At 38.1% G+C, this 275,500-nt stretch overlaps 9 protein-coding genes, 1 long non-coding RNA gene and 1 pseudogene across 17 annotated transcripts; 3 read left to right on the forward strand and 8 right to left on the reverse strand.

Annotated features, from left to right (window-relative positions):
- Positions 1-4,375: 4,375 nt before the first annotated feature.
- LOC131347031 (interferon-induced GTP-binding protein Mx2-like) lies at positions 4,376-29,048 on the reverse strand. Its single transcript, XM_058380869.1, has 14 exons — positions 28,982-29,048; positions 28,838-28,893; positions 28,559-28,755; positions 28,195-28,335; positions 27,736-27,890; positions 27,509-27,647; positions 17,005-17,203; positions 16,842-16,920; positions 15,174-15,296; positions 14,959-15,091; positions 11,130-11,288; positions 10,737-10,813; positions 5,659-5,877; positions 4,376-5,228 (listed from the first exon to the last, which is right to left on the reverse strand). The coding sequence occupies exons 2-14, from the start codon at positions 28,891-28,893 to the stop codon at positions 5,004-5,006; spliced, it is 1,902 nt and encodes a 633-aa protein (XP_058236852.1). The 5' UTR covers positions 28,982-29,048; the 3' UTR covers positions 4,376-5,003.
- An 8,625-nt stretch (positions 29,049-37,673) lies between these two features.
- Positions 37,674-49,854, reverse strand: LOC131346420 (interferon-induced GTP-binding protein Mx2-like; annotated as a pseudogene).
- Positions 49,855-55,634: 5,780 nt separating this feature from the next.
- On the reverse strand, positions 55,635-61,418 carry LOC131347032 (interferon-induced GTP-binding protein Mx2-like). The gene is made up of 14 exons (XM_058380870.1): positions 61,352-61,418; positions 61,187-61,242; positions 60,905-61,101; positions 60,536-60,673; positions 60,055-60,209; positions 59,827-59,965; positions 59,405-59,603; positions 59,245-59,323; positions 58,617-58,739; positions 58,392-58,524; positions 57,796-57,954; positions 56,988-57,064; positions 56,651-56,869; positions 55,635-56,209 (listed from the first exon to the last, which is right to left on the reverse strand). Exons 2-14 carry the CDS (start codon positions 61,240-61,242, stop codon positions 55,985-55,987), a joined length of 1,899 nt encoding a protein of 632 aa, XP_058236853.1. The 5' UTR covers positions 61,352-61,418; the 3' UTR covers positions 55,635-55,984.
- A 2,427-nt stretch (positions 61,419-63,845) lies between these two features.
- On the reverse strand, positions 63,846-68,724 carry LOC131346499 (interferon-induced GTP-binding protein Mx2-like). The gene is made up of 13 exons (XM_058379954.1): positions 68,666-68,724; positions 68,384-68,580; positions 68,074-68,211; positions 67,612-67,766; positions 67,385-67,523; positions 67,075-67,273; positions 66,902-66,980; positions 66,272-66,394; positions 65,571-65,703; positions 65,208-65,366; positions 64,638-64,714; positions 64,308-64,526; positions 63,846-64,070 (listed from the first exon to the last, which is right to left on the reverse strand). The coding sequence occupies exons 1-13, from the start codon at positions 68,716-68,718 to the stop codon at positions 63,846-63,848; spliced, it is 1,896 nt and encodes a 631-aa protein (XP_058235937.1). The 5' UTR covers positions 68,719-68,724.
- An 8,559-nt stretch (positions 68,725-77,283) lies between these two features.
- Positions 77,284-83,739, reverse strand: mxh (myxovirus (influenza virus) resistance H). Its single transcript, XM_058379953.1, has 14 exons — positions 83,607-83,739; positions 83,182-83,243; positions 82,870-83,084; positions 81,872-82,009; positions 81,639-81,793; positions 81,420-81,558; positions 81,133-81,331; positions 80,952-81,030; positions 80,749-80,871; positions 80,532-80,664; positions 79,543-79,698; positions 78,550-78,626; positions 78,148-78,405; positions 77,284-77,908 (listed from the first exon to the last, which is right to left on the reverse strand). The coding sequence occupies exons 2-14, from the start codon at positions 83,229-83,231 to the stop codon at positions 77,684-77,686; spliced, it is 1,947 nt and encodes a 648-aa protein (XP_058235936.1). The 5' UTR covers positions 83,232-83,243; positions 83,607-83,739; the 3' UTR covers positions 77,284-77,683.
- Positions 83,740-90,571: 6,832 nt separating this feature from the next.
- On the forward strand, positions 90,572-98,235 carry LOC131346765 (adrenodoxin-like). Its single transcript, XM_058380374.1, has 4 exons — positions 90,572-91,141; positions 93,811-93,935; positions 94,107-94,236; positions 98,116-98,235. Exons 1-4 carry the CDS (start codon positions 90,957-90,959, stop codon positions 98,219-98,221), a joined length of 546 nt encoding a protein of 181 aa, XP_058236357.1. The 5' UTR covers positions 90,572-90,956; the 3' UTR covers positions 98,222-98,235.
- Positions 98,236-100,746: 2,511 nt separating this feature from the next.
- arhgap20 (Rho GTPase activating protein 20) lies at positions 100,747-127,073 on the reverse strand. Of its 2 annotated transcripts, XM_058380373.1 has the most exons (16): positions 126,931-127,073; positions 126,645-126,791; positions 122,346-122,431; positions 118,385-118,555; positions 116,372-116,521; positions 114,213-114,254; positions 113,941-114,025; positions 113,781-113,855; positions 113,083-113,149; positions 111,865-112,053; positions 111,549-111,730; positions 110,270-110,434; positions 108,562-108,677; positions 108,286-108,475; positions 106,774-106,879; positions 100,747-106,693 (listed from the first exon to the last, which is right to left on the reverse strand). In XM_058380373.1, exons 2-16 carry the CDS (start codon positions 126,744-126,746, stop codon positions 105,027-105,029), a joined length of 3,393 nt encoding a protein of 1,130 aa, XP_058236356.1. In that variant the 5' UTR covers positions 126,747-126,791; positions 126,931-127,073; the 3' UTR covers positions 100,747-105,026. The 2 variants fall into 2 exon arrangements, with proteins under 2 accessions (XP_058236356.1, XP_058236355.1); XM_058380372.1 differs by having other exon boundaries at positions 126,645-127,015.
- On the forward strand, positions 109,770-111,731 carry LOC131346766 (uncharacterized). Its single transcript, XR_009203663.1, has 2 exons — positions 109,770-109,856; positions 110,038-111,731. It is a non-coding gene; the product is annotated as an uncharacterized LOC131346766 (long non-coding RNA).
- An 8,455-nt stretch (positions 127,074-135,528) lies between the features above and the next one.
- pspc1 (paraspeckle component 1) lies at positions 135,529-168,608 on the reverse strand. 3 transcript variants are annotated; one of them, XM_058380194.1, is made up of 9 exons: positions 168,097-168,608; positions 164,747-165,048; positions 164,559-164,654; positions 164,240-164,436; positions 164,045-164,129; positions 163,749-163,854; positions 154,246-154,303; positions 153,344-153,489; positions 150,697-151,971 (listed from the first exon to the last, which is right to left on the reverse strand). In XM_058380194.1, exons 1-9 carry the CDS (start codon positions 168,466-168,468, stop codon positions 151,762-151,764), a joined length of 1,572 nt encoding a protein of 523 aa, XP_058236177.1. In that variant the 5' UTR covers positions 168,469-168,608; the 3' UTR covers positions 150,697-151,761. The 3 variants fall into 3 exon arrangements, with proteins under 3 accessions (XP_058236178.1, XP_058236177.1, XP_058236176.1); XM_058380193.1 differs by having other exon boundaries at positions 154,204-154,303; XM_058380195.1 differs by lacking the exons at positions 150,697-151,971; positions 153,344-153,489; positions 154,246-154,303 and adding an exon at positions 135,529-135,986.
- A 29,843-nt stretch (positions 168,609-198,451) lies between these two features.
- LOC131347096 (fibroblast growth factor 14-like) lies at positions 198,452-256,107 on the reverse strand. 4 transcript variants are annotated; one of them, XM_058380967.1, is made up of 6 exons: positions 255,063-255,196; positions 225,056-225,153; positions 216,145-216,255; positions 214,982-215,085; positions 201,411-201,609; positions 198,452-201,162 (listed from the first exon to the last, which is right to left on the reverse strand). In XM_058380967.1, exons 3-6 carry the CDS (start codon positions 216,194-216,196, stop codon positions 201,026-201,028), a joined length of 492 nt encoding a protein of 163 aa, XP_058236950.1. In that variant the 5' UTR covers positions 216,197-216,255; positions 225,056-225,153; positions 255,063-255,196; the 3' UTR covers positions 198,452-201,025. The 4 variants fall into 4 exon arrangements, with proteins under 4 accessions (XP_058236950.1, XP_058236949.1, XP_058236947.1 ...); XM_058380966.1 differs by lacking the exon at positions 255,063-255,196 and adding an exon at positions 226,953-227,063; XM_058380964.1 differs by lacking the exon at positions 225,056-225,153 and having other exon boundaries at positions 255,063-256,107.
- Positions 256,108-266,574: 10,467 nt separating this feature from the next.
- zgc:136472 (uncharacterized protein LOC678514 homolog) lies at positions 266,575-274,716 on the forward strand. 2 transcript variants are annotated; one of them, XM_058380047.1, is made up of 11 exons: positions 266,575-266,789; positions 268,253-268,459; positions 270,159-270,292; positions 270,377-270,514; positions 270,676-270,783; positions 270,906-271,031; positions 273,174-273,371; positions 273,480-273,600; positions 273,717-273,898; positions 274,281-274,370; positions 274,478-274,713. In XM_058380047.1, the coding sequence occupies exons 1-11, from the start codon at positions 266,612-266,614 to the stop codon at positions 274,538-274,540; spliced, it is 1,545 nt and encodes a 514-aa protein (XP_058236030.1). In that variant the 5' UTR covers positions 266,575-266,611; the 3' UTR covers positions 274,541-274,713. The 2 variants fall into 2 exon arrangements, with proteins under 2 accessions (XP_058236030.1, XP_058236031.1); XM_058380048.1 differs by lacking the exons at positions 273,480-273,600; positions 273,717-273,898 and having other exon boundaries at positions 274,478-274,716.
- The last annotated feature ends 784 nt before the right edge of the window (positions 274,717-275,500 follow it).

Raw genomic sequence — 275,500 nt, forward strand, 5'->3', positions numbered from 1 at the left:
TAGGCCCAAATTTCCCGGTCAAAGTTTAAATACAAATCATTCAATGAGGAAACATTACGCAATTGGTCACGTTGAGACAGAACAACAAACTAACAATTGTGGGTATTTGAATCCTGGATAAGTCAACATATTTAGGTAAATACTACTATAAGTTTTGATAAAACAATCAATGTAAAAGAAAAAGATGTCAGCACATTCATCAATTTCACGTGAAGTACTTTATTTCTGTGATTTCTGTAAAGTACTTTATTTTGCTGAAACGATTTCGATTTGATTTCCAGTAACGTGGCAAACCAGTAAATTGTTTGGACATAATGAACAAGACTCAGAGGAAAGGAAATGTTTGTCAAATGCTTTAATATAAACTTTTTTGATATTTACACACCCTTCCCCTCCCTCGCATTGTTTCTTTGCATCATGTAAGTCTATGTACCGACTTCAGGTGAACAGTCTTGTCGGAACTTTAAGCTAACATTCAAGAAGTTGGCCACAAACATATTCTACTGAAGTACAGTCGATAACTTAAAATTTAAGAAGTGTATCAAAGTTAGTGCGGAAGTTTATGTTGTGTTTCTGCATTAAAATGTGTGTCCCATCACCTGCAAGGCCTAGGAAATTAGTTTTGCTGCAAAGTAATGCATTCAGGTCTTTTAAGAGAGCAGCCCTAATGGTAATATTTTTGACTGAAAAAAACTGTAATTTTGCATTAATGCAGAAAAAAGTTGTATTATAGGAATGTGTATTTATCTTAAAATGTCAGGATACAGTTTTTCACTCTAACAGACATATTTTGCTTTATCCCTACTTACAAGGAACATACAGATGTGAAATTTCCTGAAATGATAAGTGATTAAATAATGTAAATTGCCCTTTAGCTTCAGTAATCAGAAACTGTGATCCAACCGTGTGATTCCAGTGTATTATGTTTACATGTCAACTGCTTCTAATTAAGGTTCCCTTCAAAACTTCACATATGGAAGCCTCTACCCTCCGAACGAATCCAAAGAAATCAGCAAAGGTATTTGCATGTGTGCATAGAGGTTTTTATATATATATATATATATATATATATATATATATATATATATATATATATATATAAAACATTACATCTAAAACATTACTTTAAAGCAAGCTGGCATTGCTGAATTGAAAGGATTTGCAAAACTACATTTTCTTAAGTAATCTGAAACTATTACTACAAGTATTACTCTTAGAAGTTCACCCTACTAAATGAGTAGTCAACTAGTAAATCAGATACATTCTTTTCAGCACTTTGTTACATCACAATCATACAGAAATATTTTGTACTAAGTATCATAGTTATACCTTTGCTTTAACTTAGGACAGCTTTTGCATGTATGGGTGAAGTATTCTTATAATGAATGGAGTCATAAAATTCTTACTTTGTACTGATACATTTTCTTGAATTCTTGACCTTTAAACTGCTTTTTGTGCTAAGACTCTGACAAAACAGGCAGCTACACACATAGTTGATGCTCTGAAGGAGGACCTGAGAAAACAAAAATGACCTGATCCTAACACAGCCCCACCACTTTATGACTCTGACTCAGACTCTGACAGAACAGCCATTGATGCAGAATCCTCTCCCATGCAGGAACCACTAAGAAATGTAAGTATTGCAATAACTAAATAATATAAAAGTAATACTTTTATATTAAAGCAAATGCTGAAACTTGTTATTCTGTGTGGACCAGGAGACAGCCATGGACAGAGCCACTTGGGGACTTTCACACCATCACAGATATGCCATTACATCTGTCAGCCCGTGACAGCAAAGAACTAGTGTTTATAATGACCTTAGAAACTACAATGACCTAATAGTTCCTCATGGGTCATTGATTGCTGTTGTAGAAAGGACATTAATCAGCTACAGTTACATTATTTTCTGTTTAGTGTCACCCAAATAAGGATGGGTTCCCTTCTGAGCCTGGTTCCTCTCAAGGTTTCTTCCTTTCCATCCCAGGGAATTTTTCCTTGCCACCGTTGCCACAGGCTTGCTCATTAGGGATAAAATAGTCTAATTATAGAATTTAATAATTTATTCTTATTTCTAGTTAATTAGTTATTTTTTATTTTTTATTAATATTTTTCGTTCTCCCCTCCCCTTTCTCAGTTTTCTTCTTTTGTAAAGCTGCTTTGAGACAATGTTTATTGTAAAAGGTGCTATACAAAATAAATTGAATTGAATTGAATTGAATTATTTTACAGCTTGAGTCAGAAAGCGAGGGTGACAGGTCATCACAGTGCCCAAAACAGAAACCAAGGCTTGATGAAGACATTGCCAGTGCATTGAAAGGTATGTAAGATGAAGTGTAGTTTGTTTTATAGTTGATGAAGCAGATGAGATCAAAACCAATGTAATGTTCACCATCTTTGAATTACTAGATTTGCCAAATGTAGTGAAAACACTGAAGGATATAGTGAAGGCCATGAAGGTGGCTCCAGCCTCATCAAGTGAAGTGCATTATACAGAAGTGATATCACCACAAGCAGAAATGGTATGGATACACATGCACAGATATTCTTCGAATGTTAACATTAAAAGTTCACACATTCAGTATGCTTAAATATAAGCAAACTATTAGAGTCGAGTATTAGAATAGAGTTAGTACAAGGGTCCATTAAGTATCCTAAGTTTTAACTGTTCCACAGTTGCATGTTCATTAATTGTTTATAAGTCATTGAACAAGCAAAACATTGTTTAAACACTACACCAAAAAAGATGTAAATTCACTTGAAAAAAAATCTTGGCAAAGTATTTTAATTTTAGTATCCTGAAAAGGCATAATTACTTAATTATATAATTAAGCCTCTGTTCATGTCATTGACGCACACATGCACTTCTGACACAATTTTTTGTTATCTAAATAGATCTCCCTGGGTGGAGAAATAACAATTCCTAAAAGGACATTTGATCGGTTGTCCAGGACAAAAATGTCAGTGTTTACCCAGGAGCTGGCAGTCATTATTTTTGGACGTGAGGTTCTGGCCACATCAAGTCTTACGGGCAAGAAAACCAACTAAACACCACTGGACTCCATCAAAGTTAATGTCGTATGTTGGTATGTTTGTTGTTTTCTTGATTTAAACAGGTTACAGCTTCACTTAAAATGGTGACCTAAAAAATTGTGCTTCATGTCCTTGCACATAAATTAATTCATTTTATTCAAATACAACATGTTAACTCCTTCACTGCCAGTGTTTTTTTTTTTTTTTAAGAAAAAAAAAAAAAACACTTAACCCCCACCAGAATTTGGTGATTTTCACCTAACTTTCTTGGACCCCAGAATATTTTGTTGTATGAATATCTGCACAAACAATATATCAAAATAAAGTCCAGAGATTTTTATATGGTTGTATATATGCACTGATAAGAACAATCATTATCTCTATTCAGTCCTTAATTTCACATTTATTTTTAGCTTTCAGGGAAATGCCTTTCCAACACATTTTATGTGCAGAACTAGTATGCACTTTTTAAATTTGATTTTGTTCCTGTTTTTATCCAGCATTTTGTGAAGCTATATCAACAATCTGCATAAAAATTGTGTGGATGGTAACTCGTCTACTGCTGTTGAACTAAACACAGAACATTACAGGTTTATTTTAGACAATTTAAGTGCTATGAATAAAACAAAAGGAAGAAATATTGCATATATTGCTTCCATATCTCTTTAATTTACAAATGTATGCCTTAGATGAACCAGTGGAGCTTATTAAATCAGATAACAGTGATTATCATAAAATAAAATATATTTTTTGTGTTCACAGATGCTGTGATTGCTCGTTTTCAAGGGACAACTCCATCCCAAGTCAGGGCTCTGCTTAGGCAGAAGTGTAACAATGAGAGCTATGCTAAAAAACATCAGGAAAGTGGTGTGGTTAAAGGTGATGATGAAAATTAATTGACCTTTGTATAACAGACTGAAGAGACCTACCAAAGGGGTAGTTCATTTAAAGTTCATGCAGTTCTTTATGTTATTTGTAATGTTAGTAGTTCTGTCTGATGTTAAAATGTACAATTCATGCTGCAAGTTTACTTTTTTTCAGTTTTTTATTTCTAACAGATTTGTGTAAGTTTGATATACTTTTATACTACTAATTTTACAATATTTAATTCTAAGCTTTTGTTTATCTGTTTGTTTCTTTGTTTTACTACGTTATTTATTTATTATTATTTATTTATTTTTTGAGATATAAAAGTTCATAGTACTTAATGTTACTTTTGCAATAAAATTGTTGGATTCATACTTTTAACTACCAAAATTTGTTTTATTGTCAGTGTAAGCATTGTGGTTTTTGTTTGCAGTGCATTGAATTGAAATAACCATATTTCACATACAATAGAAGTTAAAATAAAGATGTAGTGGGTCTAAAAAATCACTCAAACTTAAGTTGAACTAATTGCATTTAATATAAATTTAACCTGTGATGTTTTTGAAATCAGCTACAAATATTATGCATTTAGGTGGTCTAACATATTACATTCAATTCACACCCAAGTGTATTGTTACCTAACATTAAAGTATATTTTAGTTATTGTTAATTGCTTGTCAGTACATTAAACAGTGCACTTTAAATATATTTTAAAGACATAAGAAGCAATTATGAAATAAATATGTACTAATGTCCCAATTAAGTGGTTTAAAAAAAACACTCAAAAGTTCAACTAATTGCATTTAATATAGATTTGAACTGTGATTCATTTGAATTGAATTACAAATAAAATGCACTTAAGAGGTGAAAACATTACATTTAATTCACAGTTATGTGTGTTCTTTTAAAAGTATATTATTTGCACAATAAGTACACTTTAGAAAAGTATACAAAAGTGCACTTACTTTTCATAAGGGAAACCTATAGAGTTTTTTAGTACTTTATCACATCACATTTAGGCATTGGTAATTAGCTGATAGGTTGAATCAGGCGGTAAACTTCTAAAAAGATGTAAAACCCTGATCTGCAGTGACCTTGTAGCTTCAGAGAAAGTTGCTGAGTTTCTCTTGAGCAAGAGTAAGACGGTCCACACTGGTCTGCATGTCAATGCGGCGTCTGCTGATATCCGAGTCTTCACGCAAAGCCTCGGCCACGTTGGCACCGTCCATTAAACCCAACATCTCACTGCACAGCAGCTGAGCAGATTCCTTCAGCATGAAGTATCTGATCAGCATGGGCACCTGATCAGCCAAGCGCTGCGCCACGATCTGTCAAGAAAGGGATAAATCTGTAATTTAAACAATTTCCAGGTTTTAATGTAAATGTTTAATGCATGTGTATTTTTCTGTATATTTTACATTTAGTAGCTCCAGTACAGTAGATCAATTTCACCCCCAAATTATGTACAGCATTAAATTAAATAATTATTCAAACCTTTTATTAATACAATAAGTATTTGTAAAAAGTTTTCTTAAAATAATTGAAAATACTGGAATGTATTAGACAACATATTTGATTTGCATATAACACATTCTCTACAGTTTAAATAATAATAATAATAATAATAATAATAATAATTATTATTATTATTATTATTATTATTATTATTATTATTATTATTATTATTATTATTATTATTATTTTGAATGAAGCCAAACTAAAATGTACTTAATTAACCAATTGATTACTAAAATCTACCTCGTAATAAGCCAGCAGCATTTCAGGGTATTTGTTTCTGCTGTCAAACCAAGCAAATTTGTCTTCTAAAGCCTTCTGTCCATCAGGAGCGTGAATATCATTCAAGGTTTTGAAGTAGATGTCATCTTGAGTGTAGACCAGTTGCTCCATCTCAAACTGCTCCCGGATCCTCTCCTCCACCTTGGCTTCCTGCTTTGACTGAATGTTGTCTATCTTGTTCTGGGATGTTGAATTGATTATAATTGATTAATTATACAATGACTGGATTTAACTATTTCCAAAACATTTCCTACTTTTAGGACACAAATGCTTTAAAACTTAAAAAATAACTTAAAATTATTTACCATTGGGGACTTCCGGTTATGGCGTGCTGGTAGGAGGTTGTGCGTATTAGGCTCGCATTTAAATTTCGGAAAGAATCCTTTTAAATTCGACTGTAATCGTTATATTTTTGCTTTAAGACGCTGGGAAAGTTTGACGAGAGGCTATGCCACCCAAAACCCCGAAACCTGGACAGCAATTACTGAAAGTAACGACACATTCTAATTCGGCTAATAATGGGGCTAACACCATCGCCATTGCTAAAACTGTTAAAGCTACAGATGAACAACATGAGCTCGCCATGAATGCGAAACAGCAAAACAGCAAAATATTTATGGCGATTCAGTCATTTAAAGAGTATTTTGTTAAAAATTCAACTGACATGTTAGAAGCAATTACTAGCATCAAGGGAGACTTACTGTCACACTCCAAGAGAATTGTGGAGGCCGAGGAGAGAATCTCGAAAACAGAAGAGGATGCCGTAGCACTTCAGGAAAAAGTTAAACAACTAGAGCGAATGGTAAAGTCCCTGAGCAATAAAGTTCAAGATCAGGAGGACAGAGAAAGGTGCTCCAAGGCAGAGAGCTACATTCAAAGGATCCAAGTCACTCCACAATCTCCTTCTGAAATCAAGAGCTGAAGTTTAAACCTTTACGTTTACCTTTTTCTTTTCTTTTCTTTTTCACAGTGTGGATGAAACGTTTTTCATAACCAAAGTCAGGTGTTCTGGCGGGTTTACATGTACATTTCATTTGGGGAAATGTGCAATGGTTGTGTGGGGTGGGGTCTACTCTCGGCATTTTTCTTTCTGTGATTTGTATGTTTTTGTGAACTACTGTGAATTGCATCTAGAAGAGCAAAGGGTGAAAATACACCTAATAACATTAACAGAAATGTTTTTTACTGCTTTATGTCTTATAGGTCTGATGTAAAATCTCTAGTTGGAATGTAAGGGGTCCGAATAAATTGGTAAAACTGAAACAAGTACTAGGCAGGATTAAACAGATGAAGTCCAAAATAGTTTTCCTAGGAAAACTATAGTTTTACAGGAAACACACTTGGTAAAAAATGATGTCAACAGAATTAAAACTAGATGGCCAGGACAGGTTTTCTCAGCCAGTTTCACCTCACAGGCTAGAGGAGTGATAATATTAATTCATAATTCAGTCCCCTTTCAGTTAAAGAATGAATATATAGATCCATCTGGAAGGTTTATTATACTTAGTGGCACTATAGTTTCCATCCAGGTTAATTTAGTTTCTGTATATGCTCCTAATGGAGATGATCCCACTTTCTACCAACATCTCTTTCTTACTTTATCAGCCTTCAGTGGACACTACATAATAGGGGGCGATTTTAATTGTGCATTAGATCCAATAAATGATCGCTCGACTGGTACTGATAATACTCACCATCATACAAGAAAGACTATTAACAAATATACGATAGATCTAAATCTAACTGAGATTTGGAGACATTTGAACCCCAACAAAAGAGAGTACTCCTGTTTAACACATACAAAACATACTCCAGGATAGATTTCTTTTTAATCTCAACCAGCTTATTATCCAAAATAATAGAATGTTGGTATGATAGTATATTGATATCCAATCATGCTCCAATATCACTAACTATCCAAATATTTAAGATGCCTTTATCTCCACCCCTTTTTCGATTTCAATCGAAATGGCTTCAACATCCTGAATTTGTGAAATTCCTAGAGGGGAAAATATGTGAATACTTTTCTATAAATACAAATCAGATAAGTTCTTCAGTGAAATGGGAAGCATTTAAAGCTTATATAAGGGGTGAGATCATAAGTTATACTAGGCATAAATCTAAATTACATTATAGACAATTAGATTCTCTTGAAAAAGAAATTAAGAAGTTAGAACGAGAGTTATACCACAATAATAATACTGTAAAACAACAAAAACTGCTTTTATTAAAAACTAAATATAACAAACTAACTACTAATAAAATTAGAGCTATTAACTCTGTTATACTGGATACTGGAGAGAGCCTTGTAGACCCAGTTGACATAAATAATGCTTTTACAAATTACTATGAAGATCTTTACAAATCTGGATATCCTGATAATGAAGAAAAACAAAATACTTTTTTAAATCAACTTGAATTTCCATTATTAGCTGAGGACATTAAAATTCATCTTGACAGGAACCTGAGTATTGAAGAACTTAAAGAAGCACTTAATCATATGGATAGTGGCAAAGCTCCTGGGCCAGATGGCTTACCAGTAGAAATTTATAACACATTTTCGGATAAATTATTGCCCCATATTCTTGAAATGTTTAATGAGTCCTATGAAGAAAGAATCCTTCCACAGTCCTTGAGATCAGCAATAATTACCCTTTTGATAAAACCAGGTAAATCTCCAATGGAAATGGCCTCCTATCGCCCCATATCCCTAATGTCATGTGACACTAAAATACTATGTAAGGCTTTGGCAAGGAGGATTGAATTACACATTCCAAGACTAATTGCAAATGATCAGAATGGATTTGTGCTTGGTAGAAAATCATACCATAATACTTGTAGATTATTAAACATATTGTATTCAAAACAAAATGCCAGGGACCATGCAATCCTGTTATTAGATGCTGAAAAGGCTTTTGATAGAATAGAATCGAGGTACCTTTTTGAAACTCTTAAAAGATTTGGTCTTGGAGAGAGATATCTCAAATGGATCCAGTTATTATATATGGATCCAATAGCTAAAATTTCAACTAACAATCAAATTTCAAAATCTATCAGTCTTTGTAGATCTACACGGCAGGAATGTCCATTGTCCCCTTTATTATTTCTTTTCGCTATTGAACCCCTAGCTATGGCTATTTGTCAGTCCTCTGAGATTTCAGGTATCAGGATAGGGGACATTGAACATTGTCTATCTCTTTTTGCAGATGATATTGTCTTGTTTTTAACAAATATAGGAAATTCTGTGCCAGCTCTTACTCAGCTTCTCAACATTTTCAGAGAATTTTCTGGATATAAAATAAACAACAGAAAAAGTGCCCTGTTATTATTGAATGATCAGGAGAGAAAATACCCCCCAAGAAACATGCAGTTCCCCTACACCCCTGAGGGTTTCACTTACCTGGGAATTAAAATAGCTCCCAACATAGATAAGATCATATCCATCAATTATGACCCTATGGTACAAAAAATATCTGAGAGATTAGAGACATGGAACTCATTACCCATTTCAATGATTGGACGTGTTAACATCATTAAAATGTCAATCCTGCCAAAGTTTTTGTATCTTTTCCAGTCTATCCCGCTTCCACTTCCAGATACTTTTTTTTCTACACTGAACAAAAACTTTACCAGATTCATTTGGAACAATAAACGGCCAAGACTTCGTCTTTCTCTTCTATACCTTCCCTACGACCCTGGCGGGCTTAGACTGCCCAACATGAAACTCTACTACTGGGCAGCTCAGCTATGTACAGCTATATATCACTTTTCAAATACAGATATCCCATCATGCATAAATACTGAAAATAATTAATTAAAACTGCCATTACAGCTATACCTTTATTCAGCACAAATTCAAACACTTTCTAACAACACCCAAAATCCCTTTCTTAGGAATACCATTTTAGTTTGGTATCAAGCTCATACCTTTTTAAATGAGTCTCTTAAACTTTCATGTTTCTCACCAATTTGGGGTAACAATGAATTTAAACCAGGAAGAGCCGATATGGGATTCAGGTTTTGGTCAAATAAAGGATTAAATAAAATAAAAGATTTATATAGCGAGGGAATTCTAATGTCTTTTGAACAACTAGCTGACAAATATAACCTCCCTAGAAAACACTTTTATAAATATCTTCAAATTAGGAGTTTTATAAATAAACACATTAAGTCATCTTCTGAACCCCCATTATCCTCTACTGAAAACTTCACCTTGAACCATTTACATACTAAAGGTCATTTATCAAAGTTTTATAATATACTTCTTACAGGTTCAAAGGAAAACTCCCTTTCATATCTATCTGCATGGAAACATGATCTTCAAACTGATATTTTAGTAGAGGCCTGGGAAGAGACCTGCCTCCTAGCCCAAACTCAAACTATTAATACTAGATTTAGGTTGTTACAATATAAATGGTTATTCAGAACATATATAACTCCAGTAAAACTCAATAAGTTTAACCCCAATATTCCTGATAATTGTGTTAAATGTAATAGTAAAATAGGTACACTGTTTCACTGTATGTGGGAATGTGAGAAAATTAAGAAATTTTGGAAGGAAATCTTGTACCTAACTTCTAGTATCATAGAAAGTGATGCTCCTGTAGATGCTAAATTGTGTATTCTGCATATGTTTCCTGAAAATCTTTTGTTGAATGGAAAGAAGAAAAGGCTTATTAATTTCTGTTTGTTGCAAGCCAAGCATGTTATGGCCACAAAATGGAAAGATACTCAAGGTCCTACTTCAGGTCAATGGATCAGGGAAATGTCTCATAACATGGATTTGGAAAAACTTACTTATCTTGCAAAAGGGAAAATTGAGGACTTCTATGAGATCTGGACACCCTTTGTACAATTTATGACGTCTGTATAAAAACTGAATCATTTCTGTCAAGAGTTTTTTTGTTGTTGCCGAGAGTAGGATGTTGTTGGGTATGTGTGTAGGGGTGGGGGGTGGCTCAGGGGACGGGAGTTTTATTGTGTTTTTCATAAATATAATGTAAAAATCAATAAAATATTTTTGGAAAAAAATTATTTACCATTGCAACAGACTGGAGGTAAGGGTAGTTGGGAAAGCAGGTTTTGGACACATCTGAAAACTGTTTCTGAATGGTGTCTGAAACACACAAGTTCATACATTATATACAAGCACAGATTTACTACATACATGAATGCTTTGGTTTCTTGTGGGGTTTAAAATCCCATCATTTTTTCTTGTTCACATCAGCAGAGAAAAAAAGAGAGGCTTGTGGTATAATAGTATCAGAAGCTCTGCTTTGTGTCTTTGTGTTTAACCATATGAATGATATAACTCTAATATGAAACTATGACTGTTCTTGGTAGTGAGCTGTTTTGATGTATTGTTACTGGTCTACTAAACTTATTGAAAGTTGAGGAATGGATGTTGTGAAGGTTAACTGGTGGAAGCCTACCTCTGATGACCTTGAGTGTGTCAATGGATGGTCCTTGTAGCTTGATCACAAGCTTCTGTACCTCCATCTCAAACATCTTGTATTCACAAAAGCCAGGCAACTCTCGTCCTCTGTGCTTCTCGTTATATTCAGCCACCGCTTTCTGGATCGTTTCGTAGACTGTATTGAGTATATAATTTGAACACAAATCATCTTTCCCATCAGTTCCCATAAATAGGCATCATTATAATTAGAGTTGCTACAAGGCTAATTTTATCTGCTCTGCACTAATTACTAGCTGGAATTTGGGGTGTCCAATCTTATCGGAAAGGGCCAGTGTGGGTGCAGGTTTTCATTACAACCAAAAAGAAGCCACACCAGTCTATTCTGGTTATTCATCCCCAGGTCAGGATTTTACTACTGCAACTCTCTGCTGGCAGGCCTACCTCTGAATGCAATTAATCCTCTGCAAATGATCCAAACGTCGGCTCATGCATTTTTTCCCATTGGCGTGCACTGAATGGTTCGCAACATTGCGGCACGCACTTCAGTGTTCGTGACAGCACGGGGCTCAATCACGGACGGAGCACCTATGGGTTCACCACCCTTTGTGCACTCTGGCGCTATATAAACACACTGTCTGTGTGCCTTCCTCGCCAGATGATCTTTCCTGCTTGCTGATGAGTCATCCCACCCTTTGTCTCTGCCGGTCTTTTTCTGTTTTCTCACTTTGCGTTTTGGATTACCCTACTGAGATTTGTAGCCCAGGACTATTCCTTTGCAAGGACCTTTGGCTGCTCGTGTTTCTCCTTTGCTGCACTCCTGTCTCTGTTTATCCTCCCTATATTAAAGACTCTTTACCTAGCTCCTATCACGTCTCGCACATGGGTCCTAAATCCATTCTTCCTGACAGTATCATCTAGCCAGTCATGGACCCATCGGCCATGTCAAACATGCAGAAACTCCTTCTTAACCTGTTGCAGACCTCACAAGCACTCGAGTGACAGCTCTAGGACCTATCCACTGCTACCGATGAGCTGATCCATCTCTCACTCGTCATCATCATAAACCCTGCAGCCCAAGCACCTTCAATGCCTGCGACACCTACGCCTTCGCCAGCCCCACCTTAAGAATCACATCTGCCTCATCCAGAGCATTTCAGTGGGGAACCTGGACTCTGTCAGCTGTTCCTAATGCAGTGTGCAGTGGTGTTTGAGCTACAGCTTTCTTCATATCCCTCTGAGTGCTCCAAGGTAGCCTATGTCAATTCTCTGCTTCCTGGCAAGCCCAGGCTGTGGGAAGCCGCTGAGTGGGAGCCCCAGAGATCTGTGCAAGGTTTTCAACACCACCGTACCCCAGCAAGATGCTGTGCGGATGTTGTTCAACATGAGCCGGGGCAGCCACTCAGTCACAGAGTTCACAGTAGAGTTCTGTACAGCTGCATTCGAGAGTGAGTGGAATGCCACAGCCCTATACGACACATTCTCCATCCTCCCAGCCCATGGAGATTGACCGTTGTTACCTGCCCCCTGCTGAGAAGAAGAGACTCCGACCTAATGGACTTTGTCTATACTGTGGAGAGGCCTCCTGCCTGGTACCATACCCACACGAGGCTGCCTTTACCACTTGATGGCACCCGAAATGGAAGCCATGAACACATACATCTGCGAGTCTCTCACTGCCGGTTATCCTCTGTCCATACTCGTCCCCAGCCGGAGCCGGGTTCTTCATTGTCATGAAGAGGACAGAACTACTACCTTCTCCACATCAGAGAAGGAGATGAGTGGAAGACTGCTTTCAACTCCCCCACAGGACACTATGAATTCCTGGTTATGCCGTTTGGACTCACCAATGAGCCAGCGGTATTCCAGGCACTCGTCAATGTCTTTGTGTATCTGGATGACATACTCATGTTTTCCCACTCCCTGGAGGAACATGTCCATCATGTCTGTTCCGTGCTCCAGCACTTTCTCCAGAACTGTCTGTATGTGAAGGCCGAGAAGTATTAGTTCCATATCTCCAAAACCACCTTCCTGGGGTTCATACTCTCGGCCGGTAGCATACAGATGGACCCTGAGCGGAAAAAGGTGAGGGACTTGCCACGGCCAGAGACCCGTAAGCAGCTCCAACAGTTCCTGGGTTAAGCTAACTTCTACCAGAAGTTCATCTGAAGCTACAGCACTGTCACTGCACCCCTACACCAGCTAACATCCACCTTGCGAACATTCGTCTGGACCCCTGAAGCCGAGCAGGTCTTTACTAAACTCAAGGAACTGTTCACCTCTGCCCCCATCCTGACCCTGCCGGATCCCACTCACCAGATTATTGTGGAGGTGGATGCTTTCAACCTGGGCATGGGAGCCGTCCTGTCTCAGAGAAGCCCCAAGGACAACAAGCTTCACCCCTGCACTCTCTACTCATGATGCCTCAGCCCCTCCGAGCAGAACTATACCATCAGCGAATGTGAACTTAGCCTAATAACCTCAGCACCTCCTTTCGTTGGTCCATTCCCCATTTCCAAGGTGCTCAACCCTGTGACTGTACGGGTGAAGCTACCCAGGGTCTTGTGCATTCATCATACTTTCCACGTCTCCAGACTTAAGCCTGTCCAAGCATTGTTCTTTCGTTGTGGCACGCACTGCTGGGTTTGCAACATTGCGGCGCTCATTTCTGGTGTGACGGTCATCATGGATGGAGCGTTTCTGGGTTCACCACTCTTTAATAAACATGCTGTCAGCCTTTCTCGCCAGATGTTCTCTCTTGCTTTGCTATTGAGTCGTCTTGGCCTTTGTCTCCACCGGTCTTTTTCTGTTGTTGCCTTTCAGCTGGATTTTGGACTGCTTTCTCACTCTGTGTTTTGGATTACTCTATTTGGAGTCTTCCTTTGCAAGAACCTTTGACTGCTCACCTTTGTTTCTCTCCCCTGGTAATTGTTGGCTTGGACTTTACTGTGTTTTATGACATTTTGTTGTATTGCTTCACATTGTTGCTGATTTTGTCCTGGAGTACATTGGGTGAATGTTTTTGGGCTGCACTCCTGTCTCTGTTTATCCTCACTATATTAAAGACTCTTTACCAAGCTCATGTCATGTCTCGCACTTGGGTCCTAAATCCGCGTTTCCTGACACCAAAATGCAGCTGAGTGACTTGTTTTCAACCTACCTGTTTTTACACACCACCCCACTGCTGCACTCCCTCCACTGGCTTCCGGTAGCTGCATGCATCAGATTTAAATCACTGATGCTTGCCTACAAAGCCAAAAATGGACGAGCTTCCTCTTACCTCAGAGCTGTTATCACTCGCACTGCACCATGCTCCCTCCAATCTACTAGCACTGTTCAACTGGTCTCCCTATCTCTTATGGTAAAGTGTAGGTATACATCAAGACTCTTTTCTGTTCTGGCACTGAGGTGATGGAATGAACTTTCCATCTAGATCAGCTGAGTCACTGGCCGTCTTTAAACTATGAGTGATGACCTTCCTCTTCCTGAAAAACTTATTTTCCCTGTTTGTTTAATGCATTTATAAAAAAGAGCTATAATTCTTAAAAACAGTATTTAGGCTACAGTAAGTCTGTGAGCTAGTGAACCAGTCTTGATGTATTCACTGATAGAGACTTTAAAGCACTTTTCTACCTCGCTCTGGATAAGGGCGTCTGCCAAATCCTATAAATGTAAAGGTATTGAAAGTTAAGATCAACTGATTAAACAGGTGGAATCAGGTGTCACTCCTGCTTGATTGGTATGAAACCTGCACCCACACTGGTGTGCTTCTAAAGAAAATATATTTTGACTATTGAAAATTACTAAAATGATTTGGTATGGATTCTGCATATGGACTGTATACTCACATGATCCCTTTGTGCTGTCAAGATGGTCTTTCCACTTATTGAATTCAGACCGAAGCATTACAAACAAGTTATCATCATTGACCATATCCCCAGATGCCAAGCAGTTGATCTTATCATTAAATTTCGTCAAGGTCTGAAAGAAAAGGTGAACATGAATATGATTTTTGCAGGCTAGTAAAGGGCTCTGGATTAAAATAAAACAGAATATTACAAACATCAATAAAAAAGAGCTTCCTCTTCTGTGGGTCCAGTGGTGGGCCGGATTCACACTGACTCAGTTCTTTTCTTAAGCTCCACAGCTTCTTCTTGATCTCTTCTGAGATCAGTGGTAAGGATTTCTGAACATAAAATAACAACAAACAAACAAAGGAAACGACAATAAAAACAGCAAAATTAGATCATAAACCCTACAATTATTGAACAAAAATTTTGTTACACAACCACTGACTGATATGTCCATTGAAGTTTTCTTGCTTCCAAGTCTACATTTTCTACTAAATTCTTTATAAGCTCAGACCACAGAGTCATGCAGTGTCATGTGTTCATGTGTATCTAACTGAATGTTGTTGCTGAAAAGCAAAGTAAAAGAAAAGAGAAAATAAATTTGTCCACAAGCCTGAATAGCACCATCACGTCTACCTGTTGACGTGAGTTTGGTTCCCCGGTTTGCTTCTTCCAACAGAATTTGAATCTGAGGTCAGTCAAATGGATGGAGGTGGTGCATATCAAAAATATAATCTTAATCTCCTAAAACCATTGAGAAGTATGGTTCCTGGTGAAGGTGGTTCCTGAAAGAGATGAACTGGGACCAGGTGTAAGTCCAAAAAGTGCAGCCCAATTGACCTTGGTCGCCTATGAAGACCACCTGTCACCATCAAGAGAGCATAGGTTGCCAGGATGCAATGAGAATTTTTGTGGCATTTAACCTCTACATGGGTCATGAGTCTTGAGTCAAGGTTGTGTCCCATACCAGTTACCTGCACATAAAAGCTGTGGTCGAGAGGAACCCAGGTGTGCAATTAGGCATTTGTAAGTATCTGGCCTTCTGCTTGGACCATGGGCAGATGTGCTCCCAAATTTAAAAGACTGCAGTGGGCCTGCCCAAGACCAAAAAGGGGGTGATCCAGTTCATGGGGTTGTTGGCTATTATAGAAGCCACTGCTGACTGAACTCACTAAGAGGGGATGTCAGATCTGGTCTAGTAGATAGAGATGTTCACTTGAGCTTTCTGCCAGGTAAAAATGGTTTTGTGTGGGGGTTCTGCAGGATAAAGGGCTGGGGGCCATTTTGTCCCAGGTGGTGGAGGGGGAGGAGGGCCCCATATGATCAAGAAAGAGTGTCTTATGATCAAGTGGGTTCTCCTCACCCTCCAATACTACCTGCTGGAGTGCTGTTTTACCCCCTGTTCCAGTCAAGGCCTTCTCCAGTGGCTACACTATGTAAAGGATGCTAACATTCAAATTTGAGGTGGTCTACAGACTGTGGGCACAGATGGTGATGGCAGATCACCTCTTCTGCCTAAAAGGGCAGTCGTGTGGTGGTATGTGGCAGCATGGACGTTGTCCAACACCAGTTGTGGACGGATAGAAGGTTCTCCAAACCAGCAGTGATGATTCTCAGCTATGTGTTTCTGTGTGCATAATTCAGACCCAGTGATAGAGAACAGAGAGAGACAGAGAAAGGGAGAGCTGAGCAGCAAAGAGCCATGTGTATGAAAAGTGAAAGTAAAGAAAAAGGTAAATAAAGAATCCATTTGAGTTGTCCCAAGACTGCCTTCTGTCTCCTTATTCCTCACCCACTATAGTCATACATGTATCATCCTTTTTTTTCTTTTACAAAAATAATAAATAATAGTATAAAGAGTAAATAGAGTGGAAACATACTTTAATGTGATCAACCAGGTCGTGAGTCAGTTTGGTGGCAAGGCACTGAACAGTTGCTTTCTCCTCATTCCAAAGGCAGCTGGCAATAAGACAATTGCATTAAATTACCAGTTATTACTAGTGGGTTATCACATAGATCAGAAATAACAAATGTATTTCATACCTGAAATATTCATGACATCTGAAGAATTCCCTCTCTAATCGAGTGGCCTCAGTCAGAGAGATCTTTTCATTAATTTGCTTTTGGCCACGGCACTTAACAATGATATAGCCTTTACTTAAGGGAATGACCTGATTTCGGACTATATCCAAAATGTTTTTTTCTGTTCCCTTGTCTATGAGGTCTGGCTTTGTAAGAATAGCTGTAAGAATACAAAAAAAGTATAATAATAATAATAAAAATAATAATAATAATAATAATAATAATAATAATAAATATAGTTGCAAACAACGATGATTGGGCCCAAGCAACAACGCCATTGTACAAGACAAAGTGGGCACAGTGGGTACATGCATTTAAAAGGGAAATACCAAAAGGACAAGAGTGACAATTTGGGTGTAATGAAAGTTATCACAGCAATGTCCACTGATGGCAAAAAGACAACTGCCTCTCCATCTAAACTATATAAGGACAAAAGTGACAGTTTGGGTGTAATGAAACAGATCATAGCAATGTCCAGTGATGTCAAAAGGGACAATGACTAAACTATATCACTATAACAGTTTATATATACACAGCATCTCACAAAAGTGAGTACACCCATCACATTTTTGTAAATATTTTATTATATCTGTTCATGTGACAACACTGAAGACATGACACTCTGCTACAATGTAAAGTAGTGAGTGTACAGCCTGTATAACAGTGTAAATTTGCTCTCCCCTCAAAATAACTTAACACACTTAACACACATTGATGTCTAAACCGTTGGCAACAAAAGTGAGTACACCCCAAAGTGGAAATGTCCAATTGGGCCCAATTAGCCATTTACCCTCCCTGGTGTCATGTGACTTGTTAGTGTTATAATGTCTCAGGTGTGAATGGGGAGCAGGTGTGTTAAATTTGGTGTTATTGCTCTCACACTCTCTCATACTGGTCACTGGAAGTTCAACATGGCACCTCATGGCAAAGAACTCTCTGAGGATCTGAAAAAAAAATTGTTGCTCTACATAATGATGGCCTAGGCTATAAGAAGATTGCCAAGACCCTGAAACTGAGCTGCAGCACGGTGGGCAAGACCATACAGCGGTTTTACAGGACAGGTTCCACTCAGAACAGGCCTCGCCATGGTCCACCAAAGAAGTTGAGTGCACATGCTCAGCATCATATCCGGAGGTTGTCTTTGGGAAATAGATGCCAGCATTGCTGCAGAGGTTGAAGGGGTGGGCGGACAGCCTGTCAGTGCTCAGACCATATGCCGCACACTGCATCAAATTGGTCTGCATGGCTGTCGTCCCAGAAGGAAGCCTCTACTAAAGATGATGCACAAGAAAGCCCGCATACAGTTTGCTGAAGACAAGCAGACTAAGGACATGTCCTGTGGTCCAATGAGACCAAGATAAACTTATTTGGTTCAGATGGTGTGAAGCGTGTGTGGTAGCAACCAGATGAGGAGTACAAAGACAAGTGTGTCTTGCCTACAGTCAAGCATGGTGGTGGGAGTGTCATGGTCTGTGCCTGCATGAGTGCTGCCAGCACTGGGGAGCTACAGTTCATTGAGGGAACCATGAATGCCAACATGTACTGTGATGTACTGAAGCAGAGCATGATCCCCTCCCTTCGGAGACTGGGCCACAGGGCAGTATTCCAACATGATAACGACCCCAAACACACCTCCAAGATGACCACTGCCTTGCTAAAGAAGCTGAGGGTAAAGGTGATGGACTAGCCAAGCATGTCTCCAGACCTAAACCCTATTTAGCATCTGTGGGGCATCCTCAAATGGAAGGTGGGGGAGTGCAAGGTCTCTAACATCCACCAGCTCTGTGATGTCATGGAGGAGTGGAAGAGGACTCCAGTGGCAACCTGTGAAGCTCTGGTGAACTCCATGCCCAAGAGGGTTAAGGCAGTGCTGGAAAATAATGGTGGCCACACAAAATATTGAAACCTTGGGTCCAATTTGGACATTTCCACTTTGGGGTGTACTCACTTTTGTTGCCAACAGTTTAGACATCAATGGCTGTGTGTTAAGTTATTTTGAGGGGAGAGCAAATTTACACTGTTATACAGGCTGTACACTCACTACTTTACATTGTAGCAGAGTGTCATTTCTTCAGTCTTGTCACATGAAACGATATAATAAAATATTTACAAAAATGTGAGGGGTGTACTCACATTTGTGAGATACTGTATGTATATAAAGTCGCCCAGATATACACATGTATACACATTTCAGGAAAAGAAAAATTTGTATTAATTTTTTATTACTAAATTTATTGCTATACGTTATAGATTGATTATATATATATATATATACACATTATATATGTGTATATATATATATATATATATATATATATATATATATATATATATATATATATATATATATATATACACACACATTATATATGTGTATATATATATATATATATATATATATGATGATATGATATGATAATATTATTAATATTATACTAATATAATTTACATCACACTATTTTTCTTTTCCTGAAGTGTATATGCATTTTTGGTTGACTCTGTATATATAAATTGTGAAAATGAAGCCATATTTAAAAAAAAATAAAAATAAAGGGGAAAGAGCCTCTAGTGGACATAGTCTAGTACTGCAGGAGTCAGGTCAAAGCCATGTCTAGTCAATAGACTGATAAATGTAAAAATTTGTTGTGAGCCGTTATGAGCTGTGCAGCTATATTTCTGACAAAGTTCCAGGGGGCACTGCGACAGCCCTGTGCCACACCTGGGGACCAGTCCCACTGGCTTTTCTCATAAACATTTGCACTTTCCATGTGAAATATTTTGGAACATTAGGCCTTTCCACTCGTAAGATATGACAAGATTCATTTTCTTCCATTATGTTCCCATGTATATCGTCGCCATAGTAACAATTTAAAGTATCAAAAATTCCTTCACTGTTTCACATCAGCCCTGTCTTGACATTATTCTGACTGATTTTGACCCAAATCAGGTGAAAGTAAGGGACAAAATATTAGAGATTTCAAATAGTCACACACTTCCTGCTGCCATTTGGTGGCGCTATGACCAAGACTCACAGTTGTCATATCCACGTGATCAGCTTTCAATGCTTAACATAATTCTCAGGTTTCTTGCAGATCACTTAATGTACACAGACGTTATTAGCCACTTCCTCTTTCGTTTTATTCGCCATAAGTTTAAGGGTTCCTCGCAGCTGAATTGTTTGAGATATCAAAAATCCCTTCACAATTATGCATTATCAATGTCTTGCGATCATTTTAGTCTGGGTTTGGTGGCAGTTGTATCAATTCCCTAGGAGGAGTATTTCAAATTCCATTGGGTGTGTTTTGCAAACAACTCAAAATAACTGACTTCCTGTGAATTAGACTTAATGACATGCAATGAGAAAGTTGTTCAACTCAGTGAGATCTAAGTGTGTACCAAGTTTTACATGGATATGTGCAAGTGTGTATCAGCTATGCAGCAAGATTTTTCAGGGGGCGCTGCGACGGGTGTGTGCCACGCCCATGGCTGAGCCACAGTGACGTCCTAATTCCAACCTGTCTGCTGATTTTCATGAGTTTTTGTGCATGTTAAGACCCCCAAAAGTGCCCAGATGTTTGAAAAAAAAAATAATAATAATTATTCTTAGAACAACAAGAAGTCCCTTCACACTGCTAGTGCTTGGGCCCTAAATATGGTTGCAAGCAATGATGATCGGGCTCAAGCAACAGCGCCATCACCACCCAGGCGCACGAGACACAGTGGGTACAGTGGGTACCATGCATTTAAAGGGGAAATAACAAAAGGGCAAAAGTGATAATTTGGGTCTAACGAAACTGATAAAAGCAATGTACACTGATGGCAAAAAGAAAACTGCCTCTCCCTCTAAACTGTATAAGGACAAAAGTGACAGTTTGGGTGTAATGAAACATATCATAGCAATGTCCAGTTATGTCCAAAGGGACAATGACTCTCCCTCTAATCTACAGTATCTTACAAAAGTGATTACACCCCTCACATTTCAGGAACCATTTTATTATATGTTCTCAAGGGACAATACTATAGAAATGAAAATTGGATATACTTTAGAGTAGTCAATGTGCAGCTTGTATAGCATTCCAATTTTACTGTCCTTTAACAGTAATTCAACATGAAGACTTTATTGTCTAAATAACTGGCAATGAAAATGAGTACACCCTAAGTGAACATCTCAAAACTGTGTCCAAAGTGTCAATATTTTGTGTGAGCACCATTGTTAGCTAGCACAGCCTCAATCCTCCTGGCCATGGAATTCACCAGAACTGCACATGTTGTTGCTGGGATCCTCTTCTACTCCTCCATAATGATATCACGGTGCTGCTGGATGTTAGACACATGGCACTTCTCCCCCTTCTGTGTGAGGATGCCCCACAGGTGCTCAATAGGGTTCAGGTCTGGAGACAGACTTGGCCACTTCATCACCTTCAGCTTCCTCAGCAAAGCATTTGTCATCTTGGCAGTGTGTTTGGGGTCATTATCATGTTGGAAAATTGCCGTTTGGCCCAGTTTTTGTAGGGAGGGCATCAGGTTCTGCTTAAGAATGCTGGAATCCATGTCTCCCTCAATGAACCCCCCAGTACCAGCAGCATGCATGCAGCTCCAGACCATGATGCTACCATCACCATGCTTAACTGTAGGCAAGAGACAATTTTCTTGGTACTCCTCACCAGGGCATCACCACACATGCTGGACACCATCTGACCCCAACAAGTTTATCTTAGTCTCATCAGACCACGGGACATGGTTACAGTAATTCATGCTCTTGGACAAGTTGTCTTCAGCAAACTGTTTGTGGGCTTTCTTGTGAACCAGCTTCAGAAGAGGCTTCCTTCTGGGATGACAGCCATGCAACCCAACTTGGTGCAGTGTGCGACGTATGGCCTGAGCACTGACAAGCTATCCACCCACTTCTGCAACCTCTAAAGCAATGCTGGCAGCACTCATGCGTCTGTTTTTCAAAGGCAGCTTCTGCCCCTGACACATAGCACAAGGACTCAACTTTTTTGATTGACCCTTGCGAGGTCTGTTCAGAGTGGAACCTGTCTTGGAAAACCCTCTGTATGACCCTGGCCACTGTACTGTAACTCAGTTTCACGGTGTTACCGATCTTATTGCAGCCTAATCCATCCATGTGGACAGTAACAATTCTAATTCTCATATCCTCTGAGAGTTCTTTACCATGAGATGCCATGTTGATCATCCAGTGGTCAGTATGAGTGAATTGTACTCAAAGCACCAAATTTTAAATACTCTATAAGATACACAAATTTGTATGGTCCTTTCAAGCTGACAAACACATGAACATGATAAATAGGGCATGTGACTTTGCACGGTTAAACGATATACAGCTTTTATCACTTAGGGTGTACTCACTTTTGTTGCCAGCTATTTTGACAATAATGGCTGTATGTTGAGTTGTTTTCAGAGGACAGTAAATCTATACTGCTATACAAGCAGCACATTGACTACTCTAAAATATATCCAAGTTTCCTTTTCATAGTATTGTCCCTTGAGAAGACATATTAAAATGTTTGCTGTAATTAGAGGGGTGTACTCACTTTTGTGAGTTAATCTAGCCATGGGGGTCACAGTCCAGTGACTTCCGTGCCGGTCCCAAGCCCAGATAAATAGAGAGGGTTGCGTCAGGAAGGGCATCCGGCGTAAAACATTGCCAAATTTAACCATGCGAATCATCAGTACTTTAAATTTCATACCGGATCGGTCGAGGCCCGGGTTAACAACGACCGCCATCGGCGCCATTGACCTACAGGGTGCTGGTGGAAATTGGGCTACTGTTGTTCGAAGAAGTAGAGGAGGGAGGAGAGTGCATAGACCGAGAGAGAAGAGGAAAGGTAAGAGTGTAGGACTGAGAATAGGAACTCTGAATGTTGGTACTATGACAGGGAAAGGTAGAGAGCTGGCTGATATGATGGAGAGAAGGAAGGTGGATATATTGTGTGTACAGGAGACCAGGTGGAAGGGTAGCAAGGCTCGTAGTATAGGAGCAGGATTCAAACTGTTTTATTATGGTGTGGATAGTAAGAGAAATGGGGTAGGTGTGGTCTTGAAGGAGGAGTTTGTGAGGAATGTTCTTGCGGTGATGAGAGGGTCAGACAGGGTGATGAGTCTGAAGTTGGAGATTGAAGGGGTGATGTTGAATGTTGTTAGTGGTTATGCCCCACAGGTAGGTTGTGAGTTAGAGGGGAAAGAGAGATTCTGGAGTGAATTAGATGAGGTGATAGAGAGTATTCCAACAGGTGAGAGAGTGGTGATAGGAGCAGATTTTAATGGACATGTTGGTGAGGGGAACACAGGTGATGAGGAGGTGATGGGCAAGTTTGGAGTTAAGGAAAGGAACCTTGAAAGACAGATGGTAGTGGACTTTGCTACAAGGATGGACAGGGCTGTGGTTAACACATATATTTCAGAAGAGGGAGGAGCATAGAGTGACTTACAAGAGTGGAGGTAGGAGCACACAAGTAGACTACATCCTATGTAGAAGAGGCAATCTGAAAGAGATTCGTGACTGTAAAGTGGTAGTGGGAGAGAGTGTAGCCAGACAGCATATGATGTGTGGTGTGTAGGATGAATTTGATGGTCTGTAGAGGTGAAAGATAGAGATGGAGAAGAAAACCAAGTGGTGGAAGCTGTAAAAGGAGGAATGTTGTGAGGAATTTAGACAGAAGTTGAGGCAGGCTCTGGGTGGTCAGGTAGTGCTGCCAGATGACTGGGAAACTACAGCAGAAGTGATCAGGGAGGCAGGAAGAAAGGTGCTGGGTGTGTCATCTGGAAGGAGGAAAGAAGATAAGGCGACTTGTTGGGGGAATGAGGAAGTTCAGGATAGTATTCAAAGAAAGAGGTTAGTCAAGAAGAAGTGGGATATGGACAGGACTGAAGAGAATAGACAGGAATACAAGGAGTTACAGCACAGAGTGAAGAGGGAGGTGTCTAAGGCCAAGCAGAAGGTGTATGATGAGTTGTACAGGTTAGCTAGGCAGAGGGATCGAGATGGGAAGGATGTGCGGCAAGTTAGAGTTATTAAGGATAGAGATGGAAAAGTGCTCACAAGTGAGGAGAGTGTACGGAGGAGATGGAAGGAGTACTTTGAAGAGCTGATGAATGAGGAATATGAGAGGGAAAAAAGAGTAGAAGGGGTGAACTCTGTGGAACAGAAAGTAGATAAGATTAGAAAGGATGAAGTCAGGAAGGTTTTGAAGAGGATGAAAAGTGGAAAGGCAGTTGGTCCTGACGACATCCCGGTGGAGGTCTGGAAGTGTCTAGGAGAGGCAGAAGTGGAATTTTTAACTAGTCTGTTTAACAGGGTTTTAGAGAGTGAGAAGATGCCTGAGGAATGAAGTGTATTAGTGCCTATCTTTAAGAATAAGGGTGACGTGCAGAGTTGCAGCAACTATAGGGGGATAAAGTTGATGAGCCATACAATGAAGCTATGGGAAAGAGTAGTGGAAGCTAGGTAAAGGAAGGTAGTGGAAATTTGTGAGCAGCAGTATGGCTTCATGCCCAGAAAGAGCACAACAGATACAATTTTTGCTCTGAGAATGTTGATGGAGAAGTATAGGGATGGTCAGAGAGAGTTGCACTGTGTTTTTGTAGACTTGGAGAAAGCGTATGACAGGGTGCCAAGAGAAGAGCTGTGGTAGAGCTGTATGAGGAAGTCAGGAGTAGCAGAGAAGTATGTCAGAGTGGTGCAGGACATGTATGAGAGGAGCAGGACAGTGGTGAGGTGTGCTGTAGGTCAGACAGAGGAGTTCAAAGTGGAGGTGGGACTGCATCAGGGATCGGCTCTGAGCCCCTTCCTGTTTGCTATGGTGATGGACCAGGTGTCAGAGGAGGTCAGGCAGGAGTCTCCTTGGACAATGATGTTTGCAGATGACATTGTGATCTGTAGTGAGAGCAGAGAGCAGGTGGAAGAAAACCTGAAGAGGTGGAGGTTTGCACTGCAGAGAAGAAGAATGAAAGTCAGTCAGAGTAAGACTGAGTACATGTGTGTGAATGACAGGGAGGGAAGTGGAACAGTAAGATTACAGGGTGAAGAGGTGAAGAAGGTACAGGTGTTTAAGTACTTGGGGTCAACAGTCCAGAGTAATGGAGAGTGTGGGAAAGAGGTAAAGAAGCGAGTGCAGGCAGGTTGGAATGGGTGGAGAAAGGTGTCGGGAGTTCTGTGTGATAGAAAAATTTCAGCAAGAATCAAGGGGAAGGTGTACAGGACAGTGGTGAGACCAGCCATCCTGTATGGTTTAGAGACAGTATCACTGAGACAGAGACAGGAGTCAGAGCTGGATGTAGCAGAGCTAAAGATGTTGAGGTTCTCTTTGGGAGTGACACGGTTGGACAGGATTAGGAACGAGTACATCAGAGGGACATGTTGGACGTTTGGGGGACAAAGTTAGAGTAAGATGGTTTGGACATGTCCAGAGGAGGGAGAGTGGCTATACTGGTAGGTGAATGTTGAACATGGAGCTGCCAGGCAGGAGGAAAAGAGGAAGGCCATGGATGTAATAAATGAGGATATGAAGCTAGTGGGTGTAAGTGTTGAGGATTAAGAAGATAGGGATAGGTGGAGAGAGATGATTCGCTGTGGCGACCCCTGAAGGGAAAAGCTGAAAGAAGAAGGAGAAGAAGAAGAAGAAGAGTTACTGTATATTACTATATCAGTTTATATACATACATATACATACACTATATTGCCAAAAGTATTCGCTCACCTGCCTTGACTGGCATATGAACTTAAGTGACATCCCATTCCTAATCCATAGGGTTCAATATGACGTCGGACCACCCTTTGCAGCTATAACAGCTTCAACTCTTCTGGGAAGGCTGTCCACAAGGTTTAGGAGTGTGTTTATCGGAATTTTTGACCATTCTTCTAGAAGCGCATTTGTGAGGTCACACACTGATGTTGGACGAGAAGGCCTGGCTCTCAGTCTCCGCTCTAATTCATCCCAAAGGTGTTCTATCGGCTTGAGGTCAGGACTCTGTGCAGGCCAGTCAAGTTCATCCACACCAGACTCTTTCATCCATGTCTTTATGGACCTTGCTTTGTGCACTGGTGCACAGTCATGTTGGAAGAGGAAGGGGCCAGCTCCAAACTGTTCCCACAAAGTTGGGAGCATGGAATTGTCCACAATGTCTTGGTATGCTGAAGCAGAGTTCCTTTCACTGGAACTAAGGGGCCAAGCCCAGCTCCTGAAAAACAACCCCACACCATAATCCCCTCTCCACGAAACTTTACACTTGGCACAATGCAGTCAGACAAGTACTGTTCTCCTGGCAACCGCCAAACCCAGACTCGTCCATCAGATTGCCAGATGGAGAAGCGTGATTCGTCACTCCAGAGAACGCGTCTCCACTGCTCTAGAGTCCAGTGGCGGCGTGCTTTACACCACTGCATCCGACGCTTTGCATTGCACTTGGTGAGGTATGGCTTGGATGCAGCTGCTCGGCCATGGAAACCCATTCCATGAAGCTCTCTGCGCACTGTTCTTGAGCTAATCTGAAGGCCACATGAAGTTTGGAGGTCTGTAGCGATTGACTCTGCAGAAAGTTGGCGACCTCTTCGCACTATGCGCCTCAGCATCCGCTGACCCCGCTCCGTCAGTTTACGTGGCCTACCACTTCGTGGCTGAGTTGCTGTCGTTCCCAAACACTTCCACGTTCTTATAATACAGCTGACAGTTGACTGTGGAATATTTAGGAGCGAGGAAATTTCACGACTGGATTTGTTGCACAGGTGGCATCCTATCACAGTTCCACGCTGGAATTCACTGAGCTCCTGAGAGCGACCCATTCTTTCACAAATGTTTGTAAAAACAGTCTGCATGCCTAGGTGCTTGATTTTATACACCTGTGGCCATGGAAGTGGTTGGAACACCTGATTCTGATTATTTGGATGGGTGAGTGAATACTTTTGGCAATATAGTGTATATATATATATATATATATATATATATATATATATAGATAGATAGATAGATAGATAGATAGATAGATAGATAGATAGATAGATAGATAGATAGATAGATAGAGAGAGAGAGAGTCACCCAGAAAAATGTATACACATTTCAGGAAAAGAAAAATTTGTAGAATAATTTAATTACTAATTTTATTGCTATATGTTATATATTGATATAAATGATGATATTATGATAATAATATGTTAATTTTAATAATATTATACTAATATAATATAGATCATACTATTTTTCTTTTCTTGAAGTGTATATAAATTTTTTGGCCGACTCTGTATATATAAATTGTATAATAATAAAAAAAAAATTAAAAAAATTAAAAAAAATCCTTAGAAAAACAAGAGGGCCCTTCACACTGCTTGTGCTTGGGCCCTTATAATCCTTAGAAGAACAAGAGGTCTCTTCACACTGCTAGTGCTTGGGCCCTAATAATAATAATAATATGTTACTGTTTCTTTTAATGAACTTTGTTGATACTTTACCCAGAGTCCTTTTTCCTTCAGGATCCACTTCCTCTGCCATTTTCAGAGCTTCTGTTGTTGCTATGTCAACATTACATGGTACTACGACCAAATTTATAGTTTGATCCTTCACTATGTATTTCCTAATGAGATTCTTAATCTAGACAAAAATAAGACAAGCAATGTTACAATTCAACTAAAGGCCTTAACCTGATAAGCAAAAAGATCAAGTTACAGTTTACACTGACTTGTTGTCCAATGTCTTCAGGTTGACCTTTTACAGGAATTCTGGCAATCCCAGGGAGATCGATCAGTGTGAGGTCACATACATCAGGAGCCATGATCTCCAGAGTGATGAGTTCATCACAAATTCCAACTCCTTCTCCAGCCAGCACATTCTGGGCTGTTACAGAGATGGAGTAAGCATTATAAAAAAAAATTAACATATCTTGTTTTAACATATAAGTGTTACAAGACAAGACTGTTAAATAGTTAAATAGAAAATTATACAGAATTATATACATAGTAAATTTAGAGTAAAAACTTTTTGGATGATTTAATTTTTTTTAATCTAATGACAGAAACCTGAAATTCTAAAGCAGAATCTGAAAGCAAGAACCTGACAGCAAGGTTACCATTTCAGAACCATAAGAAAGGAATTTTATATATTTGTATATTTGTTCTGTTTTTTCACAAATGTTACTAACCTTTCTTAACATAACCCTCAACCAGTGATGGGTCATTAAACTTTTCTGTGAACTGTCCTTTGTAAGATATTACAGCTTGCCATTGAACACCACATTTTATCTTCCTCAGCCTTAGCTCCAGTGGACATCTTGTCACAATACCTTAAGTTGAAAAAGCACATTATACATCAGCTTTTTCCTGCATCTATTAATATCAAACAGAGAAACATCACTTACAGTGTGTGTGTGTGTGTGTAAAAAGAAGTGAAATTTTTGAATTTGAATTGAATTGTTGGAAATAAATAGTCAAATTCCAACATAAAAGTGGTAATATATGCAATGTGTTATATTTATTACTCTGTAAGAGAAATAAGAAATCACTCACCACTCCCTCTGGGCAGTGCCACCCCAGATAGTGCTTCCAACACAGAGCTTTTTCCAGAACTCTGATCTCCAATTACAGCTATAGTTGGCAAAGCCAAATCTTTGTCAATACCAATCAGCCTAAAAGAGTCAATCAGATCGATATAAGGACGAACTTTCTCCTCTAAATGGCTGTGGAAAACCCCTTCCATTGGCTTACTGTGAAGTAAAAGGCATTAAGTTTCACATTTGACAATCACACAAGCTGATGATTGTTTGATCCCATTAAATTTATACTGACCTGTTCTGACCATCATAAGTGAAATTTTCATAATTATCTTGTTTACTCCCCATCATCTAGGAAACAAATTCCAAAAGTTTTTTTTTTACAAGAAGAACTATTTAATTTACTCTCACATCATAGAAATGAAGGCATTTCACTTACCTAGCTGAGTACAGCAACTTGATTTCACAAGGAATGTGAATAAACTGAAAGTGACACTTGTGACTCTATTTATACACACACACACACACACACACACACACAAACACACACACTATAGGCCATACCTCTACCATGGATGTGGATGAAGAACTGTGTGACATAGTGAATGTATGTAAGTCAAAGAACCATACCACAATGTCTTGTTTAATATCACTTTATTTATTGATTTATTTTCATTTTTTCAGTCACATGGAAGGTGCACATTCCAGTGTGACTTATGTTTATTATTTTGGTGTTTTTGGATTGTAAAGAAGAAAGGGTAAATGAAGAGATGATTTGTTTGATAATGATGATTTTCTTTGCCTTACCTTTCCCTCTAGGGCTTCCTAGTAGGAGGGGCCGGCCCACAAACAGGAAGCTATATATGTATATTTCCATCCACAGGAGGGGAGGGGTGACTTAGTGTTGTCATTGGGCTATTTGAATTTGTGGGGAGGGACTACACAGGGTTTTTTTAAAATATAGTGTCGTTATTGGGCTATTTGAATTTAAGGGGAGGGGAGTCTTTTGTGTGAGTTCTCTCCTCATTTTGTTTGTCTGTATTTTGTTTTTCCCTTTGTTATTTGTTGTTTGGAATTTACATTGGAGGACTCCTGTTCCATTGTTTGGTGCATGACCTGAAAAGATAATTAAAATAACCTCTAGAGGCTTCTGTTTTGTGTTTGTTTTGCTGCCTACTTTGCCACAGTCAAGAAGACCTTACAACAAACTGTAAAAAAAATTGTACAAGAAATGAAAAACCTAATGTAAAACAACTAAATGTGTGGGTTTTCCCATGATCCCTGTTTGGACTTTCCATGTTTTTATTAGGCTTCCTTATTTGTCACTTAAATCCCATAGTTTCCAGATTTTGTAACACTACAAAATAGAAAAAAGTAATTTTACAAGGCATAATGTGTGTTTTGATATGATCTGACATTAAATCCAAAAGCCTTCAGAGTCTCTACAGCTGGTAATCTGCAGTTTACTAAGTGTAGTTACTGAATGTTATCAGCTCTCCCCCACCGAGTCCCTCACAGTGTTTCAACCATGCAGGTACTTTATCTCTGACTTCATTTAAGAAAATAGTATGAAAGAACTGTTGGAACGCAGAGATTTCTCTGATCAGACACATCACATGGTGGTCCAGGGCCTTCTCCAATTACCTTTTACTTTTTTATTTACTTGCAAAAGCTAAACAACCTGATAAACAATAAAGACTCTTCCATGAATCTTATCCATGTAAAACTTGGTTCACACTTAGATCTCATTGAGCTGAACAACTTTCACATTGCATGTCATTAAGTCTAATCTACAGGAAGTGAGTTATTTTGAGTTGTTTGCAAAACACACCCAATGGAACTTTTGATATCTCAAATATCTCAAAGCTGTGAGGAGAACTTATGGCGAATAAAACAAAACAGGAAGTGGCTAATAACTTCTGTGTACATTAATTGATCTACATGAAACTTTAGGATTATGTTAAGCATAGAAAGCTGATCACATGGATATGACAACTATGAGTCTCTGTCATAGCGCCACCAACTGGCACCAGGAAGTGTGTCACTTTTTGAAATCTCTAATATTTTGTCCCTTACTTTCACCTGATTTGGTTCAAAATCAGTCAGAATAATGTCAAGACATGGCTGATTTGTCGCTGTGAAGGAATTTTTGATACCTTGAATCGTGTTACTATTGCGACAATTTACATAAGAACATAATAGAAGAAAATGAATGTTCTCATATCTTATGAGTGGAAAGGCCTAATGTTCCAAAATATTTCACATAGAGAGTGTAAATGTTTATGAGAAAGGCCAGTGTGGCTGGTCCCCGGGTGTGGCACAGGGCTGTCACAGCGCCCCCTTTGTCAGAAATATAGCTGCACAGCTCATATTCACTTGTACGTATATGCATGAGAGCCAGTATACATTTAGATCTCATTCAGCTAAATGATGTTAATCCACCTGTCATGGGATCTGCTTAACAGGAAGTCAGTTATTTTGGGATGTTTGAAAAATGTACCCATTAGAATTTGATATACCCCTCCTAGGGGATTTATATGATTTTGATCAAACATGGTCCAATATGATCTGAAGACATTGAGGATCTAAAATTGTGAAGTGATTCTTGATATCTCAAACGGTTCAGCCGTGAGGTGCTCTTAAACTTTCCCTGTATTGATTACAGAAAACTAAATTCCCAAATGGTAAAGTTCGCTTACCCCCTTCCTCTAGTCCCTGCGGCACTCGAGGAACTCCGGGGGGCTCGCATTTTCACCAAGCTTGACTTACGGAGCACATACAACTTAATCCGAATCCGCTGTCATGATGAGTGGAAGACTGCTTTCATCACACCTGCCGGACATTACGAATATAGAGTTATGCCCTATGGTCTCGCTAATGCACCCTCTGTATTATAAAATTTTATGAATGAGATTCTGCGAGAGATGCTTCATCGGTTCGTGATGGTTTATATCGATGACATTTTGATCTATTCCTCCAACCGAACCGAGCATGTCCGTCATGTTCGGCAGGTGCTAGCTCGTCTTCACTGTCACCACCTCTATCTCAAGCTGGAGAAGTGCGAGTTTCACCGGCCCATAATTTTCTGGGGTACATCATCTCTGCCAAAGGGATTCAGATGGACCAAGCTAAGGTCAAGGTGGTAAAGGACTGGCCACTACCGCAAACGATTAAAGAGCTACCGGAGGGCAAGCTCGTTCCACTTCTAATTCCACATCGGCCCTGGTCACATGTGGGAATTGACTTCGTCACTGACTTGCCCCCCTCCGAGGGGTAAACCACCATTCTCGTTGTGGTAGACCGGTTCTCCAAGGCGTGCAAACTACTCCCGCTCCGTGGCCTACCCACCGCCTGGGAAACAGCGGAAGCCCTCTTCCACCAGATCTTCCGGCATTACGGCATCCCGGAAGACATCGTATCCGATAGAGGGCCCCAATTCATATCTAAGGTATGGCGAGCTTTCTTCAGAAAATTAAATGTATCTGTACGTCTCTCTTCTGATTACCATCCACAGACTAATGGCCAGACCGAGCGAAAAGTGCAGGAGATTGGACGTTATCTGCGCGCCTACTGCCGAGACCACCAGGAGGAGTGGAGCCAATACCTGCCCTGGGCCGAGTACGTGCAGAATTCGCTCCGCCAAGAAGCCACAGGGCTCACACCGTTCCAGTGCGTACTCGGTTATCAGCCACCTCTGTTCCCGTGGTCAGGAGAACCGTTGGAAATCCCTGCTGTGGACTACTGGTTCAGAGAGAGTGAGAGGGTCTGGGAATCAGTGCACATGCACCTGCACCGCACCGTAAGCAGGCACAAAAGACAAGCCGATACCCGTAGGCGGGAGGTGCCACTATATCAGGCAGGCGACATGGTTTGGCTCGCTACTCAAGCTACCCAGCAGGAAGTTAAGCCCCCATTACATCAGGCCTTTCCCCATCCGTCGAGCCATGAACAATGTGACTTATGAACTCACCCTGCCGGGATCGCGCCCACCTTCCACGTCTCACTTTTAAAACAGTACACTAACCCCCTTCTCCCTTCTTCCGCAGAGATGCAGCAGCCCGAGGTGGACCCAGACAGCACGGTCTACCAGGTCCGGGAAATCCTCAACTCACGACGGCGGGGCAGCCAAATCCAATATCTAGTCGACTGGGAAGGCTATGGTCCGGAGGAGAGGTCCTGGGTGAACCATCTACGCCGATTGGACCGGCCCGCTCCCAGAGGAGGGGGGGGGCTCGTCAGAGACGGCGGCGAGTATTGTTTGTTGTTAGTGCTAGAGAGGATTCCTGATTTCTTCTGCAGTGTCTATCACTTAAGCTTTTGAGTTCTCGTTTATCTCATTCGTTCTTCGTTCTGCATTATATTAAAGTCTGGCTGGTTGAAACTGATTCTCCTGAGTCTTCCTCTACAAACCATGACAATACATATATATATATAAACTGATAAGTAATATAGTTTAGAGGGAGAGTCATTGTCCCTTTTGACATCACTGGACATTGCTATGATCTGTTTCATTACACACAAACTGTCACTTTTGTCCTTATATAGTTTAGACGGAGAGGCAATTGTCTTTTGCCATCAGTGTACATTGCTGTTATCAGTTTCATTAAACCCCAATTGTCACTCTTGTCCTTTTGGTATTTCCCCTTTAAATGCATGTACCCACTGTGCCCACATTGTCAGGCGTGCCTGGGTGGCGATGGCGCCGTTGCTTGTGGTAGCCCTGGGTGTTATCTCTGCGTAGGTCGTGAGTCCTAATTATTTAAAAATAGCTTATATCTGTTATACTATTCATAATAATTTTATGATTTATGAGATCATCAGTAGTAGGACTGTAATCATGGGGACATACAATTGATGACTGCACAATTAATATAAGTATAGATTATTGAATGTGTTTATTTCATACTGCAGAACAACTAGATGTGCAGAGAGAGAGAGAGAGAGAGAGAGAGAGATTCAGGGAAAGATGAGAGACAGTGAAAGCCTTGATAATCCATTTGATTTTTTCGTCCAAGGATTTTGATTTATAGTCTTGCTCCCACTCACTATGTGTGTGGAGTTTGCATGTTCTCCCCGTGCTTGGTGGGTTTCCTCCGGGTGCTCCGATTTCCTCCCACAGTCCAAAGACATGCTACTAGGCTGATTGGAGTCTCTAAATTGCCCGTAGCGTGTGATTGCATGAGTGAATAAGTGTGTGTGTGCCCTGCAATGGATTGGCACTCCGTCCAGGGTGTATCCTGCCTTGATGCCTGATGACACCTGATATAAGCACAGGCTCCCTGTGACCCAAGGATAGATCGGATAAGCGTTACAGACAATGAAATGAAATGAAAAAAATTACTGTTTACACTTTCTGGTCTGTTCTTGTCATTGAGTGAACACTGAGTTTTTGAGCGTTCATTTAGGACTATTTATTAATTTATAATTTGACTGGTACTCTACCTGTTACATCAACTAATAGGGTTAGCCTGGTGGATTACATAAACAGGGTGGCAGTGATGGCAGCAGCAAAGGTGGCCGGGGATAGAATCAAATTCATGGCCTGAATTATTGTCCCAGTCCGCCAATGAACAGAAGCTAAACACAGAATCAGTGAAACAAATACACAAACTTGAATAAGGTGACTAATAAACCAACACAAAACAGGTGAGCATAATCAAGGGGGACAATGGAACCAACAAAAAAAGATGTTCAGACCCTGCGTGAGTCCTCTGGTGGTCTGGAGAGGATTTATCCAAGGTGACATAGTTGACATAGTTGTCCCCTAAAGATGGAGTGGGAACAGAGTGAGGCCAGGGAGGGGTGCGACGAACACAGCAAAGTCTGAGAGTGGAGCGACAAACATGGTGTGGCCAGAGAGGGGAGCGACAACAGAAGGACACAGAATGATATTTTCAGCCGAGCATGGGTGTGGTATGGCATCTTCGGTGGGACAGTGTGGAGGGTGAGCTCATCAGCTGGCTAAGGCAGGGGGTGATATCCTCTTCAGGAAATGAGGAGTAGAGTAACATCCTCCATGTAAAAAGGAAGCAAAGTGACTCCCTCAGTAGAACAGGAAAATGGAGCAGTGTCCTCAAAAGAACAGGGAGGAAGAAATGTCCCCTGGAAAATAAAGAAAGCAGAACAACATCCTCAGTGGAGCAGGGAGGCAGAGCAATGTCCAAGGTGGGGCAGGGAGGGATGGAGACAGCTCCAGTCTGGAAGCCTGACCTTGGCCATGAGTTGATCATGGGGGTCCTTGAGCCTGTCAAATAACCTCTAGTTATTTTAATTGGAGAAATTAAGTGGAAAATAGGAAAAAATAATAAAAAAAGGAACAATAACTTGGTTGCATTATTGTGTGTTTATAATCGGGAATGTGGCTGGGTTCTGAATAAAATATTGACATTCAATCTCAAGTTCAAAAAGAAATTATCATACAGCTGTCGTCAATGCGATTATTCTCATTAACCCCAAATAAAGATCAGCTGTTTCTGTAGGATTTTCTTCTTTTCTTGGTTTCATCTGACTGTTGCAACCATAGTCCACAGAGAGTTTCCACATCTCACTTCTGGTAAGATATTGATAAGGAGAGGGGATTAAAAGAATTTGCAAAACATTCAGATGCAGAATGGAACACTGTGAAGGCAATCATCAACAAAGATGGAGCACCAGAGCGACATCATCAAGAACAGGATGTCTTACCAAAATGGATAAAATAAAAGGATAAAAATTTACCAAAAGACCTGCAGCAACATTAAAGGAGTTGCAGAAATATCTAACATGTACTTATGACTCTTTGCATGTATGCGCTATGGGTTAGGTGGCTAGACATCACATTTCTCACAAAAAACTCGACTAAATCACCTGAAATCATGTGGCCAAATGTGTTATAGTCAGATTAAATCAACTCAGCTGTTACTGATGTAACAACAGATGTTAAAAGAAAAGTATTTATTCTCCTTCATAAATATCCTATTTCTTCCACAACAATAGTCAAAAGTAGTAATGTCATGTGCCAAAATGATGTGTGTTTTGTAGCGTCTCCAGGTCAGCTCACTTGCTCATGGGGTCCATTGCATCCTTCTCAAAAACTCAATTAACTATTACACAGCTCACAACTGAGCTATCACTACTTATAGTCGTTTCATTAATGAACCCCCCAACAAGACTGGAGACAAAGGAGGAATCCTGCCTCCATGAATGTTGGAGTTCTGCAGACCATCAGTACTGATAGCCCAGCCTCACACCCCTGGAACTTCCCATCAACTTGTGACCTTAATATGCAAATCTCCCTGCGCCTAGCAGTTTTACTGCCGTTAAAAGTCAACAAGAATTCCCTAATCTAAACCGAATCAATGCCTTGACCAGGGGATGACCAAAGTTCTGACTGAAGACACACACACACACACACCCAAAGCGTCTGGAAATGCTCATCCTGACCCCCCCCCACACACACACACATACACACACACACCCAAAGCGTCTGGAAATGCTCATCCTGACCCCCCCCCACACACACACATAAGGAGAGTTCCTTTATTCAACTTTCAATAAAACAATAGTAGAACCCTACCTGACCCATGCCTAACACACCTGTATATATGTATTCCACTTTTGCCTTTATATTTTTATTGTTGTATTACCACTCATGACCTGTTGTTCTGTTTCATGAAATAGAACGTTTTATAAGATAAGAATGTATGTTTTATTTGCCTATACCCAGTTCCCTTTCCTCTCATACTGCTTCTTTCATGTCTACTATCAAAATGATCCGCTTTTACTTTTATAAGCAATAGTGTATGCCATATGGTCATTCAAGTACATAATATGAGCCTACATTACTTTAATTGAAACTTTATCCATTCCTGACTTCACGATAAAGTATGCAAATGAGTGACCGAGCAGAGACAAAGAAAGAGGGCCAAGGGATCAATAAAAACCCTAAGCACCCATCTATCGTAGCTTTTTGCTCTGCTCAGCTCGGCTTGGCCCCACGGGGGCCAACCCCCTCTCCGCTCTGCGGTCGGGGGGGGCCCCCATGCGCCTTTTCTTCCCGACACGACCTCTTCTATCGTCCCCGACTCGACTCCGATCTTTCTTCGGGACAAGACTTTCACTTTCTTCTGAGACTTTGCCGGCAGCTTCAATTGAAGAACTTTGTTTGCACCACCGAAACCTTTTTCATTCCAGCAGAATCTCTTGCTTACTCCGAGGACTTTGAATCTCCGAACCTCCTTGATCCCCTACATCAGGACTCTTATCAACAAACCAATGCAAGTAAAAGTTACTAATTATTTTAGATCCGCAATTTTAAGCTGAAGCCCCTTTATTAAGGCGAATCCTAATTACCTTGACGATTCTCACACGTGGTAACCAAAACTTGATCTGAAACTTGCCATATTTGATCTCTTCTCTGTTTCCTTATCTCCTTCAAACTCTCTCTCTCGTTCTGATTTCCTCCGTATTCCCTTCCTTAATCTCCATCTCTCTTTTCCTACTTATCCCCTCTCTATGATCCTTAACCTGTCTTTTATGTTTGTGTCGTAGTTAGTATGTGTTGTGTGTTTCTGTTTTATTAAATGTGTTTTATTCACGAGTGATTGTCTCTGTGCTTTGCTCACAATTTCAGGGTCCCTGAACATTGCTCTTGCTACGTGCTAAATTACAGCTAGTACTTTATAAAGTAGTTATTCTTTCTTGGCCAGGAAGATAACTTTCCCTGGAATTAATACATAATTATACTGTCTGTTCGCTGGACGAACAAATCAAATAATTGTGTTATTGATTCTCTGACAGTTAGTTCTAAGAACCCCAATTTGAATATTTATAATTAATTATAACCAGTTATAATTACTTAAATATTTAAATTTTGAGCTAAATTCACTACAGTTTATATGTATGCGATTTGGAAAACTGTATTAATTAATATGTAGGAATGTATTTGAACAGTCTTCTGAAGAAAGAAGAGTTAGATTTTGTCACAATAGCATTCACACACTACTGTGAGGGTGCAAATTAAACTGAAACTAAAAGTAAATTAGCTAAGGATGAGTCTTTTTCTGATCAAGTCATTTTCTAGTCTTTCTTTGTTTTAAGTTGTAGAAAAATATCAGGAGCACATGACTAAACATTATGAAACACTATGTACACAAATGAAATGTTGTAACTGAGAAACACCATTAGCTAGTTTATATACACAATATTCCAGATATAAATGTGAATAATTTGATGTTCTTTATATTAACATAACATAACCACAAATAAATCTCCTTTGTCATTTACACCAATTAGTATTTACAAACCACCAGAATTTCTACGAGTTTGCCGGACTTTGACTGGAGCATGGTTGCTTTATCAGTAGATAAAGCAGTAATTTTTGGAAAAAAAAACAAACAAACAAATTTTTGGATTGCAAAATTTTGTTAATCCATAAGACCGTTTGAGTCTCTGGCTATTGTACAACGTTACACTTCTTAGTCTTGATTTTATTTTAAAGTGTGCTTTTGATCCTTGTCCATCTGTCCTGCGAATCGCTGCCCAGTGTGTTTTCTGAGCAGATAATATAGAACTATAGAGAATTCATCAGGCTGCTTTCTTCAGCAGACTTATAAATAACTAAAAAGGAACCAGATGCTTCTAATCAAAAGCAATTACTTCCTTTCCATATTATCCCATTATTCTGGTGCAAGTTGCAATTTGTCCAATCTCATTATTTTATTACAGAACGGTATGGGATTTTTAGGGGTAGGGTTTTTTTGTCTTAAAGGTTGTTAATGGCTTACATCTTATGATAAACTTGCTGATGAAGTCTTCTTGATTGTAAATTTGGCAAAGATATGCCTCAATGTGAAAGTATCCACTACAAACTCAACATTTTCTTGTGTAGCATTTCATACTTACTGAAATCTGGTGCTATTGCACATAATTCTAATAAGCCTGACAAACATGATAAAACATGGATTATTATTAATATTACTAATTAATAGTTATTTCTAGTAATCAGCAGAATAGCCATGGTACTTGGATTCCTTAAAGAAGTAAAAAACTATTAAACTAATATTGAGACTTGGTCAGAATCAAGAATGTCAGTTGTATCTGAAATTTCATTAAGAAGTCTTGCAACAGAATACAGCATATCAAAAACAACTACAGGCCAAAATGACCTTCGAAATGAAAGAATGTTCTGTGAAATATAAAAGCTGTTTCTGTAGATCAGTGGTTTTAGTTTTGAAGGGTTTTGTATTTTCCCTTTTTTAACACACCACATTTAGGCATTGGTAATTAGATGATAGCTTAATCAGGTGGTAAACCTCTAAAAAGATGAAAAACCCTGATCAGCAGTGGCCTGTAGCTTCAAACAAAGTTGCTGAGTTTCTCTTGAGCAAGGGTAAGACAGTCCACGCGGTTCTGCATGTCAATGCGACGTCTGCTGATATCTGACTTCACGCAAAGCATCGGCCACGTTGGCACCGTCCATTAAACCCAACATCTCTGAGCAGATTCCTTCAGCATGAAGTATCTGATCAGCCAAGCGCTGCGCCACGATCTGTCAGGAGAGGGAAAAATATCCAACTCAAATAATTTCCAGGTTTTAAGGTAAATGTTTAATGCATGTGTATTTTCCTTTAGATTTTACGTTTAGTAGATCTAATATAGTAGATCAATTTTGACCCAAATTATGTACAGCATTAAATTAAATAATTATTCAAACCTTTTATTAATGCAATAAGTATTTGTAAAAAGTTTTCTTAAAATAAATGAAAATACCAAAATCTATTAGACAACATATTTGATTTGCATATCACACATTCTCTACCATATAATAATAATAATAATTATTATTATTATTATTTTGAATGAAGCCAAACTAAAATATACTTTCTTAACCAATTGACTACTAAAATCTACCTCGTAATAAGCCCGCAGCATTTCAGGGTATTTGTTTCTGCTGTCAAACCCAGCAAAGTTATCTTCTGAAGCCTTCTGTCCATCAGTAGCATTAACATCATTCAAGGTTTTGAAGTAGATGCCATCTTGAGTGTAGACCAGTTGCTCCATCTCAAACTGCTCCATGATCCTCTCCTCCACCTTGGCTTCCTGCTTTGACTGAATGTTGTCTATCTTGTTCAGGGATGTTGATGTAATTATACAATGACTGGATTTAACTATTTCCAAAACATTTACTACTTTTAGGACACAAATGCTTTAAAACTTAAAAATTAACTTAAAATTATTTACCATTGCAACCGACTGGAGGTAAGGGTAGTTGAGAAAGCAGGTTTTGGACACATCTGAAAACTGCTCCTGGTGTCTGAAACACAAAAGTTCATACATTATACAACATATACAGGCACGGAATTACTACATACATGAATGCTTTGGTTTCCTGTGGCATCTTTTTCCTTGTTCACATCAACAGAGAGAAAAATAGGAGGTCTGTGCTATAATACTATCAGAAGCTCTGCTTTGTAATCTTTGTGTTTAACCATCTCAATGACATAACTCTAATATGGAAATATGACTGTTCTTGGTAGTGAGCTGCCAGTTAATTTTCTTGGTTGTGGTATGTTCCATGTACCTTCCAGATGCTGATAAAATACTAGTTGTTTGTTATTGGTCTACTAAACTTACTGAAAGTTGATTTTATCTGCTCTGCACTAATTACTAGCTAAAATTTGGGGTGCCCAATCTTATCAGAAAGGGTCAGTGTCGGTGCAGGTTTTCATTACACCCAAACAGAAGCCACACCAGAGTCTATTCTGGCGATTCATCCCCAGGTCAGGATTTTGCAATTATCCCTGCACAACTCTTGGATCTCCCCTTCAGCCATTGCTCACAACCTTGGGGTAACCACGGACAATCAACTGTCCTTTTCCTCACGTTACTAATGTGACTCACTCTTGTCGCTTTCTTCTCTACAACACCAGATGGATTCAACCATTTTTATCTACACATGCTGCAACTCTCTGCTGGCAGGTTCATCTCTGAACGCAATTAATCCTCTGCGAACGATCCAAATATCAGCTTGCACATCCTTTTATGCCCTTTGAGGGACACACTTCTGGGTTCACGACATTGATGCACATACGTCCGGGTTTGCAACATCGCGGGGCTCATTTCCGGGGCAGCGGTCATCACGGACGGTTTACCACCCTTTGTGCGCCCCGGCGCTATATAAAGACGCTATTGTGTGCCTTCCTTGCTAGATCTCTCCTGCTTTGCTGATGAGTCATCCCACCCTTTGTCTCTGCCAGTCTTTTTCTGTTGTCACTAGATTTTCGACTGTTTTCTCACTCTGTTTTAAATTACCCTATTCAGATTTGAAGTCCAGGACTCTTCTTTTTGCAAGGACCTTTGGCTGGTCATGTTTATTCTCCTTTGTTTGAGCATTTTTCTGGGGAACCTGGACTCTGTTGGCAGTTCCCAATGCAGTGTGTGGTGATGTTTGAGCTAGATCCTTCTTCATATCCCTTTGAGTGCTTCAAGGTAGCCTATGTCATCTCTCTGCTTTCGGGCAAGGCAAGGCCATTGGAGCTGGGTGAACTGATCACCCTAGCCACCCACATCGGCCGTGGAATCCGGGAAAGACTAGCAGAGAGGACCACCCGACGCTCCTGGCACCCCAGTCCGCAACAAGCCACCCACTCTTTGCCGTTACCACTGCCGACAATGGCCTTTGTTCTTCCAGTCTCCTCCCAGCCCATGGAGATTGCCCGTCGTTACCTGCCCCCTGCTGAGAATGTGAGACTGTCTGTACTGTGGGGAGGCCGGACACATCGGACTCCAGGCCTCAAACTCTTTACCAAGCTCCTGTCACATCTCGCACTTGGGTCTTAAATCTGCGGTTCCTGACACCAAAATGCAGCTGTGTGACTTGTTTCCAACCTTGTTTTCAACAGTAGCACAGATCCACTCTGGATCCAAAATGGTGTTATTTGTTTGTTTTAGCCTGAATCTCAAGGTGCATGGACACCAAAGACAGTGGTCTCACAGTCCACATTGTCATGCTGCTATATATATATATACTCAAGTTTGCATATCACATTCCATTTTGATTCACTGCACGTTTTTTCGGTGCTACGTGCCCTGTCTTGTGTTGTTTTTTTTGTACTTCCTGTTTTTGCACTGTTTGCACCTGCTTGCACACGTTTCACTTCATGTCACTAGGACAAACTCCTGTCCTAGCTCTGTGTTGTTGTGTCTGTTTGTAACTATATGTTGTGTGTTGTTTCTGTAGCACCAGGGTCCTGGAGAAACATTGATTCATTTCACTATGTACTGCATCAGCTATATGTGGTTGAAATGACAATAAAAGCTTCTTGACTTGACTGGCTGCATGCATCAGATTCAAATCTGTTTGTTTTATTTATTCAAAAAAAGTGCTATAATTCCTCCAAACAGTATTTAGGCTAAGTCTGTGAGCTAGTGAACCAGCGTTGATGTATTCATTTAGAGAGACTTCAAAGCACTTTTGTACGTCGTTGTGGATAAAGGCGTCTGCCAAATACCATAAATGCAAATGTATTGAAAGTTTAAGATCAACTGATTAAACAGGTGGAATCATGTGTCGTGCACCCACAAACCTACAACACTGGTCCTTTGTGGATAAGATGGGATGCCCCAATTGTTCTCTGCATGGAGTGTGCTTTTGAAGAAAATCTATTTCAACTATTGAAAATTACTAAAATGATTTGGGATGGATTCTGCATATAGACTGTGTACTCACATGATACTTTTGTGTTGTCAAGATGGTCTTTCCACTTTTTGAATTCAGACCGAAGCATTACAAACAAAATTATCATTGTTGACCACTTCCCCAGATGCCAAGCGGTTGATCTTATCATTAAATTTCATCAAGGTCTGAAACAAAAAGTAAACATTAACATGATTTAGGCAGGCTAGTACAGGGCTCTGGATTAATACAAAACAATGTTACAAACATCAATAAAAAAAAGATCTTCCTCTTCTGTGGATCCAGTGGTGGGCCAGATTCACACTGACTCAGCCCTTTTCTAAAGCTCCACAGCTGCTTCTTGATCTCTTCTGAGATCAGTGGTAAGGATTTCTGAACATAAAAAGAAAAAAAAAGAAAGAAAGAAAACAATAAAAACAGCAAAATTAGATCATAAACCCTACAATTAATTAACAAATATTTTGTCACACAACCATTCAACACAAGTCTGCATTGTCCACTAAATTCTTTTTAAGCTCAGACCACAGAGTCATGTAGTGTCATGTGTTCACGTGCATCAAACTGATTGTTGTTGTTGAAAAGCAAAAGAAAAGAAAAACGAAAATAAATTTGTTCACAACCCTGAACAGCACCATCATCTCTTCTACCTGTTGGTGCCTAGTGAATTTGGTTGCCCGATTGCTTCTTCCAACAGCTCCAGATCACTTGTCAGTAGTGGCTGCTGGCAGAAGTGCATGGTGCAGAGAATGTATTTGATATACTGATTCTGTAGCAGTTTGTTGCACAGCTACCCATGGGAATTGGGCACCATTGTGCCCATTACCACTCATTTAGGTCATTGAAACGACTGCACAAATCCACCAATTTGTGTTCGTCCTGGTAAATTATGCAGCACACCATAATTCTAACTCAGTAACTCTATGCAACATCACAGCATGGTGTTTTGCGGAGGTGCTCTTCCATGTTATCTCCCAAGTCAGGGTCCAGAAAGAGATCCTGACTGACCAGAGCTTTATATTTATGCCAAAGACACTTCACAAACTGCATGAATGATTGGGTATTAAATTGATTCACACCAGTGTTTATCATCCACAGATGGACAGTTTAATCAAATGCTTAAAAATATAATTTGTATGTTTGTTCACAATTATGTGTAGATTTGGGATTTGTAGCTTGCCAAATGTTATATGCAGTACAAGAGGTCCCACAAGCCTCCACAGGGTTTCCCCTGCTTTAATTATCATAGAGGCAGAAGCTTTGTGGTGTCCTAAATGTCATTAAGGAAAATTGGCACAAGGGAATTTCTACCAGCAAAAAATCTATTCAGGAAATCAATAAATTTGCTACAGCCACAACAGCAATTCTGCATGTATTATGGGGAACTCTGGGACTGTGGGAGTTTGCACCGGGAGATAAAGTATTTTATCTTTAAGTCAAGCTCTAAATTATTCAAAGTGTGCAACAGAACATGTGGCTAGGACCCTTTGACACTGCAAGTCAGAGAAGTTGAATATGAGGTCAGTCAAATGGATGGAGGTGGTGCATATCTAAAATATAATCTAAATGTTCTAAAACCATTGTGAAGTATGGTTCCTGTGGCTATGGTGGAGGTGGTTCCTGAAAGAGAGGAACTGGGACCAGGTGTAAGTCCTAAAAGTGCAGCCCAATTGACCCTGGTCACCTGTGAAGACCACCTGTCACCATCAAGAGAGCATGGGTCATGAGTCTTGAGTCATGGTTGTGTCCCATACCAGTTATCTGCACACAAAAATTGTGGTCGAGTGGAACCCAGGTGTGCTATTGGGCATGTGTAAGTATCTGGCATCCTGGGAATAGAAACCACTGCTGACTGAACTCACTAAAAAGGAGATGTCAGTTCTGGTCTAGTAGATCGAGCTGTGCAATTGGGCTTTCTTAGATCAAGAAAGAGTATCTTACCATTAAGTGGGTTGTCCTCACCCTTCAATACTATCTGCTGGAGTGCCCTTTTACCCTCTGTTCCAGTCAAGGCCCACTCCAGTGTCTACACCGTGTAAAGGATGCCAACATGTGGACCACTTGTTGGTATCTGGCCATTTAAATTTCAGGTGGTCTACAGACTGTGGGCACAGATGGTGATGAGTCTTGAGTCAGTTTGGTGGCAAGGCACTGAATAGTTGCTTTCTCCTCATACAAAAGGCAGCTGGTAATAAGACATACAGTAAATTACCAGTTACCACTAGTGAGTCATAGATCAGAAATAATTGTGTTCTTCATACTTGAAATATTCATGACGTCTGAAGAATTCCCTCTCTACTCGAGTGGCCTCAGTCAGAGAGATCTTTTCATCAATTTGCTTTTGGCTACGGCACTTAATGACATAGCTTTTACTTAAGGGAATGACCTGATTTCTGACTATATCCAAGATGTTCTTTTCTGTTCCCTTGTCTGTAAGGTCTGGCTTTGTAAGAATAGCCGTAAGAATACAAAAATAAAAATAAAAATAAAATAAAACAAATAAATATGTAGCGCTTTTTTTTTACCCTTTACTAGTAGGATAGCGCCCTGAGCTCATAAACTCTATTTCCCCAGATGGACTCAGGTCTCCCCGCCTTTAATTTTGACTAAAGATAGATTGGAATTTCTAGCAAAATGATCACTCACCTTCTGGTATGTTGTCTATTGCATCTCCTAACTTATAAAACAAATACAACACCTTGGTTCCCAAATTATAGCCGAATTTATTAACAAAAAAGAATAGATAAATAAAATAATTGAAAAGGTACTTTTGTTAAGCCAAATCAAATATCATCAGAATTATATACTGTCGGAATGAGCAATTCACAAGATTTTGGTACTTAATACTTCAAATAAAAATATACTGGTACAGATACTGTGCTCAACCTCTGAATATATACCTTTTAACCCTGTATATCGGCTTTCAATGCTTAACATATACCACTGTTAAGGAAACACAGTAACAAACTGTTTGGGGGAAAATTGTTCATTGGTATAACCTTCTCACTTTAACTTAACTACTTTGTGGGCCCCACACACAAGCCGGCGACCAGAAAAGAACAAAAAAAATAAATAAAAAGAATACAACGAACCCCCCTGTTGCAGGCCTGGTCGATGCTCAGGAACGTCGTGGCTAAAACGTTGAAGCCCTTTCACGCTAGCGAGCAGAAATAAAAAGCTGGAGTACTCACATGCAAGCAGAGTCAGTGTCAGTATCCAAACGCCGCACCTCCACGCTGTAGTGACAATTTAGCAGCAGTGCAGGCTAGCTAACAGCTAACGGCAGAGAGCAACAGGAGTCAGTCCATCCTGTGAGGTGAAATATGCCTTTCTCCTTCGTTGCCAGAGGAGCTGCCAGGCTTTCTCCTGGTCACCTGGAGCGCTATCTGGGAAGAGGAGTCTTTTCTCAGGCTAGCTCGTTAGTTAGCCTGTTAAGCTAATCAAAACAACAACGGTTTCCTCGTGGTCGTTTTCGAAGTTAACGTTTGTCAAGACGGCTTCTTAATGCACTGCAGTCCCGTGTGCCATAGCTTGTACAACAACGGGAGTAACTAGCACAATTATATCCATCAGAACACTACTTCTTCTTATGACTCGCTGCCGTCTCATTTACTCTTCGTTTTCGAGCGCAGCCTGTTGCTTCCACTCGTATTCCTCTCTTCTCCCGCGCAGCTTTTTTTTTTTTTTTTTTTTCCCGAATCACTCACCCCGCCCCACAGCCAATCACACTACAAAACTACTGTCATGACACCTCATCCTCCAATCACAGCCGAACAATCAAACAACATTGATTGTCTTCAGCACAAGCACATGGTACATAGCACATGTCAACCAAAGTACCAGAATACACATCAACATCAATGCAGATTATTTCTATGAACCCAAACACCAAATAAAGAACCTGAACACATTTATAACAGTTTTACTCTACAGAATATATTTTGTATATATTGTATATATTTTTCTAAATCTAACTAATAGGTAAGATTTAGGTGTATAAGGCATCAGCCCAAGGCTACAAAAATAAATAAATAAATATTTACTGTTTTTGTCAATTAACTTTATTGATACTTTACCCAGAGTCCTTTTTCCTTCAGGATCCACTTCCTGGGTCATTTTCAGAGCTTCTGTTGTTGCTATGTCAACAATACATGGTACTACGACCAAATTTATAGTTTGATCCTTCTCTATATATTTCCCAATGAGATTCTTAATCTAGTCAAAAATAAGACAAGCAATGTTACAATTTCAATAAAGGCCTTAATCTGTTTAGCAAAAAGATCAAGTTACAGTTTACACTGACTTGATGTCCAGTGTCTTCAGGTTGACCTTTTACAGGAATTCTGGCAATCCCAGGGAGATCGATCAGTGTGAGGTCACATACATCAGGAGCCATGATCTCCAGAGTGATGAGTTCATCACAAATTCCAACTCCTTCTCCAGCCAGCTCATTCTGGGCTGTTACAGAGATGGAGTAAGCATTATAAAAAAAAAATTAACATATCTTCTTTAAGTGTTACAAGGCAAGACTGTTAAATACTTAAATAGAAGATTATACAAAATTATATACATGGGTGGTTCTCACAAAACCATTGCAACACCATGGCACTAATGATTTTAAATAAATAAAAAGGTGCAATTTAGTAATATAAAAAAGCATCAGAATACAAAGCTCAGAATCAGAAGACAATACTGTTCTTTACCTTGCACAATGTGTAATTTCAACATGAGAATGAAATATTTTTCTATTTTACTGCATTTTCTGCTGAAATTCTCATTACCGCAATGCGTCCGGCTGTGTCTGAATGTGTGTTATGATTTAATTTAAACAAATTAACTTAAAAGTTTAGAAAAAATTTTTTTTACTGAATATTCATGTATAAAAGTAGGAAAATGATGTGTCCATGCCTGATGTTTTCATCCTCTGCAACACTTTTTAAGGACTGTTTAAACACACATACAGAATGTAAATAAAGTTTGATTATGAGTGATGGAGCACATGGGACAGTTACTTCAAGATGGTGACCAGATGAGATCATCTTTTTATATCTTTCCAGTTAAATGTTAAATATTCTATTGTCAGAATGTTAACATGACTTTTTGATCATCATTAACGAAACAGGGAGTTTTCTACATTTCGAAAATTTGTAGATTTACAATTTTTTTATGAAAATGTACTTTAATGAGGTCTTATTATATGCATTGAGAAAAAAATAGTAAAGCCATCATGGCTTGTTTATTGTTAGCAAAACATCCTGAGGCACCTCATCCTCCGCAACACCATCCTCATACACTGAAACCATTTAAAGCCAGTTGTGGTAAAGAGAACTTTAAATATCTCTTATGAATTTAATATTAATTTCAAATTTCCTAAATGTTGATATTTTGCTTTATGATTTGTTTCATTGTAGACAATCAGCAAGTGTGAAAAAAAAGCTTTAGCAAAGGTTAGGGTGACAAAGTTCAGGGAAAAATTCTACAGAAACCCAGAACTGCTGGAGGAGTACAGAAGAGGGAGGTTAGGAGAGAGAGAGAGGTTAGGTTTGGAGATGTTACAGCAGGTGTAATTAGCAATAAACACCCTACAGTGTTAGGAAATGTACATGAAAGTATACACACACAACCCTTTAGCCACTACTATAACAGGACTTTGGTGCTGGACTGAGTGTACTATTCATACTGTGGGAAATTCCCATCACACTAAGGCATGTAGGTCGTGTGATTCTTAAAGTGACAGCAGCCTAATAAATTTGCTGCACAATTTTGCTATAATTTAGTAATTTAATTACATAATAAATAAACAGTTATTTGTTCTTCTGTTAATATTCTTTTTTTTCTTGTTTACTTTACTTTTCAATTTCAAAGGCTAAAATTAAGCTCTACCCCACCCCACAACTTCAGGCCCAGTATAGAACACACACACACACACACAGAGTAAGCATCAAGTCTAAACTATATGATGACATATACATAAAATGTTTTTTCCCCCATGTTATGAGACTAATTTAATGTAATGCTTTCTTTCCGCTTCCAGGAATCAAAAACCAAAACAAACTGGCAAAGTAAAGAAAACTGAAGAGCTGACTAAGAAGCAACATGAAAAGAAAAAAAGACAGTGGTCAGTTATTTTTTAGTGCCATGGTAAAATGCTTCATGATTTTAAGGCACACGTTGAAATGTTGTCTTGTTTATTCCTGCTTTAATGTTTTTCTTAATTTTTTTTTTTATTTTTGGCTTTTGTATTTTTGAAACACTGGACAATAAAACTGTTTTGAACTTGAATGCATGATTGTGTAAATATTATCTGTTTCTTTCTGCATTATCTCAGACTAGTATATAAGTCTCAGTATAAATCTCAGACTTGTATAGTTATTATCATTACCGAAATAATTAACCTCATTACCAAAACCTATATATCATTACCGAAACTCATGTTTATTAGATGTTAATTTAATTAATAGAATGCATGACTGTTAATAATCTATTTTTAAAACTGTGAAAATGTTTGTGCTTTTCTGTCAGTGTTAACAGTGTTGCGGTAATGAGATTTTTTAAGACTTATTTTGGAAATTATGTTCAAAAAGGTGTTAAATGGTAAGTAAAAGTTTTTAAATTAATGTTCACAAACACTCCAGACTTTGTTCTTAATGTCTGAAAAAAAAGTTAATTTAAGCATTTTTAAAATTTTCATGTCTGAAATTTTTAAAACCAAGATTTCATGAGAATCACCCACATAGTAAATTTGGGGTAAAAACCTTTTGGATAATGGAATTTTTTTTTAATCTAATTAAACTAAATCTTCTTTAATCTAATTCTAAAGCAGAACCTGAAAGCAAGAACCTGACAGCAAGGTTACCCTTTTCAGAACCATAAGAAAGGAATTTTATATATTTATCTTTATCTGTTTATTTTTTTATTTTATTTTATTTTTTTACAAATGTTACTAACCTTTCTCAACATAGCCCTCAACCAGTGATGGGTCATTAAACTTTTCTGTGAACTGTCCTTTGTAAGATATTACGGCTCGCCACTGAACACCACATTTTATCTTCCTCAGCTTTAGCTCCAGTGGACATCTTGTCACAATACCTTAAGTTGAAAAAGTACATTATACATCAGCTTTTTCCTGCTTCTATTAATATCAAACAGAGAAACATGACTTACTGTGTGTGTGTGTGTGTGTAAAAAGAAGAAGTGAGATTTTTGAATTTGAATTGAATTGCTAGAAATTTTTATAGTCAAATTCTAACATAAAAGTGGTAATATGTGCAATGTGTTATATTTACTACTCTGTAAGAGAAATAAGAACTCACTCACCACTCCCTCTGGGCAGTGCCACCCCAGATAGTGCTTCTAACACAGAACTTTTTCCAGAACTCTGATCTCCAATTACAGCTATAGTTGGCAAAGCCAAATCTTTGTCAATACCAATCAGCCTCAAAGAGTCAATCAGATCGATATAAGGACGAACTTTCTCCTCTAAATGGCTGTGGAAAACTCCTTCCATTGGCTTACTGTGAAGAAGTAAAATGCATTAAGTTTTAATTATGAAATCCACACAAGCTGATGACTGTTTGATCACATTACATTTTAACTAACCTGTTCTGATAATCATAATCGATATTTTGTTCACTCTCCATCATCTAGGAAACAAATTCCAAAAGTTTTTTTTTACAAGAAGAAATATTTCATTTACTTTCACATCATAGAAATTAAATTTTTTATTTTATTTATTTATTTTTTTTTGGGGGGGGGTCTGTTTTATACACACACACACACACACACACAGAGAAAGAGAGAGAGAGAGAGAGAGAGAGAGAGAGAGAGAGAACCTATATGTCAGAACCTCTACAACGGATGTGGATGAAGAACTGAAGAAAAAAATTGTGCAAGAAATGTAATGTAATGTAATGTAAACCAAATGTAAACAACTAAATGTGTGGGTTTGCCTTGTTTTGACTTTCACTAACACTAAAAAATAGGAAAAAGTATTTTTGCAAGCCATAATGTGTGTTTGGATAAGATCTGTCATTACATCCAACAGCCTTCAGAGCTGGTAATCTGCAGTTTAGTAATTGTAGTTACTTTATCTCTGACTTAATTTAAGCCAAAGACATGTCTCAATCTGCTCATCACATATCTCTCTGTCATGTAATTAGCTTAATTTCCCATTAAGAAATTATTATTTATAATAAAAAAAAAGGTCTTGTTTGGTCTTAACTGTTAAAGAATGTTTCTTTTTTTTTTTCCCAATTATTTACAGGATGGCATTAAGATACTATGTCATTAAGACTCATTCTTCTCCTCCAACTGTTTTAAGCTGCTCAGGGTTGCAGTAGATCTACCACCTGGGAACACTAGAAAAGCAATTGTCACCTGTCGGTCTAGATGCAAACCATATATTGGTAGTGAACTGAACCTGGCACTGAAAAAAATATTATGAAAGAACTGTGAGAACGCAGAGATTCCTCTGATCAGACACATCACAGGGGGTCTTCTCCAGTTACCTATTACTTTTTTATTTACTTGCAAAAACTAAACAACCTGATAAACAATAAAGACTCTTCATGCTTGGATGGGAAGGAGCAAAACTTGGTTTTATTGCAGTCAGACAAGTCTTCAGAAGATATCTTCAGCAAAAAAGGCATGAATCATCAGGCTCGGGGAGTGCAAAAGTTCAGTGAAAATCCCCTCTAACCACTTTCATTTAATTTGCATAGCTTCTTAGAACTGCATACATTCTTAGAATTGCCGTTATTTTTCAGACTAACTGAAACCTCCTCTGGCGTTCACAACCTTTAATGGAAATTTATGCTTCTCTGATCTCCACTGTTAAAAAAAACTACGCGCATAAAAAAAATGCACCTTACTTCCTTAATCGTTGCACATTCAGCTCTGAGCCTGCTTTGCAACAGAAGTCTCACGGACTGTACTTGCATATTCTAAATGGGCTTTAAAAAATGTTTTAATTCTAAAAGTTTTATTTTTATCCACTCTAACTTTCTAGTGTTTAGGTTTAGCTCATGCTTTACTTTGCTTCACCACTATATTGCTTATTTATGCATGGTGTTTATACTTTTAACTTGCATTTGCCTCTGCTGCTGTTGTTACAGTTCTTTGCACCTGCTGCTGTGGTTAGCACTCTTCTTAGTTACACAACTGTTTGTTTAGTCCACATCCTCAATCAGACTGATTTCTGCAGCCTAGCTTTTTGCAAAGATAAATGTGTATTTTAGATGTGGTAGCCCTGGGTGTTCTCTCTGTGCAAAGTACTGAGTCCATATTATTTAATAATAGCTTATATCTGTTATACTATTCATAATAATCTACACTACTCTTCAAGCATGGTTATTTATTTTCATGCTACTTTAATGCTTCTTGTGGTTAATATACTTAATATTGCCTTAATGCCATAACTTGTAATGTGATATATTTATGCTGCTATTATAATGCTTAAGCTTAAGTAAAACTTTTCAACAGAACTGATCATGAATGCCGTGTATAAATGTCTACACCTGGTAGTCTGCAGTTGTATACTAAGTGTAATCACTTTAAAAAGGAACAATTAATTCATAATGGCTATGGTGGTGATCCAACAAACACATAGTGACATCAGCAGAAGCTGGACACAGAATCAGTGAAACAAATACACAGACTTGAATAAGGTGATTAATAAACCAACACAAAACAGGTGAGCATAATCAATGGGGGGGGGGGGTTGCATGGGGGGGGTGGAACCAACAAGAAAAGATGTTCAGACCCTGTGTGTGTCCTCTGGTGGTCTGGGGAGAATTCGCCCAGGGTGGCCTTGACATAGCTATCCCCTAAAGGTGTGAAGTGCCCAAACTTAACAGGGTCCAGAAACCTGGGTGGAGTGGGAACACAGTGAGGCCAGGGAGGGGCGCGATGAACACAGCAAAGTCTGAGAGAATAGTGATGGTATGCGCTATGGGTTAGGTGGCTAGACAGCAGCCATTTTTCACAAAAAACTCAACAAAATGTGTTATAGTCACATGAAATCAAATACAAAAGGTACAACAATTCCATAATTCTAAAATGTATTTTCAGTTAAAAAATGTGTGTGGCATTGTGGTGACTCCATTATGCTTTTGGGCCACTTGAACTGGGGCTTTAATCAAGGTGGAGGGAATCATGAATCACTGCAAATAACAACCGATTATACTGCAAAACCTTCAGGTGTCTGATACTAAGATGAAGATGAAGAAAATGAAAAAAAAGATGAGAAAATTCACCACAGCAATGACCAAAAGCATACATCCAAATGAACAAAATAAAGACTTAACTAAAAGAAGATCAATGTTTTTGAGTAACTCAACCAGAGCCCAGACTGGAATCCAACTAAAAATCTGTGGGGTGACCTGAAGCATTGCTGGTATAATTAAATTAATGGGTGACTACATTTTTGTGAGACTTGGTCAAGTTTTTCCTTTCTCTATTTTCTATGTTGTAATTTCACAATGAGGGTATAAAAGGACATGAATTATCTTGGTCTTATTGTTTTACATCACCAAAAGCCATTTTAAGAGGGGTGTGTAGACTTTTTACAGTGTACAGTATATATACTACTCACAAAAAGTTAAGGATATTTGGCTTTTGGGTGAAATTTATGGAAAATGTAAAAAGTTCACACTACAGTGATATTATATCATGAAAGTAGGGCATTTAAATAGAAGCATGCAATAATGATTTCCTCATCTCAAACAATTTATTGAAACAAAAGCCAACAACAGTGGGGGTATACCACAACAAAAAATGTCAATGTCTCAATAATTTGTCATGTGCCCTTGACCATCAATTACAGCTTGACAACGACGTCTCATGCTGTTCACGAGTCGACTTATTGTCTGCTGAGGCACAGCATTCCACTCTTCTTGAAGGGTGGCCCTCAGGTCATTGAGGTTCTGGGGTGCAGGGTTACGAGCCTCTACACGGTGACTCAGCTGATCCCATAGGTTTTCTGTGGGATTCAGGTCTGGAGAAAGTGCAGGCCACTCCATTTGAGGTACCCCAGCCTCCAGCAGCCGTTCTCTAATGATGCGACTTCGATGAGCTGGAGCATTGTCATCCATGAAGATGAAATTAGGCCTGTGTTGCTCATGCAGGGGCACAATGACTGGATTAATGATGTTAATCAGATAGTATTGGCTTGTCACTATACCATTCACAAGATGTAGGGCAGTTCTGTATTGAGTAGACACACCTGCCCAGACTGTAACACCACCACAACAGTGGCTGATGCATAGCGCTCTCCTTGACATCTCCAACATCGTTGGCGGCCATCATTTCTGCTCAATGTGAATCGACTTTCATCAGAGAACAGCACTGAGGCCCACTGGTCCCTCGTCCACCGTAAATGCTCCCTGGCCCGATGCCTGTGCCTGGTGGTGTGGTCAGGTACCATTGCAGGTCGTCTAGTATGAAGACCATGCTGACGTAAACGATTTCGAATGGTCTGATGTGACACTTGGGTGCCTCTAACCTCCCTTAAATGTGCCTGGAGTTGAGTGGCATTCATCATCCGGTTCCACAGGGCACTGTTCACAATGAAGCAGTCATCAAAGTGGGATGTGGCCGAAGGACATCCACTTGTATGCCTTTCTGTGACTCTTCCAGTCTCTCTGTATCTCTGTAGCAACCTGCTGATGACACTCTGTGACACTCTAAGCTCAGTGGCCACTTCCCTCTGAGAACATCCTGTTTGAAGCCTCACAATGGTGAGGTACTGTTGATCAATTGTTAGGTGTGGTCTTGGTCTCATGATGTCAAACTGTGAACAGCATGATGAAGAGGACTGTTTAAATACCAATTCTAATTGAACCAGAAAATTTATTGGTCGATTCATGGATCAAACACCAGTTGTGAATTTTGCCGTTAAGCACCTTGTTAGAGAACAGCAAGTTATGCAAAAAGTACTGAAACACTGAACAGTTGGACATGTGCATTCAAAAGTGTAGAGAAGGTCAAATTAAGTTCACCTGTAAAGGTTATAGTGCATTTTAGGTGCATCCTGAAATTTCACCCGAAAGCCGAATATCCTTAACTTTTTGTGAGTAGTGTATATTGTTTCATTAATGCTTCTTGGTCTAAGCTGCGGTGACAACGACAGTAATCAAAAGTAGAAATGTCATGTGTCACTATGATGTTATGTGTTTAAATGTATGTAATTTTGAAAACTGTATTAATACATATATATATATATATATATATATATATATATATATATATATATATATATATATATATATATATATATATGTATATATATACATATATATATATATATATATATATATATATATATACATATATATGTATATATATGTTTATTACATCATGCCATCGATTCTCCCTGCAACATCCCATCAGCTTTTTTTTTTCAGCAAAAACAGAAGGATTAACATGGAAGTGATATCTGCCAAACACTGGTAGACAGACTGATGAAAACAGACGCAAGAGTTAGGTTTAGTCACAATAGCATTCACACACTACTCTGAGGGTGCAAGTAAAACTGAAACTGAAACTGAAATTAGCTAAGGATGAGAAAGTCTGATTAATAGATTTTCTAGTCTTTGTTTTAAGTTATATAAAAAATATCAGGAACACATGGTCATATATTTAAAAATGAAATGCTGTAACCGAGAAACAACATTAGCTAGTTCATATTACACAATATTCCGGATATAAATGTGAATAATTTGATTTTCTTTATATTAACATAACATACATAACCACACAAATAAATCTCCTTTGTCATTTTTAACAATTAATATTTACAGAGCACCAGGACTATACCCTGGACATCTACACAAGTTTTCCAGACTTTGTCTGGAGCATGGTTGCTTTATCAGTAGCAAAAGCACATTTTTTGTAAACTTTTTTCTTTTTCTTTTTTGTATGCAACATTTTGTTAATCCATAAGACACTTTGAGTCTCTGGCTATTGTACAACATTTCACTTCTTTGTCTCAAAAAAGTCTTGATTTTATTTTAAAGTGTGTTTTGGATCCTTGTCCATCTGCCCTGTGAACCACTGCCCAGTGGGTTTTGAAGCATTTGGCTGAATCTGGGCAGATAATATAGAACTATACAGACCTCATCATGCTGCTTTTGTCAGCAGTCTTATTTTTGATTTCTGTGTTCAGCAAATTACCACATTGCAGTTGTTGTCTAAGCTTCATCTTATATCATACATAAATACATCATAAATGTAAGAGAAGAAGCTAAAACATCCTAAAAATTTTAAACTTTAAAAACTATTTTGTCAAATTCTTTCTAGTAATCAGCAAAATAGCCATGATACTTAGATTCCTTAAAAAAGTTTAGAAAAAAACAAGTATATGCCTTTTTAATAAGCACAAATAATTTATTATTAGTACAAATGCCAATTTATCAGTACATAATTACAATTTGTTATTAGTATAAATATCTGTTGTAAAAACTAATAAACTAATATATTTAACTGAAAATTCATGAAGAACTCTTGATATATCTAAATACAGAATACAGCATATCTAATTAAACAACTACAGGCCAAAATGACCTTTGAAATGAAGGGATCTTCTGTGAAATATATAAGATGTTTCTGTAGATCAGTGGTTTCACTTCTAAGTCACAAAACTACAGAGTTTAGCATTTCCCTTTTTTAACCCACCACATTCAGGCATTGGTAATTAGCTGATAGGTTTAATCAGATACTTAAAAAAAACTTCTCAAAAGATGTAAAACCCTGATCAGCAGTGGCCCTGTAGCTTCAAATAAAGTTGCTGAGTTTATCTTGAGCAAGAGTAAGACGGTCCACGCGGTTCTGCATGTCAATGCGGTGTCTGCTGATTTCCGACTCTTCACGTAGGGCGTCGGCCACGTTGGCACCGTCCATTAAACCAAACATCTCACTGCACAGCAGCTGAGCAGATTCCTTCAGCATGAAGTATCTGATCAGCATGGGCACCTGATCAGCCAAGCGCTGCACCACGATCTGTCAAGAGAAGGAAAAATCTCTAACTCAAATAATTTCCAGAATTTAAGGTAAATGTCTAATGGATTTGTATTTTTTCCTGTATTTTACATTTTGTAGATGAGTTTTGCCTAAAATTATGTACAGCATCAAATTAGATAAGCAAAAGTCTACATTTGGAGATAGAATGCATTGTAATACAAAATCATATTAATACAATAAGCGTTTGTGAGATCTTTTCTTAAATATCATGAATAATCTTAATGCCAGTATGCTTTAGGCAACATATAACACATACTCTTTAAACATATTTGTAATAGTAAAAATACTACTACTACTACTACTACTACTACTAATAATAATAATAATAATGCTAAATGACAGCAAAACCTAAAGCCAAAATAAATTGTACTTTTGGTTCAGAGTTTGTAGTTCCTTGACCACATAACTACTAAAATCTACCTCGTAATAAGCCCGCAGCATTTCAGGATATTTCTTTCTGTTGTCAAACCCAGCAAAGTTGTTTTCTGAAGCCATCTGCCCCTCAGCAGAGTGAATCTCATTCAAGGTTTTGAAGTAGATGCCATCTTGAGTGTAGACCAGTTGCTCCATCTCAAACTGCTCCCGGATCCTCTCCTCCACCTTGGCTTCCTGCTTTGACTGAATGTTGTCTATCTTGTTCTGGGATGTTGAATTGAAGTATGTGAATACAGAGCTTCACAATGACTGGATCGAACAATTTCAGAAATATGAACACTCTCAGGATATACATGCTTTAAAATTTAAAAATAGTAATTACCATTGCAACACAGTGGAGGTAAGGGTAGTTGAGAAAGCAGGTTTTGGATACATCTGAAAACTGTTTCTGAATGGTGTCTGAAACATTTTAATATAATCAACTTGTTATAATACATACAATCACAGAATGCCTTGTTTTCTTGTTTCCTGTGGCCTACAGTTTTTTTTCTTGTGCATTTCAAGAGAGAATAAAGAAAGGCTTGTATTAAATACATAATGCTTTGGTATAATAGTAATAAAACACTTTAGGTTGTGTTGTTATAGATGACTATTAACTTCAGTGGCGGTAAAAGTACCTCAGGCTGCATCTCATCATCCAAATGTTGCTTATTTTCCTGTAATATCACTTCCCAGTGTTTTATTCCTTATGTACAACATTGTGGTGTTTCTATAAATAGAACTGTTCTTGCCATACAGTTTTAGAGTTGTTCAGAAGTATGTTGTATATAGGATTATTGAATCTTTGTGTACATGCCATAGATGTCCACATATGTCTAGATCAGATATTCCTATTTGTGTGCTATGTGAATTGGAATTTGAGACCATAAGACAAAAATTATATAGATCAGTGTTGTCAAACATAATGGACTGATAAAGGTTGTAATCCAGCAAACCAAATGAATTCCGTTTCCCGGCTGTAATCTGAAATAATCTTGTTGACTCTAACTGAATTAAATGATTCTAAAAACAGGTTTCTGTTACTCCATAATAAACACTTTTAAATTGAGTTGTTTATGTTATTGGTCATATTGTAAACTTATTGAAAGTTGATGAATGGAAGTTGTGAAGGTTAAGTGGTGGAAACCTACCTCTGATGACCCTGAGTGTGTCAATGGCTGGTCCTGTTAGCAGGATCACAAGCTTCTGTACCACCATCTCAAACACCTTGTAGTCACTGAAGCCAGGCAACTCTCGTCCTCTGTGCTTCAGGTCATATTCAGCCACCACTTCCTGGACCGTATTGTGGACTGTATTGGGTATAGAATTTGACCAAAAATCATCTTCCCAATCAGTTTCCATCAACAGGCATCATTTTACTGAATTTCCTCAAGGCTAATTTTAGCTGTCATGGGATAATACTAGCTACATTTTATTAGAAGTACTTGTTTCTCTACAATAGGGGTGTTCACTCTTAACTGGAAAGGGTCCATGTGGGTGCGGGTTTTCATGGCAACCAAAAAGAAGCCTCACCAGAGTCTACTGAAAGTCAACTTATTACAGAGTTGGAATTTGGTGTGACTCCTGCTTGATTAGTATGAAACTGGCACCCACACTGGCCCCTTGTGGATACTATTGTCCTCTGCATGCATACAGTGTTATACAGTTTTAAAAAAAATATATTTTGGCCACTGAAAATTACTAAAATGATTTGGTCTTAGCTTCTGCATATGAACTGTGAACTCACATGATCCCTTTGTGTAGTCAAGATGGTCCTTCCACTTCATGAATTCAGACCGAAGTGTTACAAATAAGTTATCATCGTTGACCACTTCTCCAGATGTCAAGCGGTTGATCTTATCATTAAATTTTGTCAAGGTCTAAAAAAAAGTGAACATGGACATAATTAAGGCAGGCTGGATAAGGGTTAAGACTCTGGATTAAAAATAAATAAATAAATAAAGTTACAAACATCAATAAAAAAGGTCTTCCTCTTCTGTGGATCCAGTGGTGGGCCGGCTTCACACTGACTCATATCTTTTCTAAAGCTCCATAGCTGCTTCTTGATCTCCTCTGAGATCAGTGGTAAGGATTTCTGTTTAAAAAATAGTCAAAAAGCAAAATTAGGTCATAAAAACTGAACTAATATTTTGTTTCACAGCCAAATGTGTCCAGTGCAATCACTAAATAGCATTTATGTTCCCAAGTCTGCATTTTTCACTGAATTCTTTTTAGCTTAGACCTTCAGTGTGTCTTTTGTGTGCCTTCAGTCCCTAATGATGTATGAGAGAGATAGACAGAGAGAGCAGCTGAGAGTCATGTGTGTTGAAGCATAGAAAAGAAAGTCGCTGAAAAGTGAAAGTAAAGAAAAACACAAATAAAGAATTTTTTTTTCCAAGCCTTCCTTCAAGGCCCTGTTTCCTTATTCCACACTAAGGAAAGTGTTGTATCATCTAGCAACCCTCTGTGGTGCTCAAACCTTCTGTGGCAATTTCATGCTTTTTCTCATTTTCTGATCATAATACCAGGCTGTTCTAAATTAGGTTAAAAAATAACAATAAATAATAGTATAAAAAGAGTAAAAAAAAGTGAAAACATACTTTGATGTGATCAACCAGGTCTTGAGTCAGTTTGGTGGCAAGGCACTGAATAGTTGCTTTATCTTCATGCAACAGGCAACTGGCAATAAGACAATTACAGTAAGTTCCCTGCAATCAACAGAGGGTCATATGTCAAAAATAACAAATGTGTTCTTCATACCTGAAAAAATCATGACGTCTGAAGAATTCCCTCTCTACTCGAGTGGCCTCAGTCAGAGAGATCTTATCATCAATTTGCTTTTGGCCACGGCACTTAACGATGATATAGCCTTTACTTAAGGGAATGACCTGATTTCTGACTATATCCATGATGTTCTTTTCTGTTCCCTTGTCTATAAGGTCTGGCTTTGTAAGAATAGCTGTAAGAATAAAAACATTGTAAAAATAATAATAATAATAATCATCATCATCATAATCATAACCATAACCATAACCATAACCATAACCATAACCATAACCACAACCATAACCATAACCATAACCATAACCATAGCCATAATCATAATCATAATCATAATCATAATCATAATCATAATCATAATATTTTACTGTTTTTGTTAATTAACTTTATTGATACTTTACCCAGAGTCCTTTTTCCTTCAGGATCCACTTCCTGGGCCATTTTCAGAGCTTCTGTTGTTGCTATGTCAACGTTACATGGTACTACGACCAAATTTATAGTTTGATCCTTCTCTATATATTTCCCAATGAGATTCTTAATCTAGACCAAAATAAGACAGGCAATATTACAATTCAAATAAAGGCCTTAATCTATTTAGCAAAAAAAGTCAAATTACAGTTTACACTGACTTGATGTCCAATGTCTTCAGGTTGACCTTTTACAGGAACTCTGGCAATCCCAGGCAGATCGATCAGTGTGAGGTCACATACATCAGGAGCCATGATCTCCAAAGTGATGAGTTCATCACAAATTCCAACTCCTTCTCCAGCCAGCTCATTCTGGGCTGTTACAGAGATGGAATAAGAATTATTTAAAAAAAATAAATAAACATATCTCCTTGAAGTGTTACAAGGCATTATCACGGATGTTAGATGCTCCATTACAAGATTTTAAAGAATTACACACAAATGCTAATACATGTTCTAATGATTAATGAGCTTTATAAAAATGTAGGGTAAAAATCATTTGGCTCACAGATTCTTTTTTAAATCTAAAGTTTCTGTTAAAACACATAACCACTTGATAGAAGTTCCCCTTTCAGAACCACAAGAGAGGATTTTTCTGTTTGTCTTTATCTGTTTAGTTATTATTCTCACAAATGTTACCAACCTTTCTCAACATAACCCTCAACCAGTGATGGGTCTTCAAACTCAATGAACTGTTCTTTGTAAGATATCACAGCTTGCCATTGAACACCACATTTTATCTTCCTCAGCTTTAGCTCCAGTGGACATCTTGTCACAATACCTAAAGTTGAAAAAGCACATTATACATCAGCTTTACTTTTCCTACTTTGTCTAATCTCAAACATGGAAATTTTACCCACAGTGTGTGTGTGTAAAAGAAGAAGTGAGATGTTGCAGCGTGAATTTTTTAACTGTCAAATCCTAGAAAATTCTCGCAACTCAGATATAACAATGGTAATATATGCAATGTGTTATATTTATTACTCTGCCGGAGAAATAAGAAATCACTCACCACTCCCTCTGGGCAGTGCCACCCCAGATAGTGCTTCCAACACAGAGCTTTTTCCAGAACTCTGATCTCCAATTACAGCTATAGTTGGCAAAGCCAAATCTTCATCAATACCAATCAGCCTCAAAGAGTCAATCAGATCGATATAAGGACGAACTCTCTCCTCTAAATGGCTGTGGAAAACCCCTTCCATTGGCTTACTGTGAAGAAGTAAAAGGCATCAAGTTTTACATATGACAATCACACAAGCTGATGACTGTTTGATCCCATTAAATTTATACTGACCTGTTCTGACCATCATAAGCAATATATTCATAAGAACCTTGTTCACTCTCCATCATCTAAAAAACAAATTCCATTTCTTTAGCTAATGTAGAATGTTTAACGCTTTTTTCAAGTAAAAATTCATTTAGTGCTCTCACATCATAGAAATGAAGGTATTTCGCTTACCTGACTGATTACAGCAACTTGGGGGTTGTGAATAAACTGAAAGTGCTTTATAGATGCACACACATATACCACATATATGCCACACCTCTAACACAGATGTGGAAGGAGAACTGTAATAAAACTGTCCACATTTGTGCAATAATTTAAGAAACCAAAAGTGAATCATCTGATTGTCTGGGTTTTCACATGTGCTTTTTCTTTGGACTTTCCATGTTTTTATTAGGTTTATCTAAGTATCACGTTAATCTCATAGTTTCCAGTTGTAACACTCAAAATGAGGAAAAGTATTTTTGCTAGGCATTGTGTGCTTGATAAGAACTGACATTACATCTAAGTTTAATCACTAAATGTTATCAGCTCTCCCTCACAGTATTTCCACCATGCAGATACTTTATCTTTGACTTCTTTTAGACCAAGACATGATTCAGATTTGTCAGATTGTTTGTCAAATATCTTTCCAACAAGGTGACTGTGTCCTCATTACATATTGTCATATATTTCATCACCAACCTCCCAGGTTTTCATGGACATTCAACAAATCTGGTCATCATTGACTTCTTCTCCAAGGCCTGTAGCCTGGTGCCTGTGAAAAACCTCACCACAGCCATGGAAAATACCCAAGCCTTCTTCCACCATGTCTTCATACAGTCTTCCTGAAAACATTGTTTAGGACGGGGGAATTCAGTTCACATCCAGGGCGGGGAAATCATTTTGTAACCATCTGGAGGATAACATCAGCCTTACTTTAGGCTACTACCTCCAGTCCAATGGCCAGTGCCTGAACCAAGAACTAATTACAGTCCTACTGTAGTCAAGAAGAATATTGGTGGAGTGAGGTTCTGCCATGGGCCGAGTATGCCCAGAATTCTTTTACCCATTCTTCATCTGGACTCATACCCTTCCAACATGTCTGAGGCTACCAGGCTTCCCTATTCCCCTGGTTTGGAGACCAAGTGGATGTGCCAGTCATGGACAATTGGTTTCAGAGGACATCCTAGACCACTCCCTTATTTCTGACCTCCATTAGGCACACCCAGATCGCCCTGTACCAAGGCCTCAGGGGAAAGTGTTTGCAAGTGTTTTTGGGGGATGATGTGACAACCCTGTGTGCGCTGCACCAGAGGGACCCTTCTTCTGAATACTGAACTGTTTCCTGAGCTATGGTGACTTCCAGGTTAGCAATGATTTAAACTGCATCCACACCAGACTTAGATGCAAAGCATCAACAATAGATGAAAAAGAATCAGCAGTTTTTGCACATAACAGTTTTTGCACATCGAATAGGTCTGTAACCTTAAACACTTGTTTTGCACATTACTTATCTTGTTTTTGATCTCATTCTCCATATTTATTCCAAAATCTCTGTATTTAGTATATTTTAGTCTATCTATCTATCTATCTATCTATCTATCTATCTATCTATCTATCTATCTATCTATCTATCTATCTATCTATCTATCTATCTATCTATCTATCTATCTAATATTGTTTGGAGTGTTTGATTGATTGTGTATGACCTTGTTTTGTTCTCTTCACTGTTTGCTCTACTTTAGATTGTGTTTTGGAAAGTTTGCCACATTGCTTGCTCTATTCGGTTTACAAACTCTGCTGAGTTCCCTCAAAAGCAAACCAGCTGATAGAAAGGCTACAGTAACTCTAGTAACAACTCTGTACACTTTACACATCTGGCATTTGGCAGATGCTCTTATTCAGAGCGAAAAGAGGATATTGTTTCAAAGCAGCTTTACGGAAATATAACTGACATAAACACAATAAAACATAACAACTATTATATAAAAAAAACATATTACATACATTTGACCTGTTAAATTAAAATGCTGCACATTGTGAATATTGAGAGTATTTTAATATTGTCTGTATATTACGCATATATCAGCCGACACTGTAGTTAAGTCACCTCTTTCAACTGTGATCAGTGAAAAATCACTTGTATTCTATGAGAGTTTTTCTGTACTGATTTAATATCTGTTAGAATTCAGAATTAAAAGCATTGCAGTAGTTGTCTAAGCTTAAGTTTATGGTACACATAAATACATTATTAAAAGGTAATTGAAAAAGCAGGTTTTGGAAACATCTGAAAACTGTTTCTGAATCGTGTCTGAAACACACAAATGTCTAAATTATATAAACAAAATTACTACATTTATGAAAGCCTTGTTTTTTGCTTTTAAATAGCCTTTGTATTTTTCCAGGTTATCTCAACAAAAAATAAAGAGAGGCTTGTGGTATGACAGAGGGAAATCCCAAAAACATTTATGTACACTCAACTATTTCTGAAAACTATCTGAACAGTCATAATACTTGAATTCCTTTAAAATCAGTGGTGACAGTCAATGGTGCTACAAACCTGATATTATAAACAGATATTAGCATTTCAGTTTGTATTCATTAATTAGCTAATAGGTTAATCAGCTAAATCAAATGCTCAACTGCTAAAAAGATGTAAAACCCTGATCAGCAGTGGCCTGTAGCTTCAAACAAAGTTGCTGAGTTTATCTTGAGCAAGAGTAAGACGGTCCACGCGGGTCTGCATCTCAATGCGGTGTCTGCTGATATCTGACTCTTCACGCAGGGCGTCGGCCACGTTGGCACCGTCCATTAAACCCAACATCTCGCTGCACAGCAGCTGAGCAGATTCCTTCAGCATGAAGTATCTGATCAGCATGGGCACCTGATCAGCCAAACGCTGCACCACGATCTGTCAGGGGAGGGAAAAAAATCTCAAACTCAAACAATTTCCAGATTTTAAGGTAAATTTCTAATAGATCTATATATTTTTTTAATATATTTGCATTTAGTAGATCTACGTTAGTAGATCAGTAGATCTTTTGTAGATCGTTTACTCACAATGATGCACAGCATTATAACTTATGAATGTATAAGGCAAAATAAAATGTACTTTTAGTTCATTAACCAATCAACTACTAAAATCTACCTTGTAATAAGCCCGCAGCATTTCAGGATATTTGCTTCTGCAGTCAAACCCAGCAAAGTTGTCTTCTGAAACCTTCTGTCCATCAGCAGAGAAAATGTTATTCAAGGTTTTGAAGTAGATGCCATCTTGAGTGTAGACCAGTTGCTCCATCTCAAACTGCTCCCTGATCCTCTCCTCCACCTTGGCTTCCTGCTTTGACTGAATGTTTTTTATCTTGTTCTGGGATGTTGAATTGAAGTATGTTATTATACAATGACTGGATTTAACTATTTCTGAAATATTTCCCACTTTTAGGATACAAATGCTTTAAAACTTAAAAACAGTGTTTACCATTGCAACAGACTGGAGGTAAGGGTATTTGAGAAAGCAGGTTTTGGACACATCTGAAAACTGTTCCTGAATGGTGCCTGAAAGACACAAATTTATTCATTATATACACAAAATTATTACATTTAGTAATGCCTTGTTTTTTGTGGCCTTTAAATTGCCTTTGTATTTTTCTTGTTCACCTCAAGAAACTAAAAAGAGAGTCTTGTGGTGTAATAGCAATAAGTATATACTATATAATGTTATGGTATAATAGTAATAAAACACTTTGAGTTAGGTTATTGAAGACTTTTAACTTCAGTGGACTTTTAACTTTAATTCATTACATAACATACATCATTGTGGTTAATTTTTTATAAATAGGACTGTTTGTTCTGGTGTCATCTTCCCAAAAGCTTTAAAGCTTTTCAGAATTACATTGCAAATATTATTATTGAATCTTTGTGTACAGGCCATAGATGTCTACATATTCCAGTGTATGATGGTACAGATTATGTTAATAGTCTACTAAACTTGAAAGTCAACTGAAAGTTGATGAATGGATGTTGTAAAGGTTAAGTGGTGGAAACCTACCTCTGATGGCCCTAAGTGTTTCAATGGCTGGTTCTTTTAGCTGGATCACAAGCTTCTGTACCACCATCTCAAACACCTTGTAGTCACTGAAGCCAGGCAACTCTCGTCCTCTGTGCTTCAGGTCATATTCAGCCACCACTTCCTGGACCTTTTCATGGACTGTATTGGGTTTAAAATTTGACCAAAAATCATCTTCCCCATCAGTTTCCATCAATAGGATGGGCTAATACTAGCTACATGTTATAAGAAGCACTATGCCATTGTTCTCTGCATGGAAGCAATGTGCTTTAAAAAAAGTATCTTGGTCCTTGAAAATGATTTCAGTGATTTAGCATGGATTCTGCATATGAACTGTGTACTCACATGGTCCCTTTGTGTCGTCAAGAATGTTTTTCCACTTTTTGAATTCAGACCGAAGAATTACAAACAAGTTATCATCATTGACCACATCCCCAGATGTCAAGCGATTAATTTTATCATTAAATTTTGTCAAGGTCTGAAAGAAAAAGCAAACATGGACATGATTGCAGGCTGGCATAGGGCTCTGGATTAAAAAAAAAAAAAAAATAATATATATATATATATATATATATATATATATATATATATACAGTTGTGCTCATAAGTTTACATACCCTGGCAGATTTTATGATTTCTTGGCTATTTGAGAATATAAATGATAACACAAAAACTTTTCTTTCACTCATGGTTAGTGTTTAGCTGAAGCCATTTATTGTCAAACAACTGTGTTTACTCTTTTTAAATCATAATGACAACAGAAACTACCCAAATGACCCCAATCAAAAGTTTACATACCCTGGGGTTTTTTTGGCCTGTTAACATGCACACAAGTTGACACAAATGGGTTTGAATGGCTATTAAAGGTAACCATCCTCACCTGTGATCTGTTTGCTTGTAATTAGTGTGTGTGTATAAAAGGTCAATGAGTTTCTGGACTCCTGACAGACCCTTGCATCTTTCATCCAGTGCTGCACTGACGTTTCTGGATTTCTATACGTTTCTACATATATATATACATATAAAACATATAGAAAGTTACAAACATTAATAAAAAAGATTTTCCTCTGCTGTGGGTCCAGTGGTGGGCCGGGTTCACACTGACTCAGCTCTTTGCTCAAGCTCAACAGCTGCTTCTTTATTTCCTCTGAGATCAGTGGTAATGATTTCTAGAAATAATATAAATAACATACAGACAAAAAAATTAGATCATAAACACTACAGTTAATGAACTAATTTTGTGTCATACAAACTTTCACAAATATGTCTACTGAAATGATTATAGTGCTTGCTTTCTATTGCTCAGACCACAGAGTCATGCAGAGTCACGTCTTCATGTGTGTCAGATGATTGCATTTAATGGCTCACCCCCTGCTATTTGAGCTTTATTTTGGCTTATATTTTTCAGCCAAATTCACTGACAGATACATAACATGTCATGAAAGCTCATGGGTGTAATTAACATAAATGTGTTAAATTAGCTTTTTTTTAATCCTAGCTGTATCCAATCCAAGCTGATATTAAATTTCAGCCCTTCCATATACTTTAATGACTGTTTGATACTGGCGATTACTTTTCTGAGAAAAATACCACAATGCACCACAGTGCACCTACTGTATGTACATTGAAAATGAAAAATAAGAAATAAAAAAAGTGTAAAATGAGTAGAAACATACTTTGATGTGATCAACCAGGTCTTGCGTCAGTTTGGTAGAAAGGCACTGAATAGTTGCTTTCTCCTCACGCAATAGGCAACTGGCAATAAGACAATAAAAAGTAGGTTTCCACTTACCACTAGTGGGTCATATGTTATAAATAACAAATGAGGGTCATATGTTATAAATAATACCTAAAGAAGTCATGACGTCTGAAGAATTCCCTCTCTACTCGAGTGGCCTCAGTCAGAGAGATCTTATCATCAATTTGCTTTTGGCTACGGCACTTAACAATGATATAGCCTTTACTTAAGGGAATGACCTGATTTCGGACTATATCCAAGATGTTCTTTTCTGTTCCCTTGTCTATAAGGTCTGGCTTTGTAAGAATAGCTGTAAGAATAATAATAATAATAATAATAATAATAATAATAATAATAATAATAATAATAATAATAATAATAATGTTATTGTTTTTGTTAATAAAATTTCTTAATACTTCACCCAGAGTCCTTTTTCCTTCAGGATCCACTTCCTGGGTCATTTTCAGAGCTTCTGTTGTTGCTATGTCAACATTACATGGTACTACGACCAAATTTATAGTTTGATCCTTCTCTATATATTTCCCAATGAGATTCTTAATCTAGACCAAAATAAGACAAGCAATATTACAATTCAAATAAAGGCCTTAATCTGTTTAGCAAAAAGATCAAGTTACAGTTTACACTGACTTGATGTCCAATGTCTTCAGGTTGACCTTTTACAGGAACTCTGGCAATCCCAGGGAGATCGATCAGTGTGAGGTCACATACATCAGGAGCCATGATCTCCAGAGTGATGAGTTCATCACAAATTCCAACTCCTTCTCCAGCCAGCTCATTCTGGGCTGTTATAGTGATAGAGGCATTATTATAAAATGCAACATAGCTCCTTTAAGCATCGCAAGACATTATTAGGACTGTTAAATGTTTTGTTACAAGATTATAAAAAATTATACATATAGTCATAATACGATAATGGTGACATTATGGCAAAATCACTTTTTGGCAAATGCACAAGTTTTTGTTAAACCACATAACAAATATACAGAAATGCAGAACATGTAAGCAAGGTTTACCTTTTGGAACTATAGCAAATAAATTTTGTTTGTCATTATCTTTTTATTTTTATTTATTCCCACAAATGTTACAAACCTTTCTCAACATAACCCTCAACCAGTGATGGGTCATTAAACTCAGTGAACTGTCCTTTGTAAGATATTGTTGCTTGCCATTGAACACCACATTTTATCTTCCTCAGCTTTAGTGCCAGTGGACATCTTGTCACAATACCTAAAGTTGAAAAAGCACATTAAACATCAGCTTTTTTCCCTTCTTTGCCTAATGTCAAACAGAGAAAAATCACAGACACTGTGTGTGTAAAACAAAGAAGCGAGATGTTTACATTTGAATTAAATTGATTGAAATGTATAAAATCCTATAAAATCCTAACCAAATCACTCACCACTCCCTCTGGGCAGTGCCACCCCAGATAGTGCTTCCAACACAGAGCTTTTTCCAGAGCTCTGATCTCCAATTACAGCTATAGTTGGCAAAGCCAAATCTTCATCAATACCAATCAGCCTCAAAGAGTCAATCAGATCGATATAAGGACGAACTTTCTCCTCTAAATGACTGTGGAAAACCCCTTCCATTGGCTTACTGTGAAGAAGTAAAAGGCATCAAGTTTTACATATGACAATCACACAAGCTGATGACTGTTTGATCACATTACATTTATACTGACCTGTTCTGATCATCATCAGCAATATCTTGACTATATTTGTCACTCTTCATCATCTTGGAAACAAATGCTTTTTACAAGCAAAAATATTTAATTTTAGTACTCTTAGATCATAGAAACAAAGGTATTTTACTTACTTGACTAGGTACATCAATTTTTTTTGGATTCTGAATAAACTGAAAGGGATTCATGTGACTTTATATAAGCGCATACACACACACACACACACACACACACACCCTATGCCACACCTCTAATGTGGATGGAAAACAGTAATAAAGGCACTCACATTTCTGCAATAAGATAAGAAAACAAAAGTGAAACATTGTTTTCCCATGTGCCATGTTTGGATTTTCCAAATTAGGCCACATTTCAGAAACAGGCCAATTTTGTTGAAGCTTTATCATATAAATATATCAATCATATAAACAATAAAACCCCTAATGGTAACACTTTTATAATAACTTTCAGCATAGGTGAATTGAAAGTATAATAACATTTGTAAGCATTTTATTTTGCATTATCTAATGATTTGTTAATTGTTTTATGATTCTTAACAGTTCATAAGTTAATATGTACCCAAACAGATAGGAAAATATAATGTGCTTGTTAATGTTTAATAATGCAGTTATTGATTAATGATTAAAAGATCATTAGATAATGCAAATTAAAATGCATACAAACATGATTTTACTTTCATTTCATCTATCACTCATGCATCATACATGCACTTAAAACTAAAAATAAAAAATTTGCCCAATAACCTAAAGCAGTGGAAACATTCCATCTGCTGTTCCCCCTCCACCCTGCTGGAGGGAGCCTTCTCCTGAATACTGATCTTGTCCCTATAGCTTACAGTTACCCAAACAGTTGAAGCATGCTAATGGAGTTCATCAATTCTCAGCCCTTACAGACTCTGGGTCAGCCATCTGCCACCAGCTGGTTAAGGACACCGCCCCTCAACATACCATGTACCACGCCACTCAAGGTCACGATGGTGGATAACCAACCCATCAGACCACCCCAGTAACTCTAAAGATCAGACTTTTTCACATAGAGGAATTAGTACTGTATAGCGTCTACTCCCCTGAAAATCCTATCATACTGGGGTTCCCTGGCTCCACTGGTGCCTCCAGCTCTAGAACAGCTTTTCACCAAATGAGACCAGTGGAGCACATATAATCTTATCCAAATCAGGGAAGGGGAAAAAAGGAAAACTGCCTTCCACACCAATAGGGGACAAGACGAGTATCTCATTTTGCCATACGGGTAGACCTATGTGCTTGTGGTGTTCCAAGCATGGGTAAATGAGATCTTCTGGGACCTGCTTAACTGTTGCATCATTGTATACATAGATGACATATTGATTTACTCCATGACCTACAAAACCCACCTCGACCATGTTCGAATGGTATTAACTGGGCTGCTATAGTTTGACAGCACCAAAGTCAAAGCAAAGTGCGAATTTTACAAGGACACTATCACCTTCCTGGGGTCATCAGAGAAAATGGACGTCAGTAAAGTGTGGGCCGTCAGAGAATGGCCCATGCCTTTCATAAACATCAATGAACTGCAATGGTTCCTGGGCTTCACCAATTTCTACTGGTGATTCATTTGCAACTACAGCTCTGTCGCCACCCCACTAACAGCACTACTATGTGGAAAACCAAAAAGATTCCACTGTTCTTAGTATGCCCAAATGGCATTTGAGCGACTAATACAGAGCTTCAACACAGCCTCCATACTGCAACATCCTGACCCCCAGCATCCCCTTTGTGTTGATGCTTCCAATTGTGGTATTGGGGGCATACTCTCCCAACGGCATGGTAATCCAGGCTAGCTCCTCCTTTGTTTTTACTTTTCCAGGAAACTGACCCCAGCCAAAAGCAATTATTACATTGGGAACTGCCCAGGAACTAAGAACAGTAAAGCTGATGCTCTCTCTTGCTGAAATGACCCAGTAGACAAACCCCTGAAGCCAGAACCTATCCTTACACCCTCCATTGTCATCAATTCCATTCAGTGTGGTAAAATCAGTGAAATTCAATCCACCCAAGCTAATGAAACCACACCTCCAGAATGCCTGCTGACTAAGCAATATGTTACCAATGACATCTGGCAATGAGTCATTCAATGGGTGCACACCTCACTGAGCTCAGGACATCCAGGTATCCACTGTACAACCAAGCTGGAACAGAAGGTCTTTTTGTTGCCCTCACTGACCATGCACATCAAGAACTACGTAGAGAAATGCTGTCTGTGCCCTGGCAAGAACACCATGCAAGCTACCTTCTGACCTATTGGAACCGCTCCCCGTACCCCAAGGCCTGTGGTCCCACATCATGGTGGACTTTGTCACTGACCTCCCCAACACTCATGGCTACACTTCCAACATAGTAGAGGTAGACCCTGTAAAGCCTGTAAACTGGTGCCCCTGAAAGGCCTTCCTACCGCCATAGAAACAGCCAAGGTGCTTCTCGACCAAGTATTCTGGAACTATGGCCTACCGGATCAAATTGAGGAAGGACATCAGTCTGACCTGTGTCAGATTGAGGGACCCAGTTTACCTCCAGAGTGTAGTGGGCCTTCTGATCTTTAGGTCCCTTCAAGATCCTACATCAGATCAACCCAGTCACCTATTGTCTTCAACTACCACCCAACTACTGCATCTTGCTATCTTTCCATGTCTCTCTCCTTATACCTGTTCATTCCTCCCTCAACGCCCATAGCATAGACACAAGCCCCCCACCACCACTGGATATTGACAGATCTCTCGCCTACCTAGTTCACCCCATTTTAGACTCACAGAGAATTTATAGCATTTATAAATAATGAAACGTTTCTTAGATGATAATTATTCTTATTCTTTTGCACTTTTTTCACTCTAGCTCTTCCCATTTCTTTTTTTTCTTACCCTCTTCAGTTAAGATAGATGAGAAAGAATCAAATGAGGTCCAGCCTGAGGTACAGGAACATGAATATTGAAGTTTGAGGCTCTGTGATTATTGGACCTGCATCTTTTTAGTTGAAACCTTCATACCATTGTTCAACAATGGTTCCAAAAAATAGTCTATTAATTACAGTGTAACTCTGAAATTAAAGTTGTAATGCAATAATTTAAGTCTTAGGTTTATTAATTAAAGTATTGAAGTAATCCTTTCTGTTCCTTAGTTTGAGTTTCCTGAAAAACATGAAAAGAAATAAAATAATAAAGATGCGTATAGACATTTATGGAAATACATTCGTTTATTAGACAGCACAGTACAGCAGGTCAAATATTGTGTATAGTTGACCATTTTCCTAAATTGCAACTGAAATTTAACTAAATTTAATGGCTCTCATAACTTTACAATCTTTCTTCTAACATTAAAGCTGAATTAATATCTGATGTCATCATTTGTTATTAGAAGTAGCCAGCCTACCATGTACAACAAGTATACCTGTTATGCCTCAAAGTCACTTCATGTGAGTTGTGAGATTTCAGTGGGATTGTTGCTATTGATGAAGGACTACACTACCCACAACTCCACAGCACAGTCCTGAATTCGCTGATCAGAGACCACAGAATCTCAGGAACACTGAAACTTTCAGGTGTTCAACCAGTGCTGATTCATATTACATGATTATTTCTGCCAACAAGCAGACTTTGTTAAATTTTAGTATAATGCCAGGTATATTGCAAAGACCTGCAGAGCCAGCATGAAAATGGAAGATCCAGAAAACAACTTGAACAATTTAAAACCCATATTTTAAATAAGAACTCAAACCAATAGTTTAAACAATTCCATATTTCATAAGATTCATCAGATCAGGTGAATAAACCCCACATAACTATTAGTGTTTTACATGTGTCAGTATGCAAACATTAGCAAACATTAACAAGCACATTATCTCATGTTTCTAGCCATTGAAATATATACTAACTTGTGACATGTTAAGCATCATATATTGTTAATGAGTAATAGTTCTTTAAACCACACAACCAAGTAAGTTCTCGCTATCATACAAGCGATAACATCCTAAATAGTTGTTACCACACCAGTCTCTTTTTTCTCTTGAAGTTAATAAGCTAATCATGTTACAGAGAAACCACAATCCTTTTAAAAATATTAAAGTTTCTATATTAAAGTTTAAATTTTAAAGTTAGTCATTCATACAAGATCCAGTGTAAGCTGAAGTACAGACACAGGTAAAATTACCTGATCTCCCCTTTTTTTGTATTATATAATATCTTGTCTCCTGACGCTCCTGGACTGAAAGAACTTGCTGATTTGGTCACTGAACTCTGCTCACATAAAATGAGAGATGATACAATTACTTACAAAATAAGTGTTTACCCCATAGCAAATACCTAAAGGACTTATCTTAATCAGATTAGCCATAATCAACTCTGACTCCAGTGGAGGCCTTTGACCATAGTTCCTATGTTCTGGCCTAGAAGCAGATAAGCAGCTTTGAATGTGCTCTTTCAGGCATGTCAGTGATACCTGTGAATAAGAAAGAACATTTAATAAAACTTGGCCAACATTTTTGTGTGATAGTGTTTAAACCTTGCACTGGGGTTTAAAAACATATCTCACATGCTTACCCAGATCTTTGGTGAGCCTGTTAGCAAGGTAGCATGTTTGGACCTTATTTTCTTGCAAATGATAGCTGGTTTTAGCCACATGTTATATTATGTGATGTAAGTTTTGTGTGATGGAAATCAGCTGACTGTGAGACCTGAAGAACTGTCTCCAGTCTTGTACGCTCAGTCAAGAAGGTGTTCTCACTGATATCAATCTGACCACTATATCATACCATATCATACATATTCATTTTGATAAGCCAGAAGATCCTCTGGATAAATTTAATTTAATTTAAGTTAATTTAGAGCGTAATAGGACCCACTCATAATAGAGGTCAGACTCTGGTCTGGTCTGGTCTGGTCACACACACACACGCACAGAAACTGAGAACTGTGTTCCCAACAGAGAACAGAACTGTGCTGGACACAGACACACACACACACACACACAACTGAGAACTGCTCTCAACAGAGAACTATACTGTGCTGGACACAGACACACACACACACAACTGAGAACTGCTCTCAACAGAGAACTATACTGTGCTGGACACAGACACACACACACACACACAAATTGTCCTGTTGGCATGCATATGTCACTTTCCATTACACCTGTTTACATGTTACCTTTAATATTTGCACTCACTGTCAACACTATTCTTTTGCACAGAGTCGGTCTACATGTTGTTTGTCTGCACTGTCTTGTCTTGTCATCCTGTGCACTTCTGTTGTATGTCTAGTTTTACTAAAGATTTCACCTTAAGTATAGTTTAGCTTTATCTCTGTGTTTAGCTCTATAGTTGTCTGCGTCACCTGTACTTTGTCTTTGTTATGTGTAGCACCTCTGGTCTAGGAGGAACGTTGTTTCACTTCACTGTGTACTGCATCAGCTATATATGATTGAAGTGGCAATAAGGCTTCTTTGACTTTGACTTTGGATCTTATTCTAACATTTAGCTTAAATATAAAAATATAGTCACATTTCCCCAGTCGGAAGCTATATCAGACCACTATTTTATTTAGTTTAAAATCTGTCTTAGACACGAGATACGCAATTTGTCACGTCACCGTTTGAAACGTTCATTTACATTTGCTACTGCAGAGAGATTTACCAATAGTTTTCCAGAATTATCATCCATGATTGGATCACCATCTGAGAACTTGATCAGGCAAATGATTACTTGGAGTCAGTGTTTTGCTACATCCTACATATTGTAGCTCCACATAAAAGAAAATTATTTAAGAGAAGAAACTAGCACCCTGGTACAATGAAACAATCAGCCAGGAAATTAGAACGTAAATAGCATCAAACTAAATTGGCAATATCTCAATTAACGTGAAAACCACCGTAGAAAAGCATACACTATCTACCGTATATGCAGGAGTAATGACTTCATGAATTATTTCAGTGGAAAAATTGATATCAGGCAGAAAATTCAGACTATTAATTTAAAACCAAACAATCTGATAGATAATCCTTTAGATAATATAACTATTTCTGATCAGCACTTGCTTTACTCACTTTCAAGAGCCTGATTTAATTTCACTAATTTCTTCTTCAAAACTTTCAACCTGCATACTAGATCCCTTACCTCCGGTATAGATAATACCAGTAGCTACCAAACCCCTTCAAATAATTATAAATTCTTCCCTTAGCACTTCCCAAACCCCTGATAAAAAACCTGACCTCGACCGGACTGTCAGCTGTCCAACTATAGGCCAATATCAAGCCCCACTTTATCTCCAAGATCCTAGAAAAAATTGTAGCACAGCAGTTCTGTTCATACCTACATAAAATAACATGAAAATAAAAAAAGAAAAAATATCATGAAATGTATCAGTCAGGATTTAGGCCTCTCAATAGCACAGAGACAGCACTGGTTAAAGTGGTAAATGACCTGTTACTTGCTTCTGATCAGGGTTGTGTCTCCTTACTGGTGTTACTTAATCTTAATGCACCTTTTGACACCATTGACCACACTGTTCTGCTTGATAGGCTAGAAAATAAGTTAAGTTGTCTTTATGTGTCGCATATACATTACTGCACAGTGAAATTCTTTCTTCACATGTCCCATCCTTGTGGGTTAGGTTCAGAGCACAGGGTCAGCCATGATGCAGCGCCTTGCTCAAGGGCCCAAGGGTGGCAGCTTGACGGTGCTGGGGCTTGAAACCCAATCCGGTCAACGACCCAGAGCTGAAACCACTTGAGCTTCTACTGTCCCAACATGTTGTTGATGTTAAGGGAACAGCCCTCTCTTGGCTCAGGTCTTATTTGACTGATCGTTATCAGCTCATCGATCAAAATTGGTAACTTCTCTATGCATACCAAGGTTATGTTTGGTGTTCCACAAGGTTCTGTCTTAGGCCCACTGCTTTTCTCCATATATATGCCACCCCTTGATGCAATTATTTCTAAACATGATATTAGCTTCCACTCTTATGCCGATGACACACAGCTACAGTATATGTTTCAGCTAAGTCAGATGACAGGCACCAGCTTAATATGATTGAAGAATGTGTAAAGGACATTAGACAGTGGATGCTAACTTCCTCCTGCTTAACTTTGACAAGACAGGCTCTTAATAGGAGCCAAAAGTAAGATTTCTGATTACAGTGTAACTCTGGATGGTCTTAATGTTTGAAATATGAAATATGATGTCACTTCATGATGCAAAAAAACTAGTTCATGCTTTTGTTACCTCTAGGTTGGATTATTGTAGTGCCTTACTGTCTGGATGTTCCAGTAGGAGCATAAACAAGCTCCAGTTAGACAGCAGACTAGACTAGAGTCCTAACAAGAACCAGAAGATATGAACACATCACTCCTATCTTATCCACTCTGCATTGTCTCCCAGTCAGTTTCACATTGATTATAAAATACTATTACTGACCTATAAAGCACTAAGTGGTCTTGTGCCACAAGACCATTTAGTACCTGAGCGATTTTGTTATTTATGATCTGCCATGCCTACTTCGATTAAAAGGTGCAGGCTATTTAGTAGTACCACTAGTAGCAAAGGCTACAGCAGTGGGCAAAGCTTTTTCTTACAAAGCCTCACAGTTATGGAACAGCCTTCCAATTAGTGTTTTCGGATTCAGACAGTCTTAATGTTTAAGTCCAGGCTGAAAACACATTTGTTTAGACAAGCTTTCAATGTTTCGGCTTTCTTAGGTAAAGAGCTGGTCTGGAAGGTTCATGGGCATAGAGTGTCTGATATACTGGGATGTTTGGATGCTGTTGCCTTACCACCCCTGAAAGTTGCTCAGGTTTGCTGACTGTGAAGTGGGTGAACGCTTTATGTCCCAGGAAGTCAGTAATGAACTACACTGAGAAACTACACTGACCTATTAGTTCCTCAACCTCTTGGTTGCTGTTGCAGAAAGCAGATTATCAACATTTACATTATTTACCAGTGTCACCCAAATGAGGATGAGGTTCCATTCTGAGCCTGGTTCCTCTAAAGGTTTCTTCCTCATTTCATCTCAGGTCATTTTTCCTTGCCACCATCACCTCAGACCTGCTCATTATGGATAAATAGTGACTTAATTTTTTTCTGTGTTTCTATACATGTGTAAAGTTGCTTTGAGGCAATGTCCATTGTTAAAAGCACTATACAAATAAATTTAATCGATTTTAATTGAAATCATGGCGTCTGTCCAAAAACATAAATATAACTGTAAATGTTGTAAAAAAAAAAAAGACCACCTTCTGACCAAAAAGAACTAAGCATTCAACGGCACTGTGGTATTGATTAATGCTCTGGTAATTAATACTATTTAAATCATTTTTATATGAATGTATAAATAAAATAAACATTTTCTTAGAATTATATTATATAATCACCTATTTGTTGCATTAAATTGTAAGGCATGCTAATAAATCCTAGTCGGTTGAGTCTCGTGTCCACAATGTTTCTTAGTTTCATTTTGACCTGCAGCTCTCCCTACAAAGGTGCTTAATAGATTCTATTACACTGGTACACTGTAAAGAATTAATAAGTAAACCCGATGTTTGTGATTGCTTGAGATTTTTTTTATTTTTTGTCTTGCAACATGAGAGCAATGTTAGAGAAAATTTACTACATATCAGGTACAATAAACAGACTGATAACATACCACTGCCTCTGGGTTAAGTCATGATAGACAGTGCTTCAAAATCATAGCCTTTCCCAGAAACCAAAACCGTTCCATTTTAAAAGTGGAAACAACCTGAAGATCACAGCTCTCAAGATTTACAACTGCGTACATTTTAAATTCTGTTAAAATGCTAATTAGCTGTTTTGAGTGTGTGAGAAAGGGCGACCTGACATATATAGTGTGTAAACTGTTTCTTTTTTTGTTTTTGTTTATGTGGGTTTGTGTCGATTCATGTCTCGTGTCTGCTCCTGTCCTGTCTTTGGTTAAGATGTATATGCTGTACATTTTTCGATAAGAGGAAAAAATGCACCACTTCAGATATTAATGCTGATCCTCTCTTGGGCCATCCGTAGTCGTTCCATACGCTGATGTAACTCTAATCTCTTTCTTCCGGACTCTGAGTCTTCACTGAGCAGTTTGGGCACGTCAACCCCATTACGTAGGTCCATGGATGCTGCCCGCAACATCATGACAGCTTCTTTCAGCATAAACAGTAGGATCAACATGGGAACAAAATCTGCCAAACGCTGGTAGACAATCTGTTAGCAATAAGAAGAAGAGTTAGGTTTAGTGCTAATGGCATTCATTCAGTGCTGTGAGAGTGCAACTGAAGGTAAACTAAATGAAGTTTGAAATCTTTTGTCCTGACACTGACACACAGTTCCATTCCATTTTCATTTTTAGCTTCAAGGTACATAAAAATTAGTAGCAACACAATCATACATCTAAGAATTGAATAGTGTGTCTAAGAAACACCATTAGCATTTTTGTCACCTACCTCATAATAGATTATCCATTTGTCAGGTGTTAGCTTTCTGGTGTCAAAGACAGCACAATTGTTGGGAGAGGTTGCATTCTCCCCAGTATCTAAGCAGACAGACTCATACTCCTGCCTCTGCTCAACAAACCGGAAGTCTACCATCTTCTGGGTGAAAATGGGATCCTGGGTGTACACAAGTTTCTCCATGCTGATGTACTCCATGATCCTTTTCTCTACTTTTGCCTCCTGTTCTGACTGAATTTCATCAATCTGATTCTGAAGACAGGTACATTGTTGAATTTTAAAGTTGGTATATATGTAATACATATTCAAATGTATTTTATAAGCTTCTTTATATATATATATGAACAGATGACAGGTAATGTTATATGGTAGACAAGTGCAGATAATTTTTCTTACTATTATCATATATCTCAGATGAGGGTAATTTGGGAAGCAGAGCTCACACTGAGCTCTGAACTCACTTTGGACAATACCTGTTAAAAAAAAAAAGATTTTAATAACAAAGAAAATCTTGGTAAATTATGATTAAATATACAAAAATTATAAATAAATCAAATGATTACCTTATGTCCACTATTTTTATGATATGGACTCGATTGAGATTATATATGGAATTATACAGCATATTGGTCAAATTATATATAATTTGCAAATAAAACATTTTTTGAAAGTGGTGGAGCCTTTTGCCATCGTAAGACACACTGTAGTCATATAATAGAATGTAGTCCACCCTTGTAATGTGTAATGTGATTGCAACCTATGCCTGTATGGTCCCAAACTTTATAGAGAATACATCTAAACAAACGTCATGAAAACCAAGGAGCTAGTGTTGTCTTGAGCAACCCTCTATAAGTTATTATTAAGTTGTTGGTAGTAATAAAATATGCCACATTATGGCACAACACTGAGACTGAGGTGAAGGTTTAGGTTCCAACAGGACCATAAGCTACACTGGAGAGGCTTGAAACCAAGAACCATAAAGTGTTATAGTGGCCTAGTCAATGCCCAGACCTCTGTCCCATTGAGAATGTGTGGCAAGAGTGTTCACCAGTGCTAAACTAATCTGTCAATGCTTGTGCAATTTTCCCAAGAAGAATAAATAAAAACATGAAAATCCAGATGTGCAAATTCCAGAAGAACTGCATATGTATTTGCAGCCAAAAGTGACTATACAGTGTACTGAACAAATGGAGGTAAATATTTACTTATTTTGTTGAATATCATATTGTTTTAACATATTGTTTCTTCATAATAGTCTTTTATACCTGCCAACAAGTAAACTAATCTGTTTTAATTACAGATGTAACTCTTCAAAAAAGAAAACGTTGGGGTGGGTAAGTGAATGTTTATGCTATGCACTGCGTATATTTATGACAGACTTGACATTACCTCTAACAGTCTTCAGGGTCTCTAAAGCCGGTGGTCTGAGGTTGTTGACATGTTTCTGAATCAGTGCTTCATATACACAGTAGTCACTGAATGTTATCAGCTCTCTCCCACGATGTGCCTCATAGTTTTCGGTCATTTCCCGCACTTCATCCCTAACTTCATTTAGACCAAAGAGAGAATATGACTCAGACACTGTGAAACCTTTTCTAACATTAAACTCCATTTCTTCTTCTTATAGCTTTCTAAAAGATATAAAACGTATATAGATTAATTATAGTATTCAAGCTCAATTGAAATAAGTAAAATGATCTTCCATTTACCAATGATCAGCTCTAGCTAAAAACAACAAGGTGAACACAGAATGTAAATATGAAACATATTTATAGTGTATTCCTAGTTATCTTGCCGACATATCTTATTTACATATTTGAGTAGAATTCCCAATCATGTGAAAGTTGCAAATATTGCAACGGATGTATTAATCTCCTTGCTATTTATTCTAATTGTCATTGTTTCAATGCATAAGCATGTTTCTTAAGATGGAGAGAAACAGATGAGACTCTTCAAGACAGGAACTGATTATAGAAGATTGTACTATTAATCTCTCTCTCTCTCTCTCTCTCTCTCTCTCTCTCTCCCTATTAGCTTAATTATTTGACACAGCACTCATCAACTTCACATCAACACATCAACAATCAGCAACTGAAACCATTAAACCATGAATAAAATCATACTCAGGCACCTAGTCCTCCATTGTGACATACATTCTTCCAGATTACTATAAGCCGAAAAGATACTATAGGGTATTACTGGGCAACCCTTTGTTAAATTTTGTTCTATGCTTTAGTTCTTTCCTTACCACACATCTTCTTATGGTCCTTATTATTGTGAAAGGCACTCACCTTATTCTGTATTACATTTAACCTTATCCTTTGTTACATCTTTATTTTTCTAAGCAAAAGAAAAACAGAAAAAAAATCTTGGTGTACATATTGCTTTGGAGTCTCTCAGATTGCATTCCCATTGCTTGAACACAGGTCGCAGGAGAGAATAGATGTTTCCGACTCCTGATGCCCCGCTGCGACAGAGATCAGTGATTTGATCGCTGAACTCCAGGATTCTCTGCTCAAATAGAACGAGAGATGTTACAGTTCCTCATAAGACAAGTGTTTACCCCATCTTCTGCTAAATACCTGAAGGACGTACCTTACTCAGATAAGCTGCCATCTTCTCTGGCTCTAACGGTGGACCTTGGCCATACTTCCTGAGTTCCACCCTGACAGAAGACAAGCGGATTTGAATCTGCTCTGTGAGGGATGGCAGTGATGCCTGTGAATAGCAAGAACATTTTTCAGCCACTATGTTATCTGACAGTGTAAAAATCTTTTTAACAGTGTTTTAAGACTTGCCCTGATATGTTCAACCAACTCTCTTGTGAGCCTAGTAGCAAGGCAGCGTGTTGTAACTTTCTGCTCTTCCAAAAGATAGCTGGAGGAGATAGAACAATGTTAGCAAGAATGCAGAAAGTTATGTCATGTATGCTATTGTTTTTATGTTGTGTATGTTTTTGTATGAAGGAAAATCATTTACTTAAAGTGACTGTGGCTCCTGAAGAATTCTGTCTCCAGTCTTGTGGCCTCAGTCAAGGAGATGTTTTCATTAATATCACTCTGACCCCTACATCGTACCATTATGTAACCTTTTTTCAGGGGAACAACTTTACCCTGCATAACCTGCAAAATGTCTGCTTCTGCCCCTTTATCCACCAAATCTGGCTTGGTAAGAATGGCTGTGAACATTAAAAGATCGATTCGCAAAGTTCTTTGAATTGAATTGCTTTTGGAAATAAGGCTTTTAATGTTTATCTGAACTTGTACCTAAAGTTCTTGTTCCATTAGGATCCACACCCTGTGCCATCCGCAGTGCCTCAGTTGTCGCTATGTCCACATTGCATGGTACAACAACCAAATTAATGGTTTCTCTCTTCTCAATAAATTTCAATATAAGCCGTCTAATCTGGAAAAAAAGGGAAGCTGAACGAAAAGCAGTTGCAAAATTCTATGTAGGTTTGTTAATCATGCAAATTGTCTATATACCTGATCCCCAATATCTTCAGGTTGGCCTTTCACTGGTACTCTAGTTATACCAGGTAAATCAATCAGGGTGAGGTCACATACGTCAGGAGATGTGATCTCTAAACTGATGAGTTCATTGCAGATCCCGACACCATCTCCAGCAAGAACATTCTGGGCTACACACACACACACACAAACAAATGAAAAAATAATAGCTTAATCACATAAAAAATACATTTCTGAGCTATTCATACCTCTTCTGACGTAACCCTCAACTTGTGAAGGATCCATGAACGTCTCTTGCACATCTCGGTAAGAAATGACAGCCGTCCAAGTCGAGCCAGCATTTAGCTTCCGCAGTTTCAGCTCCAGTGGACAACGGGTGACGATGCCTGATATTGAACCAAATCGTTAATTCTTCATTTATCAGGGGTTAGTGTAATTAGTATCATTTGTTTAATGACTAATTATTTGTATAATTTATACTGAATATGAAGAAAATTAGTTCCTGTTTAGGTACAAGATAAAAACAACGGTTTCCATTGTTTTCCCTCACTCTTAAATTTAATAATACAAAAAATGTATTTCTGTCCAAAAAACTTTTCTGGGTGAAAAACATAAAGAAGTAACTTTACCTCTGACTGTTAGAAAGTAATGACACTGTAGGCACCGAATAAATGGCTGCTCACAGAAAACTTCATCATAACAAAAAGGACATCTTTTACATTAGAATTTTTTTAATCCATTTATATTAAGTGTAAACCATATATACCTTCTTTGTGCAAGCAATAAAGTATTAGAACGAGTGCATTTATTGACTTGCAACCTGAACTACAGCCAGAGCTGCTGTTTTAGTGAAGCGATCAACATTTTCTAATTAATGGTCATAAAAACTTTCCTCATTATTGTGTTATTATACAAAAATAGCAGGGCCTACACTTCTGTTAATACCTTTGATGCATTCAGTGGACATACACTGTCAGCTAAATCTACTGACACTAAATCACTAAATCTGTCAGCTGTACACAATGTAGCTCAGTTTCATTTTGATTTGGAAATGAGAGTCTTAAGATACGGACCCCCATTAAGCTGAAGTAAAAATTCCTAAGAGCTTAAACTAGATTTTCTCATCACACAAACGATTGTCTTGAGTGATTCGTATTGTCTTTGATGCTGTGTCAATATGTTTAGTTTCTCTTCATCAAACTATTGAAAAACCCAGCATGTAGAAATGAACAGACTGATCTCTTACCACTGCCTCTGGGTAAAGCCACACCAGACAGTGCTTCCAAAACAGAGCTCTTCCCAGAACTCTGGTCTCCGACAACTGCAATGGAGGGCAGGGCAAGATCCTTCTCAATGCCGATGCGTCGTAGGTAGTCAATCATTTCGATGTAAGGGCGCACCTGGGATTCCCATTGTTTAAGGAACACTCCAGTCCTCTCTTCATCTGACTGATTTTCCATTCTTTAAATAAATGAATAAATAAATAAATATCAGATTCAGAGACATGTATTCTACAGGTTGTAGAGTGTACAAATGGGACTCATAATTGTGTACTTACCTACTATTTTCTTGAGAGTCAAAATCCAGCATTTCCGGTGAAGAATCCATTGGGAAAATGTTCTAAATAAAAAACAAAAAATAATTACCTGTGGTGCTTCCTATCTTAAAGCCAGGAAGGCAATTTCATTTGTAGTTCGAATTTCTTACAATCCACAATTAAAGGCATGCCCAGTGTTGCACAGTCCATATTGGCAGACAACAAATTATAGGAAAATTGACTTTTTTACTTAATGGGTGAAATCAGAACTCAAAATTGAATAAATTAAATTGAATAAATAGGAAGTGAATAATGAAATTAACAAAAAGAAAAATATGACAAAACTATCCAATTTAAAACAATATTTAAAAAAATAAATAAGTAAAAAATTGGGCCTGTATTTCTAATAAAAATTCTAGTTGCAGTAAAAGTTTTATGACACCTACCTTCGGTGTATGATTTGCCAACAGAACACTACACACTGCTCTAGTTGTTATCGCTAATGATTTATGAACAGACTAATACAATGTGGTGAAGCTTTAAACATTTAAAGTGTCTTCTTTATATAGAATCTAATGCGGTTCATGTAACCCAGGGGATTTCCACTTGTAACAATACAGTAATATGTTCTGTATTCATGTAACACAAGTATAGATAACAGCACACATGTCCTGGATTTGAATAAAATTTAAGGAAGTCTAGGATGATAATTTCATGGTTTAGGAGAAAATGCTTTCATGCAAATATGTTCTAGTTGTTTATAGTATAAGCATAGGCAATTTTTGGGAAATTAAATGGAAGTGTGTGCATCTGTTTTAACGCATCCCCAAAATCTCATTTATGTATATATTTTTGTAACCTTAAACCACAACCATCTAAAAAAACTTGCATTCTTAGCATTATGCAATTATTTGCAGTTTTACATTTTTGCTTTTTTAAAAGGAATATATATTATAATTCAATCAAACACAATTAGTTCATGCAGTCTTGGATTGATAAAATGGTTCTTTTGGATTAGGGTTTGACATTTGGATTTCAGATCAAAAGATGATTAGACTAGATGGGATTCAACTTTATTGTCACTGCGCATACATACAAGGCAACGAAATGCAGTATGACATGATAGATTGGGATTTCAGATAGCCAATACAACATTATGGAATTCCACGAAAAATAAATAATCCACTGGTGTACTAACAACCAGATGCTGAACAGGTCGGCCTAAGGAAAACAATGGCAGTGTCAGTGCCATCAGTAACAACCTCCACAAAGCAGGGATGAAGGCAGGGGCATCATAAGATACATTTACTGGGATACGTGGGGCACAATTCATGTAGATGAATGTCTGAAAGGTCCTTTTTACCAAGCACTGGTAGGAAAGAGTGGTAGAAGAGCCAAGATGAGAGTGAGAGGTAAGATGTCAGGTTACTAGCAATAAAACAAGCTATCATGCTACCTTAAATTCATTCACTCTTTTGTAGGGCTGTGGCTATTTGTAAAATATGCCTAGATTTTTCCCTTAACTTTGACACATATGGGGCCATTCCTTACTTAAAAGAAACAGATATGGGAGTTGGGTAAATGATTTCCTTACCCCATTGTAGGTAAATTTATTTTCAATGCTAATTATTAAAGCTAATTGAAGGAACAATTAGCATGTTATAAATTTGCACTATGCATATTCAAAGCGGCTGCAACAAGCTCTTGTCTTGATAACTGAAAGAAAACTAATCCTGTTTAAACTGTCTAAAGCCTCAGGCAGTCTGATGTGTTGTGACAGGAGTCAGGCAAAACTGTTTCGTGAATGATTTGGCATTTATTATTATATAATTTTGAGTGATGGGGGCCTGTGCCCCAGTAGAAATGTATGCCTAGCTAAACCCCTGGGTGAAGGCATCACAATCCATTCAGTTCTACAAGAGGCAAAACATTCATCAGCAGTAAGAATTGGAAACCTGGGAAATTACAAAGAAATAGAGAAATGATTCACAAAAAGTTTTGGAGTGAAAATTAACCACAGTTAAGTAATTGAAAGTGAAAGTGTGGAGAGAAAAAAGGGATCTGTTTATGATCCAAAGCATGAGTTCATTGGTAAAGTATGCGGGACTTTTATGGCTGCTTCTGGAACTGGCTCACTAATCTTTATTGATGATGTAAACTCATAATGGTAGCAGCAGCAGCTTTAACATAGAAGTCTACAGAAACATTCTGCCAGTTTACAGAGAAATACATCCAATCTGCTTGGGACAAACTTCATCATGCAGCAAGATAATGATCTACAGCACACTGCCAACACAACGGGGGATGTTTTAGACTGATCAAGTCAGTTGAGTATGCATTTAAGCTTCTAAAGAGGAACCTGAACTGACTGAAGGAAGTTACAGTACAAGCCTTGAAAAGGAAGAAAGAAATCATTCTTGTTCACTTCCATGTACTGACTCATATATTTAGTTTATTTAACTCCCACTTGGGTCAAACGTGACTGCTTTGGCAGTGTTTTCTTGCTTTTTAAAGACTGCATTAGAGCGTGGGCACCCTGAAGGAGCATATCATTGGTTGGACATAATGAACAAATAAACTCCTTATGCTGAGTGAACTAGAGTGATAGAACTGGTACTTACAGTTAGTAAATGAAACGAAAATAACTGGACATTGTTCTTTGTGAGCAAAGCAAAAAAAAAAAATCACTGATGTTGGGTAATATATTCAGCTCATTCAGTTCACCACCATTTCAATGAAAAGGGGGTGGAACAGTGTATTTGAAATGTGTGACAGTAAAAACTCTCAGCGTCATAGAACAGCTCTCAGATACTTAATGTGCTCTTGAATATTTATTACTATAAAGCTGTACAGTACACCTGGTGGGTGCTTTATTCAGTTACCTCATTAACCAGATTAACCAAAGCTTTCTGCCAGAAGTAGATCATTCAGGTGGTACCCAACCATCACTGAGGGTTTTGACCCTTAACCACAACACTCTCCAGTTGGTGGATTGGTAGTGGTGGTCAAATCACTGCCCCTCTGCTCCTGGCTTCCAGCTTTCCTCCTCCCTTTACCTCCAAATCCAGCATGAGGCTCTTTCTGCCTCCTCTCCCATCCTGCGAGAGGCTGGTTTCTTGCTCCTTTCTTCCATGCCCAGAACTGATAGCACTGCTTTTGATTTGGCGGGGAAACCTCTACACCCAACCTCCACTAGGAACAGCCATGCCTGCCAAGATCTTACGGTCTTTAACTGACCACTCTCAACGAGGAAGCCAAGATCAGAGCACACATTCAGCCATGACACAGTGCACCTGGAGCAGATAGGGTTAAAGACTTTCTTTTCAGTGGTCCAACAGTGGCAACTTGGAAGTGCTTGGGTTTGAATGTCCAACTTCTGATCAGTAGCCTGTAGCCTTAACCATTGCACAAACACTTCTGTCTGCCTGAAATGTGCCAAACCCTTCAAAGTGAATACAATATTAAATATGTTGGGCCTTTATTACCTGGATGTAATAAAGCCAAGTTTTATGGCACATAAGTCTGGTTTGCTCTAGTTGTTAGTTTTAATGATTTCCGAACAAAGTGAAGCTTTAAACATTTAAATTGTCTTCCTTTCATAGCGTCTAACGTGGTTCAATGAACCCTGGGGATTTCCACTTGTGACAATAATAGCCTTAGAAAAGCATTATCTTTTGTATTCATGCAACACAAATATAGATAGCATCCCATATGCCCTTGATTAGAATGAAATTCAAGGAAGTACCAAATGGTTGAGGAGAAAATTATTGCTCTAGTTTGTTTTAGCTGTTTATCGTAAGCATTTCTGAGAAATTAAAATTGAAATATTGTATGTGTGCTGTTTTAAGCCTGTTTAACATCCCATATAATATGGATTTTTTTAACCTCAATCCCAAATCATTGAAATAATTGCATAAATAACTCAGCACTGTGCAATTATTTTGCATTCTTTGCCATTTAAGGTTCTCCAAAACTGCAGCTCTTGTGGGGTGTTCCAGGTCCGCAGTGGTCAGTATCTATCAAAAGTATCCTTTAAGTCCTGTAAGACCTTTAAGTACATGGAGGCAACCACCTGGCAACTTAAAGGATCTGCTGCTAACATCTTGGTGCCAGGTACCACAGCATACCGTCAGGGATCTACTGGAGTCCATGCCTTGACGGGTCAGGGCTGTTTTGGCAGCAAAAGGTGGGACCAACACAATATTAGGCAGGTGGTCATAATGTTATGCCTGATCAGTGTTTAAAGTGCTCTTTAAACAGCACTTTAAACAATATTATATAATTTTGAGGATAGATAATTTCCTTACCTTCTGTTTTTCTTAATAATTTTCTATATAATGTACACACAAAAGCCCACAAAAGGCAAATAAATAAGTGGTGTAGTGTTGCATCAATGTTCAGTCCGATAATTCCCCCTAGTGGCACAGTCTGGGATGTTTGGTATATTTGAACACTACTATAAGCTGAACTATAAATGTAAGATTAAACGCAAATATTTTGTTTGTAAACACAACTAGAGGTGATGTATTTATAGGAGATGTTTTCTTATTATAAAGTGATGTTTTACCCATTATACAAGTGGTAACTGTGATATTTCATGTGAGGGATAAAACCTAATCTACCAATGTTGTGAAAATCTATTTATCATGTATTCCAGGGTAATGTGGGACCATAGGCATTGTAAAGTAAGGTGAGGCATCAGTTTTCCTGGATTTGTGTGACCTTGGGAACAGCAGAGGGTTTTATGGATGCTTGGCAGGTGCTAGGAATGTGGAGTCGATTAGCACAATTTATTTCTTGGTCCAGATCTCAGGTTAGTGCACATAGAAAAGCATGATTTCAGGATGAATGGGTTCCTGGTTGATTGAGGCATGGACAGGTGCATGTGAGGCAGAGCAGTGAATTTATATTTGTGGTCAGTGAATGCCAAAGGTTCATGGTAGTCAGTACATGAGCTTTTCCACAAAGAAGAACCTGGCTAATGCTGGGGATGTGGAGGGTCTAATCTATCCCTATTCTAAAGCTTTGGATGTGTACTCCTGTATGGCTTGGCTCTTTGTGGCTGAGAGAGGGCATATGCAGTTCCTCTGCTCTATGACTCTGGTCCCTGGCACTGTCACACGGACAATGAGGTGGTGGGCAACTGGCTTAGCTGAACATATTGGTAATCCATAGAAATGTTCACTTTCCCTTAAGTTTCATCTCTAGATGAAGGTTGATGTAAGCAGGCAAGTTTTGTGGAATTGTGATGACCAGCTGATGACCTTTGCCAGTCCAGGAAATGTGAGGGTTGTGTTTTTGTATCCATGGAAAGCCCTGGACTAGAGGGATACTTGGATTTGGGGAAATGGTTTCTTGATGATGGGGAACAAAACTGGAAATGAAGTGGATCATTCATGTGTGTAATAAAACCTCTTCTCATGCATAGGGTGTTCAATAAGCATAGGGTGTTGGAGAGAGAAAAATACAGAGCTTCTTCTGCTATGACTTTGTTGAAGAAATTTCCAGCAGTGCCAGAATCTGCCTTATCAAATGATGTCTCTACTTTTGAGAAAGATTGAAATGATTAAAATCTAGACAGATTCAACAAAGTTGAACTATGTGAAGAGGTTTTGGCTCAGACTGTGATGACAGGCAGCCTTAAGAGCTCGTTCATTCAATTACCCAAAACGAGGATCCTGACCTCCAGGGCGTATTCTGTCAAAGAAATGAATTGAAATACTGCCAGAAGTTGTTCATCAATTGTCATCCTTCTGGTCAAGGATGTGACAGAATATTTCACAGCATATCTGTACAGTTGTATAGCTTCAGTTTACAAATGGATGTATAGCCACAGATGTCTAGACAAGCAATATTTATTGGGTGACCAATATAATACTCTAAATGTCACTTGGCCTAATGTTACATCTGTGTGAATGCTAAACATTAAAATGTTTCAGCAAAGCCAGATAAGAGACACCAGCTTAGATGCTTATCAACTTCCATCTGCTTATTTCTGACAATAGAGAAGTACTTGTACCTGATTGACCTGTCCTGGATGGCCTTTCAGTTACATCATGTGCAACAGTAAACAAACTTTGTGTGATTATTGACTCCAGTCTTTCATTTTCAACTCATGTAGGTAACAGTACTAGGATAGCCTTCTTGTCTGTTGTACTGTCTATGTATTGCTCATTCATATATCTAAAATAATTGAGAAGTCTGGTGAAACCAATTCCTTGCACAGAGGTTTCCTGGTTAACAAAGTGGGAATGTCAAACATTTCATATCAGGATCCTCTTCTGTCAGCAAAGAACATAATGCTAGTGTGACAGGAATATGAGGGTATAATCTGAGGCAACTGAACTGAGCAATACAATTTCCCCACAACTGGCCAGTTGAAGATTGGACAAATATTGCCCGGTCTCATGAATTTTAGCTTTTGCTGAGACATGCATTTGGTAGACTCAGAATTTGGCATCAAAAATATTAATCCACTGACCAAACATGCATTGTGTCAATGGTTCATGCTGCATCTGGTGGTATAATGATGTGGTAAATATTTTCCTAGTACATGCTGGGTCCCTTTATTATAATCCTCTGTGAGGATACTGTCCCATCCCACAAATTTACACACATTATAATGGTTTCTTCCAGCACGATAGTGTGCCCTGTGTCAAACTACAACCCGAACCAAAATGTATAATCATTCCCTTTTGCTTTGTAACCTCTGGACATAGCCTTTCGTACAGAGATGCATCAGAAACAGGGGTCAATTTCTGCCACTGCATGTTTTTCCCAAACACACGCGCGTTGCCAGATTCGTTCCAAATCTCCGTGAAACTACTGACCCTCAAGCATAAATTAGCTGTGAGCACATGTAGTTTGCAAGTTTTTGTAACTTATGCGTTTAGTAGTATATGATCGATTCTAAACATCCAAAAACAACATCTTAGCAGCCATTTAATGTATTTAAATCTCATACGCTTCCTACGTGTGCGGATTCAGCGTTGCCAGATATAAGATTTTGCCTAAAGAACCACGGGTGTTTCTATTTCAATTAAATATGTAGGTGAGTATATGTATCACCTACATTCATTCATTCATTCATTCATTCATTCATTGTCTATACCCGCTTATTCCTAGGATTCCTAGGGTTACGGGGGTCTGCTGGAGCCTATCCCAGCGCACATAGGGCTATCACCTACATATTTAATTCAAATAGAAGTTTAGTTCATTAGGTTAAAAAAACGTATATCTGGCAACACTTCATTCACACAGGGAGGGAGCGTATGTGCGGATATTCATTGGACGCGACTTTTCAATAAACTGCAGTGCCTGACGTTAATATTGTACCACATGACTTGAATGCGGCACAAATCCCGCCTATAAATCTACCGCCAACTCTGATTGGCTGGATCCAAGTGTCAATTAGGCGTAACCAGGAAATACCTTGAAGTTAATTTATTTCATGTCTAAAATGCATGCGGTGTTCTAATAATGAAATAATGATGTTCCTGCTGCCAGAGCAAAATCCGAGCAATCTATAACATTTTTTTTAAACTCTGTTTTATATCTGCAAAGAGTCGACTCTCTAAGTGTTATTATAAGGTGTTATGCAACTAATGCGGTTGGGCAACCCGAGCCGTACTCTGAGCTCTAGCATTAGCTAGCAGTGCTAACACAGCCAGGCGACCGACTCTGGGACAAACTAGCTCTTCCCATTCGGTCAGGTTTTAATTCAAGGTCGACGGTACGATCACGATTTTTTTTTTATTTAATCGCACGCATACCGATTAGTCGTTTAATAAAAAACAATGTCTTTTTCGACGGGAGCGAGGAGATTAGTCGGTTTGAGTCTTTCCCGGAGCTCTTGGATTCCTTCAAGGGGTGCCAATACTTCATCGAAAACTTTGTCATCTCTGAGCAGACTATCAACAAGACAGCAAGACCTCATTCGTAAAAGAGACATAACATCCTGCAGCGTCGTGCAGCCTCTCAGGTAAAAGACATTTTCACGCATAATATATACGCCAAAAAAAAAAAGTTTATTCGGCTGAATTCCAAATGCCCTCTTTTGTCGTCTTGTAGTGCACTAGGTAGGGCGCAGAAGCCGTAAAGCTGTATGCTCCGTAGTTCACTCAGGTAGGGAGTAGTCGTCTATTTAAGATACGGTCTTTAACTTTGACTGCCTGAGCTAGCCAAACAAATTAGCTTTATTATTTATAGCTTTTTGTCCTTCATTAACACCTTTACCCTTCATTAAGACCTTTTAATCGTCATTAACACCTTGAGCTAGTCGTTTGAAAGGTATAGATTTATATCACGAGCTGAGAAATATACTGGGTGCTGAAACGTGACTGGAGAGGTTGGTTGGTTTATCTGTGAATCATAGATAAGGCTACAGGAGATAAGGTGGAACTACGCGCTTCTTTCAGGCGTTTAGATCATTTCCTAAGAACTGAATTCAGCCTGGAATGTCTTAGTCTGAGATTAAATAAATCCCCGTGCTTGAACCTAAATGTACTTACTTTACTGTATGTACTGTGTCCTAGTCCCTTTCAGTGTTGTCTTTTCCAGTTTAATCTACCCTAAAGATAAAGTTCTTATCATTCATCTCTAATGCCACTGTAATTTCCTGTCTGTGGAATAATTTCCTATCCTGTTCTGAGCTGGATATGCAGAAGGTTTTAGTGAGAGTTATTGTTCTGTGCTATAAAACATACACCGACCAGGCATAACATTATGAGCACCCGGGCACCCTGACTGGTCTGCAGCTATGTGTATTCTGACACCTTTCTATCATTTAACTTCTTCAGCCAATTGAGCAATAGTAGCTTGTCTTTTGGATCGGATTACACGGTCGAGCCTTCTCTTCCCACGGGCATCAGTGAGACTTCTCCGCCCATGACCCTGTCCCTGGTTCACCACTTTTCCTTCCTTGGATCACTTTTGATAGATACTGACCACTGCAGACTGTTAACCACCCCACAAGACCTGAAGTTTTGGAGATGCTCTGATCCAGTCGTCTAACCATCACAATTTGGCCCTTCGTCAAACTCGCTCAAATCCTTACGCTTGTCCATTTTTCCTGCTTCTAACACATCAACTTTGAGGACTTGCTGTCTAATATATCCCACCCACTAACAGGTACCATGATGAAGAGATAATGTCAGTACTGAGTATGTTATGCTTGGTCGGTGTATATACACTGTGACTTTGGGTTAAACCATGGAAATGACAGCCCTTTAAAGGTGAAACTCTACCAGAAAGACTTGAAGTGTCTGTTCATGTAAATAATTAATTCAAATAAATAACTTCTGCGCTGATGTTCCCTGGGGACTTTACGTTTCTGGCATTTGGCAGACTCTCTTATCCAGAGCGAGGTACAAAAGTGCCTTTGTTTCTATCAGTGAATACATCAACACTGGTTCACTAGGTCATAGATTAAAGATACCATCAGGCTAAAACTCTGTTGGGAGGAAATACTGTACTTGCATAAAACAAACAGGAAAAATTGCTATCTCCAGTTGTAGCGGTGTTTAATGTAAGAACACTTTTCTTGGAGATATAAGGGTTATGGGTCAGGTTTAACGGTCAGCTCCTGAAAACAACAGAGCACAAGTTTGTTCTCCCACTCTGAATTTTTCTGTGACGTTCAATCTCATTAATAAGGAATCCCATGTAACAGTAGTGGTGACTGTAAACATTAGACCAGAAGTTTCAGAATACAGTTTCAGTGATATATGGAGTTACAGTAGAAATGTCTGAGAGTGTACAGATGAGGAGGTGTGAGAGCTGGACAGATGGATGGACAGACAAAAAGACTAAAGTGCTGCTGCATTGTTCGCTGTATACACTGATGAATTCCTGCAGGTGCCCTGATCAGCAAGCAGTCAAATGGCATTGTGGCAATTGTAGGAAACCATAAACTGAAGTGAAAATAGACTGATGAAAATGGTTTAAACCAAAAAAAAAAAACAATTTTTCATAATCATAATATTTTGCACAGGTGATACTTATTATAAATCTTTGATAAATCATCCAGGGTTGAACTTTCATATATAATATGAATTATTTTCATATTAAATTATTTTCTCATCAAAAATGTTTTTGTTGTTTCATACAACAGCAGTAAAAAGTCTAAAGATTAGTAACAGACAATTATCAATAACCCTTTAATGTGTAAACCAAGAATACTTTTTTTTTTTAAACAATACTTTTATTTATTATAAGCTTTATTTTAGTATAATATTTTCTAGAACATGTTACACATACATGTGTAAATATGTAAATTATGATCCTTGTTATGGATACTGGTCTATTCTACATGAAAGGTCTCATTGATGAGTTGCATGCAGTGAAATGACTGCCTTTGCATGAATCAGTAATGTTTACAATCATGGGTGTTTGTTATCGGGACATTTAGCACTCCGCCTTATGCATTTTATGATATTAATATGAGCGGCAGTTAAAAATACTTTGGTAGCGGTCTTGCATGTGTCTTGGAGGAGGTCTGAATGAAGCTTAAACCTTTCAGAGATCAAGTTTATTATGCTTTCTGAGCCAGAAGAGGGCAGTAGGTTGTCAATATTTGTGCGGAGAACCAATAAAAGGAACTTTGACACCGATAGGTAGTGCAGCATGACATGTTTTTCTTCTTGGCTCTAGGTCGGAAAACAAGGTGGTTGTCAATTTCATCAATCGTGATGGAGAAAAGATTACAGTCAAAGCTTCCCCTGGTGACACGCTGCTAGATGTTGTTGTTGAACAAGACCTGGACTTCGATGGTTATGGTGAGTTTTTAGGTGCTTGTTCATTAAAACCTTCTTTGTGAATAGAACATAGAACAATTTTTAAATAAATATGCTTTGAGCCAATAAAGGGAATAAGCAATAGGAATTCAAAACGAATGTATGTCATTGAATAAAGGAGAGTGTTTAATTCTAATCCATTGTTTCTTACAGGAGCATGTGAGGGAACTCTAGCTTGCTCCACGTGTCATCTCATCTTTGAAGAGGAGACATATAAACAGCTTGGACCAATAAGTGATGAGGAAATGGATATGCTGGATCTTGCCTATGGTCTCACAGATACGTAAGTTTCCTTAGTTGCATACAAGGGTTGCCTAGACACAAACCTCATTTTCCATAGGAACCTTTAACTTTAACCCAGGTTTATAATTGCTGTTTCACGCTGTGTGTGTGTGTGTGTGTGTGTGTGTGTGTGTGTGTGTGTGTGTGTGTGTGAGATGGCTAAAGTGGTGATCTCTCAGTGTAATATGATGTATATCATAAGAACCAAATTCCAAAGCATCCATCAACCCATTTTTACTGTAATGTGTGAAAAAGTTGCTGGTTAATGGAAGCATTGTCTGTTATGTGGGCTTTGCTTGACACAGAAAGAACAGGAGCAGATATTTTTGACTTTTTTGAACAGATACGTAACGGCCGAGGGATTCCAGTGGAAAACTGTGGGCAGTGACAGGCAAGAAAAGAGGTCCTGTTGCTAATTTTAAAGAGATTGCCTATTTGTTTTCGACATTTTATCTAAATTTTTTGATAGCTTAGGAAGAAGTCTTTTGGCAAATTCGTTTGTATTTTGACGAAGAAAATAAAAAGCTTTCTATTTCAAGGGAATGTTCCCCTCCCCATATATTTTTGTGGGTTTTAAGATATAGTATTAGAAAATATGATATGATATGATATGATATGATATGATATGTCAGCAAACAACTTCTGAACCAGAAGTGCAGTAGCAGCTTGGAATTCCCTAAAGAGGAAACTCGCATGCATATGCAAAACAGAGACAGAGGGAAGAAGGACTGGGGCTAGGGATACATCCTGATAGATGAAAGAATATTAATGGTATTGAGTCAGCAGGAGTTGTGTGTGTATAAGGCTGTTGGTATTGCAGACTGTTGGGAAAACTGGCTTTGGAAGTGGAAGTTCATTAGAAGTGAGCACTTCAGGCTTCTTGCTAAACGTTGAGGGGAAGATTAAGGGAAAACGAGAGAATGAAGATCTATACCATTGCCCCATAAGGTGGTTTAGACAACACTGACTAAGAACCATCATTTGTTAAAGATTATTATACAAAAAGCTATTTAGAAATTCAGCATCATGGACAAAGCAGGATCTGTTACAAGCAGGTAGATCTTACAGAGGTGACGGGAGCAGTAGGACAGAATCAACTTGTTGAGCTCCTTAGATTTGCGACCCATTCTCTGGAGACTGTAATTTCAAATCCTGTTGATGCCAACCATGTTAATCACAGCAACACTAAACAATCTCAGACACTTATCTCCACAAATGCAGGAAAAAGTCACAATTTCAAGAGTCAGAATTTAGGTGCATGCTTGAGGTCACTGGTCACAGCGAATAAGGGGAATAATACAGTAATAATCTGTTTAATGTCATAGCTGTGGAATTGGCACTGAAACAAATAGTATTCTGTCTGTGTTTATTCAAGGCACACTGTTACCCCTTTGATTGACGGTCTCCTAGTCTTAGCCTCAGACGTAACGCCCACGAGCCGTCAGCTGAACGTCTGATGTATATGGCACACAAAATTGGAAACACTTTTTAAGAGTTTGGAAGTTGTCATCTGCCTGGAAACAAAGCCACCATGACGCTCTACTTCCCTCATGGAAGAAGGAAGCTTGTCATGTTTATAACTGTGACAATGAGCGCTTATGTGGATCAGCTAGACACTGGATTTTCTAAATGGTGTAGAAAACAGACACCGGTCTGTTTTTGTAGGGACGTCGACTTTACATTTCCATGCATAGTATTGCACAAAACAAGCTGTAATTGGTTGCTTTACATGTCAGTCAGACATCCACTTAGGCGGTTCATGGCCTATAAAAGCTGCTATGGAGTCCAGACCTTCAGTCTGACAGCAGACCAGAGGACAACAAACCTCTGACTATCATAACTACAAGAAAATATAGAAATAAATGTGTTTAGAGACTGGAAAATCGATGACAAATACCAGAATTAAGAAGAAGTTAACAAATAAACATAAATGCAAATTTTATCTATATTATGACAGATTTATTTGTGCTATCTTTTGAATTATTTATAAGTTGCAGTTTTAAAATTTAGTTCTACATTTTTGACTTGTATTACATTTTTTTTGATTGAGTATATCTAGTCCACTATAACGGCTACAGATAGAAGCTCATAAATACACAGCACCTAATGCTGTGGAGATATTCTGATTTAAAAATCAGGTCATAGAAAATCAGGTCAAGAATAAGGAATAGTCCCAAGTCATCCAGTTCTGTAGTAAACCTTAGAGCAAACCCAAGTATCAGGAAAGACCTACCCCCTAAAACCGGAAAAAAACATTTTACAGGACTCACATCCAGGCTTTGAGTATATTCACATGATCTGGTCTGTAGTGTCACAAGAAGGTCACAGAAAAGCAAAAGCATTAGAGGTTAATGCCAGCAGGTTATATTGGGGATTTTGCTCAAGGCTGCATTTGTCGTTGATTTTATTGGTCTGAACAATTTTCCCATAATAATTTGTGACGAGTACAGTTTAGAATATAGCATAAGGGCAATGCTTCTTGAGGTTAAGAACCGATTACACTGATTAAGTCCCACTTGTCCAGTATCACAAGAGGGATAAATGGACGTGCCATAGATATTCGGGATAACTAATCATGATTGTGGGTACAACATTGCTTGTATACAGCAGCTCTATATCAAGTAAGTGGTTTATATAGACACAATTTGGCCAGCATTTGTTGTGTTTATTTTACACTCACTTTATAGCTCATTTGACTAGCTGGCTAGTTAGCTCACATTAATAAAGGTGCTTCCTTTGGTGAAGTTGTTCCTGTTTCCTTTTCATCTTCATCTGACTTTTAAGTATTCCATAAAAATATTCTGTCATATCCGCAGATGTCACAAATTAAAGTGACCGTCATAATGGGTTCAAACTACGTAGTGGAATTTGATGTGGCATACAAAAGAAGGGGGAAAAAGGAACTATATTTAATTCTACTAAATATACATATATGAATGACTCTCATTAGTGGACTGGAACTAACTGTTGTTTAAATAGCTGTATATCTTTTCTGACCTTCAAACCTGACTCAGCTTTACTATGAGCAGAAGAAATGTAAATCTGCCATGACATGGTTTTGTATTATGTATAAATTAATCTTTTCAATTTCTTAAACACCACAATATTGCCACCTGATTTAAGGTGAGTGTGTTACATATTTGAGTCTTTCATTTCAAGACCAGGTTTCTTGAGCAACAATCAACAGTGTAATGACTGGAAATAACCGTGTGGGTTAAAGTCCTATGTATTTAAACCATTCTAGCTTATAGCCCTTATGATTTATAGCCCTCGCTTTAACTGCAGGACATACACCGATCAGGCATAACATTATGAGCAGTGAGAGGCGCATTGAATAGGACTGATTATCATGGTACCTGTTAGTGGGTGGGATATATTAGGCAGCAAGTGAACATTTTGTCCTCAAAGTTGATGTGTTAGAAGCAGGAAAAATGGACAAGTGTAAGGATTTGAGCTTGGAGTTTGACAAGGGCCAAATTGTGATGTCTAGACGACTGGATCAGAGCGTCTCCAAAACTGCAGCTCTTGTGGGGTGTTCCCAGTCTGCAGTGGTCAGTATCTATCAAAAGTGATCCAAGGAAGGAACAGTGGCGAACCGGCGACAGGGTCGTGGGCAGCAAGGCTTATTGATGCATATGGGGAGTGAAGGCTGGCCCGTGTGATCCGATCCAACAGACGAGCTACTGTTGCTCAAATTGCTGAAGAAGTTAATGCTGGTTCTGATGGAAAAGTGTAAGAATACACAGTGCATAAAGGGCTGTTTAGGCAGCAAAAGGGGGACCAACACAATATTAGGCAGGTGGTCATTGTTATGCCTGGTCAGTGCAACTGGAAAGAACAATTACATTTTCTCACTTCTTCTTCTTTCATTCTTCTACAGGTCTCGTCTGGGTTGCCAGATCTGCCTAACAAAAGATCTGGACGGCATGACTGTGCGTGTTCCGGAGAGCTCTGCGGACATCAGGCAGTCTGACGGCTCTGCCTAATTTTTTTTTTTTTTTTTTAAAACCACCTTGGGCCTGTCTGCCTACCATAAACCAAGTAAACTGATCATGAGAAAAGGCAAAACTTTTGTGTGATTGTATCGAGATTGTATTTACAAAGACATTATGATGTTAGGAATCGTGGTTTTGTCCAGTCCCTTTATGTCTACAGCACTGGAATGTAGTTTAACAGCTCACTCACAGAGCTGCATGGAGACTGTGATCAATTTATCAGCATATTTCTGACAAAAACAACAAATCGTAGAAAATGTGTTTAGAAATTCTGTGAAAGTTTCATATGTTGATTAAGTAGTGTTAAAACACAATCCACAACAAAATGCAAAATAACATATTTTTTAAGATTAAAGAATGAGAGATTTTAGTATGGTGCATCGTAAGTGCAAAACACATTAACAGACCAAAAGTTAGACAAAACTAGAGACTGTGGACAGTGGAGAACTGGGGTGTGTTTACAGGAAGGGGAAATCTGAGCCTTTTTATGCTTCTGTTTTGCTTTATTTGAGCATTCATGTGATGTTACTTCATCAACTGTACATTTAGCGCACTTATGAGTATGTGAATGCAGAAAAGGATCCAAAGGCAGCTGAGTTATGCAAAATAAACAATCCTTAACAGTATAACATTAGTAGCTTGATTTCGTTAAGTTAACTAAATTAAACTGTCTTGTCATTGTGATGATAGTTAGTGATGTCCAGTGTTTAATCATCATTGGGGATGTGATGGTCAGTAAGGATCTATCCCTTTTTGTCCTTGTTGTTTTGACATTTTTGGTTTGTTAATGTTATTCGCTTACATGCCACCATGGTTTAGAGAGACTAGAGTTTGTGGCTTTGTCATGGTTATACAGTGGATTTTGTCATATTGATAATTCTGACATTGATTCACCACTTTATAGTGTATTAAACAGTTGGTGCCTGATTACGGCAAACTGTATAATGAACATTTCTGAATAATCATATATGGAACGTCTAAGCTACGTTTTAAATAAATATTAAATGAACTACTTTTGTTGTTTTTTTTTTTACAGGAGTAATATTTACACCACTCTCAAACAATATTTTGGCCTCAAACTAGGCAAAAATGATTACTGCCGTATCTGAACTCTATAGGTTTTGAGGCGCACTACTTCTGTTCTTTGCTCGCGCTAACTTGAACAGTAAAAACTAATTCAGTGTGAGCCTTCTTACCCTGAGAAGCTGACTTTTCGTCTACTTCCGGAACTAGGCGAGAGTTTCAGCAGTGTGGGAGTGGAATGGTCACTGTCTTCATCCTCTCCCAATGTGTATAGGTCACTTGCCACACACTGAGATGCGCATGAAAGAGGAAGTGACTCGGTGTGAGGGGGAAAATGTCAGCTTTGAAGGCAAGCTTAGATTTAGATACGTTAACACGGGCAGGTGCACGCTGCTGGATATCCAGAACAGCTAGGAACTGGAAATATCTGACGGCTTGAAAAAGGGATTTACGGATTGGAAATAATTACGTTTCCTCAGATTCGGATCACTGTTTGACATAATATATCTCGAAAGAACTATTAAAACACATGTCTGACGTTAATAAGCTAAACATCAGCGGTATGAAAGATTACTGTAACTTAATGAAGTTGGTATGTTTTCCCTTTCTGCGTATGCCAGTGGGGTTGTGGTAGCGCAGTGGTTAGATATAGTCAGCAATTTTGGCAGAAGTGAGCTGTTTTGAAATTCTGTTGCCAGATGAGAAGGTCTAAACGTTTGACATGAGAGGCTTTGTGTGTTTCCCCTCCAAAAAGATATTTTATTGACTGTTAAAATGTATTGAGTTAAAAACACTTTAGCATCATGAGTTAGTGAAGTAAAGGTTGTGGGTTTTAAGGATGTGAGAACAACTCTTGAGCAAGACCCTTAAACCTCAACATCTCTTTGACTGGTTTCTATTATGCTTTGCTTATGAGTCATTTTAGATAAAGGGACAACCCCCTAAAGATGCTGTTTTTTTTTTGTTCACAGCACTGGCTTCGTCAAACCAGAAAAGAAAATTGACAGCTCTTACTAAAACTCTTATTCGACGCTTGCTGTTAAACCGAACATCTCGCTCTGCACAGAGACCACGTCAATGGTGTGAAATGTTCAAATGGAAAATGTTTAAGGCTTGTTAAGGACATATATCTACTACATCACTACAAATATTTTGACAAAGCTTCACGGCGAGTGTCTCATCTGGCCGGTTCAAAGGTTCAGCAGCAGGTTAGTTAGGTAAGATGGAATTTGGCAGAGTCTCAAGTATTTGAGAGGCTTGTTGAAGTGCTTCCTTTAAAGGACAGTTATATCCATTTTATATGGGGAAAAGGCTTGATAAAATGTCTAGAAGTACAGTTGGGAATTAGATCTGTATGAATTTGGATAATTGATTTAACACGATACTTTATTATACACTGACCAGGCACAACATTATGACCACCTGCCTAATATTGTTGGTCCCTCTTTTGCTGCCAGTTAGCCTTGCCTTTTAGCTTTTAGCATCTGTTGGATCGGATCACACGGGCCACCCTTCGCCGCCCATGACCCTGTCGTCGGTTCACCACTGTTCCTTCCTTGGACCATTTTTGATAGATAGTGACCACTGCAGACCGGGAACAGCCCACAAGAGCTGCAGTTTTGGAGATGCTCTGATCCAGTCGTCTAGCCATCACAATTTGGCCCTTGTCAAACTCGCTCAAATCCTTATGCTTGCCCATTTTTCCTGCTTCTAACATCAACTTTGAGGACAAAATGTTCACTTGCTGCCTAATATATACCCACCCACTAACAGGTGCCATGATGAGGAGATAATCAGTGTTGTTCACTTCACCTGTCAGTGGTCATAGTGAAAAATAGGTAAAAGTGTTATGCCCGATCGGGTAATTCTTTACCACTAGAAATCCATTTTCATCTGAGAATAGGGTTAAGGGGGACTCATCATATACATTATCAAGGTGATAACTAAGAAGCTAATATTTGGAAATGTACAAACCACAACACAAGCAATTTGCAATAGGAAATAGTTTAAGACAGCAGCAACACAGGCATGTACAAAAATGCATTAAGAGCCTTAACTCACAATTTAACTCATATGAACAAATACATACACAATACAAACATACTCACTGTCCAATTTATTAAGAACATCTGTACACCTGCACATTCATGCAGTTGTCTAATGAATGTGGCAGCAGTGCAGTGCAAAATAAAATAAAAAATCATACATATTCAGGTCAAGAGCAGTTCATACCAAATATCAGCATGAAGAAAAAAATGTGATCTCTGTGACTTTGACCATAGCTTGGATGTCGATGGGCTGGTTTGAGTATTTAAGAAAGTGATGATCTGGGAACGTTGCATGCAATAGTCTTTTGAGTTTACACAGAACGGTGCCAATAAACAAAAAGCATCGAGTGAGCAACAGTTCTGTGGGTGGAAACGCCTTGTTGATGAGAGCCGTCAAGCTTCCTGGTAGGATCAAGTAACTCATATAATCACTTTTTATAACAGTGGTGAGCAGAAAAGCATCTCAGCATGCACAAAACATTGACCTTGAGGTGGATGAGCTACAACAGAAGTAGACCATGTCAGGGTTTCACTCCTGTGAGCCAAGAAACGGAATCTAAGGCTGGGCTTACAGATACTGAACAGTTGAAGAGTAGAAAGTCTTTAACTGTCCAGCTTGAGTCTGTGCTCAGTCTTATTCTTGGTTGAAAAGAGTGGAACCTGATGCATAGCTCTTTCACCTCAAGTTTTGATGTGTTGTGTATTCAGAAATGCTTCGCTGCTCAACCCAGCTTGGTCCTTCTCCACTGATCACTCACATGAACGAGGTGTTTCAGCCTGCAGACTGTCCACACACAGGATCTTTTTTGTGTGTGAAATTTCCTAGAGACTCTCAAACCAACCCATCTGGCACCAACAACCATTCATGGAGTCACAGAGATCCCTGTTTTCCCCCATTCTGATGTTTGATGTGAACAATAAATGAAGTTCTTGACCTCTATCTGCATGAATGTATGCATTGTGCTGCTGCCACACGATTGGCTGATTGGATAGCTGCATAAATGAGCAGGTGTTTTTCTAACACATTGGTGTACATCGAGGTACAGTATTTTAAGTCTGATACCATATTCTTTATAATCACTATCCTAAAAGGCAGCAGTTCTGAAAGTGGGCTCTGTGAATCACAGCCCTGTGGTGTCTTTATATTGTTAAGTGGCGTAAATTATCATTAAAAGCTGTTTAATATTATGACACTTAGTTTGACAGGTTACTTGAATTAAATAGATTTAATCCAAACCTCAAAAATAATGTAAATTTAACCCTCGTGTTTTGTGCCAGGGATAAAATTCTTTATGGCTCCAGCAAACAGCCACTATAATACTGTACATAGTTAAATAATTAGCCTGTTATATGAACAGGTGAATAGGTGTGGATTTTATTTCACAATTTAAGGGACCCCTGACTGCAAACAGAGAACTCCTGCCATAAGGTAATATGAGTATAAAGAACTGGCAACAAAGTCACTGGAAAAAAAACAACAACATCTGAATATATATCTTAATAGAAAAGAAAATATACTTAAGACATTACTCTTTAGATTCTTATAAATATACACTATGTCTACAGCGTAGAAACATGGCTTTTCCAGATGTGCTATTCTCTTACTGCACATAAATTGTCCTTATTTATATTTAAAAGAAAACCTATCCAGTAGCAAATTCATATTAGGAATTTGACACACTGTCTTAATTTTATTAAATAAGCAAGGACTCACTGACACCAAATAAAAAGCAATAGAAGCCTATATGTATGATAATACAATTGATTATTTACACCTACCAAAGCAGAACCTCAGGCGTCAACATTTTTGTGGTCAGGATAAGTTTCTTACACATTAATTACATATCTGCACTGGTTTTGTGCTTTGCATTAGCAAGCATAGTACTTATTTTAACAATCAAAATTTAGACTAATTCTAAACCTTATATATGACATGAATTTCCATATTAAATCAAAATAACCTAATGAATCGCTTTAATAATTCCCTTTATTAAAGAACTTTACATAGTATCAGTTAAGGTCTCTCCACCCTGTAAGCTATCCTATTGTCTATGTTCACACAATCTTGATATTTATTTTACTTACCACAACTTTTAAATTAAAAGTTATTTCATTGGTAAGATGGTACATACACCTAGTGTCATTGCACTTCACTGCATTTCTTGGATTGATAATATAATAGTTATAATATAATAGTGAAAATAGTTTTACAGAAAATTACAATAGCTTCTAACTAAGCCATCATAAAGCTTAAAAGCAAATAAATTTTACGGATTCAATTTATGGCATGATAGAAAAAATACAATACAACATATACAACAGGCCACATTCACTATCAGATATTGCAAATCCTTACGAATACAATCATACCAGAATTATTGGCACCCTTTAAATATGGGTGTTAAAAAAGGTCATTGAAAACCGTTGAGATTTTTTTTCTTCTCGTACGGTTCAACCTCCTTTTGCCAACATAACAGCACTAAGTCATCTAATATGAACTGTGGAGAATACACAGAATGGAATATGAAAGCAGTCCTCAATACTGAATCTCTCCAGGTGCTTATATCGAATCTCCCCCCAGAGGTTTTCACTTGGGTTTAGGTCAGGGGATTGGTATAGCCAAGTTAAATGCTTGACAATTTGGAAATTTCACCAGTTTTGTGTGGCTTTAGATGTATGTTTCAGATATTTGTCCTCCATTGGAGATCCAAACAAGACCCCAGTTGTAGCTTCCTGGGAAAGGCAGTCCGATTTTCAGTTACACCCGAGTACATGGAGTTCAGGATGCTGTATCCTAAAAAGATTCTCATGGCCTTTGGATGAAAAACAGCGATACAATATCACAAATCATCCATCATACCTAACAGTGGGGAAACTTCTTTTTTCCCCACCTTGAATATTAGATGCTAATATATTTTGCCAATATAATAATATATTTTGTCTCATCACATCTTAGAACACAAGTTCCAGTCAAAGTTCCAGTACCATCCAGAAAACTCCAGGCACTTGCATTTGTGGTTAGATGAAAGAAAGTTTCTCTTCTGGCACGCCTTCCAAAGAGTTTGTTGGCATGGAAGTGGTTTCTAATTGTAGATTTGGAAACGTGGTGACTCCAAAATGCAGCTGACTTCTGCAAATCTCCAACTGGGATCCATTTTTGCCTCTCTAATCTTTTCACTATGCTTAGGGGCAAAGCACAATTGTGATCCTTTACAGAGAGGTTCATTACAATAAAGTTGTTTTCACCTTCTGAATTATTGCTCAAAAATTTGGATTTCAGGCATGTAGCTATATAGCCATTGCTTGATTTATGAAACCCAACACACTTCTATTTTAATTTATGGATTCTCAGAGCTACCCAATGACAAAGGGAATTTGGCCACTTCATGTTTATGCATTTGGTAAGGGACTAACACTTTCTTGAACTACAATACAATTAAAGGCTTTATTTCCAGATGGATTCCAGAAGCTAATTAACCACAAAGACCATTTTTCATAACCTTTTATACCCATCTTTATCCAAGGCACCATTAATTCTGGAGCTGACTGTATTTAGGGATGTGTCCTCCTGATCTAGTCCTAAAGTACTCTGCCTACTTTATTTTTCTTATTATTTAGTCTAACACACTAAATGGACCAATATACTGAAGCAGATAGTTAGACCAGGGATAACGATACTTGGACTGAACTTGTGAAATATTGCTACTGCATAAGAATCCATGAAGTTAGACGTAAGACTCTTCTGAGAAAAGCATTTTTTCAAAGTCTTCAAGCTGTGTGTCACTGCACCTCCTCATCCACTCCCGCTTGCCATGGACAACAGCCAATGCCACTTCCTGGCTCTTCTTTAGATTACTCTGAGTATCTTCACCTCCTTGCCAAAAGAAGTAGTTCCTCACAGCCTTTGTGGCAGCAGGTGACAAGCCAAAATGGGGTTTACTATGCTTATCTTTCTCCAGGTCAGATGCTTTAGAATACGTGTCTTGTTTTCCTATAGCCTGCCTGTGGATATGCTCCAGACTCTTTACTGTCTCCCGATCCAGCCCTAGACAATTCTCTCCGGGTTCAGATGATCGACGCTGAAAAGAAGGACATTCAGGGGACTTTTCCTCGACAGGAACAAGCGAATAAGATTTCTTTCTGTACAAGGCCAAGCGGCGAACACTTTGGCCATAGAACACAGACTGTGGCAAACTGCTGGTATTACCTCCTGGTGTGTTTTGCTGAGAGTACTTCTGTACCGGAGTTTGTTTACTCTGTGAACATGCCTGGTTGTGAATCTCTCTCAGATCTTTCACTGTTAGTGTTTTGTCCAAGGCAAGGGAATAAACTGATCTGGAATGCTGTGTTTCGTGCAAAGGTTCTTCAGAACAGTTAGGACTGGTTGATCTTTTCCTAGCAAGTGCAATACCTGGTTCTTGAGCTTTCCTCTCTTTGCTATGGGAGAAATTTTCAGAATGGAGTAGTGGATCACCAGTGTCCTTGTCATCCATGCTACCTTTGCCTTTAGTCAGGGATAGTCTGTTGTCTTTCTTAAGCCAGGTATTTGGATGTAGCCCATGACTGCTTCTCAACTGGCTCCAGTCTAATTTCTCTTTAGGTGAATATTCCATCAGACTTGGTGTGGTTGGACCAGGAGAAGTTTCAGACACAATGCCAGCAAACTTGGGAGAAGATTTCACTGATGACTTAAAGCTACTTACTATTTGAGGGCAATGCTTGTTGAAGTCAGCAGAGTGCTGAGAGGAAGCACTGTCCAGAGAGCTCACTGAAGAATGTATTGGTGAAGCCACAGGGGAAGAGAGATTTACGCAGCTGCTATTTAGACGCAGAGGTGAAGGTTTTAGTTTCTCTTTCGTTTGTTGAGGGACATTCCGCTCATTCTGATTCCCTTGAATAGGGTCACACTTCTTCTCCAGCCTCAAGGTGTTTAAATCAACCTCAAGGTCTACATCTACATCACTCCTGCCTTGGCTTGTCACACATTCGTAACTGCCCTTTCGATGTTGCCTACTTTCAAGATATCTGGTTAAGGATGAGGTTGAATTCCAAATGGCAGGCTCAGAGGAACGTCTCAGCTGACGAACACCCTTAGGAAAAGAAGATTCCTTACATGGAGAATGTAGGTGAGGAGTGGATGGACTCACTGCTGAGGATGCTTTTACTGGGCAGGCTAATGATGGGTGTAAAAGGTGTGTGTTTATGGTGATGTCTGGGTCAGTATCAGTTTGATCCAGGTCACAGTCACTCAGTGTAAGGACTGAGTCATAGCTGCGACTGTCTGGCTTGCCTCGTGATCTCTGCATGGGCTGGAAAAGCGATCCAGAGTCATCATTCAGCTCATTCTCAAGGCTGTCATAAGAGGAGTCGGTCATCTGATAAGAGGACACGTCTGTGTGGAAAGGGAAAGAGTTTAGTTTGAGAGAATGAAATTTGAGCAAAGTATAAAGCAAAAGAATGAGGATTCATTACCTGATCCATGACTGCAGCTCGGGGGAAAACCATCAAATAGTATGGTCACATCTTCTTCCATTATTGCCATGCACTTTTCAATCATAACCTTTGCCAAGTCACAGACCTGTAGTAAGTATTAATATAATTATTCATTTGTCTTCTGTAAAGGCTTTCAGGGTGCCACTGGATCCAGAGTCTATTGGGAACACTGAGCATAAGCTAGGAATACTCCATAGATAGGACCAGGGGCACAACATACAAACTCACACCTTAGGCAGTTTAGCATAGCCAATCCACCTAGCCGCGTAGCCAGTAATTAATTTCCTTTAAACATCTATCTAAAAAAAATTAATATGAAAGTAAGAAGCAGAAAGGTCATCTTATCTTACAGATCTAGACTAGTTTTTTTTCTATTCCTGCAGTAACCCTCTTGCACTTGATCAGCTGTCATCTCAATATCCAGAGTGCAGATATAACTGGTTTTCAAACGAAAATGGAAATAAAATGTGATTAATAAACTGCGAAATGCACTCATTTGGGGGCAATTAAATATTGAGGAATCATAATGATGACTCTGTCGACATTTTATGAACATCATTATAATGCAAGTTTGAGCAGTGATAGCGATAATGTTCACAGAAGGTGAATGTAATAAATGGAATAATGCAAAATTATCTACACTGCCTAAAAAGGGGGGACTCCTTGTGTTATTTACTGATTCCTCTTAATTAAAACAAAATGAAACAAACTAGCATCTAAATATGACGTTTTCTTAGTACTGATTATGAAATAGACCCAACCACAACATTAAAAAGTATTTAAAATAACCTTTCTGAGCGTGTCAAAACAATGAAAAAAACTTAGTTCATAAAATTCTCAGCACAAGTTTATCGCTCAGTATGTAACTGTACACAAGAAAGTGACAGAGACAGACAAGAACTGCAGGATAAAATACCAATGTTCTTATTATCCCCTCAACGAAAAGACATTACTACTAGAATAAAACCTACACAAACAAATTCTGTTTAGTTTGTGATTGCAGTGGTTTACTTTGGCAGCCTTTAAGCCAACATTGACAAGATCAGTGTTGTTGGGGAATGTTGAAATCTACATTTTTGGGGCCTGGATGGCAACACACAGGCTGCCACAAGCGTATCCAAACAAACTGTGTGACTCGAGAGCTCCATCATAGCAAGATAATGAGAGAATGACACTGACCTCAAGAATCTAGAGGAAATGCTTGAAATATTTCCCAGTGAACTCAAAAACATCTCCAAAACAAAAACAAAACGTGTGAAAGACTAGCCTTATGTGAGATGTACAATTAAAGGAGCGTCACAATGAAACGTGGTGTATATTTTCATTATGCCCACAAACACAATCCAGTAAGAAATCCAATGACTGATAATTCAATAAGAAAACGATAGGCCTATGAGGATTCCTCTCATTTTGAAATTCACAATCTTTCTCAGGGATAAAGTCTTATGTTATTTAAAGACTTATGTTAAAGTCTGAATAAGTGAAACCAACCTTTTTGGTACCTTCTCCTTCAATCTCAGGGGTGCTAGGAGCTGGGGACCAGAGCAAACTGGGAGAAATGCATACAGCCAGGTTAAAGGCATTCATCTGATTGTCTTCAGCATGGATCTGAATGTTGTAGAGCACAGCCAATACGTGCTTTAGGAGTAGGATGTTCTCAGACGGAAGAGACATCACCAAACTAAAAAGAAATAGGATGAAAGATCAAGTTACTGCTGGATTTCTGACTGAGGCATTAGATTCCTAATTCAGATGTTGTATAAATACCCCTGAATGGCCTTTATTTGATTTTCCTCTGCTTTGTCAGGCAAATCCATAGTGGCCATCCACTTCTCATAGAGATCTGACAACAGCAGGCTGCCTGGGATGCTGCGCAGGAAGTCCTACATTATGTGCACACACATACACATTTTAGCATGTCTATAAAGTTAGGTTAGCTTTTGGCTTGCACAGAGGTTACAGATAAACAGATACGGCTTTCTGATAGACATCTTTAAAAGTGAATGTCGTCTACGGTGCAATGCTTTTGTTAGAATGAGGTGGTCTCAGTCCAGTTCCTAGAGAAGGTTTGACCTCAGTGAGAGATCGATTTGACCCTGAATCCAGGTAATTGCAAGATGTGAACCAAACATAACATAGTGACGTATTTTCCGGTGTTGGCAGCATTTTTTTTTCTTTCATTTTTTCACCCAATGAACCAAAAGTGAAAATAAACAGTGGACACATTTAAAAAATACACAAAACCGATTTTAATCAGTTTCAAGGTTCATAATTACAGTATTTATGCAATTATTTATCTATAGCTCCATGTTTTCCATGCTTAGCTGTTTGGTTTTGCTTTCTGGTTTGTTTAATTATGTGAATTGTGAAACCAAACATCGATTTTTATCTGATGCAAACTCAGTATAGGAATGAATAAGTGGGAAGACGCCCATAAAGACATTAATGATCAGTTAATGGTTTAAAAATCTAACAGCATTTGCTTTGGCATATGCAATATAATCATGGAACATTCATTAAGTTGCTCAAAACAACTAACATACAATACTTGCCAGGATATAAGATTAGATTCACAGCAGCTTTCTGAGCTCTGCAACATGGTCACAACATGTAGCTCATAACATCGCTGCCTTAACTGCAGTAATAAAACATGCAGTATGAATCATTTGTATGATTGACAGGCTACACCAAGAACACAGATTCAGCCACTGTCCATATTAATTTAATAGAACAAATTGTGAGAAAAGCAGCTAAGCATAAAAATTCCTGACATGGGGCCTTTAGGAATTGGACTTGGTTGTCCAGCACATCCCACAATGTTTGGTCAGATTGAGATCTGAGGAATTTGGAGGCCAAGTCAACACATGCCAATTATAGGTGCTTTCAGAGGTGGACAGGGGTCAGCAAGCTGCAGTGCACTGTGGGTTTTGACACCTTTCTATCATAGCCAGCTTTAACTTTTTTTTTTTTTTTTTTAGCTCTACTGTGAGATTGGACCACACAAGCTAGACACCATTTGCATCAGTGAGCCTGTCACTGGTTCACCTGTTGTACCACTTTTGGTAAGTATTATCCACTGCATAATGGGAACATTTCACAAGACCTGCTATTTTGGAGATGCTCTGACCCAGTTAACTAGCCATCGCTATTTAGCCTTCAGATCTTTCAAACTTCGATAACTGACTGTTATTCCACCCATTGTAATGAGATAGTTAATGTTATTCACTGTATTTTATATCATAGGCTTGCCTTTTCCACTAAGCCAAATGGGCTCATCATTTGGAAAACATGTAATCAAAATCATAAACAGAGTCTGGCTCACAACAGCTCCAGCAACAAAACAGACATTACATACACAGAAGTCACTTATAATTAACCAAGACAGGATGAAAAGCAGCCGTGATGCAAAATAAAGTAAATCAGTTCTGGTTATCATTGTGTTCAATGACGTATCAAAGCATGTAACCACACTCACCTTCAGTACAGCGGCAATCACAAAGATAGACTGTCGGCTCATCGGAACATCCTGGATTCCTGAGTCCAGTTTGTCTCTCAGCTCCCTGCAGGCTTTGGCCCCAGCAGAGCGCCGGAAAATTCCCCTTGTGAATGGCCCCTCTTGGAACAGAAAGACTAGCATGTCCTGCAGAGAGAGAAAATAAAATCTGATATACATTATGGACTATATTATTTACTGAAAATTCCAGATGTGGAAAGGAATTCCCATTACCTTGCCCTGAGAACTGTCATTCCAACAACTGTATATCAAATGCTCATCAATGGTCACATTCATGTATTCTTAACAGTCCATCAGTGTTAAATCACTTATTCAGTAGAGGTATGATGCTTGATAAAGAAAGACTCAAGTATGTACATTAAAATAGCTGTAAATATGTATTTTAAAAAAGAACAGTGTATGACGGATGAAGTGAGTTACCTCTATCTTTTAATAATCATTTCACAATCTGTAGCTAAATGTAGTTTTCTTTGTTATTGTTTGATTGGTCAGAAGGTGTGCATTATTTTCACATATCAAAATGACTCGGAAAGTAGCTCTGCCTCTAACCATCATGAACTGCAGGTTAAAATGAATGCTCAAGCAATACATTACTGCTATACTTTAATACATTATTCCTTCAAGGGGAACTGACTCACGCTGTATTACAGTTCAATAAAGTTCACTAGTTTTACTCATCATCAGAAAACATTTTCTCCACAGTTAAAATGCCTAGGGTTAGAGTTAGGGTTAGGAACCAGGTCTTCATACACACAGACATTAATTTTTTATTTAGAGCAGTGAAATACTATTAAAAGGTTCATTTATACAGTTTACACATTGTTTTTTTTTTTTTATTTGAGTGGATTTTGATATTAATTAATATACACAGCCACAGATATTAGATGCAGCAAAAATTTTCATACTGCATAAAACCATAAAAGCTAACATATTGTAAGGTAATATATTAAACCAGCAAATCACAGAGGTAATATCATGCATTATTATAAACTATAATGTTTCAGAATGTATAAAATTACACAATATTATAAACTGGAATTTTTCAATAGGGCCTATATTTATTTACCTATAGTACAGTTCTCTTGAAATAGTTAGCTTTTTCATTTTTAATAAATGCCTAGTGCATTATAAATGTAAAAATTTGGCTTATTTTCACAAATTCATTGCATGCCTGGAGTTTATGATGTTTGTTCATGACTTTTATGTGTCTGAACATTATGAGAATGATTCCTACACTCACCATGATTGGTTTGGGAAGACTGTTATCCTTGCATACCATGCAGAGGGGCAGGCCAAAGAGCTTATCAGTTGTTGATAAATGGGGTGATAAGGGAGGATCATCCAGGTGATTTGACGAGCCACGCCAAAAAGCCCAGTTGATGAGAGACCGCCGTCTTTTGAACGGCTTCTGGTCTGGATCAACTTAGGTTGTGAGAAGATAAACATGGATATTAAGCAGCATTCATATATGTCTATTCATGTATTCATTCAGAATTAATATTTATTGAACATGCTTGCTGTTATCTTTCTATAAATAAAGTTGGGAAGACATTTACCAACAAAAGAGTGACCCACAGCGACCCGACTTGGCCTCAGGATGAACTGGCACTGACTGTCTGACTGCAACTGCTCAAAGAGTAGCTCCATTTGTCTTTCAGGTGAAATTACTTCATCACTTTTTTCATCAGTTTCATCTAATGGCTCTCTTAAATGACTCATCTGTATGCTGAAAGGAAACTCATGACCTGTACACAGAAGTGGGAAGTAATTTTAACTTTTATTTACTACATTTTAGAAGGAAAAGCTCTACTTTCTACTCACTACACGGACCAACCCTACATCACGACATTACTCTATAGTTATATATTTGTAAAGCTATTTTTTTTCTTTCTTAGTATGATTCCTCAAAAAACAGTATCAGCCTCACTGAACAGCACTCAATCAATCCTGTACACAGTTATTTTACTGTACAATTGTTTCCTCTGATGGTATTTGTGAAAAATCTTATTTGCAGATTAGATTTGGAACATGGAACACATGGATTTTGTGTATATTCATGTACCTAAACTGTCCAGGACCATCTGTACCCCTGCTTATTCATGCAATTATCCAATCAGCCAGCCAACCTTGTGGCAGCAGCACAGTGCATAAAATCATGAAGGTCCATGTCATGAGCTTCGGTTAATTATAGAATGTTCACATCATAAGGGGAGGAAGGGGAGAAATCAGAAGGGGGAGAAATATGATCTTTGGATTTTCTCACAGTCTCTAGAATTTACGCAAAATGGTGCAAAAATAAGGTTGGGGTTCTGCTTCCGGAAATGACTTGAGGTCAGAGTAGAATGGTCAGATTGGTTCGAGCTGACAGGATGGCTACAATAACTCAAATAACCACTCTTTACAATTGTGGTGAGCGTCTCAGAATGCACAACATGCTAGACCTCGAGGTCGACTGGCTACAACAGCAAGAAACCACACGGGAGTTTCACTTTTAGGCTACAATAAGCACAGGCTCACAGAAACCTGGCAAGTGAAGACCAGACAATGTTGATTTCTATTTTTAGCTTCAACTGTGCTACTGTCATATGATTGGCTGACTGTATAATTTTACAAAAATGAGCACATGAACAGGTATTCCTTTTAAAGTGGCCGGCGAGTGCATGTGGAAATAGTATTTTTATTTTTATAAATGATAAAAATGCTCATTACAAATGCTTTTCATGTCTCCGGTTTGGTGTAATGATCACAATTTTCAGGATTTAGAACAAACTCACCAATAAGAGGGTAAGGAGCATTGTCTTTTCTGGAACTCACCCACAGCTGGAAGTCCTTCACACAACCCTGTATGCCAAAGACAAATACATTTAAAGAAAAAGAATTTCAAGCTTTTATTGTCATTTCGGTCATATATCGTTGATGCATACATAGTATAATGAAACAACATTCCTCCTGGACCATGGTGCTAAATAAAAACCCAGAGCTACATACAAAACAACACAAAACTGTGCGTAAGATTTCCCACATAAAGTGCAATGTTTGCAACCTAGTGCAAACGGTGCAAGACAAGAGACAGTGCAGGCAGACAGTACAATACACAGATAGAGAAAAAAGCATACAGTCAGCATACAGTCTGTGTGAACCATAGTGCACGGAAAAAAAAAAAAAAAAAAACAAGTTGTGCCCCAGGCTCGACCGCAAACCTATATGAAGAACCATATGAGGCATGGCTTTTCTTTGGACAGGTATTTTGGATTAGGCTATAAATAACTAATGACTAACAGTTAAATAAAGTGCACTGGAATTTTGTGTACTGTTAGAGGTGTCTTGATTTGATTAAGTAGATGTCTGTGCAGTCACTGTTGCCTAAGGAGAACATAAATAGACTCTATGCTTCTGTATCTCTGGATAGCTTTATGCAGAACTTGGTAAATGCAGAAGCTTACTTCTGAAGACGCAATGTAAAGAAACTTACCACAATCCCAAACTGCTGCAGTGTGAGACGAATAACTTCATTGGCGCTGTCGGAATTGCTCACAGCAATGGTTGTCTACAGGAGAAGCACATCGGACTTTGATTTGCGACATACTCGAATGCTGAGACAAAGATATTCGACTGAGTGTAAGAGAACTTACATATGAAAAGTTCCCCATGTCCTTGGCATGCACTTTGAGGGGGATTGTTTTTGGATTATCTTTCTCCTTCTCCTCTTTTATTCGACTGTAGAGAATAAGGGCATGGACACAATGAATTCAACAGAAATGCTCAATAAAATGTTTAAAGAAAGTGAATGGTCACACTGAGAAATGAACGTAAGTGTACACTTTCAAGAAAAACATGGACATGTTAATCTGTTAAAATACAGAAGGAATGTTGTATGTGTAGATTCCATGTGATTCCACTGTACCTTTTAATAAGGGAAAGCCATCTCTCCTTCTGCTCAACTGAGCTATGGAGTGAAGAAGAAATATTTTCATCAACAAAACTGGTTTGAGAACCATCATGTAAGGTGTGCTATCCTGCTCTAAAATGGTCATTGTTACTATCACCCCACACTTTTCAAGGTTATCCAAGAGTTCCTGCGCTAGGCTAGGTAAAAATTCATAGCTTGCTAAATAAGTTATAAATAGAACCTATACAAGTTTTCTAAGATAAAGAACCTGGAAACAAACTGTAACTTCAGTATAAAGGGTGTACACCGATCAGGCATAACATTATGAGCACTGACAGGTGAATAACACTGATTATCTCCTCATCATGGCACCTGTTAGTGGGTGGGATATATTAGGCAGCAAGTGAACATTTTGTCCTCAAAGTTGATGTGTTAGAAGCAGGAAAAATGGGCAGGATTTGAGCGAGTTTGATAAGGGCCAAATTGTGATGGCTAGACCACTGGATCAGAGCATCTCCAGAACTGCAGCTAGCTCTTGTGGGGTGTTTCAACTGCTTTAGTGCAAATGAAAATGACAACCGGATCATTGGAGAGGCAACAGCAAGACATCCCCCCCCCCCCAAAAAAAAGGACAGACAATTGCTCTCTCCATATCCCTCAGTAATTTGTCTATAGTTTTGTGATTTGTCAGGGTCATTGTCACTACTTGAAGCATAACGCAGAACCTGCAACCCAATCAAGTTGCACAGGTAGTCCAGTGCATCCAGGATGGCACATCCATTTGTGCCATTGCAAGGAGGTTTGGTGCATCTCTCAGCACAGTTTCAAAATTATGGAGGAGATACCGGGGTCAGGCTGTTACTCAGCAGAGGAAGGGTATCTGCTCCTTTGTGCAAGCCAGAACAGGAAGAGCACTGCCACAGGCCTACAAAATGACTTCCAGGAGGTGTGCATGTTTCTGACCAACCTGTCAGTGATTGTCTAGGAAGGAATATCCTTGGATGGTCACACAGACAGAATCTTCACTGCTTTTAGGTATCAGGATGAAATTCCCAGAGCCAATTCCCAGAGCCAGACCTTACTCTGGGGTCCTCCTGATGCATGACAATGGCCTCATGTAGCCAGAATATGTAGGTAGTTTCTGGATGATGCCAGTGACTGGCCCTCATGTTCTCCAGACCTGAATCCAATTGAGAACCTCTGGGATGTTATGTATCAGGAGCATCCAAAGCAATCAATTAGCACCATAGGAGCTCACTGATGCCCTGATCCAGGTCTGAGAAGAGATCCCCAGGACCCAAATACAATATAGACAGACAGACAGACAGACAGACAGACAGACAGACAGACAGACAGACAGACAGATAGATAGATAGATAGATAGATAGATAGATAGATAGATAGATAGATAGATAGATAGATAGATAGATAGATAGATAGATAGATAGATAGATAGAAATCAGGGCCAAGTCAGCTGAGTTAGCAGGGCAGAACAACGTCCTCAGCTGATCTAGGGGGTAGAGTGACACACTCAGGCAGGCGAGGGGGCAGACAGACTACTTTGATAGGGCAGAGGTGGGGGATGTGACATTTGCTTCAGGGCAGGGGGCAAAGGAGAAGAGGTGTCCTGCACAGTGCTATGAGAAGGTGTCCTGCGTAGACTGATGACACAGAGCAGGAATTTGGAGCAATGTCCAAAGTGGTGTAGGGACAGTGTGTAGTTGCTCTCATCCAGGCAGGTGCCACAACACCAGAAACCAGACTTCCACTGAAACTTGATCTGAGTGCTCCACTAGCTACGTTTATATTTTGTCACTTTTGTACTTTCTGCTACTGACCCTGTCTGGGTTCTTTATTAAATTCGACCTAGACTACTCAAAACTTTCTGCTGATTGCCTGATGCTTTGCTTGTCTTTTGATTTTGGTTTGCACTTTTGGTTTTGTCTACTTCATGTAATAATACTCTGTTCTTGCATCATATTCTATCCACCCCTGTCATCTACTCTCTTGAGTGTAAATCATCATCATAGTCATATTAATGCACCTGTTTGATGTATTCTCTTTCTAATAAAACAGACACATGACTTTAGTTCAGTCCACATTACAAGAATTTAGGCATTTGTGTTCAGTCGATAAATTATAGGCAGTAGATAAAAAAAAGAATATACTATTACCTGAATGTGGCTACACAGTTGCAGGTTGGCCAACCCATGACAAAGCTTTTATCAAGACATGTACTCCCCTCACACACTTCTTCCATGCAGTTTGCTGTCCACATTTCAGAAACCCGTGTCTGTGCCTTCATCTTAAAGTTGGTTGAGGATCTGTTCATAAAAACATCACTAAATGTTTAAAAAATAGTATTTAAAATACCATGCTAGAATTTTTTTCAGTAATTGCTTTATCTTGCTCAGGTTCGCAGCGAATCCAAAAGTGGGAATGCACCACGCACACACATTTTCACACACTCGTCCGCACTTAGGGGCAATTTAGTGTAGCTGATCCACCTACTGACAAGGTTGATAAAATCAGTACATATGCTGCATGTGGTCTGTGCAAGAAACCACATTTGCCGTGGGTGTTGGGCAAAACCTATCCACAGTTTGGTAATGACCAATAAAAGTGTATGTCCTAACACATACTCAGTTATCTCAAACTTGCAGTTCCCAATTTTAATGCACACTTTATTTCATAATGACCCTACAAACATATACAAGTCAATTTTCCAGCTAATCATTGTGAAATGATTTTAACCATTTGTAACTTTTCATACGAGTTGCTTTTGTATCACAGCTTGCAAGTTAGCAATTACTGTATGAGACTTGAATACAAGCCAAATCAGTCAGTGCGGCGTGCAAACATTCAAAATGCAAGGCCTTGTTTAGCTGAAGTCGCAGTAGCAAAGATGACTGATAATGAAACTTCCTTGTTACTAATACCGAACACCAGTGGGTTTTACCTAATTTTTTTTTTTTGTCATTATTAGTATTGGTTTTGAGCTTGCTTCTAATCTGATACATAAAAATAAATAAATCAATAAAGCTACTTTACTACATGTTTATTTTAGTGAGACAATATCCTTACACAAATTCTCACACTGCTCACATTGCAATTAATTCAACCAAATAATTGAGGCACAGTTTGTACTCCGGAGAGTCTTAAATGTTTTACAAAGATGACTAATTTCTGGTATTTTGGCAAATATCAAATTCCTTTTTTTTTTTTTTTTATTTCCAGCATTGATATCAGCATTGACTGGTGTTTGATATTACATTTCAAAACCTTTGTTATAAAGGAAACTTATTTATTATCATCATATTCACAATCAAATCAAGAACCATTTAACATCCCCTTTTATATACTAGCATGTGAAATAGGACTAGCCATGAGATATTAAATATAGGTCACAACCACATTCATCTGACAATAATGATAGGTCAACATTTAGAGAGCGTTTGGATGGATCATCTTGCCACTGCCAACACACAGTGGCTACAGTGGCTTTGATGCCAAGCTCTGCCTCAGATCGAACTAATTGGCGCTCTGGGTGGTAATTACTGAGAAGGACCCTCTGGCTATGTGAGACACTACAGGAAAAGGAAGGAGGATGTGGGCCACACGATCCTATGAGACGCAATTAAACAAGGGGAAAAATGGGTGGAGGAATGGCCCATTTCTTCCCACCATTAAAGCACGCACTGGTAACTCCCAAGCATGGGTATTGCAGCTAAGGCATTTGCTCTAGTGGTCTACTCCCTGTGATATGGATAGCTTTTTTCATTTTATTTACAATAGAAATGCAAGCTAAGCTGATTCTTTCAGTTTATGTTGGTCTATTTGTTCTATTTTACATGGAGATGGACATAAAAACAATATTCTACAGTGTCAGAAGAGGCTCAATACGGACTAAAGCTAGATAAAGTGTGAAAGCTAAGTAACACATTAATGTTTCTGTCAGACTCGGATATATACATATATATATATATATATATATGTTCATATTCACTTTGTCACATCCTCTCAATTCTATCATCTCAATTCCTATCCTAAAACACACATTTCCCATATAATCTAAGATCTGCAAAAACTACAACAATAAACAGACAAACAAAGAAAATACAACTATACCAACAGCAAAAAATGGTACATTGTGTGACATTGGGATCTTCCCTGTATAAATGTCTTACTTGGCTTTGCTGATGAGTAGGATGTCAGTGAAAAGGAACATATGCCTCTCCTGGGTCTGTAGACCAGTCTTCAGCTGGACATATGCATGACCAATAAACATCCTTGAAGGATTAAGATATGACTGCACCAGTAGGCATGTCTCTGGGCTGACTGGAGAGAGACTGTTATCCCTGAGGAAACAACAACAAATTCAACTCACTAACGACTCAACCACAGGTTAAAATGTGTTCGGGTTCATACATGCAGCAAACAATAATAAACAATTTAGCGAAATATGTAAATTATGCATTTCAATTAATGTTAGTTATGATGAATATCTGAAGAGGGCTAAAAAGGTAACACAATCAAAAGATGTGACACACTTGTCTATCTATCTATCTATCTATCTATCTATCTATCTATCTATCTATCTATCTATCTATCTATCTATTATTAATAAATAAATTTCGATTTAAGGAAACGTTTCTATCTCAGTGCTTTAGGATGGTGGAAACTACACTATACAGATTACAGACTACATTTCTTCTTCCTTCCTGTGTTATGTGCCAGCTGGTTCAACCTACACGTAATATTGACCCATGACCCATTGTATTTATTAAAAAAACAAACAAACAAAAAAACCCCCACCTACATAGAATCGGACTTCCTCTTAGCGCTGTACCATGAACTTGGATGACGATGGCACAAAAATATATTTTCATTTACAACAAGCTGAGGATATAAATAAGGGTTTCAGAAGACAGATGATGTGGGTACAGTTTGTAACCGGTAAACAAGTTTACAAATCCAGATTACGGCTCTGGTCACTCTAAATTAGGAGTCACTAATCGTCCTCATATAACCATAAAGAATTTAGTTCCAAGTCTGTTTTGTAATTTATCCCACCTCCTTCAGAGCATTGGTATTCACAAGACCATGACGCAACAGATAACAGATCCTAGATCTGGTTTGGATTAAATGATGGCATAAAATAAATATAAAGCGCAAGGGTTAATCATTCAAATATCTACATGAATGAGCGTACACAATTTCCTCCTGTATTGACATTTCAGTAAACAACATCCAAAAAAAGACTGGAATAACACCGTCACCAGCATAAAGTGAGTGCTTATGGGGTCATTTGTATGTGAGAAACAGTGATTAAACATCCAGTGCTGCTTTAACAAGGTTATTCTCTTCCAGTGTGTAAAGGCCTAAGGACTATATTTAGCCCTTATATCCCCTAGAATTATCCTTCTGAGGAGCTTAACTACTGCTGAAAATGCTGATCAAGTCACTCTAGGACACGAGAGCATGAGAATGTAACTTAGTTCCTTGACAGCAAAACTGTTTCAGATTATTATCAAGGATATTTTTTCGTCACAGTATGAAAAGTTTATTCATGATCTTTATTTATTGAGCTTTCTTTTCAAAAAAAAAAAAATTAAATGAAAGTTTTTCCACACAATATATAGATGCAGTTATGTGATTTTAGCCATATAGAAGACATACAGAAACTCAAACAAGAAGTAAAATGAGATGTGGTACTAAAAAAAAACAATGATTGATCTAGACCACTTTCAAGACCTGGACATGTTCAGTTAACAACCTATATGCCTGATAATGCCGACTCAGTGAAGCATGACGACTCTTTCCAGAACCTTCAAACTGACTGTCCATTCCAACCTCAAAATGGACAGCAAAATCCGTCCAGATCTTCAAAAAAGGAAACCTACCTCTTCCGTGAACATTTAACTAAGCCCTAACTTGTGTCAGCACTTAAAAACAATCATCCAAGCAAACAAACAAAAATCCCCTGCAATTACAGTATCTCTCACACCTCTACTCTGTGCTCTTGTATGGTAGCGCTACTTGTATTGTCCTGTGCTTGATGTATATATCGCTTTGCTTGCATTTCCTCATTTGTAAGTCACATGTTATATATATATATATATATATATATATATAACCATTACTCACTATAGCAATATTGTCCATCTATCACAACAGATAACATTAGTTTTCATTACTGTGTTTTGATATCATTTAACAAAACAGTGAAATAAAAAAAATACTGTTGCTATACGGATGAATGTCTTGATGCAAAGATTAAAATGATATCATTCATTCATTCATTCATTCATTCATTCATTCATTCATTCATCATCAGTAAGCACCTTATCCTGATCAGGGTCACAGAGAACCTAGAGCTTAACCCAGGAACACTAGGAGTGAGGTAATGTGATACACTCATTTAGCATAGCCAATCAACCCACTGGCATGTTTTTAGGAGGTGGAAGGAAACCAGAGGAAATCCACACAGTCACAGGGGAGAACATGCTAAACTCCACTCAGGCAGAAAAATGAACTCAGCACCTAGGGAGCCTGGAGCTCTAAATCCCTGCACCACCGTGCTGCGTAATCATATTACTGCATTATAAAAAATATCAAAGCTTAATATGAAAATGAAGGTCATGCAAAACCCGTTTACCAGGGATAGGGGCAGGCTGGAATTCAAGGAATCTGATTTTTTCTCATGACATGAACAGCCAGTTCCAAATCAAAAACATTGTAAAGTAAAAACTGTGTAGATGTGATGTAATGTAACCTCTGGTTCCTCCCCAGTCCAAAAAAGACATCCATTGTAGGCTGACTGGCATCTCTAAATAGTCTGTAGTGTGTTAGTGTGTGTGTGTGCATTGTGTTGGCACCACATCCAGGGTGTCCCTAGCCTTGTACCCTGAGTCCCCTGAGATAGACACCAGTCTCCCAGCAACCCTGTGTAGGATAAGTGGTACAGGAAATTTGATGGATGGATAATATAACATAGAATAGAATTAAGGCACTGTGAAGTGAAGGCAGGGAATTAGGGCGCTTATCATAAAACACTGCACGGTTTTTCATCAATTTGATGATATGACATGCGTTTGGTGAAGACAGGCTTTCCTCTCAGAGGGCAGAGGGGTTTGTGCTATCTCTTGATGGTTTCCTCTGACTGAGACATAATTTCCCATTATCTCAGTCTGAAAGTTTTCAATTCAGATAAGGAAATGACTATATGACTACTGCGAGCCGCTGTGATATTTACCAACACTCAACAGGATTCGCATCGGCATCTGGATAAAACACTGGCCATATATTTATACAAAGTATACCTAATTTTCATACAAAAAAATTCCCTCATTCTGATGTACATGATGGTATCTGGGTCAAACGTGAAACATTTTTCCATTGCAAAACAAAGTTTTCTCAAAACCTCAGTACAAACCTTCATTAAACATGAGCTCAGTTTTGGAAATAGAGCTTGTACCGACGTGTTAACCATTAGCGGAACATGCTTTACACAGAAATTCGCTATAACATGCACGTAAAGCTGTCTAGCTGTGGTAGATAATCCTGATAGTGGTGGCTGAAAATTGCTAACACATTAAAAATCGCTTGTCATTTAAACGGTGGGCACATTTCCTTTACAGTAGAGCACAAGTCATTTATTTTTTTTAATTTAATGATTCAAGACATCGAATTAAAACGATCGTCCTATGCAAACTTCAGGATATTACATAATAACAGGATCTGCTGCTGGTATGTAAGCTGCAGAATAATGAGGGTGGAAGGCATATTGTTAAGATAAATCAAATTTGCTTTGATTAATGAGATAATTAGCACTAAACATATTTAGGCTGCAATATATCGGACTCCTATTTGATGTCTATTCGAATGCTTTTTGTCTTTTCATATATATATTTTTTTATTTGCTTTTATGTAATTGAAACTCTCTTATCAGGCAACTCTACTCAGAAACAAATCTGCCAACATCAGAGGCACGGACTAGCAGCAAGTCATGTTAGTAATCTGATTGAACTGCCCAGAAAATCAACTTCAGCACCCGCCTGTGAATATGAGGGACGTTCCCTGCGTAAATATTGACACAATCTTTGAACTTAAGTTGCCAGCTCCGAATACGCCACACGCATTCCATACCTGGATATTGTTCTGGATCTAGTTAGAGCTTTGCTGATGACCAAGGAAGGAGCAGACTGCCTGCGACAAGACAGGGCCTTCGTCCTCTGAGAAGAAAAAAAAAAGAACAAAGTCCTGATTGTTACTTTACTTGATCACACAAATCAATCATTTATCACCATGAAAATGCAATATAAAGCACTTCACGCTGACTTTATTCATCTGATAAACAACAAAAATGTATCACGCTTTAGAATTTTTTATTTAGACAGAGATTAAATGAACATGTTTTTATGCATATCAACTTTATGAACAAAAACTCTTATTAAAGCTAATAAAGATGAATTACATCTAGTCTTTAGAAAGATTTCTGGTGAAAGCAACATCTCATTTTACTTATAGAAATACCGGATACAGGATTTGTCTGCATTCAAATGTTAAAGCTGAAAAACACCTTTCCGCCAGTAAAGCACCTGTAATTCACAGTCAAGTGAAACTACCGTACCACTTGACATCAAATATGGTTGACATGGAACCCTCACTGGACTGTGATATCAGAGCTAAATAATCATTGACAATGCCCATAATGCTAATAAGAATGATGTGGTGCAAAATATTATCCATACATATTTTAGGGCAGTATTTGTGATCTTTTTGTGTTCCAAGTCTGTAATGAGCCTTCTGGTACTGGCTTCATGCTGTGTTTCTTCTGAAGACCAGAAGAAAACCCTTTCTGAGAAAAAAAAAAGTTGCTTTTGTCTAATTTGTTCTTAGTCTATCTACTTTTAGTTTCTTCTCTAAGGTCTGCTCTGGAGCAGTGGAAGCTCAAGTGGTTAAGGCTCTAGTTGTTGATCTGAAGGTCTGGGTTTAAGCCCCAGCACTGCCAGGCTGCCACTGCTGGGCTCCTGAGCAAGGCCCTTAACCCTCTCTGCTCCAGGGGTGCTGTATAATGGCTGACCCTGTGCTCTGACCCCAACTTCCAAAGTTTGGGACATGTGAAGATAGAATTTCATTGTGCTGTAATGTATGTGTGACACAGTCTTCTTCTGCTAATGCATTCAGAGGGGGTGGGGTGGTTGGGACAGGATGAGAGTAAATAAACCACCTTTGGTATTTTACATCCACTTTCTTAGTCACTGCTGATAATGTATTACAGATGTCAGTGAAGATGGAGATAAAGATGACCAAATGGAGATAAAAATCATGACGGGTTTCACTTTGGTCTCTATATTGTTAACAAACTGCGAAATAAGCACATATTCTGTTTATAGTAATTGGTACATAACGTTCACTCTGTAAATTCTGTGCATATTACTCACTGCGTTTTGTCCATTAACAGCCCAGAACAACAAACCTACATGTTCTTTACTGTGGATTTTCACAGTCATCGTTTTTTGTTGACAATTTTTCCTAGAAATTTCTACAATTATAAGGACCTTGGAATTTATAAACCCCATAACAAATGTAACGCTAGGTAACGGACTTTGTCTCAAAGTGTACAAAGCTCATATTAGAATAAGTGTTTCTGGAAAATAAAGAAACCTACAAGTGGAAGTAAGAAGCAATTCACTCACTCTAAATACTGGCAAGACAGCAGAGTGTTCCTGATGATGAGGAAGAGATAACAGCCTTCGGTAAAATAAAGAGCTCTAATCGTTTTAGAAGGTCAAGGTATAATGGCTGTGGAGGCTATGGCCTGACCAAAGAAATAAGAATAATCTGAACAATACACACATGATGAAAAGATGCTGACTTGAAAAAGCAGTCAAGCAGTTCCTTCTTTTTTAGTTTCATTGCTTTAGTTTAGTTTACTTTTTGCTTTAGTTACCACATTCATTACAAAATCGTCAAACATCCCTTTTCCATTCATTAAAAGCTCTGTCATTAAACTGATTCAATCGATCCCATATGCACTTAAATCGATAATTACATACACGGATTATACATGAGGATCATTAAAAAGCTTCAGGGCGATTATTCACAATTCCCGAAAGATGACAAAATATTTTGTTTTCATATCTTATTCCGTTACAGTTTATTCAGTGAGGATGTTTTCAGTTACCCACAATGCGAGTCTGCTGAGAAAGCCAATCGTGTATTTTAATGCAAGCCACAAGTTTATTTTACCTTATGATAATTCGAGGCAAACTGTCAACAGATTAAAACTGTGGCTCTAAGTTTTAAGTTTTCTATGAGAACTAGATCTAATCATATCTAATCTCAAGTTCATATTTATTTCCTGAAATATTTTTAACATAGTACAAGCCTATAAATATACTGAACATGCAATGATCTGATTAACTGCAGTTATAGCAGCAAGCTTGGCTGAGATGAACATTTGACTGACATTTATACGAAGCATGCCAGGTTTTTTGCTGATTTATATCCACAATCTTTTTTCCAGATTTTTTTTTTTAGTTTATGTGCAGCACTGCTACTTTTTCACTGTTAAATCTTCCTTACACCTCCAGCTGTACAGACAAAGGTGAATATAAAAAGCTTACTGTTGCTGCCAAACAAAAAGCATTGTACTTAGCCCTGCACTGCGGCTGAACTTACGCTTTAAAAAAAATAAAAGGGAAACAAAAACTTTTCCCTAACTGTTTCTTCAAAGAAGAGATAAAGTTAAGACTACAGTCCATGGAATATGTCAGGAAGTGCACCACGTTCCAGCATCTGATTGTGAGAAACAAACAATTTCCACTATCCACAGGAAACCTGCAGCAGACAGAGTTTTAGTGATACACTGTCCAATGTTCGGCATGTCCTTCCAAAAAAAAGCCCCCCCAAACAAAACAACCCTACCTCACCACCACACCTCTTCACAGATTCACCTTTTGTCCACTGCGTCATTTAAGGCAGGGTCTGTCACATCTGTCATATTCTGCACGACTTTATTCTGTGGTCCATCAACAGTAAACCTAATAACCTGCTTTCTGAGCAAAGGTCATTTCTGAGTGAGGCTTTAATTTACTTCATTGCAAATGTTATTTGCAGTGCATTATATTTTACATTCTTATCAGAGAATCATTTTATTATTCATTTTTATTATTATTTTATTACAAATTAACTTACAATTCAAATACAGGCATATTAAAGATTCAAGTGTTGCAAGACTGATAGCATGATAAATGAAGAAAAAAAACGAGCCACAACACAAACACACACACACACACACCCTATAAAGCAAATGTCAGCAAAATCTGAGGACTGGTGTGTGCGCTCATATTCAGAATTGGTACAAACACTAGTCATGAATCTATAAATGTACAGTCACTTAAAGTAGAGTATAACAAACATTATATAATCGGATTCTTCTTGAAAGTTCATTCTTCTTTCAACAGGCCTGACACACCGTCTTGCTCATACTATGGGGACTCAGCTGTCAAACAAAAAGAGGAACAGGTACTTCTTAAGTCAGACAAACTAAGCCAAAGATCTTGGCCAAGCTGAAAAGTAGCCCTTCAGTTCAGCCAAGAAAAAATAAAATAAAAAGCCCTATACATAGGGTATGCTGAAGTGAGACAAATCACATAGGGAAATCCAAACACATGAAACCAGGGATGACAAACAGGATGGTCTAACCACTGGCATCCCAGGCTGGAGAGGGTTCCCTGAAATAACTCCGCATAAACATGGAATTACTGCTAACTTCAGCGCCGTTCAGACGCCAGCTCTTAGACCACGGTGCATGACTTTTCCACCTCTTTCCATACTAAAAGACAAAATGATAAAGACTGACAAATTATTATTGGATATATGAGATTTTACAACATACGGTATATCCTTCATATTCTGCATTTGCCCATGATGCATTTAAAGGATGCATGTAATTGGCACGTGCAAAAAAAAAAAAAAAGGTTAAGACAACTTGACACTGTGTTTAACATAAAATTGCACGCGCACGCAAACAACCCAAATGTAACATAATGTAATATCCTTTATAGCATCTTACTGCGTTGGACGAATTGTGGTAGCAAATAGAAACAGGGCTGCTGGGCAAAAGCGTCAAATGAACTTGACAGCTTCTCCTTTAATGCAGAAACAACTGCAAAGCACACAGGCAACATATTGCACACATGCAGAGCAAGTCCCCCCCCCCAGTAACCGCTATTAACATTAATTAGAGGGGGAATAATTGTAGGTGCATACTTAGACAGATATAGATTTATGATCACTATAGTCTTATTACTTATAGTTCCTTGAATTCTAAGGAAATACAAATTAGAGATAAATCACAGACATACAATGATGCATACAAGTAAACCTCCCACGGCATCATTGCTTGCGTGGAGGAATAAAAGAAATGTTTTGGCATACCCGCTTGTTATCCAGATGCGCGCACATTTTGGTCTCCTCAGTGAGTGATGAAGAGCGGCTCTGGCTGATGTTTACGTGCTGCTGCGGTGACATACTTTCCATTCAGACGCTTACAGGTGGTTGGACCGATCCAAGACAAGTGAACCCCTGTGCGCAAAGTTGCGAGTTATTCCACGACCGAAAACGCACTCACTTAGCATATTAACACATAGTCTACATTCTGGACATATCTCGCAATCATGCTATAGTGGAAAGAATAAACAGATAACGTTAAATGCGTAATGACCATAGTCCAGAGCTTCAGAGTAATATCCACTGAAAGGACGCACGTCTCGCGCTGTGTACTAACAGCCTGAATCCTGCACAACTTTTATTCGGCCCCGTCTACATAGATCTGTACGCATGAGCCGCTGCCCTGGGTCCTAAAGCCTACTGGCTCCATTCTGAACAACAGGTGGGCATTAACAGACAAGCAATTCTGCACTTTTGGAGAAACTCACTCACTCACATTCACTCACTCGCTTATTCACTCACTCAGTCCAAGACTCACTCACATATTTACTCACTCACTCACATATTCACTCACTCACTCAGTCCAAGACTCACTCAAATATTCACTCAGTCAGTCAGTCCAAGACTCACTCACTCATATTCACTCACTCACTCACTCACTCACTCACATATTTACTCACTCACTCACATATTCACTCACTCACTCAGTCAGTCCAAGACTCACTCACTCACTCACATATTCACTCAGTCAGTCCAAGACTCACTCACTCACATATTCACTCACTCAGTCAGTCCAAGACTCACTCACTCACTCACTCAGTCAGTCACTCATTCACCTTCAGTTACCGCTTTCTCTTGGTCAGGGTTGCGGTGGCTTCATAGCCTACCCTGGAAATACTGGGCCAGTCCATCACAGGGCAGCAGGCATGCACACGCACGTTCACACACTAGGGACAATCCGTCTTAGCCAATTCCACCTAGTGGAATGTTTTGAGAGGTTTGGGGAGGAAACCCAAATAGAGATGGAGAACTTGCACAGAAACTCTATACAGACAGTCACCCTAGTTCAGGATTTGAACCAGGGATCCTAGAGCTGTGAGGCTACACTGCAATTGCTGTGTCGACGACGACGACGATGACGACGACGATAAGCAAGTGAACATTTTGTCCTTAAAGTCAATGTGTTAAAAGCAGGAAAAATGGACAAGTGTAAGGATTTGAGCGAGTTTGACAAGGGCCAAATTGTGATGGCTAGACAACTGGATCAGAGCATCTCCAAAACTGCAGCTCTTGTGGGGTGTTCCCGGTCTGCAGTGGTCAGTATCTATCAAAAGTGGTCCAAGGAAGGACCAGTGGTGAACCGGCGACAGGGTCATGGGGGGTCAGGGCTCATTGATGCATGTGGGGAGCGAAGGCTGGCCCGTGTGATCCGATCCAACAGACGCGCTACTGTTGCTCAAATTGCTGAATAAGTTAATGCTGGTTCTGATAGAAAGGTGTCAGAATACACAGTGCAGGACGGGTCAGGGCTGTTTTGGCAGAAAATGGGGGACCAACACAATATTAGGCAGGTGGTCATAAAGTTATGCCTGGTTGGTGTATATTATGCTATTTTGCATGACATTTATCCCATTAGATAAACAAAGAAAGAATATAATTTGGTGTATAAAAAATATAATTGAAAAAATGTTAATTCATTCAGGGGCGTGGGATTAACCTGGAGGAAACCCACGTAAACACAGGAAGAACATGTGAAATTCCACACCGAGAGTAACTAGAGCTCAGGATTGAACCAGGGACCCTGGAGCTGTGATATAACAGTGAGACATTGTACTACTCGATTGTACCACCCCAACAAAATGCAGTTATATGAAACTTGATTGCGTTTTGAGAAATTTTCTGAATAAAAAAAATAATCTAAATAAACAGCAAATCAAAGAGTATGTGTTTATTTCCCAAGGTTTCCCCAGTCATGTATTACATATCCATGTATAATGAGCAGATTTCAATCTAGGGTAAAAAAAAAAAAAAACGGTATTAAAACTTAGCTATTAAAAGTATTCAAAACAACAATAAACATTTTTGGACTGTCCCGATATTCATATTCAGCTTTGTCTTGTGTATATAGTACTCGATATAATAAAACAAACAGAGCAAAAAGTAAAATTTTTACAAAAGTGGGCCTGAAAATGATGCTAAAGTGTGAGAAAGTAGGGCATGAACTCTGCTTCTCTCGAACCTCAAATAATTAATATGATAAATATAAACTCATTTAACAAATTAAAGAAAGATTATAACAATGGGAACCCAGTGCCTAAGGCAAGAAGACATTTCAACATAAAAGAAGTAGAGACTTGCACAAAAAAAAAAAAGTCATAATTATGTGCTCTCTCTTGGGGATGAAACTGACCCATCAGCTCACACAAAATAGAAAAACAAGCTCCAGTGAGACGTTTATATCAGGTTATTGTGCATGTACACGTCCTGAAACAACTCCATTGAATCTATATATTATTATTAATTATTCTGCTTTTGCACCGGGGCATACATAAACCTCTCTCTACATTGAACCCAGTTTTAAATACAGTCGACTCATGAATCCTGCTAACAGTATCTGGATGTGATTAAATTAAAATGATCATTACACAATAGCAGGCATGAAAACCTCCTTTCAGTGTGTAATTCATTAAAGTGTCATTATCTAAATTTTACTGTATTGCTTAAATACCAAGGTGAAGCATTACTGTATGAAGGTAGATAATTATTATTATTATTATTATTATTATGAAGATGATGATTATATACTTCATACCTAAGTTTAGAGCATCCCTGCTTGTGTTTACATCCAGCAAAAACCATCATAGTCTTAAAAATAAAATAATCCTCCATGAAATAACAACGTGAACAGATTTTATCACTGTAAATTTCCTTGTTTTTACATAAAGGTACCTTAAAAAAAAAAAAAAAAAAAACACAACACCTTCTTAAAAATAAATCTTTGCAATTTTCTGTTGATTTTTTTCTCTTTAAGAAAAGCCTTTGAGACTTAAAAAAAAAAAAAAAAAAAAAGAAGTGGAGGAAAAAGTTTTCAGAGTATGTGAGCTGTCCCCGCCCTCCACAACACGCTGGCAGAGGACAGAAATAGTCAGAGACGGAGTCGTAACCAGCAGTCTCAGCTTCCCTCCACGCACTCCACTCTGTAATTTACTGGATTGGTTAATGGAATGAAACAGAGTCCTTGGGTTAGTGGCAAGAGCTCGCTTTGTTTTTGTCCGTCCTGTATGTCTCTATCATTATCCTTTTTTCTTTTTCTCTGGCAGAAGAGGAAATATGGATGCCAAATGGTTTTAAGGAAAGACTTGTTCAGCTATTTGGTCTCATAGTACAAAAAAACATGATGCAACAACTTGTATAGGAAAGTTTTCTGTACATCTTGGGATTATTCATCCTGCTAACTGTAAGGCTAGTCCTAAAAAAAAAAAAAAGGCTGTCGGATTGTGGCATGGTCTTTGTTTGGCAGAATCAAGTGTGAGTTAAGAGCTATAGTGAAAAATTAGAGTGTATAACTAATAATGTACATGGAGAAAGCATAAAATAGTGAATGTGTTCTCTTATGTTGTGTATGAAAGTTAAAACCTTCTATATATTAGGTGGACGAAACTCATTGGTCATTATATCAGGTACACCTACCATTCAGGTCACATTACAGGTCTAACACAGAGGTGGAAATCACTTCATTATAATTGAGTTTAATTATTCGTATGCCAACATACATATACGCATAAATAGCTGTAAGAGTAAAGCTCATGCAGGGCAAAAGTCATGAACAATGTCAAGAGTCTCTTTCTAAGGCGTATTTAGATACAGAAGTGGCTTGAGAAAAAAAAAGATTAATATGCATTAACATTTGATTAGTGAAAATACAAAAAAAACCCCAAAAAACTAAGGCTGGTAGACTGCTACTGGGAATGTAGGTGCACTAAATACTTACCAAAAACCGGTGATGACTCTAAAGTGTTTACTTTCCATGTATTCACAACACTCCGATGAGGCAGTAGATCTTTCATTTTGCTCTGTAGGCATTAGAGTAAAAGTGGTAGATTCCTCAGCGGTGTGAAAGGGAAACTAAATTTAGTAGTAAATTTATCACTTATATGATGCCAATACAGCATCTGGAGCATCACAGTTGGTATTCTTCTAACTGTTAAAAATGAACATTTTTATTATAATTTTTCTACAGTGAATGAAAGGAAAAACATGTACACAGATCAGATCACTGATGATCTCATCATGGCACCTGTTAGTGGGTGGGATATATTAGGCAGCAGGTGAACATTTTGTCCTCAAAGTTGATGTGTTAGAAGCAGGAAAAATGGACAAGTGTAAGGATTTGAGAGAGTTTGACCAAAAGGGCCAAATTGTGATGGCTAGACGACTGGATCAGAGCATCTCCAAAACTGCAGCACTTCTGGGGTGTTCCCGGTCTGCAGTGGTCAGTATCTATCAAAAGGAAGGAACAGTGGTGAACCGGGTGATAGGCAGTCATGTAGGGAGCGAAGGCTGACCCGTGTAGTCCGATCTAACAGACGAAACCGATAGAAAGGTGCTGATACATTTTGATAGAAAGGTGTCTTTTGTTTTAAATAAGGTTCCTTTGCTAGACAGTTGTTGCATTTTGTTCTTAAATGAGTGACAGGGTTAAAATTTCCTTCAGCATTAAATTAGCAAACACATGCTAATCCTGCCAATGGCATGGGGACATGAATGACATTCTAACGATTTACTTAAAAGTAATTATTATTAGTTTTATTGACACTTCATTTCCAACATATAATGTATGAGTTAGCCCCATCAATCAACATCAAAATAAGGCATATGTAAAAAATAAATAAATAAATAAATAAATAAATAAATAAATAAACAAAAAAACAAAGAGAACTTTTCTTTTTCCCCACGATAAATTTAGATAATAAAAAAAAAATACTACAACATCTGAATGATTTTAATGATTCTATCACAAGATACACTGTAGTTATAGTGAGCTGGGAAAAAAGACAGACAAACAAAATGGAGTTTTCTGCTACAGACGGGTTTCATTAATATTTTTAACAGTTTCATTCTTCATTAGGCCAAGAGAAAAGGAAACATCTGGCAACATTGGAATCTTAAATTACTCAACCTGATTCAAAAGTTTTAACAAGAAAGAGAAGGACTGCATATGAAAGAAAAGCTATGAACCCTAACCCCTGGTCCACAGGCTTCTTTTTGCAATAAAGTAAGAGTACCTCTGAGCAGTAGTGCAGGTTGATGAGGATCTTCTAGACATCTGCAGTTCAAACCTCATTGCATAAAGACCTGCTGAGGGTGAAAAGGATTGTGTGTAGTAGAAAATTAGGCCACTGAAAATATCATAAATGGTGTATTGACATTGTGGCATGATGTGAACAATCACTCCAGAGTTGCTAGCCTACACTGTGTGCACATTATTTTATTATTTACATTTCATTGTCACTAACGGCTTCTACTATATTGGTAACAGATGCAGTGAACTCATGGAGATACATGAGGTTGGAACACCAGTCCATCAAAGGGTTGTCATGCATTGACTCACACTTGTGCATAATTTCTGGACAAAAGGGAACATACAGACACAACTGGGGCTCAGGAGCAAACCTTGGTGCAATAAAAAGCAACAATAAAACGTCTTTCACTGTAGCCAAGGAATAATATATTATTTTTTTGTATTTAACCAGTTATCAATTTGTTTTCTTCACATTTGCTATGGAATTAGAAACGGGAGGAAAACAGTGACCTCAAACTGAGAGATATTTTCCTGTAGAAACAAATTTTAGCATCAGATTCCAACTTGCTCAAGGTTATATTTCTGCCTCAGCCTTTTGTGATTCTCATAAATTATATAGTTGGAGTTTCTTCCCTTCGGTCCAGTTGCGAAAAGTCCAAAGGGTGTCCAAACTATTAGCCAACTCTTTTTTTTTTTTTTTCCCATCTTAATCATAATCTTATTGTTCCAAGCTGCCTATTATGTTATTTGTTTAAAAGTGGCCTAACACAGCCAAGGACAACTTCCATGCACTGGTTCAAAAAAACATTAACTACAGTACTGTTCTTGTAAATAACTACAATACAATAAACTACAATACAAGCCAAGCGATTAAAGGATTTGAGACTTTACAACAAAAGTTTCCAGGGTTGGAAATAAATTAGGTATGAAAACAATTATGTACAGAATGACAATATTACAATTTCCACAGTACAACAGAGACAAGTGAAGTATGAAAGAATAAACCTTAGTGTTGTGTTAACGCAGTTTCAGTTCCATTTTGTAAAAGAATCTATCTTGCTTACTCGCATTTAGAAAAACTGCCTTCGAGAAAGCAAACAATGCATAACAGGAACTATTTCATTGCCTATTATCAGCAATTGGAATAATGTGCTGTGGTCAGATACCAAAACAGGACCTTCTGACCATCTGCACCGGTGGCATGTTTACAAGAAAAAGTACCTGATGCCCAGTGCTCAAAATAGTAGTCCAATATATAATAACCTTGAACATATACACAATAAATGATGGGAAGGATGACAAAACAAAATCAAGGTATACATAACATAACCTTATATGTCTAAAACGACCAATCAATGTTAAAATAATAAAGCCAAACTTCTAATCTGGGTTCGAGACTTCAAAGCTGCCTGAAGCATTGTAAAATCGAACAGGTCATTATGACCCACTTACTTTATTTGTTACATGTTCTAAATTTCTGAACCCAATAATGAAAGAAGAAAAAAAAAATGGGAAAAGCATGGATATTATAAGGAGTGAACACCACCCTCACACTGACCTCAATTCCACTTTGAAAGATAAAATATTTAAGGAAAAAGCGTCCAGAAAAATTGTGCATTAATGAGCAAATAGCAGATTAACTTGAAGCGCAACATACACTACATGGTCAAAGGTATGTGGACACCTCAACGTCACACTTGCATGTGGATATACTCTCAATCTGTTGCTACAAATTTCACAGGAAGCCCAAACCCTGTTCGATGCTGTGTAAATTAAGGTCCCTAAAAGACATGATTTGCTAAGATTGGTGTGGAAGAACTTGACTGTCCTGCATGGGGGCTATGATCTCAACCCCACTGAACACCACAGTGATAAACTGAAAAGCCTGACTTCACCAATTCTGATGGGTATAAATTCCCACAACCAGATTCTAAGGCATAACAGAAAAGTGGAATCTATACAGCAGCAAGAGAAGGGCAACTACTAGAAAGGGATTCATGTATGAATTTCCATTTGGTATCAGGAAATAATACCAGAATTACTACCTCAACCTGAGCTACACAGCCTTAATACTAGTTAAGGTCTAGTTTGAGTTCTCTCAGGAAAGTCAGACAGGCTTTGTTTTGTTCCAGTAGTGGAAAAGTCAACCCTTAGACTGATGATTGAATTATACAGTGTTTATTTACACTGGATGCTTTAATTCATACCCCAAGAGATCAGAAGTAAGCCTAGATTCAATCCTACTGTGTTGTGGAAAGTTCAAGTACTCTACAATAATTGTAATTGTAAATTGTAATAATTTAAATTACATATTGGTGAACCTGATCTTTGGATACTACGACTAAATAACTAAAATGAGATGGTCAGTGGAATTTATTTTACAGTAAATGGCTCCTTTGTTTCACAAATAGTTTGAGAATCCCTGCTCTAAAGGGCTCTTTGGTCGGTCCCTCAGGGAGAAACCCTACAACAAAGGGTTTCATTACAGAAACATTTCCAATCCTTCTAGAAAAAAACAGAACTGCTAAACATAAAAAAAAACAAAACCCAATAAGGGTAGAGTCAGCAGTCGTGGGACCGTTAGTGTTACCCATGAGGCATTGCAAACATCTTTCATTTTAGTTTTACAAAGGAAGTTCTAAAACGATGGTTAGTTAACTCTATCTGCAAGAAAGACCATTCATTTGACATCTCAGTCAAGCTTAAGCTCTTAAGCTCGCCTATTCGTAAGCAGATTATTTGGATACCTTTTGCGGAAAATTCTGATCTTTTCTAATAAGAATGAAGTTCTTTCAAATACTTCAATTAATTTTCTCAATTTATACCAGTACCCTTTAGTGATGTCTAGTTATATTCACTGGCACTCAATAAGAAATGAATTAACATGGTGATTAACACACTTTCATTTAAACATCCAATGCTTAAAAAGTGTGTTGATTCTCATGTGTGATAAATGGCTACAATATTTGTTTTGAAGACCAATAAATAATTAGCTTGAACAACTCTAGCACCAAGTGAATTGGCCTCGACTTATTTGGTGAAACGACTTTGAGACTTAGAGAATTCTAAACACCGGCTTGGAGTGTTTGTATATGCTGTACAAATGTTATTGTCTCCACATAGCATGTAAGTCAGAGCCTTTGAATAAAAATCTGTGGCACTTCAATATTCAAACTTGTAAAACGGACATGTCGTTCCAGTTCATGAGTCTGTCCATTTTTAATCTCTCATGACGACCCAGAATGACAGAGCGAGAGGATCATCAGCTCATCTAGGGCCAACACACTCTTTATTCTTCTTATCGGAAGATTCTTTGACGTGTTACTTGAGTTCAGTGACAAACAGGGGTTACAGGGAGTTCAGTGTCTGTGTGTTATGTGTTCCTTTGGATACATGTGTCAGTCATTCATTCTAATTTAAGCTTAAATACAAAAACGAGTAATAAAAAAAACCTCACACAAGTCCAGGTGTATATATAGATAATATATGATTATGAAACACATGAGTTTATAAGATTGAGAGCAAAAAACACACAAAAAAGATTTTTCCATTTGCTTTTATTTTGCTAAGATACATCTATTTGGTGTACAGACAATAAACTGAATAGAAAAATGATTTAATTGTATGTGCTGAGTAAATAAAATCAGCAGATTAGTTCATTACTAAGCATCCACTGTATCCAGAAACATTTTAGAATTAATCTTGACATTTATTATTACTAAAAATGCAAGTACCTTTACTGATAGATGCCTGTTTGAGGTTTTTTTCTCTCACTTCTATGGCACCACCTAGTGGATATCAAACTGGTTAAAGGAAAGGAAATATATGTTACAGGGCTCTGAACTAGCCCTGTTTATTTCAAGATATTACATTACGAACAATTGGAATACTACTTACCTTATGGTTTCCTTGTGTGAAATAATTAGATATGAGAGAGAGAGAGAGAGAGAGAGAGAGAGAGGGCTGAATATTGTTTCACCTTATAAGCATCGGCACTCTTCCAAACCACGTAAAGGCCTGCAAGGGTTCTAGAAAGAAAAAAGACAACAAAAATTATTACTTTGAAACAGCCAATATATTACTAGCCTACTGTACTAGATAAAAGACCAGCAAAAATGCTCAGCAAATGTAACGGACACATACAGAGGGCTCCAGAATTATAAGTAAATAAACAAATACATAAATAGTGTATATATAATGAAAAGCACACATTAAGCTCAAACATACAGAAATACATACAATTGGAGATTTTTTATCTCCAATCTTAAAGCACTTTAAGGATTATTTAAATGATTGCTTCAAAATTATTTGCACCACGTGATACTGCCCTGGCTATAAAAAGCACATACTTTCTTCCTGCAGTGTCTTAAAGATTTGGGAAAATTCATGCATGCAGATTTTTATTTATTTACTTATTTATTTTCATTTTCTTATGTTATGTGCATGTGAAATTCTTCTTCAATTCAGACCACAGGTTTTCAGTAGAGTTCATATTCTGAAGTAGACAGGTTTGCTTTATGCCTCTTTAACACAAATATTTTGTTTCTTTATCCAGTTATGCACTGATTTGGAATTATCTTGCTGAAAGCTCCAACCTTGGCCAGATATAAACATGACGGCAGAGGCAAAACAGGTTTTAGGCTATAGGATATATCCTGGTACTTAGTAGGATTACATTTGACCTTAAAACTTCACATGAACACCTGCAACCCCAGATGCAAAACAGCCCCAAGGATCACCGATCCACCCCCATGTTTTACAGTGAAGCAGCACGTTATTTTTTTAATGCAGTCTCCGTTTGTTAGCAAACATGTTGATGGTGTACATAACCAAAAAAAATTACATTTGCTCTCATCTAATTAACACAGGATCCAAAATGTAGTTATAATGATGTTTGGCCAAGCTTAAGCACTGAATTTTGTGATTGGCTCTCGGGAAGTGCTTCTGTTTTGTAATGCTTCCAAATAGCATGTTGATATAAAACATTGTTATGCTTTTATAATTTGTTGCTTAATCTTAAATGTGCATTGTATTGCATTTTTAAATATTACTTATTAGTGCAAGGGCTAAAAACTGAATTTTATATATATATATATATATATAAATAAATATAATATATATATATATATATATATATATATATATATATATATATAAAAACGCTCGGAGCACTTTTGATAGATACTGACCACTGCAGACCGGGAACACCCCACTGTCCCCACTGCACAGAGCTGCAGTTTTGGAGATGCTCTGATCCAGTGGTCTAGCCATCACAATTTGGTCCTTGTCAAACTCGCTCAAATCCTTACACTTGTCCATTTTTCCTGCTTCTAACATCAACTTTGAGGACAAAATGTTCCCTTGCTGCCTAATATATCCCACCCACTAACAGGTGCCATGATGAGGAGATCATCGGTGTTATTCATGGCACCTCACAATGGTCATAATGTTTTGCCTGATCAGTGTTTATTTATATATATATATATATATATATATATATATATATATATATATATATATATATATATATATAAATAAACATATAAATATATATATATATATATATATATATCTATACACATATATACACACACACACATATATATATATACACACACACATATATACACACATATATACACACATATTAAACAACGGAAACACACATACATATCCATCTATAACCATCTATGCATGTGTTATATATATAAAAAACACATGCATAGATGGTATGCATATAGATAGATATGCATGTGTGTTTCCGTTGTTTAAAATAATCGTTACAATTATGCATTTATTTTAATGCAATCGTGTGTGAAAGGTGCAAATATTTCAGGAGGGCACTTTATTAAATGAAAAGCTAGACTAAGTACTGCGCTCAAGTATTAAGTACACAACAAAATATTCTAAAAAGCATAAAAATGTTATCAAAAATTACTATACTTAAACAACTGAATAGTAAACCAACTAAAAAAAAAAAACTCAAATCCCTGAAACAAATGATAATTTGCTCTGGCACTTTAAAGATTCATGCACTTTATTAGCTACACCATTGTAAATTTCAACAGACTTTACTAAAGTTCTGTCCCTGAAAGCAAAATCCCACACCCAGCTGACTCTCTTTTTATCAGAAGTGTGGCTTATAATTTAATATTGTTCATTAAAAAAATGCTCTTGCCTACGTTGAAAGGGGTGGTGCTAAAATTTCTAGGTAAAATAAACAAAATGTTTGGGGATTATTTTCAATTGACATTTTCTACACAATAGGCCACACACACCTCAGAAGAAACGCAAGTGCTGTAAAATGAGCTGATTAATAGAGTCAGGTGTGTTGGAAAAAATGTGCCAAGACAAGAAAAACTCCAGGACTACAGCTGGGAAAATCTGCAGTAGGAATAATAAGGACAGATATTTAAGATAAAATGTATATAAAATACTGGTGGCTTGGGTTATCTTTCCACTTAGAAGGATGGAGCAAAATTCCAGCAAACATAATTGGTGTGACTTGGTAAGATCTTTGGGCCTTCTTGCTTTTTTTTTTTCCCAGTTTAGTCCACAAGCTTGAGGCTTGGGTCAGGGCTTTGTGTTATGACCACTCTAATACTTTCACTGTCCCACTCTGGAGGATCACTATCTGACTGGTAAACACAATTGTAACCAATTTTCTGGCTAAAGTCTTGAGCTGTTGCTTCAGTATTTGTAGATCCTTCTTCCTCATCTCTCATATATTTTTAAGTATGCCAGTAACACAACATGATGCATGATCCCAAGGGGAAAAACCAGGCTTGTGGTGGTCCATATGTTTTTATTCCTGAAACCGAGTTGATGGAGTTGCTTGGAATTTCTCATGGCATCACAAATCCTTTTAAATGCACTGCATCTTTCATCCTTTTAAAGTTTAACATATCTCCAGATGCTCCCAATTTATAATAATGACAAGTGACCAACCAAAAAAGCTTTTAAATGTCATTACATCAATTTCTGGAACCTTCCACATGGTTAAAAAAAACTTGGTTAATGCCATTTCTTTTGTAATTAGGATATAGTGAATCATACAACAGTTAGCTCCGGTCCACTCATTTGTTTGGTTTCCCAAGAATACTTCAATTTATTAAAACCACACTGTGACATTTCACTGCATCGCTCAGCTTGTCCATGTTCACCATGTAAAATTCCACTTCCTGGTTCAAAACTCCTACACTCTATATCGTTAGAGACATCTTCTTTGTCAGTTGAAGATGAAAAGTTAGAACAGACACCAATTTTACCAGACACACCTTTAATGGGAAATCTATTTCTGTTAATAGAACAAAAATAAACAGAACATTTGCCAATATTGTTTCTGATAATGTCACTTATCAATATTAATTTATCGTTTCCAGAACTGATACATAAAAGCAATAATGCACTCGGTATCACGTAGTTAATACTGAACAACCAAGCAGGACCAATACCAGCTGAGCAAATATTCAGCACCAAAGCATTCGAGCTCGAATAATATTGCTTAATTAAAGCAGAAAAAAACAATAAATGCGTGGCAACATGAAATGTGCGTAGCTGAATATCTTTTGCCTAAGCGCAGGCAAACGTTCATAAGAAAAAAGTATTTAGCTGACTAGAAAGGCAATTGTTTTGAATTTTATCAAATAAATCAATCCATACATTCTGGTTATTACAAAAGTCTAATGTTTGCAAATTTTATAGATCAAGACTTTATTGATTTATTTGGGGGTTTTTTTAAGAGGCAAAAATGATTTGCAGACCTCTATACATCTCTATATATCCGTTCCTCATCTGCTGCGCCATATATCTGCACCCACTGCTATAAAAAGTAGACCTCTGGTTAACTCATCAGTCTGAAGCTGCTTTGTTATCGTCGCAGAGCATTACATGAATGGACAGTAAATGTTACTTCTGCAAGTCACCACTTCTGTTATTGTACCATATTCATCCTGTGTTAATCAGTGTAGCTTTGTAAACCAGCTGGAATTGGCAAAGCAGCAATAAACCACAGGCTAACCACAATCTGACCTAATTTTCAATGCTTTTTAAACATTCAGAACAGACAAAATAAATAAATGTATTAGTCACTGTCATACATTCACCAGTCACTTCATCATAAATTGCTAATTTGTGCAAGTTTTGTTGTGGCCAGGCAAGCTGACTGAAGTATTTGGAAAATGTTAGAGCTTGTGGGATTTAAACTCACAAGGCTAGAGTTTACACAGAATGGTCTGGGAAAAAAAAAAAGTACATCCAGTAAGCAACAGCTCTAATGAGAAAAGCCAGAATGTTGACCTTACAGCAAGACTACGGTAACTCGATCACTCTTTACAACCTTGGGGAGCAAAAAAGCATGAAGAGAGTGACTGAGTGTGTGTGTGCTGACAGCCAGAATCAGCTAGGATGATCAGCTAATTCAGCTAGATCAGCTATCATATCTTAGGTTCACTATGGCAAGTCAGCTTCATCAGCTTGATCAAATAATGAGGAAATCAGACTTACCAGCTAGAAAGTTTTTAGGCATCTTTAGGCAGACTGACTGCATTTACAACTGTGTTTGTTAAACTGGTTTTTTGTGCAGTGTGATGGACAGATACCAAGACTAATTCCAAAGGAGTATTTTATTAAAAACAAAACATGTGATTGTGATGAATTACATTTATATGATTTACACTGATCAGCCATAACATTATGAGCACCAAGAGGTGAAGTGAATAAGATTAATAAGATGATTATCTCCTCATCACGGTACCTGTTAGTGGGTGGGATATATTAGGCAGCAAGTGAACATTTTGTCCTCAAAGTTGATGTGTTAGAAGCAGGAAAAATGGACAAGTGTAAGGATTTGAGTGAGTTTGACAAGGGCCAAATTGTGATGGCTAGACCACTGGATCAGAGTATCTACAAACAGTCGTCAGTATCTATCAAAAGTATCCTTTAAGCCCTGTAAGTATCCTTCAAGCCATTTACTTACAGGACTTAAAGGATCTGCTGCTAACATCTTGGTGCCAGATACCACAGCATACCTTCAGGGATCTAGTGGATCAGGGTCAGGGCTGTTTTGGCAGGAAAAGGGGGGCCAACACTATATTAGGCAGGTGGTCATAATGTTATGCCTAATCGGTGTATATAGCTATTATGAGGAAACATACATATATATATACACTATATTGCCAAAAGTATTCGCTCACCTGCCTTGACTGGCATATGAACTTAAGTGACATCCCATTCCTAATCCATAGGGTTCAATATGACGTCGGTCCACCCTTTGCAGCTATAACAGCTTCAACTCTTCTGGGAAGGCTGTCCACAAGGTTTAGGAGTGTGTTTAAGGGAATTTTTGACCATTCTTCCAGAAGCACATTTGTGAGGTCAGGCACTGATGTTGGACGAGAAGGCCTGGCTCTCAGTCTCCGCTCTAATTCATCCCAAAGGTGTTCTATCGGGTTGAGGTCAGGACTCTGTGCAGGCCAGTCAAGTTCATCCACACCAGACTCTGTCATCCATGTCTTTATGGACCTTGCTTTGTGCACTGGTGCACAGTCATGTTGGAAGAGGAAGGGGCCAGCTCCAAACTGTTCCCACAAAGTTGGGAGCATGGAATTGTCGAAAATGTCTTGGTATGCTGAAGCATTCAGAGTTCCTTTCACTGGAACTAAGGGGCCAAGCCCAGCTCCTGAAAAACAACCCCACACCATAATCCCCCTCCACCAAACTTTACACTTGGCACAATGCAGTCAGACAAGTACCGTTCTCCTGGCAACCGCCAAACCCAGACTCATCCATCAGATTGCCAGATGGAGAAGCGCGATTCGTCACTCCAGAGAACGCGTCTCCACTGCTCTAGAGTCCAGTGGCGGCGTGCTTTACACCACTGCATCCGACGCTTTGCATTGCACTTGGTGATGTATGGCTAGGATGCAGCTGCTCGGCCATGGAAACCCATTCCATGAAGCTCTCTGCGCACTGTTCTTGAGCTAATCTGAAGGCCACATGAAGTTTGGAGGTCTGTAGCGATTGACTCTGCAGAAAGTTGGCGACCTCTTCGCACTATGTGCCTCAGCATCCGCTGACCCCGCTCCGTCAGTTTACGTGGCCTACCACTTCGTGGCTGAGTTTCTGTCGTTCCCAAACACTTCCACGTTCTTATAATACAGCTGACAGTTGACTGTGGAATATTTAGGAGCGAGGAAATTTCACGACTGGATTTGTTGCACAGGTGGCATCCTATCACAGTTCCACGCTGGAATTCACTGAGCTCCTGAGAGCGACCCATTCTTTCACAAATGTTTGTAAAAACAGTCTGCATGCCTAGGTGCTTGATTTTATACACCTGTGGCCATGGAAGTGATTGGAACACCTGATTCTGATTATTTGGATGGGTGAGCGAATACTTTTGGCAATATAGTGTGTGTATATATATATATATATATATATATATATATATACACATACTATAATATAGTGTGTATATATATATATATATATATATAAAAGTAGCAGAAAACATCGATTTTTGTCTCTCGCTTTCCAGAAATCAGAGACTGAATCTGCTTTTGCAGACAAAAAGATATCATTAATTTAAGGATTTGTTTTTCTTAACTTGGTTAAACTGGATCTTATTTTAAGTATAGGGTCTGTTAGATCTGTAAGACCAAACGGGTCCCCTAAAAGCAACACAGACCTGCCATAAGCTGAACCAAAGCTTACCTTTGTGATGTGTCAACATCCCAATGGAAAATGGTGAACCATAACAAGTGCAAGTGAAGACTTCAAAAACAAAATAAAACATTACTTAGGGTGCAATTTCAAAAGAGATTTTTTCTTTTTTTGACAGGTAGTATTTTCCCGAATCAATTAAGATTTTACGTTCTTTAAATGACCAAAAGCATTTATCTTGAAGTGCTCCATTAAGTCATATTATATTGTTCTACTATTACATACAATGTGGAAATACAGTATCCTCCCAAACAAATTGGAGCTGCAAGGTCAATTCTTTTGGTTTTTGCTATACCTAAATGCCATGACATGAAAGATAAGGCACCTAGAGCTACAGGGTTTATACACTAAATTTGAAACACTGGATAATATAGTTTTGGAGCTTTCGCACCTATATTATATATATATATATTTATATATATATATATAAATATATATATATATATATATATATATATATATATATATATATATATATATATATATATATATATAGGCTTATCTGTGACCAGGACAGCATGTCTTTGTGGTGTATTGATAGCCACAGTATCCAGGGTAATGTGCAATGAGCATGACACTGCCAAGGGACTCCATTCTGGAGAAATGGTTCAAACATTGCACCCTAAAGGTGGCGCTATGTGTCAGGATAATAATGCCCCCCCACACACAGCATTACTGTTGACAAAGCGATTTGATGAACATTTTCCGTCTTTATTTCAGCTTCAAAATGTTTTTTTCATCTCTTAGATCTCAAAATAAGAGTTGGCATTCTGATCTATTAAATGTTACCAAACAGAGCATGCATGTTCCAATATTTTTGATCACTTGAAAAATAGGTTGGTTAAAACAAATCTTGCCACATTTTAAGTTACTAGATGAATAAATCTCGATGGAAATCAGATCTTTTGTCATATACTCACCTTCTGATCTCGAAACCCAAATGTCTTCAATACAGAGAGAGAAGGAAAGGGAAGCAATGGACTGTGTACAAGTCATATTGCTGCCAAAGTTTACCACTCAAGTGAGCATTAAAATTCCAGTGAACCCTGCAGATACATTTACACAACAAATGAAACTGAACTGTTTATTTTGTGATCATGTATGACTGTTAGACGGTCATCATTTCTTTGTCTGAATATTAAAATATCAGCAGCATCAACTCAAGTGTCTGCATCATTTAATCAGACCTTTAAGTCCCTTATATAAGAATCTTATCAGGTGGTGTAAATATATATACATACACATGCTTAACTCTTGCATGCAAAGGCTTGCATTTCTGATTCACAGTGACCATTTCCACAGAATCCTCAAGTTAAGCCTTAAAGTGCTTTAACTATTCTATATGTTTCTCACTGTGTTTGCATAGTAACTCAAACGGGTCAACAGACAAGCACCACAGCAAATAAAAAAAAATCATAAAATGATAAAATAATCAATCATATAAACCATGAGCCAAACACTACAGGAATCTCTCAGCTTTTATTGCTGACAATATATATATATATATATATATATATATATATATATATATATATATATATATATATATATATATATATATATAATATTCTGTATAAATAAATAAACGTTTTCAGACATATCTTTTTGTTGATCAAGTGCTAGAGCATGATAACACAAACAATGAGATGTGGGGATTTCAGCGATTCACAGCTCAACATCCCCCCACTGTAATGCTTTACATGATGAAAGCTTTCTATTAATCTATTATACTGCATTGATGTTCATTAGCTATTAACTGTTGTATTAATTATATGCTATGGCAAAAAGCTTTGTGGACATCTGACCTTCTCAACCATGTAGGCCTTTCCCACACTGTCGCTCACAGCTGGATGACCACATCTGTATAGTTTGCCTTTGTATACTGGAGCAATACAATTTTCCCTGACCTTGAACCAAGATACCCAAACATGTTCCAGCATGACAATGCCCATGAGAACAAAGCAAGGAACATGAAGACATGGTTCACCAAGGGTAGAGTCCTGACCTCAACCACACCAAACACCTTCATTTGGAAGTACAACTGCACCCCACAAGAGGGCTGACCACTAATGCTCTTGTAGCTGAAACGTCAAATTCCATACCCACATTCTAAAATCTAATGAATGAAAAGAAGAGAAGAGTAAAGTCTATTATACTAACTAAACCCGGGACTTAATCTGATTTGGGATATTCAAAAGCACACAAGGGTTTGATGCTCACATGTCCACAAACTTTTGGCCAAACAATTGCTGCAACAGCCTATAGGTAAAGCTCAAGACCAAGGTGTCAGACGTATATTTTCCAGACAGCTAACTATGTATCTAGTCGAACTGACATAGCAAGCTACTAAAACTACAACAGCATTTGGTTAAGCTATTAAAGCTAATGACTTTATTTATATACTATTGATAATTTAGGTGGTGTTCCTTCTAGAATAGCTCACTTAGTTAATGGTTACAATTTGCCTTTCAGGATATAGGTACAATAATTACTAAGTGATTTCTCTTTTTATCAGAAGACTTGCATGTCAAGGTTAAGAGAATCATACCTTATAAAAAGCTTCCAAAGGTAAAAACAACTTTTAAGAGACTGCCAAAGGTAATAAAGAGATCCCAGATCTTCTGGGTTATTATACAAACCCTTCTGGTATTATCACTGTTTCAAGTCTCAATTAGTCACAATTTATACAGATTAGACAAATTAAAAGGAAATAAATCAGAATAATTAGTTGGAAAAGCATGAAAGTAGATGCTTCCAGGTAGATGTACTTGCAGGATACAATTAACATTGTCTATAAAAATGCTGAACAAGAACCGATGTCCTTGGTTTTGGAGCAAGGCCTTGTACTCAATAACATGTATACAACAATGACCACTTTGGATTTAGAGAATTTCCTTGACACTTCCTGCTATTATGCTCTTGAAAAGTATAGAATGGATGATTTGCTTATTATAGCTGGCCACTTTAATCTCACAATATCAAGTTCTAAGTTAAATAAAACTAATCAGAAAAGCTCATATTGGAGTATATGATAGAAATGTTTCAGGCTGTCTTCAATTGGTGGCTAACGAAAGAGCCCTGGATTGAGTTAGGTTTCATCTGGCCATTTGTAAGATGGAGCTGGAGAGTAATAAGGTAAATCGGTTGCACGAGTTAAGAGATTAAAGCACAAGAGTTTAGATCAGTCCAACTGCAGCAGCTGGTTTCCTCTACACAATCTGATCCCTCTGATTTAGTTACCCTGACACCGTCTGCTATTCCCTTCAAAGCTGCAAAGACGATTACAACTGCTGAGTTGCAACCATCTACTTTTATGTATGTAAGCATATTACTTTCCACCATTTCTGGAGAGTGGGGCAGAAACCTATTTTAGTGTTTTTTGAGAGACCCGCCGTTTGAGAGATTGTATTGGCCTACAGGGATTTAGCCGTTACTTTTATAATGCAAGCTTCTTTGGAAGGCACAGGAAGCATGCTGAACTCTGTTGCTCAGTGATAGAGTATGTGGTAGCAGAACCTGCAATTTTGAGGGATTATGAACATGTACCGGTGGATAATAGACAGCATATTTTGGGAAAAATTTGTGGAGGGGAGTTCTCTTTGATAGCTAGTACAGTGCAAATAAAGTTGCTAACGAGTCACTTACAGAGCCAGTTTACTATAGGAGTTTAAAAAACTCTGCCCCTGAATGATTTAACCATTTCTACTGAAACAATTAAGAAAAAAATCCTGAACAAGAACTGATGAACTTGATTCGAGAGCAAGGTCTTCTCCTCAATAACACGGATATAAGGATGACCACTTTGGAGTTAGAGAATTTCCTTGACGCACCCAATTATGATGTTAAAAGTGTAGAATAGATTATTTGCTTATTAAGGCTAGCCACATTAAACTCCCAACATCAAGGTCTATATTTAATTTTAAAAAATATGAAAGAAAGCACATATTGGGGTATTTGATTGAACTGTTTCAGGCTGCATGTGGCATGTCTTCAAACAGTGGATAAAGAAAGGGACAAAGTTTTAGCGTTATCTAGCCATTTGTAAGATGAAGCTCAAGCAGCAGTTATCAAGGATGAGTTTGTTTCCCACAAGCAAGCTTTTAAACCAATTAGAACACAATACTAGTCAGAAGGCAGAGCTAAACCTAATCAAATCAGTTGATCACGTCCCCAGTCTCACGAGACTTGAAAGCATAAACCTGGACACTTTGCATTGGTGAAAATGAGAAAGGCAGGGGTAAACAAAAATCTAAGTCCTAGCAATCAGGCTAAAGGTGTAGCTCTTTACAGATCCCATGTGTTCAGAGGGGGAGGTTGCTGTTGTGCCTTTATAAGAGACCAAGTTTGACCCATACTATCAACTTTTTTGTTTTAAAGAGGAGTGTTAGTTTGGCAGATAATGCTAACCCTATGCCAGTCACGATTTTAAGAGCTGCATGATTGCTAATCTAAGATGTGTTATTTTGTGGTTTGTATGCCGTATATCGGGTTATTTTAAAGCAACCTTTCACATGGTGCAAACGAGTGACTTGCTTCTGGGTAACTAACTTGCTCTCAGGTAGGTTGAAACCTGTTGTATGCACTGCCTTGCCTGGTGACATTCCTGATGTCAGAAATGTCACGTTAATGCTAGGCTAAAGCAGGAAATGGCAGTGTACACCTGGTGAAAATTTATTTGGTTTTAGCTGCCCAGAAGATTGATCCCAGTTAGAGAAATATTCCGGTCTCTTGCTTAATAAAGATGAGGCTGCTAGTTAGAAAAAAAATAAATAAATAATAAGTAGCATATCTTCTGGATGCTGATGTTCTGATTTGTAGATGTAACCCTAGCGACATGTTATGTCTAGCTCATGACAGTCACATGTCGAAATGGTCATGTATGTCAAAACAACAGCAAGCCTAAAAAAAAAAGTCAGTTCCTCCAGCTGCTTTGTTTCCCATTCCAGTTGAACCGAGAAAGCGCTTTCTCATGGACTGTTCAAGACCACTGCCTATTGAAGTCAAGTAATCAGTTCTTACTAACCATTATGTGCACATTTTGCATAGGCTCCCTTTGAGTAGACTACTGACTCAAGCGTTAGTTTTTTTTTTTTTTGATAGTCAGATCAAGGTACAATTTTCTAAAATCTTCTAATTCCACCAGTCCACCGGAAGGCAATGCTGCTAAAACACTGTTTGGACACTGATAATGTCTAGTATTAAGGGTTCTATCTTATACTGTTCACTGTGGGCAAGGCTGTGCAGGAATCACATTTGTTTAGCCTTTCTGTGCTCGTTTTTAGACATTTATTTAGGTATGTGGACCTTTGAAGTTGCTTGAGGAGCTAATGTTTTAAATTGTTAGTCATTTTCTTGAGAGGTTATATAAGGTATGGAAAGTCACAAGAGAAACCTTAAGATCCCAGGTACTAGCCAAAAAATGACCAAGTTCTTGCAGGTCCAGGGCTCATCTCTCACTGCTAGGTTTTCAGGCCTATGTAGTTAAAGCTCCTGAGTATACAGAGAGTGCTAGTGTGTCATTAACATGTTAATATATAGAAGGCTTAGATTTTGTACTGACTACCAGAAGGTTAACCTTGTTAAAGTCTTGGAATCGTATCCTGTACCTTGCATGAACGATCGTTAGACCACTTACAAGAATATAGCAAGCATCTTTGGTACCTTACCTTAATATTTTGCCTTTTATAACTCCTGCAATAGTGTGCTTGCTTGATTTGCCCAAACATGCAGTTTTTTTCCAGGGCTTGAATAGGGCTCATCTCACACTGACTCTGTCCAAGTTGCAACTTCACTCAAACAGTTTCGTTTTTAAGAGAACTGGTTGGTGGTAGCTGTATTCATCCTCTAGATGCCAAAGTAGCAGCCATAGTTGACTTTCCCACTCCTGCTACACACAGAGCTGCACCAGATTTTGGCAGAGATCTGTGAGAACTTTTCTACCATAGGTGGACCGATTACAGTTGCTCAGTCCCACTGTACCTTTTCACTGGTGTTTAACATCTGAGCATGCATTCAACACTGTCAAAGTGCTTTTAAGTGATGAGCCCTTGCTTATGGCTCCTAAAACAGCTGCCTGGTGAGGCAGGGAAGGCATTCTTTTCTTTCCTTTGGCGCCGTCTGTAGCCCAGCATGGTTGGATCTAGTCATGTCACCATGGTCACTCCGTTTGCAGTACTTTTTTTTTTTTTTGCACTGATAATCCATTTATTGCAATATACACATGTGCAGAGGGAAAAAAATTAAACTTAATTCAACAATATTGCTGTTCATCACTTCAATCAACCATCTCATATCCTTCCATGTTACTTCCCTTAACCCCTAACAAGTCAAGGGAAGGTATCAGTATGATCAGTCAGTTTGGACAAAGAGTTTGTCTAAAACTGCATAGGGAGGATTATTTTATATGGATATTACAGTGAGTTCAGCGGTACAAAAAAATACAAGCACTGGTGTACAAAGATGAAGGAAAAAGTATGTACAGAAGTCAACCTTCACATTCCTTGTGGACAAGTGAATAAGTACAAATTTGGAGTAACACCTGAAGAATAATACAAGACTGACCCTTACAGTGAGGGGGCATCCAGTAGCTTATTAAGATAGTGTTGTGAAAAGCCTAGAGGTGATACTCTTAAACAAAACATGAGAAACAGGAGAAAGGTCCCCAGAGTTGGCCCCCCAACTGTCAGCTAGTTCACAGTTCCTGATCACCATCTGATTTCATCACCATTTGGTGGTATTTCTGCAGAAAACCTTATTAATATTAATTAAAATTAATAGCCAATCTATAACTTAATACTGGGATGGGCTTCCAGCAAATTTTGATGTGGTTCAGGACAGCTCAACAAACCAAGTACATCTGTCAAGTTCCCTTGACACAGAGTGTTCCTACGCAGTAGACGAGAGCACTAGGTAGACACTTCAGACCCATTATATTCACTTACACTGGTATTAAGACTTCAGTATAGACTTAAGCTCTTCAGAAGTTGGGAGTATGCATGTGCACTGCATGTGATGTGTAGAATAAGACACAAAACAACAGGATGGATATACTGAAGTGTATATATTCAATATACTCTAATCAGCCATAACATTAAAAGTATCTGCCGAATATCGTGTAGGCGCCGTTTGTGCTGCCTAACCAGATCAGACCCTTTGAGGTATGGACTCTGAAGGTGTGCTGTGGTACTACTGTGCTTGTATTCTGGCACCATGACATTAGCAGCGGATCCTTTATGTCCTCCAAGTTGCCAGACGTGGCCTTAGGACTTGCATATTCCCACTGCATATTCCAACTAACATATTCCACCCCAATAACAGATGCCATTAAAATAATAAATGTTATTTATTCTCCTGTCAAGGGTTTTAATGTTATGGCTGATCAGTGTATACAGGATCAAGCTTTTGGAATAATAAAGTCCTACAACTAGGACTATTCATGCAGCAAAATACTGGCAATTTAAAAGACTATGATTAAATGTTTATTTCAATGCCTTACATCTGATACATCTGACAGGAGAAAAAGAGAGACACAGAGAGAGAGAGAGAGAGAGAAACACTCTATTCACTGTAGCCTACCCTGAATAGAAAGCCGTTTCAGGTTTGCCTTAAATATCAGATCATCAAACTATGTTAAATAATTAATAATTATATAAGATAATTAGAATAAAACATTAAAAATGTATGTCCTGGCTTGGCTCGCATAATACCTGGCCAAGAAAGTGAACCAAATTCAGCATGGGTCCTTTTATTATAGCAGCTTGTGTGGTGGTGGTGGGGCAGAGAGGGTTAAATGCAATTTGCTGAGCTGAGCCATGCCACAGCAACCAGGTGAAAAGCGCTACTCTTCAGCCATGCATTACTCCAACTGATTTTGAACTCTCCTCTAAAGCATTGATATTTTTTTTTTTCTTTTTACATTTTCTGACAGACAAAAGCTGAACACCATGTTGAACAATGACAACACTGAAATTATGGACTACATTTTTTTAACGTTTAAAAGGCACAAACGCACAAAACTACCTTTTTAAGCATTTTTATTCAAGAACGGCCATTTGAAGGCAAAGGAAAATAACCCGGCATGTTTAAAATGTTCACTAAAACAAAAATGACTGCTAAAAAGCATGCACATTCTACATTACACACACTAATATCGCTATCCATATACCAGAAGTTATCGAAAAAAAACAATCACCGTAAATCAGATGTTGTACAAAGAAGACGGCCCAAGCGACATGCTCTTGCCAAAAAAAGCTAGACTAAAGCATTTATCTAATAACATGAGATTTGAAGATGTTATGTGCAACAAACTTTTAGAACCTCTTGGTTGGAAAAGGTGACATGTTTCTGTTTAGAGCATGCTGTATAACAAGACACCGTTAATAATTAGTGTATAGGGGTTTTTGCTTTGCTTTCACAGAAAAGTAATAATACCTGAAATGAGCATTTTGCAACTCAAATTCTTATACAATCACAGTTATTCTGTTCCATTTCTTGGTTTCTGCTTAATACAGATCTTACCACTCACACTCTGTACAGAAGCCAGGAAACCAAAAGAGGTATAACTCATTCTGCTATTCTCTGTTCCCACATGTCTTGTCAAATAGAAAGTTCTGAGCAGGAATAAATGAACTGCACAGAATGATAAAAGTCCCACATGTTCAGGTAAACTTTGCACCTATGTAGTAGTTCAGCACAGATATGGTCATTAAGCAGATTTAATAAATGTTACCCAGCTTTGACTGATCTTATAACAAGGGGGGAAAAAAAAGGGTAAGAAAAGCACTAAGCAGAAGCACTGCAACCGTTCAAAAGCGCCGTCTGACGAGAATCTGACTTCCCTACAGCATATGCACAGTTAAGGCAGTATAAGTCTCCAAACAGGGCTGTTTTCAAATTTATGATCAGAACTGATTCATGCTATGTCCGAGATACTTGCGACAAAGGCCAACGCTAATGGTTGCCTGAGAGCAGCGCCACTGAAAAGGACATAAAAATGAACATCATCCATGAAGTTAAGATGGTCTGGATCAAACGACTAGATGTCACGATCATGAGAGGGGAAAAAAAAATAAAGTAAAAAGCCTAGTATCTACGGCGCTTGTTATTGGGCCCATCAAAGTTTCCCCCAACAGGATCTCCTCGCCCAAATCCAGCTGGACCACCCATAGGAGGCACAGGTCCTGCAGCACCAATCACAGGTGACTGTTGTTGCTGGGGGGAATCAACACCTGGTCGAATACCCATGGATGAACCCATTTGAGCAGGTGCTCCCTGAGGAAATCGTTCATTACGCTACAGTATGACAGAAGAGGGAAGTGCACATGTACGGTTTTATGTGAAAGGAAATCCATCAAGAAGCAGCCAGTTTTTGTCCAACGATTATCAGAATAATTAACGTGAATGTTTTCAATGTCACAACGTAGAATTCCCCCAAGTTGACATGATGAAAAGCAGCCCCGTCCAGGTACCAACAAAAAAGAGACAAATACAAATTAGTGTGCATAAAAATGAAGAATGTAGGAGACAAAACTGCAAATATGCTTCTAACTGGTAAAATTATCATATAACAAATACTAATGCATACAATGTAAGGGTCAAGAACATGCCAGAAAATTGAACAGAACAAAAGTAATGCATCACAACACCCCGAATGAATTCTAACCACCCCGAAAATTTTCTCGGATATATTAAAAAGAATTTGATTATTTTTCTGGAATGTTGGATGACCACTGAAAATGAAAGTCACTATATAACAAACACTTGCAATAGAATAACAACAAAAAACTGTACAGTTTTACTGAGGCTTATGGAATCCTATTTGTTGCAGGACATAAAACAAATTTGAATGTAGCTGGAATTTTGTAAGTGTGCTTTTCACAGCAAAGGAAAAAGAGAGAGAAAAACATAGTCTAAATGTCAGTACCATGTCCTAATCACATGGACTAAAAAGCCAAGTGAGAAGCTTATGACATGTTTGTATTGCATGTCTGAATTTATACGTTCAACAATTAGAGAAATAGTGGCAAGTGAATTAGTCGAGTGTGCCACTACAATGATCATAATGATCCCCACTTTCTTGGTACTTTGCACAGACACAGAGATACTCTGCATGTGGAATATGCTGATATATATATTCATATTTAACAATTTAAATCTGGGAATTTCCATCTCAGTAATAAACGATGAAATCGCTGGTAGCATTTACACAATTAACATTAGTGGTACAAGTTTTCTCCAAACATCAGGATGAAGTTATAATTCATCAGTGGTTTTATGTTTTGGTGTACAAGTCTGATGAGTACTGGCCACTGCCTTGAGTATGAAAGTCAGCATACTTGTCTCTTTTCATTTGTCCATTAATCATCTCTGTGTTATTGAATAACAATGGGACTGTATACATTTACCCATCTTTCTAAAGGTGCCATAATTCTGGAGTTGGCAGTAATATAAACTTGGTAAGATTTTCAGATTGTAGAATGATTTAATAACTTCCCAGTTCTAACTATCCTTGTTCTATTAATTTATTACATATTTTGATAGAAAGATAACACTTATTTGATATTTTGTGTTGTTTACTTGCAGACCATTGAATGCGCCGTTAGTTTTAGATAAGGATGTCATTTCACAAAACAGTAAGCAGCAAACAATAGCACTGATACGTTACCATATTTCCGTTATCCTGTATGAGGGGTGCCCCCATATTTGATGATCCCTCTGGCCCCATGGCTCCACCCCGGCCTGACATGCCCATGCCCATCATTTGAGCAGGGCCCTGGTTACCGCTAACAGCAGTGGCAGGATTAAAAGAATCTACACAAGACAATGCATGACCAATATTAACTAAGACAAGTTTCCATCCACCTTGGCACTAATCTAGCAACGGCATTTCCTTGCTATGTACCTGTACTTTGCAATGACAATTAAGTTGTATCTATTATCTAAGCAATGCAGGCTATTTTTGATGTGCAGTACCATGTAAGACGTCATGTAAGAAGAAAACAGATGCTGTATGAAATTCCTACATCTAACTTGCCCTCCAACAAAAGTGCATCCTATTCATGAATTGCCACAAGTTAAAAAAAAAAAAGAGCAGAAAAAGAGAAATAACTTTATAGGATTTGATTAAATAAAAAAAAAATCTGTTTGTTTAAATGTGAAAGAAAGAAAGCACCAGTTCCATAATGCACAAAAACTACCTACAACATACAATAAGTATATAAATAAATGCTGCTCTGGTGCCACAAAAAATCCAAAAATAAAGACTATATTTAAGTCACCTATAAGCCAACAGCAAAGGAATTATCTAGATATATAGATATATAATTTCCCAGAGAGGGTCTGGGTCGAGTCGAAGTATTTTACGGTAAAAAGGGTAAAAATTTCTCACTCATGCAACTGTAACACACATATAGACAAGCACTCCTCAGATCACAAGTCACAGTATGGCTGCATGGACATCAAAACTAGGGCTGCACAAAACTGTTTCAACACAGTGAGTAAAAAAAAGTGATGTATAGGACTAACCACACATTTGGTTCACGCTTGGGCTGAGACTTTTGACCATACCTCCCATATTAACGGCTCCACGGGCACCCATTTCACTCATTCTCATATCCTGTTCTCTCTGAAAGTGAAGAAAAGTTATGAAACTGTAAGCCTCGTGTTGAAAGAGTAAGCCTCGTGTTGAAAAAGATCATTTGAGGAAGTTTAAATCCTGCGCATTTGGACAGTGTCCTTGGGGTTTTAACGTTAATGAGCCTCATTTATCAAACTGGATACAGATTTATTTTTAAACTTGTTCATAGTACTGACAGAAGCATATCAAACGTGAAAAAGGGAATGTATGCAAATAAATTTATTCATTTTAAAGACAAGCTAATCAATTAAGAAAGGGTTCGAGTTGGTTCTGTTTTCTGTAGCATTTTCTTTCAATACTGTATGACAAAAAATAAATAATTAATAATAATTAGTCGCCCCCCCCTCACAATTAATATAATTCAGCTTTTAATGTAATTTGGCCCCAAATGTTGCCCTTTAAACAATTTTTACACTGTTGTTATAGGCGTGCGCGTCAAAATAACTTTTACTTCAGTCTGAGAAAGTCTTATTTGCCGTTCAGTCGTCATTTCAGTCATGTGAGCTCTGCCTTTTATGGTGTCACCAAAAACAACTGAAATTTATCAGCAGCTGTATGTAAGTACGAAGCTGGTGAGTATTTTCAGTTTGGTTTGTACAAACATTCACACAGAACTTTACTGAAAGATTGATAAATGAGGCCCGGTGTCATTAGAACAGTGCTTAGATTGTAGGGAACTCAAATATGATGATTATATGCTATAACCTTGTAATGTACATTAAAAGTGCCCTGTCAGTTTTCAGTAACAGGTTTATTAGAAACTATTAAGTTGCCTGCTCCTTCACTCCCAAATACAGGGTGCAAACTTGTGCATTACATATTTAAAATGAAAAGTTAGACAACTGTTTTAAAAAGTACAAACTATATATGTTGTATGTGGTATATTTATAACTCTACAGAAGAACAAACACAATGGCTTGAGTACATTATTGTGAAATTAAAGTAACAGTATGTAACATCAATAACGTTATTCTTATTAAATTTATTGACGTTACTAATGTAATGCTTTATATTTTAGTGAGTTAAATAATTACTTAATAAAAAGGTAACACTTACTCAAACACACACTCGCAAACAGTCACTCACACGCACATATACACACAATCACTCACACACGCACTCATACACACATGCGTGCAGTCTCATACACACATGCGTGCAGTCTCATACACACACACAGTCACTCATACACGTAGTCACTTGCACTCACACACAGTCACTCATACACACACGCACTAACAGTCCCTCACACACAGTCACTGACACATTCACTCACACACAGTCACTCATACACACACGCACTAACAGTCCCTCACACACAGTCACTGACACATTCACTCACACACAGTCACTCATACACACACGCACTAACAGTCCCTCACACACAGTCACTGACACACATTCACTCACACACAGTCACACATACACACACGCTTGCAGTCACACACCCAAAAAAAAATTAAAGAGAAAAAAAGTCATATAAAATAAGTGGAGAGTGTACTGTGTGATGCTATGAAATGCAAAACAAGGACAACTGGCCTTGCTTTTTAAAGTACATGAAAAGAGGAAATATAATATATTGCTATTTCTCAGACAACAAGATTAGAGTGAGGTAGATAAAACAAACAAGGGGTGGATAAAACTATGAGCATGCATATTCTGCATCATCAAGGAAGAACAGAGACTCAACAAAAGACACTAATCTATAATGTCTATCACCAAATGAATGATGGGAGATCCATCATGGGATGGGGTTTGTAACTAAAAACCATTAGACCAATTGCTTTGCATGGTCATTACACTAAGCAATATAACAGAGGATGTATTCTATAGTGCAAAATCTCTCACTGTCTCACAGTCAGGTCTATGTAAGCAGACAGGTCTAAATCACCCTTGTGTGTGCATATGGTGAATCCTATACAGCTTCAGCAGGCTAGTGATTTGTCCGGCCGAGTCTCGTACGGCAAAATTCCAGGAAGGATTAAGACTGGAGTTCTGGAGGGTTCCTTATTAGGTCCCAGGTGTAAATATTTGTTAAAGGTTTTGTCCAACCCCTGTATGTTTAAATAAATGAATCAATCATAAGCACATTAAAATGGCAGAATCAGTCCAGAGAACATATTCTGGAAGAATGAAATATCACACAGCAGTGAGACAGCATTTTCATTTCTAAACAAACAAAGGATATGATGAATGCTTGTGTAGAAAATGCTGAAGATGTGGGTAAAAAGTGACAAATCACCTTGGCATCCATATATAGCGCACATTTCATACTCAAAAACAAAGGTGCACACACACACACACACACACATATAGGTAAACACGCTTGCGCACACACACACACAGGTAAACACGCTTGTACACACACACATAGGTAAACACACTTGTGCACACACTCACCTCTTTTTAGCACATTTATGCCACATACCAATACAGCAATATACAATTAACATTCAACCCAATTTGCATTCTGAATAAACTCCTGTCATGGAACTTTACGCCTATCAGGCATAACATTATGAGCACTGAGCGGTGAAGTGAATATCACTGATGAGCTCCTCATCATGGCACCTGTTAGTGGGTGGGATATAGGCAGCAAGTGAACATTTTGTCCACAAAGTTGATGTTAGAGGCAGGAAAAAATGGACAAGAGTAAGGATTTGAGTGAGTTTGACAAAGGGCCAAATGGCTAGACGACTGGATCAGAGCATCTCCAAAACTGCAGCTCTTGTGGGGTGTTCCCGGTCTGCAGTGGTCAGTATCTATCAAGTATCCTTTAAGTCCTGCAAGTCCTTTAAGTCATGTAAGTTGTAAGGCCATTTATAGGACTTAAAGGATCTGCTGCTAACATCTTGGTGCCAGACAACACAGATCAGGGATCTAGTCCATGCCTCGGTGGGTCAGGGCTGTTTTGGCCCAACACAATATTAGGCAGGGGGTCATAATGTTATGCCTGATCAGTGTAAATAAGCTTTAACTTATTTTAATACAAAAGTATTGTGGTTATTTAAAAACAATCCTGGTCATTTTAAAGCAAATATGATTATTTAATACTTTTTATTTAATATTTAATAATTAATCAAATCTATATGAATTCATTGGGGAGGGAGAGAGAGAGAGAGAGAGAGAGAGAGAGAGAGAGATAGAGAGAGACTGACTGCTGGTCTTCTGCCTTTCGTAGGAGAGATTAACACACCCATTATGCCCAGACTTGCTGTGTCCCACAATTCTACATAAAGTTTATGCACAACAAAACAAAGAATAAATAACGGTTAAACAGCTGTCCATCTTAGTGAATAAATAAATACATAAATAAAAGTAAAAAACAAATAGAAAACGTACACACACACACAGACTCAAGTAGGTTAGCACTTCATATACACTATGGCCAAAAATATGAGGCCCCTTACAATCACAATCTATTCTTGAGCTTTGAAAGTGTCCATTATACATACAAATTATAAAGAATTGTAGACAAAATATTGACATCATTTCTAAAACCAAATATTGTTATCATTTTACCTGCTGTTGCTGTTTTAATAGCACACACACACAAACAGCTCACACATGCACAACACACACAGACTCACAAAGAGAGAGAAATATATATATAGAGAGAGAGAGAGCAAGAGAGAGAGAGAGAGAGCGAGCGGTCACTGCAGATCTTCTGCTTCTTGGGGAATTTAACAAGAAAAAAAAAAGACGTCAGCACATTATGAACATCAAATGAATTTCACACACAACATACCTGTTAAATACGAGGGTTTGACCTTGGGTTCTAAATTGAAATGCTAATCTATTTCAGTAAATGTCTAGTGTAAAAACCTTTTCAGGAAAATTTGGATTGTACAGTTCCAGAGGTGTATGCATGTCCAATGTGCTGGAACAATTTTTTGCATAGACTAAAGTACCGGACCTTTGAGGTTCTGCCATGTTCCACATTTGTTAACAACCATGACCCTAAGTCAACCAGTATGGTACAGAAGAAAATCAGCGTTACACATCATCACTTAAACACTTCACGTTGCAATGCAATCACATTTTCAATGTCATATACCATGTATAGCCAAGCGCAGAATTATTGCCACCCTTAACAAAATGCATAACATGAGAAAAGAAACCGCATAAACACATTATTATCTCGAAAATAAGTGCAGTGCAAATGTCTCTGCCAAACATTTCAAAATGACCAACAGCTGCAATGGTAATATTGGGTGAAGCTTCCTGTACGGAGAGCAACACAATATTTTCCTGTACTGGAATGTCAGAAGATTAAGATCCCACCATTTCAAAGTTCAATATCAACCTTAACCTACATTAATTTGGCACTAATGTAACTACTTCTAGTTTACTTGAAACACATTGCTGTGTTCAGGCAGAGTTTGCAGCTTGTATTTCCCACTTCCAATCAGTAAACATTAGTAGTGTTATCACTCATATAACTAACCTAAGTTGGCTATATTGTTGCTAATGCCGCTGACTTTCTTCACTACAGTAAAACAGAACCAGTAATCATTAAATCCTGTAAGTGCATGGCGTGGTTTAATGTAGCTGACAAATGTCTTCTGTCTTATGTCAAGCTAGTTTTGCCCTGGACCAATAACCATAAAAATTCTTAAGTATGTTTTTTTCATTAGAGGAAAAGCAGAGTAGTTTCCTTGTATGTAATAAATTCCCGTTTTTTTGCCTATTCTCTTTAAGGGTGTCAATAACTCTGGAAACAGGTCAAATTTATGTTCATATTGTGTTATATTAAATTGTACTTTATTAATAAGTTGTTCAAAAAATTTACTAAAAGGTTTTGCCTAAACAATAGAAACAGTTTTTAATATATAAAATGATTTCAATTTTGAAGCAAACACAGTAGCAGGGATAATAAGACCCCAAAAAATATAATGTGGTTTAAAGAGCAAATATATATATAATAGAAAGAGAGAGAGAAATAGACAATACAGGCACGAGGTACCACAAAGTACATTTCTCAACTGTGAGAGTTCGTAATGCAAAGTGTGCTGCTTCACAAATACACAGATTTTCACAGCACAGGGTTTGCAGTGCCATATGTATCTACTCATTTTATCGAGTACTTTGCTTGTTAGAAATCTTCGTTCATTTCTTTTAGAAGGAATGTCTATAGTTTTTAAGGAAACTCTAAATCAGTTGTAAACGAAACAGGCAATTCAAGTTGTTTTCCCCATCTCATAACAAATGTTTCTGAGTTAATCTCAATATACATATCATAATTCCCTCCCCAAAACCCACCATCATCACTGGAAGTAGCCACAGAAGATATTTTGACTGGCAGGTGTGTGGACAGAGCTATTAATGTTCCAGATATAAAGGTTCACGGGTCAGGATGTGAACATTGCCACTTGAATAGCCATATGTGATTCATTTATTAAATAACAATCACACTGGGTAACGGGGTTGTCGCAGCCTTTTGGGTTAAATAACAAGTTTCACAAGCTTTAAGACACTGAATTTCTACTGTTTAATAAGAGCATAAAAAGGGCATTATATCAGTAAGTACCTAATAAAGACCATAGGGACCAATACTGACCAGTATTATCTGTTCATTATAATCAAACCGGTACTTTATTGGTCATTTCCTTATTTTCATTATTCCTTCATTTTGAATCCCAGATCATACAACAGTAACTGATTAACTAATGAAAGAAATAGAAATTAAGCCACTTCTTTTTGGTGTATTATTATTATTTTTTATTTCAACAAAGGAATCACTCACTAGAAGCACTGTGATTCCTTCATTTACATATTTTTTGGCTCTTCTTTGTCCCACTATGAAATTTAGAACAAAGGAACTAAAGGGGCTCAATGTAAGACCTGTGGGTAGGAAAAAGGTCTACACATATTGGATTTTAGGTTTTTGTGATGTAAACTCAGAAATCAAGATAACTCATGTCAGAAACCTTTAATGATCCAAACAAAATACGAGATAAAACATTAATTATTAGTGGAAAATAAATTAAAAAATAAAAGAAACACAGCTTTTTATAATGAGGATGCATCCATGCTCAGAGTTAACCAATCACATTCAAAATTGTGTCCATAGATAAGTAGCATATTGCTGCTAATCTAGTTTACCCCAAATAAAAATCGCATGGTCTATTAGGAGCTGACAAATACCCGAAGAAGAACAAAAAACCCTTATTGTTGAAGGGTAAGAAACAAGAGAAGGGAACAAAGGCAATGTATTCTTTGGGGTCCTAGTAAATCTTTATGGAATATAAAACAGCTTCAAATATATCAAGCTATTTTGGTACAAAACCTGCTGGCTATTAGGTAGACAGCTTAGAATTCACCTTGCAGAATGAAAATAACCCAAAGCACACACTAAAGCCAAGATTCACAGTCATGAAATGGCCCAGTAAGAGATTAGAATTTAATCACGTATAAAACCAGTGAATGAATCAAAGAGGGCATATGCCTGTGTGAAAGAACTTGTGTAAAAATTAACCAAAAATAAATAAATAAATAAATAAACCCTACAAAGCCTTACTGTTGTATAAATGCAAAAGCTCCCCATCACAGATCATCACCTCGTGTCCTGCACCCTCACCCTCCCTGTAAACTACCCAGAGCTCCCCGATGTTACACAGCAATTGGAAATAATTAACAAGATCACTGCTTGTTCTCATTTGTTCATTATCATTTCTGTCTTTTCATTTAAAAATCCTAGAACACACTGTCTACAATTATCATATAATCCAGTCTGGCTTCAAAGTTGCATGGTCCATAAAAACTGCCCTTGTGGACAACACTGAGATATGTTGCTAGATCAGCCAAACTGTCAGCAGTCCTCCTCATTCTTGACCTTTTAGCAGCCTCCGACAGACTCAATAACAAGACTTTCTTGTCCAACCTTGTGAGTCTCAGAACTCAAAGTATGGCAATAGTTCACCAATTTATATTTACTGCGTTTGGCAGACGCCCTTATCCAGAGTGACTTTCATTTATACAACTGAGCATTTGAGGGTTTAGAGCCTTGCTCAAGGGCCCAGATGCGGTCGCTTGGTGGTCCTGAGATTCGAACTCGCAACCTCCAACACATTAACCACTGAGCCATAGGCAAAGAATCTGACCAAAATGTATAAGGAAGGATTTGCATCAGGGCATTCATTTCAGATTTCCTAACATTTATGCATTTGTCTTTAGCTTTTATTTGTTCAGATCATATTACATATGGAAAAAATTCTGAAAATGTATCTTGATTTCTGGCTTCACATCACAAAACCTGCTATTTCAATAAGGACTCTATATACACTTAATAGTTGAAATTGATTATACAAAGACATAACTATATTATATGTCTATTATCTATATATCTGATTGTAATTAGATTTTTCACAAATATGCGCCAACTGTCCACTTTAACAGCCTCATTTATGCAGGTATCCTATCAAGCACAATACATAAAATCATGCACAAGAGTGCTCCTGACACATGATTGGCTGATTGGATAACGGCATAAATGAGGGGCGATATACATTTCATTTTTTACAAAAGTTTATTATCTGAAAGGCTGAAATACTTTCTTTTTTTTTTGCGCAGTCACATGATACTCCTACTAAACCTGATGCTAAGACACAATACAGTTAAGTGCTTCCAGATCTCTAGCAATGACTCAAATACCCAAGTTCAGGTGCCACACTAAAGATATTTCAAGCAAATGCTCATCTAAAGCAAATATAGCTACAGGCCATGAGACTGGTTCAAGCATTACTTTATGTAAATAGTGCCCTGGCAAATACAGCGCACAGGTTTTTTACCCATTGCACATGACTATTCAGTTCTTTAGAAAGTTACAGACAAAAGCTTGGGGGAAAAATGTGAACAACATTCATTTGAAAATCTTTGGCAGGTCTGAATATCATCACTGCCAAGGTACATACAAAATTTGTAGAAGCTGACAATATTAACATAATTAAGAAAAATCTTACAGCTCAAAAGAGAATCTTTATTGTGTATACACGCCTGCTTAAATCTAATTGGACAAGGCAGGGGCATATGAACAGAAATGTTTTATTTCCACAGAGCTGGTAATCTAAACCATCATTAATATTCACTTAGATACAGGGTGTGTAAACCTGGTGTTTGAACACACTGCAAAGTTAGATTTCATATCATTTAACTCGATTAAAATCCAATTTCTATTGCAATTTAAGTATATGACATACAAAATATTTAAAAAAAACCCTCACCCTCCCAGGTATTCACCACCTATACAGGAAACCTTGATTGTTGTAGAAATGCTAGCAACTATCTACTCCAGCACCTTGTCCTAAAAGCATGTACAACAAGCAACATTAACACTGACATAAGATGTCATTTTTGATGAATGTGCAAGACTTAGGTGCTGTATTACTAGCATATTCATGAGCTCCTTAACCATGTACAATAGGAAAATGTTGGCCAAAATAGAAGATATTTTTCACCCTTATAAATATTACTTCAATAAAGACTCTCAGAGGAAAATGCCAAGAGAAATATTATATAGGTTTTAGTAACCTACTAAAACTTCACAATTCCAAGTATTAGTATTTCATAACCAAAACCATATATATTTATGTATATATGGGAGCTTCAGATTAAGTGAATAACGTGTTTCAGCCACTGACTGCTACCTGGACCATTTAGATAATTTGCAGATTTAACAATAACAAATAAAAATGGTATTTCTCTCATTTCTGGGACATTTTAGACTAGATGCATTGTGAGCACCACAGCGATGCAGCTTCTAATGTGTTCACCTTTTACATCACAATGGGAACCACATGCTCATAATAATCCGATGGTCAATAAGGCCATGTCTAGGTTATATTTACTAACCCGGTAGAATAAATAAATGCTCTGGCGGTAGCTGAAATATGTCACAAAGTGTGTCATGTCTCTTTTCAAGTACACAAGGAAGGCCCTGATGATTAAAACATGATTGTGTTGGAAGCAGCAACACTGTGGTGCTATTTTAGCCTTCTTAATGCTTCTACTGTAAAATGAGTTTCATCTTGTCCCAGGACAAACTTTGACACTTCAGTTCAAGGTAACTGACCATGCACTACAGATGCAGGACACAGGAATTATGTTTAAAACCCTGACCACTGTATTTAAGTATTCGCTCAGTGATGTTGATGTAACAAAAGTTTAAGACCAGGTTTACACAAATTCATTACATTTTAATATAAGGACACACTATATACAGATGACTTGAGTACACAGTAGTTTCAATAATCCATATAATGTTTGTTTGTACAGTTAGCCTCTTGTTGATGTAGGGAGTATATAGGAAGTATGCTTAGCTTGACATCAGCGTTTGACTGTGACCCACAAAAATACTGCTACTGTAATGGTGGTCATATGAGTAAGGTCTTTGAACACCATTAATTTTAGAAAAGGGAGAATGTTTGGTACTCACGCCATCCATAAAACCGGGTTTAAAGGCATCAGGCTGACGTCTCATATCATCCTGGTCTCTGTGGCGCATCATTTCTTCCTCATGTCTCCGTCTTTCTTCCTCATGTCTAAACATCCAGAAGGAATTCAAAAGTTATTGAGGATGACAAATTAGAATTAACAGAAAACTAGTGCATGGCATATTTTAGCCATTCATCTAGTACATGTGTTTTACATAACAACTTCAATAAAGGTCTGAATAACTCTAACTTGATAATAAAATTGCAGTTGTTTGTTATTAGGAATGCTAATATGTACCTCATCGCCATCTGTTTGCGCTTATGCAGCTCCTGGTTTCTCAGTTCTTCCAGTCGGCGCAACTCTTCTTGACGGCGCATGAGATCTGGTGTAAAAAAAAAAAAAAAAAAAAAAAAAAACCATCAAAATGCATCACTGTGTTATTTTGCAACGCTAACTTAAAAGGTGAGAGTCAAAGCTCAACTGCAGCTATACCTTGTCTCATCATCATGAGCTGGTGCTCGTGTTTTGCCGTCTCCATCTCAGCCTCCAGTTTCTCCTTGGCCTCCTGGATATTCCTTCTCACCTGCTCGCGCTGCTGTTTCTCCATCTCATCAAGTGCCTTCCAGCGTGAGGAGTACTCAAACTCAAAGGTGCCTGGCTGGGCAAAGCGTGGAGGCTGCTCCCTTTCTCTACACGGCGGGGCAGAGAATAATAATGATAACGATAAGTCCCATATTTATTGCCTATTGCCATTTGTGTCACAGATTAACAAATACAACAAACATTTTGTTTCATGCTTCCAGCAACATACTTGTGATATTGTGCAGACTTCTGCAATAATTTTTCTGAAAGGCCATCTTCATCATCAAACTGCTCTGTTGGTTCAACAATAACTGGCCTTGGAGACCTGAAAGGACAAAACAAAACAAAAATCCTAGTCATATTTTGACTCCAGCACATGATGTACTCAGAAGATTACCTATATCTAAAAGGACTTACGTGGTAAGTAAAAGGGCTCCATCAGCACAGCGGTCAAGAGCCTTTCGTGCAGCAGGCTTATTGGCAAACTCCACAATGCCTTTACCTGTGGGTCTGCCACGATCGTCTACCACCACAACTGCCCTTTCCACTGGCCCAAACTGTGAGAATGCCTGCTCCAGGAGCTCATTGGTAACAACTGGTGAAAGGTTTCGGACTGTGAGAGCAGCTCCATGTGTGGCAAACCGGATGCGAATTGGCCTGTTCCTCAGCACTGTCCCATCCAACTCTGCTTTGGCAATCTCTGCTAACGTCCTTGATTCCTATAACAAGAAAAAAAAAAGGAAAAGAACCCTTGAGATAAATATACATGATAGACTGGTGAGCTCATTAAAAAAGGTTGTTTATTAAATAAACATATGCACAACATGTCCGCTAAATTTGTTCAGATTGCCCGTGTTCTCATTTTTTCTTAAAGATAAACATTTTAGATGCCTCATTTCCTAAACCTTTTAACTGATGTACATTTTCATATTCATTACTAGAAGAGAATATGATGATCCTTTCCACCATAAAACCAGTGCTTTGTGCTTAAAAAACCTTGGACTTTATTTTTAAAACACTGCATATACACAACAATGGGTGGTGGAGTTGGCCTTGGAAAATTCCAGAAGCGTACATATTTACAGAAACTCATAGCAACATGCCAAACCTTATAAACAAATAGTGTATATTGACAGATCTATGGATTAGTGGCCTTAGCAGTAGCTATTAGTGTTAGAAAACCACGCCACTGGAACAATAAGCCTAGCTGAGCTCAGTTTTAGAAAGACCAACCAGAAAAAATTGATGAAAAAGATGTTGAGGATAACCTCGATCATGTCAGATACATACAGGTCAACATCAGTGTAAAGTATTAGTGATGCCCAGGTTCCCAAATTTACTTTACAATTGCTTGTATTAATACTAGCCATTTTGGAAAAGAATAGAAGCCTTTATTTGTCACATATACATTACAGCACAGTGAAATTATTTCTTCACATATCCCAACTTTGGACGTTGGGGTCAGAGCGCAGGGTCAGCCATGATACGGTATCCCTGGAGCAGTGAAGGTTAAGGGCCTTCAACAGCCATCAACAAAATGTCTGCCAAGAGCCATGCTGCACCTTAACCTGTGAGCCTGGATCAAATCTGCATAGTTACTGTAATCCTAATCCGATGCTCGTGCATCAAATCTCCCAAAAATTCATATGCAAACAGGGGCACAGGCAAAGCTTTATCGTTAACTGGAAACGTAGGAGATGTTATTGTCCCCAATCCTTCATTAATCAACTGCATGAATATTCAGTAGATTAGGATTATGAATAATCTTGTTTGGATTTTTATTAACGTTTCTCTATGGCACAGGTGGCTTTCAAATTATTGTTAGTCACATGTTTTGGATCTAATTTTTGCTAGTTACAAAGAGCTTATCCATTTATTAATAAATGGGATTGTGTGCCACTAAAGCAGTTATCAAGTTTTAGTAACCATCATTTATAACTGCATTAAATAATAGCGTTGAGCGTTTTTATTTTATTTGATTTCATTTTAAATGTTAAGTCTCCATCTTTAGCAGGCGCAGCTAAAACATAAAGCAATAAACATGTTAGACACTTGATCATCATTTTGCATTTGGTTAAGGTTTTGCTTTGAGGCTTTTTTTCCCCATTTGTGAAAGTTCTTTGGTATATCAGACTCCTTTTCAGATAAATAACTAACCCTTAACTTGGCAGAACAATCTCAAAATACAGCGTGACCAGAGATTGTACCCTAAGCTCTACATTACTGCCTTTAGATGTAATGGCACATGTATTTTACTACCATGGCCATAACTAGCTTATAATGGACCGGACCACTGTACATTTGAAAGGTTTTGTATCGTTTTCCTCACATACCTTCTCTGGGTGTCCATTTCAATACTTCAATACAGTACACCTGTATTCCAATAACCAATAATAAGGGGTGCCCTTAAAGCAAGACAGATTTGTTTATATCCTTATCACCTGTTATTTATATCTGGCTATCAGGCGCTCACTTTTTATTGAGATGCGCAAGGGTTATATTATATAAATGGTTGCATGTGTGTGTTCATGTGAAATCATTCACAATATCTGAAAAAGATTGTAAAAGGCAACTTTTTTGTTATTCATTGCTAGCCAAATCAGCTCGTTATAAACGAACATGAGAAACATTTCAGTGGTCCCGAAACCCAGGACTTGAGAAGTGATGAAAATGTAAGGAAAGTAGATGTAAAAGAAGTACTGAAAGGAGAACAGAGATTAGAAATCAGATGTAGTAAAGATTCAGAATTGAGATACACTATATTGCCAAATGTTTTGGGACACGACTTCAGATGTTGTTTTTCAGGGGTTGGGCTCGGCCCCTGAGTTCCAGTGAAAGGAACTCTTAATGCTTCAGCATACCAAGACATTTTGGACAATTTCATGCTCCCATGCGAGTTTGGTGTGGAGGAACTTCACAGAGTCCTGACCTCAACCCGATAGAACACCTTTGGGATGAATGAGAGTGGAGACTGCGAGCCAGACCTCCTCATCCAGCATCAGTGCCTGACCTCACAAATGCGCTTCCAGTGGAAGACTTGAAGCTGTTACAGCTGCAAAGAGCAGGTCAACTCCATATTACATTCATGTGCATGTAAAGACAGACATCCCAGTTTTGGTCTGGCTCGCAGTCTCCGCTCTAATTCATCCCAAATGTGTTCTGTCGGGTTAAGGTCAGGACAGTTCAAGTTACTCCACACTAAACTCATCCAGGTTCTTTATGGACCTTGCACTGTTAGGAGCATGAAATTGTCCAAATTGTCTTGAAGCATTAAGAGTTCCTTTCACTGGAACTAAAGGGCCGAGTCCAACACCTGAATTCAATGATTTGGAGGAGTGTCCCAAAACTTTTGGCAATATAGTGTATATTAACTAAAGCACATTTCTACACCATGTTGTGTATCAGTGAATCAGAGAAATCAATCGTATTGTTTATTTACAACAAGATATATGTTATGATGAAAACTCTAACGTTTATTAATGCTTTAAAGAACCATTAACAACATAGGGCTGTTAAAACATTACTTTTAAATATTATAATATTTTTTTAAGTGATACAGATGTGTATAGAGTTTGTAAGTTGATGAAACTCCTCTGATTAGAAATGTGATCTTCTCCAGTAATGTTTGTGCTGCACAGGAAGCTAACGTGTGGCTTATTCCCAAGCAAACTAGACTCGTTTTTATTACAACTTCTGCAAAAGTAAAGTCTAATCTATGTCTTCAGGCAGATTACATAAAGGTAATGATCGGTTACAGCAAGGCTTACCAGCCGAATGAACCCGAATCCTCTGTCCCGGTTGATGAAGACTTCGTTAGCCTCGCCATATTTAGCGAAGAGCTTCCTGAAGTCCTCCTCTGTAATGTCAGTAGGGAGATTGCCTACAAACAGTCTGCACCTCTGTGTAAATGTTTTCTCTCCCGGTTTCCTGAAGCTCTTCAGGTCCAAAAACACTTCCCGAGGCTCGCTGCTGCCTTCTGGTTCTGGTTGCGGGCTTGTGACTTTCGGCGATGGCGTCGCTCCCTCCATCTTCTGCACGCGCTCCGTGGACGGAGAGTCCGTGTTGCGACTCGGATTTTGGGGCTTCGGAGATGGAGAACTGTTCTGAATGTTTACATGCTTAAGGTTTCGGTTCGCCATATCAGCTGCGGTCTGTTGTGATACAAAAGATAACAATAAAATCCAATCCCCTTTACGAGTGACTACAACAACAACACAATAAATAATGCGTCTCTGCCAAACGTTACAATGGCAACAGCCGAACTGGTTTACAGTGCGCATGCGCAGGCTTTCAAATAACTTACCTATTTCCGGTGCACACAAGGTTGGCGTTTCAAACTTTGGCACCATCTACAGCATGGACACCAGAATCACTTCAGAGAAGCTCGACTATATAGAATATGTTCAAAAACCCCCAACTCAATAAACACCTGCCCCTTTCCCAAATACATTAATTGCCAAAAGTTTTGGGACACCCCTTTAAGTCATTGAATTCAGGTGTTGGACTCGGCCCCTTAGTTCCAGTGAAAGGAACTCTTAATGCTTCAGCATACCAAGACATTTCGGACAATTTCATGCTCCCAAATTTGTGTGAACAGTTTGGGGATGACCTCTTCCTGCTCCAACATGACTGTACACCAGTGCACAAATCAAGGTCCATGAAGACATGGATGAGTGAGTTTGGTGTGGAGGAACTTGACTGGCCTGCACAGAGTCCAGACCTCAACCTGATAGAACACCTTTGGGATGAATTAGAGCAGAGACTGTGAGCCAGACCTTCTCATCCAACATCAGTGCCTGACCTCACAAATGCACTTCTAATGGAATGGTCAAAAATTCCCATAAACACACTCCTAAACCTTGCAGAAAGCCTTCCCAACTCCATATTACATTCATGTGCATGTAAAGGCAGACGTCCCGCTCTAATTCATCCCAAAGGTGTTCTATAGGGTTGAGGTCAGGACTCTGTGCAGGCCAGTCAAGTTCCTCCACACCAAACCCACTCATCCATGTCTTTATGAGCCTTGCTTTGTGCACTGGTGCACAGTCATGTTGGAACAGGAAGGGACCATCCCCATGGAGCATGAAATTGTCCAAAATGTCTTGGAATGCTGAAGCATTAAGAGTTCCTTTCACTGGAACTAAGAGGCCAAGCCCAACCTGGAAGTGTTATATAAACTTAAATTTATGAGCACAAATTGAAGTAGTTTAGATAAAGAATAAAGAAAACACATGGCAGATCAATTCAACTTGAAAGCTGCTGGGAATTTGACAGCATTAGGAATAAATCTACAATGATGCCAAAATAAAAAGAGCTGAATGAATCTATCCTGCTGCAGGAAGATGCAGGACGAGTGAGCTGTAGACATTTCTTATTAGTGCAGCTGGTGTTTTAGAGTAAAGTGCTCTTTAATATTTCCAATGACACATGCATATGAATGCCATAAAAATACTATTATTTAATCACATAAAGTCCAAAACAATTTCAGGTCTCAGTCTTTCACACTTTCAGTCTTGCTGAGGACATCAGGGTATGTGCCAGGGGACTTTAACAGTATACCGATAAATAACAGAATCCATGTGAATGAATAAAATATAATATGAGTAGCTCTTAATTTTGTAAGTATCTCTCAGAGGAATAAAGGTTGGAGAGCCCTGGCCTGGTCAGTGACATGCTGCTTCAAAACACTCACTGGGAATTTATCAGGACAAAACATGAAACACGTGTATTGGTTACTAAAAACTACATTTTATTAGGAAAACAAAATCACTTTAAAACTGTCATTTTGATTCACACTGATAAAAAAAACATTATCATAGGTAAGGAGGTGCAGTCTATACTACAGGGCAGAAAGGGCAATAAATTACTCTTTACCTTCATTCAATAAAATAACAAACACTTTGTCCATACCTTCAAGATAAAATTGGATATGCCAATCCATTTAGCATTGCAAACAAACAAACAAAAAGAAACATTCAGATGCAAAAGTCCAACTTTAAACTAAGAAACAAATATTTTATTCAAGACAACACTCTTACAGACTCTCTTCCAGACACAATCCATTCAAAATACTCAGATACGCCCTCTAGTGTCCGGAACAACAATTACACATTAATATAAGGACTTGTATTTGATGCTAAGTGACAGAATTGATGTAAATGAAAGAAATCTGATAAGAATAACAGACAAAAATAGCTTATTCAGCTGGTTTGGTTTATGGCAATAAGTAGTGTAATCAAATGTTACTAGTAATACAACACGAGTAGCTCTTGGCCACCTTCATTTTGTTAAAGCAGCTCTCAGAGGAAAAAAAAAATGTTGGAGACCCCCTGATCTAAAGGAAACTTGGATAACATGTCTCATTTCAGTAACCGCTTTATACAGAGCAAGGTCTCGATGTATCCTATAACGGAAACACTGGGCACCCTAACATCATGGATGTTTTTTGTAAATATGTGTGAATGGTATACTTAGCGGCTAGCTGGAGTCTGTGTCTAGATGCATGCTTTCGGACAGTGGAAGAACGAACACCAGATGAAATCCACACATACACAGAGGGAAAACACGCAAAATTCACACAGATAGTAACCTGAGCTCAGGGTCATCAAGGGCCCCAGGAGCTGTGGGTCACCAACTGCTCCAAAAGGCAATAATATTTCTGACAGATTCATTAGAAGTTATGAAAGCAATTACACAAGGCTTTCACAAGGTTGTTTTCTTTTTGTTAAAAAAAAAAACCCACAATTACACAGAACCTATAAAGTGAAAAGTTAATGATGTTTTTAAATAAACCCACAAGGACAAGCATATCCACTGACAGGTGAAGTGAATAACATTGACTATCTTGTTACAGTGATACCTGTCAAGGTGTGGGATATACAGTATTAGGCAGCAAATGAACAGTTCCTTGCTGTGCTTGGATTAGAGAGCCTGCAGTATACTATCCAGAGCAGCAGACATCTGACCCTCACATTACCTGATGTCCATCTCTTACTGTGAACAATCGTTTTAAAAAAGCATCTCCCGTTCCTGGGCCTTATCTGGTGGAGTACTACTTCAAGGGATTTTCAACATGCACATTCTTCTAGTTGTGTGAATGTGACAGTTATCTTTGAGCACCTTTCTCATCAGTCATATTCCTCAGGGCATTGTAGGTATATATATAACAGACTGTTATATATATATGGCTGTTATATGGAGTGAAATAAAATGCTAGTTACATGTGCAACTGTATCCTGTATACTTGCCAGGATTCCTATTCTAAGGGAATCATTGCTCACACTGCGTTTCTATACCACATGTGACAAACTACCCCATAAGGGATTCATAGAATCACAGGTACTTATTAAGCTAGCATTACACATTGTGCCTATTTACAGTCCTTATCATATATTCTATACACCCCTGTTAAAATCACAGGGTAGCAGCATCATGTGATGGTGCAGTTTCTCTTTGGAATAAGGCTGTTAAGGTAGAGGAAATTATGGATAGCTCCAATACCTAATCTTTTTTGGGCACAAATCCTGCAGCCCTCTGTTAGATAGCTTTCACCTTTCAGCATAATGATGACTCGAAGCACAAATCCAAGTCAGCAAAGGAATGGCTTCAGAAGAAGATTATCAGTGTTTTGGAATGCCCCAATCAGAGCCCAGATTTATAAATCCTACTGAAAGACCATGGAATGATTTTGAAGAGCTGGCTACAGGAGCGGAGTGTGCTGAGTTTGTAGACTCTTTCCCAAATTGACGGTGCTGCATTAAAGTAAAATACGTTTTAGCAAAATATTTTTAATTTCATTTTATTGTCAGTACCGCTTATCCGATCTATACTCGGGTCACAGGGAGTCTGTGCCTATCTCAGGCGTCATCGGGCATCAAGACAGGATACACCCTGGACGGAATGCCAACCCATTCCAGGGCACACACACACACTCATTCACTCAAGCAATCACACACTACGGGCAATTTAGAGACTCCAATCAGCCTAGAAGCATGTCTTTGGACTGTGGGAGGAAACCGGAGCACCCGGACGAAACCCACAAAGCACGGGGAGAACATGCAAACTCCACACACAGTGAGCGGGAGCGAGACTCGAACCCAGGACCCTGGAGCAAAATATTAGTTATGTTATTTAAGAGAGCATGTTTTTTTTCTTTGAAACTTTCCTGGCTTTGTAAACTTAAGTAAAATACATGTGAACTAAATGAGCACACACACACACACACAAGATGCTATTACATTAGATTGCTACGGTCAGCACCACCTGGTTTCTCTGGTTTATCTTTCTACTGCAAAACATCTATACATTTACATTTATTGCATTTGGCAGACGCCCTTTTTTCCAGAGCAATGTACAAAGTGCTACAGTATGAAGTCTCTATCAATGATACATCACCACTGGTTCACTAGGTTACAGATTTAAGATAGTTTATCCTAAAACTCTGTTAGGAGGAATTATAGCACATTTTTAAAAAACATACATAAAATAAACTAGCTATTTCATAAATATTTATAAATAGGAGCTATTTCAGGAAGCTGTTTCAGGAGGTCTTGACCCTTTGTTTGAAAATGGCCAGTGATTCAGATGTTCTCGGGGAAGTTAATTTCAACACCTCGGTGCCAGAACAGACTTGATGTATACCTAACTCTTACCCTGAGAGATGTTGGGGCCAGTTGAGAAAGAATAGTGCAGTGCGAGGGGTGCTAATAGCTTTGAGGTGCAGGAGCAGGTGCTGGTCCATTTTTGGCTTTGTAGGCAAGCATCAGTGTTTTGAATCTGATGCATGCAGCTAACAGAAGCCAGCAGAGAGAACGCAGAAGTGGGGTTTGTGTATAATGGGAGTATAATACAGTTCTATTAACTTTCTATCTTTTAACTTGTTTCCCAAGAAAAGACTGAAAACAAGAAGTAAGCCAAAAATGTTTCAAAGCACCTCTGTTTTATTTTTTATTTGTGTGTAATTTTGTTCTTTGTGTCTCTGTCTTACAGAGCCTGCCTTTTGATCTAGAGTTTCCAGTTTCTGACTTTGTAAACTTTACTGCTTATCTGACAGTCATTTTCCCCTAGCCTGTGTTAACCTGTTTTACTAATCAACTGACCTGTGCCAGTTTTGCCCTGTTATCTGCTTAATGTGTTTTAGAATTATACACTGGATCTGTACCAAAAACCTAACCTAATTTTGCATCCACTTTCCTGGGTCTGTTCTTCCTGACAGATTACTTCACCACCCATGGATGCAGCAGACTGGCAGCAAGCCATCCCAGTACATAGGCAGCTGGTAGGAGAGCGCCAGAGGCATATTGTGGATCTGGATGCCAAAGTTAAGCAATTAGCTTAGTCTGTTGCCACCACCATGACCCCATCCTCTGCAGCTGCACTCTGCCACCCCCAGTGCCTCCCAAGAGGTATTCTGGTGATGCTTGTCAGTGCAAGGAGTTTTTATTACAATACTCTATGTATTTTGCTAGTTTTGAAGGGATGACAGAGATTTGGAAAGTAATGCTTCTACATGGCTCATGGGCAAGGTGCTGCTGTGGGCTTCCATAGTGTGGGAGCAAGGCCGGACCATTGCTGCGAGGAGCGGTGGGAACAAGTTGGTTCTCAAGGCCATGCTTCATTGTGGATTCAAGCCAGTGATACTCCCCGAGCCTGTATGCTGTTATGAGCATCTCATGCTGCACACTCTCGGTTTGTGATGGTGTGCCCAAATCAGCAAAAGGATGAGAGATTCTGCCAGGAAGGTCACTGTTTCTACTGAGAATCTGACCATTGCATTAGGCAACATCAATTCCACAAACAATCCAAAGATCCCAATAGCAGGAGCCCCAGCACCTGTATTTGTCTCACAGCAATTTTTTGCTTGTAGTCAGGATGCAAGAAGTGGATGAAGAGGCTTGGGATCCCAATAGATGCCTACCAACTGAGGAGCATCCAGGCCATCGATGGGGTCCCATCAGAGGCTATACCATCACTAGGCAGACTCAACCTCTTCTCCTCCAAGTTGGAGTTAGTTTCTTTAGGTGTGTCATTCATGGGTTCAGCTCCATTGCTCCTCCTCATGTCCTTCCTGTGAGGAGGTCCCAAGCATCTAGTCGCCAATCATCCAATGTCCCAAATGGAGATGGCATTCATCATAGCTGCTGAAGCACCCCGACCCCACTAGGCCCTTCATCGTAGAGGGTAGGTGCCTCTGAGAATAGGGTAGGGGCCATGCTCTCTCTCAGCGCTTTGGGGACAAGTTCAAATTGCACCCAGTGCCATTCTTCTTCCACAGGCTAAACTAGGCAAAGCACAATAATAAAGTTATCGATCAGTGGCTGCTGGCGGAAAAGCTTTCCTAGAGGAAACACTTGTTCAAAGGGGCTGAGCACTCCTTTATAATTTTCACCATTTAGAAAAACCTACAATATCTAAAGGGCCCAGTGGCCCTGTTTTTTTTTGCAATCTTCTATATCACTATTTCATTTTTGTGCCCTGGCTCAAAAAATAAGGCTAATGCCCTTTCCTGCATGCTCTCTCCTTAATCATCAGTCTTATCAGATTCTGCCATCTGCCTGCATCATAAATGCTATTCATTGCAATTGCATACATCACAAACACTTAGTGCCATCCTGTCCACCTAACCAGCTTAGGGCCAAATTGATCATGTGGGCCCATATTAGTCACCCAGTTCCCTTCATCTGTTCAATCAGATCAAGTTGAGCTGATTGCACATGCACAGAGACATCCAAGATATAGTCACCTCATGTTTCACTTGTGCCACAGCCAAAGTCCCCGAACCCTACCAGCTGGTAAATTAGTCCTCCTGCCCACATCTCACCTCAGCGTCCCTGGTCCTACATCGCAGTGCACTTCCTCTCAGACCTTTCCCTTGTCAGCAGGTAACAATGTTATTTCAGTAGTCATTGATAGTTATTTTTAATCATTTTGTGTGGTCTCTCTACCTAGTTAGTCAGTTATCACCACTAACAAGTTGTTGTTCACCCATGTTTTTCATTATTTTGGATTCTCCAAGGATGTTATCAGTGATCTTGGTTGGCCACACATCTTCTGCCACAATCTTTCTTGTGGAACCAGTTTAGGACAACATGTGTTTTGTGCACTGTCATGCTGAGTGTGGGCACTGAGAGAACCAGGTGGTCAGCCGCAATAAGTGGATCGCTTACGGAATTTGGACATTTCTACTTTGGTTTTAAGGTGTTTGGTGGGAAGTATGCCACTACTGGACTGCCACCTCTGATCTGGGGTCCATGGATGAACACTCTGACTGGCTTTACAGTATGGTGCAGTGGAAATCAGAATTCATTGGATCAGACAAATCTTTCCTAAAGTCTATGTACTCTTCAGTTTCAGGATTAGAACCCTGATAGAAGCCTAATGTAATTCTCTGCTGTTTCTGGCTTGTCTGCCTAAGGGTTTAAAATGTTTGCACTCTCAGAGATGTTATCTTCTCACCACAGCTATGCGGAATGGTTGTTTGAGATGCTGTGCTTCGCTGTCAGTCTGGGCCAGCCTGGCATTTTTTCTCATCAACAGAACACACATACGCAAATGCCACTCACTTTTTTTTTTGCACTTCTCTGCTAGGACTCAGTATCTGAGGTGTTGCTTCAAACCATCTATTGCAGATGACTGTGTCATGGTAGGAGTCATAGAAATCTGATTTTCATCAAGTGCTGATGCTTGATGAGAAAATGTACATTTGCCATAGTCATTTGGAACAATATCACTGGCTGTGAAATGAGCTAGAGAGTTGTATTGAGTTCAGTATGATGCTAGGTTTCTTAACAGACTCTTGTTTGCTAAAAAGGGACTAAAAAGAAGCCAAATCTAATTGTCAAGTCTGAATGAAAAACACTGATCCACACACTACCACACTTTTCATTCTCACATTGAGATTTGGAAAATAGTCAATGCCAATTCACTAATATAACACTAATATGCCTTTTAACGTCTTTCAATTGAGATTAAAATGCAGCTAATGATATGAATAAGCACTACTAGCTTAGTCATGAAAGACCACTGATTTCCAATGACCATTCACTGATTACCACCACATTTTCCACCCTTGGCTCACCTTAATCAACTATTTACTGCTTTGTTTTTGCCTGCGTTCTTTCTAGACAGTATGGTATTTTGAAAATGTGTGAAATTTGAGTTGAAAATTTTTGGTGCCATTAACAAATATGACTTCTTTCTAGAAATAATACATTATTCAAGAAATAAATGATAACCTTTTATCCTTTTTTCATATAAGTGTTCAAATCAGAGAGAAGGGAGCAGCATATTTCTTGCATTACAGCAACCTAAAACTCAAGACATTGGTCAACCAATGATAAAGTGAAGTGATAAAGTGAGTTTAAGATAAAGCATCTTAAATAACTTGCAGCCTTGGTTGTTGCTTTCATTATCATTCTACTTCCTCTTTTGAGTAAAATTCAAATTATAAGGTATATTTATTGCGTTCTGCTTAGTGATGAATTCCTTACCAATGCTCAGGCTTATTTAATTATAATTATATGAAATATATAGTCAGAATGATCCATAAGCTAGTTTGGAGCCTCATTCCCTAAAATCTGCCTGACTTTGCATATGTATGTGGTAGCTTCGTGGTTAAGGCTTTGGATTAATGATTGGAAGGTTGTGAGTTCAAATCCCCCAAACTACCACCAGTGGTCCCTTAAACAAGTGAGATAAATTGTAAGTTGCTCTGGATAAGGGCGTCTGCTAAATGACAGAAAAGTAAATCTTGTGGACAAATGGGCATGAACCCCTAAAGCCTTTCAAGACAGGTGATTTCTATAATAGAAAAGTGGAGACTAAATCTGGCATGGGATGTAATCAAAGCACATATATGTTAAGGTAAGGTGTCCACAAACTTTAAATGATATGCCTAGTGTATGTTATGCATGTAAAAATGTAAACCCTGAGCTTTTCATTTAATATTTTTGCGACTCCATGAGCAGTCAACAAATTTTGCCTTCTAGAAACATATTTAATCCTTATTGAGACATCTCATTTTCAATGTATTTCTAACTTTGATTTGATAATGGCTGTTTTTTAGAACACTTCCAGCAGAGAGCAGCAGTAACACGTGATGTGAAGAACCTAAACATTTATCACTCCGCATGTTCAGTGAGCTGGAGGTGAATTCATAAAATATAGGTTTATTTGAAATAGCTTTGTATTAATGGATGAATCTGGTACATGTATGCAAACAAAGCTATATTAATCAGTAATTGAGCCTCGTCTAGGTACTATGTACTGTGTATTATGCCTACACAGATTTATACACATCTTTGCACTTGGGGCAGTTAGAACCACCGGACCAATTACTGCCATGTTTTTGGAAACTGGATAATCTGGAGGAAACCCACATGAACACAGTCACTAAACCAAGCTTGATATTTAACTACAACTGTTAGGGGAATTGGAATATAAATAAAATATTTTATTCTGTGGTCATTGAACAATTTTGTTTGGAATTGGCTGTATGTTTTGGATCATGGAAGATCCAACTATGGCCTAGTTGTAGCTTCTTGGCAGCATCATGCTTATAGTCACAGTTCTAGTAGGCTCAAGCCAGCATGCTTGCCTTGACTGTGTCATTTGTGTTATTGTTTTCTTCTACTTTTTTTAGTCCCTTTGCCTGCAGAATTGTTCTAAAGGCAATGCTCATTCTGATTGATGGCTTGCAGCAGTGTTTAACTGTTGTCTTTTACCACTGTCTAACCTTTTCATAATAATAATTATTTTTATTTTTATTTTTTGCATATTGGCTTTGTCAGGAGGCTAAGACGGCAACAATTGCAGAGTGTTTCTATTAAAAACAACTGACAAACCTAAATTTTTAGGCAAAGATCAAAAACTCAGAACAGGCAGTGGTTCAAGTGACATGCAAACAGAATATCCAAGACCAAGGCAAATATCAATAGCTTGATTGCATTAAAACTAGACAAGTGCAAAACAATCAATCAATGCATTTTTGAAATATACGAAAATCACTGGAATACAGACCAGAATAAATTCCATTTCATATCGGGATGACTATCAGGATAAGTGGAGAATTATGACTATCAGCTGAATTAAATTGCAGAGATGAAAGTTACACATACATAGACCAGGTGCATCGTCATATTTCAGAAAGTTCAGAATCTGAACAGCAAGATGGAGCTGCAGAGCAAAAGTCAGCATAAGAGGGTAGCACCTAGGGAAGGCTGAGGACCAAACTGGTTGGGGTTTTCATCATTTTATCAATGATTTATGCATTCAGTCAAATTTTTAAGTGATATTTATTACAACTTTCAAAACTGCAGTATTGCTAGCAGCTGCCAGGTGATGTAGATTCAGGTGAGGTTTATTAATCCTTTAATTCCTGATGTTAGGTAAGAGCAAAGTCAACAACAGGCAGATGTTCAGGTGATCAACAAACACCATGAACTTCACAAAATCAGACGCGTAAAAACTATGAAAAGCCAAGGTCAAAAGCACAATAATGTGAGCAATGAAAGACAATGTATGTCAGGCAAATATACACTGAGCATTACTTCGTGGTGAGTGAATGTTTGCTGTGTGCTTAAGTAGTGGTGTGGTATAAAGTAAAGTTAAAGTTACAATGTTAATAAAAAGGATAATAAAGCATGTGGAGTTGTAAGGCTTTCTTGTTGTGCTTTATTTAGCTTGGCTCTAGTGTATAAGTGTTGGGGGATTAGGGTACAACTTCAAGAACTAGTTTATCTGATGCTGTTAGGGGACAAAAAAAATTCTCTTGGGACACAGTAACAAATCAGTAATTAGTAATGAATTTTTGGTAATTAATTACTTGGTAAATGTTTCTAAACTACTAAACTATTACTTCACAATTATTTACTGAAAATTATTTACAGTAGTTAATATTATTGACTTATGAGAACTACTCATTAGTTTCTACTTTTTAATTCCTGCATCGTTATGAGTTAGTGAACAGTATTGTAAAGCGTTACCCATCGTTAAACGCCCCTTTTATGCGATTTTACTTTTATATGTGTCATCTATCTGATTTTGTGAGTACCCAAATCAGTAACTCAATTATGATGATATGATATCCAGTACGTGATTCTGCATTGTCTATTTACCTGCTCTCATACTTTTATTTTCTGTAGATTGGGGTTCTATATGCATGCTTAGAAGTGTTGCATGCTTGATAAGTGAGGGTCCTGGTGTTATGATGGAATTTAGTATTTTATAAGTTGTATGTTTTGAGGAGGTCATGGGAGATTTAGGGAATCAAGCAAAAAAATTTTATACAGTCTTAAAACAGATTAGGGACAGTAAGGAAGCTACAGATGCTTAGCATTTACCTTTCTTGAATAATGGGGGTTTTTCATTTATAATTGTTTGCTATTCTTTTGCTGGGTGGATCATATGCTAGCCAGAGAACAAGTGAAAAGGGCCCCACTGGAGAAAAGAGAGCATTAGATGAATTAAAGTAGAGTGTAAAAAGGGAAGAAATGTGGTATGGTAGCATAGACAATAGGTGACATTTTTAGTGGAATTTTTTATGTGACAATAAGGAATGAAATGTGGGTGTGATAAGTGAAGATGAAATTGAAGAAGTGGTGTGGTTAAAGGGATCAGGGAGCATTTCTGGGAAACATAAGAAAGTAAAGTGTTACTGAAACAGTGTGATATGAAAACAGTTTAAACGTAGTACTGGCTTTTGCACTGGAGCAGATTCATTTTCAGAGCAGTTACGGCTTTTAAGAGGTAGAACGAAAGAAATCGTGGCTATTTGTTGAACAGTGCATTTGAATTTGTGTGTATTATGGATGTAAAAAGTCTACACACCCCTGTTAAAATGGAAGGTTTTGTTATGTAAATCATGCCAGGACATTTTCCACCCATAATGCACAACTGCAACATATAAATAAAAATGGAAAACAAACATTTTAGAAAAACAATTACAGTAACCTGGTTGCATAAGTATGCACGCCCTTTTATAACCAGGGATGTGGCAGTGTTCAAACCAATCAAATTCAATTTCATGTTCAAATGTCATACAGCTTTCATTAATGAAATTATTCTGATTACCCCAAATTATACATCACCTTTTTCTGAAGGATTTATACTTTTTGGTTTGATCCAACTGCTTAAGCCATGGTCTGGAAAGAGCATAGAAAGCACACATGCTATAAAGGTGAAGGTATAGAAGGGTATAAAGGAATTTCCAAAAGATTATAATGTACCATGTACCATGGACATCATCAACAAATGCAGAAAATAACATCACCAAGAACAAGACGTCCCTCTAAATGTATTAAAGGACAAGACAAAACCTACCCAGGAGGCTGCCAAGAGACAGCAACATTAAAGGAGCTGCTGGAAAATCTGACAAGTACTGATTACTCTCTGCATGTGACAACAATCTCTCATATTCTTCCCATGTCTGGGCTGCGGGGTAGGACGGCTAGAGGGAAGCCCTTTCTCACACATCCGACAGCTCAACTAATTGACCCCAAAAAATTGTGGCAAAGTGTATTATAGTCTTCTGAGACCAATAATAATTTCAGAATTCCTTAAGGTATGTTTGATGCAAAACAAAAAAAAAAGTTTGATGGTGGCAACACTCAATACTGGGGCTTTATCAAGGTGGAGGGAATCATGAAAAGCTACAAAGACCAGTATATTTGATTGCACAACCTTCACCTTTCAGCATGACAATGGCCAAAAGTATACACCCAAATCAACAAAGGAACCAAAAGAAGATCAATGTTTTCAAATGACTGATCTGGAGATCAGACCTGAATCCAACTAAAAATCTGTGGGGTGACCTGAAGCAGCTGTGCACAGGAGATGCCCTTGTAATCTGATGGCTGTCAAAAGTTTCTGCATGAATGAGTGGGAAAATATTGCCATGTCAAGATGTGCCATAATGATAGACTCTTACACCAAAAGACTGAGTGGTGTATTAGATAGATAGATAGATAGATAGATAGATAGATAGATAGATAGATAGATAGACAGACAGACAGACAGACAGACAGACAGACAGACAGACAGACAGATAGATAGATAGATAGATAGATAGATAGATAGATAGATAGATAGATAGATAGACAGATAGACAGATAGATAGATAGATAGATAGACAGACAGATAGATAGATAGATAGATAGATAGACAGACAGACAGACAGACAGACAGACAGATAGATAGATAGATAGATAGATAGATAGATAGATAGATAGATAGATAGATAGATAGATAGATAGATAGATAGATAGATAGATAGATAGATAGATAGGGTTTAATTTAAAGAATGAAAGATAATAAGGTTTAAGGGTCCATGCAAAATCTGAGTGTATTAGTTTAGGTGTGTGCACCTTAAGTAACTGGATTATTATTATTATTATTATTATAATTATTATTATTAATAATAATAATAATAATAATAATAATAATAATAATAATAATAATAATAATAATAATAAGTTTTTTTTAATTAATTGCTTTTTAATAATTGCTTTTATTCTGTATTTTTCTGTAAATTTCTGTTTGTTTTTAGTTTACATTTTTATTATATATATACTGTGGAGGGCCTTGCTCAAGTGGCGCTTGGTGGTGCTGAGATTCAAACATATAACTCTCCAATCCGTAGTCCACCACCTTTACCACTGAACACACTTCCTTATACCTCACATAGCCTATGTGGACAACAGACATAAAGGTATGAAGATATCCAGTTAAACTAGAGGTTGGTGCATAATTGTGATTCATTTCAAAATCTGATTTGGTAGATTTTACAATGATGAATATCTATTGAGCAATCTGTGTTATAGACAACACAATAGAACAGAAGCAGAAAAATTGAGAGAGTGTGTGGAGTAAATTATATACTGTATTCTGGCCTTTTCTTTAAAGGATAGTTCACTTCCTGGATCTCTATGTGACACACACACACACACACACACACAGAGGAATGAGTGAAAATGAGAAACAGGGAACATTTCTCTTTCATAATAGGATTCCTTCAGGTACACCTGCTGCCAGAAATGTCATAAAATGTCATCTGTCTGTAAGGTTTGGCATCATGTCTCAAACATCTTTACTAAAAAGTCAACAGGTTAACGCAAGTGGATTTAAGGGTTTTCTATGATGGATGGTCTGCAGGTGGAACAAAAGGGTATTATTATGCTATGTAGTAGATTCCTATATCAGTGTGCATGATATGATAGTACTGAAATATGATATTTCAGTATGATAGTATCAGGATTCCCATGTGTCTTGGACATATATAGACTATTTTTGCAGTTGAAAGAATAGAAATAAATAAAATAATAATAATAAAATGACAGAAGAATAGTAGTGAGATTCTGGAAAACTGTTATTGGTATATCTTTTTCTAATAAGCCTTTGATTAAGACTTATTTTTCATTTTGGGGGAGCCTGTGCCTATGATGGCTTTAGTTTCCGGTTCTTGGATGACAGGAGGGGAACCCCTGTGTCATCTTCTTCTCTTGTAATCCATACACCTCATGTTTTGTGCATACTGAGATGTTTTTCTGCTCCCCACACTTGTAAAGGGTGAATCTATGAGTTACTATATCCTTCCTGGTAGACAGATAACATGCATGAACGTTCAGGTCAACAGGCATTCTTAATAAAATCCTAGGACAGTTCCTAATAAAGTTGGTGGTAAGTGTATGCGTGTGTGAAAAAGTGGATAAATATTTAGATAAAGTTTCTGTAATATTAAACACCAGTTCACAGATAAAGGTTTGTGACCTATGGCTCGATGAATTGGGCTTATAAAACCCTCTTAACAACAATAAAATCTGAAGTGATATAAACTAAAGTTGAAGCTGTTCACTTGTAGTTAATGTTTCTTAAGTGTTGTAATCTATTATATACACAGTACATCACAATTTCCTATACATGTTAACAAAATACTAATATAGAGCCCAGTGTTTGTGAATGTGTTTTGCCTCACTCAAGTTCATCAGCACTTTCCAAACTCCTGCTTCTGTGTGTGAGGGAGAGATGGTTGATGAAAATCAACCACACTTGGAAGAGTATGTTCTATGAGGTCAGTGCAACCAGGTAGAGGTGAAAACACAACGGAAAATTCCCTCTGCCACCTGGCAACCTGTGCTCTCTGAGATATTGAGAGGTGGCTTCCACTGGGGACCAGGGTGAATCAGACCACATTTTTTTATTGACCTTCGGTCCCAGCATCGGCGTCTTGGGTACCACTATCACCAAAGCCACACGACCTGCCTCTCTCCATGGTTTTAGGTGATTGAGGTGGTCTATTTGAAGTTCATCATCTCTATCCATTCACCTGACCTCATAGTCAACTTCTCTGACTAGCCATGTGACCTCAAAGTGATCTTGTCAGTTTGTGAATAATTTGAGCTCAAGATAGGTAATAAAATGAGTATTTTATCTCCTGGTGCAAGTTCTCATAGCTGATTACCACATCATAAAGTTAGAACTTCAGTCTTGGTCCTGATGCAAATTCTGCTGCCTCAAAATGTGGAGATTTGAAGATATTGTTTGCATGCAACTCATGTGAATGTCCTTTCACAAGCATACAATGTATATCAACATATCAAACATTTAATGGAATGCTCTGTATGTCACATTTTGGACCAACATTCAACCATTCAACCATTGCTATATCTACCAGTACACTATTTGAATAAGATCAATATGTAATAAACTCATATTTATAAATAATACTGAGCATAAACCACTTCATGTGTAAATCTATCATTTTCATGAAACATAACTACAATTACTAGACCCAGAAAGGTTTGTAAGTCACATGGTAACATGGCTATTTTCAAAAAGCTGAAAGTCTTCATATTGTCTGTAGTTGTTAGGTCAACCAACGTCATTTCCCAACATGCACTTCAGCGTACAATTTGGCCACAACTTGGCTACATGGGGTGTGGTAGCTTAGTGGTTAAAATGTTGGAAGGTTGTGGGTTTGAATCCCAGGTCCACCAAGCTGCTACTGCTGGGCCCTTAAGCAAGACCCTTAACCTTCAATTTCTCAGTAAAAAATAAGACAAAATGTAAGTCACTCTAGATCTGCCAAATGTAATGTAACTGTAAATGCCACATGGACTGCAACGTGTAGAACACTCATGCACTTCCACATTCACAGTCACCCTCATAATGATCACACAAACCTGATCCTAATCACCATGCCACTGTTTAAAAGGACTCTCTTTCATTTCATTCATTTTGAAGAATACGCTCAATGATTTAACTGTTTGTGATGTTACCAAGCCTTTTGTTTATGTATGCTCCTCTTTGCCCTGTTTGCTGACTTCTTTGTTTTTTTGCCTAGCTCTGTTACCACTGTTTGTTGATCGCCTGACCTTTTCCTGTTTTTTCTCTGCCTGTTGCCTAAGGACTTGGAGCTGTTTACCTGTTTTAATAAACTTCCTTACCTGCATTTGCATCCGTGCGGCCTGTCTTTCTCTGACAGTGGCCCAAAGGTTTTACATTCTTTGCTTTCCCAGAAGTTGTCAAAATGTATGTTAGTCAAAACAATTACAGTGGCAGAGCTCATAGTTTTAGGGTAAGTAAGGTTTTGCACCAAAAGGTCAACTTCAACTGTAACAAATGGTTGTTATCTCTTTTTCATCACTTTGGAGAAAAAAAATAGACTTTTGGGTTATACAGTTGTTTTTACTGCATATTTACAGTATAGCATCAATATGGCACTTGATTAGAATTTTGTATACTTTTATTAGAAAAAAAATTAACCCTTTAAATAATTATTTTACTGATTTGTTAACTAAAAAAAAAATTAGAAATCTATTATCTATTATCTAAATCTATTATCTAAAGATAATTATGGTGTTGTTGTCATCCTTTGTCTGTTCAAGGTTGCACAGTGCATCATCTGATCCGCATATTAGATTTTGCCATAGGTATTTATGCTGGATTATTAATATACATCAATATTTATACCAAAATGTGGTAGGAAAATGAAATGCTAGGGTAGAGGTCAAGTCAAGTGTAGTCAGGTCAAGAAGCTTTTACTGTCTTTTCAACCATACATAGCTGACGCGGTACATAGTGAAATGAGACGACGTTCCCTAGGACCCTGGGATTTGGTATGGTGAGAAAGGAGATTTGGTACGGTGAGAACAGGTTAGGCACAGTGGCCTATCTGCCTCAGTCAGATGAATGTAGAGCCAGGCCTATGTGCTGTGATTTCTCGATTATTCATTTGTCATGGTGAGCACCTGCAGTCCCTGGAGTCTTACTTGCATTTCCACACCTAAAACCTGCATGAGCTGCTGGAGAGGAGAAATCTGGCAGCAGTTTTGGTGGAACATGAGTTAATTCCACTGAAAGTGGGGCGCATGCTTATAAGCCGTCTTGAGAGTGTAGGGCACAAAATGGAGTCTTTTTTGTCTTTATTTTATTTTTGTCCAATAAAGATTAATACACATGTTGATGATACATTTCAAAGTGACCGTAAAAACGTTTAGAGTTTATCAGTGACAATAGTCGGGAAATGGCTCTGTTCTTTGACAAAAAATCTCATTTGATGAGATGATCAATAGGTTCATGATGATTTACTTGATGATTTAGGAACCATGGCTGTCATGGCTGATCATATGCTGCCACAAATAATTTCTATGCTGCCAAGCTCTCAAAAGAGTGTACCAGTTATTGCCATATGTGTTATGCTTGATGTCATGCTTGAAGTCATGTACATGATGTTGTTATATCATTGCATAAATCGTCATGACAGCATGACACCTGTGATTAGATGTATTTATAACATGGTTATGTACCAATAATCCTTAGTTTTGAATGTGTTACTGTTAGGTGAAGGTATATGTGATTTACACTATTATTATAGTTTCTTCTGAAAGTATTGGAACAGCAACACACTGAAAACATCTGGGTTTGAGACCAAAAGATGAATATGAGGCAATATTCCACGGAACACGATTCCTTTAGTGGCAGACTATCATTTAGATATAGGGATGGAAATGTATGCTACTGTACATACAACTCACATATAACATTTTTCTGGGTCTTTCTTCGGCTGTTATTCTGAGCATGCTCATTAAAAGCTGAGTGATTGCTCCTGAGGTGGCTGTCAAATTACCTCAATGAATTAGGCTGAAAAGATTGACGTGTGGGAGGTACGTAGGGGGTACTGCTAAATACACTGCCATTCTTGAATTAGGGATAAAACCACCTACACAGACACAGAAACACACAGAGACACAAACCACCAACACTCCCCCACACATTGACAAGGAAAGCTGACAACTCAATAAAACTGAATAAATCACAAGACGGAATATTGGGCCAATGAATCTAAGTAAATTATATATGTGCATGACATTTTTCTGATGTGTCTCATATATACATATACGCATCAGAAATTATATAATTAATCTATTATATGTTAGAAATATTCATCATACCCTAAGACATAGGCAGTTCAGCAGTATTGCCATGATTTGGACCACGTACACTCTTTAAATAGAACAAATTGTGTGGAAAATTGTTTGCAATTTTATTTAATATGTGCCAACATTTATATAATAGATGGCATTGCATAAGCCAGACTAGAAATATCTGCCACTGTTAGTAGAACTGATTGAGCCACAATCAACAGTACCAACGTTATAGAAACTGTTTTTTTTTTATATCCTAAGTATATTTTTAATTAGACGTGTAATCATGATGACCCACATGTCATTCCATTCTCCAAAAGGTGTGAGACAACCAGTGTGTTCATTGCTCTCTGTAGGCATTCAGTGCCTGCCAAATCCTCCCCTTCAATTAAGTTAAATATAATGAAGACTGTGAATTCATTTAATAAAAACGTGTGCGTTGTTTGTGAATCGAAAGGGGGGAAAAAAATCTGAATTATTATGATGTTTGCAAAGGGAATGGATTGACTGTTGACAGGAAATGAATCCTAATCTAATATATATATATATATAAAAAAAATGAAAAACAATAATTGGACAGTAACCTTCAGTATAATACAAGCAACAAGGGGAAAGAAGATGTGCGAAAAGGCACATGCATGAACAGACAGAGTAGTGTAATCAAAATGCTAGACCTTTCACTGAGTTTAAAAACCTTGTCTGGTTTCAGCAAAGAGGACTGTTGCCAAGGCAACCGCTGCCACACTTGCCGGATAGGGTGGTGATATATGAATTCTGGAGTGGCATTAGGACTATAGCATGCGTATATGCCTGAGTATATATATATATACTCAGGCATATACATATTTATATATATATATATATATATATATATATATATATATATATATATAGATATATATATATATATATATATATATATATATGTGTGTGTGTGTGTGTGTGTGTGTGTGTGTATTGTATACTGTATATGTGCAGAAGAGTCCTTAAACCTAACATCTGCCACACACATGACAAAATAATTGAAAATAATTGAACAACCCCACATATTTATGCTCCTTGCTTACCCAATGCTTTTAAACTACAAAAAAAGACTCACCTTTATCTGGTCATGTGTGTTGTGAAACAGTGAATTGCGGAAGCCGCAAAGTGTCTACTAACAGAAAGCTAGCTATAATGAAGACCACTAAAATCCTTTTAGTCCAGTGTGTCTCCTGTTGTGGTTCCACCTGTGAGAGTGAGTCAAGGAGCCCATAAGTGATGATACAAGATGTGCTGAAGGGCCTTTCAAGTGCTCCAATCTCATCAAGTAAGAAAAGAGAGTAAAGTCTGCTGAAAACTATCAAGTTGCGGTTTTAGCATGAATAGTTTGCACCATTATCATTGCCTTTGTTATATTTATATCATTTTTTGTGACTTATTGTCATCAGAAAGCAGACGGACTCTGAGATTTAAACAGTAAATCTCTCTAGCATTAACTCTTGCATTAATGAATAAAAGCAAGAGGGATTCCCACATTCAAAAAAGCAGAGCAGTGAAGTCCTCAGAGCAGAAGTCCTCACAATGAAGCAAAGCCATGGGCAGTGAGACAGAAAAGTATTTTAACTAGAGAGAGAGAGAGAGAGAGAGAGAGAGAGAGTTCGGTAATTAGAGGCTAATCAGTAGAGAGACAGCTAAGTGGCACCTGTTGCATTCGCACCCGCTCGCTAATGCGTGGTCAAGTGTTCAGATTGTGGTGTTAATGTGTCTTTGTGTGTAATTTACAATCTATTTTACAATTCACATATTCATGCTTAAGTTTTGTTCCTTGCTGAAGGTTATACAAGGTTATGGCTAGTGTTTTAAATAGATTTTGAAAATAAAGTCATAATATATTGAGACAAATGACATAATACAAGAAATATACAATAAAATGGTACATATCAAAGTCTGTGTATCATTCAGTGAGGGTGTGTAGTTTATATTATATTATATTATATTATATTATATTATATTATATTATATTATATTATATTATATTATATTATATTATATTATATTATATTATATTATATTATATTATATTATATTATAATTAAAATTATCCCAAAGGAGTGTAATCTCCAATGTATTATAGCATATGGACTTGTCTGGTAAAATGAAACCTTATAATGAGTCCATATACCATAACACATTAGGGATTCAGTTGTTGTACTGAATGCAAGTGAATTTTGTGGTTTTTCCTTTAATAAAGGAGACAATTTTCTCCAACTTAGTGTGCTACTTTCTTCTTAATAAACATAATTTCTTGCAGAATTGTTTCAATGATCTAATGCTAATAATAATCATTTGTTGATACAGCAGAAGTATTTTTAATTTTGTTGTTCTTATATGAACAAGTCTGCCTGTCTGTCTGTCTGTCTGTCTGTCTGTCTGTCTGTCTGTCTGTCTGTCTCTATTCATGAAATATTGCAACTTTTTCTTAAAAATATTAGGTTAGGACTTTTTGAGTGGCAATAAAATGTCATTGTATTTGACTTAAGTAAGAAAGCCAATCATTTTATTGATGATTGATAACAAACTCCTTTCCAGAACACATACTTTAACAAAATAGATACTAGGGCTGGTAAATCAGGAGGGTTAAATATTCCACTGCAGTGCCTTAGAATTATGTATCTTTTATGTTCTCTAAGATGAGCTAAGATAAATGGATGAAAGAGAAATATTAAATGGATAGCTCTGTTGAATGACCTGGATTAACCTCCAGTGAGCCATTCATGATTTCCCTCCTTAGTAGGGTAATACAGTCTATGAGCTATAGAGAGGCCTTTATTGAGTTATCTATACCTCAGTTTCTGACCCTGACTGAGTTTATGTAAAGGTGTGTGTGTGTGTGTCTGTGTGTGTGTTATGAAATGTTTTCCAAGCTCACCTGTCTGAGCACACACTGCAATCATCTAAAGTTCCAATGCTGCATTGCAACCTAATTTGCATGAAATTTAGACCAGGATGAAGAGGTTAACCACACACTATTATGGGACTGGAACTATTTATCCTCATTGAAGATGAAGAGGGAAAATATTTGTGCTCTGTACACAAATCGATAGCAATACAAAAGTAATTTCAGAATGTGACCCATTTTAGAATGATTCAGAATGACTTAGACTTATTGTGCTCATATTATTTTACAGCTAGGCAATGATTGGCTAATTAGATAGATTCAAGATTCAAAGAACTTTATTAATCCCAGGGGGAAATTCCTTTGCCATGTTACAGTTGCTCTATTAAAAATATAAGAGAGAAAAAAAGAAATATATACTCTGTTATATAAACCGTAAAATAGAATAAATAAATACAAATACTGTACAAATAATAGTGTTGAACTGTGGTAATGCACACAAGGATTGTAAATTGGTGATAATTTTAATAAGTGATAATGGTAAATGTAAATGGTAATAGTAAATGTATGAATGTGTGATAGTACAGGTGTTCCTATTGAAGTAGAGGGTGAGTATGGCCAATATGTGGACAATAAAGATTTTCTTTTTCTTCAAGTGGGTCTCATGCTTTTCTACTCTTGGCCAGATATCTCTATTAATAATTGAAACAATTTGCTAGGTTTTTATATATTTTATATACATAGAGTGTATATGTTTGCTGGTGGTCCAGATGCGAAGGATCACTGTGTGTACTTGGTTGGTTGGCTTTTCTGCGTTAGGTCTGAGTATGGGAAGCTAAGGAAGAGAAATTAGGCATGAATCTTTGATAATACCCCAAGAAGGCATGTAGCTACTTTTTAGTAGTGGGGCATGGGTACACTTTCATTGTGTCTATCTTCTTTTTTTGTGATTTTAACATTCCCAAGCAGCTCTGGTACCCCAGTTATTGTGCCTCGGTTATTCCCAGGAGACACGTTCATGGGTTTGCCATCAGCCTGGCTTTTTAAAGTTTGCTAAGGACCTCACTGAGGTGGAATAAGTTGTCTGACCAGGTGGTGAAGAGTATCACAACATTGTCCAGGTAACAGCTGAGAAACTGCTGGTGGGGCTGTAGGGCAATGTCCATGAGGCACTGTAATTTGCCAAATGGAAAAACCTGGTACTGTCAGTGTCCAGGTACCTAGTACTGCCACTTTCTCGTCCTACTAGGTCATCCACCTGGACAGGTCCAGCCAGTAGGTCCACCAGTGGAATCATAGGTGTATAGTCGGTGGACATTAAAAACCTGTGCCACAGATTTGTCCATGAAATTTCCTGCCATAAGCTATTTCCAGTGATTCAGTTTCTGTAGCAATGGGCATGGCTGGTGACTAGCACAGGAGGTGGCACTAGCTTAACGAGATCTGAGCAGGTTGTCTATGCTGATGGCAGGTTGAATGAATTGGTTGATCAATAGTTGATGAATTAGTTGTGCATGTCATCTCTGCATACTACTTAGTTTGCACCACCCACATCACTCTACCCTTGCCTGAAACCATCTTCAAATGGAATGCTGGTTAATTCCAATTACTCTATGCTGCCAAAATGAGAAATGTTAAATAATAATTACCAGGAACTCGATTACCTTGCTTTACCAAAAGCGGTCTTTCTGCATCTTTTTCAGATTCCAGGTCTTTTTCATAGTTTCAGTACTGGATTAAAGTATAATCAAATTCGTTAGAAAGCCCTAGCATTTTCCTGGACAACCTTCAATTTTTTCAGTTAAAGTAGAATGCATTATGCGTACAATTCCTGGTAACCACTGTCCCCACTACACATGCAACATGTGATTAAAACATTGTCAATAAACAATGCAAGTCCAAAAATTGGAGATCAAAACAAACATCAAATCAATGGGCTAGACAAAGGCAAAAATGAGGCATCCACAAAGAGTCTATCCAGATAAATTACAGCTTAAAGCCTAAAAGAATGCAGTAAGAAACAAATACAAACTGTAAGGCTTTGCGTTGAAGTCACGGTTTATGTGCTTTTAATAGCAAACATAGGAAAACAACCAAAACATCTGGAGGATTAGTCTTACATTAAGATACCAATTTGGTTTTATATAATGCTCTTCTTCACTTCAGCAAAATACAAAAACACATGACAGAGGTTGTAAACTTTCTGTTTGCTTCATTAAAATGAAATGCAAATGATTAAGGCACGAATGGATTAGACATAACTGATGTAATTACTGACCATAGACAACCACTGAAAACAGCGATCTAAAATTTAATTATTTGAATAGAATTCCATTTGATGCCCTATAGGTACCTATGGATTCTTATTATTAATAACTATTAAGTAATTAGTAATAAATGTAAAGTATAACACCACATATTTCAGAAAAGTGTGGTGTGTTAATCAATTCCAAAACAGACCAAAACAGATCTTACAAAATCAGTGCATCTTTATTATGGGATAATCAGGATAATTTCATTGATGATGGCTGTATGATAATTTCTTTTGAACAGGAGGAACATGTGGAAAAAGTTCTGCCATGATTGATGTTGGCTTCATTTTTTTACTTTCACAAAAGCCTGCTGTTTTAATAGGGGTGTAAAAACTTTTTATATCCATTGTAACTATCTATATGACTTCAGTAATAATCATTTGGCATTAAAAAAAAATGTCTGCCATGGATTATTCTCAAAAGTCTCTGTTGTCCTGATCGAATAACTTATGACTTGTGAATACTGAAACCCTTCAGAGAAACAAAAAGATGTTCTCCTCTGTACCAGTTTCATTTTAGAAGCTCTTGTGCACGCTCTTCCTCCTGTCTTTCTATTGTCGCTAATTGAAGACTCCAGCTCCAGTTGTTAAAAGACAGACTAATGTCTCTAACTTTCTGAAATGGCAAGAGTGCACTAGATTATGCCTAAGGAGTGTCAATTACCATATGAATGCATCTACTTAGAAGCAAAACACAATGTGACTCTACTGATAACATTATATTCTTGTCCTTCGTGTGAAAATCATAACTGGAATTGGGGAAACACAGGTCTTATTATACTGTTCAGTCACCACAAGGCCAAACAAGGACAAGTGCTGCTGGGTGTTTATTACTTGAGGGTATGTAATTAATGCTGTCTGGGAAACAACTCAGTGCTACTCAAAGCGACAATGTTTATGTCCAACTTAATTGCACAATTACCCTTTGTTTTATATTACTAGCAATTTTTCAATCTTGTCTGTGTACACTATAATTATTTTCTGCCACTGAGGCTGATTTGTGTTTTTCGAAGTCGACAGTTTGAAACAAACCTATACATGATATACCATCTGATATGAACTTTGATATATTCAGCATTAAGTTATACACTGATAAACCATAAAAAACCTCTGATAGGTGCTGTGAATAATTTTGATGATCTCATTACTGTGGCACATGTCAAGAAGTGGGATATATTGGACAGCAGGGGAGCAGTCAGTTCTTGTAGGAACATCAGTCAAGGGCCAACTTGTGATGCCTAAACGACTGGATCTTGATAACGGCAGATCTTGTAAAGAGTTCCTGGTATGCTAAAGAAAAGAGCATTCCGGTATCTATTAAAAGTTTTTGGTATGATGTCTTCTGTCTGTTCAGTGTTTGTATAAAGCATAAAAAGTAAAGGCACATATTTTCTTTGCATATCCCAGATTGATAGGCAGCTAGAGTCAGATAGGGCAGCACTGGAAGAGAGAGGGTTAAGTGTTTAGCCGTTGAACAAGAAAAAAAGACTCTAGAGGCAGCTCTGGTGATTGAACCCCCACCCTTCTGATGAGTAACTCAGAGCGTTACCCATTGAACCACTGCTGGCCTTGAAGAACGAGAACGTCAGAGCACCTGGTTTCTTCAAGGCATGAACCTGTGAGCTTTGGTTCACAAGACCAATGCCTTCCCATTGGCCATGATGCCTGAGCATTAAGTGGTATGTTGCTAGCCTGCCTTGGATCTTTACAACTGCCTGTGATTTGCTCTCCTGCATTATGCTGCATCACCATGGCAGCCAAAAGCTTCAGTCTCTGAATGATGGAGGAATAAATTCACAGCCATTTAGAGATACAAAAGGTCTGTCCTCCACAACAGAGAGTGACAGTATATAGAACAAAAATATTTCAAAATATTGGGGCGTATAATAACGGGACAATCCAAGCCATTTATATAGAAAGAATCTTGAACAATGAAAAAATATTAGAATTTTAATAAAGATCTAACATCTGCTTTAGTTTCGGGTGAATAATTTATTATAATAATATTCTGCATGGATGTGTGGCTCATTCACTGAAATGTCTTCTTTGAGACTTGCACATCTCCTAGGGAGCCCCTGGAATTACAGCAAAGAATGAAAAAAAAATTATAAAAAAATGAATGATAGTGAGCCTACCATGCATGTTTATGGATTTGGGGAGGAAACTTTTGATGCATTGCCAGAACATGCAAGCTCCATGCACATAAAGGGTAGGCAGGAATTAAACCCCCAACCCCAGAGATGCAAGACAAACATGGTAACCACTAAGTCACCATGTCTCCAGCATACACCATTCAAAATAAATAAAAATTTAAGACTTGAGTATCATTACCCATATAAAAAAGGGAAGTTCTGAGTACTCATTTAAAGATTTCAACCCTATGTATACCCATAAACCCACTACTCTCAATAAGGCATACTTAATATATTTAAAACAGCAGGGAGGATTCACATCAGCACTTCAAAAGAAATATTATTCTCTGTAAAATGCAAATCACATTTAAATGAATGGCACACTCATATGTCTCTTTTCTGAATTTCTGCAGAGCTAGCTAAAATTACTGCGAGAACATAGTTCTCCCCCACATAGAGAAAAGCAAAGCTTTGAGTAAAACTGAAGTAGTAAAATTGTCTCTGGCAAAAAGGCTGTATTAGCTCTTTTTATGTTAAATATGAGCAGATGGCCTCAGACCTTCACATTAGGCATGTAGATATAAGTCCTTGCATGAGCAGGAAAAGGACATCATTGATCAAGGTTGTTAAGAGTCCCTTGACTTAGCTGGGAGAAATTCAGTCCTTATCAGCTTTAATCCTTTTTATTACAAAAAAAGAACTCCTACAGTTTTGGGGTGGCTTAAGTTATGATCCAGTGTTGTGGTTCCTGAACGCCTTCATTAGCAGACATTTAACAAAGGACCTGTATGTAGTTCTTAATTGATACCACCTAGCCCGAGTCTGGAGAAATTCCACTAGTCATTAGTCAAATAATCAGTTTACAGTGTAGAGGTAAATTAAATAAATGCAAAGAGATGCAGATAGATTTACATTTTTAACAGAAAATATTTATTAGCGCTACATAGAAAAGATGGGAATACTTTGACAGTGGCTAGTATTAAATAAACTTGAGTAATTCATGCATGATGTAGTAGTGTAGTGGATATCACTGCCATCTTATATAGTATATTGCCAAAAATTCCAAATCATTAAATTCAGGTGTTGTTTTTCAGGGGTTGGGCTCAGCCCCTAAGTTTCAGTGAAAGGAACTCTTAATGCTTCAGCATACCAAGACATTTTGGACAATTTCATGTTCTGAACTTGTTGGGAACAGTTTGAAGATGGCCACTTCCTGTTCCAACATGACTGTACACCAGTGCACAAAGAAAGATCCATAAAGACATGGATGAGTGAGTTTGGTGTGGAGGAACTTGACTGGCCTGCACAGAGTCCTGACCTCAACCTGGTAGAACACCTTTGGGATGAATTAGAGTGGAGACTGTTAGCCAGACCAAGACTGGGACATCTGCATTTACATGCACATGGATTTAATATGGAGCTTTGCAGCTATAACAGCTTCAACTATTCTGGGAAAGCATTCCACAAGGTTTATGAGTGTGTTTATGGGAATTTTTGACCATTCCTCAAGAAGCACATTTGTGAAGTCAGGCACTCTTGTTGGATGAAAAGATCTGGCTCACAGTCTCTGCTCTAATTCATCCCAAAGGTGGGTTGGTATCTATCCCTTCTAGGGAAGGTGGCATCTATCGGATTGAGGTCAGGACTTCCCCCGCACCAAATTCGATCATCCATGTCTTTATGGACCTTGCTTTGTGCACACAGTCATGTTTGATCAGGAAGGGGTCATCTCCAAACTGTTCCCACAAAGTTGGAAGCAAGAAATTGTCCAAATTGCCTTGGTATGCTGAAGCATTAAGAGTTCCTTTCACTAGAACTAAGGGGCCAAGCCCAACCCCTGAAAAACAACGCCTGAATTCAATGATTTGAAGGGGTGTCCCAAAACCTTTGGCAACATAGTGTAACTTCAGGGTTTGGGTTTGATTCTGTGCTCGGGTGGCTGAGAGGAGTTTCAGGGCATTGCACAATCCAATCATTCTGGCTGTCCAAAACCGAACTGTGTTAATTAAAAAGTTAACATTGGACAATAGACCAAACTCCATCTATCTAAAAGGAACTGAAAGGATTTTTATATACAAATTACCACCTGCTGTCTGTTTGAGGTAGAGCTGCACACAACAACAAATATGAATGGGTTGGATTACTCGAGTTTACATAGTACATCAGTTATGATGTTTGTCAGGAAATACTCCTTAATTAAAGAACATTCTAACCAATGAGGTAATGAATTACGTAGCATCGCAAATGCTTCGGGAAACCCACCCCTGTTCGGTCTCTCAGGTCTGACTGTGTGACTGTGAAGAGAGCGTAAGTGTGTAAGAGGAAATCGACTTCCTAAAATCCAAATGTAATAACATCTTTTCCTATAAATCATATATCCTCTGCATGTAAGTTATATGATGTTTACACTTAGTTAAATATTTATACTTTTTTCTTATTTGGTTGCAGAGGTCACAAAATACACATTCCCTAATTAATCATTTTAGTTATCTTCTAGACAAACCTTTTCCACCCAATAATCCCCTGATACTGTGTGTGTTCCTCTGATATGCAGGAGGAAATTATGAAGGTGGAATGATGGTTCATTTTCCGCATGAAAGGCTTTCACAAGAACATTTGAAGCGGAAAGAAGGATTGGAGCGCTCCTCACTGTGAACAAAAGACACATCTGAATAAATGCATCCATCCTTTGTTGAAATATGATGGCTAATACATACTTAAGGCCATGGCTTCTCAGTTAGTGTAATGAATGTTATGTTTTCCAGACAGCTTGCTGCTCAGTGCTGTCATAGGATGTGAGTGACTGCCATTTGGTGAATTGAATTGTTGTATATAAAAAAATAATGAATAAATAAATAAATAAAATCTGAAGTGGTGCTTCTTATAATGAAATCTCCGTACAACTTTACTTTGTTTCATACATTTTCCCCCACAAATTGTCTTAAGTTCTTGAGCTGTATTAAATTCATTAGCTACAGTCTGGTGCAAAAAGGCATAGTATCCTGTGCAAGAAAGGCAAAGATGAGTCCAAAAATAAGAAAATTAAAAGCTTCTAAATATCAAAATTTTTCAAATGTATTTTTTCAATTGTACAAATTCTCTAAAGTACATGCTTGTGAAGGACTTTTGTTTTGTTTTGTTTTCAAGGAAATTGACTTGTTTCAGTGAACCATCCATCTTTGGAGAACCTGCCAAGGTTTTTCTGCAGACTTTGACTGTTTTAATTGTTTCTAACTCTGCAGGTCTCAGACTTGATAATCTGAAACATGGTCTATATTACTTACATGCAGACTATTACAATACAAAATGTTCTTTATCACTCCTTTCTTTTGCAAAAACAAAGGCTTGGATATTTAAAATGAGGGTTTTTTTTCTACTGACAGCAATTCATTTATTAAACATCAGTAACCCCTGATACTGGTGCAGTGGATCACCACCAAGCCTGGAAACACTGAATATAAAACAGGACAACACTCTGAATGGGATGCCAGTCTACTGAAGGCTACTGATTATCATCCAAAAAATGTTTTAGGAAGGGAACCATCCCATAATACAATATTAATATAAATTTAAATAAATAAATTAATTAATTGTAAAAATCTGTCAAAGAAATTTGATTTGATTAGTAGTAAACTGTTTTACAAATATATACAGATATACTATACAGCCAGTTGTATGCAGACAATTGACCATTGCTGCCATATGTGGACTTAATCTGTTGTATAGGATGTCTTTGTATGCAGTATCCTTGTAATATGCCTTCAATGGAACTGTGAGGCCTTGCTCAAATGAAGCTTATGTCTGTTTATGTCAGAGTGGAAGAGATGGAGTGTTACCACAACCCTACACAATACCTTAGGAATGAACCGTCTGCTTCTAGTGATAAACCTTCTCGGAACAGTGGAGGTTATTATGGCAGCAAAGGCTGGGGGAGTAAATCTGGAATTAGATGTTCAAAAAGAACATATGGGTATGATGGCCAGCTGCCTGCAAACCACTGACCATATAGTGTAGCTGACAAATCCAAGGAATAAAAAAAAACAAGCTAAAGTGTCTCCATAAGGTGTTTAAAACAATGTGATTCTATTCTCAACACTACACACTTCATAAAAAAGCCTCCTGGTGGTCTAGCGGCAGGATCCCTTGCTCTCGTTGCCACGGCCTGGGTTCGAATTCCCAGGCAGGGAGCTAACCCAGCCACTGAAGAGTTAACTCTCAGTGCCGGTCCCAAGCCAGGATTAAATGGGAGGGTTGCGTCAGGAAGGGCATCCGGTGTAAAACCTGTGCCAAATTGAAACATGTGGACCAAATGATCTGCTGTGGTGACCCCAAACAGGGAGCAGCTAAAAGAACAACAATATGCTTCATAAAAATATGTAAGACTTTGTGAATTCATATAAATGTTTTATTCAATATGTTATCTCTGTGTATACAATGGATTGACAAACTGTACACTGCAGACTCTTTGCATATATGTAACGTATGTAAAGTTTAGTGGTACATATCAACAACATTTTAATCACTGTCTTGATACACATAGCCTACAACATGCAGGTCTTCAGTCTTCCCCCTTTATTACCATGCAATAGGTGAAACATATGGTGAATCAAGGAAGAAAACCTCAGAAAAGGAAAGAGCTCTCAGGAGGAAAAAAAAAACATGTACAGTCCTGCCGTTAATATTCTCAACACATACAAAGGACAAACAAAGAAAAGTTATCCTCAAGATTAAACGTCGACGTAAAACGTATGTCTACGGCAACAAGGGAACATACAAGTACAAATGGAAAACGATGTGAGGTACATTACAGGAAGTTATATCAATGAGAAACAATGATTTTTACACCTTGAATTTTACAAAAATAAATCCAGTCTTCTATAGAACCAGTTACAACTGGTCGGCAGGGCAAAATGTACGGTTCGGGAGCCCGGAGAAACACAAAGCAGACTTTCAAAGCATACAGGTGAAGGACTTGCAAATGAAAAACAAATGCTAGACTGAAATAGTGCAATTTTCAGTCATTTTTCTGGGTGACGTTAAATTTTCTGAGAGAAAAATGTATACTTTTGGACAAACCTTACTTTTTGGACTGCATTAATTAAACAGTTGATAAATGTATGCAAAATAACACGTTTATTATTGTTTGTGTTTAGAAACAGCAGTCTTGTTGGAAATCATTTAAGATTAGCATGGCAGCATCCGTGAATATATACATATATAACAATTATCATAAAACAAATAAATGGGAAGGCATTTTGCGATTTTCTTGACAAACATGTAGCTAATGAAATTATATATATATATTTTATATATAATTTGCGTCTGAATAAAAAATCATTTATGGCAGATTATAACATATTTGCAGTTAAGCAGTTAATGTTCAATATTCTGTAAATGTCTAGGTCTTATAAACAGCATTTACTGATGCACAGTGATATTTTCATATCCTTTTGCATTACATTAAACTCCATAAAAGAATCCTCATCAGTGGAAAAGCTAGACAAAACAACACAAATACTTAATTAAAGATGGTTCTTTTCCCATATGGTACATGATCACCTCCTTTCATGAGTGGAATGATAAATTAATTGCTAATTGGAAACAGTGTGTATTCAGGCATGATTTTAATCCTAAGAAGAAAAAAAAATGCATGATGATAATAATAATAATAAACATAGCATTTCATCCACCTACATACCAACAGCATACCACTTTTGCTACTATAAAAGGCAAAGGGAATAACAATACATCTGACCATTTTATAATGCAACCATGACCTGTGTGACAGCATCAGCATCCACTCAGGCATCAACATTCACATCATCATTCATGAACAGTTGCTGTCATTGGTCAGTGGGCTTCAGGGCTTGTACTAAAGTCAGATAAATTGATGAATTCAAAAAAACAGAGGCTGATAAGTTTGTTGACAACAAAATTCATAACTATATTGACAACAAACTTTTTAAAAAGCTGTTATCTGACAGTCAGGGAAGTGAGCTGAGGCATATCGAGGGTATTTGTGATATGTATACTCTTCCCCTGTGAGGGATTATGTCCACCCTGAATGCCCAGAGGCATGATTATCAATGCCATATCTCTTAACTGTTCACAGATTAAAACCTAGTGCAATTCAGTGCTATACTATCAGTCGTTCTTATGAGCGATAATAACTAAAAGGAAGAAATTAACCCAAGCACCAGGTCTCTAACTAATTTGGCAACTCCACACTGTCTCTACCATTTTACTGTATCTTAAACACATCTATTTTACATGATGTAGCTTGTTTCTTCATATTGTCTCCATTTCTTTTATGTGCACCAATCCTGACAGTCTAAATGGAAAAATGTTATAGAAAAGAACAAATAAATAAATGGACCAAGAAAAACAAACAAACAAACAGAAAAAAAACGACAGTAACAATAAGAGATTTATTTAGCATCTGTACAGCGATCAATCAAGACAAATGCTGGTGCACTGTGGTGTTCTGCAAAACCACAGTAACATGAAAGGTCCAACTGAAAAACCGTGGGTAGCTTTCGTCAGGCAAAGCTACCAGACAAGGCATGAAAATATGGCATTTTCACAGAGGATTGTCACAGGAATAAAGGCAGAACTGAAAGAAAAGGGACTTTTGAAAAGACGTTCCATATCCCATAGGACAATCCAATGACAGTCTCTCAATGCTGAGCATACAGTTTCCCCCTTTCCCTCCACAGTCAGAGCTCTACTTTTCTTTTTGAGCAATATAATCTTGTCCTTTGACCATAGCCACCAATATAATCTTGTCCTTTGACCATAACCACCCCTTGATTCATTTGTTCCAGTGGACCAGCTCTACAGGAGAGAGATTTTTCTTCATTTTTTTCCCTTTCCCAAGCCAAATGTGTGCATTATTCTTTTTTAAAAAGTAGCACATGTAGAGAGTCCCTCCAAAAGGGGAGGGGAAGGGAAATAGGGCTATGTCTCCTTGTCAGGCTTGCTGACAGGCTTGCCACCATTCATGACCACTGGCTCTGTGCTTTTGCTGGGAGGAACTCCAGCCTTTGGAACTGTTTCACCAACATCATGCAAGGAGGGCTCTCGATACATGGCGACTGCGGATGAAAGAACAACGTTGGTTGGGCAGAGAACATTGACAAGAGAACACAGCTCTTACTTTTGGCAAAGTCAGGTATTGCACAGGTCTGGTATGTAAAAGTATGTCTATGACCATGATTACTAATCAGTTTACAAGTTCTTTTACACAGGTGTGTGTTTATCTTACTGCTTTTCAAAAACTTGATCATTAACAAGCAAACCTGACAAAACCAAAGCAACTGACATCAATCAAAACCATGTTTACCTTCTATGGGCTTGGGTAGAAAGTGTGCAGCTGGTTTTGTCTTTTTCACGCGGTTCCCCTTCATAGGCTGGCCCTCTTTATTCAGGCCCAGGAACCAGGCTCGTCCTGACTCCTGCTGTCTGTAGAGCATGGATGAATAAATGACGTAGTAGTTCTCAAAAACCGACTCTTTGAACTTGCATTCTGGTGTGAAAAGCTCCTGCAAGACAAAGAAGAAGATATACAGAAGACAACGTAACTACGTTAGCTTACTGAAATAACGAATCCAACTGAATTATCGTCAGGCTGGAGGGTCTACTGGTAAATTAAGGTAACTGAACTTGTGACTTAATATTTAAAAATATTTTTCCAGTCATAAGAAAGGGTCTCTATGAGCTGTCACTTTGTCTCGCCACTGCTAAACAATCTAATCATTTGGATGACTAAAAAACTTCATGAATGTCTGATAGGGAATCATATACATAATAATTTACAACTTATTTCTTGAAAAGCACATGCTTAAAGAAGGTGTTCAAGCATGTATAGTACAATTGGCAATTAGTGTGAGAGAGATGGAGAGAGAGAGAGAGAGAGAGAGAGAGATGTGATGTGATGTACAAATTAAAATTCTTGTAAAAATGTGGTCCCCTAAAAGTATGAGGACATGTATTACTCCTGAAATGTTGCCAAGGTAACACAATCACGGGTTCAACAAAGGCACCAAGCAATTTAGGGGAAGTTGTCTTCAAATATAATTGCACCTGTACATGATTGGAATGAAAGCCTCAGCAGGTTGGAACATGCTTCATGGCCCAATATTTGTCCTTTAAAGTCCTTTAAAGAGTGCAGTCAATGAACTCACACACACACATACACACACACACACACACACACACTAAGAGTCAGAGTTATCTACTAATATCACACCTTGACCTTGACGTGAAACGTCTATTAGAAATATTGGTCAGTCATTATTTTGCGGCTTAGATAGAATAATAAAATATGGGGGGGGGGGGGGGGGGGAGATAAAAATCAATACAGTATGAATCCGTTCAGGGAATTTGTGTGCAGCAGATTCTTTAATGATCATTAAAGATACTCAATCAACCACTAGTGAGATGAGCGGCGTATTTTTTTCATCTTGACCATGCAAAAAGAAAGGGGAAAAAACAGTATCCTCAAGATCCCCCCCCCATTTATTACTGCCTAATTCCACAGCGAGATCTCTGCACAAGGCTTTGCTGAACATGTGAGTCATTATGGATACATAATTGTGATGGAAGATCAAAGCAAAACACATGGTTCTTATCATTTTTTATGCAGTAGTCATTGTATAGTCTGCGCAGTTCAGTAAACAAAACACAGTATGAGCTTTAGTTGGCATTTATTTCATTGCATCACAGCTAGAATGTTAATTAGCCCAGGCTTTTTAAAATGCACATACATCCATAATCAAGGGTAGGCATTCATTTAGACCTGTCTCTGGGGGGGCTCTACTCCTATTGTGTTTGCCAGCATAGCAACTAGTTATGGTCTGACTCACATGAAAGTGATTTTAACACCTCTCTAATTCAGAACTCAGTCACATCAAATCACCATACAGTATTTTCCCTAAGACATATGTGTACGCTTTGTAAGGCAGGTCAGGATAAGATAATAATCTCAAAACTTGCTAGATCGAGTGGGAAGCAATACTAAAGGAGAATGTCACCTTTTGACCGAAAATTCCCAAGGGATATTGTTCTTTCCTCACCCAGTGAAGGGAGTAGGAGTGTTCTAACACTGCGCAGCACTACAGTGCTAATAACCCTGTGGAATTGTGGGTAAGGTAAACAAATAAAATAAGGAGGATGTTAGCGAGGCAGAGGGCCAAATTGAATGCAACTGTGTGGCATCATAAAAGTTTAAAGACTAAAAGGGCATTCTCTGCAGCTTTTTAATTTTTCAAAGCAGGAAGGATGTACTTTTTATGCATCAAAAACTGGGATGTTGACAAGCCTTCAAAGGGGAGTTCGCTTCCGGCCAAAGCATCCTCAACACACACACACACACACACACATGGAGGAACAATATAGTAAAAGAGTTTCAGAGCTGCTGAGGAAAATCTCTCACCCGCAGCCATGAAGTTCAGGCACATCAGTAGAGACGGAAAGTTCTCAATAATAAGAAGTTGAGGAAAAACTAATTAGGAGATGCTTTAAATATTCATATATCTGCCATCATTACACACATTTTGATGTTGTGTCCCTCACAGACCTCTGTAGAAACACATATAAATAGATGTGTCTAATTTTAAAAAATTCTGAATAATTGATTTATTATTGCAGAAAATATCTTGTGGAAAAAAATATTAACCCTCTGCTGCATGCGTAATGACTCATTGAAAAAAAATCAATCCTTTATTAAAATTTTATTTTATTTTATTTTATTTTATTTTATTTTATTATTTTAAGGTATTTTGGGGTACACTTATGTATGGCAACACTGTACAACAATGGATTAAATATTTAATTAGGTTTTTGTCACTGCAGAGAAATACATTGCATTTGGAGTATTTAACTCCTGGCAACCAGAGTTTTTATTTTTATTTTTTTATTTTTCCCTTGTTACCCAGGGGAGAAAGAGGGTCTAAGCTTCTTGATTCAAGGCACAGAAATCTTCCTGCTTCCTGATTGGCCTGCTCCACTTGGCTGTTAGACAGAGGCTGATAGCCAGAGGTGAGAGTGACAATCACACCCATCTTCTCCATAAAGTTCTTCTAGACTTAAGAGGTGAATTTGTTCTCCTCGGTCACTTATAATATCCACTGACCCGGAACACATGATTGAAAGCGAGCGCTCTGGTTTCAAAGGCTTTAAACATAGCTGGTCAAAAGCTGATCAAACATCACTAAGCCACAAACACCATCATTAATCATTAAGTCATGCATGCCAAACAAACTTAATTTAGAACATGAAGGTAATAGAATCTGTTAGCAGAAAGCTTTTGATGTCAAAGCCACCAGGATGGGTTTTGACATGCATCTGGTTTTAAGATCACATTAGCAGAGGCCATTTTAAAAGCAAGCTGGCCTTTGTAATTAGAAAAGGAATAGCACATAACTGGAACCCATCTAGATATTAGCATGAAAGCCAGATACAGACATCTGTAGACTTAAACTTTATTGTCACATCAGATTCATTTGGATTACAAATGACACGTATGCAGCCAGTATTTATATTGCTTTGAAAAAATGGATTATTTGTTAGCGGATCTTAAAAGTGAAATTTGCTGCATGCGAAAGAATTAAATACCTACTTGGTTTTCCCTGGTAGAACCACCTTTTGGTGAAAAACCCCTTTAAGGGTAAGCCCCCTCCAGCTTTGCATACGGGTTTGGATGTGGTAGCTTAGTGGTTAAGGTGTCGGACTGCTGATTAAAAGGTAATGAGCTTGAATCCCAGGTCCACCAAGCTGCCACTGCTGGGCCTCTTAGCAAGACTTCAGTTGTATAAAAAAATGAGATAAATTGTAAGTCACTCTGGATAAGGGTGTATGCCATTAATGTTCGAGAGTGATTTTTGCCCAATCCTTTTGGCAGATTAACTTCAGGTTGTTCAAGTGGGTGGCATGATGTTTGTATACCACAATTGTGAATTAGTGTCACAGATTCTTGATTGGGTTGAGATCTCGACATTGCTTGCGTATATTTAATTTCTATTGTTGAGTCACTTGTGTGTTGCTTTGGCCTAGGATCATGTCTTGTAGTATCTCCCTACAGTTTTAACAAGATGCCCATTCTTCACTGAGGAAAAACATCCCCACATCATGATGCTTCCGCATTCACCGCTCCTGGACTGGTGTATGGAGGGATGAGCATTGTTATCCTACACTTTCAGACAAACTCCAGACTAAATTTTGCTTTGATGTATTTTCTTTGATCGGTAATGGTTTCTTTGTAGCCAGCCTCCTATACAAGCCAGTTGTATACTGATACTGCTGACAGGTGCAACTTCACTCTATCCACTAAACTCTGTTGCTCCTTCAAAGTGACTTGTGGCCTCTCTGTGGCTTCCACATTCTCAGATTTATGGTGAAGTTTTGAGAGACAGCTTTGTCTAGGTTGGGCCTGAGTGGTACGGTGCAGCTTCCGTTTCCTCACAATTGATCCAACAGTGCTCAATCAGATATCCAAACATATACAGAAACTGTATATGAATATAATTAATAATATATCAGGCATAACATTATGAGCACTGACAGGTGAAGTGAATAAGACTGATGATCTCATCATGGCACCTGTTAGTGGGTGGGATATATTAGGCAGCAAGTGAACATTTTGTCCTCAAAGTTGATGTTAGAAGCAGGAAAAATGGACAAGCGTAAGGATTTGAGTGAGGTTGATGAAGGGCCAAATTGTGATGGCTAGACCACTGGATCAGAGCATCTCCAAAACTGCAGCTCTTGTGGGGTGTTCCCGGTCTGCAGTGGTCAGTATCTATCAAAAGTAGTCCAAGGAAGGAACAGTGGTGAAGAGGTGACAGGGTCATGGGCGGTCAAGGCTAACTGATGCACGAGGAGAGTAAAGGCTGGCCCGTGTGATCCGATCCAACAGACGAGCTACTGTTGCTCAAATTGCTGAAGAAGTTAATGCTGGTTCTGATAGAAAGGTGTCAGAATACACAGTGCAGGACGGGTCAGGGCTGTTTTGGCAGCAAACGGGGGACCAACACAATATTAGGCAGGTGGTCATAATGTTATGCCTGGTCAGTGTATTTCACTGCATAGTAACATAATTTTCTTTAAAAAAACACAGTTTTCTTCACTTGACCAGGGAGGGTGGAGGCTTGCACATGCTTCCTCCAAGACACGTGAACCCCTTCTTTTGGAACCGCTTCTCATGCTGCGCAGTATAACACAGAGGAAATTGCTATCTACCCTCTTCATGAACTTACAGAAGGAGCAAACACTTTTCGAACGAACGTGTTAAGCTGCTTTGTGACAATGCCCATTCTTAAAAGTGCTATACAAATAAAATTGAATTGAAATTGAATTGAATTTTCTGTCATGCCACTCCACAAGCCAGGAGTATCTGGAATTACAAACAAAGGAGTAATACTTTTTCCCAGTGGGAGTGAAATCATTCCAGCAAGTGGCACAGCTTCTCTATCTCAATACATTAGACATGTGCTGTAAAATGGCTTAGAATGTGTTGCACCAATCTTTTCTCTTTTAATCTTTCAAAACTCTTTCACCTTTTTTAAAAAATGTGTATTCTCTACATTTTAATTCACAGAACACACAAGAGAAGTACGGCTCTAGCTGCTAACCTCCAGTGGAGAAAAGGTGAACGGATTTGAAATAAATAACAGCCTCAACATAAGTCAAGTCTTCTATCCTGTCATTTGGCAGTAATTGCCGCAATTTGTCATTCTCTACAGTCAAGCCACAAAACACAACAGGGAGACATGCTTGCCAGGCCAAACACCACATGGCCACAAAGACACTGAGGGTAATACTGTACAGGCCCACCTCATTAGGCAATCACCATACACCTCATGCACTTTATCAGGTTATTACTGTGAGTGTATCTGTAAACAGGGCAAGACTGAGCTGTCTAGTATAAACTGCCTGAGTAAAGTGTTGAGCCTCCGAAAGTCTCTGGAAGTATATTGAAAGGATGAACATTATTCTTCCAATAGATCTTCTCTCAATAAGACTTCTGAAGATGGTACTGTCTAACATATCAGTTCAAAATCTCCCAGAGGTGCTTAACTGGGTTGGGATGTAGTGCTGCCAGGCCAGAGAATATGATTTACATAATTTTCACTCAGCAAACCATTTAGTAAGTCCTTGTCCCCTGTGAATTGGGACATCATCATGCTGGAAGAGATCACCCACAACAGGATAGAAATACTTCATCATAATATACATGTAAACAGAAATAACAACTTTTTTTTTTTACTGGTTTGCAATAACCGTAAGGGGAAAAATGTACACAAACCAATCCACAAACCAATTACACCATAACACACCTTAGCTATCATAAGCTTTACACAAAGAAATTAATAATGAAATGATGGCAATATCTTTTTTAATTATCAAATATATTTCCTAGCAGAAAACACTTTCCGGTATAACAAAATAATCAAGCACAGTGGTATGATGCCAATTATTATTATTATTATTATAATGGCGTACACCAGAGTATATTTTTTTCATTAATTTCATTGTTGTGAAGCCACATTGTGACAGACACCCTTATTCACAGCAACTTACATTTTTTAGCTGATTTTTATCCAACTGAGCAGTTGAGTGTTAAGAGCCTTGCTCCGTGGCCCAGCAGTGGCAGTTTGGTGGACCTGGGATTCAAGCTCACAAGGTTCAGATCAATAGTTAACACCTTAATCACTAAGCTACCACATCCCCCTATTTATTACTGTTCCAATTTACATGCTGTCACATAACCATCAGCTCCAAATACCAGGTCCTTTAAAGATGCCTACCATGAACTACTCTCCCCACAACACACACACACACACACACACTCCCTGCTTGCAGTTACCAAGTTACTGTTCGAACACACTCCTGTGATCAATCAGCCACACACACTCACTCACTCACTCACTCACTCACTCAGTTGTATAGTTTATAAGGACTTTCATTACATCACTATATTAAAAAGTATTTGCTCAGTTTATGTGCTCTTGCTATGTACAAGACAGTGGTGAGACCAGCCATAGTGTATGGTTTAGAGACAGTGTCACTGAGGAACAGACAGGAGTCAGAGCTGGAGGTAGCAGAGCTGAAGATGTTGAGGTTCTCTTTGGGAGCGACACGGTTGGACAGGATTAGAAACGAATACATCAGAGGGACGGCTCATGTTGGACGTTTGGGGGACAAAGTTAGGGAGGCCAGATTAAGATGGTTTGGACATGTTCAGAGGAGGGAGAGTGAGTATATTGGAGGGGGAATGTTGGACATGGAGCTGCCAGGCAGGAGGCAAAGAGGAAGGCCAAAGAGGAGGTATATGGATGTAATAAATGAGCATATGAAGCTAGTGGGTGTAAGTGTTAAGGATGCAGAACATAGGGACAGGTGGAGAGAGATTGCAAAAATTGCAAAAACCTCTGTCCGGAAAATCCTCCCATGACTGAAGATTTACACTGAGCTGATATTAGAGACTGGTTCCGCTAATGACAACTAAATGTCTCTTTACATAATCCTTCATCATATCCAAGATTAACCAAGACCTTTTTTGTTAAATAAAAACATGTTAGTCTATTCTCCATCATTAGTCTATTCTCCACCATTATCATTAAACCTGTGGTTTACCTTTGCCTATTGTCAAAGCTGCTGTTATAGAAAATGACTTCTGACCAAACCGGGAATCTTCCAGCTAGAAGAACCTTAATGCAATTTTTGTATTTGTCTTAATGTCAGTGCCTCACAGCAAATGATTGGTGATTCTTTGCAAATTTCCCACAGGACTCGCCTTCCGCCCACAGATATTGAATATAAAAATCGAAAACTATATTGTGAATAAGAGAGTGACAATTTACAACTGAAGAGGTTTGTAATTAACACATAGAGAATCACTTCACACCCTGCCATCTGTTGAGCACAGAGACAGAGATGTCAGAGGAAGAGTGTGCTGAAACCACAGTTCTCGTTATAAGAAAAAAAAAGAAAAAAGGATCCCTGCCCCATTTGCATTCACAAAGTTACGCTGTCAGGGTAACATGAGAATACACACTCCATAGTAACGCTGCATACTGAAAATGCCCTGATACCTAACATTGTGTTTACACACAGAGTGTAAATATACAATTCTGAAATCCCTGTGACCCTATCCCTATTTCTTAGAAGAAGAAAAAAACGTCTGGAAGCCTCACATTTGTTTCTTTAACTGACAGTGAAAGAGAGATGGACAAAGCAAAGTTGTGGTTTGCAGCTGGTAATAATAAATTATATGTTAATAAAGTATTAATAAAGTACTTCCTGATGCATTGCTTCTTGATGCATGAAACAAATTGCTGCCAAGCTAAATGTACAAAAGTTACTCTCATTGAAGCAGATGTACCACATGCTATTCTGGATGAATTCACTTAAGAATGCAAAACAAACATCGAGCATTTAATTTATTAAATTGTTTTACGTGAATTCTACTTCAGTGTAATACTCAATATTTAAGAAAGCCCTTACTTCAAAGCTACAAAATTTTTACCACCTTTGTGGATGATTACTCTAGAAGAAACCAGTTCCGAAGCATCTTTATTGCATATTTATTGTTTAAAGATAAGCAAACTGTCCTCCTGGTGGTCCAGGGGCAGGATCCCCCACTCTCACTGCCGTGGCCCGGGTTTGATTCCTGGGCAGGGCGCCACCCCAGAGTTAACTCTCAGTGCCGGGCCCCAAGCCTCAATAAAAATGGGAGGGTTGCGACAGGAAGGGCATCCGACATAAAACCTGTGCCAAATCATGTGGATCGAATGATCAGTGACAAACAGCGGACCCTGCCATTGCGCGGGACTTAAAAATAAATATATATACGCAAACCAAAATGAATGGGAGTCAGTGAAATACTCCTTCTATTCAATCTCAGTCCTTTTGATCTCTTTGGTTCTTTAAAAAAAACTAAATATAGGAAATCATTACGAGTTGAATAGCTTCCAATATGTATTCATGAAAAATCTAAATATTTAATCCAGTACAACGTTCCAGTAAAATATTCCATAAGCTGACTTTTTTTTTTTTTGATTCCTGCAATTGTGATTTTGTGAGCTGCAGGATATAATCATAGCAAAATGTGACAGAACCCATCAAAATGACTGAGAGGATCTATTTACACAGAGACCAGCTATATGGAAGAAAAGATGGAGCTTTCTCGATCACCTCAGTTCGTTCATATGTCTCACTGTTTATTTGACGAAATTCAATCTTTCTATTCACTGGATGTTCACTATCGTGTTTAGCAATGAGACCCTAGAAAAAATTGGTAACACAAAAATCCTGGAATTCCTGCATTTGAAACTTTCAGTAAGTGCCATAAAGGAACAAAACCAACTATAATTCTGGATAATTTGCAGCTTACATAAGGAAGAAAATACCTAAGGTATTATACCTTAATGGAGACTTGGCTAACAATTACGGAGATAAATTCGGGCTTTGGCTCATTCATTAACTTGAAGGGAATATACACTTAACAGAAAACCACAAGGTGAAATGAATCTGTCTTTATGTCAGCCAGCTGTGGTGTGTAAATCTCCCTGTCAAGTGATAGCTGAGTTTCTTTGGTGTGAATCTTCCTTCTGGATGGGGTTACAGGCTCCCTAATGAATTTTCTTTTTTAGTCCATGCACCATAAATATACCTAATTTGCGCTCAATGTAAAGTTGTACAAAATTATTCTCTACTTTTCTGTTTCTATAATGAAGCTCTAGCTGTAAAATACTGCTATAAGCATGTCTTAAAGGGCAAAGATTTTAGTATTCAAGTAAAACCGGTCCACTGCAATGAATCTTCATTTAACTATTCTCAGCATCAGTTGAGAGAATCTTTTTTCTATTGGCCAGTTTCCACAAAAATACCAACTAACATTAAGAGACCTGGTATAGATAGTAAAGCTATTTATGCATTATTTGTCTGTTTCCCTTTGTTTAATTCCAGTCCATATATACTTCTAATCCTTTCTGCAGTTGACCTTTGCTTGTCTACTTGCATTTGACTGTGAATCATCCATATTTACCAACCTTTAACCCCAGAAATCAATGAGATCCATGATTCAACAAAAACTGATGAAACCTGATGAGACATGAACTCCTGTGCATGTCTCATCTGTGCTACACCAGGTGTTTGGTGTTCATTAGACAAACGGAGCTGATCACACAGGAATTGTCTTAAAAAAATATCATTTGAAGCAGACTTTATTAAGATGTGCATTATCTGGCTCACAGAAGACAAAGGGAGTCTGGGTATCATCTTAACATCATTACATAATTATAATATAATCTCTTAAATCCCCAGAATGATTTTTAAATAGACTTGCATACAAAAAACCATGAGGCCTTATGTAAGGATACACAATAGAATTTACAATGTAAGACAAAGCGATACGCAGGATTTATAAACTAGGGATAAACAGAATGTGGGAAATCTTTGGAAATGTATTCAGATTATCGAGTCTTCTATAATGTATTTATTCCTGGTTTCTGTGTATCGCTAGTTTTTATATCTTTGTGTCTACAGTGTATTGTGTTTCCCTTACATTAAGCTATGTGAGTATGGATGTTCAAAGCTAAATTATTTTAGTTTTAAATATATATATATTTATTTATTTTCATTTTATTTAGTGATTTTGTTTGCTACTGCACGATCAGATCAGGACACAAGCAGTTTCTGTGCAACACAAACTGAAACTGACTCCTGTTGGTATATAAGGTCCAGTAAATCCAGTAACACTGTAAAAGTACATAAAAAATCACTTAATATTTACTTAAATACGAACTAATGATGAGTTATGGCATGTGCTAATAACGCTGAGCGAACCTTAATTACTACATGAGTCTCATGTATTCATGCATGAATAACTACCACCTTAACTACATACATGTTTGTTAGTTAATATATGAATAAACATGTAGGGGTTAAACTAAATCAAACATGCTTCAGAAAGAATTATAATGATAGAATTTGATAGAATTTAAACTGTTTATATTATTTGTCATAATCAGCACCACATTTGACGTTGTGTAAAATCTAGAGACAGTCAGACTACTCAACCCAGACTGTTAACGTCACAGAGATTACATTTTTCCCCCCAAATTCTGATGTTTGATGTGATCATTAGCTGAAGCACTTGAAGTGTATTTTCATGATGTATTGCTTGTGCTGAAGCCACATGATTGGCTGCTTGGATAATTGCATGAAAACACAGTTGAATGTGTTCCTAATAAACTGCCTTGTGAGTGTAAATATACTACAGTAGAACCTCAGCATACAAATTTAATTTGTTCTGGAGGCGAGTTGAATAACGTAAATGTAGATAATCCATTCCAGCCACCCAAAAATATCACCAATAGATAGATAGATAGACAGACAGACAGACAGATAGATAGATAGATAGATAGATAGATAGATAGACAGACAGACAGACAGACAGACAGATAGACAGACAGACAGACAGACAGACAGACAGATAGATAGATAGATAGATAGATAGATAGACAGACAGACAGACACATACAGACAGATAGATAGATATATGTAAACTGTATGGCTGCTTACAAGGAACAAATCTGTCAAATCTGTATGTCGTTGCAAATTTCTTGCAAAATTTCAATTCTTAGGGCAAAAAATTGTAAGGTAGTGCATTCATATGCCGAGGTTCCACTGTATATGGCCAAAGGCTTGTTGACACCCTACCATCAAACCTATATGTCCAGTTTGAACATCCTGTTTCAGATTTAGTTCCACCATTGCATTCATCATCACCTTCACTCTTCTTGAAAGCTTTTCCACTAGACTTTGGATTGTGGCTATGGGGATTTGCCCATTCAGTGACATGAGCATTAGTGAGATCAGTCACTGAAGCCTGCCAATGTAGTTGAGGAGTTGAGGTTGAGGTCACAGCTTTGTGAAGACCACTTGAGGGCCAATTCCACTCCAATCTTGTCAAATTATGTCTTTATGAGCCTCACTCTGTTTCACATTATCATCCCCAAGCAGGTTTGGGCTACAGCATAAAAAAAGTCACCCTATACAATTGTGTGCTTCCTATTTTGTGCCAACAGTTTGGAGAGGGTTTGGAGATATGGCTGTAGTAGACAGGTGTCCACAGATTTTTGTCTATATAGTTTAAAATCAGTATATTATTTTCACAATAAAATCCCAAATCTCACTCCGGACCATTCCTGAGAGACTTAAAGCCAGTCTGTGTCTGAACACTCTAAAAGTGATTTGATTTTTAAAGGATTGTCATGGCAAGGGATCAACACTTCTTCAGCATACAGATGATGTAAATCGTTCCTTCTAAAAAACCCTTTTAAATCAATAATAAATGTATATTCTTCTTGAAAAAAAAAACCACTCCACTTTTTGCTTACAAAGGCAAATGTGGAGAGGAATAAGCATTTTAGACTGGAAAATGAGGTAAACAGTTTAAATTCTGTTGGATAAGACCATTCTGTCAGGGTTGAGGATAATTTATATTCTTGTCAGGTTGATGGCACTCACACATTTTGATGAGCCTTCCTTGGAGACAGAAAGAAAAGATTCAGTTGCAAACAGCAGAGAATTCAATGGTATTCCACATCTTTTCTTCCTTGTGATTTTTTTTTTCTTATCCACTTTTCCCTCTCTGTTGCCTTTTTATCAAGAAGAAAACGAAAGAAACCACCGGATGCCTTTATCCCAAAATGACAGCTCATATTTTAGATAATTTTACTTTGATTATTTTGGTACTTGGTTTCGAAAAAGACAAATAAAATACAATGAACGTGTTTATATAGCATGAGAAATCAGATATATTTAAACAGATGGCAGACAATTGACTCCTGATAGACATGGATGAAGAAAAATAATTGCGTATAAGACCAGTGTCGATGAATAATGATTAAATTGTCAGATGAGTGACAGCGTTGGTTATTAATGATGAAAAGACTTTCACATTTTTCTATTGCAATGGCTACATTTATTTTATATATACATTGTTTTACTGGTTGCAGCAGTAATTTATTAATAAATATTGAAAAGGTTTCACAATTTTTCCTGGGACTTTTTCAATACTGTGCAATTTTATCGATTAAATGTAATTATCTATCGGCTAAAACATTGCTATATTATACAGAGTAAGAAACAAAATTTGCATCGCTAGTTTCCCGAAACATCTAATAAAACTGGGTGAATGTATCCCAACACTTTATTAAGATAATCCAATGTAGACACCCTACAAACCATCTATAGACTATATATCTATCATAAAGCAGCCTGAATCAACTGATTATCAACATGTCAAATGATGTTTACCCTTAAACCTCATAAAATCTATCAGTTATGTCCCCATGAATTTGTAAAATGGTGATAGGACTAAGGACAACTTGATAGTTGATCCACTAAACATCTAATGTAGAGCTATAAACTGGACCATCTGAATAAAGCAAATATAAACTGGACCATCAAAAGAAAGCGAAAATAAAAAGAGATAAATAAATAATCTATTAAACGGGTATTGAAAATCCACCAAATACACAAACACCTTTGACCCAAAGCCATAATGAACACATGGAAGGTCTGAACACTTGAACATAAAGGAGCTTGAAATGTCTGAAGGGATCTAACATCATTCTACAAGTGTTTGCAACCTTACAGGAAGTGCTTTTGAACAAATGTAGTGTGTGTGTGTGTGAAATAAACTGGAACACAAAATTCCAATTCTGCAGCTGCCTGTATAACCCACCACTCATCAACAGCTTTTATTACAATATTCAAATTTCTGCAGAAATTCTCACCACAGAACACAAGCCGTGGCACAAATCACAAGCAGATCTGAGCTTTAGGATCTTTTAATGTTATAGAACACAGCAGAAGAATGAAGCAAGAAGTCACTTTACTCACTGATGTGTACAGATGGCCCTCTGCATTCATAGCAATGTATAAACCTGTCTTCACAGACTGGATAGCAACGATTCGAAGGCCCACTGGGATGAGGTTGAACAGTGCTGGAGAAAGAAGCAACAGAATGAAGTGAAACAAATTCTTAAAGTTGGAGACTGACGTTTAAAAGTGCAAGCAAAAATTTGAGATGGGTTATGCCAGGAATCCAGTTGATTTTCTGAGCACCCCATATTTCTTATTAAAATTGCAGCCAAGACTTTTCCTGAGTAAAATAGGACAAGATTTCAATAGTGTGTAGAACATCACCTTTAAAAACAAGCATTTACCCTTTAAGTAAGAACATTATGCGTTCAAGAAGCACATCTCATGGTTCTTTTTCTTAGTTGTCAAGTGTAATATGATGTAACACGAAGTCAGGAGAAGTCAAGATAAAAAAAAACCCCCGCAACAACAATGACACTAATGAGAAGTTAGCGAGCACTGACATAGAATCTAATAAGCGGTGCATAAATATTCATAGTTGTGTTTATCCTATTAATCAGATTCAACCGCTTATAAAAGACTTGATATCTATAGCAACAAAATACTAAATTGAGGTGGCAATGCTAGTGTCTTTGTTAATCTGTTATGGTTCCCTATAAAGAAAACGAGCCCATCATTTTATCGTTTTAGTGGAATATAAAAATGGTAATAATAATCGCAATTTCAGTGTTATATATTGTGACATGAAACTGCCTGAAAGTGGTGCCAGACTTAATACTGGTCCTTGTTTGAGTATACAATATGGCCAAAATTATGTGGACACCATCAAACCTATATGTGGGCATAAATTGTATAGAACTTTAACATTACAATTGAACTAAGAGGCCCAAATATGTTCTAGCATGACAAAGCCCCTGTACACAAGCAAGGTCCATGAAGACATAGTTTGTCAAGGTTGGAGTAAAGGAACTTGTGTCCTGCACAGATCGCTGACCTCAACCTCACTGAATACCTTTCGGATAAACTTGGCTTCACCCCAGGCCTTCTCCTCATCGATGCCTGACCTCAGTAGTGCTCTTGGGGCTAAATGGGCATTTGATCCATATGAACTTTTATTATGACTGTCCAAGCATCATTTATAGAGCAAACCTTAACACTTTATACATATAAAGTAAACTCACAGGAGTTAGTGCTGTCATCTTTGGTCCCATCCAAACATCCATCTGGGCTCATCTGCAAGTAGTAACCTTGCCTGCAATATAACCTGGTTACAATGCCCTTGAGCTGGGGATCTGTGACCAGGCAGAAAGAGAAAGAGAGAAAAAAAGGGAAAACAAAAGAAGATAAATATCACACCACATAGTATCAGATATCAGAGAGTTACGGTCACGATGCAAGAAAGATCCCCTGCGAGCATTTCATAATAAATATCACATTATACAGAGTCGGATATCAGAAGATTTAGTATCATGTTGCAGGACAGACCTCCTGTGAGTATTCCACTCGACAAGCTGTCTTACACCATCTATCATCTTTTGCAATATTTATTATCAGTTTCTCTAAACGCCACTTTATAAACGGGAGGTGATACAGCACTAAAGTCAAACCCCTGTAGGAATTAGATGCAGAAGCAATAGCAGGACATATGATATTGGAAATTCTACAATACATTATACAGTATCACAATGATGATTGTGCTGTACTTGTCCATATAAGGATGTCTGCTTTGTCATAGGTTATTTATTCATCTCCAGAATTATTGACACCAAGCTAAAACGAGTATATACATTAAATAACATTAAATAGGTAAAAAAAATCTTTTAGCTCAACCCCATGGTAATTAATAACTGAATCATTTTTTAGTTCCTGCCCCAGATTTTTAATATGATTTCTATCCAAAGGCTGATATTATTATTTTATGATTCTCTAACCTTTCAGTGTGAAATTTGGATGTGTTATTGAAAGACCCTGGCAGAGGCAACAAGGTTTTGGACTAAAAAATTCCTGATGCCATCAATCATCACAAGACCCCATTTCCAAAACAAACACCTGCAACAACCACAGCCTACATTTTCCCTGAATGGATTTCTGAAGAGTAATTAAATTGTGCATAGAAAAAAACAGATGATTTCGGTCTCATCAGACCACAACACTGCTGTTCTAGTGACATTTTGAGGTGCCTTTCCTGTACTGACATTAAGGTTAGGATTCAGTGAAAGATCCTCATAAAGATACTATTCTAGATATTTCTTCAAACCGTTAATATAACATTTTATGCCTAAAGTGATAGGGGGTCTCTTTTCTATGATAGAAAAATGAGATAAAACACAGACAGACACAAAATTGATGTATTTTTCATGGTCAGAAATTGATCTCTTACCTATATACTTTCCCAAGATGACACAAAATTACACTTCAGTTTGAGCAATAGTTCAGGATACAGAAGACAAACTGTCCTTACAAAGCTATGGAACAAAGTTATCTTCAATTCACTCTTTTTTCCTCTCCAGTTTATGTAGGTGAGGGAATCCCACTTAAAAAAAAAAAAAAAAAGTTTCCAAACACCTACTGTACACACCCATACTATTACACACTCCAGATGGCAGTGACCCACTTTCAGACGTACGGGAACATTCCTCACATAAATTAGAGAGCAACTTGTCCCTCTCTTTCCCTCCACTTGGCAGATTGCCTTTAGTGCCACATGCTGTGTTCAACCTTTCAGGAATCGATATCAGATTAGCGCTATGACATTATGCTAATTATCTTCCTCCCAGACCACACCTTGTGTGCATGTGTGTGTATGTGTGTGTGTTTGGAGCTTTTATCTCTTTTCTGACTTGTTTATTGTATGAAATGAGGATTCACTATCTGCCAAAGAGATGATAACCATTCAATGCTAAAATTACATCACATTATAGTGAATGCCAGGGATAAACTGCAAGTGCTGCACTAATAGTTCCTTATGTTTCTTTTTTTTATGATTATATCCACTAAAATCCTCAGGAATCTTGAATCATTCCAGGGTCACACTCTGGATCTGTTGCCATGGAGAGTTTCCCGGCTCCTTTACACGGCCCCTCCCTTGCCCACAGTCTGTTACTATGGAGACATTCTTCCTATCTAGGATTTCCCTCATCCGGACTGTTGCCAGGGATACCGTATCAGGGATTCCCATTTCCTGTCCTCTACAACAGACACTTCTTGTCTGTTTCTTTCTGCAAATATGTTTTGTTTATCCTGGGGTTTCTCTTCATCTCAAATGTTCTCCTGCATCTCCCTAGGTGTGTGGGATTGTGTCTGTCTTATAGGACAAAAGAAACAATTTGCTTGAGGGTGCTGTCTGCTATCTTGTCATGAATGACGATGAAACGTGAACAGATCCAGACACAGCTGTGTTTTGCAGTTCAACGGTCCAATTTGCAGGAACAAGAAGAACCTTGGATTTTTCATCATACTGTAACAGACCTGAAATATCTTGTCATGTTTGGAGCCATCAGTGCATGTCAGACACCACACTGCCAAACCCAAGCAACTATGGTCAGTATTTAGGTACACTAAATACGACTTACAGTATACTTTTTAAATCAGTGTCTCTCATTATAGCAGCACACTTGGCATTAAATAACATAATAACTAGGCACGGCAAGGATCCTTTGGTTCAGGAAGCTACTAGGATATTTTCCTGTGAACTAATTTTTTTTCCTTCAACAGTTTATTAAAACAGTGAAATAACAAATCTCTGATTTTTGTTTGTATACATACATAATTAAAAAAAAAAAAAAAATCGATGTTATTTCAAAGTGACCACTGAATAATGCTTCTGATACATCATTGCCGTTATTAATATAATAACAATCCTATTTTAATATATTACCACATTTAAATACAACTTAACACTGGTAATGAATTTCACAATCATTCTTTGGAATAATAAAAGGAATATTTAAAGCATTAAAAACTAATTCAGCAAAAATATTTATCACTCATCACCAGCAAAATACAAACCCACCTTTAACTCACTATCTACTTCGCTCGGTTCAGGCGGCATTAACGAGTGAGCGAGTGAGCAAACAAGAGCCGTCTGATTCAGACACCCTTCAGACGACCTTCTAGTGATGCCAGAGGAAATGGCAAGATTTCAGAGACGTGCAGTGTCACACGATGTAATTGGCGAGCAGCTACATTTTTAAGAGAACTCCAAGTGCTCTGTCTGTGTGTGTGTGTCTGGTTTGTCCACAGATCTTGTGCTGATAAGAGACTAGATTAAATTTCTCAGAGCTGAAGGGAGATGATAAATAGAGCCCACTGACAATATAATTGCCGACAGCCTTAAGAACTGATGTGGTATCACTTTCTCATACGTACCATCTTTGATTTATCTTCAGCATAAATTTTTTATTTATTTATTTATTTATTTGTTTTTACTCATAATTATGATATGATCCAAAACACGTCTTAAATGAATTTGTGGCTTTGAATCCTAACTTTGTTTTGTAATCTCTCTGAGGGGATGTGATATTAGATGATAAGTATATTGGGGTCACTAAATGTGAACAATGTGGGAGTATAAATTGGCTTCTCTTATTACAAACAATATATTTGATTATATTAAATTGATTAGATTGACATATCTTCAATAAAAAAAAGTGTCTACAAAAATTTACACTCATTTTTAGATTATAAAATGGCATACTGGTGTCAGAAACTGACGACTAAACCTTTATTAATCCGTTTTTGAGGCAAAAGGAGTGAAAGAGAAGGATGGAATGAAGCCGATACGCATAGAAACAGACGAGGTGGGACCGAGGTGCCATGAGCAATCAGGGAGTTGCTGTAGTTCCCGAGCAGAAACGTGCTGGTGTACAAATGAGACATTCACACATTAACGCCGCTCTCCTCCTCTGACACAGGAAAGCATGCCTCCTCATCAACGCAAACTGACAATACGTTGCTGATGACATTTAATACATTGTTCATGTGGGATTTAGGCTCAAATTGCAATCAAGCACTGATTGTCGGGATAAAATGAATTAAATGAGTTAAAAAACACATGCGTGTAAAATATGAATTGAACACATAGCTGCATTATGCAGCTACTTATTGTACTTGTGGTTTATAAACACAAAATAAAGCGTGATAGGATATGCTTTCATGAGAATTGATTTAACAGGAATGGCTCTGTTACCATGTTGAAGTGATTTACTTTAAGCAATTCTTACAATGTGTTAAATTTATGGCTTATTTTTTCTGCTATTATAATCTCAACCTACACTTCTATCGGAGCTGCTGCAACAGAAAATTCATCAACACCTTCAGAGATTACACAACAGTAATATAATATAAATATAATGACAACTGCTTGCAGAATCCCAGTACCAAGACCCAGTAAGCTGAACACATTGTACTTATTGATAACACTTATTGATAGTCTATTACATAACAGTAAAGCTGACCAATAATCTTTATGTTTAACATCATAGAACTTTAACCCCATGATCTATTCATTACAAAGCGTTGTATTGCCGTCTGACCCAGCTTTGATTTGGCTTCATAGCTGTAGAACTATACAGTATATGATAATGCGTAACATATCTACAACAATTTAAGCAGTATTTAACAAAACAGACACCCAAAGTGTGCTCATGGATAATTGTTATAGCAGTGTGAAATAATGTGCATGTTATTAGCCACAGCAGTGAAAGACAAAATATACACATAAACAGATAGATATCTCTGGAGCCATAGCTTAATCTGTTAATAATAATGATTTGATTCACAGCTTTACTCATTTTGTGTCCTATTTTTAAAGTAGGGATTTCTAGGGAAGTTGGAAAAAGACACATTTAGGTTCTCTAAAAGCAATTTGAAGAAGAATGTATAAAAGAAATAATATGGGTCACGATAGATTTTTTTCCCCTGCTATCAACAGTACCATATTTCTCATTTCTGCCCTTGTAACACCTCATGACTTTTTCTGTCTCTCATCTGTTGTGAAAGTGATTAAATAAGAATAAGATCAAATATAGTAGGTCTCCACTGCATACAGCAACAAGTTGTAATGAAGCAATTGTGGATCAGGGGTTGTGGATTATCAGATTCATCAAACAGTGCATTGCTGTGCATTTAAATATTTAATTATTTAATATCAACTGTGTATTATATATATATATATATATATATATATATATATATATATAAACTGGTTTCTCATATTAGCTTGAGTTTACTGATGGACAAATAAGTATAGCAGCAGGTAAAGCTAGCTGTCTTTGGAGGATATTGGGAAATTTACGACTTACTTGGCGCTGCAAACTCTAAACTATTTTCAAAAGCACAGCATGTAAGAAGAAGACAGAGCACTGAAAAAAAAAGATTGTTTGTTTCTGGACGTGTGTGTGTGCGTGAGAGAGAAAGAGAGAAAGAAAGACAGAGAGAGTGTTGATGAGATGTCTCCATGTGTATATCGCCTGCCTTGCTGTCGACAGGTTGTCATAGCTGCAGTTAAATTGACTTGATAAATCTCAAGTGGGTAGAAAATTAATGGCTTCCGATAAACCCTCCATAAAACAAAAACAACTGCGCACATGCACATAAACCCTGATATTCATCTTTCGGTGCAGAAAAAAAAAAAAAAACTCAGTCAAACTCTGTGACAAGAACCTCTTCATTAGACTAAATAGACCTTCATTAGGCTAAATAATCCAACACACACACTTTGGGTCCGTTACGCACAGCCTAAAATAAAGGGTACTACGGTCAGAGTTGAACAAAATGGCTGTCACCTGTTATTGTATGACTTCCTGTCTCTGTCATTACTTCTCCCCCCAGGCTCCGCACACACACACATGCTAGTCATGTCTATTATTCACAGTATGATATTCCGCCTTGACAAACACTTCGATACACATGCGCACACACACACACCTCTTGATATAGACACAAAAAACCAAAACCACCCACAATGTGCCAAAGCTTCCATCTGCTGTGGATTTATAAGATCTTCCTGTGATGTACCAGTATGCAGGTCACAGATTTACCTAAAGATAATAAAACGGGATTTAATGCAACAGGCCAGGATATACCTCCTCAGAAAAAAAAAAAAAACATGTTATGTAATAAATTTAAGAAGTGGAAAGTAGAAACAATATAATACACAGTAAAATCTTTAGACTGCAGTTTCTCTCGTTTATCCTGGCAGCAGTGTTAATATGATGCTGATAATTCATCACGCACTCTGTATACAGTACATCGTGAACATATTAAGCAGAAGACACAACATGGCTCTAGGCATTTCGAGTCAGTTACCAAAAGAAATACTTGATTTGATTTGATGTGTGTTTCATGGGAAGAGGAAATAACGTTGCATGCACTCTCAATAAATACATGCCATTTAATTAACATAATCACCACGCCAGTCCACTAGAAGCAGTATCGAATGTCACCTGTAATCATGTGTCATAACCACACCCTCCAGTTTCATTTATACCTACCAAGTACCAAATTTCAAAAAAGCCATTTTCCAAATGACACAAAAAATAAACGCCTTCATTTCAGACTACAATATGAGTGTAAAAGCACTAAAAAAAATAACAGCTAAGTCTGGTAGAAATGACAAATGAATCCAGTTCATTCCAAGCACTTACAGAGCAATGAATCAGAGCGAGACAACATGTATTTTTCAAATGTAATCAGGCCAGAAATAAAGCCTTTGACCTATGAATAATAAAAGCTTCATCTTTAAATAGTCAAGACTATCAGAACAGGAGATAATCCATCTTGGCTATTAATCAGCTGTAAAACTGGATCCTGGTGTTCAAAAAAATGTTTGCAGACACACTATGTGCAGGGGAAAAAGTGCAACCATGAATAAAATATCAGCCATATATTTAAGGCAAGAAGTGTCAGATAAAATCTGAAGGGGATCTATTCCGACCAAGATCACTAAGTGTAATTAAACCGAAACATTATATTCCCTTATCGCATATAACCTAATTAGCTGCACTAATCTGAAAGAGGATAAAGCGGATCTTTCGGTGCCATACGAGGCTGCTCTCAAGTCTTATTAAAGACAAGTGGCTTTGTGCCCGAGACACAACAGCTTCGAGAGCAAAAGGGCCCTTTATTGATTTTGCTCACACCTTGTCTCCGTAGTCTCCTCTTCTTGAGGCCAAAGATTCGCACTTTGGAGAAGATGTCGACCAGGTTGCTGTTACACAGCCCCTTGCTCTTATTCGGGCTTTTCCTGCGTCGGTGAGTCGCCGGTCTGTGCAGGTGCTGCTCGCGCGCTTGTCGCTTTTGCCGAATCAGACCGCTGGCGATTGCCGCTGCCATGTCTCAAACAACAAATCACAAAAATACACACACTCCACCGCCACCACCACCACCACCAACAGCACCTCGTAAAAACGCAGAAGGCAACGGGTTCACCTCCGAACGCGCAGAGCGAAGCGACAAGGAGCGTTTGGTTTCTTTTTCTCTCTTTCTGTCCCTCTGCGTCCCGCTTTTGTCCGCGTTCATTACCGAAGCTATAACAAAAACAGCGACTTTTTAGGGGTCAGGGCAGAAATGCTGGCAGGAAAAAGTCCACGCGCCACACGTCGACGTGTTTATCTTCGCCGCGAGTCCACATAACATGCGTGCGCCGTCATACACACTTCGCTGAAAGCTCTTCTGCAAGCACGACTCTGCCCGACTTCTTGGATGAACCTCCGCGCCACCACATTATTATTTTTTTAATTTCGAAACATCAGAGCGCTAAGGATCCCTCCAGACCTGTACAGCCAGTACAGGAAAGCATGATATCAAGATTTCCTCTCAGCACTCTCCTCCTTTTCCGCTCCCTCTCCTGACAGTGACACACAGCGCAGGTGAAGATCGCTGGATCTCAGTGTCGGGAGTTTAATGACCGCGTGTTTCTCGTGCGCGCGCGTGTGTGTGTGTGTGTGTGTGCGCGCGTGTGTGTGTCTCTTGCCGGGTGTGGCAGTATGGTCGCCTCAGTCGCACGCGCACCAAGTTCACTATGAAAATGACTATGCAAAAAGTGAGGGAGGCGAAAAGAATCATGCATGTGGGCGGGGGGTAATTAGGGACAATATGGGGTAAGAACCTGATGCATTCCTTACAGCTAACTTTTTCTCAGGTGACCTGGTGGCCAGGTTTGTTCCCCTAAAACTTATCCGTGGTGGGTAGGTGGTGAGCTGGATCGATTTCATGGCATCATTTCACCGTTTTGTCTCACGGAGAAGAATGAAGTTTATTACATTCAAGATGTTATGCAATATGAGTACAGTTTACGCAAAAAAAAAAAAAATGTGACAAGGCCTAGAAGATTCGACATTATTCATCATGCCATTTCATCAGAAGAGAGAATTCTTATCATGGGCGAAGTTAGTCTGTTTTAGTCAGCTGGAACATTGATCAGAATGTCAAAACGAACGTGGAAAATGCCACGATTCACACACACACACACACACACACACACACAAGATCGGGATTGCAAACTTCACACTTAAACAGTGTTTGATGTTCTTTTCTCATTCTATGTCAATAGACTGCAGCGATTTTCTTAGTATTGTTCGACAGCAAGATAAAAAATGATCAAAAATCCACGTTATTTGCAATAGCCTGACAAGATGAAACTCAAGAGAGCCATCTACTGTTTGGTCTGTCTATGTAAATGCTGCAGGTTTAAAATGACAGCAGCTCCTCTCTGTTATCTTGTCATGGTGTGTAGACATGCTGGCGAAGAGCAGACGCACTGCAGGTCTGCCGTGAATATGCAATCAATGTGTGTGGGTGAGATAGAAGTGAATGAATGAATATATGAATATATGTCTGTGTGTGTGTAGGGGGTGTTTTATGTTGGAGACGGAAAAGAACTAAACCAGGCTAATCTAAACTAGTGCATATGCAAATGAAGTCAATTATTTTAAGCTTCTAATTCTCGTTATCAGTCGTCAAACCACACTGCTGCATTATGAATTATGTGGATAAGTAATAATACATGGTTTGAATTACTTTAAGTTCCACAGCGTAGTGCCTTCCTTTGAATCTGCACTTCAAATAACGATAATTGCGTGATTTTCTCACCAAAAGCTTGGTGTTGTCTTCAAGCGGGATTAGGGTAGTCCTGCAGGCACTTTAGGGACCTTGGATAGCTCCCCGGTGGATCAAGCACTATGATGAAACTGTATGTATGAAGAAGAAGAAAATCTTTGTGCACTTCATCACACAACACAAAACTACACTCTAACACAGAGGTTAAATCTAGAACACTGAAGTTTTTTTTTAGTTTGCTTCTCTGGGGAGAATATTTTCCATTTAGGAGCCATTTCATTTGCCACTCTTTGGAAACCCTTAATGTTTAATGTAGAACACTCCAACTGAGGGTTATCTTTCATTTCCTTTAAGAGAAAAGCTTTTTTTAAATAAATAGTGATAGTTAGAATCAGTGACTGTCTAAGAACATTTAATTAACCTTTTTTTTAATATAGCACACAAGACATGTCACGTGAATTATACAAATGTTCCACACTTTTAAAACTGTTACCACATGCTAAAGCTGTTCCTGAATTATTGTGAAAAACACAATAATTAGTGTGATTGGATGGGCATCATCACGAGGGTTGTGGTCAGTCTTTAAAGGCTGGCTGTTTCACATGTTCACTGAAAACTTCAAGCCTATTATGTAACAGGCTCAAAGAGTTTCTGATAACTGACTAAAATATGCATAAATGCACATGTTGCTGTGCATCTTTGCTTGAAGATACAATATCACAGCATTAAAAGCATTACACGCTTTATTCACCGCATAAAAGTGAATTAGTCCCTACCAAAGGTTGCCGAAGGAAGGAGATCCAGTGAACCAGCACAAATTTCTGTAAAAGTTAATGCTGGCTGTGATAGAGAGACTTTACACAATGCATCGCAGCTTGCTGTGTATGGTGCTGCATAGCTGCAGATGGGACAGATTTCTCATGCTGACCTGTCTACCACCAAAAATACCTACAGTGGACACATGGGTATTAGAACTGGACCATGGAGCAATGGAACATACTACCTTTTTAAACAGGGTTGCAACAATGTTCCCTAATGGCAGTGGCCTCTTTTGACAAGATAATACACCTTACCCACACTTCAAAAATTATTAAAGAATGGTCCGAGTAACATGTCAAAGGGTTCAGGGTGTTGACTCTGCCCCAAATTTACTAGACCTCCATCGGCTCAAGCATCTGTGGCATGTGCTGGACAAACAAGTGTGATCCATGCAGACCCCACCAACTTAGAAGTCATAATGGATCTGCTGCTAACATGGCAGATAACACAACAAACCTTGAAAAATCTTGTGGAGTCCATTCCTCGATGGACTCAGGACTGTTCTAGAGATCTAGAGAGCACAAGAGAGCCCTAAACAGTATTTCACTGGTGGTTTTATTGCTATGCCTGATTGGGGAATGTATGCTACTTAACAAGTAAATACAATTAGTAATTTTTTTTTCTGTTATCAACTATAATCATTAGCATAAACCATCAGCCATGGTCACCTTTCAAACTGGTCTAAATAAAGGATTGATCAGAATACATAGTACGTTTTTTCTGATACTTACTTCTCTTCGTACTTTGTCATTTTCACATATTGGGCTTATTGTTAAGAACTGTGTTATGGTTTACTATGCTGTGTTCTTCCCTAATATTTCTTCCCCTCTGTTTCTTTTTTGGGACCTTGGATAGCTCCTGGTGGATAAAAGCACTATGACAAAACTGTATGTATGAAGTGGAAGTGGAAACTTTTTGCACTTTATAATACAACACAAAACGAAACTTGAACACAGAGGTTAAATCTAGAACACTAAAGGTTTTTTTTTTAGTTTGTCTGGGTTTTTTTTGGCTCCTCCTACTCATTCTCTCAGCAGGTAGCTGATTGTCCTCAGTTGCAGCTGCTTACCAACTAAGAGTGAGGCAGCACAAAAGCAGAGGAGAAACTCACAGACTTTTAGAAACCTTCCTCCAGAAAGCTTTATCCAGAGTGATGTCTTTTGTCCTGTCCCAGCACAGTACACTTCTGAGTGCGATTTCCAACTGCTTTGTACTCTGTGAACTGGATGTACATGGAAAGTTCAATGGCTGTTATTAGTGATTACAATGTTTGAGCTGTTGCTCATCTTAAACATATATTTTTTTTTGTTTATGTTTAAAAATTTGCAAAGATGAACAAAAACTGTCGCACACAGTAGTAGGCAGTAAACCATAAATACTAAAAACAAGACTTTTGGCAAAAAAAAAAGAGAGACTAGAAAAAAACTGGTACGGCATTAAACACACGGAAGCATAAACCTTTGCAAGACAATGGCAGACTTTAAAAAAGTAACTTAAATAAGGTGGTTAATGAGCAAACACAACAGGAAATGGAAAACAACAGAAGAAGAGGTTCAAAAAGGTGTGTAAGTTTGCCCTCTGGTGGTCTAGTGGGGAAATGTCCAGGGTAGCTGTGACAGAGCAAGGAGGCGGAGCAAAATTTTGGTGTGGCAAGGTGAGGGTCAGTATCCTCTGCATGGCAGGGAAGCAGAGCAAGAGGCAAACTGAGAACTCCTTCTAGCACTCAACCACCAAGTTAACGCCCCTCCAGTGCATCTTGGGATACCACCCACTGCTGTCCCGTGGAATACAAACTCAAACTCACCTGCAGTGGACGAAAGGGTCAGGTGGAGTAAACAGGTCTGGGAACAAGCCCACAGACAGCTCAAATGCACAGATCAGGTAACCAAGAAGTTTTCATATCAACACAGGATGGAGACTCCATGCTGTAATCCAGCTGACCATGTTTGGTTATCCACTAAAGACGGTCACATTACAGAGGGGTTATGTCGCTACGATTGGTCCATTCAAAATACTACAAAGAACTGATAAAGTTATGTACACACTGGGCTTGCCATGACACAGACACCTATTCCCATCATTCCACATTTCATAAATAAATCCAGTAACACCAGGTACCCTCACAGAAAACATACCTCCTGCCACTCCCCCAGCACCCCTCAACATCAAAGGAGAACCAGCTTACACAGTAAGTAGACTCACACCAGAGGGAGCACAAACTTCCATACCTAATTGAATGGGAGGACTACAACCTGAGGAGAGATGCTGGACACCTGTCCATGATGTGCTCAATGTAATGCTGGGTCGGGAGTGAACCCCATGTTATGCCAAGATTTTTATGCATACCACCTGAAACCACTGCAGTGGGTTCAGCGGTGGAGACAGTTGGTTGGGAATTGGTGGGAGTCAGCATCTAACCACAAGAGTATATCAGGACCCTCATTTTATCTTATAACACAAAGCATACACACAGTGAGGCTTTTTTGGACCAGGAAATAATGCAGCATTCTCAGTGGAACACTGAGCAACTTTCCTCTGGATCCAGGAAAGGGAGCGACAACCCCAGTGGAGTAGGAAAGCAATGCAATGTCCAAGGTGGTGCAGGAAGGCTAGAAAATGGCTCCAGTCAGGGCAGGGCCCCCCTTCCTGAGAAATACTCCATAGAATCCTCAGTCTTGGCAATGAGTTGATCAAACAGGGCCTTGAACCTGCCTCTGCTGCATCCTTTTTGCTGGTCTTATGTCACAAATAGGACAGCAAATGCAAATACAAGTGCAGAATATTTAAATGTGCAAAGGTGAACAAAACAAACCATAGCACACAAACAGATGTAGCAAAACGTAAACATTAGAAACAAGACTATGGCAAAAACACAAAGGCATAAACAGTTGCAATAGAGCTGCTAATGAGCAAACACAAAACAGATGAGCATGATCGTGAAGGGAAATGGAAAATACAATAGAAGAAGAAGAAAAGGTGTATATGGTGAATGGTTGCTCTCTGTTGGTCTGGAGTGGAAATGTCCAGGGTGGGAGACTGTGAGAGCATACAATTCTGTTGTTAAATTAGCTTTTCTTTGAGCAGTTTAGTTAAAGTTTTAATCCCTTTTTGTTCATATTTAATAGTAATGTAGTCATTATAGTATAGTATTTTCAAGTAACACATAAGTAAATACATTTTACAGCTAAACATATGTAGCTACAATTTTATTAGCTATTGCTTTTATTGGCATCTATTTATTAAAAGTTTAAATGGCAGAAATTGATGCTTGTTAATATCATGATTAAAAGTAATTGCTGAGGGATGCTTGGTTGAAAGTAAAATTTCAAAAGTGCATGGTGTACAATATGTCTGTATCCCGGGGTAACAAAAATTATATCCCATATATATTATACCCAGCAGAAATTATATACAAAAACAAGGTATAATGATATGCTTTGTGATGTATACTCCACGGACACATGGCCATGACACCTCTGGGTGGTTGTTGAACATCCAACATGTGGGGATGTGGTAGCTTTGTGGTTAAGGTGCTGGACTACTGCTTGGAATGCTGAGAGTACGAATCCCTGGACCCTCAATCTGCTGTTGCCCCAAAGCAAGACCCTTAACCCTCAGTTGAGATAAACTGTAAGTTTCTCTGGATAAGGGCATCTGCCAAAATGCCATAAATGTAAAACATCCTTTTCCCAAAGCATGGCATTTATATGGAGTTGGCCCCTCTTTGCTGTTTTACCACCATCCACTGTTCTGGGGAGGTTTTCCACTAGTTTTTCTAATGTGGCTGTGGTAGTTTTTGCCCATTTAGCCACAAGAGTATTAGTGAAGTCAGATATTGATTTTAAGCAAGAAGGCCTGTGGTGCAGTCAGTGTTTTAATCCATTCAATCCAAAAAGGTTTTCAGTAGGATTGAGGTCAGGGCTCTGTGTAGGCCATTTGATTGCTTCCAAACCAACCTTGTCTTTATGGAGCTAGCTTTTTGGACAAGGGTTTTGTCATGCTGAACACCACCTTAATGCCTGTGTAAGACAATTATGTGTCTCCAAATTATGTTATTCATTTAGTTAAAAAAAATATCCTACACACTCTGCAACATGGCTTCTTATCTACTGATGGCAGTCTGTTTCTAGACTCCTCCATAAAAGTACAACACTGAAGACTTGCACTTCTTGGTCTGTCTAACTTTGAAGTGTAATCAGTAATCAGAATGTGGTCACTGACTCACTATGTATGGTCAGATTTAAAATGGAATTGTGTAAATAGGAGAAAGTCTGCCTTACGGATATAATATCGAGAGTTTGAAGCCTAGCTTCCTGCTTTCTATAATCACTACACTTCATTACACATTTTTGACATATTTGTGTATGAAGTTAAATTTACTCTTGTGATATCTTGTTTGTAAATCTTATTGGTATTGGTAAAAGCATTAACTGCAACTGCAGCCATCTCTTCTGTCTGACTTCACATTTTTAGAGATATGTGCTCTCTGCTCTCGGTATGATTAATTATACTGGAATTGTTGAAAAAGTGGCATAATTACTCCAGTCCATATATCTATAATGTATATCCAGTACACACAGACACACATATTGTTGTTCTTTCAGTTGCTCCCTGTTTGGGGTCACCACAGCAGATCATCTGGTCCACAAATTTGATTTGGCACAGGTTTTACACCAGGTGCCCTTCTTGACGCAACCCTCCCATTTCATCCAGGTTTGGGACTGTCACTGAGACAGGGTTAGCTCCCTGACATCATGATCTATTCTCCAGACAAGGAAACACAGGTCACCCATGTCAAACAAAGACGTGGAAGACATCTCACTGACCAACTCTATATAACCAGAAAGAAATGTAACTAGAATCAATTTATTTAGTTACACATTGGCCCAGAGGGGGCGCTCTTGGACCAAGACAAAATCACGGCCATCACTAACCCTTGGAATACCATCAAGGAACTGGAATGTTTACTAGGGTTAGCAATTTTTTTGTATCGGATCGTGTAATGTGTTACTCCCTTGCTGAAGAAGCTGCAGTGACATCCTGCAGTAGACGTTTTGAAAGCCACCTTGATCTTCATCCTGAAGCATTCTAACCTCTCCAAGTCTTTCATAGTGAAGGAGAATGCCTCTGAGACAGGGGTGGGGGCTGTCCTTTGACAGAGGTTTGTGGAGAATCCCAAGCTCCACCCAGTGGCCCTCCCTGGCATGTTTCCATGTTTTCCCTGGCAGAATATAATTATGACATCAGCATCCAGATGCTCATTACAGTCAAACTGACGCTCCAAGAAAGCTGTCACTGGCTGGAGGGGGCACTTCACCAATTCCTCATTTTCACAGGCCATTAAAACCTTGAATATATCACCCATGAGATTAAATTTATGGCAGACATCCTGGCCTTTATTGTTCACCAGGTTTTCAATCACTATCACATGCCAACCTGGCTCAAAGAACACCCAAGCAGATACTCTCTCAGTTATATTCAGCCCTTCCCAAAGATACATCTAAAAAGTGCAGCCTTTCACTGTCACACTTTGTAGGGGCATCACATGGGACATCTATTAAGAGGTTGAAAACACACCAGAGGTGAGAACTCCCATGTCCTCCCAAGTGAGAGCGCACACAGTCCTCCCTGGCAAAGGGACACCTCAGCACTCACTAGAACCACCAACTCCTCCAGAGCAAGTACTGATGGCCCCGATATTTATCTCTATCTGTTCCAAAATATCTCACACCTTACACGCTGGAAAATCCCTCCTGCTGCATACACAAAAAAAATCAGGGTTACATCTAGCCATCAACTTATTGATTAATTGTCCATAATTGGCCATTACCTGGCCAGCTACCTGTTCTCATACTCAGTTATGTCTTCAGGTAATTTGGCATCACAGAGGACATAATACGTGACTGGGGAGCTTTTACATAAAGCGTAAGGGAGAGACTTAGCATGTGAATGAGCCTAATATCAGGTTACCATCCCAGGCTAATGCCCAAGTGGAAAGAGCCAATCAGAAGACAGGATGCTTCTTACAGACATTCTGCATGAACACTCGAGAGAACTGAGCCCAAGTTCTAAAAAAGTGAAAATTTGGCTTTGCTTTAAAAAAAAAGTAGTCTCAGCCACCAGACACTGCCTGAGAAGTCATGCTGAGAATCCGCCATAGTAGAAAACATTTTATATGCATGAAAATCCCAGCAGTCATCATTGTTGTTTTCTACTTGTATGCTTTCTTTACTCTTTTCCACTATACCGAATTTTGTTTGTTGGAAATGTCATTTTTATATAGAATATAAAATGTTTTATGTACTGACTCAATAAAGCAGACTCCTAAGAAGTACATACGCCATCAGATATTTCCTGATATTTACATCTAGCTGTGTTAAACTTTTGCTGATGTCAGTGGGTCAATGGCTTGGTGCAGTTATTGCAAGCAACTTCAAACTTTATTATTTGTTATTAACTTTTATCCATATATCAAGATGGAGTTTACCCTAAATATAACAAACTGGCACTCTCAAAAATGGAAATATGCTTGCTGCTTCATAAGCAGCATTAGGGCAAGTTGTCCACAGTGTGGAGCTGTGGTTCAGGATGATGAATGATCCTGTGAACAAACACAGACTTGGAAGCATTGGGCTTTTTTTTAAATTTCTGTTTAAATAGCAGAGTGGAGGGTGGATTACTTGATAATTCTCTAAGTCTGGCAGTTGTGTTTATGAGAGAAAGCTTGAAACTCAGATGGCTAAAAAAAACAGACACATGGGAACACCTTGGATTAAGATTGCCACAACATGAGCAGAACTGGAAGCATTTACAGTGCTGAGCCTCTATATCAGAGTGTATAGGTGACCCATTAATCAAGTCACAGTGTTTGAGAGAAGAATGTGAGGGATAGAAGGCAGACAATGATTCAGAAACCAGACAGAAGATTTACAATAATAGAGACTGAGATACTGTAAAGGAGAGGGAGGAATGATGTAAGAAATGATACATTCTTTGGTTCAGTCCTACTGCAGAGAAAAGGGGGAGCCATCTATAGGACATGAACGGTAACACAGTACTATAGGGCCTACTAGCAGAAACCATCAAACCATACACTTAATCATTAAGATCATTTCATTAGTATTTTTCAAATTAAAATAAACAATGACCTCAGAGTACCAATAGTTTAGAAATGACTTTCTTTGTGGAATATACAACAAAAGTTTGACTACATGATTTTGTGCTATTTACATATAGATTATTATATTGCTAATATTTGAGAATTTCTAATATTCTAATAAGAGATGACTTAGTTCAACATCCATTGCTAAGCAGTGAACAGAACAGGGGACTAAAGGCAGACTCTCTGACGCTGAGCTGAGCTGATTTTCAGGCTAGGCTCTCTGCATTCCTCTCACCAGGTTTGCACTATTCTGCTCACATGTAGGTGACAGGAATGATGCTCATGCATCTCTTTGCTGATTTGCTGAGTCTCTCTTTGGCCCTTCCTCCTATGTCCTAATTGATGGAGTGAAAGGAGAGTCCCTCTGCAGTGGTAAATCCCCCCCACCCCCAACCACACCCGTACTAGACCTGTTGCTAAGCAACACGGCTTGAGTGGAACTCCCAAATGCCAGAAAAGAGGAAGTTGGAGAGGCAATCACCTGCAGAATGTGAGCTGACGCAGCAATCATCTCGACTCAAAGCTGTCTGTTTTTCAAAGGTACCAATCTTCTAGTCTCAGCACTAAAACATTACCCAGCAGAGAACAGCTTGTTCTGTTACACTGGTGCTAAATAATTATTTGCTACATTGGTACACATAGAATGCATCTTTCTCAGTTTATCAACAACATATGTGCATGATTTTTGCTAAAGAAATCTCATGCTGATGAACTGGACAAATGCAAACACATGCAAATGCTCCTATACCCCACACATACACACAGAGTCACTGATCAGCCATTGTCACTGTACTGCAGAGGAGCATCAGCAGTTACAATATGATCAGTGCAGCATTGCATTCATAAACAAGGAGGGCTCTCTCTCTCTCTCTCTCTCTCTCTCTGTCTCTCACTAGTTCTTGCTCTCTGTGGCTCCATTCACTGGGGAAAGATGAGCTAATGCTTACAGAAAGAGAGATTGCTTAAAAAATGGCTTTCATAAAGCACTCTACATTACAGCCCCATATTCCAAGGCACAATAATATTAGAATCTGTTCGTTCAAGACGAAAATGTTATACTTTATATAGTTGCACAATATATCATAAATGTTAATACTGTTAATTATAGACATATATGTTCACTGGCTACTTTATTATGAATATCTCTAGACTTGCTCATTCATGCAATTAGCCAATGATGTGTCATAAATCACTCACAAAAACACAATTAACACTTCAGTTAATGTTCACATCATACATCAGAATGGGGTAAAGGTCAGACCAACAGGCTTTTTGTGCAGAATGGTATGAAAAAAATGGAAGTTCTTTGGGCAGAAATAGTTTGTTGATGACAGAGGTCACAGGAAAATGGTTAGACAGGTTTGAGTTGAAAAAAAAAAAGGCTACTAAAAATCTAGACAACTGTCCCCACCCACTTTACAACCATGGAGAGGGAAAGGAAAAAAAAACATGACATAGCTTAGACACTCCACAAAACTGGGTTTTTAGGAATGGTGGGAAAAAGGAAACCATTAATGAAAAAAGCCATATGGAATCCCACCTAAAAAGGCATGTTGGAGACAAAAGTTCTTTGGTCTCATATAAGCACTTTTTGAGCTTGGTATATAAATGTTCATGAATGCGTTTGATATATGAATGTTGACTAGTTCTGCTATGGAAATTTTCAAGTGCTTGGTTGAATCCACTTAAATATTTCGCCTGTACATTTCTAGAGCAACCACTGTTCTAGGTTGGGTGTTACCCTTGGACCACTGGCTTTGACTGTTGCTCATTCTCCAAAAATCTCATACCTTAGTACATCATGTAGCAAATTACCTGATTTAAATAGACCGAAGTATCTAATATAATCTAAACTCGTATCTAGTATGCAACAAATGAATCTAAACAAATATACTTAGACACTATAAAAACAAAAACAACTTCCCAAATACTAAGAGAAAGTGTTTCTGGGGGGAAAGATTCACTTGTAAAAACGACCGAGACACACCTGCTACTTGATTTGACTTTTTCTGTATAAACAGATGCAAACTCCCTTGGGCCCATTGGCATTTTCATCCAAATTTCAGAGGTGTTGTCAGGAACAGCTGGACAGTTCCCTGCCAGGCCGAGAGAGGGCGCTGGCAGGTGAACCTTGGAAGCCTGCTTCTTTGTGTGTCTTTTGTTATGCCCTTCCTATTGTTCCTATCCTGATTGTGTCACCTGTATCCCATTAGCCCTAATGTCCACCCCTATAAATAGGGATCCTTGTGTTTGTGTCCTTGTCCATTGTTATCTGTACCGTGGTTTCTGTTGGGCTTTTGTTTGCTAGGTTCCATGTCCAAGCTAAGGTCTAGGTTTTGTTTTGTTTTGTTTAGTTATCCATGCCATGTCTTGGGTTATGTTTGTTTCCCTATGTCGCGTCTTAAATGTAATAAAAGCAGTGCTTCGCTGAATCCTGCGCATGGGTCTCATTATACCGTGTGCTGGCGTGCGCACACACACCACGGGCGTCTGGGGTCGAGCCCCGCATAGGGCGGGGGTCCCAGACGTTACAGGTGTGACCTAAAAATGGAAGACCATTACTGAATAATAAAATTTGCCTTTTCCAGACCACTGGTATCAGGATTAGACAGAATGTTCGGAGTCTATGGTCAAGCCATGTTTGAAATTCTTTGCTTTAAAACATGGATTCTAGATATTGCCATCTTCTGTAAGCATCTTTCTGTAGTTCATGCAGACCATTTTCATGGAGCTGTATTATTAAGTATATTATGGAGTCACTTCTAGAAAATCCCTAGCTTTTCTTTTCTTCTAAGGTTCAAGTTTTGGGTCTGTTGTCTAATGTAGTCTTTCCATATGCGGTTCTCCAAAGATGTCTGAGATGACATGTTAGTCTAAATATTCTCACTGAAGGTGTAACATTGGCTCAGATCACTGAAATTCATAGCATAGATATCAAGTAAACTGTGACCAGGTTTCGTAGAATTTTCTAGACTATTTATGCGATTTGTTGTTGTTTTTTTGTTTTTATTGTTTCATGCTTTTCTTTAAACTCAGCTCAATAAGGATATATAGTGTTGCATTTAAGCTTCGAAAAAAGCTTCACAATATTTACAAATCATGCGAGCTTCTACGACAGACTCATATCGTTGACGACGCTTCACTAGGACTACATTTTCTTTGTTAACTGTTAATAATGTCTGACAAAAACACACAGGCGGCTTGTTCTGGAGAACAATAACCTTAGTTACAGCAAAAACAATTTAATCATGCGAAACTGTCCAAAAAAAAGAATACAGTACACAAGTCTACATAGACCTTCTAACTACAGAAATAGGTTACCAAATTCACCACTAGAAATCACTGGGAATTAGGTTATGTTTTCTTCTCTTATTGGAGAATCAAAACAGAGTGAGAGAGAGAGAGAGAGAGAGAGAGAGAGAGACTGGCATCTATGAATAATTCAGATGTCATATGATGAAATATGGAGAAAGGCCTGGGGTGACTGACAGAAAAGCCCAGTAATGTGTCTGACACCTTTGGTGGCCCAGACAAATGAATGACCAGATTAAGAAAATCTCAAGGTGCCAAAATCGATGCACTGCTGAACAATCATTTATTAGCATGAATGAATAGAATGTATAAGCAAATTGTCTCAGCATGAGCGATCGCAAGTGGTGAGAAACAGTGGTGACTAATGATAAAATAAAAAAATTATGCAATTATGTAAACTGTGCTTATAATACCAATGTATGCAATGCCACAAAAACATATAATGTATTTAACTGGAAAAAACATAATGTTCATACAGTCTATTTTCTATAAGATTATATTTCCTACTTGTTCCACACACAATAGGGTCTGCACCTAGACCCAATAAGTCTAATAAACATTGCTCTGGCTTTATGTTGCATTACATAACAAACAAGCTCCAGATTTTTCTCTTGCTCCAAATCCATATAGAGGGAGGAGAGAGAAGGCAAGAGAGAGAGAGAGAGAGGGAGAGATGCTATTAGGAAAGGGTTGGGGGTTAGGCCACCACAAAATTTAACAGGATTGTGAGCACACATAGAGTGAAGAAACATTAATACAGCCACCTCAGCCCTCATTTGCTCTAAAGCTCACTTTTCCATTCTTGTCATGTTGCTCTGTGAGGTTATGCATACACATGTGGGTTGTGAATCCTTTAAAACCTGCGGTGGTATGGTGCATTGTGGTCCTAGAGGCTGCACAAATGTTGTATATAACACCTTCCCAGAGACCAATCCAAATGTTGCTAATTGTCACAGGAACATTTACAGTAATCATGTACTGTGACCAGGTGACACAAAAAAGAGGACACAGCATATACAGGACTGTGCAAAAGTTTTTTAATGCAAAGATTTGTCATAGATGTTTATTTTATGACTTATGCATTTATAGGTCAGTACAAAATATATTTTTTCCAACAAAAAAAAAATAAGTGTTACAGAAAAATGATTGTATGTCACTAAAGAAGCAACATATTACATAGTACACCACTAAAAAAAACATAATCAAAGCTGTTGGGTTTTGCCTGCAAAACATAAAGCAAGAGTGTCACTCAGAGACGTCAGAAGAACTGAGGCAGATTCTACAAGATGCTTAATAAATTTAACAGACAATTTCCATCTGGAGCTATAATTTGCTTTACAATATTTCTCTGACTTGTGCACAGTACTGTATATCCCATGTAAAAGATGATGGTAGGCCATTGAGGCACTGTTGTTTACAGGAGCTTGTGGGTTATGCTTTCTCGCAAACACTTTCAGGTTGAACCCCCAACCATCTGATTACTAACCCTGTGCTGTAACCACTGAGCCACCGCTGCCCTTGGGCTTGGAGATGCTAGGTTTCATCCGTGCCACTTCACATTCAGCAACAACATGTTGGTGCAAATAACAGTTATATCACCTCTGAGGCCTTTCCAGCAATAGCTGCATGTTGATATCATGTCCATGAAAATCATAAACAGGTTTGGAACCATAAACAAGTTTGGTTTAGTGACAAGAATGCTGAAACAACTCTCACTGCATTTATACAGAGACTAGATCCCTCAAAGCATTGACCCATATACCCCATTTTCACATAGTAGCACCTAAAACAAAGGCACATGATGCACATGATCATGGGCATTCTACAAATAAAAAAAAGTAGGCTGGATAAGTATATTCCTAAGTCACCTGAGAAAGCTGTACAAAAGTAAAGAGTTGGTCCACTGTGTCCAGGTCCCCCAATGGTCTTCCTGAATCAACAATTAAAAGGAATCTCCTTTCTAGAACCTTGGCATACACTTTTCCTGGGAAGCTGTGGAGTGTGACATCCCATAAAAGCATCACATAATAACATCACTCCCTCTTACCCAGTTTGCCAGTCTGAAGGCACTGCCTGAGATCTCTGTGGTCACCAGCTGCAGTTAGAACCCTGAGTCTCAGAGTAGAACCATTGAATTGAGAAGGACTCCTGTTGGTTAACTCCCACAAGAGCTTTAAGAAGCACTTCCCACTGGGTGGAGACCCCAAGGATCTACAGAAGGAGCTGTGATCTGTGGCTTGATAAACCTGACCTGACCTTCTGATCCCTGTATAAATAAATATGTATCTATTTTGTACCTCTTGCAAAAAGCTTTTATGTCCTTACACCTCCTAAGCCAACCCCCACACATACCAATGCATGTAACTTTCACTGACCTCTCCTCACATCACCCCCACCATCAGAGGAGGCATCATTCAGCCTTACAACACAACTACTGTATATCACACACCATGTACTGCTCACACTGTGTACTGCACCTTCTATCAATCCTTCACTGACCACTCATCCATGTGTGGGTTACAACACAGATTTATTTATTTATTTAATTATTTATAAAAGCTTTTTTTTTTTACAATAAACAGTATGGAATCAAAGTTCAATCAGTATCATAATATGCAGCATATGACATATGCTCTTATCTTCTGTATTTCTCTTTTGTTCATTGTTTTTGCATTCTTTTGATAATGGATTCGTGTAGCTTCGGAGGTTCCTGTTATTCTTCCTCAAGGTACTCCTAGACAGTTAAGTTTTAATTAAACTTTACAGGACAGCTGGACGTCTATCATTACCTGAGACCCGCAATGGGCATCAATTTTGATTCCCATTGAGCAGACTGTCAGAAGGAAATGAGAAACTAGGTATAAGGCAAGCATGTAAGGCAAGGCCATAAATGAAAGCATGACTTTCTGCAGTTGTTACTAACATGCTAAAAAAGTAAAATATTTTCATTGACCCAATTAACTGAACTAACATAACCTAAAACAAATATGAAAATAAAACACAAAAATCTCACCAACAAAGCATTATTAATACATAAGCACACCTCTATGGTCGAGCATGATCTGCAGTGGTGGACTTTGTAGTCATGCCACTCTAGCCATGATGGTAATCAAATCATTTTCCTGTTCTCTCTCGCTCCTTTATATTCCTCCCGCTCTGTCACTAATACAGTTCTTTCTGGCTCGCTGCCAAAGACACAGGCTGACTGTCAATGCTTATTCTATTACAGGTTTGTTGAGGCAGGATGCTGGCTGGCTTGTGGCCAGCTGACATTGATCTGCACAACTGAAAACCATCCAGAACTTAGCCCACTCATTCAGGCAGAGTGTTGCACATCCCACATCACACACATTCCAAGCAATATGCGGTTCAAGTCCTGGAGGTTAGCTAGAGGTTCTCTGAATTTTAAAACTGGTGTTTTGTTTCCAAATGCTTAGCTCGCAGTTGTCACATAGTATCAAGTTTAAACGAACACTTAGCTTGGGACAGAAGTCACAGTCCATAAGACAAGGATAGTTGGCTATTAAAGGAAAAGAGATACAGCATCAGCCTGAATACACAAAAATACTGATGGATGGTTGGATGGCAACCTACCGTAGCAGCAGCTCTGCTTTCACTGTTAGAAATAAATAATGACACTACCTGTTATTATAGCAAAGATTTGCCATTATAGCGTGGATGGACCAGTTGTAGCTCAGCTTGGATAAGCTATGGCTACCTGGGGGACATTTACACTATTTTCAGCATAAGTGACCTTCATTTGCATCTGCAGATTGTCCTCCAGATCTGTTACACTAGCCGTAAATAGAAGAGTAACTGTGTGTGTACTGTGGGCCATTCTACCTTCATTGTATCTAGGCCTCACAGTCTTTAAACAGCCAGAAATCATAGGTTGGTCCAGATTTACACTCTTCACTCTGAATAACTACATACCTTGCATTATATGGCCAAATATATAGATACGGCGGAGGGTTGGAGGCAAATAACCTCATATATCAATATTCTTTCCCCCAAAACAGGCATTCATAAACTAGGTAGAAAATTATAAGTACACCCTTGCTATTTTCACAATCATTAATAGAATAATTAGCACCCAGCTGTTACTACTGTAAAAAATAAACTCAACAAAAAAGCAAGCTAATTTAATCATCAAGAAGTGTGACTACATCTATTAAATTACAACTTTTGGCTATTCTGGAGCACTCAGGTGTGTATCTACCTCATGACTCGAAGAAAGGATATCAGCCATGACCACAGAAAAGCAATTGTTGCTACTCATTAATCTGGGAAGGGTTCTAAGGCCGGCCCCAAACAATTTGAAATTCACCATTATACAGTGAGAAGGATTATTCACAAATAGAGAGCCTTCAAGATAGCTGCCTGTCTTGAGGGTCCCAGCAAATTTGTTCAGACTGTATAATACTCAGAATTAACAAGAAAACCCCAAGAGCTACATCATGTACAGACATCTGTAAGAACATAAAATGCCAGAACAATCAGAAAATGACAGAATATATTTGTATAACTATGGTAAAAAAAAAAAAAAAAGTATATGGCACCACAGTTTGAACACACCACTAAGGTTCTCTAATAATATTCTTTGGACTGGTGAGAACAAGGTGGAGAGGTTTGGTCCTCATGCACAGTGCCATTTTTGATGAAAAACAAATACAGCACATCACCATAAACATGGTGGTGAAGGGGTGATGATCTGGGCTTGTTTTGCAGCCACAGGACCTGAGGAACCTGCAGTCATTGAGACAATGACAAACTCCCACTTATACCAGGATATTCTTCAGACAAATGTGAAGCCATCTATCTAACAAGCTTACCTGGAAATTGGGAAATTGGGTTAGACAACAGGATAATAATTCCAAGCATATTGGCATTCTTTGGAATTCCATGTTGGAATGACCAAGTCAAAGTCCAGACCACAGCCCCATTGAGATGCTGTGGCAGATTCTTGCAAGAGCTGTGCATTAACAAATTCCCTCACAGAACCACAGAACTGTATCACACCCCATCCCATCATATTTCAGAAAAAAAAACCCTTTTTGCTCTCATTGAATTTTTCTCCTATATTAAATATCATTGTAAATGCACTAGCAATTTTCGACTGTGACATTTGTGCTAAATTCTCACCGAGAAAATGAAAAAAAAAAAAAAAGCACCAACCAATTCCTAACCAAATTGATAAACACATCACAATTTATTTAAAGATACACACATTAAATGTGTTTCTGGGTTATGTTTCCTTTCTAAAGGGAAAGCTCTTTGTCATTAATTGATTTACTGTCAGAAACATCATGTCAGTTCCCTGTTTTCAGTATCTCCACTGGCAAAAAAAAATGGTTTGGGAATTCTAAAACATCTTGAACTACCTTCATGAAAAGATTTAACATTTGGTGAAAGCATAAACAACTTGATAGTTTTATCTCACATTCTAAACTTCTCAACAAGTCCCTAAGTCAGCACCCTCAAATAGACAGCATCACCTCGACTTTTAGTGCCTTACCACACAATGAAATACAATCATTTTGATAAAGCTGACCATGCGGTTGCAAACTGGACTAAATAAAGGTGACAGACAGGTGCAATCAAGTCTGCAGGAAAGTCACAATTATGCAGGATAAACGGATTGGCAACCCAGCCTTTGTCTGGTCTAAAAAATGACAGAAAATAAACACACACACACACACACACACAATAAAATGAGCCATTAATGAGACTACTCCTCCTGGACCCAAAATTATCATTTAATTGCTAACATTATTAAAACATGCTGATATAATTATAATTATAATTACATGTCACTGTGTAATTACACCAGCATGTATCCTTCTAAGGCTCTGAAAAACCTTCAAAAGAATATAGTATATTGTAAGCACATGAATGTTATGCACTGATCAATCTCAGTATTAAGAGTCATATTTAATAATTGGTCTTTCTATGTACAATGTAAGAACTTGTCAGTCTGGTTCAAAGATGTGTGATCCACAAAAATTTCCCTTTGGAAACTCGGAATATACAGGACAACAAAGGTGGCTAAACTTTTTGTGCTGGCACATGCTGTTGACCTTTAAAATCAAGGTGTTCACAAACTGGCAAGGAAAGTGAACGCGTTAGACGAGACTGTCAGCAAGTCAAGAGTAATTTGTTCAAAAAAGGGTTCTGAGCACTGCAGTGAAGTCACTGCATTTAATTCATCACATTATTTTTTAATACCACTTCATGCATCTGAAGAAAGACTGATGTTGCATTACTACTCTCATCACACAAAGAGGTCAAGGCTTTATTGCTGTCCGATAATGTAATTTCTACGCAGATTTGAGATCGGTTTTGATGGTTATTTAACAATAAAGTCCACTAAGCAAAATTAGCTGTCCTGAAACTATAACAAACAAGACACTGATCAGCTAACGCTAACCCTTAACCCTAAACCCGTCTACAGTATATTGCACAGGTCCCCCTTGGGCCGCCAACTCTGACCCAACGAGACATGAACTCCAAAAGACCAATGAAGATGTGCTGTGGTATCTGGCACCAAGACATTAGCAGCAGATCCTTCAAGTCCTGTAAGTTGCAAGGTGGGTCAAACATCCCATGGATGCTTGATTGGATTTAGATTTGAGAATTTGGAGGCCAAGTCAACACCTTAAACCTAATTAGGGATCTAATTAATACAAACCAAAAGTAACATGGCTAAAGTGAAAATATAGAACCGAGTGCATGAAGCCTGTATTATTGCCACATATACATTACAGAGGAATTCTTTCCTTCACATATTCCATCTGTGGAAATTGGGGTCATAGCACAGGAGCAGCTATGACACAGCACCTCTGGAGCAGGGAGGGTTAAGAGCCTTGCTCAAATGCCCAACAGTGGAGTTTGGTAGTGCTGGGGCTTGAACACCAATCCTCTGAACAACAAGCCAGAGCCGTAACCACTTGAATCACCACTGCCCCATAAGACCACCACTGCTCCACCGATATATATACTCATTGTCCACTTTATTGGGAACACTTGTACCCCTGTATATTCATGTAGTTATCTAATTAACCAATCATGTGGCCTCAGCACAATGAAAAAGTCTTGCAGGTTTGGGTAAACAGCTTCAGGTAATTTACACATTTAAACATCAGAATGAAGAAAACATGTGATCTCTGTGACTTTGACCATGTCATGGATGTTGGTGCCAAATTGGCATTTCAGAAACCACTGATCTCTTCTCTTTACAGAACTCTTCACTTATCACTCTTTCAATTACGATAGCATATCTGATCACCTGCCATCTGATAAATATGTCTGATAACAGCATCGTAGCAGCAAGTACAGCATTGTCTGGTTACAGAAACCCACTCGTTGTGTATTCATTTAACATTTCAAACATTCCTTGTGCTTATTTGTGTTTATTTCAAGAGCAAATACTTTTACCCAGCACATACTAGGTACAAGAAAAAAAGAACCTAGGTTTATAGTATATAACATAAGAACATAGGTATATACTATATAATAATACTAGTCAATTCTTAACCTTATAACTAAGAGTAGAAGCAAAATGTGATGTCCACAATATTGTCCGTTCTATGACCATCTGAAAAGTGCTTCAGAATGACTTTTTATCCCAATATTTTTTTTGCCAACTCTGAAGGACACGTCCAGATACAGCCTTGTTATTGGTTGGACTACCTGAGAAGTACCCTAACTCTGTCCAGAAATATTTACAAGAGCACAGCTTTTTAAAACCATTAAAATGAAGCCACCGAAAAATGAAAAATGAATATATATATATATATATATATGCATTGCATATTGTAGATTACCACAATATTTGAGATTTGCCAGTCGTTTCTACCAAACTCTATTTACTTATGGTGCAAACACCTCTGGTTGAGTTGATATGTAATGAGCCAACAGTGATGGGTATGTCTCTTTTGCTGTCTTTTAAAGTTCCTTAATATTTTAGATCACTTCACTGAAACTAAAACCTCGTTTTACATCTTCAACAATATCTACTTATAGTGGAATATATTAGCGTTATGTAAATTTAGAGGTGGTGATGTATTTATCGAACATGTAGTAAGGTGTTCTTTGAATATATAGTAAGAAAAAGTAACACGAATTAGATGAGAAAAACAAAAAACTACAGGAAACATTACAGGTCATTAAACATATTTAAGTTCAGTAACAAAGCACAACCCTGACCAACACCAGCCAACACACCTCCTGGTCTCCTGGACTTTTTCATACCTTTGTTTTGAAGGCTATGTAAGGTTAACATCACATACCTGGGTCCACCTTGCCGAGAACCTTGCGTATCTGTTTTTCAGCTATTCGAATTATTCTGTCAAGGTCCATAGCTGTGTCCTCTCTTTGTCTGTGCAACCCAATGATCTTTTTTCTCCAGTGCATTGTTTAAGTCAGTTCCCCCTCCCCACTACTTATCAAGCCTATAAATATACCTTTGGGTCACATATATAAGGTAGACGTAAGAGAGACGGATGATACTCAGACTATTATGATTTTTAAAAAGTAAAATAAAATTGACAATGTTTTACAGATAGTCTTACAAACCTCCGTGTGTTTCATAATTTGTTCATCAAAAGATGCTTCATATTTTATGTTGCCTGTGGACATAATCGTGTTAATAAAATATGGAATGATTGTGATTGTATCAATGCAGATTCTTTCAGATTTATGAATGAAAGAACAAAAATGCAATCCATATAGAAATTGGGAATGTTGAATTGTAATATTTCCAGATAAAACTCAGTAAGAGTATGTAACTGAAGTATATTGCATTAGTACATTAAAAGCTCCTACACTGACTAAAAATGTGATCAGAAATGACAAAAGACACAAAATTTGCCATTGGAAATATTCAAATATGAAATTCATGTAACAGCCTTTGTGTTGGCCAGCGAGTCTCAAATTGTGCAATTAGTAAAGGAGACTTTGATTCAATCCCAAACACCTTCTACGTTTATTTGTGGAACATATCACCCTGTCAGCAGGATACTCGGAGGAGTCAAGTAGCTTTTTGAAGGCCTGCGTCTCTTAAACTAAGGTAGACAGATCTAAACTAAGACCTTTCACCACTCACTCAGACAAGTCCAATGCTCAAGTGGATGGAGTACTCCAAGATTAAGGTGAAAGTGGTTGTCTCATTATAAAGGCATGTGCCCCGGAGGCTTTTCAGCACGAATGCATGTGGGTAACTATGTAAGAGAAATACATGATGGGGCTAATTTTCTATTACAGCATCAACTGAGGTGGTTTATTCCTATTTATACCACAGTAATTTGCTAAGAGTTAGGTTTATTAATAGGCTACACATACATTTATAGATACATTTAATATTGTCTGCAAAATAATTTGCGTTTCTCTTATCACTTGCATTATAGCGGGAAACAGTCCTATATTTCTTTTCACTGTCATGTTACTGAGAAACCAGGAAGTGCAAGGTCTACTCCTGAAGATTTTCCTGAGGCAGGAAACCTTTTTTTTTTTTTTTTTTATGGTTACAAAGCACTGTTCCGGGAGACACGTTCCATAAAAATCTCATATCAACTCATTATATGGTTTACTTAACAAATTCTAATCAACTTATCATTATGGGTAGCATTCATTATAAACTATGTTTGTGTATGGAATAAATTAATTAGTTGACTTGCTATAAAAAAAATAACATATTATAATTAGAGCATTAATATAAACTTGTAATTTGTTAGGGAAATTGTCAGCTGTTTCAGAACATTATATACACCATCTGACCAATCAGAATTAAGAATTTAATAGTCTTGTGGTGGATGAGAAAATAAATGATAGATACTGACATAAAATCGAACTGTCTGCTGTCTATGTAGAGTCCCATGTTCTCCCACTGCTTGTGTGGGTTTATTCTGGTTGGATTTGGTATGCTAAATTGATGCCAGGTCAGAATGAGTGTGTGTGAGCATGGCATCCTACGATGGTTTCTCCCACTTGCTCCCAGTGTTACTGGAATAGGTTCTGGATCTACCTGGATCCTGATCATAAAAAGCAAGTGAAAGAGACTGAATATATGTGAGACGTGTAAAAAGTGATGTAAATGGTTATAAAATTGCTAAAAAATATTTACAGTTTGCGCAGGCAATTCTTTTTCTTGGACTTTTTAACGTCTTACATCAAATAACTCTTGCAGAATTGAGTTTGTCAAGTGGGAGAAGAGAGACCATAATCACTGCAGAACTACAGGCCTTCCAACAAATTGCTGTATTGTTATAATTCACAATAAATACCTGTGATTTCTGTTTCTGTTTTACTGGAAAACACATGATTATGTGTTAAGTGCGAGTATTTGGGAATGTATACCAAAACAGTATTGAGAGAAAAGGTAATTTAGCAAAACACAGGGTGGATATATTATAGGTTGAAACGTGCGCTCTCTCTCTCTGTCTCTCTCTCTCTCTCTCTCCCATTTGAACATTAAACATCGGCGCATGTGACTGACAGGTGTTTCTTGCTGCCCAGGTGTATCCTCGTTGATTGACTGTTTTAAAATATGAATAGTTCTGAATGGCTACACTTGGTTTGAGCTCTAGGTTCCACCTGTGAAGATTGAATTTGGTGGTAAGGAGGATAAACCAACATCAAGATCATAGAGCTGTATTTTCTGTAGGAGAAAGTAAGCCATTCTCATGTTGAGTAAAGAGGGAAAATATATCAGAGACATCGCACAAGCATTAGGCATAGCCGATACAGCAATTTGTCCTGAACGTCCGGAAATACATTTGCAAAGAAATTCACAGATGAGCCGCAAAATTTCCTGGAACAAAGTTTAACCTCTACTAAAGTGATGGAAGTTTGGAAAATGAAGTGCTCATTGGTCAACCATAGTGGAGGTAGTGTCATGGCTTGGGTTTGCATGGACGCTTATGGAGCAGGCTCACTAATCTACACTAAGGATCCAACTCAGGATGGCAGCAGAATGAATTCAGAAAATTACAGAAACATTACTGAGAAATCCACACAATCTGATTGGGAGGCATTTCATCAGGGGAAAAAAGCGTAAGGTTTTAGGCTGACCAAGTCTTAACAAAATTGACATGCATTTCACTTCCTGAAGATGAGACTGAAGGGAGAAACCCCCAAAACAAACAATTGTCAGAATTGGAAAATCACCATAAATCAAGCATGCAACAGGTTTGATGTCAGTGAGTTGCCAGGTTTGATGTAGTAATTGCAAACAACTGATATGCAACCAAATGCTGAGTTATTTGCTTCACCTGGTAGAGAACCTCCACTTGTCCACCAACACTAGCTCCATCACCTAGAAAGCCCATCTCCCACCCCTCATCCTGACCAAGTTTTACAGGGTGACTATCAGCATCCTGAGCAGCTTCATCACTGCCTGGTCTCGGACCTGCATCATCTAAGACTTTAAGACCCTGCAGTGGACAGCTGAGGACAGCTGAGAACATCAGCAGAGTCTCTCTTCCCTCCATCACAGATATTTACATCACATGCTGCATCCACGAAGCCAACAGCATTGTGGGTGACCCCATACACCCTTCACACACACACTTCACCCTCCTGCCATCTGGAAAGAGGTACTGAAGTATTCAAGCCTTCACAACCAGACTGTGTAACAGTTCCTTCCCCTAAGCCATCAGACTCAATACCCAGTGACCAACCTGAGACACACACACACACACACACATATGTAAATCTCTGCACTCACACTGCAATTTTTGCACACCACTTTTTTTAAAGCTGCAACAAACTGCTGTTTACAACCGAAGCATCTTCACTTGTACTCTACAGAACTGTGTACTGGTCAGTGCTGCTCTGTGTACATAACTGTATTGTAGCATAATATATTGTACTGTCTTGTAGTTTATTGTACTCCATGTTTTCCACTTCCTTCTGTCTTGCAGTGTGTCCTGTCTGGCACTGTTTGCACACCTGCTCTTTATGTGGAACTGTTTTAATATACGTAATCCTTAGTTCTGTGTTGTCTTATGTAGCTCTGTGTTTTATGTAGCCCCAACGTCCTGGAGGCACATTGTTTCATTTCTCTGTGTACTTGCACAAGCTATATATGATTAAAAATCAATAAAAAAAAAAAAAAAAAAATCTTGCCTTGAATGTAGTTTAAGATAAGACTGTTCCAGTACTTTTGCTCATATAAGGAATTTATGTTTAGGGTTTAAGGAAAGCCATTAAGTAAATAATTATTGCAATCTGCACAAAATATAAACACATTGCATTAAATCTGAGTTAGCAGCACTTGAACCTGAACTTGTAACGCCTAAACAAATGTAAATGTGATGTTGAGAATGTCAAAGATTTTCAATATACTGGCCCCGAAAGCAATCTGCAATTATGATGTGTATTATAAAACATTCACAGAAAAATGTCAAAAAATCACGTTTAAATATTCAAGCAGTTGAAAGTTCAAGCAGTCAAAAATTAAAGGAGCATTGTGGTCAAGCAATTCAGTGTGCCAGATTACAGCCTTTATCAGGCTGGTCCCAGCGTGCAGGTCGTATGTCTGACACCTCTATCAAAGCTTTTAAATAAACCAGATGAGCAACAGGTTTTTCAGGCAAGTCTCTGGTGGATACTGTAATGGATATGTGCCATGTATGGATATAATTCAACAACTCAACATTAAAAGATGTGGATATAATGATAGATACTTCAATAATTCAACAATTTAACGATACAACAGTCTTAGATTTCATAGAAGAGTGAATACAGATCATTTTTAACTACTAGTGGACTAGCCACAGAATCCAAAACGGTTTAACATTCACTGATGATAATCAAATATTTATCCTTTAAACTGATATGAAACTAAACAAGTAACACTGGATTTAATTTAATCATAGCAACAAAACACTAACACTAACAACCTAAATTCTCATCTTAAAACTGGGAAAACCACACTGCTGTGCCATGGTACCATGCCCCATTATATAAAATATGGCTTAGAAATGAAGCCCTGCCTTCATGAGCTCAGAGGTGTGTTGTGATTAGCCAAGATTGAGAAAGGTTTGTTTGCTTTCTTTGAGTATGCTGGATATTTCCATCTGAATTCATCAAAATGAATTTAAACTCCATCAGCACCTTTTTTGCCATGAATTTTAAGCTTAAATTTCAAGACCTGAATTTCAGAGAGTTAAATTCAGAAGCCATATGTTTAAATTCTGCCTTAACATTTGCATCATTTTTTCCAAACATTATAAATTCATGTTCAAATTCAGGTTCTGTTGACTATAATTTCCCTCCATATTAACTCTAAGAAAAACAAAAAGCGAGTTTATTGAAGGCACCTTGATGACTTAAGTGATTGCAGAGTGTGAGCTCTCCAAAGACAAGTGCATTGTCATAGTGCCTCACAGCCTGATGAAGATTAAGTGCTGAGCCAGCAAGATCTTCTCCTCTCTCTTTTATCATTTCCTTTCGTATTCCTCTTTGGAAAATCTCAAGACTTTCTGGGAAGGACACAACAAGGCCACATTTGCATGGTCAAGCTCTATGAGGCCTAGTTTTTATCCTGGGTCTGAAATAACCAGAACACTGCAGTACATTTTTTTGAAGAAGTGGCCCAAAGCAAGAGTACTAGAGGACTGAAGAGCAAGGGGCAAAAGACACTAAAGCAATATTATACACTCAATTTAGACTGACATATGGAAGGCACAGTTCTTGGTATTTCCTGGATAATAAATGTAAAAAGCTTTTCTCCCTGTATGATAAAAAAAACTAAGATGTTATAATATGTTATTTATGTGCATATTAGGAATATAATGGAATATGCATACTTTATTAGTTCTGGACAAATAATGTTTTTCAAAAACAGCTCACAGGCCATCTGATTGAATCTAGAGGTGAGCGCCAGGGCTGGAAGGCAAAGCAAGCGACAAGAATTAACATTAACATTCAGTGATACTTGATGCATTATTTACAGATCCTTAGTAAGATTAGAAACTAGTTAGTTTATGGGGGAAGAGATTCAACTAAATGTGTTAGAAAATATCATGGGAAGGTACAAACAAAAACAGTGATTGTGCAAGTCTTATTAAAACAGTTCCATGAACATCTTGAGTAATTATGATCATGAGAGATGTAGGGCTGTAGCTCATTCTGAGGAACTGTCAGAGCCCGAATTCACACGCATTATTATTATTATTATTATTATTAAAAGACCACTTTTGTTAACCACTTCAGGTTTTAATCTGACACATATTTGGATATTTCAAGAACTATGCCTGCAGATAGGTGACCACGGATAATGCCAACAGATAATATTAAGATAATTATGTTGTATCTTGGTTCCTAGTTAATTCCATAGCTCTAAAAATGATATTAAGGCCAACTCTCACTCTCAATTATAATAATTGTGGGCCGTGCTTGAATTAAAACCATTATAACCTAATGTTTAATGTAAAATGCCAGATAAACACATGCAGCTGATACACTTAAGCAGTAAAAAGTGACTGTGTTTGATAACCTTTGTTTGATATCAGTTTATTTTCATATCCATCAAACGTCCATTAAATGTTTCACCATAAGCATTGACCCAAAAAGCATCAGGTGGCATATCAACATGGCCTGACAACATGAAAACATGAAAAAAATTTTTGGATTTATTCTTTATTAATGCTTTTCATTTAGAATTACTGGGACTATGCTACATTAAGCACAATTCTTTGCCACTTTTGCTGCTTACTGCAGCACTTTGTGTGACCTCAGTCTGATTTTGGAGCTGGAATGTCACCAAGGCAGGTTGGATTTGACACCAACATCCAACACAAAATACCCCACATCATCTAAATCACAAGTTCACTCAATGTGAAACAATGTAAAATGCTAACATTATTCATGTTCAGGGTTGCCAAATATAAAATGGTAGTAAGATAAGCTCCAGTGTTAAAGAAAAATTCATCAACAAAGCAGTGTTTGGAACCCAAAACCCTTTTGTATAATTATTCACATACAAAGTGAAATATGAAGATACAACACAACAGTGCTCTAGTTGTCCAGCCCTGCCAGCATCCATAAGTGTCTGTGGCTGACTTATAAGCAAATCTATATGCATATGTTGTAAGTACACTTTAAAGTCCATTTTCGATTAGTTGGTACTGGTCCAGGAGAAACGAAATCCAAGAATCCTACTTGGAGACTTCTATTACTAGGGGCTCATATATCAGACTGATTTGTGAAAGGTTTAATGGCCATGAAAATAAAGCCAACAACACTGATTGTATTTTACTTTGCTTGGCCACATATTTAGCTTGTCGTAAAAGTGGTTTAAACACATAAAAGGCAGGTCTAATAGACAAATGGATTAAGTGCCAGTAGGGGGCTTCAAGCTTTTATGCATGTTTTGGGCCACTGTTATTGAAAAGAACTCAGAAAGGAAAGATTTAATGGGGCATGTAAATTGTACCATAATGTAAAGCATAATGTACAATGGATATCACTTTTGTTAATAAGGCATGAAAAATGATCTACATCATAATGTGAAGCTAAATCTACTATTGACCTATACTGAAATATATTGAACTAAACTGCAAATTGTTCTCAAAAGAAATTTTTCTACATAATGCACTTGCTTACAGTGCATGAAAAGACTTTGTCTTTGATAGTTTGTTTTTCACAGTGATGCTAATGATCGGTTTGACACCAACTATTGAGACACCATCAAAGCAAGCCAGTGCAATGATCTGTTTCTAATCACCTCTGGAGATTCACAAAGTGACAATTAATACTGTATTAATCGAAAATAATCACTGGGTATAATCATTTTCAAGTGTTATTATTGCAGGTGTGGCTTAATGTGAGAAATACTTCAAATTCAAGTATGCTTGATTATTATGCAGCATTTTACTACATATAAAATAGGCAACTCCAAATAAGGAGTTTTAAACGATAATGAAAAGGCAAAAATTAACTGCAAATGAATTTAGTATGAAACCTCTAGGAAACCCATTCTACTACAGAACTTTCAGGATTCTCTTCTGGATTTGCTCTGTGCATTGATAAGGTAAGGATGCTTGAAACATGAACTCTGTTAAACATCATAATTTGGGCAAAAGAATGATTTTTCAGAATGCTTATGAGAGGGACTGTGGCTCAATAAGTTATGGAGAGTAAGCACCAGATGAAAACGAGTACCAGTGACTTAGAAATTATGAGCTGCTATCATTAACAGAATATTAATAATGAATAAGTTGAGGTTGTTGGGCCTGTCTCTGAAAGATACTTTGGTGGGACTGGAAGAAGTCAGCAGCATTCCATAAGACAATTATATTTATGCAGGACATGCATCCAAATACTCTGCCCCACTTCTCAAGTGATTTGAGCTTGATTGCTAAGTTGTGGTCCCATCTCAATTTTCAATCTAGGAGGCTATGATGGCTGTTTTACCAAAAACTGGTTTTAAAATCAACAAACTCATAGATTCCATGTACTGGTGGCTCACAAAAGTTTCTAATAATAAGAGTGATAATATTGAGTAATATAACGGTAATAAGAGTGGTAAGGTTTTTTTTTATTTACTATTTGTTAAACATGTAACATTATAAGTCAGTTAAGGAAAAATGTCATCAACTTACTAACTGAATTAACAATTCAATTATTTACACCCAATTAACACCAAAATACGTGAGAAAATTTTGTATTTTCCCCCAGTGAAGCCAAATGTCACTTTTTCTTTATGAAATATTCATTTTTGCTATATGGAGAACTCAGATACACTGATATACACTGATATCACTTCATTTATTCACCAAATAATCCTGAGAAACAAATATTTTAAGAACTGTGCACATGCTCATTTGAAACAGGCCAAAACTATAGCTATTCTATGGTGACATGGCCTATTCAGATTCATTTTTATAAAGGCAACTGTGACTGTCCTAGACTTAATTTGAGGTAGCTGGTCAAAAAACTGGATGAAGCTAGTAAAATAAAGACTGAAGAATTATTATTATAATTAACAGTAAGTCTCACATTACCAAACGCCTATATCACATCATTGCAGAAAAACACTGGATAAAAATACATCACATTATGTGACACTTTCTTCTCTTTCACTGTGTTTTTGTTGCTGCTGAGCAGTTAAACAGATTGGCTTCTTAGATCAACCTCTCAGATTCTAAACTAGTATTTAATTTTAGTATATTAAATCTGTTTATATACAGCAGTAGAATGTTAATTTCTAGTTAAATAAGCTTACAGATCACATCATATAGATAATAGTTTTAAAGTCGGGGTGCTCTTAAAAAGCCCTATAAACACAAAAATATAACCAAATGTCAAATATATAACACGATTTCACGATGTTATTCTTTTGAGCTGAGAGCTGTGCTACTGCTACTCTATCATATCTCAAGTACGTCAAGAACATCATTGTAGAACTATGAAGTATTAGAAAAACCTAAATAAGTAACATGTGCAGCGTGACAGGTTCCGTTCAGATTTATGTACAGTATATAAGATTCCGCGTGAAAACCACGAACCTGGCAACACCGTTAACTAGACTGTGTTTTGATTGTATCGAGGACGCATCAGGACGCAGTGCCGTTTACACTACAAGTGCAATCTCACATGCGTCCAGGATAACCTCAGCTTTCACACGTGCACTTAGTCCATTTATGATCCAGTCACCTGAGATTGATATTAAGACCAAGTGTAAACGGGCCAAAGCAGCAGTAGGTTCTAACATCAAATATAGAAGCCACCACCTCCAACTCTCAGCTAGATCTCTCTGAATGAAGTTTAAATCATATTCGAGGTTTCATTGCTCGCACTGTGATGTTATTAGATATCACACCATCAATATGTTAATATTAACATTAACATTTAACATTAATAAAACGCTTGCTTTTAGACGCGGTTCTGCACATCACCCATTCCACAGCCTCAAGCTGTTGATTCATATAAGCCAAGGCAAAGTCTATGGCACTGAAAATAATGTGTTTTTGTTTTGTTTTTTTTACTGATTAATTGACGTTGCCGCGTGCTCGAAGCCACGAGCTTATTTTGTTGGAAAGCGAAAGCCTTGCGCATTATAAATATTTTATATTTTCGTCGCTGCTCACGTCAGCGACTAGCCTGGGGGGAACCTCATAGTTCATTTGCAATAGTTTTGCGTGATTTGCATGCGTTTGCTGCATGGACTCGTCGGCTACCAAGTTTGTTTGTTTGTTTTTTTAATGGCACTCCATTCCACTACCTGACTGAGACGTTGTCTTATTTTAAAAGCCATTAAGCTTTGCACTAACACTGTACTGCAGTAGCCGCTCGTACACTGACAGTCTGGAGAGCGGGGACAGTAAAGAAACGCGCGCGCACACAGCAACAAGCGCCGCAGTCTCAGTCTGGGGTACACTGATGATCTAATGATTTATGATGGCATAAAAGTTGCTTGTCCGATACAGAATCAGAATCAGACTGTAATATACAGTAGATTTTTATACATAAACAGACTGGAGTACACAGTAGATTTTTGTGCTACGCCTTTTAATGCTCGGGTGCCAGCAGCGAGGTCTGCAATAACTTATCCCCTCCACTCACGCACTCTCTCTCTCTCTCATACACACACACACACACACACACACACACACTTGCGCACAAATGCAACTATATTAGAACACCCATCACCGTGAGAAACGCACACTCGAGCAGTCAGGGAAAATCTTGGGAGTGATGAGGAGAGAGTCAGGGTGAGGGATAGTACATATGGGGGGGGCTTACCACTTGGGTTCTTGTTTTTCTTAAGACTCTTGCCACAAAGACACTGCAGCATATGCGATCCTTTGCTGAAAATGTTCCAAAGAAACCACATTGATTTGGGCGAAGAGCAGTCCAGCAGCCTAGGCACCCTCATAGGGAAGGGCTCTTTGCGATTGCATAATAGCCCTGCCGGATCAGTTCTGTCGCACGAGAATGCTACTTGTACCATAGAAATCGCCGTGTGATGCCCCGGCTCGTCTGCGTCTTCATTCAAGTGCAGAAATATTGCGTGCCACTTTAGGACGGCGCTTGGGTTCACATCCGACTCGTTAACAGCGGCGGAGCCTGCCCGGCTTGTCCGTAACCCGAATAGACTTTTTCGATCGCATTTGTCGCGCGGGGGTGGGTGTGTGGCCTGATCACGGTGCGACGCGAGGGCTTTCAGCACAAAATTACATTGCATATTAGTTCGGCGCTCCCTGGTTAAGGGTGGGATCTGGTCTGCGCGGCGTCAGAAGCCAGGCGAGGGCGCGTGCCTTCGGTTAAGAGGACCGCAACGGTAACCCCCAACTAAGCACATCGCCAGTGTTTCTATCCCCCCGTTTCAGTCAAACATTTCCAGAAGCTGCGGGATTCCAGTTATCCCTCAAAAACTTCAGTCTTTGCCAGTCCTTTATCAGAGCAAACCCCTTCGTGCCTTTTCCTCAGCCTATATTAAACTGCCTCGGGAGCACCGGTAGCCCCTTTCCGAAAGTGGAGCGCGTCCGGCGCGAACGTGCCCGCGCAGTGTGGAACCCGCGCGCCTGAGCAGGAAGCGGGAGTGTGGGTCGAGACCAGAGACTGGAATCCCATTACGTAGACACGTGGCTCTCACATCGGGCTCGGACGCGATGCTTTCGGCTGGAGCTACTTATCTATGGCCTCCGTCGTGGCATCGTGCTCCATCCAGATTCATCGCAGCGTCCACAGGGAGTGAGGGAGGGAGTGTGTGTGATAGAGAGAGAGAGAGAGAGAGAGAGAGGGCGGTCACTCAGCGCGTGCACTCGGCGGCATTCTGGAGCGCTTCATCAAATTGTATCGGTGACGCTGTTATGTGTGTGGTAGGGATGGGGAGGGGAGGGGAGGGAGGGCATTGGGAAAACGTTCACAGACCGGAGCAACAGCCGCAATGGGTCTTTGGAAGTGAGCTGAGTTCGTGGATACGTCGAGATCGTCAGCGGCTGTCTACGTTTCCAGCTTCTTCCCGAGACTGCAGTCTGATAACACTGCACCGGATTCGAACCTAGAGAGAGAGAGAGAGAGAGAGAGAGAGAGAGAGAGAGAGAGTCTGCTTCACCCCACATGCTTTGTTTAAGCTAATCATACGATGTTGCGTTCTCCTCTGCAATCAATCAATTCTGTGTAATGGAAGTAATTAGAGTATGTTGCTGTGAACAGTAATTCCAGTCCTTATGCAGTTACATTAGGTGGTAGCTAAAAAAAAACATGTCTCAGAGAGATTCCTGAAAAATTGATCAAATCCAGCTTCTTGTATTTGCGATGAAACAATGAAACAGTTCGAACAGAATATATAATATCTAAGAAATTATTGTCCACAGACAATGCTGGGATCACTGAATTCTAGGTAAAAGTTATGCTACAATTAGGATGGGAATTGACTAGTTTGCAAGAATGTATTTGGGTTTATTTTGGAGCTCAGTTGGAGAGTCAAAGCCCAACACTACAGAAAATAATGGTATAGGCTTCTGAGTCCAACGTTCATTCATCTAAATGCACCACAAAGTTTTGCCATGGGCACTGCAACATGGTGGCCCTATTTCCATATATACTTCCCTTGAAAAGCGCCAGCATGCTCTGTGGTCCTGCCAAGACATAATTGGCTATAAACTGTTTCAGGATGCAGGAATTTACGCATTGTGAACTACACTGACTGCTTCTGAGGCAATAATAAATCCAAGTATATTACATAACCAATAGGTATAACCTACATACATTGTTTTTTGGAGAATTCAGTTTTACAATTATACCAAGAAATTAAAACCTGATCCTAGAATGCCATTATAGTACAATATCTTAAAAATAAAAAAAAGTTCTTGCCTATATAGACTATAGACTAGTCATTTTGGATGTTCAGGTCTTTATATAAACCCTGGAAAAAGGTCTTTAGGCAAAAACTGTTGGAGAAAGATATGCTGGGGCCTCACTGTAGCTGTTCTCTTGAATTTAGTACTACAACACCACTGCCATCTACTTTAAATGTCAGCTACATATATCAGCCATTACACTGACATACAGTCCCCACTGAAAGTATTAGAACAGAATTCTTCTGTTTTTTTGTTATGTAAGATGTCAGCTTTCATTACCAAGTGAGTAAAAGTAAAAAAAAAAAAAGGTAATAGCACTTAATATTCAGTTGCACATCCCTTGCTAGTAATAACTACATCAAGGTAGCAAACTACAGACATCACCAAACTGTTGTTTTTCCAGGTTTGTTGTGCAGCCATATTCAATTGTTTGTTTCGGGTCCCTTCAGTCTCCTCTTTAGAAGATGAAATGCTGCTCAGTTGCTCAGCCAGTTCTTACTGCTAATGAATGGTTTGGCCTTGAATTCTTCTTTGAAGCAGTGGATTGTGGTACCTTCACCCTTGCTCTCTGGAGGTTGTTGGTGATGTGACTTGACTGTTGTTTTTATGGTTTTACGACACAGCTCTCACAATGTTTGTCATCAGCCGTTGTTGTTTTCCTTGCTCGACCTCTTAGGTTTCTGCTTGTTAGTACATCAATGGTTTCTTTCTTTTTCAGGACAATCCCAACTGTTGTATTGGCTACACCCGATGCTTGTGCAATGGCTCTGATAGATTTTCCATCTTTTTTCAGCTTCATAGACAGCTCTCACTTAATGTTAGTTTATCTGTTTTAACAACAAATGCGGTCTTCGCAGGTGAAACCTAGGATACAAATCATATTTATGATCATTTGAACAGTGGGTTCAATCAAAAGGTCCAGTTCAACTTAACACATCTTGTTGTAAATCAAAGCAAATGAAGGAAATAAAAAGCTGATACTCCGATCTGATATTCATCTTTTGATGTGAAATCCAAATTTTCCCTTATAATAATCCTTTAATGTGTATCAAAAAAACAACAACAAAAAATTGGCCTTGGTGTTCCAGTACTTTTGGAGGGGACTGTATGCACCTGCTGTCTCTGTTCCTGGCACAGTAACTACTGTTTTTAGGAGTTTTAGGAGAAATAAAACCGACTCGGCTAACTTTTCTGTGAGTTTGCACAGTGTGTACTGTTGCTGCATCACAGCTTCAGGGTACCTGGTTCAATCTTGAGCTCATGTTACTGTGGAGTTTCTCATATTCTCTTCCATGTCGGTGTTTATACCTGGTGCTCTGTGAGAGTCTGGCATCTGATCTACAGTGCATTCATGCCTAGTGTTACCAGTATAAACTTCAGATCCACCACGGTGGAGTGATTGCTGAAGATTGAATGAATAAAAACATAATTAAAAAATTAAATAATTAATCAGACTTTCAGCAGATGAATTCAATGATTTTTATTTTACTGGCCCAACAGAGGTTTAATATCTACTTTTAATAGAAATTAAAGTAACTTTTTTTTGTTGGAGGCATTTTAAGTACTGTCTCATCCCTAGTGAATGACTCTCACTTGTATTTATATTTAGCTCACAGTAGGAGAAGTATTCACTGAGAAGCACTGTATCATATGAAAACCAAGTAAATGCTATTTAAAATATAATGATTGTGGGGAGCTCCTACACACAGTTTAATGGGCTACCACATGAGAAATTAAAGAGACACGGCTGGCTTATCTAACAATGAACCCACTGTACTGACTAAAAGGTATTTATCAGTAAAGGACTCTGAAAGAGAGAGAGAGAGAGAGAGAGAGTGTGTTGAGAAAAATGCCATAAGGTATCAAGGTCTACTTGAGTTTGCAAGGTATTCTGTTATATTCAGTGGTTAAGTATGAGTCAGTTTCACACAGGAGGCCATAACAGATATTGCATTGTACTGCTGTATTATATATATTATATCCGATGCAGAGTCATGAGTCAGCTGTTCAGCTAGCAAAATAAAGAAAACGTCCTCACTAAATCACTTTAGTTTTAATGTCATTTGTAAATTAATCGTGTCTCTGGAGCATTACACTATTTACAATGATTGCAATGCAGATTTCAAGTTTGCTGCTTCTGAAAAATTTTGGTCAGGGTGTACAACCAATCAGAGGTGAGACAGACAAAGCGTCCTGGGAATTCAAATATTTATTCAAATATATGACCTTAGAATTCTCTTCATGTCTAAGAGAATTCTAAGAGAGTGTGTGTGTGTGTGTGTGTGGGTTTGTGTTGTGTGGTCTGTAGAAAGAGAAGCACTTATAGTTAGTTCTAGATCATTTATAATATGTCCAGTAGATGGCAGTCTGTATGCATACAAGAACAGCTGCATCTCTAGAATCTTCAATTACGGCAATTTATATATTTATATAATATAATAAAGCACAAGTCTTACATACACATTCAAGGCTTTTGTTCAATAGCCTGAAGTAGGACAGGTATAATCAACTGATATTCATGTATTTTTTAGAGGCATGCAAAAATTATGAATAAAATTTTTGCTGCAGCTCACTATATAAAACAAAAGATTATTATTTTGTTATATATATATATATATATATATATATATATATATATATATATATATATATATATATATATATATATATATATATTTATTATTATTATTATTTATTTTTTTATAATTTATTTTTTGTGAGCTCTCTAGAAAGACTTTATTCTTAGGGTGGCACTCTTCAGGTGGCACATATAACCAACTGACCAGTGACCATTTTGTTGATATGTTCAACTGGGCATTTTGTAAAAATGAACAGACAAGTGGATGGCGGCAGGTATGGTGTCCTCTGCTCACCAGATAATGCAGTAGATGTACTGGAATGGGTCTAGTGTGCAGAGATGATTGCTCTTTACGTGTCTCATGAATACCTGCTTGAAGTATTTCATGCCAATAGATATGAGTGCAACAGACCAGTAGTCATGGACACAGACACAGACGATTGCTTTAAAACAAGGATGATGGCAGTCATCTTGGAGCACACAGGGAGTACTGCTTGGATCAGGCAGATGTTGAAAACCTCTATTAGGACATCTACAAGTCGATCAGAACATTTTCCGACCATTTCCTTTTGTTGTTGTTTTGTTTTGGAGGTTTGCATGTGTGGTGATGGTCTTGTCATCACATCAATGCACTTATGGCTTATTACTAATGCTGTGGGGTCTTCCATATTTGTGTAGTGGTCATTTGTAGCATCCTCTGTTTCTCTGATAGCATGAGATAGACTGACAAACTAGGAAGAATAGCCCTGTTAATCAAATTATAGACTGAAAGCAAATTATTTTAATGAGTAGTTATTTCATTATTAAGAAATATGAGTTTTTAGCTGAGATTTGTAACTGGACACAGAAGGCTTTCTTATAATTAATGTTGAAAAATGAAAAAGAGTTAAAAGATATTAATTAGTACTCCTTTCTTGCTATATACAGTTCTGCTGAATATCTAATCAATCCCTGCAACCCCTTTATCCAAAAGACTCACATATACATTTTAGTAGTAGGTTCAGAAAGTGTCAGTAAGGGGAAAAACCCTCTTTCTGGCCACCTGCTCTGGTTATAACCTGGTTATACCTGATCTGGTCTGGTTACTGATCTGGACACCTGATCTGGTCTGGTTGTTGATCTGGACACCTGATCTGGTCTGGTTACTTTTTAGCCAAATATTATTACACTTCATCAATGTAGTTTATGGTTCAAAAAATATAATAATAATAATAATAATAATAATAATACATTTTATTTATAGGCGCCTTTCTCAACACCCAAGGACACCGAACAATGAGTTACAAAACAAAGCACATAGAAACAATACGACAAAAAAACAAGCAACAATAACAAAAAACAAATACAGAAGACTGTGTGAGAGGGCAAGTAAGATTTAGGAAGAGTAAGCGAGCTTAAACAGGTGAGACTTGAGTCTAGATTTAAAGATAGACAGAGAGTCAAGGTTACGGATGTCTGGAGGTAAAGAGTTCCAGAGCCGGGGAGCAGAGCAACAGAAAGCCCTCTGCCCCATGGTGGCGAGACGAGCAGAAGGCACAGAAAGATGAAGAGAAGAGGCAGATCTAAGAGAACGAGACCTAAATATCACACCACCTAAATATTCAATAATTAACTAACGATGATGATAGTAATGATTAACTGAAATAATAAACATTTTGAATCTTTATGTGTTACTGGACCTATTATTAAAATGTATCAGCCGATCTTACTTTACTCTAAAAGGAAAAATAAAGTTGTCCTTGGTGCAGGCTTCCTCATGATTTCCTCTGTTTGTTCAATGCAGGCATGGATGGTTGTCTTCCATGGCAACCACAGCAAGAAATGGCCACATTATTCACTTCCCAAGTCTCACAAGCATCATCCATCTGTATGTAATATGTGCCCCAACCACCTCATTAGAACATAATGTTGCCTGATGTAATTTACTTACAATAGCTGACAGAGTCATTACTCCATTATGCAAGGAACACAGTGGCCTTCATGGAGGAGGTCCATTTGCTGGGAAAGAATCAAATTAAAAGGAATTACAGAAACAAATGTGTAAGTCATAATTACAATGCTGTATATTATGTTTAGTACATTGTTTAACATATATGTGTTCGTTGCATGAGAATAGGAGGAAACATGACATATATGACACAGTATTAAAAAAAAAAACTGACAAGAGGTTCAGGCAAGAGATCTGACAAGCTGAAGGCTGTTCAGAAAAACCATACTTTTAATAGTACTAAAGAGTAAGGGGTGCCTGCTTCAAATGAGCAAGAAGGACTAAACCTCATGTCTTTAAAAGACACAACAGTAAGCTTTCATTTTTAGCATCTGCGTCACATATTTGCAAGACAAATGTTTAGTCTTTTTGTGGAACCGCCGATGATTAAAAGAAAAAACACATTTCACAAGTGTGTGAACTAACAACAGCAGACTGTAGATTCGTGCAGTTTATTATAGTAACAGTTTTGTCATTTGATATCCATTATGGGTGATATTTCACAACCTGCTTCACTGACACAAATCATCAGAGCAGTCATTGAGAAGGGGAACGAGAAACAGAGTCTCAGGTGTACCAAATGCAAACAAGCTGTGTTCTATGCATTAAAATTACGTTGTGAAATTAAAATGGTGTAGTATTTTGGAGGAAATACTAAAAGGTGATGATCTAAACATGCACTTTGTTCAAATCAATTATTAAAATTAAAATAAAATTTATCCCAAAGTATAATAGGAACTGTAGGCTCAGAAAGAGATCTAGGGTTAGTGTAAGGGTTAGGGTTCAAATCTCTTTAATAGAATGCATACAGGAATATGATTTGGTATTGGTCATGTACATGTAAAACAACAACAATAAACAACTTCAGCAAGCAGCCACAAACTATTACAAAAAATGTTCAACAATAAATAACATCATAAGTATAAATAAATAAATTATAAATAAATTCAATTCAATTTGAAACTTGTATAGTGCTCTTAACAATGGACCCAGTCCTAAAGCAGCTTTACAGAAGTGTAGAAACAAAGAAAAAATTATAAAGTTTAAAGGTAAGTTATTATTCATCCCTAATATTTATCTTTAACGAATCAGGCGCCGGTTTCTTGCCTACCACATGACAGGCCTGGGTTCTATTCCCATCCAGTGCCCAAACCCCAGCCATTGGATGCAGTGCCAGGCCCAAGCCCAGATAAAAAATGGGAGGGTAGTGTCAGCAAGGGCATCTGGCATAAAACCTGTGCCAAGTTGTTGTGTGGACCAGTTGGTCAGCTGTGGTGACCCCTCACACACGTAGGGAGCAGCCGAAAGATCAACATTTATCTTTAATGAGCAAGCCTGAGGTGACGGTTGCAAGGCAAAACTCCCTGTGATGATATGAGGAGGAAACCTTGAGAGAAACCAGGCTCAGAAGGGAACCTCATCCTCATTTGTGTGACACTGGTCAGTAAATAATGTAAATGTTATGTCCTATAATGTTCTTTCATTAACAGTTTATAGTCATGAGGAACCAAGAGCTCCTGAGGAACTAATAGGTCAGTGTATCTTTTGCCCTCTAAGTATAAATATTGTGTTATTTAAATCATGAATGCAGCTGACCATTAAGTGTGTAAAAGTCTAGCTTATATTATCATTATTAATATTATAAGAAATATGTTATTATCATATAACAATTGAAATATTTGTTTAACTGCCAAAACCGAATATTGAAACCCCAGATCCTCTATAATTATATATATAAATGCAGCCCTGTCTAACAGCTCTGATATTCACTCCTATGCTTACTCTCTCTTCTTGGACGCTAGATTGTGTACAAATTGTATTATTACTTATACAGTAGATGTTGTATATTCAGCAGATTTGAATGTTGTAAAATAGTATAAATAATATGTAGTGACTTTGGAAACAGAAATTACACGTTCTGTAATTATACATGAAAAATGAGAAAACTTCCCCATAGTGGTTTTCATATCTCTGTCTCCATCTGCTGGTTTGGAAAAGAAACAGTTGTGACCTGCTGGCCAAACAAGGGGACAAAGTTGTCTTATGCACCCCATTTTACACCAAAATGTCTTCAAGAATTCTGGTATCAACAGATTCATTGGTGTTTTTATATCATAAGAACTGATCAGCTTCAAAGAACTGACTGTCCTGAACTGTATACACTACTCACAAAAAGTTAAGGATATTTGGCTTTCGGGTGAAATTAAAAGTTAAAAGTTCACGCTACAGTGATATTATATCATGAAAGTAGGGCATTTAAGTAGAAGCATGCAATGGTGATTTCCTCATCTCAAACAATTTATTGAAACAAAAGCCAACAACAGTGGTGGATATAACACAACAAAAAATGTCAATGTCTCAATTTGTCATGTGCCCTTGACCATCAATTACAGCTTGACAACGACGTCTCATGCTGTTCACGAGTCGACTTATTATCCCTCAGGTCATTGAGGTTCTGGGGTGCGGGGTTATGAGACTCTACACGGCGACTCAGCTGATCCCATAGGTTTTCTATGGGATTCAGGTCTGGAGAAAGTGCAGGCCACTCCATTTGAGGTACCCCAGCCTCCAGCAGCCGTTCCCTAATGATGCAACCTTGATGAGCTGGAGCATTTTCGTCCATGAAGATGAAATTAGGCCTGTGTTGTTCACAATGACTGGATTAATGATGTTATTCAGGTAGTATTGGCTTGTCACTGTACCATTCACAAGATTTAGGGCAGTTCTGTATTGAGTAGACACACCTGTGCAGACTGTAACACCACCACCACCAAAGGCTCGTCTGGTGACAACGGTGGCTGATGCATAGCGCTCTCTTAGACGTCTCCAACATCGTTGGCGGCCATCATTTCTGCTCAACGTGAATTGACTTTCATCAGAGAACAGCACTGAGGCCCACTGGTCCCTTGTCCAGCGTAAATGCTCCATGGCCCATGCAAGACGATGACACATGTTGCAGGTCGTCTATCATGCAGACCACGCTGATGTAAACGGTTTCGAATGGTCTGACGTGACACTTGGGTGCCTCTAACCTCCCTTAAATGTGCCTGGAGTTGAGTGGCATTCATCATCTGGTTCCACAGGGCACTGTTCACAATGAAGCAGTCATCAACATGGGATGTGGCCAAAGGACGTCTACTTCTATGCCTTTCTGTGACTCTTCCAGTCTCTCTGTATCTCTGTCGCAACCTGCTGATGACACTCTGTGACACTCTAAGCTCAGTGGCCACTTCCCTCTGAGAACATCCTGTTTGAAGCCTCGCAATGGTGAGGTACTGTTGATCAATTGTTAGGTGTGGTCTTGGTCTCATGATGTCAAAATATGAACAGCATGATGAAGAGGACTGTTTAAATACCAATTCTAATTGAACCAGAAAATGTATTGGTCGATTCATTGATCAAACACTTAAAGGATACTTTTGATAGATACTGACCACTGCAGACCGGGAACACCCCACAAGTGCTGCAGTTTTGGAGATGCTCTGATCCAGTCGTCTAGCCATCACAATTTGGCTTTTGTCACACTAGCTCATCATTACACTTGTCCATTTTTCCTGCTTTTAACATCAACTTTGAGGACAAAATGTTCACTTGCTGCCTAATATATCCCACCCACTAACAGGGGCCATGATGAGGAGCTCATCAGTGTTATTTATTTCACTTCTCACTGCTCATAATGTTATGCCTGTTCAGTGTACATCTGTATACAATAAATCTTTACACAATGTACTGTTTACTATACAGAATGTACACTGGTGGGTGCTATTTTGTGTATCTGTCCTGTAGTGTTTTGTCTTGTACTGTTTGCATTAGGTTACACTTTATGTGGCTAGGACAACTTACTTTAAGTTTCATTTCACTATGTGCTGTGTCAGCTAAATATGGTTGAAATGACAGTAAAAGCTTCTTGACATGATTTGACTTGACTATAGATATATGGATCTTGCATCTGGACAATGCATCTGGACACACTGCCTAGTCCACAACAGAGTTAACCGTAAAGGCTGTAAAGATCATGCTTTTTTAATTTGTTCAGAGAAAGTGGGTTCCACTTTGGACAGACTGTTATTCAGAGATTTTACACTGAAGTGCTTAGCGACTAAGGGGAAAGCATTAGGAAAAATGCACTGCATGAAAGGACAACACAAATACCACATGCATACACAATGTACACATATTATCAGGCCACTTGGGAGACTGACTCACCAGATTGTAAGCATATGATACCTACTGGCAAACAAGCAAACACATTGCCAATGCATTTTAGCCTGATTATCAGCATTACCCACAGACACTGTCTCATCGCCTAAAAGTAAAAGCTAATTATGGCATTTGTACAAACAGAACATATGACTCAAGTCTAGACTCTATTCTCTGTTTTCCATTCATGTTCATGGTGGGGAAAATAAACGCTGTTTGTTTCAGTCAATTACACATTGTTATTAATTACCTTTATTAGGCCATTTCAACATTTTATAAATTTGCGTGGCACCATTTGTACAGAATTTTTACGCGGTTTGTTTTTCATGATAATGTGATGATAATGCACCATTTTAAGCCCATGGGTGTTTGATACAGTATACTCTGCAGAGTGACTTCTCCTTTTACTCCAATATGTGGCAGCTAACTGTAATAATGTTAAACTGTAGCTTTGAAGCAATTGTTCCGTTGGAACTACAAGTGAGTACAGAGGTTATACAAACATACCAGTCCTGGCCAACAGACAAAAAAAGGTCACCCCGCTACTCCTTTATGCTGGTGGTGAGTCTTATCTCTGTTTCTTTCTCTCCTCCTATTGGTTATAAGTAGTTCATTACCAAAGTACACAGAGATATCAGTTACTACAAAGAGTCATTATTCATACCCCTCCATATGCTCTAAAGGTTACTAAGCCTGTGAGCACAGTGTAAAACAAGACAGCATGAAGCCCATGCAGATATATATCGTGTGCATTGAGCTCTTGCTGAGTGCATGCTTAAGTGGGATACTGGCCAAAAAAGAGGATGAACCCATTTCAGAGGATAAAGGAGTGCTGGTGCTGACTGAAAACAACTTAAACCAAGCACTTAAACAACATAGCCAATTACTGGTGCATTTCTGTGAGTATCTTTGTGTGTGTGTGTGTGTGTGGGTGTGTGTGTGTGTGTTTTTACACCACGCCTTTCATAAAGAACAAACATTTATCATAGAACTGAAAAAAGGGAAACAAATGCTTTCTTTTTTTAGTTTTCTCTGAACTGTAATGATTACTGCAGGTTTCAGTTGCTGTCATTCCAGCAACTTGAACTTGAAGTAGTTTTAGTATAAAGCAGGGGTGTGCAATATTATCCAGAAAGGGCCGGTGTGGGTTTTTATTCCAACTGAGCAGAGTCTATCGAAAGCGAAAATCAGTTGATTAAACAGGTGGAGTCAGGTGTAGCTTCTGCTTGGATGGAATGAAAACCTGCACCCATGCTGGGCCTTCGAGGATAAGATTGTACAACCCTGGTATAAAGCCATATGGTCAAGTATCTGATCAAAATGTAGTAATAAGGTTAATAAGAGAATATAAAAATACTAGCACATACATCAATAATACTTGTGACAATAACTTTTTTTGACGGTCTTGTTTTACATCATTAGTAACCTTTAAATCACATGGAGGAGTATGAATAATGACTTTTTGTAGTAACTGATTGTCTGTGTGACAAAAACAGAATCAGAATAAAAAGACTAAGAAGAGAATTGAACATAGAATTGAACTATGCAGGTAGGAAAATAAAATAATATACAAATATATTATATATGAATGCAGATTGGTGGTAGAGCAGTACAATTTTGAGCAGTCTGTTATGAATAAAGTGCAGATTTTAGCTCAATGTATGCAATATGTGCTGTGCATGGATCTGGATGAGGAAGTGGGTGTTGTCCAGAAAAGTCCAAGCTCTAATCCTATGTGTTGACTTGGTAGAAGCCCTGAATGGCCTGTGAGAAGAAACTATTCTTTATTTTCTCTGTGTTTGCCTTTGTGGAGATGAAGCTTTTCCCTGATCTGCAACAAAGTTCATTGTTCAGTTGGCTGAGGTTTGTTGACTGCTTGCTGCAGATAGACTGCAGGTCAGTGTGGATGATACTCTCAGCTGAGAGCACCACCCTCTTTAGAGCCCGCCTATCCTGCTTAAAACTGTTCCCAAAGCAGGCTGTGATGCTTACTGTCAGGATGATCTGAATGTTGCAGGTGTAAAAGTAACTTAGCACTTTAGAGTCTAGTTTAGAGTCCCTTAAGTAAGGTGGTAAAGACGTTGATGGGTCTTCTTCACCAGGGTGTAAATGCGACAGAACCATGCGTGATGCAGGCCCTGCGTGATGTGAGCACTTAGGTCTTGTTAATCCTAGGGGGATGGTAGCAGCTCTCCTGCTTCATCCTGAAGCCCACAATTTCTTTTGTCAGACTGAAGTACCAATCCATAAAGAGTTTTATTATTAAGTTTACATTACTTAAACCTTCTTCACCTTTCTTTTTGCATTAATGATCATAATGTAATGGTGTTTTTTTTCTAATTAATATTCATTTTTTGTATAGATGCTCCACTCTCTGGTGAGTCTCTTGGCTCAATTCTAGAATTTGCAAAGGCAGCCAGTGAGCTCAAGGAAACCAAATCATCTGTGAAACTGGGAAAGATTGATGTCTCTAAAGAAAAAGACCTTGCCAAAGTCTTAAATGTAACTACAGTGCCATCATTACGACTGTACATCTCCGGAGACAAGTATAACCCGGTTCAATGTCCAGGTATGTAGAAATAATACTAGATAATTTATTATCATGAAACGATACAGTCATACTCTGTACTGTTAGAAAGTTGGATTAGAAAAAAGGCCATGAGAATTTTCTATTTTAAATCACTTATACAAATAACCTTGAACCTAGAGCAAGTTGCTCACAGAAACAAACAAAACCTTATCAAGCAAATATTTAAATAACAAGCCGTGGCATAATTGTGGTGTCTGGGCACATTATTAGAAAGGTTTTTTCAATTCCTCTTCTTCTGGAGGAACTTGCTTTTGACCTTGCACACTCATCTATCAACTGGCTAAATGGCCAGCTTGAGTCTTTTCTGTTTTAGTTTGGAGTTTAGTTTTAATCAGATCTATTACGGGAAATATCCTTCTTTCAGTTTTCTTTCCACGCACACACTTGGAGTTTGGAGGGTTTTTTTTTTCTCTCATCTACTTATCTTAGTCCAGCTTATAACAAACATATCAATAGCAAAAGCAAATTCATTTCGGATTCTGTGATTTTACATGCATTGGGTTTCCTTGCACCTTTAAGCTGCATTTGTCTACTGCCATGAACTTACTTCATGATGCTCCAGGAAAAAGAATAAAAGCTGTGTAGAAAAAATTTTGTCAATTGGAGTAACAGGCAGATATTTGCAGGCGATTAGTCACAGAGTAGTCGTAATAGAGTGACTTGACTTCCATAACAGCATTTTTTCCCCCCATTGCCAGAGAAATTTTTTCCCAACCACAAGCAACCCTATCAAGCTACAGCTTAAAAAGTATTGCTACACCTTGTTGAATGTCAAGAGACTTTCTAGTTTCTCGAGCCCTATTTATACCTGCCCTTTCCCGTCTGTCTTTGGCAAATTGTTGTTTGTTTGGTTTTTTTTGGTTCTTAATTAGGTTTATCCATGTTGTGCCTTTTGTTTCAGTGAAGCCTTAATGTCTGCATGTATTTGTGTTTTGTTTATTTCCTGTCATGTTTAAGTTACAGTGCATCCGGAAAGTATTCACAGCGCTTCACTTTTTCCACACTTTGTCATGTTACAGCCTTTTGCGTGTCATGGCAAAGGCTGTGAATACTTATGTACATGTACAAATTTGCAGAGATTTCAAACAAACTCCTTTCAGGTTGTCATTATGGGGCATGGCTTGTAGAATTTTGAGGAAAATATTGAATTTAATCTATTTTGGAATAAAGCTGTAACATAAAATGTGGAAAAAGTGAAGCGCTTTGAATACTTTCCGGATGCACTGTATGCCGTGTTGTTAGGGTCATTTTAAGTTAATAAAAACAAGGAATTGTATCCTGCACTTGGGTCTGACTGGCGGCGTCTTTCCGAAATCGTGACAGTCGCTAGGGTGACGGAAGAGCAATTTTCTACTGTATTCTGTGGGATTCATGGGGTAGTACTGCTCAAATGGCACTGCTCTTAACCCTTAATTGAAAAAAAAAGAAAGAAAAAAAGAAAAACCTAAATAATAATGGCGTCTGCCAAATGGCATAAATATGAATATATAAATATAGCTTAAATAGCTATAAATATTGCCGAGAACACGGGCTTGTTTTATGCAACAGCATGATGGCTTAATTATTCACTTCCTCACACTACATTGTATACAAATGGTCCAGATTTGAAAGCATTGAATAAGCTTTGCGCTATATCAATATTTAAAGAATGAACTAAGCAGACGTGTTTGCACTCTAGTTCTGAAGAGCTCTACTGCCATCCTAACATGGCTTAAAAGGAGAGAGGGCCCTAGTGCTGACCTTATCACAGATCTCAGCCAGCTGGAGAGCTTAACTGCAGAAGAGGAGCTTGTGGTTCTAGGATTATTCAAGGTGATATCTTTTGTAGTATTATAGCGGTTTTGTTTTGTTCTTTTGATTTAACTGTAATCACTAACAGTTCCTATGTATATTTAGGATGTTGAGACGGGTTTAGTAAGGCTTTTTTACGACGTGGCTGCTGATATTGCCGACTTGCCCTTTTGTGTAACAGGAAGCAAGCAGATCTTTAGCAAGTATAATATATTTGATGACTCAGTTGTGCTTCTCAGAAAGGTAAGAAATTTACGAGAAATGGTAATATGAGTTGATTCATTTGCACTATAGGAACTGGCTTAATCTCTTAGCTTATCAAAGTTTATCAAGTAAAAAAAAACTGAATAAGGTCACACAGATATGGAGTCACATTACTGTTACAAATATTTGTGTTTTTCTAGTCAAAAACAGCAGAAATGTTTAAGCTGACCAGCCAAACAGTGAAAGAGGATGTCATTCACTTCATTAGAGTCCATGAGATGCCGTTGGTGACTGAGTACAATGGCATGGTTCGTATATTTTGTCTTCGTAGCTTTTCCTCTAAACAGCTTGAACTTAGTTGCTAAATGTCATGAGATTTTGAGTCTCACGAGTTCATGTCATGAGATTTTGTCTCTTTCCTTCCCCTCAGACATCATCTAAGATACTAAACTCTGTGGTGCAGAATCACTTGGTTTTGTTTACTGATAAAGCTAAGAAAGGATTCAAACAAATATATCGTGCCTTCAAAAGCACTGCCAAGGAATATCGAGGCAAGGTAGGAATACAGTGTTTCAGTGAAGCATATGGTCTCTTTGTATATTTTACAAGCCTCTGGAGCTGTACTGGAAAAACGAACACCATTCTTCCAAAACAAAAAAAAAGTTCTCACATTTGGTGTTTTCCTGATGGATTGATGTCACTCCAAAACCTTTGCATAGGCTTCCAGCAAGTTGTGATCTGGTGAGTTTGAAAGCCATAGCATACCATTTAGTTAATTTTCATACTCATCAATCTGTTCAGTGAGCCCTGATACCCTGTGGACCGAGAAAACATCATACTGGAAGTGATAACTCCAATCAGTTTGTGATGATTTGTTATTCCAGACACTCCTGGAATAATGGAATAATCTCAGCACCACTCACTGTGCTGCTGATAAAAGGTGCAAATGATATCTTAAATAAGCTAAATATTTGATTATCTTATTATGTTTCTTAAAAAAAAAAAAAACTAATTTAGGTATTATCTATTCACAAACACTGGCCACTTTAATAACAACACACCTGCACATTCTCTTGGCAGAAAAGCAAGACATATAATAATAATCATACAGATACAGCTCAAGAGTTTCAGTTCAGCAAATATCAAAATGTAATCTGAGTAAGATGAACATGTGAATTTTTGGTGCCAGGTGGTGCTGGTTTGAGTATTTCAGACACTGCTGATCTCCTGGGATTTTCACACATACCGCTGTCTAGAAAATACACAGAATGTTGTATGGGGGGAAAAAAAATGGTAATTTGCTTTGGTAACTCAAATAACCCACTCATTACAACCACAGAGAGGCAGTGAAATGGTTAATAGTTTTTAATTTGAAGATTGAGGTTCAAGCCAAGCTGTTGGGGCCTTGAGCAAGGCTCTTGACCCTCTGTATTATGGCATATCCTGTGTTCTGACCACAGCTTCTTAACCATCTGGGATATGGGAAGAATTTTTAAGAGCTAAAAATTCAAGCACAAAAAATGTGTATTTATATATACGTCTAGACACTCTGTGAACTTCTGAGAGCCACCTACACTTTCTTTTCTCTGAAGAGCTTGCAGAACAATGCCATTGAGGATGTGGTGATTACTAGAATAGATGTAATGGTGAATGATAGACATAGACATTTACATAACGGACAAACACATGACCATACTACTTCCTGCAGTCTGTAGTGAAGGGTAAAACTTTATTTTTCTGATGTGCCTATGGCAGTAGTGCCAAGCCTAACATCATGTAAATACATAAATAAGCTTTAGTTAATGTTTTCATCAAACTTCAATACTGGGAAAATAAGATCCAATATATAAGAACAAATTCAATATATGGCACCTTTTGTTTTAACCCATTAACAAACCCACCTGTGAACCCACAGCATAATAATGTTTTCCTTTGTATCTCTGTAACCATCATCAAAACACCATTTGAGGGAGAATCTTTTGGAAGAACCATATTCGTTTCTTCAGTACCATTCACAGACTTCAAGAGTCTATAACATGACTAATAAAAAGCTGTTCCTGGGTCTCATTATGTCCCAAGTCCTTATTTTAGGTACCTTGGGTTTTTTGGTTTTAATTCCTCACCAGTCTGTGTGTTTGGACATGGTTTCTTCAAATTTACATTTGGCATTTTTAATAGTATCATAACATAGTAAGAAATTCACAGTATTATGGTACTAATCTAGCATTTTACAAACACACCAGCACATTATCGGGTCAGTATTCGAAATAATCAGTGTTGCATAACCATCACATCGTAAATCATTGTATGACTGTAACCATTGTACCATGATATGATCAACTGTCATACCATGACACTGTAACAAATCTAATAACTTATACTTGATTTATTATTTGAAACATGACAGACAGACAAAGATGTGAGATCAATCAATTTGGCAGATTAGTTGCCACTCAAAATAGAAGTGGTAGTTCAGTGGTTAAGAGGCTACACTACTCCTTGGAAGATTGTGAGGTAAATAAACCCAAGACCACTAAGCTAACTAACTGGGCCTATGAGCAAGCCCTTTAACCCTCAACTGCTCAGTTTTAAGAAGAGCTTAATGTAAGTCACTCTGGAATACCATATATGCAATACAATACAATTAGTCTGTCTACACAAGCATGGCTTTAAAATTAAAATGAAATATTTCATATAGATTTTGTTTGTGCTGATCGACGCGGGTGAACCCCGGAACGGACGGATCTTGGAGTATTTCCGTGTGAGGAGGGAGGAATCGCCACTAGTCCGAATGGTTAACTTGACCGACAACTTACAATATCAATTACCTTCAGACCAACTGGATATACAAACAATTACTGATTTCTGTCAGAGTTACCTCCAGGGGAAAGTTAAGGTGAGAACACGCACTAGTCTCAAACATTCTGCTTATGTTTATATCCAGCTACATTGTTCCATCTAGATGTCTGTGTACAGTAAGTGCTTGAGTGTGTGTGTCTTATAGCCAAAGCTACAGAGTGAGCCAATCCCTGACGGCTGGGACAAGCAGCCAGTAAAAGAGCTGGTGGGAATTAACTTTGAACGGGTGGCTTTCAATGAAAAAAAGAACGTCTTAGTTCTTTTCTGTAGGTGCCATTACACTGTGTAGTATCATTTAAGCATTTTGTAGAGTTATCGCAACTCTATTAGATACATTGAGAGTTTGAAAAAAACAAAACAAAAAGTATCTCTATATGTTCAGATGCTGCATGGAGTTCTGAAAGCCGAGCGCTGTTTCCTTTATTTGAAGATCTTGCAAAACACTATAATGACACTGAGGATGTGGTAGTTGCCAGAATAGACATAACTGCAAATGATGTAAACATTCTCATGACAGACAGATATCCATCCATTAAACTATTTCCTGCCGTCTATGCGGAAAGGGTAAGAGATTCATTTACTATTAAAAAAAATTGTGCTCAAAAAAAAAAATTCTGTGTGCCATGTTAACCAGGTTAGTTCATTACCTTGTGTAATATGACATTATATAGTACCATAGATGACAAAGCCCCAGAGTGGAAATTTATTGAAAGCATATGAGGATGGGAGGAAGAAAGAAGGATAGAGTGCTAATGCTTAGGAAAATAGAGTATCATGGTAAAGAAATATGGCTTCGCATAAAAAGGAGGGGCAACTAATTTTTGTCTTGAACATAATATGTTTAAGAATTAAACTAATCACTCTAAAAGTGCACTCAATCATAATTGTAAATATCAGTGATCTGTGTGGCATGTTTCGCTTTTTACATTGTGCTAATATTTTTTAGGTGGTGCCATATTCTGGCCCAAATGAGCTGGAACCCATAGTTGAGTTTGTGAATGCTGGAAGAGCACAAGCCAAAGAAGATAAGGCTAAGGTCATCTCTCTCTCTCTCTCACACACACACACTCATCTTCTTGTTTTCTTCACAGTGCATTTTTCTTTACCATTTTATTCATATTTGTAAATGTGGTCGTCTTTTAGGAAGAGATAGAAAGGAAGAAATATCTGGATGCACAGAAAGAAGCAACTAAAGAAGAGCTATAGTACACACACACCCCAAATGTGTTACAGAAACCTATTTCTGCTTGATTGCTTGTAAAGTGTTAAGGAAAAATATAATAAATAAAATCTCTGTATGTCTGTGTTGACTAAAGTGAGTTGTCACATATTATATACAGTACATGCCACATGTTTTTTATTGTTTTAGGTTACAATGATTTTATGTATCTGAATTAAAGAACCTATACTTAGTTTCTATATATCTACCTCTATATGATTTTTTTTTAACAGTGTGACTCACATATAATAATACTAATTTTAGCTACGTTTCTATGTCATTTTACACTCTGCATAAACTAAACCTACTTATAAATGTAGTAATATATTTCAGTATCAGGATGTAACACCACCAAATGTGGAAAGGTTCCGGGATGGGTCTAGAAGCTTATGCAAGGCACTGCACAGTAAATGATAACAGGAACTTGTTTCATAAGCATTCCACAACATATCTACAGTGAGGGAAATAAATGACTTGAGCCCCAGCTGATTTTGTACATTTGCCCACTGACAAAGAATGGTAGGTTTATATGAACAGTGAGAGACAGAATAACAACAACAAAAAAAATCCAGAAAATGGCATTTCAAAAAAAAGTTATACATTGTTTTGCATTTTATTGAGTGAAATAAGTATTTGATCCCCTTCGCAAAATATGATTTAGTACTTGGTGGCAAAACCCTTGTTGGCAATCACAGAGGTTTCTTGTAGTTGGCCACCAGGTTTGCACACATCTCAGGAGGGATTCTGTCCCACTCTTCTTTGCAGATCCTCTTCAAGTCATTAAGGTTTTGAGGCTGATGTTTGACAACTCGAACCTTCAGCTCCCTCCACAGATTTTCTATTGGATTAAGGTCTGGAGACTGGCTAGACTGACTCCACAACCTTAATGTACTTCTTCTTGAGCCAATCCTTTGTTGCCTTGGGCGTGTGTTTTGGGTCATTGTCAT

Source organism: Hemibagrus wyckioides, linkage group LG26 (genome assembly GCF_019097595.1).
Source record: "Hemibagrus wyckioides isolate EC202008001 linkage group LG26, SWU_Hwy_1.0, whole genome shotgun sequence".
NCBI lineage: Eukaryota > Metazoa > Chordata > Actinopteri > Siluriformes > Bagridae > Hemibagrus > Hemibagrus wyckioides.

Coding starts and splice junctions, on each gene's coding strand:
- LOC131347031 (XM_058380869.1), bottom strand. CDS start 28,893: ATGATGGGGAGTAAACAAGATAATTATGAAAATTTCACTTATGATGGT. Junction 28,756..28,837: donor ACTTATGATGGTCAGAACAG/GTCAGTATAAAT, acceptor TTTACTTCACAG/TAAGCCAATGGAAGGGGTTT. Junction 27,648..27,735: donor CTGAAGACATTGGACAACAA/GTCAGTGTAAAC, acceptor ATTTTTGTCTAG/ATTAAGAATCTCATTAGGAA.
- LOC131347032 (XM_058380870.1), bottom strand. CDS start 61,242: ATGATGGAGAGTGAACAAGGTTCTTATGAATATATTGCTTATGATGGT. Junction 61,102..61,186: donor GCTTATGATGGTCAGAACAG/GTCAGTATAAAT, acceptor ACTTCTTCACAG/TAAGCCAATGGAAGGGGTTT. Junction 58,740..59,244: donor ACCTGGTTGATCACATCAAA/GTATGTTTTCAC, acceptor TTTTTTAAACAG/AAATCCTTACCACTGATCTC.
- LOC131346499 (XM_058379954.1), bottom strand. CDS start 68,718: ATGATGAAGAGTGACAAATATAGTCAAGATATTGCTGATGATGATCAG. Junction 67,274..67,384: donor TGAAGGAAAAAGGACTCTGG/GTGAAGTATTAA, acceptor TTATTCTTACAG/CTATTCTTACAAAGCCAGAC. Junction 66,395..66,901: donor ACCTGGTTGATCACATCAAA/GTATGTTTCTAC, acceptor TATTATTTCTAG/AAATCATTACCACTGATCTC.
- mxh (XM_058379953.1), bottom strand. CDS start 83,231: ATGGATTCTTCACCGGAAATGCTGGATTTTGACTCTCAAGAAAATAGT. Junction 81,559..81,638: donor CTGAAGATATTGGGGATCAG/GTATATAGACAA, acceptor CTTTTTTTCCAG/ATTAGACGGCTTATATTGAA. Junction 80,665..80,748: donor TGGCAGCTTATCTGAGTAAG/GTACGTCCTTCA, acceptor CTATTTGAGCAG/AGAATCCTGGAGTTCAGCGA.
- LOC131346765 (XM_058380374.1), top strand. CDS start 90,957: ATGTCTTTTTCGACGGGAGCGAGGAGATTAGTCGGTTTGAGTCTTTCC. Junction 93,936..94,106: donor CCTGGACTTCGATGGTTATG/GTGAGTTTTTAG, acceptor TGTTTCTTACAG/GAGCATGTGAGGGAACTCTA. Junction 94,237..98,115: donor GCCTATGGTCTCACAGATAC/GTAAGTTTCCTT, acceptor ATTCTTCTACAG/GTCTCGTCTGGGTTGCCAGA.
- arhgap20 (XM_058380373.1), bottom strand. CDS start 126,746: ATGGAAAGTATGTCACCGCAGCAGCACGTAAACATCAGCCAGAGCCGC. Junction 114,255..116,371: donor AACTGTGTAGCCACATTCAG/GTAATAGTATAT, acceptor TTCACTCCATAG/CTCAGTTGAGCAGAAGGAGA. Junction 111,731..111,864: donor TGTGGGTCACTCTTTTGTTG/GTAAATGTCTTC, acceptor TCACAACCTAAG/TTGATCCAGACCAGAAGCCG.
- pspc1 (XM_058380193.1), bottom strand. CDS start 168,468: ATGGCGAACCGAAACCTTAAGCATGTAAACATTCAGAACAGTTCTCCA. Junction 163,855..164,044: donor CGCAAACAGATGGCGATGAG/GTACATATTAGC, acceptor CTGGATGTTTAG/ACATGAGGAAGAAAGACGGA. Junction 153,490..154,203: donor AAGCGTGAACCAAATGTGTG/GTTAGTCCTATA, acceptor TGTCTTGTGTAG/ATTCTTTTAATCCTGCCACT.
- LOC131347096 (XM_058380964.1), bottom strand. CDS start 255,504: ATGCAATGTAATTTTGTGCTGAAAGCCCTCGCGTCGCACCGTGATCAG. Junction 215,086..216,144: donor AGATGACAGCACTAACTCCT/GTGAGTTTACTT, acceptor TTCTTTCTCCAG/CACTGTTCAACCTCATCCCA. Junction 201,610..214,981: donor AGGGCCATCTGTACACATCA/GTGAGTAAAGTG, acceptor TTTGTCTTGCAG/GAGCTTTTCACACCAGAATG.
- zgc:136472 (XM_058380047.1), top strand. CDS start 266,612: ATGAAGCCCATGCAGATATATATCGTGTGCATTGAGCTCTTGCTGAGT. Junction 266,790..268,252: donor CCAATTACTGGTGCATTTCT/GTGAGTATCTTT, acceptor TTTTTTGTATAG/ATGCTCCACTCTCTGGTGAG. Junction 271,032..273,173: donor CCAAGGAATATCGAGGCAAG/GTAGGAATACAG, acceptor TATTTCATATAG/ATTTTGTTTGTGCTGATCGA.